Source organism: Seriola aureovittata, chromosome 19 (genome assembly GCF_021018895.1).
Source record: "Seriola aureovittata isolate HTS-2021-v1 ecotype China chromosome 19, ASM2101889v1, whole genome shotgun sequence".
Taxonomy (NCBI): domain Eukaryota; kingdom Metazoa; phylum Chordata; class Actinopteri; order Carangiformes; family Carangidae; genus Seriola; species Seriola aureovittata.
In genome coordinates, this window is record NC_079382.1 from 14,398,440 (window position 1) to 14,686,797 (window position 288,358).

At 43.3% G+C, this 288,358-nt stretch overlaps 11 protein-coding genes, 1 long non-coding RNA gene and 1 other non-coding gene across 24 annotated transcripts in view; 8 read left to right on the plus strand and 5 right to left on the minus strand.

The window, feature by feature from the left end:
- Positions 1-6,180, plus strand: part of wtap (WT1 associated protein) — a 6,951-nt gene extending 771 nt beyond the window's left edge. For both annotated transcript variants that reach the window (XM_056405449.1, XM_056405450.1), the window contains exons 2-8: positions 1-30; positions 158-213; positions 300-358; positions 545-672; positions 2,024-2,202; positions 4,659-4,813; positions 4,959-6,180. The exon at positions 1-30 is cut by the window's left edge and continues 8 nt beyond it. In XM_056405449.1, the coding sequence (XP_056261424.1) occupies positions 1-30; positions 158-213; positions 300-358; positions 545-672; positions 2,024-2,202; positions 4,659-4,813; positions 4,959-5,611 (1,260 nt within the window). In that variant the 3' untranslated portion in view covers positions 5,612-6,180. The remainder of the gene's footprint in view (positions 31-157; positions 214-299; positions 359-544; positions 673-2,023; positions 2,203-4,658; positions 4,814-4,958) is intronic.
- A 684-nt stretch (positions 6,181-6,864) lies between these two features.
- Positions 6,865-11,026, plus strand: acat2 (acetyl-CoA acetyltransferase 2). Its single transcript, XM_056405451.1, has 9 exons — positions 6,865-7,023; positions 7,710-7,844; positions 8,019-8,200; positions 8,743-8,860; positions 8,950-9,093; positions 9,196-9,318; positions 9,461-9,615; positions 9,708-9,818; positions 10,074-11,026. Exons 1-9 carry the CDS (start codon positions 6,975-6,977, stop codon positions 10,242-10,244), a joined length of 1,188 nt encoding a protein of 395 aa, XP_056261426.1. The 5' UTR covers positions 6,865-6,974; the 3' UTR covers positions 10,245-11,026.
- Positions 11,027-11,094: 68 nt separating this feature from the next.
- tcp1 (t-complex 1) lies at positions 11,095-15,793 on the minus strand. Its single transcript, XM_056405448.1, has 12 exons — positions 15,636-15,793; positions 15,081-15,166; positions 14,842-14,970; positions 14,393-14,490; positions 14,161-14,271; positions 13,838-14,019; positions 13,398-13,524; positions 12,828-13,003; positions 12,563-12,686; positions 12,107-12,299; positions 11,819-11,982; positions 11,095-11,513 (listed from the first exon to the last, which is right to left on the minus strand). Exons 1-12 carry the CDS (start codon positions 15,706-15,708, stop codon positions 11,300-11,302), a joined length of 1,677 nt encoding a protein of 558 aa, XP_056261423.1. The 5' UTR covers positions 15,709-15,793; the 3' UTR covers positions 11,095-11,299.
- On the minus strand, positions 15,264-15,402 carry LOC130160858 (small nucleolar RNA SNORA29). Its single transcript, XR_008826060.1, has one exon. It is a non-coding gene; the product is annotated as a small nucleolar RNA SNORA29 (small nucleolar RNA).
- A 1,555-nt stretch (positions 15,794-17,348) lies between the features above and the next one.
- LOC130187654 (pleckstrin homology domain-containing family G member 1) lies at positions 17,349-80,977 on the minus strand. Of its 4 annotated transcripts, none has more exons than XM_056405444.1 (17): positions 80,810-80,977; positions 40,257-40,822; positions 34,607-34,707; positions 32,818-32,887; positions 28,152-28,198; positions 26,136-26,286; positions 25,608-25,739; positions 24,686-24,868; positions 24,479-24,574; positions 24,020-24,106; positions 23,543-23,576; positions 23,284-23,376; positions 23,126-23,187; positions 22,841-23,032; positions 22,609-22,728; positions 20,656-22,510; positions 17,349-20,540 (listed from the first exon to the last, which is right to left on the minus strand). In XM_056405444.1, exons 1-17 carry the CDS (start codon positions 80,883-80,885, stop codon positions 19,531-19,533), a joined length of 4,875 nt encoding a protein of 1,624 aa, XP_056261419.1. In that variant the 5' UTR covers positions 80,886-80,977; the 3' UTR covers positions 17,349-19,530. The 4 variants fall into 4 exon arrangements, with proteins under 4 accessions (XP_056261419.1, XP_056261421.1, XP_056261420.1 ...); XM_056405446.1 differs by lacking the exon at positions 80,810-80,977 and adding an exon at positions 58,999-59,382; XM_056405445.1 differs by lacking the exon at positions 80,810-80,977 and adding an exon at positions 50,749-52,949.
- A 13,140-nt stretch (positions 80,978-94,117) lies between these two features.
- Positions 94,118-97,929, plus strand: LOC130160744 (uncharacterized). 4 transcript variants are annotated; one of them, XM_056363439.1, is made up of 3 exons: positions 94,124-94,258; positions 94,758-94,874; positions 96,308-97,929. In XM_056363439.1, the coding sequence occupies exon 3, from the start codon at positions 96,370-96,372 to the stop codon at positions 96,994-96,996; it is 627 nt and encodes a 208-aa protein (XP_056219414.1). In that variant the 5' UTR covers positions 94,124-94,258; positions 94,758-94,874; positions 96,308-96,369; the 3' UTR covers positions 96,997-97,929. The 4 variants fall into 4 exon arrangements, with proteins under 4 accessions (XP_056219417.1, XP_056219414.1, XP_056219416.1 ...); XM_056363441.1 differs by having other exon boundaries at positions 94,135-94,258; positions 94,762-94,874; XM_056363442.1 differs by lacking the exon at positions 94,758-94,874 and having other exon boundaries at positions 94,118-94,258.
- Positions 97,930-98,042: 113 nt separating this feature from the next.
- paplnb (papilin b, proteoglycan-like sulfated glycoprotein) lies at positions 98,043-103,234 on the plus strand. 3 transcript variants are annotated; one of them, XM_056363437.1, is made up of 13 exons: positions 98,043-98,342; positions 98,580-98,662; positions 99,053-99,162; positions 99,474-99,534; positions 99,661-99,763; positions 100,050-100,180; positions 100,390-100,707; positions 100,964-101,140; positions 101,245-101,395; positions 101,476-101,556; positions 102,036-102,192; positions 102,353-102,431; positions 102,582-103,234. In XM_056363437.1, the coding sequence occupies exons 2-13, from the start codon at positions 98,606-98,608 to the stop codon at positions 102,864-102,866; spliced, it is 1,710 nt and encodes a 569-aa protein (XP_056219412.1). In that variant the 5' UTR covers positions 98,043-98,342; positions 98,580-98,605; the 3' UTR covers positions 102,867-103,234. The 3 variants fall into 3 exon arrangements, with proteins under 3 accessions (XP_056219412.1, XP_056219413.1, XP_056219411.1); XM_056363438.1 differs by having other exon boundaries at positions 98,583-98,662; XM_056363436.1 differs by having other exon boundaries at positions 98,043-99,162.
- Positions 103,235-103,760: 526 nt separating this feature from the next.
- Positions 103,761-106,139, plus strand: erh (ERH mRNA splicing and mitosis factor). The gene is made up of 4 exons (XM_056405302.1): positions 103,761-103,897; positions 104,351-104,438; positions 105,153-105,273; positions 105,378-106,139. Exons 1-4 carry the CDS (start codon positions 103,895-103,897, stop codon positions 105,478-105,480), a joined length of 315 nt encoding a protein of 104 aa, XP_056261277.1. The 5' UTR covers positions 103,761-103,894; the 3' UTR covers positions 105,481-106,139.
- A 297-nt stretch (positions 106,140-106,436) lies between these two features.
- On the plus strand, positions 106,437-118,968 carry smek1 (SMEK homolog 1, suppressor of mek1 (Dictyostelium)). 2 transcript variants are annotated; one of them, XM_056405300.1, is made up of 15 exons: positions 106,437-107,594; positions 107,826-107,881; positions 107,971-108,069; positions 108,201-108,818; positions 109,819-109,896; positions 109,994-110,110; positions 111,944-112,060; positions 112,277-112,408; positions 112,917-113,019; positions 113,128-113,286; positions 113,428-113,597; positions 114,560-114,702; positions 115,890-116,080; positions 116,874-117,085; positions 117,785-118,968. In XM_056405300.1, the coding sequence occupies exons 1-15, from the start codon at positions 107,453-107,455 to the stop codon at positions 117,905-117,907; spliced, it is 2,460 nt and encodes an 819-aa protein (XP_056261275.1). In that variant the 5' UTR covers positions 106,437-107,452; the 3' UTR covers positions 117,908-118,968. The 2 variants fall into 2 exon arrangements, with proteins under 2 accessions (XP_056261275.1, XP_056261276.1); XM_056405301.1 differs by having other exon boundaries at positions 114,563-114,702.
- Positions 118,969-121,321: 2,353 nt separating this feature from the next.
- On the plus strand, positions 121,322-209,838 carry LOC130187664 (uncharacterized). Its single transcript, XR_008830491.1, has 3 exons — positions 121,322-122,050; positions 124,233-124,403; positions 207,921-209,838. It is a non-coding gene; the product is annotated as an uncharacterized LOC130187664 (long non-coding RNA).
- mycn (MYCN proto-oncogene, bHLH transcription factor) lies at positions 205,325-211,622 on the minus strand. Of its 2 annotated transcripts, none has more exons than XM_056405460.1 (3): positions 210,924-211,622; positions 209,846-210,485; positions 205,325-207,423 (listed from the first exon to the last, which is right to left on the minus strand). In XM_056405460.1, the coding sequence occupies exons 1-3, from the start codon at positions 211,011-211,013 to the stop codon at positions 206,654-206,656; spliced, it is 1,500 nt and encodes a 499-aa protein (XP_056261435.1). In that variant the 5' UTR covers positions 211,014-211,622; the 3' UTR covers positions 205,325-206,653. The 2 variants fall into 2 exon arrangements, with proteins under 2 accessions (XP_056261435.1, XP_056261434.1); XM_056405459.1 differs by having other exon boundaries at positions 205,325-207,426; positions 210,924-211,612.
- Positions 211,623-273,006: 61,384 nt separating this feature from the next.
- On the minus strand, positions 273,007-275,822 carry mrpl19 (mitochondrial ribosomal protein L19). Its single transcript, XM_056405554.1, has 6 exons — positions 275,681-275,822; positions 275,334-275,454; positions 275,118-275,236; positions 274,615-274,749; positions 273,912-274,093; positions 273,007-273,561 (listed from the first exon to the last, which is right to left on the minus strand). The coding sequence occupies exons 1-6, from the start codon at positions 275,757-275,759 to the stop codon at positions 273,346-273,348; spliced, it is 852 nt and encodes a 283-aa protein (XP_056261529.1). The 5' UTR covers positions 275,760-275,822; the 3' UTR covers positions 273,007-273,345.
- Positions 275,823-276,624: 802 nt separating this feature from the next.
- The window catches only part of LOC130160801 (protein eva-1 homolog A), a 72,821-nt gene continuing 61,087 nt past the window's right edge, over positions 276,625-288,358 (plus strand). Inside the window, exon 1 of the mRNA XM_056363526.1 lies at positions 276,625-277,038. Coding sequence (XP_056219501.1) covers positions 276,855-277,038 — 184 coding nt within the window. The 5' untranslated portion in view covers positions 276,625-276,854. The remainder of the gene's footprint in view (positions 277,039-288,358) is intronic.

Consider the following 288,358-nt stretch of genomic DNA (forward strand, 5'->3'; position numbering starts at 1 on the left):
ATGACCAACGAGGAGCCTCTACCCAAGAAGGTGAGTGTCTTTTCTTGCTTAAGCATTTTATTTGTTGTGTGTCACGAGCCTCTTTAGTGTTTGCACAAGAGCTTAGTTAATGGATGGGCTTCTTCATCTAATGAGTCCTTGGTTTTCTTTTTCATAGGTTCGCCTCAGTGAATCTGACATGAAGACCCTGACCAGAGAGGAGTTGTGTACAAGGTAGATAACGGCTCTGCAACTGGAGAGTAATTATATTTTGGGAATATTGGAGCAGTTAACGTTTACACATCTTCTGCCCCTCTTAGATGGAAACAGCATGAAGCATATGTCCAGGTCCTGGAGGCCAAATATGCAGAGCTATGTTGTAAGTACATCTGCTATTACATAAGTGTAAGCTAATAAAACATAAACATTATTTCTCTATTCTTGCCAGCATCTTTGACAGCAAATAATCAATAGACTTTGCACACTATATCACTAAATCTGGCTGTTAATGAAAGGGGATTCTTTGTTGATACATTTGCCTTTCTGCCCCTCTTCACTGTCTTAGCCAATGATGTAACAGGGCTGAAGGAGTCAGAGGAAAAGCTAAAGCAGCAGCAGCAGGAGTCTGCACGCAGGGAGAACATCTTGGTCATGCGACTTGCCACCAAGGAGCAGGAGATGCAAGAGTGCACAGTATGTATCTACTCCTTTGATTTCTTAATGTTTTGAATATGATTTTGGGGAATCCAGTTTTTATCAGTCTCAGAAGGAGAGCACTTGATGGAGTCCTTTAAGTATATGTTCAGCACTTCTAACACCTCCTGGAGTATGACTGAACTGCTATGTTCTCTGTAGTTACTTATGCTCTATCCTCACTAACCTTCTATGAATTAGTTATAATGTATGACACTTGGCTGTTTTTGTTTAGTCCTAAGTGAAGTCCAGCCACCCTGGGGCTGCATCCAACTGTTACTTTAATTATTGATTAATCAGATTCTATTCTATTTTTATTTTTTGATACATTGAGTGTGGGTTTAATGCTAGTGCTGACAATTGCAAATCACAAATGGCCGAATTGTTAAACATGCCATCTTGACAAAAAACGTAGAAAAGTATCCTGTGTCCTAAACAACAGCTCATCAGTAGCGTTTCGTTCATTAATTAACGTAAAATGGCAGTCATATTTTTCTCTACTTTCCTGACAGACAATTGATCTTTTAATTGACATAATTCCAGCACTGTACTCTACCTTATATTCATTCATGTGCCAAGGAGGGCACCCTTTGCTTTTATCAGATTGACAGCTCAGTGGATCACCCTGTGGCTTTATGGCAGTGCATGCCATTCTTATAGGGCAGCTGAGGTGAGCTGCACTGCCAGATCAAGGTCGGAAAGGTTTTAACCTTGGAACCAAGCAGTCACTTTTCTTTTAACCACTGATCTGTAAAGGGTCATAGACCATCTTCCACTGAATTGCCGAAATGCTGAACTGGCTGTTGTGTTTTGAGGCATATCAGTTGTACCTTTTGCCTCCTACGTAAATGTATTCAAATCAGTTCTGTGGGAATTTGAGGTCTGCATAACTATGACTTTGACAGGTGAGTTATTGTTTGTTGTTGCTTGCAGATCTTCCTTGAATGAAAATTCTTTTCTGGGTGTGTCCAAGAAAAAAGCTCATGTCTAATAATACCTCTCATTACAGAATTTAATACTTTTTGATTAAATATAAGAGTGCTTGTTATAGTTCTGACAAATTATTCACCAAAGTATTCTATTTGAAATTATCTGAATTTAAATCCAGGTACCGTTCAAAACTGGTTGATCATGGTATTGAAAAGCCACCTAATACCTTTTAAAATATAGCTGGATTTTTGAACCAGAATATTTTGCTTAACCTGATTTTGGAGAAAAAGGTTAATATTGCTCCATCAACTGGACACAGGTCAAGCTAAAGGATTAGTTTTCATAACAATCAAAAGTTCTTCATTAGTAGAAATGTGCTACACTTAACAAGTCACTAACACCTGTTTGTTTTGTCCTGCAGACCCAGATCCAGTACCTCAAGCAAGTCCAACAGCCGAGTGCGGCCCAACTGCGGTCATCCATGGTGGACCCAGCCATCAACTTGTTTTTCCTCAAAATGAAGGCTGAACTGGAACAGACTAAAGACAAACTGGAGCAGGCCCAAAATGAACTGAGTGCCTGGAAATTTACACCTGATAGGTAAAGACAATCAAAATAACTCCCCCCCTCAAAAAAAAGTCAAGACTTCCTCACGCCCCCCACCCTCACTCTCACTGCAGGCATGCAGGAACAATGGTGGGGGGGAAGGCTGACACATGCTGTACTCACCACGAGACTCAGACTTTACAGAAAGCCAGTCACTGCAAAACAAAACTGTTTTTGTACTCTTGCACTGTGCCAGCTACATATCACATAACCTAACGTGAAAAGACAGTATGGTCAGGTGACACTTGTGTTTCAGCTCTCTCCCCTCGTATCCCCTCACCGTCCAAGGGCCTGAAGGAGTCCGGACTGTTCCTGAAGAGGTGGTCACTCACTTCCCGACACGGATATGCCCTCCTCACCCCCTCAGCTCAAACCAGACAGTTCACACATAAAATAGGGGGGGTTATGGTGGAGGTTGAGTCAGGCAGGGAGCATCCCTAGCCTAAAACAGCAATTGAACATTTTAAAGACAATTCCCATACTTGGTTTATAAAGACATTTAACTGGATTACACCACACACATACCTGCTAGTCTGCCTGAGAAACGTAAAGACTTTTTGGACAGTCTAGACACATTGCAGTAACATGAGGAAAGTTCTAGGATTTAAAAGTAAGACGTCGGGGGGAAAGAGCCACTAGAAATGATGTTAAGACTGTGGTGGAGCCAGATCCTCGGTCCACAAGGGACTATGGTTCAGGCATGAGAGTCCAGTCGCCTGTGTCTTTGAACATGGGCCCGCTCACGGTAGAGTGTATTTACATGTTTTTATTTTGTGACTTGTTTCTTTTTATTGGCATTTCATTTCTTTCTCTTGTTTCTCTGAAACAAACACTTACTGCAGTGTGTGTGCATGAACCAAGAAGCACAATTGGCTTGATTGTTTACATTTGTATAAAATTTGCACTTTAATCATGAGTTAAGCTTAATGCTTAATTCTTTGGATACATATTGAAACACACTGCTGTAGGTGATCTGAGTCCTGTTTCAAGTTGTGAATGCAAATGTCTAACAAGTCATGTTATGAGTTGATGAGAATGTATTTATTGTATTTCTGTGTATTTTTGTGATTGACCTCAATATCTCTCCCTCAGCCATTTACACCTATAGCAGGTTAGACTTTTCTTTCTCACCACTTTGGCACAGATCTTTAGCCACTATTTTCACAATAAGAGCGCACTGTGTTGTATTTTCCTGTTTTTAAAAACAATTTTATACTCTGGTCACTCACACTTGAGGCAGTGAGAATTGAGCTGGTAGTGTACATACAGCCTATTGACAGTTAAAAATACATTTCTCCCCAGCATCTTAGATAAATGAAGGGTTTTGCTAACTACTAATTTAGAAGAAAAGTAGTACATACAAAGAACTAAAAATATGCAGTGCATAATTGAAACTTTTTAAATTAACATATATGGTTTTTGGTCAGTTTTCTGAGCTAGTTTGAAATAATTATCACCAGTTTAATGACTTCTGCTTTCAGATGGTACAGCTGCTGAATTATTTGCCATTATTGTTAATATTTCAGTGTGCTTTGGCCAGATGACTTTCATAGGCATTTCTAGCTTGAAGTTAACTATGGTTCGAAATAATTTGTATGTCTCATTCGTGTGCAAATTCAGCATCTTGATTAGGGCTTCTTCAAAGCATATTCACAATAATTGCTAATGTAAAATGAACAGGTGTCAGGATTTTTTGACCTGTTGTAAAGTTGAGAAAGCAGCTCCCTCAGTAATTTGATTCAACTGTTGAAACGCCTGCTCTTGTGTATTTAAAGTGATGACTACACAAAACCAGTGCCTGGTTCTGCAGTGCACATTTCCTTTCTTGCTACACATAGTAGTGTTGATATTTAAATTATAGGTTTCTTGTAGTGTGTCATTCTGATATTACTCTGCTCTGTTACATTTTCTATTCTGCTTGTTCCTCACAATCAGTAATGTGGCGAGTTCATTTGAATTTGAGACTTTGGTAGCGACAGAATTGCTACTGTTATTTTTTGAAGTGCTCACTTTTCTTCAATATGCAACATGGTGAACAAGTTACAGTGCAACATTGGGTGCTTTAGTTCCATAGAAATGTGGGTCTAGCTTGCTTGTTTGGGTTTGTAGCCTCAGTGAGGACTTTACATGTTGAGTATTAATTTATAATCCAATTTTTAATATAGTCTGAAAAGTCAGTTTGGACTTTTGCAAGAAAATAATTTTAAATTTATTTGTACAGATCTGTCTCAGTTGGTTGCTGATCATTTTATTTTGCATTGGAGTCTAATAGACAAAATGAAAATTGTGTTGTGACTAGTGTCGCATAGGGATGGCCTGGTTGAAGAGTTTCTGTTGACCCTTGGCAAACTGGGAAGTGGGTCAGACAGTTGGAACGGATCAACGGCATCTCTTTGCCTGTTGTTTGTCTCTTGGTTCACTGTGTGATGTGAGACTTGTTTCCCTTACAGCCAAACGGGGAAGAAACTGATGGCCAAGTGTCGAATGCTGATTCAGGAAAACCAGGAGTTGGGCAGGCAGCTGTCCCAGGGACGCATCGCCCAGCTGGAGGCTGAGTTGGCCCTGCAGAAGAAGTACAGTGAGGAGCTCAAAAGCAGTCAAGACGGTGAGAACATGAGCGGCATTCACACCTCACAGCCTGCCCACTTTCACTTTACAAAGTGACTGCTTGTCATGTAAAATTTTTAACATGCTACTGTTTGATTTTTGACTTTCTTCTGTGTGTGTTCCTGATCTCCGTCACCTCCCAGAGTTGAATGACTTTATCATCCAGCTAGACGAGGAGGTAGAGGGGATGCAGAGCACCATCCTCGTCCTGCAGCAGCAGCTGAAAGAGACGCGACAGCAGCTGACTCACACTCAGGGGGCTTTGGCTGGACCCAGCAGGACTTCACCCACTGCTTCCAGCTCATCAGCTGAACCGTCCACCCAGCCCGAGCAGGCCAGTGCACCCTCTGAACCAATGGGAAAAGACTACGGGAGGGTCTCCAATGGACCAAGCAATGGCAACTCATCCCAGAGGAGCGAGACCACTACACCCAGCCTCTACCGGGAGGTCAGCAGCACCGAGGAAGACTTTCCCATGTCCCCCATGGTCTCCAGCCCTGGTGAAGCTGAGACCAAACTGTCCAACCACTCAGAGGAGGCATCAGGGAGTCAGACTGCTGCTGGGAGAGTTGGAGGACCTGTGGGTTTCGGGAGCCAGCTGAGTGCAGGGTACGAGAGTGTGGACTCTCCGACAGGTAGCGAGACATCACTGACTCAGCACTCGAATGACACAGACTCCACCACCGACCCCCATGAGGATAAGGCTGCCGTGGTGACCAAGGGCACCAGGACTGCAGGGTCACGGCATGCTCAGAATGGCCTGGACTCCAGCACGAGCGACGGTGCAGTTTTGTAATGTACCTTGACGTGTACTGTCTTTTCCCTTTTTTTTTTTTTTTATACAATATACAAACAAGGCAACAATTGCATAGTCTGTAACACAGCGCTGCTGTCCAAGACGTTTTGTTTTCACCCTTCTCCCCTTTGCCTATCGTGATGCCTCTGTCACATTTGTGTTGCTAAATGGGGATATAACAGGAAAGGGTTAATGTTAGATTTGAATTGCGTGGATGTATGATTTAAAACTAGTACGTTTCATTCTGCTGTTTATTTGAGCACGTCTATGCTTGTTTGAGCTCTTGACACTGAAATCAGGCATCTGGTGTTGTAACTCATCGTCAAAAGTCAGTAAAATCACTGAATTACACTAGCTTCGCAATATTCAAGGTCATTTTTAGATGTTGGCCTGTGTTTGTTTGTTTTTTTTGTTTTTTTGTTAAATACAATTTTAATTTTTCATTGACAAAAAAATTTTGTTCAAAAGATTCTGTTGAATTGTGAGTAGTTTATATGCGATGTTCATATTATTCTGACTTCAGTCCTTTTCATGTACTGACCAAATACCAATAAAGATTTTTAATACTATAGAGTGAAACCCATTATTACTAGCTATCAGTAAATTAGTATGAAAAATTTGTTTACATAAACATATAATCAGTCACCTTAGCTGAAGCATACATATGTAAAAGGAATGATCAGTCTGAAAAACAGCTAAATTAATTTCTTTTTTTTTTTGTCTTGTGTGACCCACAATGTAGATGTCTAATGGGAAATCATTAACACAAATTTCATATTAATGTAATTTGGGTGACATGTTAGTAAAAGTTCATTTTTGGACAAAAATTAAGTGTTAAAGACCAGAGAGGTATAAAAGAACAGTATACAGACAACTAGAAAAATGTACATATACAGAAAGAAGGTAGCTGTATGAAGTATGGTGCCCTAACCAGTGTGCATACATGTGCATGCAATAGTCCAGATCAAAGTGGCACAATAAATAAATACAGTATATTTGGAATTAATATTTATATAGACCAGTATGTATGTGTAATGACTTAAATATAATGTGAAAAATAATAGAAAAAGTAACAATTGCAAATACAATGTGATATACTGTGTATGTGTATGTTTATGTTACATGTTAAAGGGGAGCTTTTAATCTGCTAAATGCCAAGTGATATTTTATGAATGAACATTTCCTCCACGACACGTGGTGGCGCTGTGGTACCTTTTCCCATCAATTACAGTTGGGCAGAACCACCACCAGTGCGTAGCTGACGGGTTACACGGTGTCAACAGCACAGGGAGCACGGTGCAGTGTGGACAGAGGAACAGCACTCTGAAGCAAGGACTCAAACTCCAGCCAGCCGTATATTAACATGAACACCGAGCCTGTTGCCATCGTTGCTGCTGCAAGGACACCAATTGGTAACGTCAGATACTCCTTACGTAGCACACTCATTCATTAAACGCAGTTTGTAGCGCTAACATTGCTACTGTATACTTTATACTTTACACTTCACTGTAGCTCGTTGTCAAATTAGCTGCACTGGTAATTATTTATTTCTGTAACTATTACGTCTCATTGTACTTAATTGTATCATATGAGCTGCCTTTACTGCTGAATTTGTCTTTTTGTAATTAAGTAAAGTGGTTCGTGTCATTTAGTTAAATACGGCGAGTATTGCAGAGCTCTGATTGGTTCGCTCCAGTGTCCGGAGTCTTTTGTGGCCGGTGATTGGCTGGCTCGTCATAGTGCCACGGCACACGAGCTTCTTGTCATTGGCTACAATTGGCCTACAATCAGCGTCAGAAACAGAAACAGGTTTACTGCCAAGTATGTCAAAATTCAAAAATGTAGAATAATATAACATATTGTATGATCACTTTTTTAAGTTGGAAAACTTTTTTTTTTTCCAAATGACCTGAAAGTTTAATTGATTATGCTGAAGAATTTATTTAGAGATTAACCTTCTCAGTGGTAGCAAATGTTCATTCAGTAATGTTGGAGGACAGGTGATTCCTGCTCGACTACCCATCCATGTATGGAGGTTGAACATAGTAGCAGTGGGTTGATATTCCTGATCATATATCTTCCTCCCATTTTTACACAGGGTCCTTGAATGGTGCTCTGTCCACGGTGCCTGTGCATGACCTGTGTTCAGTGGTGATCAAGGATGTTCTGAACCGGGCTGGTGTGAAGCCAGAAGAGGTCTCTGAGGTTATCATGGGACATGTCTTAACAGCAGGTAGAACAAAGTTTGCTTATGTGTGGCAGAGCTCCCATATTCATGTTTCATGTTAACAGTTCTGTTGGGCAACATCAGCTTGACCTGACCTCTCTTTTGTAACATTTTTCTACTTGCTTGTCCCTCAAACTGACTTTCTCTTATTGGTGTTCACCTTCTCTGTATTTTCTTCAGGTAGTGGTCAGAACCCAGCACGACAGGCCAGCGTTGGGGCAGGTATCCCTTACCCTGTGCCAGCATGGAGCTGCCAGATGGTGTGTGGCTCTGGGTTGAAGGCTGTGTGTCTGGGAGCTCAGTCCATCCAGGCAGGAGAGTCCACTGTGGTGGTGGCAGGGGGCATGGAGAGCATGAGCAGGGTAGGTTACAAGACAAAATCCTGTCAGGGTGTGATAAAAAATTGAAAATAGGTGGATAAGGGAGTATCTGGTTGTGGAACCTCAGTACTTTTTAGGTAGTGACTGAAATGTGTAATTTCAGTAACACTGAATATCGACAGATGCTGAGCACTAAAAGTTGGCATTAAAGGTTTGACCAGATTGATCATCTTATTTACTCATTAATGGATCAGATAGAGACAGATCATATACAAAGTGTGCAAGTTCTTGTGTGTTTGCACAACATTTAGCATTTGGGTTCTCAAATGTAAAATTTTTGGTAGCAAAAAAAGTATTGGGTATTGGGTGTCAGTCTTGACTCAGGTGAATGAAAAAGTAAAAAAAATGAATAAATAAATAAAAAAATGAATTGACCCCCAGCCTTATTTGATAATTGATTAATTGACTAATTGTTGCAGCTATGATAAAAATGATTGTGTCCCTTGGTGAAGTGTCTGAAATTAAGAATAGAGACAGATCCTTGATAGCAGGAGGTCTTAACTGAGTTTCCTTTGACACCTCAGGCTCCTCACACACTGCAAATGAGAGCAGGGGTGAAGATGGGCGATGCCTCCCTGCAGGACTCAATGGTGGCTGACGGCCTGACAGACGCCTTTCACGGCTACCACATGGGCATCACAGGTCTAAATCTGTTTGATATTTCCATGGAGCAGCCAGTAGTTTATGTTGTATGGTGACATTGTGATAATCTTCATGTCTTTTTTTATCAGCCGAGAATGTGGCGAAGCAGTGGGGTGTCGGTCGAGAGGAGCAGGACCGGTTTGCTGTCCAGTCCCAGAACAAAACAGAGGCTGCACAGAAAGCAGGACATTTTGATCAGGAGATTGTCCCCATCATGGTGCCATCCAGAAAAGGCAAGAAGTATTTGAGGGATTTATAATCCAAGTGTATTTCAGAGAAATTGTCTCCTCTATCCTTGGTGTGTATGCACTGAAACATTTTTCTCACCCCTTAAGGTCCGGTGGAGGTAAAGGTGGATGAATTTCCTCGCCATGGCAGCAACATGGACAGCATGTCCAAACTCAGACCATGCTTCATCAAGGACAGCAGTGGCACTGTCACCGCAGGAAACGCCTCAGGTTTGAGAGTTGGTGCTTATGATCTCTGACATACATCAAGATGGCGTAGATGCTGCTGTCTGCCAACGACTGACTCTGTTATCTGAATTCATAATTAACATTATTAGGATGCACAAAGCTGCTTTTATCTTTCTTGCTTTAGGTATAAATGATGGAGCAGCAGCAACCGTCTTAATGAGCCAGTCAGAGGCTGAGAGACGCGGCATTAAACCAATGGCCAGAATCGTATCGTGGGCTCAAGCTGGTCTTGACCCGTCTATCATGGGAACTGGACCAATTCCAGCCATCAGGAAAGCGGTGAGACGTCAGCAGCAATTAAATGTAACGCAGAATGAAAAAAAAATGCTTCTTTGTTTGTAATATTAATTTGTGTCCTTGCTCTCTGTTAGGTTGAGAAAGCGGGCTGGCAGCTGGACCAGGTGGACTTATTTGAGATCAATGAAGCATTCGCTGCCCAGTCCATTGCTGTGGTCAAAGAGCTTGGCCTGAATGTAGACAAGGTAATTCATTATCATTTAAGAGTTTTAAAATTTTAAGTCATCTTTATCCCACAAAAGCCAAGGGGCCTAGTGGTAGACCACCATACAACTAGTGTTGTGATCTTTTTTTCCTTCCCTCAGACCATTAGCAGCCAAAAAAACGAATGTTTTTTTAGTAATGTAGATTAATCGCAGGAGTCGATTTGGCAGATTTACATGTCATTTAATCTACACGTTCATACTGAAGTTACCTTAACCTTTTTGTTCACTCCTCAGGTGAATGTGAGTGGCGGTGCGATTTCTCTGGGCCATCCCATCGGTATGTCTGGCTGCAGAGTGCTAGTTACTCTGCTGCACGCACTCCAGAGGACCGGAGGACATAAGGGAGTGGCATCCCTCTGCATTGGAGGAGGGATGGGCATCGCCATGTGTGTGGAGAGGGTTTGAGATTAATCCAATATCTGGTGCTGCTTCATGGATTGCACTCCTTCTCATTTTTTTTTTTTTTAGGGATATTGAAATATACTGTTTACACTGCAGGGTATGATATGAAACATTTTAAAGTGACATGAGTATATGTTGTGATTGTTGGAAAGCTTGCCATTCACACTGTGAACTTCACTTTAAATTTGATCCTTCTCAGGCTCTAGTTGTGAAGCATGTGGCTTAATGTTAAAGGACGAGAGGTCTACATGATAATCTAGTCTATGACAGTTTAGTGAACAAATAGTATCTTATAATTGCTCTTACAGCTTGGTGTAAGATGTGCTAAACAGGCACCATACTTCAGTGGTAGTTGACAAGATTTGATGTTTTCCTTTTAAAACCAGCTGCTTTCAGTTGCCTACACAACTGATAAAATGACACACTAAAACAGCAAAGCTTTAGATCCCAGTATGTACAGGGTTTAGAGGATATGCAATATTTCTGTAGAGTATCATTTTTAATTTGTGGTGTAAATTATTGATAACTGTAATAAGCATTCAATAGATCTTGCTTGCTCTAAAAACCTGATACTGATCTACATTCCGATATCTTCCCATGTGGAATTGGACCTTCTTTCTCTGATCAATTCTGCAGACAGCAGCCTTGAAACACAGCTAAGTGCCATAAGGTTAAGTATGCTAGCCTTCTCTAACCTAGTGCTTCCTGTACATGGTACCCATGTTTGTGAAAATGTTTCCTGTAATCCAGCTGTTCAACATAAAAATAAAATGAAGTCAAACCTGTTTTTTTTTTTTTTTTTACAGCCTGCACAATCACCACAACTACTCAATTTGAATTAACAAATCAACGGTCATTTACAATGATTGGAGCTTTATTAAGTGTCCAAAAAAATCCAACAAATCACTTACAGTTCCTCTGGAAGCAAGACCCCGAGGGAGAGGGAGTGGGAGAACAGTAAACAGGCAAAGTGCACGGCCTACACTAGAGCAACAGCCATGAAGAGCTCCTTATGTATAAATACAGACGTTGAACCTATTGGGACCAGTCGCAGCCTTTTAACCCTCCAGAGATCCTGATTCCACAGCATCCCTGTACGATTGCCCGCCCTCCTTCGGCTCTGGGAACAGTTTGATGAGGTCATCAATACGAAGGATGGTGATGGCAGCCTCAGTGGCGAACTTGAGGCTCTTTGTCTTAACCATAGTGGGCTCGTACACGCCAGCTTGACGGTTGTCTCTTGGCTTGCCGTTAACCAGGTCGAGACCAATCCTATAGGACACACAAAATATGGTTGCTCTTTTTGGCATTCCTTTTTTGTTTCACAAAAGTGACAGCAATTAACAGTCACTTATGGATTAATCAGATTACTTTCTCAATTTATTATGTTTCATAAAACATGAGAAAAAAAAAAGTGAAAAATCACATGTATCAATTTCCAAGAGCCTGAGATTACATCTTCAGATTGCTTATTTTGTCTGACCAACACTCCAAAACCAGAAATTTGTAAATACACCTTACAGTATCATGACTAGTGTGGCAAGAAAAAAAAACAAAAAAAAAAAACAACAACTCACCACTTGAGATTCTTGCGTTCAGGATTAACTTGAGCCTCATTGTGGAAGGCACGAAGCTTGGCCACCAGATCAGTCGAGTCCTGTGCAGCATTCACAGCCAGCGTCTTGGGGATGACAAGGAGAGACCGAGCGAACTCGGCAATGGCCAACTGCTCCCGGGAACCCTGAAGAAACAAAAGTGATGAGTAAAATTTCAGTTTGGAAGATTTACTGGTCTACAACCTAACACTTTGCTGATGACAACCCCAGATACCCAAATGGATTCATCTGTGACAACATATAGCTCACCATGCTGGTAGCATAGTTCTCCAGGTAGATTGACAGAGCTGCTTCCACAGCGCCTCCTCCTGGTACTACAGACTTTGACTCCAGCACCCTCTTGACCACACACAGAGCATCATGCAGCGAGCGCTCCATCTCGTCACACATGAAGTCGTTGGCCCCACGCAATACAATGGAAGCTGATGTGCGTGCTTTGGTACTGAGAGGATTCAAAGTTAGGAGAAAACAGAAGAAGCACAGTTAACATGTGTCAGACCGTAACTGTAGACAAAATATATGAAGGACTTCTTTCAAATCCCATTAGTGCACAAGGTTTTCATATCTGCTGCTACAACTAAAGATGAGAGGCACCTCTGGAATCTGTGGTACTCTCATAACTATCCAATTCATTATTTTACATTCAACATTCGTCCATCCAACAAAAGCAAGAGTATAATAGACTTAAATAGTTGCAGTTCTTACTTCTTGACAAGGATGAGCTCGTCATCACAGATGCGCTCCTGCACAACCTCCTCAGCCTGGCCAAGCATAGTGGCCTCAAATGTCTCCTCTCCCTCCAGGTTGGTCAGAGATGGGCAAAGAGTGGCTGAGAATGAAAAAAAAAAAACACAGCTAATGTAAATAACTGCTGATGGTGATGAGTTCACACTCTGAATCAGAGCATGACTAAGATGCTTTTAAAAAAAAAAAAAAAAAAAAAAAAAAACACAGCATGCTCTCTTCTTACCTCCTGTTGCCTTGGCGATACGTTTGAGGTCCCTCTTAAGAACTCTTCTCACTGCCATGGCTCCTACATCCACAAAGTACTTAAGACACATGTCATCAATGCCACCAGTGGTCAGGATCACATTGGCACCTGCTGCCAAAATCTTTTGGATTCTCTCCTTGGTGATATCAGATTCCCTGAGGTAAGAAAATATTATTTCAGTCTCAACAATCAGACAATACAAGGTATACATAGTACTCAATGTCACAAGTCTGCAAGACCAATATAAATTAATTAAATAAAATCAACTTTAACTTTAGTTTTGTGCCAAATATCGTGACAAAACTGATTATAGGCATTATAGGCATTATAGAAACATTGTCCAGTCCACAAGAGTGGTCCAACAGCTCAGAGAGAAGCTGCTGCCTTGACTCATGGCTGCTTATGTTTTCTCCCACGCGTATCACTGTGCAAACTATTGAGTCAGCATCACAGCAAATTTAAATGGGAAGATTTTTAATTTTTTTTTATTTTTAATAAATGTGTGTATGTGAGAAAAACAAAAGACAAAAATATTCCATAATTATTAACCTTTGTCTGATCTGGTCAAGCTTCTCTGGGTCGCTAATAACGACTTGGACTCCCATCTTCATTTTGGTTTTCTGCAGGCTGAAGTCCAGGCAAGCAATCTTGGCGTTAACAACACGCTTTACCATGCCTTTGGACAAACAGAAAGCAGCATGTTTAATAAACAATAACTGAACAGCAACTAAGAACAGGATGGGGACAAGAATCATAAAGCTACTGAAACAAATGTGGCCTAAATTAAGGTTAATATTCAACTGTCTGGCCAGAAAAGAGGTGCCACAGTTTACAAACTACTGTGACTACATTCCTTTCAAAGCCAGCATACTGTCTCCCACGCGTATCACTGCATACACCACCAGGCAAGACATAGCAGCAAATTTAAATGGGAGTTCAATCAGCTGGATTGTAGCATTACAAATTTGTGATCTTTGTATCAAACGCACCTTGTGAGCCAACTGTGCAGTTCAGTGCATATCCATTAACCAAGAAGCTCTCTTTCTGGCTGCGGCCATGGGCTTTCAGCACGTTGACAGAGTTGATGGGATATTTGGCCACCCCTTTGCTGTCCACAAACTTCACAGCCATGGCAGCATCCACCACCATGTTAGCAAAGAACTCTGCATCACTGAAGACTCAGGAGTCAAGGCAGATAAGGACAGCAGAAAATAATTCCTTTACTCACATGCAAAAAAATAAATAAATGTGACTATGGGGGTTGAGTCCCAACAAAACATTTCTACACTGCCTCATAGTGAGGGAAGGATACACTCCAATGATTTTGGAGGACATGGATGTCTTGGCTGCATTGATTAGGCACTCTCTGCCCAGGTCATCTGTTCCAATAGTGAGATTTTCATTAATGTAGCGCACTGCCTCCCTGGAAGACAAAAAAACAAGAAACAAACAAAAAAACAAGTTTGCAATTAAGAAAACCTGAATTGATCAAATGTATGATGAAAACAATGGGAGACTGCAGGTTCTAAATGTAAGCATCTTACTTGCAAGCCAGACGGTATCCGCTAATGACTGACGTGGGATGAATCCTCTGCTTCACCAGCTCATCTGCACTCTTAAGCAGCTCTGCAGCAATAATTACCTACAAGAATGTCACATGGCATACTTTATATGAAACAACATACAGTATAACCGGTTTCCTTAAATCCATAGCTAAAAGTTAAAAGTTATGGAATTCACACTGTGCCATCATTTCATTAGGGGTGGCAGAAATGAGACCGCGCAACCCCTTCAGATACTGAAGGGCAGTTCATCTTTCCTGTTAGCATAGCCACACATCCGTAATAAAAGGCAGATGCATGGTACTAAAACAGGACATTACAATTCACTTTCTGCAACTAAGTGCTCTGTGTACAGCCAGAAATAACAAGCATAATCTAAAAAGCACTCTGGTCTACTTCTACAGGTCAGAGCAGCTGTTGCCTTTACTCACCACAGACGTGGTCCCATCTCCGACCTCCTTGTCCTGCAGGTCAGCCAGTTCACACAGGACCTTGGCAGCTGGGTGCTCCACCTCCAGTAGCTTCAGGATGGTTGCTCCATCGTTGGTGATGGTCACGTCCTGTCAAAAACCATAAGATACAACTGAAGATCACCAAAAGGCTTTAATATTTGCCGTCATGTCAAGAGACCGTTAGAAAAGGTGTAGAGAATGTTAAATGTTACGCTTACCCCGATGTCGTCCACCAACATCTTGTCGAGGCCAACGGGTCCGAGGGAGCTCTTGACGATGTTGGCGATGGATGATGCCGCCATGACTGAGAAGAAAAGAAGGGAGCTGCTACTAGCTGTTGTTTTTAGACGGCTGTTACATCCTTTAACATGTCTAGACTAACATTTAACGCCACTTCTAGCAATGCAATATTCTGTCACTTTATTAAGTGGGGTGCACAGTCAGCTGGCCACACCTTCAGATCATGACAGTGTCTTTTCTATCCCATTAGCATAGCCGTCCATTCATGGTGGTGCGAATGAAAGGTACTTAAATGGGATTGTTAAAATATAATAAATGTTGCTGGCGTTAGGAGCACATTGACTGTGCTTTGCAAAAGTGCAAAAGAAACGGAGCAGAGGCTTAAAGTCAACGTTCGTTTTTGTTAGCGTTAGCATTAGCCACACGTGTGTTCAACGCAGTAAATTAATCGGTTTTCCTGTTGAGCGTTGGAAACGCACCGAAAAGACGTTAGCTTTATCTGAAAGACCAAGCAAAGCAGCACAATAACTCACCATTTTGAGTGCGAACAGACTCGCCAGATGTTCTCTGGCCGAACACATTTAACGGACCCTCTAATAGCGACATTTTGGACCACCACGCAACCGAGAAGAAAGGAAGCGGCGCAGTGCACTATGGGTGAACCGGTATTAACCAGAAGGTTCGAGAAGAAAGTTTATTGAAAACCCCGGTCGTTGAACTGTGTACGCTTTTAATTGCGTAATGGAACTTAATATGAAATTAATTTGCAATGAAGTTTCATGTCAACCAGTTCCCCTATCAAATTAGAAAATTTCATTTTGTTATGTTGTACTCGTAAACTATATTTCCCAGCATGCCACCAAACCACTGCACCGCCGGCTCCTTATTCTTCTTGGCTCTGTGGATGAGTTGTAATTTATGGTGCTCTGTGCCAGCGCGCCCTCTGCTGCAGATTTCACTGTGACGATAAAGCGCTACAATATTGAAGTTTTTTTGGTCTTTTCCCCCTTATGTTGTTGATTTCTTTTCAGATGATTTGCAAGGTCCCTGAGCTAATATGACAGCTGATTTTAAATCTTCAAACGTAGTGGAATGTAACTGAGTACATCTACTCAACTGTAATTGAGTATAAATTTGGGGTATTCTCATTTCATGCTACTTTATACTTACTCAACTATAGTTCAGAGGGGAATATCAAACCTTTTACTCCACTACATTTTTTTTTGTAGTCACTGAGCTAATAAATAGTTCTAGATACTGGAGTTCATAAAATATGATGTGCTATTAATAAACCACACATATAATTAGAGCTGCAGTGATTTGTTGATTAATTGATTAGTCACCCAACAGAAAATATAAACTATTTTGATGTTTTGTTTTTTCATGCAACATCCTAAACATTTCATAGTTCCAACTTCTCAGACTTGAGATTTTGCTGCTGAAATTACAGTAAACTGAATAATTTTGTGATTTTTTTGTGACTGTCTGAAGGTGTCACTTTGGCTCTTGTTAATTTAATCAACATTTCCCATCATTTTCTGAAGTGATTGTGAATCAGTCACAGTGGAGATTTTTCTGGAATAAATACTTTTGATACTGTCAGTACGTTTTCCTGATTATACTTACATACTTTTACTCAAGTAGGCCTAACATTTTCAGTGTAGGACTTTTACTTGTAATTGAGTATTTCAATAGTGTGGTATTATTACTTCCTCAACCACTGCTTTTCACAAATATCCGCTACCCCAATAGTAACAAGAAATTGCAGTTTGGAAATATCAAAGATCTGTCTGTGGTAATTTAGAAAATGTGATGTCATAAAATAGTTTGTCCACCAGAGAGCACTGAAAGGCAACTGTAAAATGTCCTGTTTAGTACAAATCCTAGTCACAAATCTTTAAAAAATTTAAACTCAAATTTAGATAACTTAATGAGTAAATAAATTAATGAGTTATTGGCATCAAAAATCTCTTTGGTCTGGCTTCACTCCTTATGATAAAAACAAATACATCTTGGGTAGAGAATTAATTATTTTTTATCAACCACTGAGCATGTTGTGATAGTAAATGATTATCTAATAAAATGATGATTATCATCACAGATCTTATCCTATTTTCAGGCTGCTTTGTATTGGATGTCTCAGTTCCTCCATAAGCGTTGAACACTTACACTGATGAATGGCCATCCACTGCTGCACTGTACTATAATCAATGTGATGACATTTTTATTCAATGAAAACACAAAGATGAGTTTAATCTGAATTTATTTCCTCCAATACATTGTTTTGTTGAGCAATGACAACTAGGCAGTTAAAAAAATACAGTACATTTAACTTAAACATTAAAGCATTATAAAGCATACCTATGGCATACAAGAATAACTTTCCTAAAATGTACATCTTTACAAAGTGTTTACAAATAAAACGTAAAAAAGACAGAAAAGTGCAAAAAAGAGTCAATGAAGACTAATGATCCCCACCAGTGAAACAGAGGATAAAAATATACAAAAACGAAACAAACAAAAAAGAACACCACAAAAAAAAAAAAAAACATACTTCATATTCCTAACTTGTGTTTGATGCACATTTCCTGATATGAACAGTAGGCCTTGATATTGTGCTTTTCAACTTTTCACGTGTTTTAGTGATTTTGGAACTTAACGTAATTAAGCAGTGCGTGATAGAAAATGAAATGCCATTCCTGAAAATATTCACAGTATCCGATTCAAATTTTGTGAGTGCTCTTAAATGAGAATAAAACCATCTTTTAATAAATATATTTTACTTTCATTTACAACCTGTCTGTGGTTTGAAGTAACAGTGATAATGGGCAATAACGGGCAATAACATAGGGATGCTTTCAAATAAATAGGACAGATTTGGTGAATTTTTTTTTTAAAGAAATTAAGCCATTTCAACAAGTGTGTGGTAAAGACTGGATGTGCTTCAAGGTGAGAGAAAACAATCTTGTTGTATGAACCTTATTGAAGTGACTGACAACTCTCTTGCTGAGACTTTCTTTCTGTGAGAGTGGATGTAAAATCAGTAGTGTGACAGTTGGGAGTGTCCCATAACGTAAACAAAGTAAACAAACAGTCGACTATCAATTTGAATGAAAAAAAAAAAATACACCAAATACAGTACTGTAGTTTTTTAACTAACTCCCCTTAATTCTCTTCTTTATGGTCCCTCTTGAAAATAAAGGTTAAACTTAGTATGATTTAAAAAAAACAACAAAAAAAAACATCATCCACTTGTTGAGATGCACATTTCACTCCATCGATTAAACGTAAAAACATCTCTGATTTGCTCACAGATTCAAAATAAATATGAAGTCCTACTGTTTCTTATAGATTCTCTAAAATATCAGCATCTTCTCTTGATTTTAAAGCACAATACCCTATTCATGACAAAGGTGGTAGGTAGAGTGAAATGGAATAAGTTCAAATAGACTTATTGGTCTAAGTCTAGTTATACTTAACCTATTGGATCTTGTAATAGCCAACATGTTCTCTTTACAGCTGCATCCTTTTTGTTACAGTTATTGCTAAAAAAGCTGTTAAAAGTGACAAACTAGCCTGAGTAGTAAATGTGACGACTGCAAGTTTGAACTGCACATTTGTAAAGCTGCTTGTTCAGAACTGTTTGATAGTGTAAGCACAATTAAAAACACTAGCCACCACTGTGGTTCACTTCTCCTATACAGGTTTAACTAGTGTTGAAAACGCAGTTAAAATAACCTTAAGAGTAAATTAAAAGACCTCACGATTCACGAGGTATTCCTGACACAGAGAGTTAACATCCACCAAAGGTCATCTAAAGTTTTGATGCTTGTACTTCGGTTTGAGATGTTGGGCACAGAAAAGACTCAAACAGATATCCTGAACTACTGCATCTGTACAACAGTTTATTGGCACAAGTCCTCCGCCCATCTCTACAAGGCTAAAAGAGTTTGAATTCCTTTGTATATTAAAACCCATTCAGTCATACTGAATGCCTTTACAAACACCTGATAACTTTTTTTTTTGCTTTGACCACTACTTGTTGACTTTCCCCCACCAGATCACTACTCTTTGAAACATACATGAGAGGACTGTTTGAACCTGGAAGTGCTAAGGCAGCTCACATGCACGCATTGATGTGGCATTTTGACCATTAATAGTAACCTATCATGTGTTTTACTTTGAAGCCATGTAACAGAAAGTAAAGGTATTCACAGAACTTGTTACAAATATGGATGAAATCAAAGAAATTGCTTCTGATCTATGTTGAGATGTGTGTTATGTTTAATAATGTGTAATATTTGTATTTGTTTGTGGACTATGATGTTGTATTATGTAGGGCATTCAATGCAAAGCTGCAGTGCCCCTTTTTTTTTTCTATATGCTGTATGTTAATGTATATATTTGGCTTTTAGTTGTCGTGTAGATTCAGGCAAAGCTGCTGGAGCTCAGACACTGAAACTTCTCCCTCAGAGACTGGACGATGTTGGGGTGGCTCTGCTGCGGCTCACTCCACAGGTATTTTTCCAAATTCTCACGGTCCAGAGACCTCAGCGAGTCGCAGGAGTGCACCGGGCTGCACGGCAGACTCTGGGACTGGACAAGACCCCGGTTCTGATTGGAGAAAACCGCTGAGCTGCCATTTCTCTGCGCCAATCTGTCGGACTCCTGCTCGCTCTCGTCCTCTGAGCGGATCTCGACATAGTCATCGTCATCTTCCCCATTGTCCTTGAAGTTGGCCAGGTAGTTCTGAGTGGCGGTGAGTATGCTCAGTGCAGATGCCCGATTCAAGACCACCACCTGCTGACCGTCGTGTAAGGTGAGGTCTGACTGTCCCTGGGTAGACCGCTCTGGGAGGCTACTCTGCCGGCCAACCCGGCCCAGACTAGGGCCATGGAGTCTATCTGTAGATCGATCCACAGTGGGTCTGTTACATTTGAGTCCAGACTGGTTGTTCTTCTCCTCCTGCTGGCTTCCCACAGAGCTGACCGGCTGACAGTGATCGGATGGGGAAGACTTCGTGGAGGGCAAAGACGGTGCGTTAAAGGACGGATGTCTCTTAATGGAACTGTACACGTGCTCCTCTTTCTCGTTTGGCGACGACATGCACGAACTCCACCTCTGGGAAGGTGGGGTGGTTGGAGAGGAAGGAAAAGTCTTGAGGGAAGGGATGGAGCAGGCAGAGGTTAGTCTGCGCTGTGGGGTGGAAGACGCTCGAGCGTCCCCCACCTCGCTGGCTGAGGAGACAAAGCTGGCCAGCTCTCCGTTGCTGTACGTGCAGTGGAGCCAGTCCTCCTCCAGGGAGGTCTCAGGCATGGACGGGGAGGACGGCAGCCCTGGATGATGGGAGTAGTGTGGGGTAGCGGAGGTCTGACCAGCAGGAGGATCCTTAAACATTACCTGGTCATAGAGCTGCGAGTACTCTGCTATTCTTGCACCTGAAGAGGGAACACAGAGGATGCAAAGAAGGTATGAGTGCTGAGAAATACAGGAAGGGAAACCAAATAAAACAATGAGTTACAAACTATCTGAGAGCTAAATGTTTTGAGTTACCTATGGCTGCGCCCCCTTGTTTCTTCTCCTCTAAGATGGCTGCTAGGTCTTTCTGTTTCCTATCCGCTCTGGCCCGACTACAAGAGTCTCCGGGGTCCATGCTCCTCATGCGCAGCAGCTGGTTGGCTTTCTTGATCTTCTGGCTGTACTGCCGTGCCATCAGGAACACCCTGCTCTTTGTTTTGTCCATCAGTTCCAGGGGGAAGTCCACAGACTCACCGAGCAGGAGAGAGGAGGCGGCCAGGGGGGAGTCCAGACCTGCCAGCTCCCCTGGAAACAAACTATGAAGGTCTTTGAGGGGAATATCTTTCTGAGGGGTGTTTCGTTGAGGAAGTTCCACCAGGTCATCGTCCTCTAGGCGGAAGCTGCCGCTGCTGAGGCGAGCCAGTCTGTTACGGATGCTTTTCACTGTACCTGGTTGGGGCTCTGGGGTCGCGGGAATGGGGTGTGAAGTGGGAGCAGGGCTGTGGGGATCTTCTTCAGTGGTGCTTTCACTTTGAAGATCAGGGAGGTTGATGACTGGAATGGTGAATGATGGTGTGGATGTGATGGGTGGGGGTTTAGGCTGATGTGCTGGGGGACTCTTAGTTGGAGGGCTGGCCGCTTGGGGACTAGTTACAGAGGGGCTCTTTTTAGGGCTGTTTCTGACTGCCGAGGACTTATTAGGCGACTCACTGGCACTAACAGGGAAGGCAGCAGGAAGTCGATCAGCTTTCTTTTCATTGTTTTTGATGTAGTTTTCTAAGTCGTTCCAGATCTCGTCGACCTGCTCGGACATCTTGTCCCCTTTCTGTGAGCGCTGGGAGAACGTCTCGGAAGCTGATGACGAGGAATAATCTGGCTCAGAGGAACATGGAACGGGATGGGAGGTGCCAGGTCCTTCATCATCTCCAAAGTGGAGGCTCTCCTCAGATACAAACCCTCCAAGACTTCCAGTCAGGTCCTGTTCAGAGGCCAGCAGACTGCCCCTCTCTTGTTTGAGTTTATTGCCGTCATTCATTCCTTTAAGCTCAGTTGATGGTGGTTCCCTGAAACAGATGGTGTCGTAGATGTTCTCCTCCACTATTTTGAGCTCACATGTCCCAAACTGCCTCCCCTCTTGTGTGGAGGACCGGTTGCTCTCAGAGGAACTGTCTGGTTCGATCATAGGCTCTGTGACCCTTGACACCTCATTTAGTACCCTTGCTGCCTTGCCCTGGGAACCCTTTGCATCAGTGGATGTCTCTTTCCGTGACTGGCTTTCCTCCAGGTCTCTCCTGATGAGGCCCATGCTCTTTAGGTCCTCATAGCTGATGTTGTCATATACATTTTCAATATCGTCTATCGTCAGCTGCTCGGCTGAGGATGAGCCCGATATGTCATTGCTGGATGATTCAGTGTGGATCACCCCCAGGTTGCTGTGACCGGCCTGGTCGTCGTCAGGGCTCTGGAGAGCCTCTGTAACCTTCTCCCCTGCACTGCTCGCCCTCCGCAGGACTCTGCTCCCATCTGGTGGGGGGTCAATTTGCACTGCGGGCACCTGTTCAACGTGCCAGCTGCAGGGACGAGCTGTCCTGGGCGAGGACGTGGCTTCTGACCTCTCCGAGGGCACCTCTGGCTCTGGTCCACCGGGCTCTGTGGGAACAAACATCTGGTAGATGTCCTCATCCTCATCGTCGGGCTGCATGGTTCTCTGGCGGGTGGGGAACATGGCCCTACGAGCCCGATGGTCTGCCCAGATGTTCCTCACTGAATGGTCACTTTCTGTGACTATTACAGAGGGAATAGGAGAGTCTGGAGGTTCCTCTGTCACATTAGGTGTCCTGAGGAGTGGTGGGTGGTGACTACCTTCCCTCACCAGGGATTCTCTCGCTCTCTGAATGGAAGACAAAAGAAATAAATTGTTTTACATCTGGTCCAAAATCATCAAGATAGAAGTAGATTAAATTACCATGGTGTATTTGTGATTAATACCTGAAGGTCTGAAGGGCTCATGTTGAAGGTTTTCCACTGTTCTATACTATCAACAGATGCCTGAGGGTTCAGCCTCTTCCTACTGCTTTTACCAGGGACTCGCAGCCTCTTTCCACCTCCCTGAACGCAGAGTTTCAGCATTAACATCATGTCTGAGGGACTGGGGTTGAAGGTAGAATTGTATGGCGTGCATATGTAATGATTATCACTCATTGGGCAGCTTTAAACTCACCAGACCGCTGTCATCCTCATCGTCAGCGTCCTGCTGATGTGGCTCCTCTCCTTCCTCTCTGTCACTGTGGTCAAAGTGATCGCCGGGGTCCAGGGATTCTTGCGATTGGTTGATGAGGCTGCGGCTCCGACCGATTGTGCCCAGAGCCAGCTGGGACACCGGAGAGAGCAGCGTGGCACCCAGACTTGTTCGCTGCAGAGGAGGACAGTTTCCAGAGTTTGGTTAGATCATTTCTGTCAGTGTGAGTGTATTTATTCTCGTGCATCACCTCTGGTTATTGCTCACCTTTTCGCCGTCTGTGTTTGCTGCATTCTGCTTGGCGTTCTTCAGTAACTTGGAAAGAGGTTCTGGGAAGACAAACAAATAAATATATGATGAACTCTTACAGTTCGGACACGCAAAGTGAGTAATTTCTTTAAATCAGCAAATTTGACATTTCTCACCTTTCCTGCGTCCTCTTCGAGGAGTTGGGCCTTCCTTGGTTTGAGGGGAATCCTTCTTGTCACCATCAGGGCGGTAATGAAACCCAGGATGATCTGGAGAAATCAACGAAAAGATGTCACACGACAATTACATTACATGATTAAAATACATTAAATATGATTAAACCTATGAAAAAAGAACACAACATTAAAAATATAGTAGAAAATTAATTAATACATTATATCTATCAATTTTCTATTTTCGTGTGAATTCACTTACGCATTGCATCCATTTCCAAAATGGCTTGCTTGGCCTAGAAGTGAACAATAAAACGAGGGTAAGTTCAACAGGTTAGATCATGGATGGACATTAGGTCGGACACTAGGTGGCGACACACCACAGACACAACTCAACAGTTTCACTTAACAAGCAGCCCCTTTATGTAATAACAGTGAACTTTCTCAGTGACCTTCACCACTGGAGAGAAATCATCAGTTTCCACTTGCACATGTCCAAAGGCAGAAGAACAGACAGAAAAGAGATTGTGTTTGAATGAGAATAAATGAATGACAAAAAATCAGAGCGCATGAAAGGAAAGTTAAGAGAAAAAGCAGGGGTTAGAAAAGATGGAGAAGATGGGGGGAAAAAAAGGAAGGAGGCGAGAGGGAGTGACATTTTCAACACATCCCACTCAAAGTCTGTGTTTACACCATTAGTGGACAGAGAGGGAGGCGTCAGGAGACGAGGTGCTCTTACCTTGGCGGGGATTTTGGCAGGATGGTTTTCAAGTATCAGTCTCTTCAGGTGTAAGATCCACATGCGCTTGTCTTGCTGTGACTTGGCCTAGGAGGCATCACAGAGAAGATGATATCAGACATGCACTTTGAAAGGCAGCTGAGAGGGTTGGGATGAGCCCCTTCAAAAAATCTGAACACGGCTCTCTTACATCACACACATTATCTTTTTCAGTGCTTGTCCACAGTGGTTAGGTAACAACAATGGCCTCCATTAGCCTCTAAACACTCAACATGTCTGAGCAACGCAGTGAGGTGAGCCTGGATGTTCTACAAAACAATCAGACACCTGCAAAATAATCGTCACACTTTCTGACTGCACTCTTGCACAATGCTGGCTACAGTTTAAAACATGTAATTGCATCCACAATGTGTTTCGCTTTTGTTATGACATGTGCTTCATTATGCAGTGTTGCTATACCTGGACTGTGTGCTGCAGTTTGGGATTCTTGTAGTGAAACACACTGAAACTCAGTGGCTCTTTAGGAATAACTTCCACCAGCATCAGGTTACAGCACTGAAACAGACAGGTAAGACGTCATGTTAAAGATGACTGTCGCTGAGCAGAAACATTTGTATGCTTAGTGTCTCTTTGGGGACGGGTAGCGGTTCGAGCGGCACGACTGACCAGGATGTGAGCCTTGTACGTGTAGGTTTCTTCTCGTTTCTTGGTAATCAGCAGGAGCTTGTCAAACAGGAACAGGGTTCTCTCGTTCTTGGCTCGCTGCAGACGAAACGTTCCTTCAAGAACCAACTCTCCGTAGCCAATCAGATCAGGGCCTTTCCAGTTGGTCAGCTGGCTCTGGATTTCCTGCAGTCAGCACAGAAAAGAGATAGGAGATGGAGGGGAGTTAAATAATTGTGTTTATTTTAACATGAACAGGAAAAAGGATTTCACAATAGCAATAAAAAATTGGAGATTTTGAAACCATTTTGCATCATAAAAATAAATATTTGACCTACAGCACATAAAAAGGAAGCTTAAGTGATTTGATGCCGTGTGTTGTGCTACTGGAGGAAGGGAGCAACAGACTTGAGACAGTAAAAACGGAAAGGTTAAGGAAAAGTAAAAACAAAAAATTATTATGATGAGGAAAAAACAATAAAAGCTGAAAATGTATAATCGAGCCAATCCTCTGTTCAGGCACTGAGAGTAAACGCTTCCACACACATTCCTGCATTCATCTGACCATCCTGGCTCCCAGCTGATAAAAGAAACAAGCTCCCCTTTTATGTGTCCTCCTTATGCAAGGCCATCATTAGCCCAGTGGAAAACGCAGTGACTTGCGTAAGACGTAGGGGCGGATCAGAGTCTTGGCTGATTCAAACCTAGAGCTCACATAACTGTTCCACACAACAATAAAAGAATTGGCTCCATGAGAGGCTCGAAACTGCCGTGTCTGCTTTTGTGATAGGAATAATAAGAGACATGGCGAGTGTGTGAGCGGGACACTGTTATCAGTCCTAAATGGACTTGAATTTTTATTTTCTGTGTGCATGCGTGTGTGTGTGTGTGTGTGTGTGTGTGTGTGTGTGTGTGTTGGTCGTACCTGCAACCTAACAGCGTGCTCATGTTTCCTCTTCATGTCGTTGATGTGCCAGGCCACTCTCTGCATGGTGTCTATGGCTTCCTGCACAACCTCGAAGGTCTCTGTGTCCTTCTCCATGTGGTTGGCTATCTCCTGCACACGCACGCACACACACATACACACACACATACATACACCGCTGGGAGTTAGCACTTGCACATACGCTCACACATGTCATGTTCATGAAGACACCAGCAAATGGGTGACCACTTAATGTTCGTACACCCATGTGTGTTTTTATGTACATCATGCATGCACCCTGATACAAGCACTTATACAGGAACATACATACTGAGCACCATATGTCTAAACATTTGGCCTCTCCAAAGGAGCTGAGCTGGAAGCTGAGTCCAAAAGGCTCTTATTGAACTGTACACATCCATTTGCATTGATATGGATAAAAACATTAGTGTGTGCTGACTGTGACAAGTGGGTGCCTGCGCTGTGTTTTCAGTGAGACAGTGAGAGACAAGAGACAGACAGACATACATGCAGTAGTAGGTGGTACTTGAGGATCCTCTGCACTGGCTTGAGCAGGTAGGAGCCCAGGGGCAAGGAGTGTCTCAGAGATTCCTGGCGCTCGCGGAAAAACTTGGCCAACGCCTTGTTCCTCATGCACTCTGTTAGCACAGCCACCGACCTGTGGAGACAAAACACAGTGAATAAGACGTCAGGGATGTGTAGTAAACCGCAATTTGACAGCGATGAGAAATTAGACTTTTGATGTATGTCCTGACAGACAATTCTACAACGGACGTTTACAACCGAGTTGGACAGAAGGGAATATCAAACACACTCTGCTGCCAGTATATCAGGAACACTTAGCTAAAACTAATATAAGAGTCCTGCAATATTAAACTGGCAACTGGGTGAATGTTCCTACATCTGAAATAATTGAAAGGGACAGAAAGATGTTCTGAAGATATCCATCCATTTTTCAGCTCAGGCAAAAAAAATTAATTCAATTCAATTATTTTTTCTTTTTAATATTTGTATTCTATCTATTCAGCAAATGTATGCAAATAATGCATAAGATAATATTTTAAGTCACAGAGTGCAGACTTTTCAGTTGCATATATGTATCAGTCTTCAAGGTCCAGCACCTGTGCACTTTCCTGTGCACATGTCCATTATTGTTCAGTGCAATGACCTGTTTCAGCCTCAGATGTCAATCTAACTGCATGATAGATGCTTCATGCTTTCATAATTTTCTGAGGCAGCATCAATTAATATTTGGTACATATGCACTTCACAACCTTGTAAGACCCAAATTTACAAGTCAGTCGAGCTAGTTTTGACCTACTGGGGAAGAAAGAGCCTTTTTCACTGACAAACGGAGGCTGTGTGTGAGTGTGTGCGTACACATGCAGAGTGGAAAAAGACAGAGAAAGACAGTTGTGGGTTGCCCAAAACTTGTCTCTTTCTTCTGTGTCTTTGTGTGCGCGCATGCATGTGCATGTCTGCATGTCTAAATTCCAGTGCAGCTCCACACAGGCCTCACATTGTTCCGGAGGAAACCCGACCTTAGAGCTCAGCATGACCATGATACATCTGCAGCCTCTGTGCGTGTGCGTGTGTGTGTGTGTGTGTGTGTGTGTGTGTGTGTGTGTATGTGTATGTGTTTGTGTGCAAGTGTCTCCCTTGTGTGTGTATATGTCTGTCGTGTGTGACCTTGGTTGGGGTCACCAGCTGTGGTGTGGATGTGGGAGAAGGTCTATCTCAAACAGCTGACAATAACCCCTTTACACACACATACACACGCGCGCATGAACACACACACACACACACACACACACACACACACACACACACACACACACACACACACACACACACACCATGCGTGCACACAATCAGCATTCAGTTAGTCATCATTCGCTTGCAAATTGTTTCTTCCCCACGTGCCTTTCTTATCATACACTGTGGGAGAAAAATGGCAGCCAGAGGAGAAGGTGTGTTTGGTAGGTGCAGTATATCTTGGCATGAAGAATAGCCTCACGTTTCAGCCTATTTAATCACACACACAATGGACAAACTGACACACAAAAAAAAAACACCACATTATTCCTCCCAAGCTATCCACACAGGTGTCCCATAGGACCACACTTGCACAAAGCAGAATAAAACATTAACAGCGTTGGGTATGATAAGGTGACATCTCTAATACCCCATCTGTCAGTGTGCGAGTTGTAACTCTGTCAATAGGCTGCGAAAAAAAGGGGACGAGAGGGAGGGAGATAGAGAGACCCTGAGGCACAACAGCCAGTAGACACTTTGACTCCTGCTGAGGTGGTTGCTATAGAGCGTGTCAGCATGTCAGGGAGGGGAAAGATAATTCATTGAGCGACCTGCACAATGGAGCTATGTGAGACGCTGGGAAGACGGCGTGCGGAGGTGAGATCAGGATGGGATAACAATGACAACGAGAAGACGGGTATTGTACAGTAGACGGTTGCGCTGAATAAGCACAGTCTCAGCATAAACACACACACTCTGCTGTCTTACCGTGGGTAGTTGGTGCAGTACTGGGTATAAATGTGGAATTCTTCACTCTGTAAAAACACAGGGGTCACATTAATTCATGTGTTTAAGTAGCAGGAAACAGGAGTAACTGAAGAGTTGAGAGAAGAAAAAAAAAATACAAGATGTCACATAATGTTTGTTGGCGTTTGTGTGTGTTAGTGGGTACATGTAGGTGTGTAGTGAGAAATGGACACCCTAACATTAATATTTTATTGTTACAAGACAAGTAGTTAACAGCCATGCTAGTGGATCTGTGAGCCTGTGTTTGGACATAGAGGTGCTTTGAGCTCAATAGTAACACAGCGTTCACTATCTTAGTTTAGCGTGTGAGCACACCAACGTTTTACTAAAAACCACCTTTGTGAGCTGACGTACATAAAGTTTTTGTGACCTTACTGAATTAAACTGAATTGGGGAAAAGACATAAGGATGCATCTCTGACAGTACTTTGCTTAGATTTTTGGTGGGTTTTGCTCTACATAATTATACTAACACTAATTAAAGGCCCATACTAGTGTGTTTACAAGTTTTAGCCCTTTAATTGAAAATCATGTAGGCCTACTTTCTGATACTTTTCAAATTCATGCTAAAAAGCTACAGAGACAGTGGGATGTACTTTCCTCCCAATTCAGCCAGCCACTGATTCCCATCCATGTCAGTATGGTGTAAAAATGTAGCTGACTCTCAACAGTCACAGTGACCATGAGGTTTCATCAGTTACACTACTGTTTCCTTGTAATGCGGCTTATTTGCAAATTGATTTCAAAGTCTCCTCCATTTCCTCATAAGAAAAATGGCTCTTTGACAAAATTTTAACTTGATGGTCACAGAGATGGATTACACGACTAAAAGCAAGCTTCAAGAGTCTTCTAATACATTTTTATATCACACGAAAATGACTGATCTGAATCCAGTGGAAGAGAAAATATTTCAATATGTCAAATGACTACTTGCAATACTAAGTACATGTGCCTTGTAGTAAATGGGCTAAAGCATACAAAACCACTGGTGGTTCGGTGCAGTTTTGATGGCTGGCCGGTTATTTCATGTTTACTGCTCTGCGCACTGTGAGCACACAGACAAGGCATCCTCTCTCCTCCGTGCACTGCTACTAATTGAGAGTCAACATTGTAGCTTATGATTAGTCTGCCATCCTGGCCTTTAAGTCCCCGTTGATCCCAACAGCCCTGAGCGCTTGGATTAAATATCCCCTCATTCTTCATTGCCGCCCCTTTAATTGAGACTTTTCCCACCTTGCATGCCTTTCTGAACATCAAAGACATCAGACACAGCATGACTTATCAAAGCTGGAATGAAGCTCTCTCTCTCTCTCTCTCTCTCCATCCCTATATCATCCACCCTTTCTCCCGATTTCTGTTTATGTAACACATTTTGCACGTCTTCGCTTCATCGATCTTTTATGGAAATTCTTGATTCTCTTCTCTTTCATAACCTTTCATCCCTCCTCTGTCTTGAAAGCTTTCCTCTTCATCTCTCCCTCACATCTCGCTCTCTTGGAGGCCTCAAGATGAACCCCTTGCTGTTGCATAACGTGAAAGTCTAATTGAACTCTATTTGTGTCCATAAACACTTGGGGGTCACAGGATGCGGACAGCTATCAGGAAGCGACATCATAAACACACTGGGCAGATGACAGAGGTCTGTCCTGGTTCATGATATACATACACACACATATACACACACACACATATACACACACACACACACACACACACACACCACACACACACACACACACGTACAGAGCAATGTGGACATTCACACACGTTTCCCAACATGTGATTAAAAGTAGATTTACAGTATGCATAGACTGGATGTGTGTGTCTGTGTGTGTTATGTTTCTTGCTGTAGGTAAATATAGATTCCTATTCAAGCTGTAAACAATTCAACCTACCTACACGAACACAGTGTATCCCACCAAAATATACTGTACAGACACACACACACATACACATGCACACAGACAAGCTCTCCTGATCTGTTTGCCTGAGGTGCTGCTCCGTGGGAACTGTCCTAAATTGAAGAGCAGAGCTCTCCTTCTCGTCTCCAGCAGTCTGCCGCCGCAGACCAGGCCTAAACGCAACCAGATGTGCCACCATCGATTTCTGATGACACACACCGACACACACTCCTAATACACACTCTCTAATATCCCTCTGCACTACGAACACAAGACCACAAAATACACAGATGCCTCTATGGAACACAAATTTGTGCAGCGCATGGACGAGTGCACACACCGACATGCACGCACTCTTTGAACCTAACCAGTGAAACCAGTAGACCCTGAAATAACTCCCATCTATATTATACCTCCCGTTTAGAAATATATACAAGCTACGTTAAATCATATAATCATCATATAATAAATGCTGCATGTGAGAGTTTTGAACTGCACTCTGGCTCCTATACATGACGAAAATGAAAAATATCCTTCTCTAGAGTATCAAGATACAAATTATAAGGAAAGATCTCTACTTTTTTTTGAGCTATGGCCACTAATCACTACATAAGAGGTCAAATTGCACTGGCATCCAATCATATCGTTTGAATGACAAAGTAATGAGGCAGCAGGTTTTGTTGTTGTACAGATTTATCGAGACTGGACTGGTCACAGTGAGTCATCAGGTAAGCACTGAACCTGATAAATCACTGGGAGCATTTGTACTCTCTCAGTCAGCATGTAGCAACCCATAAAACCTTGTAAAAGCTTACTCAACACATAGCACAGTGAGGATTTAGTCGAACAGAGAGGAACATGAGGATAGATAGCCAATTATCTGAGAGAGAGCCAGAGATTTACAACAAGACACGTCTCTTCCTCAAACACTGTGCTGGGTGGTGATTCTTGACTGCTCCGACTAGAAAAGTGTTAACTATGAGCGGTGTGTGTGTGTGTTTGTGTGTGTAGGTAGAGAAAGAGAGGTTTTGTGGTTTTTTCCGTCTTAGCAACAGTGACCAACCTCCAGCAGTACAAAGAAGTCTGATTACTATTCTGGTTACAACCCTTTCACCAGAGGTCTTCATGTGAAATCATGAGGCCACAGAAACACACACACACACACACACACACACACACACACACACACACACACACACACACACACACACACACACACACACACACACACACACACACACACACACACACACACACACACACACACACACACACACACACACACACACACACACACACACACACACACACACACACACACAGCTCTCATTGCGATGTCTAAATTGTAATGGGGACATGAAGGACAGTGGTGACAGTGGTCTGTCTGCAGACCTAGCACACGACTATATATATCAAGGTCAAGTAACGAGTCTATGACGTTGTCTGCGATCACATCAACACCAAACAGCTTCTTTTTTACGTGACATGTGACTGGCGTTTCCTGTTGGGAATTTTTTTTTTGCTAACTGTAACAGTAATCAGTCAGCACCCTGGCTCGTTTATGGATCTCAGTTAATTATGCGGAGTGGTGCTGTGGGCTGCCATAAAACTTGTCTGTCACAACAACGGCTGCTGTATTTAGTGAGTCTCTGACGCTGAAGGCGACTTGTTTTTTTTTTTTTTAATACACGGTCAGACAGTTGCTCTGTGGTATTGGGTGTAATTGCAGTCGGGTAGGGAGGGAATGTAAAGTGTTTTAGAGGAAGTGCTGGAATGCAGTGCATTATCATGGGACATAATCATGCAATGATTTTATGGGGCTCGGGTGGGTGGGTGAGGATAAGGGAAAAGCTAAAACACTCAGACACAGGGACCAGTGATACTTTGAGCAGAGTTGCTGAGTCCACTTTTTACTGATGAAGTACTGCTATTATCCCCCCTGCAGTAAAACAAGGTGATTACATATTTGGACGGTCCTTAAAATTCCTCTGGAGTTGTCCTTCCTCTCTGCCCTCCTCTTGCACTTAACGCTGACATTCCAACCACCAAAATAATGCTGCTAGCCTCAATAAACCTCATTGACTTTATGCAGAGTCTGCATTTGAATTTGGGGAACTTATCTCTTATCATCACAAATTGCCTGTTTCTCATTTCTCCCCTGTGCATCTGTGAGTATGTATGTACGTATGTATGCACGCGTGTGTGTGTGTGTGTGTGTGTGTGTGTGTGTCTGAACCAGCTGTTTGGACGGGTTTCAACAAGCAAGAGAAGGAGTTTGCATGTAGACAGAGAGACAGACAGTGGTAGAGGACATATTATTACAATGCATATTATTATATTTCTAATGGTAATGGCACATTTTGTGAAATGTTGAATTATTTTCCTGTTGGGCTTAAAAGAGTGAAACCATGTGAGAAGTTTAGAGGGGAAATGTCCTTTAGGTGGAACTGCAAACAACTCAGAAAAATGAGTCACGACAAGGAGCCACAACCAGACACTGCTTCTTTTGTAAGGGGACCTTTAACAGTGCTTTGTATTCTATGTATTCTAGTAAAAAGTACAATATTTCCCTCTGAAAGTAGTGAAGTGGGAATATAAAGTAAGGTAAAATAGATAAAGGTAAATACTCAACTACTGCTACTACTACTTAAAAGTCTACTGGAGCAAATGTACTTTGTGTCTCTAGAGACAGAGGGATGGAGGGGTGGAGGAGGCGGACATTTTTACCTTGGATACGAAGCACTCTGCAATGGCCACGGGGTCTGCGTTACACTTCTCAAGATCATGAAGAAGGTCCCTGAATTGAACACATCATGTCAGAGAAATCAGAATTTGATGTCAAAAAATTTGATGTCAAAACATGCACTCTACGACTTTTTTTTTTAATGTGTTTTGTTTTCTCTTCCTCCTTTGACACAGGAACATAAACCGCTCTCCCACCATTCATTGCTCACAACAATTGCAGAGAATTTCAGGAGTAAGAGTCACCCTGGGTACAGAAATTAGGTCTTGGGGCACTCAGCTCTGAACAAATGAGAAACTTCCATGAATTCAAACAGGGTGCTCCTGTTTGTAGGTGTGTATGTATGTGTAAGTACACACTGTGGAAAAAAAAAAAAACGGCCACTGTTGAAGTTATTGTTTCATGGTTGAAGCATGAGGTCATTGTGACCACTTTAAACTGCTTTTATGCTTCCTTTTACTGGCCGGTTTGTGTGTGTGTGTGTGTGTGTGTGTGTGTGTGTGTGTGTGTGTGTGTGTGTGTGTAGCAGCTGAGAAATGAATGGGTGAGAGAAAGAGTGTGCATGTTTGTGTGTCCAGACCACCATGGCTGATTCTCAACTAGCCATCTCGTCTGGATACAGCGCACACACACATACACATACACACACATACACGCACACACACCTACACACAGATTTTAGAGCGGTGCCGGAGGGGACAAATATGCAGACGGTGATTGAATCTACACACTCACAAAGACACACACACACACACACACACACACACACACCTGACTCCCACAACAATGCCCTCCCCAGAAATCAACAGGTGCCTCAGCCCAGTTTCACTATCAGCTGGACATTGTTTGTTGAGCCTGACAGAGACGAGAGTCTGTCAGTGTATTCGTCAGAGCTGTTTTTAGACCTTCTGGGACAAGTCCAAGTTGTGTCTCAGGTCAGTTGACTAAGTCTAAGTCAAGTTTTAAGTTCCAACAGAAACCTCACAGGTATTTCACCTTTAATTTACTGGATTTAAATTGGGAAAAGTGGGAAAAGGATCTGGTTACCACTTTTAATGACTGGGCATGGGACTCACTGTTTAAAGACTAACAATAGACATAACAAGCTGTAACAGCTCAGTTTAATTCATATAACCCACTTTACACCAGAGAGACCACACAGGATGTAAAGACACAGTATACAGGTGTAAAACTGAGGAATCATACATATGTTTTGGAATAGAATAAAACTAGACCCTTTACTGGGGATTTATTAAATCAAGAATATCATAGGGATTGATTTTCCTTGCTCACCTAAACTTATTCTACTAGGGGACAAAGCAGCATGTCTCAGGCTATAAGCTATGAGCAATTTATTTATTCAAATATTCTTAACTGCTACAATAAATGTGTTGACATGACATGGAAGAACCAAGTGGTTGAAAGAAAGAGCCTGACATTTATTTTGAAGTTTTGACGCAATATTTGGCAAATATGTCATATTCAGTAGTGTAAGGCCGCCACTGGTATGACAGCAGACAACAGTCTGGCTGGGTGTGAATTGAAGCAAAGAGGCGATTAAGTATTCAAGATTTGAAACTATTTAACACCTGCTCGTCTCTGTCTTATTAATTTTCTGTTGTTCCAGGATTTTACTAGGTCAAAACAATGTCTTTAGCTTTTTAGCTTAGGTCTCAAGTACATCAGGTCTCACAGCAGTCCAAGTCAAGTCTGAGGTCCGGCTCCAGCCTGAGTCTGTAGTCACAAGTGTACTGTTCTGTGTTTATGTTGCACCTGTTGAAGTGGTAGATGTCCTGGATGTTGCCGAAGAGAGAACCTTTATCTTCGGAGCTCAGAGACAGTCGAGACTGGTTACTGATACACTCCAAGTAGTCCTGTGTAGAGAGAGAGAGAGAGAGAGAAAGACAGAGAGAAAGAAAACAAGAAAGAAAGCAGTCATGTTAGAGCTACAGTACATATACTTGGCATTTTGATTGGCACCAGCCTTGGCAAGCACACGCGCACACACACACACGCACGCACACACACACACAGTTTTACAGTCTACTCACACTGTGACTCCCACAGCCTTCACCTCGGTCACTTTTAAAGCTCCCTATTCCCTTGGGCACTCGACTCCAATTTGCACCACTTTGACCAGAGAGCTTTGTGAGAAAGACTCACTATGCAAGTGTCCACACATAGCTAAGCTTCAAACAGCAATAGAGCATTAGTCCTGTGCACAAAATGTTGATTATATAAAGGGGAGGGTGTGCATGAAAAATGTTATTTGACTCATTATTCGCCAAGGCCCCCACGCCAGCTCTCTGTTGCTTGGGTCTCATTAGCCAGCTATGTACAGAAGTAAGCTTTTCAAAAGGAATATGAACACAAATTAAAACACTCTCAGTGCATATCATTCTAGTTCTTAATTTTAAGTTGTATAGTGAAACTGCAAAAGAAACTAAATGCCTCAGCCTGTCACAACATAGATAAACACCGCCCATTTACAGTGTGTTAATGCACTTTGTTTCATTGTTTTGTGTAAACATCCTGATTAGAGGATAACGTCCCACCACAGCCAGACTGATGCTGGGAAACCCAGGTTTAACATGGGTCCTTGCTGAAAAACAGGTTTAAGTCTAGTCAGGCAGATTTAACTCCAAGCTTCTTATCACTGCCTCCATCGCTGCCATTAGCGAGGAGTGCTGTTACGACTCGGTGTGATTAAACACCAGCCACAGCTCTCACTCTTTCCCTGCAGATAGAAAGTGAGAGGTGGAGAGCGAGAGAGAGAGAGAGAGAGAGAGAGAGAGAGAGAGAGAGAGAGAGAGAGAGAGAGAGAGAGAGAGAGAGAGAGAGAGAGAGAGAGAGAGAGAGAGAGAGAGAGAGAGAGAGAGAGAGAGAGAGAGAGAGAGAGAGAGAGAGAGAGAGAGAGAGAGAGAGAGACAGGCCAGAAGCGAGTGGCAGAGGCATTGAGTGTTCTAACTTTTTGTTTCTTAGGTCCTGCTCAGACCTGGCATTAACATATGTCTCAGATGATCATCCACATGCGTCTCCAGTGACCGCTTATGATCAGACCTCACAATATGCATCTCATTACACTCTACAATGAAAAAAGGTTTCAGCCATTTGAAAAAGTTAAATATATTCCATTCATTACCAAACTGTCTTGGGACTAATTAGACTGTGGCAGAGTAGGTGGTCCTGCAATGTGGCCCAAGGCGCATTTGTGTTCAAACTGCTAAAAGAATGTGACCACATGTGGCCCAGACCAGCTCCGAATGTGGTCCGAGTGATCGGATCTCAGTGCGTCTTGGGTGCTTTCACACCTGTACTCGGAGGTGTCGGATCACCTGAGACAGATGTGAATAACAGATCCGAACAGTGCCTTACTTCCCTCTGTGCAGACAGCATACTGATCATGTTCAATACTGTGTTGCACTACGGACTGTAAAGCAGTTAAACTACGCTGCTTTTACATCTACTGCTGCACGCTGGGAGTACTTTTGGTTGCTTTTTTTTTTTTTTTGCACTCCATATCTTGTAATCACAGCTTTGAGTCAATAAAAATCTGAACCTTAATCAGAAAACATAAATGAATCAGTAGAGTCTCTGTGTCTGTCTGTCTGCCCCTTCCCACGGAGCGTCTCTTGCTCCTCCGTCTCACTTACAGACGGGTAAGGCACTGATAGTATCTGTTCCCGTAGGCACCTAAAAAGTTGCCAAACCAAAACACGATTACGCATGAAGAACACGTGACACACTAATGCGCAAACACACGCTAAACGATCTCAACCGTTAATGCAGCTGTATGTAAAACTTCAACCCGGAGGGAGGTATGGGATTGGTGGAAGTATCCTGGTGGGAGCACAGTAACAGTTTTCAAAACCAGACCACAGTCTGTAACTGGGCAGGGCAGGCACTTACACCTCTGAGAAAAGTACCAGGCTGCCCTCAACATGCACAAACACACACCCTCTGATCATTTCAGCACACTCAACACTTCCCTGCTCATCCCGTTTAGTCTGTTTGCCTAATTTCCAGTCTGCTGCTGCGGTTTTCTCTTCTGTGTTAATGTTTTATGTATTTAGCTATTATTATCATTATACTAGCTGAGGCTGAGCAGGAGCCCATTAAACTGTGTTTGGTTAGGCAAAGGGAGGGATATTAAAAAAAAGGGAGAGAGGTAAAAATGATCTCAGCTGAAACAAGGAGTGGAGGGTTGATTCAAACATCAGCCATCCTGGGTGTTTAGGGTGTGAAGAGCTTTAGGCCAAGATTTTAGTTTTGAGGATTTAAGTAACAGAAAACGTGAATAAGACTCGCCCACGGGCATGTTGATGGTTATGTCAGGGATCACGTCAGGAGGTCATGTTTAGATTTTGTTGACTATCGTAGGTAATGTGTAAGGTGATGCTTTATTAGCCACGGGTCACAGATCTGACCTGGCCTGACCCAGTCACTCAGCACACTCAGCCAAAGCCTGACTGATCTCAACAATGGGCAGCACTCAGGATCCACACACACGCACACACACACGCACACAAACACACACACGCACGCACACACACACCTTAAGGTACACTCCTTCACTAAGTATCAGACATAACATGTACAAACTTGATACTTTCCTCGTGTTAACTATTAACCTCCTCAAGTACACACTCCTTTCCTACACACCAAACACATCCCTCATTCGCAGTAGGAAGTCACTCCTCAAGACAATGCCGAGTGCAAACGTTCAGATCTCATTACTTTGAACTTTTCTGCAGGCCAAATGATGTTCCCAGTTTACTTCCAAATTCCTGGTCAACTTCAAATGGCCTGGCAGAGCCTTCCATGTCTCAGAGTAGGGGGAGGGAAAAAAGGGGGCAGAGGAGAGGAAGAGGAGGGAGAGAGAGAGAGAGAAAAAAAAGATCAGAGCTTTGGCCTCTGAGGCTGTTCGTGGATGGCGAATCAGCCTCATTACACGCACCGATCGAGCCAGGGAGGAGCTATCACGCAGAACTAACAAAAAATGTTCACGCACAGAAATCCGACACACGCAAACGAGGAAAACATCTTCACCTATTTGACAACACATGCGCGTTTAGAAAGAAACACAATGAGAAAACTGTGCAGAACGCAGCGTTCCTGTCTCCTGGAAACTTTGTCATTCGTTTTTCTATTGATTTCTGTGAGACTTGTAGCATTTCTTTTCTGTGTTTGCAGCACTTCACCTTTTTTTTCTCCAAATGTGCACGTGTTGTCAAATGGGTGAAGATGATTTCTTTATTTGCTCGTCTTTTGTTTTCTCAGGTTGCAGAGCTTTCAGGGCCACTGAAGAACTGCATTCCTTAATTGGACCAAATGAACTGTTCAATACTCTCAACACGTACAGTTCACACACGAGCTGACAGGGTATGAGCGTATGCAGACCACAACGCTGCTGCTGACAGATGAAACACAGGTGAGCCCAGGAGAGTCTGGGTAAATATTTGTGTTAAGGCTGCCACACCCCACTTCCACTGCAGGAAGCAGCACGGGCAAAAGGGATTAGTGAAACCAGGGCTGCAGGACAGTGCTGGTAATAGATGTTGACGCTGCGTTTGTGCTGTCCAGTACTTTTCTATTCTCTGTAGGTGAACTGTCATGTTAAAAGCTCTATTCATACAGATAGGATCAGTGCAATCCATCCTCCGTGCACCCATTGGAACTGTCATCAAAATGGGTGAAGAAAGGCTAAATGCATGCGCCTTCTCCAAAGTGCTGGTGAAGAATTAGCTGTCCTGTCGTCTAATTGAGGTCGCCCAGGGCTGGGTGGTCTGATTCACTAATGGCAGGATGGTGATCTGCAGAGGAGAGGGTTATTAAGTACATCTCCTAAGCTCTGTTCAGTGTTTTCCTAACCTACTTTGGACACTGTTATCTCAGAGCTAAATCCCTCTTCCTACCTTCCTCTTTCTCTCTCTCTCCCCCTTTTCCTCACCTCCTGAAGGAGGGAGGAAAGGAAGGAGGAGCAGGAGAGGGAGGGACATCGATCAGGGGTGACAGGCCAAAACCACAAAACCTAAACCTCACTCCCTCTACTTATCCTGCCTCTTGGGAATATGAGTTTCCTGCTTTTTCTTTTTGACAACAGCCATTCCACTTAACTGAACCTTTTTAACCCTAAATAATAGACACATACACATACCAAAACACACACACACACACAAACACGGTGGCTCATGAGCCAATAGCCTAGAGTAGGGAAGGAAACACTGTTTAAGGAGGGAGATATGGGAAATTGTGGGCAGAGGTCCAACACATGCAAACATGTTCATGCACACATGCAAAAACCACAACAATTTCCATACAAAAATTTCAAATTCAGCTGCAGGACTCAAATGCGAAACACACATCGCATGTGTGTTGCACATTCTAGCACAGACTATATAAATGTTAAGTTTGACAGAGAACCAAAAAGAGCTGAACGGAGCAACAAAGAAGAGGAAGAGAGAAAGGAGAGCAACCTTTGATTCAAACCACTACGCCCAATCTTTAACAAAGCCACTAAAGCACTGACTGGAGGCAATGTGTATCCTCGCAGTTCAAAGCCAACCTCACAAAAAGAGTGTATTTGTCTGAGTGTGTGTGCATACAGTATGTGTGTGTGCTTTAAAAAGTTTTGAATGTGCGCCTGTGCCTGCAGCACAAAAGGCACCGGTATCGTGTAACTCGGCCAAACCCCGCCTGCAAACGCAGGTGACCTTACTATATTGAAGGTACCTTGCAGGCAACGAGCTGGGTGCGTCACGTGTGTGAGCAAAACCATAAAGGCCAAAAGGGTGTGTGTTATCTTGTGAATTAAAGCCCCATGTTCCTCGTGAAAAGAGCAAGGTCATGAGGCCGCTGGACTGAAACGCATTTATGACGTCCCACCGCTGCTCGGAGCTGAACTGGGTCAAGCTGGGAAACTTCAGTCACTTTTTGCCTGAGAAAGATGGGACCCCCGAATGGTTTGATTGATGTTTAGAAATTTCAAACAGTGGTTCCAAACCTGGGGGTTACAAGAAGTCTTAGGGGTTTAGAGCAAAAGAAAAACACATTTCAGACTTTTCAACTCCATTTTTTGAGTTTGTCTCAGGTCTCTGAAAATCATTCAGATAAAATGAGAAAAACAAAGGAAAAAACCTTTTGTTTGGATCTATGCAACCAGTGAAGAGAGGCTGCTTTGTTGTAAGGAGCCAGAAAGTTTGGGAACCACTGATTAACAGTCTTGCGTGAAAGCTGAGAAGTCACATTTGGAGCTGATATAACCTGCACAACCACAAATTTGTTCAAGACCTTCCTGAAAATTTGATGTTCTGCCAGATGTGCTAATATACCTTTAATGTCCCTCCCACATGTAGGATCCTTCTGCTTCTAATTTCTTCTGCAGGTTGTGTTCAATCACCATTATGGGTTTTTTGTCCCTTACCTCTACAATGCTTCGCAGGTCTTGGACATATGTTCTCTCTGTGTCCAGTATCTCCTGCACCACTCGGTCAACATATGTCCTGGGTCCCTGACCCGTCCGCTCACTTCCCTCTGGACTCAGCTCAGGCTCTGAATGTTCTGTTGGAGTCTGTTCACTGCCCTGTCTCCCTTGCCCCCTCCCTGTGTCCATCCCTCTATCATTTCTGTCCTCTTCCTCCCCACATCCCAGCTGCCGGGCCGGGACCAGCTCCAACCGAATTGCCCCAGAGTCCCGGTCTGAGGTCACCGGGTTACAGTGAGGGGCAGGGACGAGGGTGGAGCGGCTGCCCAGTGAGCAGTGACTGTCCCGGGAGGAGGCGGACGACGAGGTGGAGCTGTAGCTGATCGGCCTTTCGGCGCTGTCTGGAGAGGAGTCCATGCTGAGGGCGGAGCAGTAGCGCGAGGAGGCGTGGCGGAAGGCAGGGTTGCGGAGGCAGCGGGCCGGGATGTCAACGGAGCTCAGGACAGAGCCGGAGTCCGGGACTTCAGGAAGAGGAGGCAATGCATCAGGCAGGTAGTTATAATCGTCTGGAGAGAAAACGAGAGAAAGACAGAGATTGTTGTTAACCAGACTTGGTCCGAATATGTCGGTAATGTTTGATTTCGATTACTGTTTCCTTCAGTTTGAAGTTCTAGTTCCTGTTGGATTTCTAAGGTTGTTTCAGACTGACAACAATACACAGTCCTGCAAAAAAGGAAGAGGGCACCATATTGGCCAATCAAACAGATGCAAACTAGGAGTGTCCTCTAGCTAGTACCTTTTTGCTAATTTATATTTTTACCTTGAAAACATACAGATGTACTATCCAGATGCACATGGGTATAAACTGCCACACCAATGTGTTGTCAAGCCAAACTACTATTGCTGGTCTAAACAAAGCAGCCTAAACAATGTCTCTGTCTATATATCGTTGTCATATTAATCATGATGCCTTGGTATAATTACTGCAATCAAATAAGACCACAGTCTAGACTATTGGCATTGTTGTCCTAGTGTTTCTATATTAAAAGCTAAGTATACAATACATGCTGTTGCTGTTTGTAACAATTATGTTGCTACATAATTTGGGCCTCTCATCTTTTCATCAACCGTTGCAAGAAACGATCAAGAACGGTTTCCACTTCCCCTTTCACTCTCCTATTTCTATCTACCTTCACAGCATAACGCAATCTGCATGAACAAGACAAGCCAAAACAGTTCAGTTTCATTAATATAGTCCAAAATATCAAGCTCCGTCTCTGAGATCAATCCTCACAACAGGTGATGTCCTCTGCCCTTAAATTATTCAGATCAGTGAAACAAAAGCTTTAACTGGAAGTCAAACGGGCGAAACCACAGACAGACCAACAAAGGAGGGATCCCTCTTCTAGGATGGACAGATAAGCAATAGGTGCCATAACAACTATCAGTATACAAGATACAAAATTAAGTACATATGTGTGTCAAGTGTTGAAATGATTTATTGAGGCTAGAAAGTCGCACACGGAGCCGTTAAAATTCAAATTAAATTCACACATTTGAACAGGCACTGACTGTGTATTTCCTCTTTTTCAAACTAAGCATTAAAAAGAGTCACTGTATGTAACTTCTAACACTTACAATACCACTTTCATATTCTTACAGTCCATCTGTTCAGCAACGCAATTCCTGACATTCCTGCCGACCACAGTCTGACTGACCACCCGCCATATGAGGACCACTGGCTCGGACATATTTGTCCTCAGTTCCCCCCAAATGCTTCATATACATGGAGTCGGCAATAACCACCACACTGTGTGAGAGAAAGCACACGCACACACACACAAATATAAGAAACAGAAACTTCTAATTTCTAATTTATGTGTGAGTGGTTAATAATTTTTCCAGCAAAGCAGAGACAGAGTTTGAGCTTAATGACAAGAAATACAGTGTAATACTGAGAACACTCCACTATGAGGCAATGAATGAAAGCCCTATTTCCATGTGAGACACACAAGTTTGTGTGTTTGTGTTTGTGTGTGTGTGTGTGTGTGTGTTTGTGTGTGTGTGTGTATGTGTGTGTATGTGTGTGTGTGTGTGTGCAACTACAGGAGTCTATTTGGCGTCAAGCCGGTGCCAAACTGGCTCACAACCTTGTGTCTGTGGAGAGATCCGTTAAGATATGATTACCGGCTCCCAAGGCCCCACAGTCAGGCCAGCTGAAGTGAAACCACACATGCAGCGTATCAGACAGAAGCTTTCCAAGTTTCCCTCTGGTTTGCCAAGGTCTCGCTTCATACAAAGGCCAGCTTTGACGGGAAGAACAGGGAGCAAATAAACACAGCCAACAGGCAAGGGAAGGACAAGATGAGAGAGCCTCATTCCAGCTCTTTATAATCAAAGCTCTCTATACCAGTGACCCGGCAGCTCTAGTGTTGTGGCAACACTGAGCCCCAGTGCCCTATAGGACAGTGTCGCTCTCTCGCTGCCAGCAGCACTGGCTCACCCTAAACCCGTCTCGCTTCAAAGCACCAGAGATCACAGGCTCACGTTCAAAAACATGAAACGTGAAACTGAGAACAAGCTCAAAGAATCCTGGTACATACCCGCTCTCTCACCTTTCAAATAGGTACCTTGGAGGTCTTTTCTGCTATTGCGACACCTTTTTTGAGGGCACTTTAGCAGCAGGCGTGCTTGTTAAGACTGGTCTGCGATGAGAAGATCACAGGTTTGATGGTGACAACGGCTGCTTCACACCAAGCTGAACCTATATGTGCCTTTTGTGAGTGTGTATTTATAATAAGTTCAGATTACTGGGGGCTGAAAAAGCAACATTAGCAACATCCAGCAACATTAGAGTTGTGATTCTAGCCACTTGGTGAATCTTAAAGAAATAGGTGTTTCATTTTGGGAAATATGCTCATTCTCTTATTTACCAACACTTCAATGAGAAGATAGACACCAATCCCATGTTTAGTTGTCAAGTTTGGAGCTAATTAGCTTAGCATAAAGACTGGCAACAAGGCCAGGACATGGGGTCTCCATCAACTAGCAAGGGGAATATCTCTAAGGCTGGTAAATTCTCCACTTCCTTAGTTAGCTGGTCGCTAACTTTGTCTGTCTGCCCAAACAGCAGATACATAACTCAGTTTGTCAGCGCTTTTTATTTGAAGACATCTGCCTGTTGCATCTGGAAAGAAGCGTTAATGAGAGAGCGAGGCTAAAAAGAGCTTTGGTTTGTTAAGCTCCTCTTTGTATTTGTCACTACGTGTGATACCTTAAACATTACAAACAGTCATTTGATCCACTGTTAATATAAAAACTACTGATTAATGCAGCTTTAAGTTCAAAAATCACATACAACACTTTGATATATACAAGCACTCAAGTCTGACTCTCATCACTGAACCATTACGAATGTGTTTCAGAGGAATATGAAAATGAACTAAATTCCGGGTTAAACTGTTCCTCAGATGGAATCTCAAGTGTTTTGAAATCCACTGCTGAACAACAATGATCTGATGCTCTGAATCACAGCTTTTTGCTACTTTTAATTTTTTTCTGCTGGTGTGCCAAGAAAAGCAGGAAGGAATTGGAGCGTCCAAAAACTGAAGTGGCATGAAACTTTATTTTCCTCAGACAAGATTGGAACTGATTCACCATGTGTGCGTGCGTGCGTGCGTGCGTGTGTGTGTGTGTGTGTGTGTGTGTGTGTGTGTGTGTGTGTGTGTGTGTGTCTCTGTCCAAATGCTTGCACTCCTCAGTCTGACCCACTTTTTAACAATTACAGATCAGAAAGAAGAAAGAATCTGGTGGGTGAAAACAACACACACACACACACACACACACACACACACACACACACACACACACACACACACACACACACACACGCACACATAAACCAACAGCCTTGGCTTTTCGATAAGCAGCACGCTGCTTTCAAGTTACCATACACAATGCACAAAGGGTGATATTATATTACATACCATGATATTAATGGGTAACTGGCTATTTTCTTTTGCCCTTTGACTAATCTATGATAAATCCTTCCTTATCACAGTAGGTGATGTATGTAAATCTATAGTGTGTGCATGTTTCACACAAAATGCATTAGGTTTATCAGTCCCCAGAGATAACACTACCCGAGCTAATAACTTAATGGTCCTCACACCACCTATCGCAGCTAGATATGTGCAGGCAGACTGAGTGCACATGCAACCTGCGCACACACACAAACACACACAGAAGGAGAGGTAATACAGAGAAACTGTGTTTCCGTTTGCAGTGAAACCCAAACATCACAGAGAGAGATTGCTCCATCTCGTGTTTGCCCAGCCCCTCCTTCCCATCTTCCAACTTCATGTTTGGGGCGCACTGTGGCCGTTTCCTGGGTGAACTGGCTCTTGTATACACACTCACCAAGACACACAGACACGCGCACACGCACATACGGGCACACACACACAACCTGCACCCCTCTCCTTCTCAACACACACAAACACACACAACGAAAGAGAGCGAAGATGGCCGGGCTTTAGTTACCTCCTGTCCAGATTATGTTCAACCTGATCCTTGTAAATGATCTCTAATTACGCTCCTAAGCATGCTGGTTAGGACTGTTTCTCCTCTGTCTGTGTGCATGTGTGTGTGTGTGTGTGTGTGTGTGTGTGTGTGTGTTTGTCTGTGTCTATGCATGCGAGGATTAGGATAGTGTGTGAGGGCTGTGTTTCCTGCCAGACTAGAGAGAGAGAGAGAGGGTGAATCAGCGAATGCCTGTAGAACCTGTCTTCAATCTCTGGCTTTCATTTAACTTGAAAATAAAAGCCACAAAGAGCCGCGGCTGCTTTACGATTCAGCCGAGTTTAATATGTTGAACATCAGGTCCGTCTGGGAGGCAAAGAGAGAACCAGGAGGAACCAGAATGAGTACTGAGCAGACAATAAACACAGAGGGTACAAAACATTTGGCTTAATACTGAGTGAGTCGCATGTGGTGTTTTACTCTTTAGCGTGCAGCGACAACATGTAAGCAGAAACTTTTCTGCTTCATTTTATGAAAAAATTCCAGTAAATGTACGTTTATTTGGACTATTAAAAGATATTTGATTAAAATAAATACATATTAAAGAATCTGGGAAGAAAGATGCCATTTAAAGTACAAACGCTTAAAAAGTCAAATACCTTGAGGAACTCTGATACATATTCAGCAGCTCATCTGGATTGTATCTACATTCTTGTCTCCCACTTTCAATTAGGGGACGCATTTTTAGAGATGAAGTCAACCTGGATGCTCCACTAGCATCAGGAAACAAAACTACTTTGCACAGGAACATGTCATGATAGTGTAAATGTTCAATGTTTTCATCTGCCGTGATGACTTCCCTCAATGGATCCAGTCAGACGGACATGCTGGTAAAGCTTCACTACCAGTCCGGCCAGGTTTAATGACTCATGCTGCACTTAACTTCTCCAGTTCAGTCGAACACTTTATGGTCTTTGTCCTGGAGTGGTCAGCAAACAGCTGTGAGCACCCTCGTCTCTTTACGGCCCCCGATGGTCCTCACAAGTAGCTCAGACAGCACAAACAGCCCCGGTGAGTGCTTTGTAATGGGCACCTGAACATCCTACAGTATGTAGACATTTAGACCATAAACCAGCTCAAAAATATTTCAAAGTATTATGTCATTTGCAGATGGCTGGATATACAGCAGCTGCAAAAAGTCCTTGAGTTTATTTTAAGCTACATGTCATCCCTAATCATTGGGTTTAAAACACGAGTAATAAAATGACAATGTGTAGTATGCTGCGTCCAGCAACAGAGCCTACACGAGACTTCCAGGGAGTCTCCCTCGGTAATAAAACACAATCCCAGGAATATCAAAGAGAAAAGACTGTAACTTTGGAAAATACCCTCTTGGTTTGGCTGAATCTAAAGGCTCACATTAGATTTGGCTGAACTTTGGAAGGCATTTCTGCACAGAGCAAGGACTGTGTTGTGCAAGAGAAGGAAACAGTTCAGAGCCAATATGGAGTCCTAAAAATCATTACAGTGACCAATAAAGGGACAGATATGCTGTGGCTTAGGCTACAGCGGACGTGCACTTGCTTCAGTTCATGCTACATTAGGGATCTGCTTTCACAGTCCCTACAGACTATTGTGGACAAGGGTAAATGTATATCATCCACGCAGACCTTTCAAGCCACGCTAATGCGGAAAGTATAAATTGGCTTTAACTCTTTAAACCTATGGTAGTGAGCATCACATGTAAAGTCTTTAAGCCTTTAATGAAATCACCAAGAGCTAAATGTGATTCTAAAAGCAAAAACTACTGCACCAAATCTCTGGCCAAAATCATTTATTTCAAAAGGAACTGCTTAGCAAATTTGCATACTGCCTTTATGTGGTGTTCAATCATCTTTGACATGTGAATTTTCCCCTTCATATGCATTTTGCCACGAACAAAACTAACACCACTCCCTCAAACCACTTATTTTATGGTAATGAACAGAAGAAGTTCCCTCTGTTTCCACTTTCATTCTTCCTTGCCTCCACTCTCTCCCTGGCTCTGTTTTCACCGATGTTCAATTCCCATGACGTTCCTGCCACTCTCTTGATTCCTGCCATTCTCTTCTCCCCGCTTCCTGTTATATACATGCACACTCAGAATGTGTTTGGCAGGTCATAAAGTAAACTACGCCAACTACGCTGTGTCCGTATGAGCTCCACAGGACATTCCTATATGGGCTCAGACCATGCCCCTCCAAGCATATACTTTACTATGTAAAAATACACACAGACCGGCCTGTGTATATGGCAACAGACCACCAAGGCTCATATTTGCTTTTGGAGCACATGTGTTCATAACTCTCCCTACGCACAGTCAAATTACTGAGTCTTGTCTGAAAGCAAGATTGTGATTATACAGTTAAATAAAAAGGATATCACAACTGTTGTTCAGTATCATTACTTTTTGATCGTATATATAATAATTAGGATAGTTTCAAATCTTTTTAATTGCCTTAATTGTTACTCTGGGCATATTTCAGCCATTTTTTTTCATATAAAAGAAAGTTAAATAAAGATTGAAGATGCGGTGAGAACTGAGAACAAATTTAAGGAAGTAAAGCCAGAGAAAGAGCAGACCATTGGGGGTTAATGCAGCACACTTTGTGACAAATTTTTGTTTTCAAAAGCAAAATTTGGTAGAAAAGAGTTGCATATCTGATCTCCTGGAGGCTGGAAACCATGGTACATCTGTGACCGACGTACTGATAGACAGCCACACCTGCCGATAATATTCATCTTCACCTTTAGGCCACGGAGCAGCTACTCTGAGACGCAAACTGATAACATCTTTAGCTCAACTATTTAGAATAGTTAGAGTAAAACAGCCGTTATACCTATTTAGAAATCACCAAAATTAGGGGTAAAAGACTGAGGCAGAGAGGAGTGAGTTAACCACACAGGACTTGACCACACACTCTGCTCAGCTCATGGATCCTTTAATCAACCTTGTTTGTCCGTGTGTGTTCTTGTTTACGCCGCAACAGACCGACCAGATGGCAACCGAGTTCAATGCCTTTCAGCTTATTGCTGACTTTGCAGAGCACCGAAAATGTAGCCATGGACTGTGTTAAAAAGATCGACGTGAAAGCATTCTGCATTCAAGTTACAGCTCAGTTGTTTTTGTCTTCACTTTGGCAGCATCTTGGTTACACTTTAAAAGACAATGCAATGGCAAAACATGGCGAGAAGAGGACATGTGCAACTGCAAGAGAGTGAGAAATGAGGAGGAGAGGACCCAAAGGAATGAAAGTAGGAAGAAAAGATGAGAGGAAAGGCCAAAGGTCAAACACCACCCACTCCCTTGCTTTTTCTCTTTTCCATTTCCCACTCGTCTCATTTTGAATCCTGCCTTTTGTATTACTTTAACCCTTAAAAGTCCTCTCCATCCTAAACCAATCGGCCATATTCACTCAGCGCCTAAACCTTTTAAATCTTTTAAAGAGTCAGAGACAATTTTCATAGAGTTTTTCTTCCCCGGGGGCTGCATCTAAAAGTCTTTGCTCTCTGTTTAGTTACGGCCTCACATCTTCCGCCGTGTCCACTTAAGGTCACTCTCCGTTTCTGATAGAGACGCACGCTTGATCTCAACTGACGCTAAGGACCTTAAAGTGTCACTCAGGATTTCACACCGCAGCCGAACAGCTGCTGAGGAGCAGAGGCAGAAAAAGAGACGGAGACAGAGAGGATGGGATTGAAAACAGAGGGCGGGGCTGCCACAGAGCAGCAATTTATATTAGACCAACAAAGACCTGCGCTGGCCGGGACATACATTATAATGCAGATGTTTCAGAGGACGGAGAAAGAAAGACAAGAGGATTTAATAGAAAAAAAATAAGCATTCCGCAACTATTAAAATGTGTGCTGCACATGCTCCAACAATCACAAGACAGTATTTCAAACATCTCAACACACATCACGACTAGAAAAGACAGAAGTTTAAACATGACGTGTGACTTAACACACTCCTGTGGCTTTCACAGCCTCGCAAAACATGGTCTAAGTAACCACACACACAGCTGGGACGCTAATTAGCAACAAATGATGAAACATTCCCCGTGCACACGCACATTCACACGTTGTATGTCGAGATTTACACTCTCTTATGTCCGGGTTGTGTTTATGTGACGTGAGGAAAAGCACAAAGTCTCTAGTGGTGATTCACTTGTTTGTTATTGACACTGTGGACATCTGTGAGGAATGTGCGGCGTGGATGCCTGTGTGGGGAAAAAAAAGGGGAAAAAATGTCCACCCTCAAATTTACACCCCCTATTTTCGGACGCATACACTCTTGCACCCACCCTTTGGGACACCCATGCGACCCTTACTGCACACACACCCTTGCCCTCCCTCTGAGTGTGACACACTAGCCTCTTCCTCTGACGTGATTGGATCTCAGCCCAGGGAAAAAGATCAACACCAACCTCTATGCATGCATCCACCTCAGTTGATCGTCAAGCAGCTCCTATACACCACACACACACACACACACACACACACACACACACACACACACACACACACACACACACACACACACACACACACACACTATTGATTTGTTTAGATTACTCTAAATTGACCTGCCCCCACCCTCCAACCAATGCAGCCTCTGTGTGTGTGTGTGTGTGTGTGTGTGTGTGTGTGTGTGTGTGTGTATGTGGGGGGGGGGGGGGGGGGGGTTTCAGTTTCTCGCACGTGAGTGCTCAGGATGGATTGGGGGGGGGGCAGATGTCCCAGAGGACTGGCCAGGCTAGCAGGGTGGGAGGAGGAGGACGGAGGGGTCCATTGTCTCCAGCACCTCTAAACCAAAGAGTTTGCTCTAAACAGTAATTATTCCCTCCTCCAGTTCTCTCCTCTGCTCTTCTCTATCCCCCATTTGTAGCCACCACCCCCTGCCCCCCTCCCAACTGTTGCCCTCCAGGCTCTAATTTGGGTCACAGGCTGCAGAATGGCATCTCAACACTCACACCCAGCACGAAGGAAACTGACACATGTGCTGGCTTTAAGAGATATGAAGAGTTAGAAAACAAAAGTAGAGCAGAGTTGAAAGCCCCCCCACCCCACCGCACCGCTTTACTTATTGATGAAAATATTAAAATTTGATCTCAAACAAAGAGAAGAGATGCTTTCAATCAAATTTAGCTAGTGACTTTCCATCTGCAATCCGCGGATGAACACACACAAGCACAGAAACACACCTTAAAGTTTTTACATTTTCTGCATCACACACATTACCACCACCCTAAATCATGTCCGTAATCGCTAAACAAAGTCAAATTTATAACCGGCAGTATCGTGAGAGAACAGCAGGAAGCCTGTGTACACCATCACCTCAGCATCATTAGGAATTTAACCAACGCTTCCGAGAAAGCAAACACGCTCCATTCAACACTGGGGGGTGAGAAAACAACCAGAGGACGCTGTTCATACAGCAGCCCTACCGAGAGACGGACGCTGCGAGGACACCTCACACTGCGCTGTCAGCTGAGGAAAAAATATCACACACACACACCACACAAGAGCCAACAACACAAACAGCAGAACCATCAGAGACTAGTAGGTAGACCTCATATTTACCAGTTGATGTCTGATGTTTGACCAGTTGCCACTTGAAAAGAAACACTTTTTATACACTTTTTTTTCTTTTTCTAAATCTTTTACTGATCATTCAAACAAATGTCCAGCACTGGGTTCATTTCACCAAACAGGATTTTATGCCAAACCAATATGGTTTGAGCCTCTTTGATGATGAGGCGTGTAGACAGGGAACACCTTTGACAGCAAAATCCAATCCCACCACATCATGGCATCACTTCAACTCTGGGAAAATAACATGCTGGAAATCGTCACTATATACTGTATTTCTGGAAGAAAAAAAAAAAAAAAGAAAAAAGAAAAAGAAGAACTTAAACAAGCTCCTGCTTACCGGTAGGCATTGTGGCTTGGTTTCTCCTTTCACAGAAATTAGAGGGTGAGTTTTAAAAGCGCGGGTCTGGATGAAAACAGGAGTTCCCCAGCGTCTCACATATCCAGAGTATTCCAAAAAGTATTCCCAGTGAAACCTGAAAGTTCCCAAATTCTCTCAGTCATTGTGGATCCTTTCTCCTGGGAGCAGACGTGCAGTCCGCTCCTCCAAAACACAAACAGGACCATACACTGTCAAGCTGTGTTTTTCCCTCCCCTGAACACACACACATACACACACAAACAAACATACAAACACGCTCCTCTGGCCGGTGTGTTCCTGCTTCTCTTTCTCTCCACTTCAGTTTGCTGAGGATCTCCTCCGGCTGCTTCTCTTTCTCAGCGCTCCTCTCCCTCCCTCGCTCCTGTGGCAACACATCAACTGTGTGCATGTGTGTGCCTCAAAGTGTTCATGTGTGTCTGTGTGTGTGTGTGTGTGTGCGCGTGTGTGTGTGTCAGAGTGAATGGCCTCTGCTCTCTCCTGCTCCCTCCCTGCTGGGTATTCCCCTCCCCCTGACTCCTCCTCCCTCTCTCCCACAGCAAATTACAAGGAGCTGGGAGTTCCACATCAAGTGCCTCCTGTCCTCTTTCCTCAGTTTCTTTCCCTTCTTTTTTATCTTTTCCCCCTGTTTTATCTCTACCTCTTGTTCTTCCTCTCCTTTTCTCGTCCCAAAATCAAACTTTTAGCTTGGCTTGCAACGCTTAGAGGGCGGGCGACACCTTTTGTGTGTGTGTGTCTGCTGCACGCTCAGCAGGCAGCTGAACTGCTGCTGTTGTAGCGCACAGCTCCAGAGATCACACGCGTACACACACTTTCCAAGGAAGAGGGTGAGTGTGTGAGTATGTGTATCTGTGTGTGTGTGTGTGTGTGTGTGTGTGTGTGTGTGTGTGTGTGTGTGTGTGTGTTACGGCTGATCAATAGGCCGGGAGCCAGCTCAAACAAAAGCCACCTCGTCCACTGTGAGACACTGCACTGCTCATTGTGTCCCAGATCAGAGAAAGGCTGGACAAAATGAGCGCACAAAGCTGTCTGAAGTGGGAGAATTAGCCAGAACGGTGCAATTTTTCACCAGATTCGAGACGTACATGACTATCAGAGAAAATGCGCACAGATGAGCTGTACTCTATGACAGCGGTTTCCAACTTTTTGGGGTTTGTGATCCTTTAAAACAAAACCATGTCTACTTGTAGGGCTGGTTTTGTTTCACATTTTTCGATACTGGTGCCAAAAAAAAAAAAAACCTCACTGATGATAAATGGACACACCAAAATGATACATGTTTTCAATCCTTTACTTTTGGGAAAACAAACATTTTTCCTACAAATTCACCTTTTTGATTTAACAAAACACACCAAAGTTTACTCTTCACAGATCGATTCAAAAGACACTTTTTAACTGGTTCTAATTAAAGATGTTTTGAGTTGCATTGTGATCATTGTAGGAGCATGTTTGATGTTTTTTTTGTCTGTTTTTTTTTTTTGAGTGCTGAGGGAGTTAAAGGGAGGATGTCTTGGTCTCTGCTGCTTTGACTGTTACCGTTCTTCTTTTTTAATACGCCCCTTGTAAGCTCCCCAACTTCACTGAAGATAAATACTATATAACACAGAAAGCCGAGCAACAACTTTGCCTAAATTAAAAGACAGCAGAAAATAGTTAATGATGCTGTGATACCCAGCCCTATCTACTACTAATTCCCCCGTCTCCACCCGTACATGTGCAAACCAAAGAGTGGCTTTTGTTTTCATTGTTTTAACGAAAGGCTCCAAGAGCTAAAATGATCCAATAATTCACAAGAAAAAAGGATTAGAAAAGGTTTGGCAAAATAAACCAAACTATGTGCAGGTCAGGAACCACTGCTACTGGGTGTACTGTATAAGAGTAGTTATAATTCATGACAGGACATGTGTCCCATAAGGAGGACACACGTGAGACAATAGGCCCTCAGTCTCTCGCACTAAAGCAAATCTGTCGACTATTTGTCGTCCCTCTTTAAAAGACAGGGACTGGTCCCATCAGCATGAGGTCCTGCTAAGACCACCCCCCTGCTCCACACCAATACAATAACAAGGACTACCCTCACACACACACACACAGACCAGATCCCAAGAAGCACGACCCCTCTCTCTAATGGTCTGAGGGTCCGCTGACCCACGAAGCCCCTAAACCTCTCTCTCTCTCTCTCTCTCTCTCTCTCTCTCTCTCTCACACACACAAACACAAACACAAACACAAACACACACACAGGGTCCATAATGAGCACCTTTAGTTTGGCAAACACACAGAGGGAGCATCTAAACTCCTGGGTTCAGCCAAGCACGACCTGTTGATGACAGAAACCTACGGCAGCAGTCTGGCTTATCTGATGCCCCCTGCGTGCTCCGGCCCTGCTCCCAGCAGGACACCGACCGGGGGGAAACAATCCTGCACTGGATACGACAATCCCTATACGAGCCGCAATACATGTGGACACAGGGCTTTAAAAGAGGGATGAAAGCGGCGACAGTAAGACTCAGGCTATTGATAAAAATCAAAGATTAACTCAATGTTTTGGCTGAGGATTTGATCCAGCAGGAGAAAACTCACTTAAGCAGCCTCTCTGAAATGTATTTTCCTTGCAGAGAACAGGATTGTAACCGCTTGTGGTTAGTGCTCCTGCGATGATTATTTTCATTATTGATTCATCTGTCGATTATAACGTTTAGTCTGTTAAATATCAGTAAATCCTGACAAATGCCAGAGCCCAGGTGTCATCTTCAGACTGCTTTCTTTGTCTCAACCAAAAGATACTCAACAGAACAGAAAACAGCAGATCTTGAAGCTGGAACCAGCTAATTCTTTTTTTTTTTTTTTTACTGAAAAAGGGGAACTCCACTGACTTTACATGTCAGAGTCAATCACAAGGATTACTATTCACACAGTCTGTGAAAACACTTACATAATGTCCTGTGTCGCTCTGAAGGAATCAGCATCACAAATTAAATACTTTGGCTCGGAGCATTAAAGTAATATTGTGACATTTAGTTAAACATGCTTATTTGCTCTATTTCCAAGAGTTAGATCAGACGATCGATAGCGCTCTGATGTTTGCTTAATATGCAGCTGGAGCCAAGAGGCGGTTAGCTAAGCTTAGCATAAAGACAGTGAAAAGCAGTGGGAAAACAGCTCGCTTGGGTCTGTAAATAAACACCTACTGCCAGCAACTCTAATGAACAAATGAACATCGTCATCATCAAATGTAACTGTTTTTTTGTCAAAAATGTCCAAACTCACGACAAAACTCCCTCTTAAAACCACAAATAGTTTTCACATTTCTGTTCTTTTACAGACAAACGAGACATAATGTTTTCATTTATGAGCTTTCGAGATGCTGGTAGGTGCGTTTTTTAACTCAGGACAAGGCCAGGCTAGCCGTTTCCCTCTGCTTCTTGTGTTTATGCTAAGCTACACTAATCACTTCAGTTTCATACTAAATGCACAGACATGGGAGCATTTTTTATTTCCTTTTTTTTCTTTTTTTTAAACCAGAAAGCCTGTGTTAACAGCTGGAGAGGGAGTGTTTGAAAGACATGGGCATTTACAGGAACTGGAAGATGTTATAGGAAATGTAGGGTCCTTTGGAGCCTTTTTTCAGTCTGTGATGGCAAAGTTCCCGAACAAAGTTCCCAAAAAACAAAGTACTCTTTTAACTAATGATCAAAAGTATTGAGGACTTTTTTTCGGACAAATGTCTATAATAAATCCTTTCACTGCTTGCAGTCGAGTCAACAATGTCATTTCAGTACTTTTTCCATTCGCAGTGCAGCCAGTGCTCCACACCTAACTCCTTCTCGACACCACCGCCCTCGCTCGGCTCTGCTCCAATGTCATTTCCCCTCCGCATGTCATCCCTCAACGCTCAAAGAGATTTCCCAACAGACCTCCCTCCTCTTCAAGGCCAACAACAAGCGATAACAAGGCAGTACGAGTTTAAGACCCTACACGGGGACAAACACTCTCTCAAACTCCCTTCATGCACCCAGAGTAAGAATTGATGGTTTGAGAGTTTTGCAAGGTTGCCAAGATGACCGGGGCCCATAGCCCTATGGTGGTCACTATGACGACAGCGAGGCATTCATCTCTAAGGCTGAGTGGCATGTGGAAAGACAGTGAGAGAGAGAAAGAGAGAGAGCGAGAGAAGGATGGAGAGAGGGAAGAAAATGCTTATTGTCAATAAACCACTCCATTCCTCATAACACTTGGGTAGTGCAAACACTGAAGCAGGGCAAAGGGTTCATACACACTCTATTCAACTTTTACTGGTGCACGCGTGCGTGCGCACACACACACACACACACACACACACACACACACACACACACACACACACACACACACACCACACACACACACACACACACACACACACACACACACACACACACACGTTTTCCAACAGCATTGTAAACTCCGACTTAAAAGACCACAGCCTCTTGAAAATGTTTTAGTGTGCGAGTGTGTGTGTAATCAGAAATAAAAACTGTCCTCAAGCACTTAAGCATGTCCTGTAGGGAGGAGGGCCGCAGGCAGAGAGAGGTGGAGAACTAATTTGATGGTTGTTATTGCAGTGGGCCATGTGTGTGTGTGTGTGTGTGTGTGTGTGTGTGTCTGTGTGTGTGTGTGTGTGTGTGTGAAATCGGGCTCAATCTCCGGCTCAGACAGCCTGACAGCTTCTTCATTTTCTCAGCTGTCCACAGTTTAAAGTGAAGACTGTGTGTCTCTGTGGTAACGTCTACAGCGCATGGAGGACTAAACTGAGAGAAGACGGACAGAAACGGATTCAGAGACTGAAAGGGACTGTGACTAATGACGAGAGTTTGTGGGTGGAGGGGTCATTCATATACAGTTTCCCCCTCCCTCTGTGACCCTGTCTTTCTTTGTCATTGGCAAGATGGATCATCTGCAGACACACACTCTCTTTCTTTTTCCTCAAGTGTCATCAACTCTTAAAGCTTTTCTTCTTGCCGCCCAAGCTCTTTATTACCCTCTTAAGACACAGTTTTGTCCCTTTCCCCCCTTTTTTAAAAGTTGGAAAAATTGTCCCTCACTGTCGAACAGTATCATGTTATTCCAGCTCTTCACTGAAGCTCTGACATATTGTGAGTAAAACATTCAACTTCTTTTCATACAACGGCAACTTCCTAAATGTCTCAGGGAGGGGGGAAATTTCCCTCAGGTATTCCCCATTGTTATTCCCTTAGATGACAACAATGTCTGGTGTTGGGTCTTTAACAAGCACAACACCAGATGTATTCGAGGCTACGTCCACACCAGTATTTGAAAAGTTTTTCAAATGAAAACGATCTCCGTGCAGACGAGCGTTTTAGCTCCGTATACGAATTTATCTCCATCCATAATAACAAAACTCAAATGCATATCACAGTTGCAGAATAGTGATGAATCAGAGAAGGTTGTGACTAATAAGACCCAATCGGAAATCAAACGTGGATGTCCAGCCACACAATAAATGCAGCCCTGGAGTTTTCAAACTAAAACGGGGCCACAAGCATTTTCAAAAGTCTCAATTTCAGCGGCGTGAAAACTCCAGAGTAGTGTGGACGCCAAGCGTAAATGTACCAGTTTTAAAATGAAAAGGTGTGAATGCAGCCTGAATTTCTGAACACAGTTGTGCAAAACGGAGATATGGGTAGTTATTACAGTATGAAACGCACGGATGTCAATAATAAATCAATGATGGCTTAATTCCATTAAGCTGCTTCAGTTTCAGGGTCCTGGCTTTGTGCATGGCGGTTCACTGTCACACTGTCATGGCTCATTATGGCTTTACAGTGTGTGCTTGTAATAACTGACCCATCAGCAGGTCATTGAGGCACATTTACTTCAGACTTCGCTTCAGGCTGCTGTAAGAAACTGGTCTCGTCGTCCAGTAAGTGATGCAGTGCAGCACTCTTGTTACGGCACCTTTCCTTGTCTTGTTGGATCATCAAAGTCTATAAATCATGAGCAAACCTCTGGCCAACAACAACCAACAAGAAACCTCCAACATTCCTTTGTGTTGAGGCCAATTTCACCAGTATTACCGTCCACAATCCTGATTAACTCTGTAATATCCTGTATTGATTTTCCCTTTTTTCCCTCTTTATGAGGTTTCCAGATTCCCGGATAGTATTCCCCCAGGCTGCAGCAGTCCACCGACAGTGCCAGGACAAGTCCAGGAATTTCTGACTCTTGCCGGCCAGAAATCTGACTGAAGCACCAGTTACATCTTATATAAGAGCAGGAATCCCTGAAAATTGGCTGAAGGAGCCAGAGGGCGCATCTGTGAAAAACAAGGAGCGTCTTCACCATTCCAGCAGACTAAACAACAACAGCGATACAGAAATAACTACAGCTGCTACATCAACAACAACAAGGTCAGCAGCGACAGCCGCAGCTAATGATAGAGCAGGGTGGCACCACGGCCATGAAAAGTATTTACGATAGGAGATAATGTCAGTATTCAGCTATGCAGCGATCATCAGGAGGAGGAAATGGGGAGACGGGGCAAAGAAGCAGAAAAAAAAAAACAGGTGGTTTAAAGGAACGATCACTTTCATTTCCATTTCCATCTGAATGTCAGCCGAATGTGCAGTTTCTTCACACATCAACGCCGTGAAGCAATGCGTTCTTTTTTGGGAGGAAATGGTACAAAATTGGCGCATTTAATGTTTGCGTACTGTAGCTCTGAGTTGAGTGAGACTAAAAAGAGAGCAGCGTCCAGGGCTGCAGTGTGTGTGTGTGTGTGTGTGTGTGTGTGTGTGTGTGTGTGTGTGTGTGTGTGTGTGTGTGCAGAGTAACTGTGTTGAGTGAGTACGTGAGCATGTGTGGCGGATATGCAGAGGAAGCTGTGTTTGGCCTCAGATTAAAATGCAGGACGAGGGTCCCGCTCCAGGAAAGGAGACCAGCAGAGTGGAGACAGAGGGACTTTTCTCCCATTAGGGAAACACGTGACACATACGAAAAAATAATACCAATACAGTACTCACACCATATCTATAATTCTATGAAAACACATATTTCTTAAATACATGGCAAATGGTGATTAATATGCACATCTGTACTGTGGCATTTTAAAATCTATTCATTTAAAAGTGGAGTATAGTTAAAATACAGTATATCTGCACATGTATGTGTGCAACATGTATGTAAATGTATCTAGTAACCAAACCAATCGATTACAATTAATCTCTATGTTAAGACTGAACATCATCTACACTTATTCTACAACTTAATGGTAACTTTTCCATGTTCATGACATAAACAAAACGGGTTCTGTGGTTACTTTATCGGGTCGTCTCATTGAGATCAAGATCTTAGAAGACTTAAAATCCCACAGCCAGCATACAAGAAAGCACGACCACATATAAAATAAACTAACAGTCAAGCGAAACAAAGATTTATGCCAGAAATCTTAATGATTGAAGTATCACACGAGTCCATCCCATTTAGTCTGTAAATCCGTGTCCCTTCAGAAGCTGGGTGCTCCAGTTAGGGCTCCCAGAATGAGGACACACCACAAAGGAGAACACACGTGTACATGCACCAACACCAAACCCTTAGGTAAGAATGTCAGGTTACTGTATTGAATCTAGACCATAAAACTTTACTTAACTGTTTCAGGTGAAAAGTGACAAATGTGATTTCTATTGTATCCAGTGTTGTTTATCTGTTAAAGCTATAGGCGATGTTAAAACTGACAAATCAGGTCAACGGTGTCCTCAAAGGTTGAATATATAGGCTTTCAAAAGATGTCACATACCAAACACAACAGCATTATTATTGTCATGTCCACCTATCACCACACAGAGACACAGCATTACCAAAAGAAATGTAGTGGTCACCAACTCCCAAGCTTGAACAGAAGCTGGTAGTCTGATGGCAGCAGTCTGCTCACAGTGTCTAATTAGACACAAGTGGGCAAAGGTGCCATTAGAGTCGGGCTAAATTGAAACTTATGGCTGAGTAATTGGAGGTCAGACCTGGTTTGGTGGAATCAACCTCCGCAATTATGATTAAATAAAGAGCCGGGCTTTTGAACTGTACTCTGGTGTCTGAGCATTGCCGTGGAAGCAGAGTAATTTATAGTGAATTAAACTAGTTCGCACATCAACAAACTGAGGCCACGCACACGACTTTACAGTGCCACAACAAAGACAATGACAACCTGTCACTCACCTCAGAGAGACCATTCCCACGATTACCCTTTCCTCAGCTGCTCGTATCCCAGTATCCTTTCACAGGTTAGATCCATGTCCGGGCATTCGAAAAGTTTCACGCAGTCTTAGAAACGCTGACTGATTAAGAGCGGTAGGTAGGGCTTGTGTCAAGGCGGCCCGGTCCGTGGTCCACACCTCTACAGTATGAGGTCAGTTCAGAGAGAAAGAGTGACACTGAGCAAAAACAGAGGGAGAGAGAGAGAGAGATAGAGAGAGAGAGAGGGGGGAACAGATGGAAGCGAAACGCAACGGAACTGACTGCCCACTGGGAGGGGAGGGGGAGAGAGACGGGGAGAGAGGAGCTCGCACATCCAAGCAGCCCACTTCCTGACCAGTTACTGCTGCAAGACTGGTCTCTCTCCCTCTTTCCAACTGGGCCCTTGCTCTCTCCTCTCTCACTCTGCGGTGTGGGGATCGCTGCAAGTACTGGAGAGCGGCCAGCACTGCAGGCGACACAAGTCACAGAAATCACACTGGTAAAAAAGCTGAGAGGAGAGGAGCTGTTGCTGAGACCGTGACAACACAGCGAGTGAGGAGAAGGGGAGTTAATGTGAGATCATATGAGGTTGAAGATTAGCAGTGGACAGGTGTGGGTGGGTGAGACAGGAAGAGACAAGCTGATGCGGAGGAGGTGAGAAAAAGAGGGCAGGGCACGCACGAGCTGTCTCGTGTAACCACCCCAAAAGAAAACACACCGAAAGGTGGGTCAACATTGCGTACAGCGTGAGTTTAGAGCCTCTTTTCCTGCCCTTTTTCTGGACTTGATCCCCCAGTGTCACTTTCAATATCAGAGCTTTTTGGATGCAGGAGGTCGGGTTCGGGGGGCAAAAGGTTAGACTACCAGAAAACAGCAGAGATCACAGGACTCCGAGCTCAAAGTGGAACCTGCTGTGAGCCAGTCTGTATGAGCACACACAGAAAATATCCAAGCCAGTGGATCATTGTGTGTGTGTGTGAGTAATTTGGTCATTGTTCTGCATCCGAACAGAGCAGGATGGAGGAAAGTCCCCTCTCCTGGAGCCAGTGGCTGTTGTTCCTGCCTCTTGGTAGCAAGGCTTCCTGGGATTGATAAAGTAGCTCCTTACCCTGCCAGCACACACACTTTCTCACTTCCATGTTTTCATCAGTCTTAAGTTTTTCCAGGGAAAACACAAACACACGTGGTGCAGCAGCAATTGCAGACGGTGGCAAACATTGACCTTTGATAAGCAAGCTAGCAAAATACACTCAACTCAAATTTTTCTTGAAGCCCTAACCCTGATTTGTGCGAACACAATTGAGTGTGCAGTGACTTTTAGCATAGCGTCAATCAACTTGAGGGACTTTTTTTTTTTAACCCCCCCAGTGTCTGTGACCTACTGTAGCGGTGACCAGTGACCATACAAACAAGGCTGATGTGGGTCAGCGGCTGGCTGCTATTATCCTAACCTGGATAAACCCACAAACATCACTGGCGAGCCTTCGTAACCCAACACCACACCTTGCTCTTTAAAAGATGCAGAGACCATAACAGACGATAGCACTGTCTCTGAGGAAAAACAAAGCTGATAACCTACTGCCAGCTGGTCATTCTTATCACTGCTTTTATTCTGCTTCGAGGACAAGATGGGTGGCCGTTCACCGAGAAGTGTCAGGTAGCTTGTCAAACACAGACAAGTAGACTAAATTGACTTTTCAATGCTTTCCTTTGATTGTTTGAGATATCTAAAATCTGATAGTAATGCTTATTACAACTCTTTATGGCTGAGGTGTTCCTTAATATGTTGTTTATTCTGTGATTACACACTCTATGGTAAGGCTATAAACAATACATGACTGGCATTTGGAAAGATTTAGTAGAGCACTGAACACGAAGGTGAAAAAGATAATGTGAGTGTTACTAGGGGGCAAATTAAGTTGTTGTTTGCTTTCCAGGATTTGTTTTAACACAAAACAGAACTGAAACTACAATTCTGTAGTTTCCATTTCTCAAATGATTGCTGCTTTAAATCTTTAATGTTGGACAGTTAGTCAGATTTAAATGAGTCAGGCTGGATAATCATTATTTACAGACCAAACGAGTCATCAGCTAATTTAGAAAATAACCTTAAGCTTGATCACTAACGATTTTTTTGTTTAAGCAGCCTTACAAAAATACTCAGAGAAAGTAGGTGAAGTCCAGCCTGCACTGATGTCATAAGCTAATTTCAACTGGTGTGGTCACATCCCACTCCAAACAAACAGGAGCTGTCTGTCTGCAAAAAGCCTGAAATTCTGAATAAAATAGCTGTATACAAAGGAAAAAGGACAGAGGTCAATATATTTTTGTCTGTGGCGACTGGTGGGTATTAAGGGATCACTCAAATGTTGTCGGGCAGATGTTTTAATCCGACAGGAAAACAGAAACGAGTGAATTAAAGTGGAATTGGACGGCAGCTCGTGACCTCCCCAGCTAACAACAGGAACACCCCCCCCCTCCTTCATTCCCCCAACACCATTTCCTGTCTGTCATCAGTTGCTCAGTTGCTTGTTTACAACATGAAGAAGTAAAACAGGAGGTGAAATCATTAAGCAGGTGATTCATACTCGTGTGATGGCCTCGTCACCGAAAATTGTGCTTTTATCTCCTCCATCCAAGGATTTCCTGGAGTCATCGAATTGACAGCACAGGAAATGTTAATGAGTACAACTTATTTCTTTATTCTCTTAAAAGGCACGTTTGCATCTCTGATATCATATGACGTTATTAGGGTTCAACCCACTGATTCAACGAGGGGACTCACCATGAAACACTTTTTCCTCTGACGCATTTCAGAGTAAAACACGGGCTTGGGCATGGGATTGAAATCAGTTTCTTCAGACTTGATTGGATCGCTAAAAAGCGGTTGTAGAGGTGTGAATACGAGGAGATAATGAGCCTTCTTCACCTGCGTCATTAGATCAGGAGGAAGTGAGGAATTAATACCTACTACACACTTTTGGGATTGGGTATGCAAACTTCTCCTAGTTGACCTGACAACCCATGATGTTGCTCTGCTATCAAATGCTGTTTTACATAGGCGGTGATAGCAAGATGCCTCAAATCCCATTTGATTGAATCATGATGGTTGCCCTGATATTTTCATTGTAGTATACAGAAATGCAAATTTCCCCCCCATGCTTATATTTGACAATTTAAACAAAATAAGAAGAAATATGTAATTGATTTGTGCACACAAACCCATTTTGTGCTTTTGACATTGGATAAATATAACCGTTCCTGAGTTCCAGATAAGTTAACTAAAATATTTCAGTGTTTAACAAGAAAGGAAAAAATAGCCATATAATAATATAAGCATTTAATATAAAAATTCTGAAAAATATTTTTTGACAAATTCAAGATAACTCAACTGACACTGAACTGTATGTTTATTAAGCAGCCAGCTGCAAGGTTAGAAACTAGGCTATTTACTGTCAGCTAGCTCAATGTTAGCTTAGCCCCAGTGGTGACCGAATGCAGTCCTGTCCTCAGTGGGAATGTAGGAAATATTCCCAGTGGCTATTTTGGCAGCTAAGAAGAAACAACAGGCAAATACAACAACTTTTTTCCCTCCTTTGTAGAAGCTAAACCTCCACCTCACACCCAAGTGACGAGCTAAAGGGTGCCGCAGCAGTTTGTCCTCGGAGAGCACAGAGATGACATTGCTGTCAAACCTCTATCAGACACTCGGAAAAGCCGGCAAAAAAATCCACAACAAACAATTATTGTTACTACAGATTAATCCGCTGATTTGATAAATTGCTTAGTCCACCAAAAGTAAAAAAAAAAAAGAGTCAAAATGCCCCTCACAATAACAGAGCCGAAGAAGCTGATGTCTAAAACAGTCTAAAGCCCAAATACTTCAGTTTAAAATTATAAATGATAAGGAAAAGCACTTAGACTACTTGAAACTGAAAAGCATTACATTACTGTACTGAGTTACTGCCCAACATCGTAGTCCACAAACTAATCTTTGCGCCAAAAATCAAGCAGGTTAGAAATAAAATGTGATATTCAGATTTCTGACAATAGAAATGCAGATCATGGACCATATTCAGTACATTGAAGGTAGGTGACAGTAACTGATACATGACGTTTGACAAAATCATGTCACAGTTTTAAAAAAGCCCCAACATCATCATCAGCATGAGAGTGATGTTGTTATGTTGGTAGCTCTTAAACACACACTTAGATTCAAATATTTCTTGGTGCGGTTCAAAAAGAGTAACTGACACTACCTCCCCTGCTAAAAATATGAATGGGTCATGTTAGTGAGTGCATGTGTTTGGCATTAAGATTAAAAGCTTTATATTATAGTTAGAAACAGAGAAGAGACCACATCTCAACCGCTGGGTTGCTCTCATCAGAAGTAACACATTATTGCTCAGATTAAGATAAAGCAGCGGCGAGTAAAGCCGACTGCATTTGACTACAGTTGATGGGGAAGTGCTGATGTGTGTGCAGGCACCACACTCTGTGTACGACTGTGTGCCTGCATGTCTGCTTATGTGGGTTTGAGTGGGATAAAGAGCCAGGAGTGCGTGTTGGCAGGTTCCCTTTGACCTGTGGAGGCTTTATTTTCCCTCATATTCATATTGGACTAATACTCTGCCTTTCCCATGCCAGTGAAAACCCTGGAAGCCGAGCCCTCTCCGGCCCTCTCCTCTCTTTAGGGAACCTAAGATGTCACTGCACACAAAAGGAGCCGTGAAAGCCGTCCAACTCAAGCAGGGGCTATTATTTACAGTACCAAAAGAAAATCGCTCTTCTTCTGAACAGTAACCCCACCCCCCATCCCTCTGAGCGTCAGTCAGCCGTCTGTCTCCTTGTATTGCTCCCCCCATTTTGTCCTTTTCCAATCTCTTTCTTTCATTTTCCTAACTCTTTTCTATTCCTTCCTTTCCTAAACCCCTCTCCCCCACTAGAATAAAGTAAATAGTGGGTTTTGTAACCAGTAAGCTCAAAATTAGAAATAAGCTCTAAACCATGGCTTTGCCAACCTTCATTGAGCCATTCAAAACAGGCAGAAAAATCCACTCCGATCATATAAGTCCCTCTCAGAGGAGAAACTCCTCAGCCTTATATTTCTGCCTTCAGAGGAGCTAGTATGTGCATACTAAAACATGAACTTCACTTACTTCCTGAAAGTTTCCATACAGCTACAATGCAGGTACCACATGCATTACATTTGTCTAATCCTGTATAAACTAAAGCAAATGTTGCCTTGCCCTGCTTTTTAACAGAATGCTTTGAAGTTTTTGTGATACATATTTTATTAATGAATCAAAATTACAAAGATAATTTGTGTTGAAAGACGACAATTGTTAACATACGTTTCAAGCCCTGACATTAGAGTATCTGCACATAGGTTCCATTAAAGGAAATGCAGATGAAAGTGAGTCTGTCTTGTACCTGGAGAGATCAAACTGCGGAGTGATATTCATATCAGGTATTAGCATACCAGGTTATAGTTGCTTAGCAACATGACTGCGGCCTTCAATAATCTGTCCGCTGGACTGACAGAGTGCCCAACCCCCGCTGCTTAGAAGCTACTGTATAAACAGCAGCCCAAACTGGTCTGGCTGATGTATGAGGTAGCATGTCCCTGTAAAAACAGCTAGACACCAAGACTAGAAATATATCTGCAGTCCATCTAAATAAAGTTGTTAAAAAGCTAGAAAAGCTCCTCGCCTTGTGTTTACAGTAAATACAGATGTTAGTGACAGGTCTTAACTAAACCCAGATGTGAGCAAGAGGAAGATGGGCTCCACAGACGCTTCATCACCCACAGACACCCTGACACAGCGATTTCCACACCCTGGTCTCCCACTTTTAAAGCTGAAAATGTTTTACTGTGGTAATCTGGACACTCTTGGAGAACTATTTTATTTGGGGTTTCTGCACTTAGATGCACAACTGAAAGCATGTCAGCAGTTTCCAAATAGGATTTTCAGACCAAAAATTCCACACACTGCTGGCCACTTGTAATCGCTTTATTTATGATGCTTCAGGTCAGAGGAGCAAAACATCCCAAATAAAGTGAGCATAAATGACTGACAATGTGCTGGACTCTTTATATGGGAACTTTCATGGTATTTCACAGTATTTCCAAACAGTTTTGAATGGCGTTATAATACTATGTGGTATTACAGTAGGTGGAATGATGAAGATGTTATCATGAGGTCATCAGCAGCTGAGAATGATATAAACAACTCTTATATGTGCTGACAGTTGAAACGTATTTGGTCGTGCTCCAATAGAAGCTAAAGCTGAATTGGATCATTACTCAACACATGAAAGATCACACAGTGATAACAGAATCCAAGAGTATTATTATAAATTAAACTTGAGATTTTTTTCCCTGCATTGTGTCTCCACTGTAACGCTAGCTCTCATTATCCCCCTCCCTCTCTTTCTGTTATCTGTCTTTACATTCACTGCAGTGCTCACCACCTGTATTATGTTTCAGCTGAAGTGTGCTGCTAATGTAGGCCATCAGTGACTTCAATGACACAAACCCCAGCCCCAACCTGCAACGCGCGTGCACACATACATGCACACACACACACACACACACACATCCCAATGGAGCTGTAACAGAACTCAGGATCTAGGACGAGAGAAGGAGAGAGAGAGAGAGAGAGAGAGAGAGAGAGAGAGAGAAGGAGAGAGAGAGAGAGAGAGAGAGAGGCTTGAACTGAAAACCATCACATCTACTGAAAAGAAGACTATTTATTTATTTATTTAAATATTTAAGCAAGAAACAGGAGAAAGCAGAAAAATGTGCACGTCACAAGCTGTTACCAGTGCATGTTTGGTCAAAATGATTCATCAATTACCAAACTTGCTGTTACTTTATCTACATTTGATCCACTAATGGTTTCAGATGCTACAAGGATCATTTAGAATTTTACCTAATCCAAAAGCCAGAATCCATTGCTCTACTACATTATCACAGTGGATCTGCATGAGAAAGTGCTGCGTAATGTAACCTTCACAAAGACAACGTGAACAGAAGTGGCTGAGCAAGAAAACAAAAGTTGTCTGAACATGTGCGAGATGTGAGATGACGTACAGTATTGGGATGTATGCGAGAATGTGCAGTATAGTGCTGGTCTATATGTGGCCTGGATACAAGAGAACCAAGGAGAGAGCTGGATGGAAGAAGGGAGGAGGCTCCTTTATTTTTAGCGTTGTTCCCCTGCGCACTTATCACCAGGATGTGATTTAGAGACGAGTTTCTAACTGAGCTTCACAGCTCGTAAAGACCTGCCACCGAGCTTATGACAGACTGTTAAGTGTCTACATCACATTGATGACACACAGAGGTGAAAAATCTAAAAGTAAAGCTATGGAGAGTTGAACTGAGAATGATTCACAACAGAAGAAAAATTCTTTGAAATTAAGACAATGCCAGTCACGAAAACAAAGCCACACCAATTATTGCAGGGCTGGGAATTTACAAGTGTTTGATAAATTAGCAAACTGCACCTGCGGTGTCCTCAGTACAGTGCAACTTCCTAAAGTACAATTCATTCACATCAAAAAGGATCACACGCACACACACAGTGCACAAGAACTCCACTCATGCAGACGTAAGAGGCTATTTATACACCACTTCCTTTTATTTACCCAGCTCATTGTTCAGACCACATCTGCTGAGGGCCAAGGGCACAATGGCCAGTCCATATAGCTGACCACACACACTCACACAACAAGCCTGCATACATACATACACACATACACAGTGTGGCCCTGCAGCAGCCAGACACAAGACAGCATTCAGAAATATCCCCAGCTTTTGTTCAGGGTCCATGTGACAACTCCAAATGATGATACCACCTGTTACACAGACAGACATTCTTGCGCTCCCATTCATGCACACCCTCTCTCTCTCTCTCTCACACACACACACACACACACACCACACACACACACACACACACACACACACACACACACACACAGGAGCTCACACCCACATACAAGCACTCACAAAGTCACACATCACATGTACCATCCAAACATACATTAATCCACATGTGTCTGCACACAAACCTGCAGCCTATTGTCACAGTTGGACACTTGGGTAAGTGCTGGGGATGACAGCTCATTACAGCCTGTCTGTTTCATGTCAGCTTTAATACAACAGGAAGTCAGTTGGGGGCTTATAAAAAAAAAAAAAAAAAAAGCCACCGGACAGCTCATAACCTTCATGGCCTAGAGGCTGTCAGCCAACAACAGCAGCTGAAGAGTCAAGCACAGCGACCCACACGCTTGCAGTCACATATACACAAACAGAAAATCTGTGAGACGCATAAATCTTTTAGGATTTAGCTGAAGGTTGAGACAGAGGCTCTTAAAATATAAATGTGCAATATCCCCTGATTCCCGCAATTCTAAAAACATTGCTGTCCCTTTCAGCCATTTACTCTGAGTTATTTCCTATGAGGACGGGAGCTGCCCAAAACGGCCCCTACGGGGTAAACAGCCCAGATCATTATCTTCCCAAACTCTCTACCAGCAAGCCACAGGGGTACAAGTGGTGAGACAGAGTAGGGGTACAGGAAACCAGCAATTCAAACCACAGCTCCAACCATCCCACAGCAGAGATGCAGGTACACAGTAGTACATGTAGTAAAAGTAAAAGCTTGCAATTTAAAAATAGTTTACACTTTCGACAAGTTTCATCAGTCAGACTGAAAGCAAATCTGACTTTGCTAACAGGTTTTTCTATGAAATTGTTGAGATAAAAGTCTAAAAAGGGAAACATAAGTGCAACAAGGTCCAGAAAAAGACACAAAAACATTGGAATCCAGTGATTTTCAGAATAAACGTAAAACATCTTATTAGTGACTTCTGTATGAGCTGACACTGGATCAGCAGGAACAAAATATAAGCATCTAAGATCTATACTGTTGTGTATATAACATTTCCTCAGTAAACACACAGGCATTCAAATACACCCTGGGGCTCTTCCTATCTCCCGCAGCACCATATTCACGCTGATTGGTGGGTAGAGAATAAACACACATCCGTGTTTTCATGAGGGTGCTGTGCTTTTGGCTGGCACTGGAGGAATAGAGGCTGCTCCCGATTTTTCGCTCCCTCTACATATTTTCTTCCGTGCACAGGAAGTAGTCGTTTGTCAACACCGCAAATAAATGATGTTTGTTTCCTGTTCTTGACTGGGGATTTTTTTTTTTTTTTGGACGGTTTTGGAAGCAACATGACAGACCTCGGATCCGAGCGCGGAGCTGACATGTGACGCATGTTTTTTCTAGGCCAAGCAAACCATAAAAAAATATGGGCTGGAGCTGATATTTACTGGAAAATGGAAAACACACCTATCGAGTCAGCTGCAACAACAGCAATTTAAGCTAATGTGATTTTTTTTTTTCCCCATTTACGCTGGAACTAACTGGTGCAGGTAATAAAGAGGTGTGAAAAACACTTTATATTCAACAATAAACACCGCTCGACACAGGGAAGAAAAATGCAGCAATTTCAATACAAGCACAGAATAGTGGAAAATCTTCAAGATCTGCAGTCTCAGCACAGAAAAATGTGTTTTCACTTCAGCTCCACATCTGAAACAGGTGTTAACTCTGGATGTGGCTGAAGAGAGTCAAAACTAACAGTTTAAAAAAAACAAAACAAAAAAAAACATAATTTAGATACCAAAGCTCCAACCGCCTCCACTAATCCTCTGCTCATCTGGGCACCCGCACTGCTACACCCCAGCGTTCGGAGGGAGTCGGACCCCTGCCCGCTCCAGACGGGGGTTTCCCTGCCAAACGTTGCACAACAATAAAACAAAGCCATCACACTGGAGGCTGGTGGGGGGAGGTGGGTGAGTATGCAGGGGTGCAGGGTGGGGGTGTGGAGGGTGAGCGGAAAGTGAGAGGAACAGCTGCTGAGTGGGAGAGTTGGGGGGGGGGGGGGCGCACGGGAGAAAAGGAAAGCTGGAGGAAGAGGAGGGGGGGACTCTCTCTTTTCTGTCAGTGAAATAAATTACTTTTATGTCTGCGGCCTGTTCAAGCTATGGTATCGTTAGGGTGACCCCCCCCCCCCCCGATCTCTCACAACCCCCCTCTGGTCTCTTTAGACATACACAAATTGACAAGCGCACAAAGAATCAGCTTATAGTACACTGTTCTTTGCAGAATATTGCACCAGGATGGAAAGCCCAGCAAAAATTTCTAAAAACTTTTTTTTTTTTTTTTAACCACGACATGTGGAGACACTCTAACACAGCATTATAACCAGTCACAGTCCGTCCCTGTGTCTCTGAGGAATTCTCCTCATTAGAACCAGTGTGTCGCTATGTGGTCAAACACGCCGACTGACAACAGATCTGCTAAACACAGGGACGGAGATGACAACTAGGTTGACAACTAGGAGCTGCTTTTAAGTCAAGAGCTGGAAGTTGGCCAGGTGTGTGTGTGTGTGTGTGTGTGTGTGTGTGTGTGTGTGTGTGTGTGTGTGTGTTTGTGTGTACGCATGAAGGGATTCTACAGGTCAGACCCCTGGTTTTATATCCAGATTCCAGGGGCTGGTTTGACAAAGACAGACTTTGACTATGGCTTAGATATGACAAATAGTCAGACTTCAGACAGACGTCTAAATTCATTCTTTGCACAAAGCAGTTTAGTTCTTGACTATCTTAAACTGGACTGTGGTACAATGAATTCTGGGTAAATAAAGACTTTTTTTCAAAATAAATTAAAAACAGGCCGACCAAGGAACCGCATCCAACCGCTCAGCTCCTTTTCCTGAGCAGAAAATGTTTGTCTTTTGGAAGAATTCAACAGTTGCACGGAAGTTTTACTTGAGAAATTCAGCAAAGAGTAAAACAATAACAAGATTAATTTGATTTGGAAAAACATGGCTGCGGTCTCTAAAAACTCTCATCCCGTCTCATTGCTCTATCCATAACAATGTTAGCGAACCACAAATTATGAGCCATGTTTTCCCCTCTTGTTGGGTGATACTGGTCAGCGCAGGTGTCACTGATGACTGATGTTACCATGGTAACATTGGTCTTAGACCTGAGTTAGCCTGGGAGTAAGGTGTCTAATGTTTTTGGCTTAAAATTAGTCAATCTTTATTTTTGTGAAATGGTCTTACTAACATTAGACTTACATAGATAGACTATAGACTTTTGTGAAACCAGCCCCAGATCTACAACTAATATTAAAGGTAAGGTGAAGGATTTTTGACCAGTAGTGGCGCTATGGAGCGATGTTTTGATGACCCTGTTTTTTTTTAATGTATCTTATACTCTACTAGCAAGTGCAAGAGAACGCAGGTGACACAATACACATTTGTGCCAGTGATTTTAAGGCTGATGAACGTAAGTCTAATATTCTCTCTCTTTGCTCTGTTTTTGGTGTCTACCAACTCCTGAGGGATATTATCTGGTTCTTTATCTGTTAAATTCACTTCAGTGTGTTCAGCAGCTAGTCTCTCTGTGTGCTTGGTGCTTTCTCTCTGAAAGTGCTGCGGCTGAAAACAACGCTGTGAGAGCAGTGAGAGTCAATGAAAACAGTAAAGCTGTGAGCCCTGCAGATAAACAATGACCTGAAACTCACTATAAAGCTCTGTAACGCTGACAGGGAGCAGCAGATTTGGGTGATAGTTCACTTTGTCATTTGCTGCCACACTGCTCAACCAAAAGCTATGCTGACTTTGTTGTGGAGCTAAAAATTTAGCTTTTAAAAAGACCAACCCCAGTGTTCACCTGAAGGCACTGCATCCATATCCCCCAGAGGGGTTGTGCTGAGGTTTCACATAATAACCCTTCACATAATAACACTTTTTGTATCATCATAAAAAAGTAAATCAATATAATTCAGAATGGGCTTGCTAGTGATTTACCCATAGGCATTTTCATAAAACTAAATTACGCTTGCATTTATTTTACGCGCTGCACGTCATAAAGATGAGCCGTAAAACTGTATACACACGTTAGTAGTCAAGGCAAAATCTCAAGAACAGGTGACCTCATACATTTACAACATTGTCATTACTGTTTTAGTGCTTTGGATATTAACAAGCAATAAAACATATCACAACACATCCTCTTTCTACCGCTCCTTCTCCAAATAAATTTTACTATGTGTGTCTGACAGCCTGTTGTTGGTAACCTGCCTGTTTCTAAGAAACAAACCAATGGAGGTACAAGTATGTAAGCTAGGGGGTACACAGCAAAGCCCACTTTATACACCCTACTATAAACCAACTACCCTCGTGCATGGATAGTTGGTTTGACCCGCGGCTCAAACATCTGATGTTTGAGTTGGTACAGCCCTTGGCGACATTCAAATACAGCTGCTCAGTCCACTCAGGCTGTTGCTAGTCAGCAAATAAAAAGAAGCAGACACAGATTTGCAACTGGAAGCCCAAAACTAAATTTATTTGGAGGTATTTTTGGTCACATAAGAAAAGCTGGTTGGTCTCTAATTTAATACAGAGACTAAAAAAAGTTTATTAGTTGCAATTTGCCAACTTCCTCACCACGGCTTTTTATTTTTGTGAGTGTTTAACAAGCTGCACAGACTCCCATCTGCTCTTACCATCTTTCACTCTTCGTCTCTCGCCCTCTACCTCTTTCACTTGGCAGTGTCTTTCACATGTACATTAAAATGAATGGATGCCAGAAATAGTGCAGCGTATTTGGGGAGGGACTCTAGACATAACAAAATCGGGGGGGTGGAGGAAGCCAGCCACATATACCGAGGGCCTTGGGGAGTACACCGAGGAGGAGGGAGGGAGGAGCCAAGGCCAACAATGGCACACATTCACATACCGGTCCAACCGACGAGTTTCTGGTGGCCTCATTATTTGGTAGACGTAAGTGGAACAACACTCAATTTGAGAATTAAAATCTGGTATTCGAATCGTTGAAAAAGATGGTGTGAATATGGAATATACCACCCAAAGCCTCAAGCCCTGGAGCTGCGGCTCTAAATGAGCTGTGTCACGAGCTGATCCATAAACAACAGATGGGTGACTAATTCTTTGGATTCATAATACTCTGGTTGCTCAAATCAATCTTATTTTTCCAGTGAAATACAATATATACCAGCCAGTGTTGCACTTTTCTTTTTTTTTTTTTTTTTTTTACCCGTTTCAAATAAGGACAATTATTTATTGATCCCAGGATAAGCAGCCTCATTACTTCTCTTACGTTTCCTCTCATACACCAAAATGCATCCTTATAAAATCAATATAACTGACTTCAATTTGGTTACATATATAAATGATACACATTAGTTACATTATAGTAGTGGCAGTAGTAGTAACATAATTGTAGCATGATATGCATTACCAACCAACACCTATGAGTCAGCGAAAAAGAAACAATACCCCCCCATAAACAGCCTTGTCACTCCTGTGATTTCATCTAACAGTCACCACACTTGAAACCTTCTTATTCATATCTGATGACATCTCAGGTATAAACAGTATTTGACCTGCCCTGGGGGAATTCCAGAAGTAATTTCACAATAAACTGAAATTCACATGCATTATTGGATGGAGTGAAACAATACATCTTTTGATTCCAAACTAACTGTAATATAGATTGTACAGAGATTCAAAGACCGAGACTGAAGGGATTGTCCACCAATCTCGGAGGCTCACTCCTCCTAATGATCCTGCCCTCTCACTTCACCAATCACCAACAGGTTCCCACTGTCAATTGTGGGTTGAGGGGACATTTAAATAAAACCGGAGGAATTTATTCTCCACCACAACATTAAACTCCACATACTTTCCCACTTCACAGTTCACCGACCTGATAAACTTAGCAAGGAATCCACCCAACTGGCATAAAAATGTCACTGGTCGTCATGGGACATTCTCTGGCTATGGTGAGCTGGTGACCTCTGACCCATCCCTGCATTCTCCTTCCTCTTCTTCTTGTCTTTTCCCCCCAGCGGGCAAGATACGATGGATCATTAAAGGTCTATTTCACTGATCAACTTGATGGAGTGAGTAGAAAAAGCCCCACAAGGGTCAAGCCTTAATACGGAGCTTGGGAACTTGGCTTAAAGCTGCTCTGTCACACGCAGAAGAACGACTGTATTATGACTTAAACAAACAAGCTTTCAAAAAAATGTTGGTGGTGGGATAGAATAGGTTTGTGAAACTGTGGTGAGGTAGTTGGTCATCCATTATATTTAATACCCACTGGGAGTGAGAAAATTGTTGAACACTGCCTCCATCACTCATCGCTGTGGATTTGCCAGGGCTTACAAGCTAACTAGTGGCTTTGTCATTAGCAAACACTGTAAAAAAAAAAAAAACTATTTGTTTTTGTATGTATGTGTAATCTTAAAGGCAGAGTACGTACAAAAGAGGGATCCCAGAACCTACAATAATATTATTCACCTCAGACATTTATCTATGGCAGGTGAACACTACACTTCATAGCAAAACACATTACGGAGCTTCAGGGCGAATTTCACCCTGCTTTGCAAAAAAGTTAAAAATGTTCAACTTTTTTTCTTGCCACTAAGCAGATACACATCATCTGCTATCCCACAACGCTTTGCAAGGTGATTGACTCACATCCAATAGAAAATGAGAACTAACAAACTAGGGCTAAATAAATATTCAAACAGCAATTATATGATATGATATGATATGATATGATATGATATGATATGATATGATATATATATACATACATACATACATACATATGTGTATATATATATATACATACATACATACATACATACATACATACATATGTATACAGCCTAGAGAAACCTTTACATCACACTGCACTGGAACTTCAGTGGTAGACGTCTCTGTCAATCCATATACATACAGAGGAGCTGGGTGATGATTCAGCATTATTATTGTGTATCGCCTATATCTATATAAACATATTGTTGCTAAATTCTTTAATTGAAAATTGTGGGATGAAATACCTAAGAACATACAGTAGCTATGTCACAAGGATGAGTACTTAATTATAGAATATATATGTTTTATGTTGTTTTTTTCTATACTCTTTTATGTATCTTGTGTAATCAGCGTTGGTTGATCAGAATGAGAGGATCATGATTTCCATGATTCTATGGATGGATAAACTGAACCAGGAACCACCAGAAGAGAAAAGCAGACAAAGGTACACACATAACCGCACTCACACACACATACACAACACAAAGTGCCACATTTAGCCACTTGATAAGCAGGTATGTTTACATGCCCTTATTATACAGAATTAGCTCTCCACTACCATTCAGTGAGTGCAGGCAGGCACTCTGATAGGAGTACAAATACCACATTCAGCCCTTCATAATGTTTACAGACCCTTAGCGAGCAGTGACAGTGTCTATAACCACTGTACAATGAGTGAGTGTGTCAACAGAGCTACACTCCCATATATAGCCACTACTATTAGGATTCCTTCCATACTATCTGGAATTACCCTGCTGCACTGAGACCAGGAGTATTTCAGTCTCACCCTGCTTCTGACCTCTAACCCTTTAGTTTACAGGGCCACAACCTGCAGGGAGCAGTGAGCAGGGAGAGGCATGTGCATGGGCAAACCCTTTTCATACCTGGGACAGTGAATACGACAAGCATACTGCTGTCGGTTGAAAACTCAGCGTCTCACTTTTTCAGAAACTAGTTACAGTTTCCAGATTTATTACTGTGCACTTTCCAGTGTAACAAATGTTTTTTTTTTTGTGTGCTGACTACTGAAGTGCTAAAAGGTGGGGGCAATGTGCTCTGCCCATGGATAAATCCCTTAATTCATCAAAACATAAAACTTTCCTAGATTGGAGTTGCTGCATGATCCAGGAGAACCCTTGCAAATATAATGCATTCATTAAAAGCTTTGTACAGTCTGACACTGTGTATTACATGCATGAGTGGTTAGCAACACCTTCCCTTTAAACACAGTCATTCATACAAATACAAATCATGCACAGTAGCATTTAGATTAATCTAATTCTAAGTAACTCTCTTGTTCAACCAGGTGGGTATTAAAGCTGCTCTGTAAGCACACATTAAAATATTTTCTAAGGTTACCATTTTAAGTGTTAAAGTCAAAGGGCCAAACTTTCCCTCGCCCCATCACAAACCTTGTAATTACGTGAAACATGTTTTTACAGCAGATCTCTAAAGTACTTTAAGTAGTGGTTAGCAGTATAGAAAAGGCTGGAGCACACACATGCACTTAAATCACAGCCTATAGGTATGTCTGCTGGAATGTCTCTCCCCGCTGAACAAATACAGACACCCGTGCGTTATCAGACGCACAGAATGGGTTGTGACATACAGTACGTATGCACAAATATTCCCCCACGTGTTTCACTTAACATCTGTAGTGGTACACATGGCTGTGCTGACCAGGCATGTGCTGACCAGGTTTCATGTGTGCTCCTTCGACAGCTCAGGTCAAGTCCACTGCACCCTCTGTGTTCCAAACGTCTCTGCTCATCAGGGCCATTTTTACTGATTCAAACCAGAGACACGCGTACAGACTTTCACATACATACCAGTACAGACCTAAAAACCTTGAATGACCTGTGTCATTTTTGCACTGAGGCAGAAAATGACATGAAATATAAATGCTACCATCGGCTAAGCAAAACTTCTTAAGATTTGGACTATTTTAAGCAGAATCGATTTGTTGTGTATTCTGAGTGAATTCGATTCTCTTTCCGATGTAAAAATTTTCAACATATACGTAAACCTGGCTTACAAAAAAATACAGATGAATGATACAGTAAAGAAATGAGAAATTCAAAAAGGATGTGGACTGCTGGAAATGCTTTAAGACTTGGTGGAAATTGTGTGTAGGCTTTTCTGTTTTAAGCAATAAAATGTGGGTTAGAATTCATACTTTCTAGATTATTAACAGGAACATCTTCTGACATCCCGGGGGTGTAAAATGGCTATCACTTTGGGCCAAGAATGTGTAGTCCTCACATTGTGAGCACATTATACTGTGCCAATCTGTGACGTAAATGGACCACCAATATCGACTCCCTGGGCTACTCGGACGGATCAAGGAGAAATCCTTACACAGAGAAATCTCACAGTGCATGCACGCCAATATTCTGCAGACCCACTTTAGTTTATAAATAATATGATAAATAATCCAAAAGAGATGAGCACTTAAGATTCTGTCAACACAAAACTCCTGCCTAGAAGCTCACCTCAGGATGTGCTTTTGAAAAATGTATTTGATGATTGTGTCTGTGTGTGTGTGTGTGTGTGTGTGTCTGTGTGTGTGTGTGTGTGTGTGTGTGTGTGCGCGGATGTGCATTTATGTACTGAAGAGATGAGGTCAAGGTTCCCTATGTAGGTTATCTGTATTTAGCCCCTAGGTAAGGAGGTCAGGTCAGTTTTTATGTCTCGATCATGTCTTCACAGAGGACATACTCCTTTGCCAATTCTCTTTCATCCTCTAACCTCAACACTGCAGTGAACTGTTTTCCTGCAGGTATTGCTTATAACCACCTGGTCATTTTGTCAGATAATGCTGTATATGTAGTTATACACTATGAATAGAAAGTTAGCAGCCTGGTGCTACATAGACAGTGCGGTCACCCAGACTTGGCACAAAAAAAAAAAAAAAAAAAAAAAAAAAAAAATCAGATGACTTCGTAGAGGAACTTCCTTCTGCAGCTTGTTTCACAGCAACACAACAGTCCGAAAATATCCCTGTTCAGCACTGAGCAGGTCTCTGCATGTCCGTCTATTGCTGCACTCTGGGCCGTGGAAATATGGGCTGGAGTTGGGAGACACACGAGTACAACCACAAAATGTGCCTGCACCTGAGTATAACAGGAAACACATGGCGATTTCCATCAACCTTTTGTCCTCTGCCGTGCACACAGACAGATATACACACAAGCAACGACAAACCGTGGATTTTAGAAATTATAACAGGAAGCAGCAGTCAGAGCAGCAGAAGCTCATCCATCAAGGCAACAGGATGACATTATTAAAACAGACAAAGATAGACACAGATAACGAGAACCTACCCAAAACAAACCACTTTGCACGCTGAAAAGATTGCACCCTTAGCTGGAAAATCTTTTCTTTAAAATATATTTGCACCATGTAATTGAGTTTAATTAATTCAACCAGTATGATGCTGAAACACTGTGTAGCCTCGTCTTTACTCTGATATTTGTATCTACGATCCCAGGCTGCACCCAGTATGGCTGCCACACTGCTTTGCATGTGAAAGGGCATGCTTTGCATGTCAGCCCAGATGAGCCATACTGTTTGCATCCCCACTCACGGAAGGTAGTGAGAGAAAAACAAGTATTATATTCTCTGACAGAGGTGTTGGTACCCGCCATTACACGCTGACTAGACGGCTTCTAGAGAAGCTTTTAATAGGTGTGTGGTACTAAAGCTTCTCATACATCATGCAAAGGTCAACAGCATTCCCTCTAAAGTTTTTCTGCCTCACACAATGCAGGGATTTTGTGCAGGAGTGTGCACCCTGTATGCATCTATGAAGAAGCTAAATTTAAAAGCTGGATGACCTACTTGTTAGCACAGCTCACTTCCTTTTCCTGCATGACACGCAGGAAGGGGCATTTAGCTGTGCAGCTGAAGCCATGGCTGTCTGATTGAGACAAAGCGAGGTGATGATAGACGTGGAGTCTTCACGTGCCTTTTAGATCAACATTTCTGCTTGTCTAGTATTACAGCGCGGTAGATTTGCAATCAATTTTGCTTCAGTTTCATGTGACTCATGACATATGAACACTACAAATGTGCAGAGGTGTAGTGATTCCTATACATACACAAAAAAGCCATTTTGGTTTAATTTGGGTAGAAACTATCCATGTATCAAAACGTATACAGCTCAAGTTCCCAAAGGTGTTGAAAGGTAAAACAGCAGGGAGATAATTGAACTCTGTTTCCCCATCAGCTTCCTCCCCTGCCATCCTCTTCTCTGTCCCTCATTTCCCATCCTCCTTTGCTCCCCCTCTCCTGTCGACTTCTTCATGCCTCACCTCCTACATGTGACCTCCCAGCAGGGTAGGCTGCCAGCAGCAGGTGAAAGATCATGACCTCCCACACAAAGACTTGCTCCCCTTATCCTGCAGGCAGTGAGAGCTTAGCTCCAGCCTTAGGCAGAGATTAAGAAAACAGGAGGATATCACACATCTCTCAACACCGACAATTTATCCAGGGGGATTTCAGAACACTAGTCCTCAATAGAAAATGGAGATTTAGCAAATGCCATCATCAAACTGCCTTGATATTGTGTCTATAATTGAGGCTGCCATTAACTGAACCAGAAGAGCTGATATGGAAACAATAGAGAAACTAAGTTGTTTTCCGGTTTGTCTCCAAAAATACATCTAACCATTAGTTATATTCTTATCAACTCTCCCGAAAAGCACTTTTCTTCTTCTCTTGTTATTTAAAATACTCCAGATATGCATCAGGCCTTCTATGGAAGCCCAGTTGGGTCTCTTCCACCTGCAGTGCGTTTGAACTCCGCATGTGATATGGAACTGCTTTAAGCAGAGCACAGATAAAAGTGTAGGATTGCACTGGACATAGGGATGGCAGGTATATCATTATGAAACACAACTATGCGCACACACACGCATACACACTTGACTGTTTTTCCTGTAAACCATCACCATCAAACACACGAGTGCTGTGCACTTGTGTGCACACACCACCTGGACCTCAGTATGAATAGGGCACGTTGTGGAGTGATTTTAGATCATTTTCAAGGGGGAGAAACGTGAGACAGCACGGGACCAAAGACATCCTCTGGAGCCACCCGTCTGAAAGTCCTCCAGTAAAAACATCAGTCAGGAGACACAGAGAAAAAGCTACCTGACAGCTGCAGCTCATCATAAATTTGACCAGCCGTTGCTACTATGGCTACGTTTCTGTATAACCACAATACTCAAATAGAGAAAACCAACAGTACACACCAATGACAATCTGTAACCTCTGGGTTTCAACAGTACAGATCCTAATTACCTGATCTTGTCAGATAATATTTGAATATATTTAACAGACTCTTTTGGATTTATAGTCATATCTTAGCCTGTAAGAACAATTGCATTTTTAGAATACTCAAACATGGATAATAAAGCTATTTATTAGCTATAATAAAGCTATTAAAAGAGCTATTTGTAAGTTTTTCTATTGCTACATAGCCAACATTAGCATAAACAGCTGTTTAAGAGTCTATAATTTTGCAGGTATTTGGTCATAAAGCAAAGTGTTGGACAAATCAAAATTTTGACCTATGATGAAAAGTTACAGGGTCACAAAGTTACTACAATTCATCCTGAAGGTGACATGAATGTGTGCAACAATTTTCACATCAATCCATCCATTAGTTATTCACAACCACAAATATGAACCTCATGTAGGTGCTACATTAAAAGTCAGAGGATAACCACATTCATTCTGTTTCATCCTCTGGGCACCATGAATATTATAATCGTGAAGAGATCTCAGCTTGGACCAAAGTGGTGTGGTAGGCCAACCGACAGACAAAAAGAAGGCATCACAGCGGCACGTTATATAAACCCAGGGCAACAATGTCATTAGAAGACAAGCGGAAGACAGTAAACTACACAACAACAACACTCTGACCTAACTACTGACAGGACATGAGAGGAAAGGGTCTGGTCTGGTCGGGGTTTAACGTTACAGTGCAGCACACTGGAAGGTGAAGGTGCTAAGGTCGTCCAATCTCAGGTTACATTCTCACGAGATTTAGAAGTGGGAAGAACACCTGCCATCTTTCTCTAACCGTGAGGAAGGAAGCTGCCATCTAATTTACTTCTCCCTGATCAGGGATTGAGGCACACAGCGTAGCTTAATATTTAAAAATGACACAATCTATTTCGAGTTAGATGAGAAGATCAATATGGCTGTAGCTTCGTATCTTCTACAGACGTGAGAGTGATATAAAGCTTGTCATCTAACTCTCAGCAAGAAAAATTTGCAGATTTCCCATGATGCCAAACTGTTACTTTAATTTTCACTATGCAAAAGCAGAAGCCGATGCCATAGTGACCTGATCAGTCAAAGATGCAAAACTTAATATATGGTCAATGTTTTTCAGTCTCAATCATCACTTATGAAGAAGTGATTCACTGTGAAAGTCATCTATGAGTGCCAGAAAAACTGTATAGGTCTGCCTCCTTCTTCCATCTGCTGCTGTTGCATAACAGCCTGAAGTCCTTTTTTTTTTTTTTAAAGAAAAAAAACCTGGTTGAACTGAAACTGTCAATTAACAATTGACATACCATGCTACTGTGTCCAGAGAACATCATCAATCTCTAGCTGGACAGTTATTTTGTAAGATTATGTTCCAGTTATGCCACATCAGTTTGAAATGGGTAAGTGTTCATCATGTCTCATCACAGGAACATAACTATATTCTGTACTATAGTACTTCATGTTCTTTCTGTCCATCACATCCCCTTCAGACATGGCATCTCATGGTCAGGGGTGAATGTCATTACCCCAATCTTTATCATCTCTCCCTCTTATGCAATCTGTTCCATCATCAATCTCCCCATTATCTATTCATCTGTCAGCATTTACCTGTCTTATCCAGGGCTGCAGTCTGAACTATGGGCTACTCACACGCGCTGTACCTGCGCTGCACAACAGGCACACCTGCCTCTGAGATCCCACTGAATTCACCGGGGGGACGCGTGTTTCTACTTTGCCTGTGGGAAGTTTATTAATTAAGGGACTCCATAGGGTATTTGACAATTTCACTCACTGTTTTTCTTCTTTGCAGAGAGCACATGAGCAGATCTTCGGTGACCTGCTGGCGCTGGAGACAAGTCGTTCTTCATTTAAAGCGGATAAAAGTTTACACTCCACTAAACTGCTAGCGCGTTGGCAATCACGTCATCGTCGTTGGTCAGGTGGTAAAATCTTAGTGACGTGACACGGTGACATCCGTGTAGCGTTACGCTGACCTGATTTCACCTCAATTTTACAATAAGACTTTAAAGTAGTTCTAGTATATCCCAGTTTGCTCCCAGCAAGCTCAGCAATTGCTCATGTTTCAAGTTTAAGATCATTGCATATGGCTACTATCTTTACAACCTTAAAAAAAAAAAAAAAAAAAAAAAAATCAATGAAACTTTATTTGTGTAGCACCTTTCATACAGACTAGTGCAATTCAAATTGCTAAGGTCATTCACAACCTAATAATAACAGATAGCAAATATAAACTGTAAAACAATTCAAAACTAATTTATGAATGTTAGAAAAAAATAATAATAACAATGACTTTTAGGTCTTTAATAATCAATCTTTAATATTCACTCGCATTTATTATTTCTGGCATTTATCTTTAAATTTCTTACATAAGTACTATAAAAAAATATGTAGAAATAAATCAATAACATCTACAAAAATAATATGTATTTGAATTCCTTTGTCTGGTAGATTAAATTCAGCACAATATAATTATTATCTTATTCATTTTACTATACATCATTATCCCCAGAAAGACAACAGAACCTCTTACTATGTAGTGGAAAACAAGTCCAAACACAAAGATGACATAAGGAAGCTTATCCATAGGCATGAGTGGAATTCCCTCTTCAAAAATGTCAATTACAACGTAATTTCTGTGACCTTCAAAGACCGAACGTATTCCTCAATATTCTGAATGATCCACAAAAAGATTTGTGCATTAAAGCACCAAACCTAATCCCAATCTAAATTTTATTCTTCTATTTGTTACACTTCAGCCTGCACACTGGGCCCATAAAATGTTGTTTCATACTTTCATCTGCACATGAATGTGTTGTCTCCAGCAAGAAAATATCAGTTTGCTTGAGGTGCTCTCAGTAACCTGTGTGGAATTCAAAAAGTCCCTAAAGGTCCTTGTAGGGTTTACAGACAGTAGCTGAGGTCACATGGATTTAGTTCATGTCAGGCCCCAGGTTTAACCTGTTATGAAACATCCTGTGCAAAGCAGCTATTTTCTGTTGATGGGATGTCTTCATATAGGACATAAAGTGACTGATGAAATCCAAATACATTCACAGATGAGATCTTTTTGGTCATTGTAACTCCTTTTTTCCGTTCGTTGTAACAACTATCTCTTCAACGTCAGATCAATATATGTATATATGAAGCTGATGGTAACCATGAGTGACTTAGAAATAATGGTACAGCGCAAAATAATATAGTTTAATATAGCGCTGAAATAACCAATCAATTACTTAGATCATTTAATGGTAATTTTTCTGTTGTATGTTATGCAAATTGCATTTCCTTGTATTTTTGATTGTTGGTCAGAAAAACAAGCAATTTAAATACATCACCATGGGCTCCGGGAATGTGTGATTGGAATTTTATATATCATATAACTCATATAACTGCTAACTGTATTGCATGGAAAATAATATGCTTGTTTACCTGTTTTATCCTTGTTTAGGATAAAATTAAGTTAAAAAATGTTTCAGTAATATACCAGACATCATGAAATATGCCCCCTGCAGAGCTAATGTCGCTTAAATGTCATGTAATGCCTGAGACAACAGTTACAAGTAACTGATTCCAGTAACCTCCCTGTAAGCATACAGAATGTAAAAGAAACTCAAAACCAAACTCTGTATTAATAGATTATCATTATGGCACAAAAACACGGTGCAGGTGCTGGAGATCACTGAATGGAAAGTGGGTCATAGTGGGGGAACCCACGGGGATCGAGCAGTCCTATATACCTGTTCCTTATATCCATGCCACTCCTTCCTATTCACTTTGCTACAGTTTTTCAATTAAATGCACTGTAATCTTATTTTCTTGAGAAATGCTGACATGAAGGGGATGTTAGTCACAGTTTGCAGCTTGTGTTTTTCTCAGAGAACTATACGCCTTTGTCTGGACAGTAGTGTTGATAAAAAATGATCCTTCCTTCACTCTGTGATTTATAGGTCTCATGCCTTTTATCAACTGGTGAGTAATACCTTCAGCATTGGTGAGGTTGCGGCCTAACTGATTGTCCCACAGGGGCTTGACCTCAGAGCCTTTCCATACAATATCATCTTTCTCACAGCAAGATGACTTCATTGTCGCCTGAAACTGCTGAAATCCTGAAAGAGATAAGGATTTCCCCTCAGGTAACAGCCAAACAGACAAACAATACCAAAGCTGTCTATTAACATTTCTGTCCTCTCAACATGTCAGTGTCTTCTAGTCTTTCAGTGAGAGAAATTATAGTTGGCTAATAACTGTTTTTCCCATGCGTGTATTGGCACGCCTGGCCATTTTCAGTTAAGTGGAAGTCCCATAGTCCAAATAGTTTTGAGTTCAAGTAAGAAAGTTATGGTCATGAACCTTACTTCCAGGGCAGCCTGAAAAACACTGCCACTATACTGGTATGATACATTCGGTTGTTACCAGTTTTTAAAAAAAAGAATCGGGTTTAGCTGATGCTAATTACAAGATGGTGCCAGTTTGATTTTATCAGTTCATGTTGAATTCCACATCTTACCGTCTTATACCGTCATATTTTATACTCCTATAACTAGACTGTGGTTTTTTCTCAACGATTAAAGGAACTTCTTATAGAAATTAGTTTGATTTGGTCAGCTTACAATATCCAAGTGCCCTGTTGTATCATGTGACACTCTACAACACAAGAAAATGATGCTGTTCAAAACAGTTCTCAGAAGACTAGGGCTGTGAGACACACAAAATGACTTCCTGACCTCAAGATAAAGATTTCCTGCATTTAACGATGTTTATGCATGTCTGATAATGTGCGTAGGCGACATGAGTTGTGTTACTTTTGCTTCCACATCATTTCCAGTCATAGGCATGGTTTTGTACCTACTGTCTTTTAAAGAGTTTTGTTTTATTGCACTTGCTGCCATTTCTCCTAAAACATAGTTACAGCCACCATTTTGTCAAATCTGCGACAAAGCAGATCTTTTATTTGCTCACCAAATGCACTTTCTGGACCATTGTCTGTAGGTTTGGTTATTTATTCATTAATTTTGTTTGTGATCAGGTTACTGCTAACCCAGCTAGCCATAGCCATATGTTATCTGTGTGAAACTAATGTGTTGCTAATATAACATCCTTAGTAACAATTTTCTCTTAAGCTTACAACTTTTTACTTTTTACTTTTACCCTTGTGGATTCATCATGTATGGTTATAAGACTGATCACTCTTTTGTACTTCCTATGGGGACTTATATGAGCTATTTGTAAGTTTTGCTACTGCTACATTGCCACCTTTAGCATTAACAGTGTTTTACTTACCAGTCTTGTGAAGAGCTTATAGCATCGTTGCATTTACAAAACAAGAGGTTATAATATGCCCTCTGAGCATTGCTTCTTCCTCAAGGCAGACTGGATGCTAGTGACTCGGTATTGGAAAGTGAAAAGGCCGTCCAACCGATCCAAGTATTGGTATGCTAAATTCAGTATGAGAAAAATTGTGAAAAATAGAAGCAAAACAAGAGGGCTGCTTACCACTGCTGAAGAGAGCAGTAAAGGAATGAAGTTGATGCTGAGCTCACAGCGTTTTTAGACTGGTAAGTAAACAGCCATTAATGCTAATGTCAGCTAATGTAGCAATAGTAAAACTTAACAATAGCTCCTTTAATGTTGATCTTGCACTGGTGATGAGGGTTAAGGGACAATGTAACTAATAGACTTTTGCAAATCCAGTTTCCTTGTTACTGTACTGATTGATTTTTACAATAGGCCTGTCTTTGGTCTAAGTGCTGTTTATGGTATCACCTGCTCTCCTATACCTAACTCCTTTATGAGTGTTCCTAGCTTGCTGCATAGCTATGCGCATAGCGAGGGCAGCAGAAAATCAGTGGAACTAAAATGATAACACACATTACCCCATGCCCCTAAACTGGAGCAAAAATGGGCCAGGTGGGTAACGAAGTAGCAGGTTAGCACCGAAAGAAACTGTTTTGTGTGCATGAGAAAGACTTTAAAGTCTGTGTGTATGCCGAGATTAAAAACAGGGAGGCTTCATTGAAGACAAAAAAGCAGAAACACAAGTGATATGTTGTCTAGTGCAGGTTTTCCTAGATAAAGATGTGATTGCATGATTTTAGAGTTTCGATGACTATATTAGTGTGTGACTCAGCTCATTTGTGTGTCAAAGTATGTGGCAAGGTGGTTCAGAGAAAGCTTATCTGTGGCAGACTGTGTAAGAGACATGGCAAGAATTGCTGTTGAATTAAGTCACGCTAGGAGATAAATACTGTCTGGTGTTTGTAGTGTCAAAGGCCAATATATGACAGATGACACGCCCAAAATAGTGATGTTTCTCTCCCACAAACAAAAGCTATAACTGAGAGGAAGATGAGGGCAGCCATAATAAAAATCATTATAGATTTGACTGTGCATGCTTAGATGACACACTATGTTGGTTTTGAAAAATTCTTCATTACGCCTCACAGACACAACAATACAGAAAAAATGCATTGCAGGTTCAAACACTATGCTTAGCTCATGACCTCGTCTTTATCCTTAGTACATTTGTTTGGATTAGCACTTGCTTACAGACGTTTTTGACACCAATTTTGCACTGCTTGGCATCACTTTTACAATTTCCCAGACAGTTTTTCCCCCGGGCTGAACTGTGTACACTGCAGATCTGTTTTCTCTCTGGCGCATGTACACCTACACACACACAAGAAAGCTTATCTCCACCATCGGCTGCGAAATACTGGGAGTCCCAGTCTGCTGTTTTCAGTTCAGAGTGAGGGCTGTGACAGAGAGAGAGCGAGAGAGAGAGAGAGAGAGAAAGTCTTTGTGATATCAGACCCTGAGACAGAGAGAGCCGTCAAGAGTTTGCCAGGATTAATGGACATTAGCACATGAAGTCATGAAGGAAGCAGGAAACGCCACAGGAAATGCCTAAGAGGGTGTGTAATGCCATCTCTGATCACTGCCGATGTGGCACCCGCATTATGTATGCTGATGTGGTGGGAAAATAGTGGGGGCTTTTGTATGTTTAGCACACAGGAGGAATGCTAAATATAGTGAGAAATCTGAGTCGTTTTAGAAAAAGTAATTGTATTGCTGGTATTGTAAGACAGCAAGATGTTCAAGTATTCTAGTGAGTACAGTGACAGTTAAATAACAAATTAGACTAATTTATTATATTTTCAGCAATGAATGACATATTTAAAGATTCGATGCCCTATTTCATTCAGTTATTTATTAGAACACCATGTCTTTACAGTACAGTAGTTGCTTTACTTAAAACAGAGGCATTTGGTTAAATATAACAAAGTCATTTATCATTATGCAAGAATGTGTAACTGTTTACATGTTGGTATAAAAGATTGCAAAATGAAAAACAAAAGACTGTGCAATTGCTTTGATATACTCTATTTATCTTTTTCAAACACAAAACTTAACAAAAACATTTTTGTGTAATAGTTTTGCTTTTAGCTTGTCTCTGCAACACTTATATAAAGAACTCTTTGTATTGTCTCAAGAGCCTCAGACATAAAAAAAAAAAATCAACTAATTACATTGATTATGTGTATTGTTGTATGCAGTTTATTTCTATAGTATAAAAATGATGAAATCCAAGTTACAGCAGGTGTAATATCTCCCAGGTGTCTGAATCCAGTCTTGCCCCCTATGTGTATATTTCACACTCAGTCAAACAAAGAGAGACAGCGAGTTGCTGTCTAATCAGCACAGGAAGAAACTACTGTGAGTCTGTCATCGTTCTCTCTCAGCTCATACAAAAATGGGGAAATGCTTTCAGTCTTCATTTTGTTTTTCTACTGAGTTCACTGATTAGGAATGAAACTTCATTTTTGGCTCAGTGGGTATGAAAGGCTCAATATAATAAATCTGGACATACAAGCAGGTGGTTGCAGGTGCCAACAAATACTGCATCTCATGATAAAGTAGCTGTTGCGGTATCAAGAGTTTGATCAGATAATGGTCATAACATGCCTTATAAATCCACTATTGTATGTATGCTTTACCCCTATATCTATGTCTCTGTCACTGATAAATCATATACACTTACCATGTTGCCCACATGTACATTACATAGCAAATAACAGCACAGGATTGAATGATAAATTGAAGGTTCCTGCAGAGAAATATAGCTTGCGGTGTTATGTAAAAGTCTTCAGTGTAAGAGGACCAAAGACACACCTGGAGCCACACAATCCATTAGTGTTTGACCCTCAATAGACAACACTCGTACAGATCGCTGTCAGTTCACAGGGGAAAGATGCATCATGTCTGGTCTCCCTCCTTTTCTTCTATTTTTAACATTTTTGTGTTACATCATTACCTGGTGTCAAGTTGCCCAGAGATGATGATATCATCTGGGTAAGGTAACTGGATGTGCTGAAAAGATGATCCTGGGAACTTGTTCACACAAATGTTCTTATGTATTCAGACAAATGATGAGATGATGAGTACATCGTGTTATCCTGCATCGTCACCTAACTTACGTCTGGCATCAATTACATGCCAGAGAGCGATGACTCCCTGATAGACCACTTCTGGACATACCATTTTAACTCCAATAACTCAAATTCACATAGGATTTATGTGGGATTTTTGAACCAATCACAGATATAGAACATATAAAAATCCTTATACTGTATGTCATTCTCATAAAGTCAGGGAATGTCAGCAATTGTCAAACTGATAACTTTGTTAAGTATGTTTTTGAGCTGTTAAATAGGGCACTTGTCTCCAAATAGAACAATAGGGTTAAAATTTCTCTCCTTTTTTCTGTAATCTGTAAGATCACTATACAGCAGCAACCCACACACTGACCTCTGATCTCACATAATAGCTCCCCGATGGACACTTTTAAACCGGGTGCCATTTCAACATCACTTGTGATACCTTTACATGTTCACTTTAATAGGTAAGTTAAACGCTGAGTCCCACTGTGCTCCATCTCTTCCTGTAGCCACCCCTGTACGTGACCTCAGTTTCCCAGAAACCTGAACCTGATTGCTTCATCTTTCCCTCGCCTGTCATCTGTTGTGTGTTGGTTGCATTACATATCATATTTGATCTCTCGAGCTGTCAAGACCCTCTCAGCAGCAGGAAGGCGAGTGGCAAGTGGGGGGTCTGTTGGAAATGAGAGTCTGCTTTCTTCATTAGCCACCTCCTTGAGAGAGCGATCAGGGGAAGTCTGTAGTATGTCATCAAACTTCAAGAGCCTCTGGCTCACCTCAGACAAACTTTGGTTTCATCTGCCACAAAGGGTGCAGTGTTTAGACCTTTAAACAAGGGCCATTATTATCATGTTCAGAAACTGAGACAGTGTGTAAAACCTTTAAATCTGAAGAGCAGAGCAAACTTTTTCTGATTTACGCATCACAATATGCAGTATGCAATGTTATGAGTGTCCATTGCTGTGAGTCTATACTATAGTAAGAAAAAAAAAAAATCCTAACAGATTTTAGAAGTAAGAATGGCAGTACAGCTAAGCGTAGTGCTAGATTCATACTGTACAGACTTGAAAGCCATACCAATCTTCACATCTAACTCTTGGCAAGAAAGTGACAAATTGTAATTTTTTTACACGTTGGCTATTCAAGCTTTCTACCTTTAGGCACAGCCAGTAATACTGTATCCAGCATTTGTGCTAAGATAAGCGAACGTATATATAACAGACAGGCATTGGAGCTGTATCAATCTTCTCCTCTATAACTCTCAGACAGAAAGTGAATAACTGCATTTTACAAATGTTGAACTATTTCTTTAATATATAAGAGCTCTGACAGAACGCTCACAGGAACCGGACTAGTGTTTCAAAGGATTTAGTCTGTGTATGTTCCAAGGCACAACACCATGTTTGGAAACTTGGGGGTGACTTGGTTTCAGTAAACTAGACGTGTGATTGTGGCCAGTTGCAAAAAGTGTATGTCTCCTTTAATGTATTGACAAAAAGAGCTTTCATGCTCCTGAGGTAAATGTTCTTGCTAGAATGTTCTAAAAGGAGCTATAGAGTCACCTGAAGGCTGTTCTCCATCTCCCTCCCTACTTTATAGAAAGTGGACAGATGGAACTAGGCTGGTGCTTTGCTAAAGTTAGCTATGCAATTAGTTCACACACTAATTAGCTATGAGAGCAGCAGAGGCACACCAGATTTCCCTGGTGTCTAAAACCCATTTCCCAGCCTGAATAAGAGTAAATGAGGTCCTGGCAGCTGCAGCAGGAAATATCCAAAAATAAAAAAAAGACAAACATGGCAGCTCCTATGATAGAAAAAGGTTTATCACAGCTGATATATGTGTGGTTTAGTTATGGGAAAATGGGAATGGAATTTTTAATTCTTCTGTGTGGTATGTTAAGGACAAATATTTCACATTGTTTAATCAGTGGTTACTAGAACAACTTTTATTTTATAGAAGAGAGGTTCCCAACCTGTGGATCAGGACTCCCACAATTGGACACAAGACAAATCTGAGGGGTCACAAGACGATCAACAAGGCAGAAAAGCAGAAATTCTGTTCATTCTTTCAAACCTTCTGTCAATCTTTGCTTTTTGTTCCTTGTGAATCACAGAATGATATAACACACTTAGACATGTAAAAATGTATCTCTCTGTGATTGAACTGTTGACAACTCAGTGACATTTGCAACTGCTGACAAGGGGTTGTGATTAGACTTTGCGTTCATTCAACCAAAACAGTAAACAGTTCATTTCAAAAATGTAGTAAATCTGCTCAAGTTGCAATAGCAACAACAACGGAAAACCCATCTACTGCATCCACTGATGTGTAGAAGTATGATTCAGATGAGCTGGGATTTTACTTGTACTTACTGTAAATGCTGCTCACACTGCTCTGCTAAACTCTGCTGGGATGAAATGTGCTTTCGAAATGGAAAGAAAAAAATAATGTCAGATGAGTGTACCTTCAGTCTCTGCGTGTGTATGTGTGAGAGCACATGTGTGTGTTCTGAGGTGAAACTACAAGTCCAAGAATGTGGAAGGGTTATAATACAATTAAAGCTCTGTTAAGGGAGTGCAGCGCTGGCAGGCATCTGACATCAGGTGCAACGGAGACCCAACAATAGGGCGTTCTGAGCTGGTGAACAAATCAATGTCATATGTATCGCTTATCATGAACAGGGCCAAATGCTTCACTTGAAAGACACTATGGACACATTAGACATTCATAATGGGCACGAGTCAGGAGGAGGTCAGCTTGATGAACACCACCTTTAATTATGTGCCTGTTTTTTTGGAAAGAAATAGACTTGGTTATCTTCCCAGGACCTGGTACTCTGTCCTGATCCTCTGAACAGGTCACACGGTGAGAGACAGTTTTATAGGCTGCAATAATGTTATAGCATCCAGCCGATACAGCAGATACCATACCAGTAAGATGAGTCATTTTCTAGTTTCTTTTAACAGTTGCCAATAGGAACATAAATCATGCATCTTACAGACAAATGTTCTTCCAAACAAATGTGGAGGCAAATATTTAAACTTCCCATCTGACTCAGACAACTTTAGTTTAGTAAGAACTGAGTTTCTGAACAAAACACAGCAGAGACTTCACATTGTTGTTTCTCTGACAGTGGAGAAGAAATTCTCTGGCATCAATTGAAAGCGGGGGAGGTCTCGTTGGAACATTAGCTATTCATGCACTTGTACTCCCCTGGAGGAACGGGATCAGGAATCCCACCCATTTACCAGAAAAAGGCAATGTCTCAAGGAAACTGATCCAGATCTGAGGGATCGGGGTGGAGCGCTGCTTAGCTGTTTTTCTTTCCCTTTTTTTTTTTTCAAAGTAAATCTCTTTTTTTCCACAGTGGCATTATTTCAAAAAGCATTAACTCTTTCCTTTTAAGGGATTTAACTGACACTCACATCCATAGTGACTGACATTTGAAAGAAGCTGTAAATGAGAGCTTGAATAGAAATACCTCTCAAATCTCCAAGTTAAAAATGGCCCCATTCTGAAGGACAACTTATTTTTTTCCCACCTTTTTCATCTGCAAAACATTTCTCGAACTGCATATTCATCATTCTGTAGATAAATAGAGATTATCAGCAACAATCTGTCCTTTGGCCCCCAAGACGTGAGAAAGTTTGAAAAGGCCTATATTGTATTGAAAAAAAAGTGGCATTATGTGTTCCTTATCAGGAATATGGTTGGGATCTTTGGAGGTGGGTGGTAGGGGTTCCTTATCCAAATCAAGTGCCCAGGGCTAGAAGGTTCTGTATGCTGTACCGATGCTGTAAAGCCCTTTGAGGTAAATTATAAATCAAACTTACTTGGATTAATTGATTGTTTGTTAATGTTTACTTAAACCTGCAATAATTGATTTTCTTTGGCCACTCAGGGACAGCAAAACACACTATTAACACAAAACCGGCCTAACCTTATGAAGTTGATTCAGATGCTAGATGCCAGCTTTATCTGTCTGCTGTTTGGTGTTGGAAATGAAGCCTACGGTAGGATCACCAAAGTTGTTTCTTTTGTGTAAAGTAGCTGCCTGCTGCGACCGAAAACAGTGGTGATGACAGCAGTGAGCGTGAATGAAAACGCAGGCAAAAACACGAGTCGCAGGCCATAAAAGCAGACGCTAAAATGCTCTAAAGAGCTGAGGATCACTACAGAGTTGGGTCATAATTCTATGCGGGTTCATCCCTGCAAGTCACTCCTTTCACATTACAGTTATTGGACCCAAATTTAACATAAAATTTTTTTTTAGTAGTGCAGCTTTAATGACTTGTAAGATTATGTTTGTCATATAAATGTAAAATAAGAGTTTTCTTCCCCATCTGATGGTGCCAGTTTTATCTATATAGGCAAAATTCACAAATTACAGTTTGTCTTGAAGGGATTTCCTAAAAATTAAGCTTCAGCTGTTACCTTTAGCGCTTCAACCCCTTCACATATTCATAAAAACACAGTTTATTACCCAACTCCAAATCCTGAAACTACCCTTGTCCCTTTAACCACATGTCAATTCCCATGATTCCCCCCGTGATCGTCCCAGCCCAGGGAGACCGTCTTTAACTACATGTCCTAAGCATCGACAACAATGCCCCAACAGCACCAGATGTAGAGTCATAAATCACAGGCCCATGCACACCCAGGAGAGTCCATAAATAATGTAACAGTTCTGAGGGTAGAGACACCGCGGCAAAGGGTCCTGAGGGCCGAGGCAGCATGTGAGCCACTGGCCCATAACTCTCTCATTCTTTCAGTGACACAGAGCTTTTTTTCTCATTTACTTGTGAGTAAATCATAGAGGGGAAACACTGAACACATGAATTTTTTCTTCAGCTAAGACCAGTGATGATGGTGGATTATTTTAAAGCATTCTGCAGAGACAAACCAGATGTTTTTGCAATTAGACTGTGTGTGAGAGACAAAGAAAGAAAGTCGTGCAGACAGAGACAGGGGCAACTAATTCATAGGATTGTTTTTACCTACATGGAATAACAGATGACCGAGTTTTTTCCACACAGTTAGTCATGTAGTTTTTATTCAGACCAGACTAAATACACTTTTCATACACCAATCAGTTACAGTCGGCATTAGCCACATACAGGTGCCAGACCATGTGAATTGATACGTTTAATCCCTTTGCTATTGTAAAAGGGTTTCAAGCGTGGTCATATAGTCTGAGGGGTCAGGCGGTTGTTGCAAGTGTGTTTCTGTTAAACCCCCATGAGTGAATCTATTTTCTGAGGCACCTCTGACACTCATCTGGACCACAACAATGCCCCCTTTCTCCTCTCCACCTCACGCTTGGCTGGCCTCTCTGAATACGACCTAGGGCGAAATAATCCATACCCCTGAACCCCCACACCGCACTCACATACATAGGCACACACACGAACACACATGTTGGCACCTAAATGGTCACACGTGTTGAGGATCACTGAAATGTACACATAGCCTCTTGTAGAATTGACAAGCACACTCATGATATACTCACACTCACACGGAGGAGCAAAATTAAAAGACACACATGCAGGAGGGCAGGCAGACATTGCACATAATATACATAGGAACACTAAAGCATGAACATCCACCAGAGGACAGTAAGTAAAACTCAGAAGACTTAAGAGTTACAAGGCTGCCCCCATGTGGAGACATTGAAGAAATACACAAATTTCTTTCTCTGCATTTTTCTTCTTCACACAAACTAGTGTCAAACCACTCCTGTAAAAATTGCTGAGCATCCACCGTTGAGTTTATCAGTGTGACTGACCAACAATAAACCACACCAGGACACAGGAGTCTTCTTGAATGTTCTTTAGATGACAGTAGCCCTATGTATCTTGAATAAAGAACAGTTGTATTCAGATGTCGCTACGCTGTCCCACAAGCAACTCATGCACTGCATCAAACTGTTAACAGACTCTTGTTGTAGTTTAATTTTAACAGAAATTGTTGCTGGTAACAATTATGTTTGGTCTATCTATGAAAGCAAGCATTAAATAAAATCTGAAACACAACGAAATGTGATAAGATATGATTGTGTCTGTTCTGTTAGACATAAGAAAAATCTAACAGTTGTGATATACAGTATGGAGGGGCCTCTGTCCTTGCTTGCCCGCAGTACTGGACGTGTGTGTTTGATGCCTGAGAAAACTCTACAGCAGAGACTACTCATCTGCTCAATATGAAACCAGTGTTAGAACATGGCTTTTAAAAGTAGGGTACATAATGCCTGACACACAGAGGACAAATGTTATTTCACTATGAATGAGTATGGTAACAATAGATTCTATTCAGGCTGTGAGACTACAGTTCATGTACAGGTGACAGGTAATGATATATAATGTCTAATTACTCCACAGAGATATATTTAAGAAGTTTAAGGAAAAGTTAATTATGAATGTGACATTTGTGAGTCTGAGCATTTGTCTGTGTTTGCGCATTCATACATTGAGTCGGTAAAATACTTGAAAATGTTGATTTGATTACGATCATCATGGAAAATGGCCTTTGGGTTGCAGAAATCATACAGATGCCATCTGTCACACCAGCTGAAGTTTCTTTGTGAACTGCTGATAAGCAGTACTTGGAGTTCAGACTAAAAAAGTTTCATCAAGACCATCGTCACAGTGAGGGAATATAGTGGCCGTGAGGTGGGCAGCACTGGCGTGGTCTAGACAGGATCCATCCCCCTGCACACAATCTAACTTATCTTTAGCCTGCATGTCACTACATCCTGGACACTCTCAGAATAACCAGAGGAACAAGTAAGAGTTCATTTTCTTATTTTTGCTATTCCTGCAATTTTATCTGTAATTTTTTGTGTGTGTTTTTGTTCATTAATAGTTTCTCTAGTCCACATTTTAGCAGTTTTTAGTTCCTTAATTAGCTCTGTTCTACTTGTAGCTGCCAATAAGTTATGCTGTTTTTTACTTTAGTGAAGAACTGGATCTTTTTGCTTTTGCATCCTCCTCCCTTTTGGCTCCTCTCTTAATCATGGTGTCCACTGTCTTTGAATTGTTGCAGAGGACAACAAGACAACTACAGTCTCATTAAACTCATTGTTTGTATTGTCTTCCAAGCTAACTCTTTGCTTTACTACCTGCTCTTTTATAGCAAAATAATTGCTGCAAGTGATTCATTTATCTGCTTTATCTCAATGGTTTTACTGTTGTCAACACAGAATTCTTTATATGTCCCAAATAAAAAAATTCTCACTGTTCTTATGATGAAGCAAATATTGACACTGCTGTGTTTACCTCTGAGAAAGAGGATAGCTTCCCCTTGACGTTGGCCCCCCAGAGCAAGTTGTCCTGTTTTGATAAGGCATTGAGGGTGGTGAGGTCACCATTCAGACTCCTTATCTTTACAGCCATTTAAAGGGTAGGTGCCGGCTCTTTAACATGCTTTTAAACACGTGAAATTTTGTCTTGGCTTTGGTGCATTTTCTTATTTTTCACTGTTTCATGCAATTATGTGACTGAAGTAAAAATTATGGAAAATGCAGCTGTAAGAACATGTTAGAGAATATGGTCATCTTGACTGTTTTTTATATTTCAGGAAATATCATGACTTCTGGCTTCTTTAAAAAAAAAAAAGAAAAAAAAAACAATACAGGCTGTTTACACTTACAAATAGCCCCTTTAACTCAGCTGTACTAACTTACTGTATTTTACTTTAACTAAAATCTCAATTTACACATTCCACATTTTCTACATTTTCCATTTGCATTTGCTCCTACGTGAGACATATTTCATTAGCAAGCATCAAATTCCTATCAACTATAGCTTTCACTTTAACAGCTAAACGGCTGAGCTTAGTCCCAGATAGATGACATGCAGATCTATTATTTTTTCTCAGTTCAGCATCCTTTGCCTAATGAACCATCAGAGTGCATCGTCTTACAATCTTGGTTAAACGGTTAAACTCACTCAGAATCCAACATGAAGATTTATATAGAGCTACATCTACGGTTGAGCAGATTTAATTTTCCGTTCAATTATCTGTGTAAGCTATTGATACAAGACAGCAGAAGAAAGTGAGAGTGAAATGTTCTTACATTACAGTGATGTGAAACAGTCATAATAAAATTACAGTGCTAGAATTTGATTGCTTTTTCTGTGCTTAGGTTTGTGAATGATCATGTTTATTGGAACTCGTTTTCAAGGGGGTCCTCAACACAAAACACAATACACAGAGCAAGCAATAGCACAATTACACTCACACACACACACACACGCTCTCCCAGCAACACCTGAAGAAAATGGAGATTAAAAGGCAGAGAGAGAGAGAGAGACAGAGAGAGAGAATAGGAGACAGTATTATGCGTACAGTATGAGTGTGTGCATGTGAGTGTCAAGGCCACCCACAGATGACTTCACCAGGACAGGGTTAATCTCTCTGCTCAGACAGTGAAAAGGTTTGGGAGGAGGGAAGAACCACGTAATCTGATGTCCCGCCTGCCGCTCAGCCGAGCCAGCAATGGTCTGGACTGGGGAGGGTTTTGCTCAGGTTAGCTGCTCTAAGTGGATTATGGGAGAACACGTCAGTGAAAGGACACCTGGACACATACACATATACCTACCTACACACAGACCCACACACTGCACACACGTGCACAAGCGGAGAAGATTAGTCAGAAGTGCATTTTTCACCCCCTGCAAGGAGCTTAAACTCCTTACCAGCTGAGAAAAGGCATTGGAGCAGCTCTGCATCTTTGACATCGCTCAGCTTTTTCCTGAAAATATTTGAATTCTCTTTACCCTTTAACCTTTTACAATCACCGGCTGCAGCTCAATGATTCCTTTTTCTTCCAGATATCTGTTTTATTGAAGTCTGACTTGAGTATCAGGTGGTGGAGAGCTGTTACAGCAGGAGGATGGAGACAGACCCAAAGGCAGACTCAGAGTCTGAGACCCAGGTCCCAGACAACAACGAGGCCCAGGGCCCAGACAGCAGCGAAGCCCAGGTCCGGGACAACAGTGAGACCCAGGTCCCGGACAACGACAAGACCCAGGTGCCAGACAACAGCGAGACCCAGGTACCAGACAACAGCAAGACCCAGGTGCCAGACAACAGCGAGACCCAGGTACCAGACAACAGCAAGAACCAGGTGCCAGACAACAGCAAGACCCAGGTGCCAGACAACAGCAAGGCCCAGGTCCCTGACGACAGTGAGGCCCAGGTGCTGGACAGCTTCGAGTCTCTGAGGGTGGACACCTCCGAGTTTGAGGTAACTGCCGACCGCCTAGAGCAGCTGATGAAGAGCATGGAGGTGCTGCTGTCGGACGTGGAGCAGCTGCGGAGCCACTGCAGCCACCAGGCCACCGAGTTGATGCGTGCGGCGGTGGACCTGAGGCAGCAGCAGGACGACCTGAAGGAGAGCTACTCTGAGCTGTCCCGAGAAATGCAGGAGATCATAGATTCAGTGGACGACCTATTCAGCACCAAGAGTGCCTTTGAAGCCAAGGAGAAGCAAACACAGAAACTGAGTCGGCAGCTTTGAGGGAGAGAAAGTGACTTTTTTTTCTGTGGGGGGTGGTTTTTGGTCTGGGATGTGTGAGTGAGTGAAAATTTGGATGGGTTGGGTTTGGAGGTGGTGTGTGATGCAGAGGTTTTCATGGCTTTGAAACAATATTTCAATGAGACTCTTGAATGGCATTATATTAACTTGTTGTTGTGCAAATTGTAATTTTTAGGTCTATATCTGCCAGACACAGTCACTGAAAAAAAATTAAAATACATTACTCTGTATCACTACGCTTAGTCCTGTAATACAACAGCACCTGGAACATTATGAGCTTAACAACGGTAGAATTTGTTGCATTGCTTTCATGCTAGATTACCACGTGCTGCTCTCTTTAATGCAGGCGATGACAAGACCGTACAGAGGTTCAACCTGTGCTGCGTGTCAACATATGATTTACTATCACTTCTGCTGTCATCAGATTTTTTTTTTTTCCTGCACTAACACATGCGTGTATCATAGTTATTTTTTCTCTCTCTCAGGTGTTTTTTGGAGGATAAGACTGAAGTATAGATTTCACTCTCATCAGGCTGCATGGCTCCTTCCGCTTTCTGAAACTCTGACACAGGAGTGTTTTGCTCTCCACTGGTTTCCAGTTGTACATCTTCCATAATCTCTTCCCATTCAGTCATGGTCCATTGTGGTTTCTCTCTAAAATAAAACTAAATATAGAGCCTTAGGGCGATGTTTACCTCCAATCAGCACTTCTGCTGTGACTTACTGGTCTGTACTTAGTGGTTGTGAGACGTGCAAAAGGGACCATCGGTGGCCAGCAACGTGAAGAAAAATCAATCAATCTTTTACCCTAGATCACATTTGACTTTTTTCTTATGTAATGACTTATATGAATATTATTGCTTTCATCTTTAAAATTCATACATGAAACCATTAAATTATGTATGCTCAAACGTCCTCTTCTTCTCCTTCTTCCTTTTATTGTGGTATACCATAGAATGATTACTTAAATACATTTTTTACATAAGTGCAAAAAAATAAAAAGAATTGACTTCAAACTACTAAAACAAAATAGTCTCATGGCCCGAGGGTCTTAACTGGGAACACTCTGTCCCACAGACGAAATAACAGCTTATATTCATTGTCAAAAAAAAAGGGGAAAAAAAAGAAGAGAAGTCTAAATCTTTTGGAAAAAAAAAAAAGCTCCTGTGCATCTCTGGGTGGTTGAAACCTGACACTATATGGGCTGTGGTGTTGGAGAGCAGAGAGGGTGAGAAGATAGAAAGCTGGGTGTCAGTGCCTACCTTCACTGTTGAGGTGCACATCACTCTGAGCTGCTGGTCGAACAGCTGGGAATTCACTACGAGAAGGTAAGAAAAAATAGTACTTGATCAGATTTGTAATTAGCATGTTTCAATTATCCACACTTTGCACATTTAATGCATGTATTAAACATTAACAAAGAAAACTCACCAGTGGTAACAAGGAATTTAATCTGATCTATCATAATACACATACATGTATTAACGGACAAATTACACACACATTCATATTAAGTTGAAGTACTTGCTCCGAGAGTTCAGCTATTTAGTTGCTATCCTTATCAGTAGTTCTGCAGTGGCTTCTGGGGAACATGAACATCCTGCAAATCCTGGGTCTCCTACAGCTGCTGGCTGTACCTGCCTTCACTGTGAGTCTCACTTTTAATATTAATAATATTGCACCCTTTGCATGTAAATGTCAGTATTTTTAATACAGATGCAAATCGCATAGAACGCTAAGTACAGTATGTCCAAAATCTCAACAGTGAAAAACCCCCCCCAAATGTTTAATTTCTAACACATGTGCCAGCAGTGATGCTGTTTATATGATACAGAGCAGGTTTACAAACACGCATTATGCAACATGGAGGGGATCGTTTGTGGTTAAATGTTCCAGCTTCTATTTTGGTGTCTCTAGCATGCTCTTAGTGTGTGTTAGTGGTTGGCGGTGGGCTATGATATGGTGTGTGAGAGCACTATGTGTTCCAGCGGCAGAGCCAGTAGGAGTTTTATTGGTTTTTTGGGGGGATTTTTTTCAGCTGACACAGCCAACCCATGACTACTGGGGAGAGTTTGGAGCCTATGGGCCCTGCAGTCGCACCTGTGGCACAGGAGTGGCCATGAGAACCAGAAAATGTATCACCTCAAGGTAGGACATGGAGTCGCAGGGTGTTATAATGGGATGATAGACTCATCGATTAAAGATTTCTTTCAAGATTAAAGATTTTAGGATTTTATGCGGGGGAAAGTAGCACAGTAATTATTGTTTTAAATCATCTTTTTTTTTTAATCTCTCACTTTCTCTCTATCTTGCATTCCCTTTTTATTTTTGGTTACAACTTTATTTTAGATAATTTTATAAGCACATGATCATGAGCATTTAAATGTTTTAGACATGACCAATGAAGCCAAGTGCATTTATCAAGAGTGTGAGATGTTGGTCTTTTCTGTCTCTTGCAGGACAGATGGAGGACATAACTGCTTGGGATCATCTAAGGCCTTCCGAACCTGTAATACACATGTAATCATATTTAAACTTTTTTTAAAATATAAATAACAATATAAATAACATAACATCAACCCTGCACAACCCGCACAAATGTGTCCTAAAGATATACCAATAATCCAACTTTTTGTGTCGCTGTAGGAATGTCCAGTCGGATCCATGGACTTCCGGGAGGAGCAGTGCTCCCGGTTTGACAGAATGGACTTTCAGAGCAAACGTCACTCATGGGTGCCTTATTATGGAGGTATAAGACTTATCATACTGTCCAATCACATTATCTGAATCTTGGTGAAGTAATGCTTACTAATGCTAACTAACTTTTAGTGATTTTTTTTTGGATTACAAATTACAAAAAGGTTCAATTGAAATGATGGAAACAAATGAGTGACATTACAGTGGTTGTCTTCTTTTTCTGACACTCTATTGCACAACAGTAACCTATATAGGAAACCCTGGCACATTTGGTTCTGAGCAGGACAAACTACATACTCGAAAATAAATGTGTGATTACTGTATCTTTAAAATTCTAGCAACCAATCCATGTGAGCTGAACTGTGTCCCAAGAGGACAGAACTTCTTCTATCGACACAAACCTGCAGTGGTAGATGGGACACCATGCTATGTGGGCCGCACTGATATCTGTGTGGACGGTGTCTGCAGGGTGAGAGCAACACTGAGATTCTGCAGTTAACCTTGAGAATGATATATTTATAGTATGTCAGGAATGATTGATTTCATTCATTGTATATCAATGTAAAGCCCACTCATCTATTCTCAAGACCATCACCTCCACACTTGGATAGTTTGAGTCGATTTGTTTAAATGTGTTTTCTTGTAAATCAGACATCACAGCAATTTGTCTCTTTTCAGATACTGACCCATGGAGAGTTCATGGGTTTGGATGACGACACTAACTCTGTGCACTCCGCTGCTCCTGTTGTTGTGGCTCCTCACCCGAGGGAGACGCTTACGTACATCTACAAAACCGGTGTGTACGCCGCTTGCTCAGCCACCTGCAACGGAGGCATGCAGTTTCGCAGCGTGGAGTGCTGGGTTCAGGACCCGATGAACCCCCGTGTGGTGGAAGAGCCTAACTGCATTACCCAGCGTCTGCAGAGGCCGCAGAGTCAGCAGGCTTGCAACATGCATCCATGTGCCACGGAGTACAGTGTATCAAGCTTCAGTGTGGTTTGTATCTCGCAATGGGAGGAGGTTAATGATTTAAGAAAAATAGACTAGTACATTTAACTTTTAAAGAACATTGCAAAACACAACAAAGGAATCCCTATCATTGTCCACTTTTACTGTATTTTACAACATCCAAGAGTGAGTGTGGTGGAAAGACTTTTTCTGTTCACAACAACAACTGATATGAAATAAAGGCTACTAACTGTCTCTGTGTTTATCTATGATGATTTGAATATGCTGTTGTGTATGATGTCAGTGTTCAGTGACCTGTGGGGAAGGCCAGCAGACGAGGGAGGTGATCTGTGTTGGACCAGGAGGTGAACATCTGGCTGACCGGGCCTGTAGCGGACTGGCACGACCTCCTTCTGTCCAGGTCTGCCGCAGGCCTGCCTGTCACGCACACATCACCTGGCATGTGACTGACTACGGACTGGTAAGAATACAAAAAATAAATAAAAAAAAAGTATTATGTACTGCAAAGAAAACTTAAAAAGCCTCTTTCATTATTGCTCTGCCTCTTTTTTCTCGTGTCTGCAGTGCACTAGAAGCTGTGGTGGTGGTGTGAGAGAGAGGAGGGTTAGCTGTTTTGATACAGATTTGAACCCCTACCCAGAGGCCCGGTGTGGACTAGCAAGCAGGCCTGTCACTGTGGAAGCGTGCAACTCACAGCCATGTCCTGGAGCTCAAAGTAAGCCAAATCTGATGCAGTTATACACAAGCTTGACTGTTTATCCTTGTTTGTATTTAATCAATCCACTTTCTCTTCAGTGGTCCCAAGTGTACAGGATCCAAGGGCACATGAAAGCACCATGAGAGGATTTGTGCCCCATGTTCCAGGAGAGCCTTCAGGTACATGGAACATGAGGAGACTGTAATGTTATTCTCTTTCTTCAGTTGTTTTATATGCGTATATGTGTAGCCAAAGCAGAAGATGTGCAAAAAAAAAAGAAAAGAAAAAAAGAAAAAAAAGAATGTGCAACCAGTTATTTGAGCTTAGTTATCACCAAAACCAATTATTTTTGAATTAATGACTTCTCAGGCAATAAAGTAAACCTGCCTTTACCACATGTTGTTAAGGTTTCTGTCTGGATCATGACTCCACTGCTTCCTCATTTATTTCATGTCTCTCATTCACAAACACAAAGCCCATACTGTTTCTATACTACCTCACTAAACCATATTTAAATTCAAAAATAAATGATCCAGACAAATTGAACTGCTACCAAATATAATCCTACAAATCAAAAGGCTAAACATATATGTCCGTGCATGGCCTGTACAGTAACAGTATGTTTGTTCACGTCTGTGTCTGTGTTTACTCGTTTTAGCTTCCAGACCACAGACAAACATTCACCACGAGCCCTACCCTCCTGTGGTTGGCCCTCAATGTGCACAGTCATTTTATGGCTGCTGTCCTGATGGCCATACCTCTGCCACTGGACCCAGGAATGAGGGCTGTTTCCAAGAGGACTGTGTTCGCACCAGGTAGCGCTGCCTCCTGGGTCCCATCCTTGTAACCAATATATTGGAAATTTCCCCACTGTGGGACTAATAAAGGAATATCTCATCTTCATATATGACAAAAATGAATTGCTCAATTTAAAGTGTTTACAACTTGAATAAAAATAACATCGCTCTTCTTTAGGTTTGGCTGTTGTTTGGATGGGGTGACTACAGCTCAAGGATTTGGAAGAGCTGGATGTCCTGAATACCAGACGACTGTGGTAAGAATCACATGTGTTCCTGATTTTGTTTCAATAAACTTAATAAATCTGTTAAATAATGCTATCATTCGGCTTGTAGAGTTAATACATTTACCAGCTACAGTATCCTGGATGATATCCTAACAGTTGCTATCTCTACTCCTTTCTCAGGAGCGCCCACCACCCCCTGTAACTCCATCCGCTGGTAATGTGTGCTCTCTGCCTCGTGATGAGGGCCCCTGTGATACCTGGAAGGTCCGGTTCTACTATGACTTGGGCACCAGTAAATGTACCGAATTCTGGTATGGAAGCTGCCAGGGCAATGGCAATAACTTTGTGTCCCTGGAGGCATGCCAGAGAGAGTGTGGGGGTATGGTGAGGGAGCCCCCACCTGCACCTCGCAGTGGGACCCCAAGGAGAGGGCCACCCAGGGGTGCTCTAAGGGCAAGGGCATAATCTTGCACACCACTAATACCTCCAGTACACAGGATAACCAGGATGCCCTCACTATGAAGCTAATCACACATGTAGTGTATATTTACATACATGAAGACAGACACAAACATGTACTGTAAGACATCCCACATTTCATTAAAAACATTACATTTACATTACAAATGATCTAGATAACAAATAAGTAATCACTGCTGTAGATTCTGATTTTTATTATCTTTTTGATCCTTGGCATTTTGTTTGTGACACTAACTATATTCATTTGTGTTTTTTGCCTCATGGTTCAGGACTGAAATAAATGTATGTCAATGTGATTATCCAAATTAAATCATAAACCCAATCAATAAATCTTCAGCTCTCCAGTAACCTTGAAAAAATGGTGTGGTTTATCTGTGTCCCTGTCTTATCTTACAATGTTTCCAAAATGGCACTTTATTTGGATTTAACTCTTTATTAAAGCACTGTTCAGTTTACAATAAATAAATACATTATACACAGTGATGTGATGTAATTAACTACATTTACTAAAGTACTATAGTTAGGCCTAAATACAGGGTTGAGGTGATACTAGGGGATTCTCCTTTTACAGTGCATAATAAATACTGTCACATTTGATACTTATTTTGCTATTAAGCAGGCTATTTTTACTTGTGCAAGAGAATGATGTTATGGATTTGCAAGACTTTTACTTTTACTTTTGTAAATAAAAGTCTTGAGTATTTTTACTTTATGGGATTGCTACTTTTACTTAAGTAAAGGATGTAGATACTTTTTGGTCCACGAACAAAATGTTTCTAGACACATTACAAATGACTGATCTTGCAGTTTTAATGCCAGACATTTATTTTGAAACAAAGCCTTTATTTTGAAGGCACTTCACTTTGCAACCGGAAAAAGATTTTTTTCATTTCCCCTGAATATTTTTGCTCAAACAGCTACATCGCACGGGGGGGTTGAGAAGCAATAAATAGCGCTTTTTTTGCAGTTTTGCATCCACAATAATTATAACAGTGTCTACAGTCAGCAAAAACATGGTAAGCTTGTTTGTTTTTACGCTTAAAGAGGGAAAAACTCCCAATATTATTCACAATAGCTCTTGTTAAGCCATCACAGCTAAGCTAACAAGCTTCGAGGCTAACGTTTACTACTCTGTCAAACATGTATTCTGTCCCACTTGCTCTGTTGATATAAAGACAGTTTCAACCTAAGGTCTTCATTAACTCATCTCTGCATGCTAAACCCAAATATGGATGAAGGATGTTGGGTCTTTTATGAAAGATAAGCCACTATATTAACTTCACAGTGAGTGTTCTGTTGCTAAATAACCAGCGTTTACCTCCTGATTGAAAATCTCTGGGGAGAAGGTTATAGGAGTGCTTGTTGTGTCAGAGACACAACGTCACATCGACGGCATCACTCAGGTATTTAATGTGACAAAAAGAACTTTGTATTTTGTATTTATTAAATACTATCAATCATCTTTACAGTCGCATACAATTTTGCTTGTCCAACCGACCAAGAGACCTGAGGGCCGCACGTATGCTGACTATGAGTCAGTGAATGAATGTATGGAAGGTGAGTCTGCAGCCGTTTTAAAGTACTATTCATTAGTAAGTCAAAGTGCTGTTTTGTCATTACATGTGGCGTAATGAATGTAGACTAAAACCATATTTCATTATTGGCACATATTTTTTTTTAATTGAACAATATTCCCGTTTTCACTGTAAGCATAGTTATGCTATTCTGTCATCAATGAGTGTAAGCTCATTCAGCACCTTATATTTCCCTCATAAAATATGCTTCGGACTGTTTACAGTTTGGGATGTGAGTGCCAATATAAATGCAATTTAATGCAGTTGTGTAAAAGAATTACAAGTGTAAGAAGTTTTACATTTATTTTGTAACTTCTTAGTTCCTGAATGGTAAGTATACTGTAAAAAAGACATGACATAACTTTAATGTATATATGTGCATGAACTGGAATTGATCCTATGATATTTCAACTGAATGCTAGTCTGATATACAGAGTACCACTGGACACTTTTTTATGCTTAAAACATTTAATTGTTTGTCAAGTTGTCTCTTTATTAATCCTGTGTTGTTTCTCCTGTATCTCTCCCTTTTAGTGAAAGCTGTAGTGTTCCCCAATGAACCTTGTTACATTGGTGTGACTGAAGCAATATACACTAAATTATATATTTTTTATTTGTAACGTTTTAGCTATTTTCTTTTGATGCACACTGGAAATAGTTTTGCTTCTGTTCAGCATATTCTGCACATCTCTTCCAGGTGTTTGCAAAATGTATGAAGAGCATCTGAAGAGGATGAATCCAAACAGTCCCTCCATCACTTATGACATTAGTCAGTTGTTTGACTTTATAGATGACTTGGCTGATCTTAGCTGTCTTGTGTAAGTATGATCTGGCTGGTGAACCAGTTATTTGATTGACAACCATCCTTGCGGTGGGTGTGTTGGTCACTTCCAGTAAAAGTATCATTTTCATTTTTTAACAGGTACAGAGCTGACACCCAGACATACCAACCATACAACAAAGACTGGATCAAAGAGAAGATATATGTCCTGCTGCGGCGTCAGGCTCAGCAGGCAACAAAGTAAAGGCATCCATGACAGGTTGTCCTGCTACACACACCTGGAAAGAGTTTACACTGCACTACATTTCCACAGCATCGTATAGATCTGTGTATATGGACAACATTATCAATTTGAGGGGTGGGTTTTCACATTATACTATACATTGGGAAAGGAGAGGGTTTGAAAAATGGGGTAAAGTCAGAATGTTGTGCTTCATATTGAAATGGAGTCATCCCCTGCAGCATGCATATGTTTGTTACATCACGAGGAGAGGGGGATTCATGGCTGCAAGGACTAACTTATTGATGGAGAGGGATCCATGCTTGGAAAAGTCCCCCACAGGCCAGATGCAAACAATTTTTGTTTGTCAAATTTTTAGTAGTGTGCTTTCCCTAAAAGTTATATGAAATGTTTTTTTTTATACCTTTACTGGGCAGTTGGATTCAAACATGTTGTGGATTTTGAATGCAGGTGATTTATTTTTGACTGAATAAATATCTGCAGACTGACTTTCCTATTAATTTAACTGATTCCGGTAGATTTACATATTTCATCTGTTATTATTATTATCATTACTATAGCCTATCATGGTGTAAAATGCTGTTATCGTTTTGCATAGCATCTGATTTCTTCTATCCCTGTTGTTTTCTTTGATTTAAACAAAATAAACTGTTTTCTGACTAGCCTCCACTCTTGAATATATAACCTTTCATACAAGGGGGGAAACATTTTCTTGTTAAGAGTCAGAGTCTCATGGTAAAAAGTTGCTTGTCAACAAGGATCATCATTTGGATCTACATGTGTCAAATGGTCGGACTACCGGGTGAATATGACGCAAAGTGGCTGGATGGTAAGTATAATATTTATCGGACAGAGTTAATGCTGGGTGTTGCAGGACGAGCCATTTCTGCCCCTTATAATTGTTATGTTACTGTCTCTTTAAATGTGGCGGGCTGCCCTGTTGTTGCTGTGCTGGAAACCCCGTACTGATTCTGAAGGGACCCAAGATGGCTGAATACTCGCGGGGGGGTAGTTAGCAATTATCTGAGCAAGACGTCGGGAATGAATGGCAAATAGCATTATAATGTGAAGCGTAACGTTGAAGTAATTATACGACTACAGTTTGTTGGATTGCATAATTTTTGGGATGCATGAATACCAGTATGGAGAGAGTGGTCTCTCCGCGGCCCCGAGCCAGAACATGGCGGAACACTTGGGGCAGATATAGCGGCTAACGCTAGCTAGCTGGCGTATTATTCAGACACAATTAGAAACATTGGTCCAGGGTATACACGGTGTCTTTGGTCCGCAGGTGTGAAATAATGTTATCGGTGCACAGGTCTGGACATTTTACTTCAAAGGGTTGTTTAACATTGAATATGTGGAACGTAGGTAGCTAGCGTACTAGCGAACTAGTCAACTCGTAAGGTTTGCTAGCTAACGTAACTGGCTAACGTTGCCCGCAAGCGTACAGACTGTACTAATAAACAGGCAGGGTGTTGTGGGAGCCATTGGTCGTAACAGTGGGGCTTATTCTGAATACTCCCCACTCAACTGTATGTTAGGAGTTTGTAACGTCTGTCAGCTCTTGTTTTGTCGATTAAAACTTAGCTAACGTCAATGCCCTCCGCACTGTAAATTAGTCTGTCGTTAGCTTGCTACAATGGTCTGTAAGCTGATTTTGTGTGGCGCGTTGCCTATAACCCTAGCAAGATAAGTTTTAAGGCAGCTCGTCAATATAATCAGATATTGTAGTTGTAACTGCAGAATTGATCGGGGTCTCTTCCTGGGTTCTCGTCCAGGTATTCCAGTTTTAAGGTGCTTCAAAGAAGTGTTAGCCTGGTTGACCCCTGACACAAGTAAAGTCAGTACCGCATTGTAGAGGTGAAGAGGTGTAAAAAGTGAACTGAAGTTGTGGCGTTACAAGGTGAAGCAGACACCCTGTAAAAGCCAAGAAGGTCCGGGAGGGGGAAACCGGTTACATCCACCTGCCAGGATGACGGACACTCGTCGACGAGTCAAAGTCTATACCCTCAATGAGGATAGACAGTGGGATGACCGTGGGACTGGGCACGTCTCTTCTGCCTATGTGGAGCGATTGAGAGGCACGTCTCTACTGGTGCGAGCAGAGAGCGATGGTAAGTGAACCGTCTAAGGCAAGAGAAAGGCACATGCCAATTACGAGATTACTTATAGTGTACTGACCACTGTTATAGCTGCTCTTTGGTTATTATGTCAACAATACCCTCCACAGGGATTAATTTTAATCAGCTGGAATCAATCGTGTATACAGGGAATATTCTAACCTAGCTTCCTCATTTAAGTCATTTTACAACACTTATGGGCTACTTTCGTTTTTAACTTGACAGGTTCCTTACTGCTGGAGTCAAAAATCAACCCAAACACAGCCTACCAGAAACAGCAGGTCAGTACATAGCATATTGCTGCATACTCATATAGAATATAGATTTCCTTCTCTGTGTATTGGTTGTAAATTGGTTTTGTTTTGAAAAGGATACGTTGATAGTATGGTCAGAGGCTGAAAATTATGATCTGGCGCTGAGCTTCCAAGAGAAGGCTGGCTGTGATGAAATCTGGGAGAAAATATGCCAGGTAACTGCACTTTTCTTTGTGGGTGTGTGTGTTTGTCTCGTCCATCTGCATATGCATTTAATATTATATGTGTTTGGGTGTTTCTATAGCTAGTTACATCTTCTGTCACTCATGTTTATTTCATTGTTAAGGTGCAGGGGAAGGATCCATCAGTGGACATCACCCAGGATGTGGTGGACGAGTCTGAGGAGGAACGCTTTGATGACATGTCGTCACCGGGTCTGGAGTTACCACCATGTGAACTGAACCGCTTGGAGGACCTGGCTGAGCTGGTGGCCTCCTCACTCCCATCGCCACTGCGGCGTGAGAAACTGGCACTAGCTGTAGAGAATGAGGGCTACATTCGCAAGCTCCTGGAACTGTTCCGTGTGTGTGAGGATTTGGAGAACCGAGAGGGACTGCACCACCTGTACGAAATCATTAAAGGCATCTTCCTACTCAATCGTACTGCACTCTTTGAGGTTATGTTCTCTGATGAGTGCATCATGGATGTCATTGGTTGTCTGGAGTTTGACCCAGCACTCCCGCAGCCGCGGCGGCATCGTGAGTTTCTCACTAAGACAGCCCGCTTTAAGGAGGTGATCCCCATCTCTGATCCTGAACTGCGTCAGAAAATACACCAGACATATCGGGTGCAGTATATTCAGGACATGGTGCTGCCCACGCCCTCTGTTTTTGAGGAAAACATGCTGTCCACCCTGCACTCCTTCATCTTCTTCAACAAGGTGGAGATTGTGGGCATGCTACAGGTGAGATGGACAGATGTTTCCTTTTTTTTTTTTTTTTTAAATGATGTGAAAGTGTGAATGCACCACACTTTCACTTAAAAGTTTTTTACTCAAAGCAAAAGCAAGTATTACAAATTTTTATGACAAACAAGCTTTACAAACAGACGACCCTGTCATAACATTGAAATGCATAAACAGTGTTTATGCAGTGAGAACTGGAATTTACAGTAATTGTAGGATTGTACAAAGCTTTTATTTTTGGCTGATTGTGCTTTACCCAGTCTGAGTTTGTCTGCTAGTCTTTTATGGTCATGTGACCTTTGTGTTTTTGTACTGTGTCAACTCAGCAGTGTTTATGTATGGCTGTCTCCATAGAGATGGGGAAGTGTTGTGTAAATCAGTTATGCTGCGCTAGAGGAAAACTGAAACTGGCACGCTGTTGACTCTGGTACACTGTGCCATGAGAAGTTGTGAAGTCAAACCCCACTGTTGCAGACTATTTCTTCCTTGCTTACCAAGAGATAGTTTTGTCAAGCCAAATTTAACAAAGTGTTTTATTCATTTAAAGTAGCACTTGATATACTGGATTGCAGATATCACAGAATGAAACTCAGTATTCAGTGTAAAGTTTCTAATAAACATAATCCATCAAACTTTCTATATACAGCAGATATTTTGTTAATGTAAACAGCACTAGCTCAAAATAACTGTAAATAAAATGTATGTGCTTAATTTCTGATTGTGAATTTAATTCTGAAAAGTTGTATATAAAGACCAATTATATCAACACCATTTAAAATCAGTTATTTGTAAATATGGTGATATCGTGCTATTTTGTTTCCTGGTTATTTGTATCTGTATAGGTTCTCCAACTACTTTGTTATAATAGATCTGGTCAAGTGCACAATTGGCAGTTACACACTGTGGCGGTCAGGTTTGGTTTTTTTATTTTACATCCTGATTTGTTGACTCTCTCTGTGATACTCATTCCTTCTCATCTCCCCTTTCCTTTTGATGTCAGGACGATGAGAAGTTCCTGACAGACCTCTTTGCACAGCTAACAGATGAGGCTACTGATGACGACAAAAGACACGAACTGGTATGCCAGATCTTCATCACAAATTGTTATTTGTCAGTTTGCTCTTTTTTCTAATTGTCCCTTGTTTCATGGAGCCATATTTGTTTCTGTCTTATAGGTGAACTTCCTCAAGGAGTTCTGTGCATTCTCACAAACGTTACAACCTCAAAACAGAGACGCCTTCTTCAAGACATTGTCAAACATGGGCATTTTACCTGCACTAGAGGTCATACTGGTGAGTAGAGCTACCTTAACATACATTGGAATGAAGTTCGTTTGGTGAGTTTGCCTAGATATACCATGAATTTGGCGTTGGTGTGTTGGTGTTGTAAGCTTTGACAGTGGGGCTACCCTTTTTGCGTTAGGATCATGGAATGTGCCTTGATAAATTGAAAGTTGAAGTTAAGTGACATACTCTCAAAAGAACAATATGAAGCAAAACAGAAACAAGCTAAGACCATCAGTGAATGATTTGAATGATATTAAGGTGTTGGCAATATATTGTTAAAATTGTGCATCTATTCCGTACAAGCTATTCTGTTGCCAGGAATTGGGCACAACACAAACACACTGTGTTGAGAAAGCAGAATCAGACTCCCTGTGGTACTATATTGTTCTGTGTTGTGACTGAAGACACAGTTTTATGATTTGCATTTTTTTTTTGTGCAGCAAAACTCTTGTTCAAGTGAATGACATTAAAAAGTTTTAGTCTCTGGTTTAAGGATATTTCCAGACTTGCTCTATATCAGCTTCCCATTTTGGACCATGACACAGCTTTTTTTTTCTTGAGTCAAACAAACTTGTACTGCAACAAAACAAACTGTGTAGTTGATTTGTGTGTATATGGTTAAACTTGGAGGCTTGTCATGTATTGAGCATACATAGTAGATTACAAACAAGTATAAAAAGCAATCATCAGGGAGGATGCATCAGGGTGTCATGGTATTATTTGGTCCAAAGAAAAATGTAGAAAGGAGCATCTGCTGGATTTGGTTTATATTACAGCTGAGTTCTCCTCCTAAGTTTTGTCAGACAGTTAAAAAAAACGGGTGCATCTAATCATATCTGGTTGTATTGTCTATCGGGAGAGTATGCTCTAAGGTCAGCTCATGGCTACACTGAGATCCTGACTCATATAGATTCAGAGGTGGGTCATTCCTAATCAATGATGGGATGTTAATCTAACTAGATTGTTGTTATTTCAGACATCCCCAATCTCTACAGATGTGAAAAATAAAAAAAATAATAGGTAGGCTGTAATGTGGTGTGTGCGTGTGGTGGGGTGTTCACAAAATGAAAAGAGGGGATGCTTTTTCATTCATTCAGTATGGGCAGATTGTGTCACATGGTGAACACAAAGAGGGTTGACTTGATTTACAGCTGATTCAGTGCTGATTTAAAGAACTGAATTTGGTGCCTCTCATAACAACAACAGCAACAACAATTTATTAAAACACCCAAACACTTCAAGGATATTGTAACTGTCACAATATGCATCTTGAACAGTTTTTGTCTTGACATCTTCGGCCGCTGTTTTTCATGTTAGTTGACTGTTACTTTGCTTTTACACACCAGTGACTGCAGAAGCAAAATACACTTTTTCCCTGACAAAATTAAGTAGTAGGTTTCCTTGTATCTAGCCAGCCTTTGAGTATACAATTTGTTGTGCTATTTTTTTATACCCTGCAGTAAAACACACAGTCCTGTTTGGTTAAATTTTGTGAAAAACGTAACCTAGCAATTCATAACATTTGCAAAACATCTAAACAAATGTAGAAGAAAAACTCAGATCGTGAGTACTTGTTACATATAAAATGTACACCTTTGGACATACAGACATTTTTGAGGGGTAATACCCAGTTCCTCCCTCCTTCCCGTGGACACACACTCTTAGAAGTAAACAGAGGGGAAAGGAAAAAAATAATCAGTGAAAGTGAAACAAACCGCTGCAGGGTCCTTTTTATGACTATCACTTTTGTTTCCATTTTGTTTTTAAGACATGAATTTATTGATCCCCAAGGGGAAATTTACAGTCCACTGACAAATATAATGTATGTTCATGGAACAGGGAATGGATGACGTTCAGGTGCGTGGGGCAGCCACAGATATCTTCTCTTATCTGGTGGAGTACAACCCCTCCATGGTACGAGAGTTTGTCATGCAGGAGTCTCAGCAGAATGATGATGTAAGTAACAAAGTCAGTCAGGCAACTTCTCTGGCATTTTGTGAAGATGTGCTGTTATTCAGTTACAAAATAACTTCAAACTTATTCCTAATTTAGCACAATGTTTCCACTCATCCAGTATTTCTGTATTGAATTATGACAGCATTACATGCATCTATGATACAGGTGGATATAAAAAGGTGTTCGGTTACTAATGATTAGTTGTTGCCCTACCAGGACATCCTCCTGATCAACCTGATCATAGAACACATGATCTGTGATACAGACCCAGAACTAGGGGGGGCAGTGCAGCTGATGGGCCTGCTACGGACACTGGTGGACCCAGAGAACATGCTGGCTACTGCAAATGTGAGTTTGTATGGTACTCCTATATACATCAGTTTAGACTGACAGTGATGTTACAGCAAGCCTGAGCAGAGTATGTGATTCTTACTGTAGATCCAACTTGTCCAGAAGCACTTTTGAATGCTGGAGTTTTTTTATTTTATTTTAATTTTTTGTGAGGAGTGGATCCTATTCAAATGGTTTCAAGCATAAACTCTTGTATCAGCCTATACTTTCATTATTAAAGATGCAAGAGTGAAGACAAGGAACTGAGCTCATCATTCTGTAGCCAAGAGCTTGGGAGCAGTAGTCAGATACAGATACTGGATACAGATCTGGATTTTTCTGCTAATCCAGTTACTTGCTAGCACTGAAAAGTATTACCAGTGCCAGAAATGTAACAGGTTAGGCTGGAGATCTGCGCCATTGTTTGTAAGCATTGGGAGCTGTGAAAGCATTCATTACAGTACATATCAAAGTCGTGTTATTCAGCACATATGTGTTTGTTCTTTTTTTCTTTTTTTTTCTCCAGAAAACAGAAAAGACAGAGTTCCTGAGCTTCTTCTACAAGCACTGTATGCACGTCCTCTCAGCTCCACTGCTGGCCAACACCACAGAGGAAAAGCCTAGCAAAGGTATTGAATAGCTGCGTGGTGTGTGGGTACATGTGTGCTGGGTTTTTTTTAAATGTAATTTTGTCAACAGGTTTGTTGTATTGCTTACTACCTTCCTTCTTCATTTAGATGATTTTCAAACATCCCAGTTGTTGGCCTTGATTTTGGAGCTGCTGACGTTTTGTGTTGAGCACCACACCTATCACATCAAGAACTATATCATCAACAAAGACATTCTCAGGAGGGTACTGGTGCTCACTGCCTCTCAGCATGCGTTCCTGGCACTATGTGAGTCCCATATAACCATAATTAGATATTCAGCTCTTAGTACCTGTCAGTTCAGACAGATTTTGCATCATTAATTTTTGAAACTGTGTTTGTAACGTAAATTAAGGAGCACAATATTGATCTGTATGTCTGTATGCCCAGGTGCGCTGCGCTTCATGCGGAGGATCATTGGTCTGAAGGATGAATTCTACAATCGCTACATCATGAGAAACTTCCTCTTTGAGCCTGTCATTAAGGCCTTCCTCAACAACGGCTCACGCTACAATCTCATGAACTCAGCCATCATTGAGATGTTTGAATATGTCCGTGTGGTGAGTATTGCCTAAATCTGGCTGCCTCTTATTTGCTGTCATGTCACGTTTGATTCTATTCTTGAACAATAACTTATAACAACAAATTTTCACTTTCCCCACAACAGTTTCTTTGTTCAAATTTTGTATCTATTAACATGGCTAGTGTGCCATCTTTTTAATTTGAATAGATCAAGAAAACTTTGAAATATTATAGAAAATGTTTCACATATAAAGGTATCTGGATGGAAACATTGTTTATTGTTATCGACACTTAAACCACAGAGCCACAGAAGCTTACAGTTCACCATAAGACTCTAGCCTCCGTATGCCTTCTTGGCTCGGTGTAGGAAGTTGGAGGAACATAATTCATCAATTCTGCCATTGTTGTTTTATTTTGTGGATTTTTTTGTCATACTGGTGCAACATAAAACCTTTTTAAAAGTCAGTCATGTCTTACAGTGTCAAAGATATTATATGACCCACTGCAGTGTATATTCTGATTTATTGATTTCACCCAGAGACAGTGTCTATGTCAGTTGACAGAATACATGTTCATTCCTCTCATTCAGTTGTCTGTTGATGTTTTTACTTTGGCAAGTGATTGGACCAGTACATACTATTATATATTTGATCAAAGTTACACTGATTATAAATGTCGATTGATCTGAAAATATATTTAGTTTTTTTATGCTGTTTTTTGATCTGATTTTAACAAACAAAAAAATAATTATTAGGCAGCTTATCAAACCACATCCCCAAAGAAACATGTGGAACATGCAACATTTTATTGATTCTTTTTAACTTTTTTGGTTTGATCTCTCCTCTCTGTCTCTCTCGCTTGCTCATTTTCTCCATGCTTCATTCCTCTACTGCCCTAAACTCTAAACTGCTCGCCACCTTCCCTTCCCATACTTTTCTCTCATTCTCCTGTCCTGCTGTTTCTCTATACTTCTCTTCCTCTCTCCTCCCATTGCTCCCAGGAGGATGTGAAGTCTCTCACAGCTCATATAGTAGAAAACTACTGGAAGGCTCTGGAAGATGTGGACTATGTCCAGACGTTCAAGGGCCTAAAACTGCGGTATGAACAGCAGCGAGAGAGGCAAGACAACCCCAAACTGGATAGGTGAGAAAACCAAAGCTGCAATACTACTATTACACTGTCACTGATGATTTAATGAGTGAGGCAATCCTTGGTTTGGGTGTGTCTCTTCCGATAGATCGAAGTAAAAAAGTAAATGTGACATCCCAATTAGAGAAGTCACATCGATAAGCTGTTCAATTGGCAGTATATTGTTTTTTCTCTTCATTATTTGAGAGGCAACCGTCTTCTGGCACAGTGTCATTTTTTTCAAACAGTTAGTGCAATACCATGTTTTAGGTAGGGTGTATATCCTTGTATCATCTTTTAAAAATTTAGCCTGTACACCTGTCTTGCGTTGACTGTACAAAAACCAAATGTTGTGCTACAGGGTTCTCAGCTAAACACAATGAGTGCTGTGACCAGTTACTGCTTAGAGTGAGCAATGTATCTCTCGCATATCTATGACTCTGACTGAAGTGCACAGTGAAATCTGAAAGTGAAAGTGAGCAGAGTGCGTCACATAAGATCGTTATTATGTTGGCCCAACTTCAACCCAGCATACCTACCAACACCAACAGGTTTCCCCTGATTGTTTTATTTTTATTTTTATTTTCTTCCTCTGCAATTTTCAGGAATAGGTCAAGTTAATCTTTTAGCATCTTTTTATACAAACACAGTTCAAAGTTTTTTGGTTGATCACTTAAGCATTTCATGCTTGTGGTTTACTGTTAAAATATCCACAGATGTATCATATTGAACCTCTCTGTGTGGTCACAGTACATAGGGCAATAGTGAGATCAGACTCGATGTGTAAATTATGTAAAACACAAGATTATTTTACAAAGGCCAAATGACTTGACTGAAACAAAAGTTGCTTAGTATAAATTATATTACAAACTATATTGTTACAATAAGTTTTGCCCAATACACTGGTAATGCACCACTATAAGTGAGAGCCAGTTTATTTTTTCTACAGAAATATACTGTGCAGCATAAGTGGAAATTGTTAAATGTAGAGATGTGTTAAGAGATTGCGTAAATTGTCATATTTGATGGGAGACATGTTGACAGAATTGACTGGTCATTACTGAATGAAGTGGTGTGAGTTTGGAGTTGTCACTCAACTTCTGAAGTGCAAAGAGAAAGCTGGTTTAAAATTAGATATGTTATTTATGAATATCTATGTGTATTTTAAATTTTAACTACTAAGTGTGCATTATGCCCTGCAGCATGCGCTCCATCCTGAGGAACCACCGCTTCCGTCGTGACGCACGGACACTGGAGGATGAAGAAGAGATGTGGTTCAACACAGATGAGGATGACCTTGAGGACGGTGAGGCAGTGGTTCCTCCATCTGACAAGATGAAGACCGAGGAAGACCTCATGGAACCTATAAGCAAGTTCATGGAGAGAAAGAAGTGTATGTATTGGAAAGCAGTGTTTTCTATTCTTTGTAAATATTTTGGGGTGAAACTGGTTGGAGAGACTCACATATTGTAGTTACTGTAGTTATTGGAGAACAGTATTTGTGTTTTTGTAATAACAATGATGGTAAATGGCTGGTAAAATAACAACTCCCAATTTGGTGTGGGGACTCTTGGTGTGGAAATTGAAAAGATCTGAGAAGACAATACTAGAAGAGTTGTTTTCTGTGTTGTTTTATGTTTGCATTGTGATTCTATTGGGAAAACTTATAGGATACAAAATCAATTTTGTCACATTCCAGGCAAAACGACAGATATGTAAGCAAAACAACTTTGATCCTGTTGTGATTAGATTTCCTCAAAGTTCTTTGTTAGTGCTGCTTTAGGTGCAGTCTTGACAAATTACCAGTGCAATTGTCTTTGCAGTTTTCTGTAAAGTGGACTTTCCTCCCACATTTACATGAAAGGTGCTTGCATAAGCCCAGGTACTTTAGACATTTGTCTGCATTTTAGACAAGTATGTATTGGCCTCATTCAATATGGCTCTACGTAAACATACTGAGTCACTCAGAAATGATTGTTATATGCAGGTTAGACTCAAAATAGTTGAAGCGTTTTGCTTGAAATACAGTTAGCTCTTGTTGGGTTAAACACAAACAATAAAGTAATCTGTCTTGTAAAACCGTGTTGTGGTTACAGAAGATACACTTTGTTCACTCTAGAAATGGTAAAGAGCTTAAATTGGGGAGAATGACCATTTCCTGTCCACCTATGCCTCTCTACCCTCAGTGAAAGATACAGACGACAAAGAAGTACTGGGGAAGTCCAGCTTGTCAGGCAGACAGAACCCCAGCTTCAAACTCTCCTTTTCTGGCTCTACTAAAACCAGTATATCCAGCCCCCCATCATCTGCCTCATTGAACCCAGGTTCTCCGGGATCACCAGGGTCTCCGGGCTCAGGGGCACGTAGCTCACCCTCCACCACAACTGTAACCACAAAGGTACATGTCAGCATATTTATTGTAAAGGTGTAGGTCTGTGAAGAAAATTCACTCATCTGTAGTGTTACTATGCTGTTCATGAAGAGACAAAAATGATTTTGTACAATGTCTTTTCTGTTTCCAACACTACTTATGTGAAAGATGAATTTGGTGAAACATGAGCTTTAACTATGAACTTCCCACATTGGCTGTCAATTTTCCCACATTTCCCACAATGCTTGTTGTGTATTAGAGAGAATGGTCACTTTCATCGATTTTGTACTTATTAGCCTTATTTAAACAAGGGAAAATAGAGGGAGAGACACTTAAAATGACACATGAAGAAAGCCACGCGGTTTACAGTTCAAGCGCATTTACAAAAGATAGCAACATCACTGTGCTCAAAAGGCGGGAAAACTAACATATAATGGGAACGATAAGAGAAATGAGACTAAATAAAGTTTGGGACAGTTGGTTTAGCACTATCAAGATTTTTTTGTATTTTGAAAATGTTCCCAGAATTGATTCTGGAGAGATGAATTGAGTTATGAAGAGACATTGAAGCTAATCTTTAAAACATAACAGTACTGATGGGTTATTTACATTTGCATCTTGCACATCCTAGCCAGCCAGACCTAAAGTATTATCCCTGGTTTCAGATTTTTCAGGTGACTAATTGACCAGGATGACTGGATTTATTATGTGTCTTGTCTTCTTCAGGGAGGTTTAGTGGGACTGGTGGACTATCCTGATGATGATGACGAGGAGGAAGAGGAGGAGGAAGATGGGGAGAGTAAAGAGGATCCTCTGCCACCTTCGAAGAAGTCCAAACTGAGCTCCTAAAGAAGCATCACTGTCTCAGTTTGTGCTCTGCTCAGACAGTTTCAGTGCTTAGACTTAACACAGGAATGATCAAACTTGTAAACAAATTGAATGAATGAAAGCCACCGCTCTCTTGTCAGTGGGTGGCCCAAGAGGAGCAGACTGTGAACACATTCAGAGCCTCCTCAGACTAGCCCAGACTCGTTCATACAAGTGCCAATCAGGAGACCAGTAGTGGAAAACGTCTGAAATGTGGAACAGACGAGTTAAAGTTGGGGGGGGAAGATCGCACTCGAGATCTTCAGCGGACTCGGATGGTATGAAACAAGTTGGAGTTTGGTAATTTAGCAACTGGAGGAAAAGACCACATACAAAAACATGTACAAGCAGACTGAAATCCCAGAGAGCTTGCAGGCTCGGACCATAACCCACTGCCCCCCGCCCCCCACTCAGGGAAGGACATCACAGCGGCCCAGATGGGTCGGCCAATTCAGACCCAGAACCACAACTCGCACCCTATCCCCGCCTCAGAATCCTTTCTACTTCTTTTCTCCTCTGCTCTTTCTCCCTCTCTATGTCTGTTGCTTTTTGTCCCCTTTTTTTAAGTTAGTATATAGGACCAGACGGGAGGCAGCATGTGGCAAAGAGCTGTCCTTGTTGTCGTTTGATGATGTCATCAGTGTCGTCGTTCCTCAGCGGATGTTCTTTCTCTGACGAGAAAAAAGCCAGCAGTTTCTTCATTGTTTTCTTTTTTTTTTTCTCTATTTGTCTCAATCTTTCTCCTGTTTTTTGTAAATGACAACAAAAAAGACCTGCCTTTAAATGTTCAGGACGTTTTCGGTCACACTTGAACAGGTTTTTAAAGACCTCAGTAGGTGAGCTAGTTTTACCCTTTTTGCCCTTTGAAACTGCAGATTTTTTGGAGAATTTGTAATCCCGTCTTGATTAAAGATTGAGTGGAATTCTAGATGTGATGAATTTTGTCATATCTTCTCATTTTTTTCCTTTTACATGAGTGTACACTTAGTTGTTCAGAATATTTGGGACCATTAAAATGATCTTTGCTGTAAGGTGTCCTACTACCCTTTGTCCTGATAACTCAAGTGTCTCCTTGCTGCATCTCACTTTTATTGAGTAGTTGGGGTTTCTTTTGCAACACAAAAAGTTGACTTTATCCAAGTCATACAGACAATGCTGTTGGATTCAGCATGGTTCCACTAACGATAAGGACACAAAACGTCATACTGTGAACACTCAAGAAGCCTGTAATTCCATCACCAAATGGAAAACGTTCGAGTAGTGAATACAATTTTTTATTTTTTTTTACTTTTTTGAATATTTCCCTGTGGAGGTTGGAATAATGTTATATCAGTTTATTCCACAAACAAGTAGTTTTATGAAGACGTGGCTTGCTGGTTTGTGAGCTAAAAAGTTTATGGTCAAATCCATTTCTATCTCTATGAAACACATTTCTTTGCTGATGTTTTGGGGTTTATTTCATGCCTACCTCATTTGAATTTCTACCTCATTTGAATTTCTTTCAAGGGTCAAGGGAATGTCATTCATTATATTTCAAAACAGCAGATTTTAGCATTTAATTTGTGGGTGGCTCTCAGTTGCCTTACAATCCACCAGGTGGCACCCTTAGTCCATAAAAGAATTATTAAGCGAAGAGCATTGCCTGTCCTCATTTGTCACATCATCTGTCCTTTGTTATTTTTTATGGTAAATTGGTATCATTTGAGCACATCCTAGGTGAAAACTGAAAATATTTTGTTAACATTTGAGGCATCTGTTGCGTATAGTTCTGGTTTGATGATGTCCTTGCAGTACTCTGTTTTGTACTTCTAGCAAAAGCAGAAAGCTATTCTTTGATCAGTGGGTAGTTTGTAGGCAGACAGATCATCTTGGCTTGACACTTTCTTTGGCATAAAGTGCTAAGAATAGGTGCCGCAAATGACACCAACTCTATAAAATCAAATATAATGATCAGATTGCATATTTAACCAAAACTTTAGGAAAAACTATTCTTCAAAGTGAGCTCAGTTGAAAGATATATTTGGTAACAAGTTTATACGAATGCATAGGATTATTTTTATCCAGTGACATTAGTAATTCAGTTTGAGAAAAGGAAGAGTTGACATACCTTTACCATTCTATACTCCAGTATCATAACTGAGCCGCACTACTCGTAGAACTAAAAGTGTTTTTTTTTTTTTACAATGAGGGAATTGTTTATGAAAAATGTCAGCACCTCCCAGCTTATGTGGTCACCTCAGTGGGAGTTTGAGTACGACTCAAAAACAAACAGCATCAAGGCCACCAAGGAGTCACTGTGTTGTCCCTCCAAGTGCATTGTGGCCTTCAAACATTGCTTATTAATTAAAACCCAACAGAAGAGGATCACTCGGTGCTCAGTGTGCAACGAGAGCCGTCACACAACGCCTATTAAGGCTCCCATTCACATGAAAGCCATCTCCAGACAACGGCAGCTTTTCAAGAGCAGCCCTCCCTGCCAGCCTCCGTTTGCTCCTCAGCAGGAGTGTGGCAGAGAGAGAGAGAGTGTGTGTGTGTGTGTGAGAGATCTCCCTCTTTGCCACTGGAGAGGCCAGCCTGCTGCTGGTGCCAGCCACTGCTCCACCAGAATGCCGGCTCCACTTCCAGTGCCAAGGCGCTCACCCAGCTCTGCCCGCCTGTATGTCTGCCAGGCTGAAGAGTCCCCATCGGGGACACTTCTGTCCAGCTTCCTGCAGGGCTGATGAAAAGCCTCTTTGACAGCTCTCTTGATTGGCTTGGCTCCATAGGCATCCAGTCTGCCAGATATCAACTTCCTCTGGATTGATCACATCAGTAGATATCTATACAAATACTAACATTCAAACAGCAGCATATGAAGATGCACCGCATATCACATTATACTGTGTCGGTGCTAAGTTGTATGCATGCTTTCATCAGAAACAACCATAATTGCACATTGGAATCAAGAGTGAAACTAGGAATTATCCTGCCGCCATCCTCCTCCAACACTTTGAGTTAGAGAGACACACCTCAAAGTATCTCACAGACTCTACTCTGACAACACTGAGTGGTTTTGATCAGTAGTAACTTGATTAAATCTGGTCTGGTGGGGGACAATCTATTTTTAGGTTGCATTAAAAAAATAATTGTGTACAGCTTCCTGCAACATGAACAACTAAATTGTTTCACATTTTGTCTCAAATAACATTTATACTTCACATTAACTCTCACAACATGAGAGTTCATTCTTTACCTTGGAAAAAGGAGTTGACAAAAAGAATTTCTATTTCTCTGATTTTGAAAAAAAAAAAACCCAAAACAACCTTTAGATACTTTAAAGTAGTAAATTGTGCTGTTTCAAAATATACTGTCTGTAATTTAGAGTGTTTAATGTAGGATAAACAGTGGGTTCTTGATGAATCATGTTGTTTATAGTTCTTATAGCTCTCTCTTGAAGGTGAAACCGTGTATAGGGGGCGGTAGAGTCCACATATGGACAAAGATCTGCAGAAGATCAATGAGGAAGTAGAAAACTCATTATAGGCCCTTTGGGGGCCTTGCTTGAATGGAGGTCGTTTGTAAAGGAAACTTCAGGTTGCCCACAAACATTTGGTTTTTGCTGCGTGTTAGTGTTTGTAAAGTAGTCCAGCTGATCAAAGTAGGCATAAAAACACGAGACGGTTATCTATTATTTTCATCCCATGTAATCCTGGTCACCAAACCAGGATATGAAATAGGAAATGTGGCACACACGCGGTTTTCGGAAACAGCCGAGGTTGTCAAAACACCAGCACAAAGTCTACCTTCATGAACCCCACCACCACCACCACCCACCGGGCCCGGGCGTCGCGGCAGACAATGACCTGTGTTTCCCCGGCACAAAGTGCTCTCTGTGTCCGCCGGAGCTCCCCTGCTTTAATGGAGGTGATTGGCCGTGTTCTGCACAGCACGTCCGCCGCTGCGTGTGTGATTAATCACCGCGTTAAACGCCGAAGCTCAGCGCCCCCGAGGCGGAGAGGAGAGAGGGCGGCAGGCCAACAGGGACCCCGGGCAGCCACGACGCTCCGGGTCAGCATCCGTCGGTAGCAAAATGAAAGAGTGGAGAAAAGTCATCATCCGTCACATCTGGTCTACATTAAGGCAGAGGTGAGATACAGTCACGAACAGAAGTCCGCCATGCTTTTCATGAGCTCTCCTTTCAGGCGGTTACTGGATTGATGGCTGACAGATGAATTGAGTCAAGAGGTTAACCTGCAGAGTCCTAACTGACATCCTGTATGTCCTACATCTGTGTACGTGAGCCCATGTTTTCTACATAAGAGTCTTCCCCCAACCACAAGTAGGCCGGTTTCTTGGTTTGAAAATCGTAATGCTAGATGCTAACCAACTAGCCTAGCTACCTATGACCAGGGCCTTTATAAACAACATTAAATAAATTGCAATCTGTAGCCTGGCCCAGTGGTTCCCAACCTTTTTGGCTCTTGACCCTTAACTCAAAATAAATGTGAGTCCAGATGTGAAATGATAAGCTCATCAACAGATCATCACTCATCTGCAACAACTTTGATATTTGGTTGTTTTTTAAGCAAAAACTGCGGCTCAAATGTAAAGGTTACCTGCTTTACTTACATGAATATCTTTGAATTGTGAAGTGTTGTTCAGACAAAATAAGACATTTTACAGGGCTCGGTGTAATTGAGATGGCAGTTTCACACACATTTCAAGTATTTATAATGAAAATAAATCAGCGGCAGCCAAACCTGCGGTCCCTCCTCATAGGTTATGGTCATTGTGTAGCCATGAGTTATGTTCATGAGATCATATTAGATTGTTTCATTTGATGGATTTTCAGAGGCCCAATGAGGTATAAGTGTCCAGTACTTCACCCATAAGACACTGTTTTCCAAAATTAGATAAAAGCCAGAAACAAATAAATATAATTCTGTGTAACATAAATGTGTTTTTATCTTCATTGTCCCTTTAATCATCTTGTGGCCTCTTAGATTTATCTTGCAAAAGTTTGGCAGGGGGTGGGGGTCCTCCATCCCCAGGCTGAGGACCACTCATACGCACATGTGCCTTTTGGCTCTGCTCATAACTTGTATTCACTGCAGCTCAGCAGTTAAGTTCAGAGCAGATACAACTGTTCGTCAATGTGCACCATAAACCAGCAGTAAGCCCATGCTTCCTTTGTTTCTTGGTAGCAGGCTGTGGCCCCTTCATAACTCTTGTCGCTCTAAATCAAAGATAAGTAATGAGCTTTCCCATGGAAGCGTTGGGAAGTGGAAGAATTTGGGGCTGATCTGCCATTGCTAAATGTTAAGTGGTTGGTATTGTGCCGCAGCATGGGGCGCAGGAAACATGGATGTGAATGTAAGAGCTCTTGGGCTGCGTTTTAAATGGAAATGTCACAGTGATAAAGAGCGCACCTTCCGCACCCAGGGGGTGTGTGTGTGTGTTTGTGAGTGAGATGGGTCGGAAGTATGCTCAGGAGGCACGCTGTAAATCCACACCATGAGCTGCAGATAGTCGGTCGCGCACTGACTTGCACACATGCACACACACGCGCGCACAGACACTTGGCTCTGTTCCTGGGAGCAGCGTACTTTCCAGGAGTTTACATTTAATGGCTCCAGTAATGTGGAGTCACACATTGGAATCCAGCAGATAAAATCCCCACCCGCATAAATTTCTGCGCCTATTAAAAGCACGTAAAACTCACACTGAATAAAATAAAACCAACTTCACCGGCCCTCTGGGCACATATAGCGGTCTGTGCTGGAGGTGTTGTTGAGAAATGAGGCCGTGCAGCAACACAATGGCTTCTGTGAGGGGGGAAAACGCAGAGAGGCAGACATCTGACATCCAACTAAAAATCACCCAGGGCAAGAAGGTGAATGACCAAACCATGATGCCTGGGCTATAGAATTTACCCCCACGTAATGTAGCATGAATGAAGCCCTTAAAGGTATCAGTTTCCAGTCAATAAACAGGGGAATCGGACGCATGGTTCAGCGGGAGTTGAACATGTGGGACCAGTCACACACACACAGAGAAATGCAGTGCCCCGGTCACCCAGTCAGGATACTGCTGTGTACATTAAACTCGCTATTCAACTTAACAAATCAAACCTCAGCTATATGTTAATGTCTTGGCAGGCTTTAGGCTCCGGCTGGTAACACAAAACTAACCAAACATAACTTTTCCCAAATACAGTAGCAGTGAAAATGGTGTTTGACAGTCACAATTTGTGTCCAGAGTGTGAATGCCTGTGTATAATCAAATGTTTGTTTTTTTTTTTTCTTCTTCTTCTTCCTCTTTTATGTAGCCAGGCCTGATGGCTCCTGCTGCCGGAGTGTCTGAGGCTTTGACGGCGGCTCTGTGTCGTGTGGCGTTGGCGTGCGAACTGTGCCAGGCGGCGTGTGTGGTCAACAGGCGACTGGGAAGCTGCGGGGGAGCGAGGGAGCTGCGGGTCCAGGCAGAAGCCCCTTTGGTTCAAGTCAGTGCCTCGCCATGTATCTGTTCGCTCGTCACGCTTTCTTTTCTTATTGCTCTTTATATTTCTGTCTCCATCTCTGGCTGACCTTGAATAACTCTTACCTACAGTACGCATGGCATGTGCCTCTTTTTATATACGCGGCATCCTGCAAAGATGTGTTTTTCTTCGACCTCCCCCTCCCCCCTCCAGCCTTCCCGCTCACACACTTACACCTCATCTTTCTCCCCTCCCTCCCCTTGTGGCCTAGGGGCATATGGTTTGACTGGGCAAGAGATAAGAGGGATGTGTCAGCCTGTGGTACTGAACAAACACATCTTTCATTTCTTCCTTTCTTCTCTCCTGCGATGACTCCTCTTCCCTGCCTGACTCCTCTCTCCTCTCCTCTCCTCTCCTCTCCTCTCCTCTCCTCTCCTCACCAGATCTCCTCACCAGATCTCCTCACCTCTTTTTCATTTCTGTGACGGCTGGGTACAATTAGGACCAAAAAGCCTTTCGTCTTGTCGCGGAGAGAGACGTTGTTATATTTGCGGGTGATGGAGAGGGGAGAGGAGAGAGGGAGAGAATGGGCTTCAGATGCTCTCTAGGAGTGCGGACAAGGGGGGGAAATGAGGGGCAAGAGGAGAAGAGACAGATCTCCTCTTGCTGAATGAAAGGCCCTCTTTCCTTTCTGGTAGGGCACATCAGAGGCGTGCGCTCCTCCGCTTTATGGAGGGAACAGCGGTTTCCACCGAACTCTGCTTCCATTTATCTTTGGCTCGCTCGCTCTGCTCCCTTGTACGCACACACATCCGCACGCGCTCACATTTGTGCGGCACGTGCACGCACATGCACATAGTGTACGCATGCTGGATTTGCTTTGATTCCTGATTGCTTTGGTTTCTGCGGTGGCTTGATCAGGTTACTGTTCAAACTCTGTGCCAAGCCTCTGTGTGTGTGTGTGTGTGTGTGTGTGTGTGTGTGTGTGTGTGTCTGAGTCTGTGTGTGTGCAAGTGTGATGATGGTTCCTCAGCCAGTGGTGGGAATAGCACAGTTTCAGCTGCTATTATTAGCCCACTGTTTCACACAGGCCTGATTCTTTCCCCTGTCTCCTGTCTGACACCAGCATTTCATTATTATCTGGCTCCAGTGCAGGAACGTCTACGCTATCACAGCTAGCTACGGGGAGGACAGCCCCAGCTCTCATTCCAACACGGCTTTTTATAGGCTCCGCTACTCCTGTAGACATTGTGTTACTTAGTCGGTCTGTCAAGGACTCGGGGTGTAATAGTTCCCAGAGCCAGGTGACACACTTACTGAGCCTTTCATTGTGCACTCCAACACTCGCACCAACACACACAGTTGGCAGACGCACCCTTGACCAATGAGCATTTCAAGGGCACAGTCCTGGCTGCGATCCACGCATATCACACGTCCATCGTTTTTTGAGTCACCACTCGCACATATGAAGACAAACATACGCACACACACACACACACACACACACACACACACATTTGGCGCATAGCACTCGGCCCACGACCCCCCACCTGACTGTCAGCCTCACAAAGTGTCTTCCATTACAGATAAGTGCAGCGCTGATATTGACAGGGTCACGATGGACCATAGCTGCCTTGACCTTTGAGGCTACTATCCATTTGACCAGCCAGATGGTCAGAGAGAGAGGGGCTTACTTTAAAGTGCAAAACATGTTCTTTAAAACACTTCAGAGGAGGTCAGAAATGTTCTGGAGGCTCTAGGAGGAAATATATCTAGATGTACAGATTGTCGTGGTGAAGGGTCTTTTGTTTGCAGTTGAGGAGGAAAATATATAAGCGTAAAGTCAAGGACTGCACAAGATGCCGAGCACAGTGTAGCGAATGAGAGTCAGAGGAATTTTTTTTGTTAATCACTAATGTGCGTGTTTATGTTTGAAAGTGTGCATGTGCAGCTATGTACACGGGATGTTTTGATTGCATGTGAGCGGTGTGGCTCTGAAGAAAAATAAACCTCCAGTGAAAAGCGTCTGCCACAGGCCGAAATCGTACTGTAGCCCCTCTTTTTCCCCTGTGTTTAATTTCTGACCCGGGACCAGAGAGATGTTAGTTTAGCAACGCTGTAGATCTGTCCCCCGAGCTCCGACACCGACCTGGGACAAGAGGACTGTGAGTTTAGGGATCCTGTGTGACGGGTCCTCTGTGGTTTTTAACTCTGACCTTGGATCAGTGTGAGTTCAGGAGTTCAAGCTATGGAATGTAGGAAATTAACCCGATGAATCTGTCTACAGTGCTGTCAAAGACGTGGAGAAATCACGAAGGCTCAAACATATTTTTTGGTAATATTCTTTGAACTTCTTTCTATTCGTCTATTTGTCTATTCCTCACACTTGTTTTTTCACACAATTCAATAAGTGATTCGTATCCAACTATACGCAGGATGAACTCTAAATTTGTGTCTTGCTGGTGGGATATCTGGTTCTTTCTCTCGCGCACACAAACACACACACACACACACACACACACACATACATACCCCCTCTTGCAGAGGATGTGAGCTGTTAGCCACGGTTTCCCTTTGTCATTTCATCGGCCTTGATTTCGGCTGTGAATTTATGTGAAATAGTAGCAGGAATAACAGCAGGCAAGAATCCGTGGGGATCCATATTTCCTCTTCCTGTTACAGTACCAAGCTTTTATTGTTCCAGCAGAGGCAGAGGAGGTGGTGATGGTGGTAGTGTTGGGCTTCAGTTAAATCCTGGAGCCGCTGGTCATGTCACTCACGAGGTGCCGCAGCATGCGGATCTGATGCTGGCTAATGGGCTGAAACGACTCACTGTAAATGTCACTGGCCTGCTGGGTGGTCATGTTTGTCAGGTGGGGTATAAACCCAACTGGAGCTGAGAAGGTTTTGGGACGGGTCCAGAAAACAGTCCTTAGCCGGCCCTCAGACTCCTCCTGGAAGGATATGAAAAGATTGGCTGGGGAAATTGTAGATTTTCTCTCACTCTTTGGCAGACTGAGTGAAAAATTAATACACAAGGTTAAAACGGCTCGCATGCAACGAACCTCAAAAATTGTCACTTGTGGTACTGACTGATTTTGGCTTGAACTGTTTTAAAGGACGTTTTTTTTAATCTCTTGCTGTTTCAGTTATTTTTTTCATTTTATATATATATATATATATATATATATATATATATATATATACTGCTGACAACTACTGACAAAAATGTGATATAAATGTATTCATGTACTTTGTCTTAAGTAATTCTAGGCCTCATCACCCTTAATTGTTGTGATTGGTATCTTTCATACTTTGGATGGTATGACCATGACACAGATAACAATATGTATTATATATATATATATATATATATATATATATATATATAAAATAATTCTGTGTGGTATTAAAAATGTCTTTTCAAGCCTAAGATTCACCTTGGTGTGGAAATTGTGGAAGCAGTTGATATTGCAGATCCCACTGAGAATCAAAAAAAGAAAAAGAAAAGAAGAACACTACCGTACCCAGTTGGAAATGGCAGAAAGCCAAAATAAACATGTGGTTGAAGTCAAACATCTAGCCTGGAAAAAAGGACCCTGGAGTTGCTGGACCTGTTTCAAACAGTGTTTAATTTAGTTTTAGCCCTAAGTACGTGCGTAGATACGGGAATACTATGCTCACCATTGTAGCTGCACATAAAGTCATTAGACGGTAAATGGAAGTTGTCAACATGATATGAGGTTGGGGTCAGGAGAATATTTCTTAACGAAGGTCATAGTCTAGTTTTCTCTTTATACCTTTGTATACATAGTTAAAAAAAAAAAAAAAAAAAATCTGTGTGTTCTGTTTGTATAGCTAACTGTTGTCTCAGTCTTATCTGTCATCTGTCCACAAGTCTCAACCTCATAAACGCTCCTACACACCCAGCCCAAATACCACAACCCACACAAAAGGGTCAAAGTTCACCTGTTTCTGATCTGACCCCTGCGTGATCTTTTCTGATGCGATTGACCGCTCACATAAAAGATCCCCAGTGGTCAACGGTGACCGGGGTTCTGGGCCATCCGTTGGCCACAGCAGGGGCAGATAGGGGAAAGGTTTCCGGTTCAAGGGTCAGGGAGATGCCACATGTTCGGTCGTCTGTCACACGGCTCGGCCCTCTCGGATGACAGTGGATGGCTTTGAGAGCCGAGCCCAGTGTCGTCGTCCCCCCCCCCCCCCCCCCCCCCCCCCCCCGCCCTCACCCCCATCCCCCTCATGGCCCACCACATTCAGATGGACGCAATTCATTCAGGCTATCGGTTCCCCCTGATGTGGATGGCATGTGACTTAGGGGACAGTCCAAATTGGACGAGGTGCACAGATGCCATGTGGTAGTACACCAGTGTAACAAAAAGTCCCGCTCAAAACGGTCCTTGGCTGGGATAGCTGTGGACAGTGCCAGGGCCTGTCATATCAAAGATGTCGTTTAGTCTAGTAGTTTTGTTTTTCTTCTCTTTGCTGTTTTATTTAGCTCCATCAAGATCCTTAAAAACATTTGAAAGAGTTTGATGTAAGTTGAAGCAAGTGAAATGATTTCTCTACCACTGATGGATAGTAGAAAACTCACATTTGAAATCTTCAAGTATCACACATATCTCTTTTTTCAGATCTGTTTTCCTGGCTCTCCACACAAACACACTTGTAGACACACACAAACACACACACACACTACTCAAAGACAGACGCATATAGAGTGGAGGTGACCCTGTCCAGACGGGATATAGGGCTCAGTTCCATGGCAAAGCGCCGGTGTTACTGCTGAGGAGGTGAAATGTGAGCCAGCTCGCTGTCCTGGATCGATGGACTCGCCTCCGCTGCTGTCCCAGGAGTCCGCTCGCTCTCTATCACTGTCACCACTCCTTGTCTCTCTCTCGCTCTCTCTCTGCACTCTGTCTGTCTGTCTCTTTCTATCTCTTCTCGTCTCATCTTCACTCATTCCTTCTTTCCTCCCTCTCTCTCTCTCTCTCTCTCTCTCTTTCTCTAGTATATCTCCTACCATGTTGCCAAAGCAGGCAGTTACTTTACCAGTTGGACAACACAAACAACAGCAGCTGATATATCACAGATGATGTAACCCGTCTAATTATAAGCATGTTTGGATTAATTAAATGAAAATATTCATATATGATAATATATATCTTTATGTTTGCCCTTATTCTGCTACCCCCCCCCCTCTCTCTGCACCCTGCCTCACCTCTTCCACCCCTTCCTCTCTTCTTGTCTTTCCCCTATCTCTCTATTACTTCCTCTGCTACTTTAATCCCAGCGTTCGTCTTTCTCTCCTATCGATCCACTACGGAAGCAACTGGTCTGCAGCTCAGGAGGAATGTGGCAGAGAAAAGCTTTTTCATTCATATGGATTCAACTAGTGTGTGTGTGTGCGCACTCTTGTTTCACTATATTCATGAGGTCCGAAAACCAGTGAGCCCGCTATACTTGTGAGCTTTGCTGGGCACCGAAATTCTGGACCTCACAAGTTTAAATGGCTGTTTAAGGGTTGTGACGGTTAAGGTTTTGGTGGTTATGTCAATGACCGGTCCCCATGAATACAGTAAAACAAGGATGTGTGTGTGTGTGTGTGTGTGTGTGTGTGTGTGTGTGTGTGTGTACTTGATGAGTGGTACACAAAAAGGAGGCAGCCGGCAAGACATACTGTAAATCTGGTTTGTTGGCATGTCTGTATGTATACATGTACATGTACTGTACATATTTGAGAGAGAGAGAGTCTGTAAAAATGCCAGACGGTTAGCATAACCATTTAAATTTTGATTATCACTATAACCGTGGACGGTTGCTGTGGTTAATTTTGCTGTGGTTTAATATAAAGTTAGCGAGTATAAGCAGGTTTTTCGAAAAGCGACTAAGCCTGACTCCTTTTCACACTGCCTGACGAGTTTGCCTCTCTGTTCGGAGCGATGTCACATGACCACAGAGGGCACACACAGACGCAGGAGAGAAACGGTGAGCTGTAGCTGCTGAGCCTCCGTGTGAGACTCTTCGGTTGGTGATTGTGTGTTTTTAGAAAGGGCTCAGTGTCAATCACGAGCGCAATGTGGCGTTGGTGTAACAACACCGTGCTGGGCAGGTGACAGGTCTACAGCGTGTGTCTCTGGAAGGCAGCACGAAAAAATGCTATTCTCTTGTTTACAGAATGGGCATGCAGCAGGCAAACCTAGTACTGCTGCTGGTCCCTTATGACACAGATGTGTTGGACATGTTATTTAAATGTTTAAATGCAAACATTCACTCTGTGAAATGATTTCAGGTTGTGTTTTAATACTTTTTGAACATTTTGTATTGCATTTTAACAATACCGTGATAATATTGGTCTCTATAATAGTGATATCAAATTTCTAAACCGTTTCATGTCTAATCATAACCAATAGATATGACTAAAGTCGTAATAAACCAGATTCATCCATTAAGATCAGGTTTGGCTGAATGGTTAGGGTTAGGCGTCTAGTTGCGATTGTGAAGTTAAAGGCTAAGGGCCACAGACAGCGTTTATGGCAGTGATGGCCCCCAGAAGTACAGGAGTACAAACGTATGTGTGTGGTGATATGCACAGCCACATTTCCTTCATTATCACTTGGGGAACACTTTGCCCCCGGTTCAGCCATGACTGTGACCCTGTGTTTCGAGTCCAATACGAAAAGAAGGAGAATTCCAGCCAGGAGGATTTTCCTGTAAACGTCCTCCTCTGGGTGAGAGCCATCAATCCGCCTCTGGCAGCGTTCCGCCCGGAAACAAGGATCACATCCAGTCAAAACAGGCCAGTGTTTGGTTTCCACCGCAGAACACGGCTGGACGCCAGTGGCGAGACCCTCGCTGTGAGTGTGTATGTGTGAGAAAAAGAAGCGAGAAACCTCTGGTTTTCTGTACAGCAGAGTGAGACACAGGTGAATAGCAAAAACCTCTTGTATCTAATTTGTTAATTTGCCCGGAAGCAAAGAAAATCTCGACAAACCCGCTTTTTAAATGGAGTGAAGCTTTCATCTCTCAACACCGTAATTGCCTGCCAGTGCCAGTTGCTGCGCTGCACGAACACGGGGAGGATGCCTGGTCTTCTCAACACATGTTACTGTGCTTTTGTAATGAGTTGAAAACTCCCATCTGTAGCTCGCTCTCTGTTCTCCTTTCTTCTCTGGGTCAGAGAATACAAGCCATTAATCATCACCTGGGTGTGTGACAGCCAGCGTTTGATTGGAGGTTTGATCCTGGCTCTTTGACAGCTTTCTCTCTTTGGCTGGTGTTGCTAGAGGGGTAAAGGCAGGGAGGCAGGGTGGCGGGGGGTGTGTAAGGGGGTTGAACACACATCACAGGGAGCATAATTGGCCGTGAGTGAGCGCTTACTGGATCAGCAGCGAGCTCCCTGACTGAGCGGTGTGTGTCAGCCGCCTTGGACCCCCTCCAAGCAGCCGGGGATATTTTTAATTTACCTCCGACATCAGGCCTCAGGAATGTGCCCCCCTCCCAACCTATAGATACCATACTCCAACCCCTCACCCCCACTCTCTTTCATTCACTCTTGCTCTGCTTCCCATTATCTTTATTTGAAATGCAGATCTATATTGACTCATCAGAAACACATGTTGGCGACTCACGTGCATATGTGCAGAAAGTACACTCGTGGCGGCGCATGCATGCACGCATACATACACGAGCTCTTATGCACACAAATTCACTTACTTTCGGTTTGAAAGCCGATATGTGGGTTCACTGTAAAATAGGCCCAAGGTGCACTCCGGAAATACTTGGAAGCAGAGCCAGGGTGCATGTTGTTTTATCCTGCGCGGCCGGGTCACCAGAGTTCAGACTTTCTTCACAGGCATACCTCTCTGATTGATCTGGATCTGAACCAAGGCAAGGTTCTGCCCTTAGGTACAGTAGATCGAGTTGGTTACAACCAGGTCGGCTCTGGTTAGACGCCTGCTGAAGGGGCCCTGCTGATCAAGCACAGGCCTGTCCTGGCTTCTACCCCACTCTTTAGTTTGACGACAGCAACAGGATGTTATAATGGCTCCCTTGGTTTCGTTTTTGCCATGTGATGTTTCTTGGACTCTCTACAAAGTGATGGCACCATGATGTAAACAGCCCTGTTTCGGTCCATACCAAGGCCCCAATACCACTACTTTGAAATACTTTTTCTTGTAACAGGAAGTGTCCCCCCCCCCCCCTAATTATGCCCCCGAGAAACAAGGCTTCTAGGAACCAACTAGTTGCACTCATACATAAACATACAACTCTGTACAGAAATGTCTTGTTCAGACGTCGAAATTTGCAGGAGGGGAGACTTGAGATTTAATAGTTAGTGTACGTGTTTTTGAAATATGATAATTTGAGTGTTAATCTGACAGTGTGTTGACAGGGCTGCCCTGTACCAGGGAGGCTGAGAACATTTTGAGGATCAAAAGGTGTGGAAAGGCTTACATTTTCCTAGAATCCCACCACCAAGGTTACAGGGAGGTGAGCTTTGGCAGGGTTCACTGCCAAGGTCTGGACGTGTGTGTGTGTGTGTGTGTGTGTGTGTGTGTGTGTGTGTGTGTGTGTGTGTGTGTGTGTGTGTCTGTGTGTGTGTCTGTGTGTGTGTCTGTGTGTCTGTGTGTGTGTGTGTCTGTGTGTGTGTCTGTGCCCTGGCTCTGTCTTTATGAACGTCCACCTGAGTAGAGGCTGTTTCCGCTGTCACGGTAAATTCCTTCGCAGCCCTCACAGTGTCAGCGCCGGCAGTGAGCTGTCTTTGGGGTGGTCGCACTCAAGAGGCCCCCTGTTTCATAGCTCCTCAGGTCGCCCCCTGCCATGCCTGCCTAAAATAAAGAGCCCCTCTGTCTTTGTGCTCTGGAAACATCAGTGATATACTTCAGCAAAGTGTTGCGGCTGCCAACAGAGACATTGATCATAACTCTCAGTGGTGGACACGGCTGTGTGTGCAAAATGAAGACATTTTTATTCTCTTTGTAAGTTATGGATTTCGTCTGTAAATCTTAAAATAGTGTATAAATAATTGCTCAGTAATTGCTCATACATTCATGCATGGTTGTGACACTCAAAACCCAGAAGTCTATGAAGAGAAAACTTAATAGATTACTTTTTATTTATATTTTGCAGTGCAGTCTCCAGGTAAAGCTCCTCGCTATCCAGTGTAAAGAAGCCGATGAATTCTGTCTTGTCTCAATGAGTGATGTGTTATCAACTCCTTAACTGAGATGAATTAAAAGACAAATAATCTATATTCAGATCATTAGAATCAGATAGTGGTCTGACTCTCAACAAAAGTCAAGTAATATCTGCTTACTACACTGGCAGATTTTTTTTTTTTTTTTTTTTTGTGATACTAGCGAATTCTTATACATTACACAATATATATCTTGTTTTTAGACACACATTCTTTTTTGCAGTGTACCCTCAAGGTGCCCTTGGACAGGGCACTTAACCACCAGCTGCTCAGTGGCCGATAAATGAGGACCGGTTGTACTGGCCGGCTCCCAGTTGTTGGTGCATAGAACTGTGGGAATGTGCACACCAGTGCTCCGCTCACTTTCCATACAATGAATGCAGGAGAAGCGCGAGGCTCCGCGACTGTGTGCTCCACTTTAGACGCATTGTGCATCAGATTAGAGCGTGATAGTGATCTCCAGCCAATTAGGATTGGAGAACCTGATAATTGGTGGTCTCCTTTTGTCACTGCGTTCATTACCCTAATCATGGCGGGTGGAGGAGCCACACAACATGCATATGTGCGCAATAAGTGTTTTATTGTTTTTGTGAACTGGACTGTGGAGGGGAATTGGATGTGTGATGAGGGTGGGAGAGGACAGGGGGGATGGGGGGGGGGGGTGCTGTTATCTAATATGTGTTGAAGCTGATTTTTCCACCTGCAAATGTAACAAAGCCAAGCGAGCCAAATGAGGGAGGGGGCTACGCAAATCAATTTCCCAAATGCTGTTTCCTTTGTCTTTCACCCCCCCTTTTTTATTTTATTTTTTTTATTTGTCATTCATATATACAGCACTTATTCTTGCCCTCTGATGCCCCCACAACGTCCCTCTGCGCTCTCAAACCTCACCTCAGCCCCATCTTTTTCCACCTCTCCGTCCCTGCCCCCCCCCTCCTTTCCTTGCTTCATCTCCCTTAAGCTCTTTGTCCTATACATCAGTGCATGCGGTAATGCTATAGATGCATGACGTCACTCTGGTGGTTGCACTCATTACTGTAATAGCCAAGTGCGCTCCGCTCTGTTCGGGGAGGGGAGGCCAGACGGATTTTCCTGCTGTAGTCTGCATAGGTAGTGGATCATCTCCCTTTGTCTGTCTCCCTCTGTCTGTCTCACCCCCAACTCTCTTTGTGCCTTTGTCTTGCAACCTACCTTTCTTTGTTGCCCCTGCTTCTTGCCTTTGTCTTTGTTTCTTTTGTTTTTGCAGTCACACTTCTTCTTCTGCTACTCCCCTATTTTTTTCTATCTCAACACCCTCCCCACCACCACCATACCATGGTCTCGTAATCCCTCTACGCCTTGCCACACACACGCACACCCACACACACACACACTCGCATCTCTCTCCTCTTCCTGTCTCTCATGGCAGTTAGTTGAGTGTGAGTGATGGAGCCTGCTCTTCACCATATAGTGCACTAATAACGATGGCCCTGCGGTCTGATGTGCAGGATGTCTTCCGCCACTAGGACCCCTCTGGGAGGTGTCAGTACCACTCTGTGATGGGGTGTGTGTGTGTATATATGCGCATATGGTCCCTCATGCGTGTGTGTTTCACTGGTAATGCAATGTAAATATCAATCACAGCAGAGGAGAAAATGGAAGATCAAAGCCGACGGGATATGGGAGAATGGACCTCTGTGTCTAAATGTGTCTGGCCTGCAATATCAATGATGAGCAGAGGGAAATCCTGCGGGGCCCTGATTCCTCAAATGTGAAGTTAACAGAGGCAGTTGATGAGAGCATTAGAGTGACTGCTGTGTGTGTGTGTGTGTGTGTGTGTGTGTGTGTGTGTGTGTGTGTGTGTGTGTGTGTGTGGGGCGATGTGCATCTGGTATTCTCAGGATTACAACTACGATTCACATGGATCTGCGAAGTTCTCCTGTGGTATAAGAGAAGGAAGGAAAGCAGTTTGAAAAAAAAAAAAAATAATAATGCGAGTCAAGCCTCTCAACTCTCAACGGGGCAATGAGAGATGATGGGTGGTGACAATACACCCTTCAACGAAAAATGTGCTTCCTCTCCGTCGGCCCTCCACCTCTTGTCCCCGGGCCTCCTCACAGCTGTCTGTACCACGGGGGCCCCGGCTTGAGAACCTACGGAGGGCTCCAGGACCCCAACCAAGCCGCCCTCCCCCAAAAAACGGAGAGCTGTCACCCTGGGCTGCCTCAACCATTGAGCCCCTCTGCTGGGCCTCCGACCAGGAGCCACGGGAAAAGCATAGGGAAACTGTAGAAGTCTTTTCGTATGATGTGGCGTGTAGAACGGTCTTGATATGAACCGAATGTGACAACAGCAAATTACCGCCAACGAAGGGCACAGGGGCCTGAGGGAAGCTATCACACACTGGACAGCACAATGACTAGTACAAAGCTACTGTCCTGCTGCATTAGCTGTGTCTAATTTTTATTTTGCTTGCTCTGTCTGTCTCTCAGTCTCTTGGTCTCTTTTTTCCCTCGCTGCTGTCATTACTCCTGTCATGCTGAATGGAGCTGGAGGATGTCAGTTAACTGGACACATGTGGACAGGCTGTCAATTATTGATCTCGTGTGCAAATTAATTTAGTATTTCATGCGAACTCTTCCTAACTGAATGTTGGATTAAGGTTTTGCTTCGCTCACGGCACGTTGAGACAATTGTTTGTCTGCTATTGATCATGACCAGGCATAATCAATCCGTGTCTAGTCTTTCTTCTGCGGTAAAGATGAATACGTAATTTGAGTGTTGCGGGAGAAGAGGCCGGGAAAAGAAGTCTGACCCCGTCTTCTCCGACACATCGTATTGATCCTGCGTTGCGGATTACCGTATATGATGCCAGTTGCTTGTAATCTCACCAACTTGGCTGAGGCGCAAACAAGCCCTGGGTGGTCGCCATGACAGTGCACCGAGGGTTATGTAACCCCCCGCTGATGGAGTTGTGATTGGAGACTGATAAGGGCATGTGATCCCTGCAGAGGAATTAACACATGCCTCACTTCATCCCTGATCCTGCTTCCACTCAACATAAAGCAAATTACTACTAACAATCTGCAGGCAGGCAGGCAGTAGCAGCAGCAGCCCAGGCTTCTAGTGCAAAAGGGACAATGCCATTGTTCTCCAACTCCCTCCCTCCCTTACTCCCCCAACAAATTATAAGTACCCCACTGGGCTCGAAGAAGCCTGTCGGCCTCAATTCCATGAAACTTTACACATCTAAACCGTCTTCTCCGATGGCCGCGGAAAGAAAAATGTTTCTCCTTTTTTGTCTTTACCCTTTTGTCCTCGCAGTCCTTGATTGTTTTCTAATTAATGGCGCTTTGAGGTTTGTATTCATCACTGATTTTCCCATGCCTCTGATGGGCTGAGGGCTGATTGGACGGACAAGGCTCTGAGAAGGTGCTGACACAAACAAACACAAAGCCGACTTGACACCTGTGTAAGAAGTAACAAGGTTTGAAAGCTGAAAACACACAGACTCGGAGTCCTGAGATTCATGCACTGTAAATTTTTTTTTATCAGGTGATGGCGAAGCTGTGGTTCTATAATGAATGAATACAAAAAGGGTATAAACTCTCACTTGCATCTCTTACCATGCTTATACAAAGGTTAAAAAAAAAAAAGATGGAAATGAAAAGATGCATGTGTGCCACTTTATGTTCCCTGAAGGTCACCTCAGCATTCAATGTAGTCTGAGAGCAGGTGTGTGTATGGGGGGGGGGGGGGGATATTCTACCGCAAAGTGGAGTGTTACAGAAATGACGAGTAAGCACAAACAAAAGGCAAACGAGTCAGGGAGCACATGAGCTCCTCAGGGTCAGGGCGAATTCATTTCCCATGCATCAAATTCAGAATTGATATTGCAATCCACCTGATGGAAAAACCACTGTGGTTGTTCCCCCTCCCCCCCCATTGAATTAAAGCAGAATGTCCACTTCTTTAAACTAACGCTGGAGCGTATAAACGCGCATTCTTGTGAGTGTCTGAGAGAGAGAACAAACTGTCACGGAGGAACTTCAGCAAAGCGCCGTTGTCCCCTGTGAACCTTTCCGCACAACAATCAGCCTACATCAGTGTCTTCTTCACAGTTGTGTAACACCACCCACCGACAGTATCGGCTCGCCCTTGACTGTCGTTGCCCCCCCCCCCCCCATCACTCCTTAAAAAATGGATATTGAGTGCGAAGCTGCAACTGAGAAATGTGTTAATCTTGCCACTTAAGCCCAGCCTTTAAATTATGTGAGCTTCCCCATCTGGGTCACCTTGTGTTTTCCTAAGTGTCCCTTTGCACGCTATAAATTGTCCCCCTTTGAACTCGCTCTTCAATGTTTGCGAAACAATACAAATTTGAATGAATTTGCCTCGCAGTTGACTATTTGCATATCAATTTAACTACGGATGTTCTCATAATATTTCATTGATTAACATATCTGGGAGCAATACTCAACGAGATTAATTAAAGCCATTTATCTGCTAAAGGTCCCCGCTGTGCTTAAGGACATCACCATTCGTCTTTGTGATGATTACTGTTCGGGGCAGGAGGAAAGCTCACTCGTCTTCACTGGAACGCCGTCTAAAGAAAGGAGTCGCCACTTCTGGAGACAAAGGAGCTGTGAAGAGCCACGTCCGCGTGGATTTAAGGCGCCGACGCCGATGACATTCTGTACATCATTTCACCGAGCGTACTATCCTCACTGAACCTCCTGTTGTTCACATCGCTCCCTTCTCCTCTCTCCCTCCCCTTCCCCTTCTTTCTCTTGCATAATAGCGGCTGTGACCGTGAGCTAGTAGCAGCAGCAGCAGCAGTGAGCTCACAGCAGCTCCACCCCGCCCACCCGGCCCCGGCTGCTGGGCTCAGCCGTTACTGAAAAGCTGCCAGTATTTCATCATCCTCCCTCTGTCTCCCCTCGATGACCCCCGATGCAGCTATACCCCCAGTCGCCTCAGGGTGGCAGCGCAGCCATGCTTTTTTTTTTTTTTCCAACAGTCCAGACACATTGTCCTCATTGACTCTGTGTGTGTGTGTGTGTGTGTGTGTGTGTGTGTCTATGTGTGTTTAACGGCTGGCAGGAACACCAACCGCCTGGAGTCTGCAACGCTCTCTCTCCTCTTTCTACAGAAGTCTGGCACTGGCTAACACCAATAGAGGGGAGGAAGAGAGAGGAGAGAGAGAGAGAAGGAGGGAGGGGAAGGAGAGAGACTGCGGAAAAAAAAGGACAAAGAAAAAGGAGGGAGGGAAAATTTAATGCAGAGAGGAGGAGGAGGAGGAGGTAATGTATAGAATGATGAAGTAAGTGAGAAAGATGGAGAGAGACACAATAGGATGCTCTGGGACCTTGAGGGATTTAGGAAAGGATATAAGAAAAGGAAAGGAGCTGGGAGGAAAGGAAAAAAATAGAAGGAAGACAAAGAAAGAGACAAATATAGAAAAACACTGACAACAAGCTGATATGAAGACAGATGAGGTGAGAATACAATAGGAAGGAATCCAGAGAAGAAGAAAGAGAGGCTGAGAAAGTAAAGGAGGAGACACTGGTGAGGCACCAACAGAGCCTGAAACTGAGTGTTTTGTATTTATGAATCTGCAATGCAGAGCACATCAGTCTCCCCGTCTGACAACAGCTGGCCGAGGACAGAAGGGTGTGGGTATGCATGTGTGTATTTGTGCGTTTAGCTTGGGATATGAAAACACACCTCCATGCGCACGGTTTGTGTATTAAGCATGTGTGTGCTAAGAAGAGCAGCCAAAGGACTGGTCTGGGCTGGGGGTAGGAGGGTGGCAGGGCATGTTGTAATGGGCGTAAAGGGGGCATAAGTGGACGTGTGAAGGGGAAGGAGAGGGGCTCTTAAGTCAGCACCTGTCGCGTGCTGGCCCAGGGGAGGGTTTTTTTTTTTTGAGTGTGTGTGGTGGGGGCACTCAAGGGAGGAAGGGGCAGAATGGAGAAGAAAAAGTGCTGGAATGCAGCCCAATCCCTTGAGGTTTACCCCCCCCCCCCCCCCCCCCCCCACACACACACACACACACACACACACACACACACTTTTCCAATGTCGCCCACCACCCCACAAATGATTCCTCATCTCTCTTGTATAACCCTATGATCCCTGTGCTTATTACACAAGGCAGGCACGAGAGGAAGACAGTGACAGACGCACACAATGCGCACGTGCACTCTACGGAAAGGTGTTGGAGGTATTGTACACAGGATGGGAGATGTTGGCCGGTGTCCAGAGGAGGATTATATCACTTCCCCCGTTGCTTTCTACTTCAATACAGGGAAATCTAGCGGAGCCCCAACTGTGCCAGCGCTTCCCCTTCCTCTCGCTGGCACCTCTGCACCGCCAGCTGCACATGCACACGGGGATTCAGGCTGGTTAGTCATTTACACAATCTTAATCCAACGGCAAATCCCATCTGTAATAATAGAATATCTTGACGTCCCAGGGAGTGATTTGCTGAGCACACATGCTCTTTTTCATCACGTCATGTTTTCTTTTTTTTGTTTTTTTTTGTCGGTACAGTGCAGAGGAGCTTCAACTGTAGGTCACTGGAAAGCACTGCTGGGCATTTATAGGCTTAATTGCCTCACACCTCCAGGGCTGGTAATGAAGAGAGAATGTTACTTCATTCATCCAGGTGTTTTTTTTTTTTTTTTTTTTCGTTCTACTTTTAACTCGCTGCTGTTAAACTCTTATTTAATGTTCATGATCATATATCATTTTTATGTTCGGGAAGTGCTCGGTAATTTCCTGGAGCTGTAATGGCAATTAAACCATTTGAAGCCAAAATGATACGTATCATTTTCAGACGTGAGCCCCATAAAGACTCAAGGATCCCCAATAAAAAGCGTTAAAGTGAGCTGTCTGGACACTTTCACTGCGCCGTGACCCCCAGTCGTGACCTTTGACCTGCAGAGTGTACTCACAATGGGGAGCAGTGAAACACCAGGGATATGGTAAAGTAGTGGAACTCCCCAAGGTCAATAACTTTATGGGCTGAAGAGAAAGAGAGGAGGAGGGGGGGGGTGAAAAGAAAAGAGGGGAAAGGCGAAAAGATGAGAGGAAAAGGAAGTGGGAGCAGAGGTGGCATTGGTTTTAAATTAAAAAAAAAAATAAAAAAAATGTACGTGAACACACAGCCACACGGTCCCCTTCTCACACACACACACACACACACACACACACACACATAAGGTAGCCTACTTTCCCATTCTTTTGGCCGAGGCGGCAGAGTTGAGATCCCCAAAGTAATTATGAAATTTAATTACAATTCCTTGGGGAGTGATATGGAAATGAGTTCCCATGTTTCTGTGCCGCCAAGCGGAGAGCAGCGCACCGCAGCACAGTGAAAAATCTTCGGGCCGAGACACCCAGCGTCGTCATGACAGCTGAGGCATTACATGACAGAGTTGACATTGAACTTGTGATGCAAGCACCAATGTCACCTGTGACAGCGGTGACAAGGTCTCTCGCGCTTCCAGTTTGTCTGGCTTCAAATAGTCGCGGTGTGAAGTTTTTTTTTTTTTTAATTCCTCCCCCAGTTTCAAACACAAGCTTGCATGTGTGTGACTGTAGAGTAGACTAGAAGCTGCGCTGAATACTGAATCAAGTTCAGCACAGTATAGATTACCGCCTGTCAGACTAACGGAGATTCTTATGATGCGAAATCCACTGGGGTCGCAGATAGAAAACACTAAGTCTGAACTGCGGTCAACAAGTCATTAATCCTGCCTGGCAAACACACAGATGTGCAACGAAACAACACAATCCAATCACGTCTCCAAGCCATGGAATGCGGTCAGATGCCATAACAATATATGACATCAAAGCCTGTAAGGTTGTAAGCTCCAAGGGGTTGAATAACCCCTCAGATTAGTGCTGTAAGTCATGGCAGCCACCCCTGCTCAGAGACCCAGACGTCATAAATGTCCCCAGACACAGAGCCAGTGTCGTGCTTGGCCTTGCTGACCCCAAGGTGGATGTTTCTGGGTGGTTCGATTTTTTTTTTTTTTTTTTAGTTATCCGGCTCCTGAGGTTAGTCTTTGTTTGTGTCACGTTGAGTGTTTAAAGATCAGCGGGGTTTTGTTTATTAGATGCTGATTTCTGACTCCTAAGGCCAAGGAGGAGCTGTGAGAATATTAGCAGCTGTTTGGTGCATGGTTGGGTGGGGGGGGTGCACCCATGGGTCAACCTTATCCTCCAGTCCCACTGACCTTAAAGAGGAGACGTCCTTGAGTACCACTAATCTGTGACAATGGAAATAAGTTATTGTGAGTGTTCAGCATTTTTCTCCTACATGATTATTGATTTATGCAAATGTTTTCCCAACTGAAGCGTCCTGATGGCTCAGACAAAGCCAGAACTAATCCTATGTAATTACTGGGTTCTTAGGTTGTATCTTTGTGTTGTTCCGGTCTCTCCACTCTGAATAATTTTTATGAATCATAAAGTTAAAAGGCACATGAACAGTGCAGAGAAATCATTCCTAATACTGACATTAGACTTGATTTCTTGACCTTGCCATCATACCCTTTGATGTGGAATCATGTCTTCATGTCTCTTTTAATATTCATGTCTTTCTTTCTTTCTTTCTTTCTTTTGTATTTTTATAATTATGGCTAAACATCACTGCTTGTGTAGCGGCAGTAATCCCACATTTGGATCACCGTCAAATTCTAATCTTTTGAACACGCCTTATTTGGCACAAGGCCAATTTCATGAAAGTCTTTTCTTAGGTCTTTGAGACACTGGCTTAAGCACAGACAAACAAAAAAAAAAAAAACCCCAAACTTTTTGGCAGAATGCTGAGCTACATTTCAGTGTATTTCTCCAATGTTTACACTGATCACTCCGGCTTCTGCTGCTACCATGAAGGCCGGTTTCTGTCATCCTGGCAGCTGCTCCCTCTGAACCCGTCTTGTCCGACCCCGGCCAGGATATCCGTGCTCCTCTACTGCTGACAACAGGTGTATGTCTTAACTGAGGATCGACCTAAGGGGGGGGGGGGCACACACTCATAGAAAATACATGCGCAAGGCACGCACACACCCAGACACAGACACACAAAAGAGGGCTTGGAACAAAGTGCAGGCCAAAGAGTGGAGTTGCTGAATGAAGCAGGTTTAGATGAAAGAGGTCCATTCTGACATCAGCAGGCTGTTGAGCCTCTGCTGGCAGCTACAGACAGGGGTTTGTGCCAACAGGGCAGATGCTGAGGCCCGGGCCACCTGATATGGAAGGAAAAGACCGAAAGGCAAGAGAGAGGGAAAGAGAGGTGAGAAAACAATAGAGGATGAGAGTGACAGACACCAACAGTGTTCAGACAAGAAAAATATCAATAAAATGAGTTTTGTTTGCCCCTTTCTACACTGCTCCTAGCATTTTCCTCCCTCTCCTTCACTCTTCCTCTCTTCCTCTCACATACACACACACACACACGCACACGCACACGCACACAAACTGCCACACATTAGCATAATCCCACCCATGAGCATGGGAGTCATGGTTATGCTCCCAGGCAGGCGGTGACTTATGTTGTGTGCTTCTAATCATATTACATTCAGCCGTAAGCTGATGTTCTTGGCATGGTCCCTGCTGATACACATGTTAGACTCAGCCCTGAGCACTGCACCGCCAGCGCTCTGCACTGGAATGGGGTTATGGGTTAGGGTTTTTTTTCTTCTTTCAAACAGCTGTTGAGGTGATGGTGCTATTTTTTTTTTTGTTTTTTGTTTTTTAATTACACTCCAACAACTGTTAATTCATGTTATTAATTTGTTGTCATCGCAGGTGTTTAAACAATAACTCAGTCAACTGACATCAACCTGCCGCACTCTGTGGTGTGACATTTTGAAACATGTTGCTCATCTGCCTGTCAGTGATATCAAAGCAGGTATTTCATCTTGTACAGGTGATGGAAAACATCTTCTGTGACATCACTGACTGGGTTATGGCCAAAACCAAGGATTCACCTCATGAAAAGCAGCGCTAGTTTTCTGCCATGTGTGGCTCAGTGCCCACTTAGAAGCCACTTTAACGCCAAAACTTTCAAACTTTCCTCCCTTTCAGTTAGACAGCAACTGAACCAGCGTTTTAATAGCTGATTTTGATATTTGAGATTTAATCAGCGGATTTGTTTTTTTTTTTTTTTTTTTTAAAGCAGAAACGCATTAAAAAAAGGAAAGATTTTTGATATGGATCCCTTACTTTAGTTGTGGATAGGGACATGGCGAATGTCCAAATCAAATAGCGTTGTGTTAAAGGCCCTATGTCTTAGCTTTGAACTGTGATAAAGAGCCTGGAGCTTGATATACTGAACGTTACTGAATCATCAGCCGCACGTCTCACGGAAACTTAAATTCATTTGGAATACGAATTTTCTTTTGATGTTATTGATATTTAAACAGATGCACTTAGAAGCTGTTGTCTGTGTTTCCTCCCCGGCCTTAAGTCCTGGGAAGATTATGCAAAAAATATCACTTGACATTACATCATTCACAGCACTTGAGGACGCAACATGAACGAAAATACGGGACAAATTGTGTCCCGTATATATTCAATAGCCTACAGGACGCAGCATTTTATTTTCAAATACGGGATGATCCCGTATTATACATGACGAGTGGCAAGCCTAGCCACTCGGGTTGTTGTCTCTCTGACCTGTTTCGCGGTGTGGAAAATGTGTTTGCGTGCTCGCTGCGGACTTTTAAACATTGCGCGTGAAATAAAATGCAGCAAGTACTTGACCAGTCAGAAATGTTCAGCACTGCAGACCACACCCCCCAAAGTTCCTGAACCTTTGGAAAGTACTACCCCCCCGACCAGGTACCTTGTTCAGGTCGATCAATTACCCCGGAACTAAATTTAGACCCTGGTTCCTGCTGTGGAAATGCGCACATTTCCTCAAAAGGTTCCTGGTTCCTGGGGAAAGTTCCTGCGGTGGAAACGCGGCTAGAGAAACAAACAAGGCGGAGACATAAGCAGGAGGCGATTTGGCAAAAAAAGGAAACAAAACAGAAGCTTTATTTGCTGTTTTGTCAAAATGCAGTTATGTGGTAAAGCACTGAAAACACTGTGAAAATTGTTATTGGCATCATGTCATTTTCAAACAAGAGCACAAAGGACCTTTTAACTCGAGTTCCTGAGTTTAATTTTTTGTGCGGCTGTTAGTGTCACGTCCATGGAAAAGGTTAAAGGTGTTATACTTGTCACCAGGAGGTTGCCGACTTCGATCCTTGGACCAACTGAGAGAATGTGGTCAGGGGAAGGGGAGTCAAGTTCTCTCCTACTTTACCTGTCAATGGCTTTGAGTGGGTTTTTTATCGAGGCAGGTGCTGCAGTAGCGCTCCTCAACAGGTGACCACATGTCTGCCAGATAAACTCTTCCCTGGATAAACATTTGTGAAAGATAAAATGATGAACACATGTTCAGTCTGTATTTAAACCCATGATAAGACTGGTGAGAAATTAAGAGGAGCTAGATAAAGTAATAACAAATCTTTAATCACATTTAAAGAGATGTGCAGGAAGGTCTGTGTTGACTTAGCAGCGCGTAGAGATCCTCTTGTTTGCTGCTCCTTAAGTGAAGTGGAACGCGGCAGTTAAACTCTATCAGATGCCCCAAGTGTTTTATAATGTTCAGCAGAAGGCTCTCATCTGTTTTGTACCCCACACAGATGCATAGGCGTCATGTGTGCGCACACACGCACACAGTCCTATCGATATTATCTTCTCAACCTACACATCTTCTTTGATGGTCTGCACATGTCCTGTACGTGATCCGCCGAGGGAGGAACTGAGGGTGAGGACTTTTCTGCAAGTCACAAAGACTCTTGGAGTGGTTGTGGCGAGGCTGATTCACCGCTCCATCACCGTACACAAGACATCAATCATCATCATCACCACCTGACAGAGCGAGGAATTCGCACACACAAAGTCAGCTGTATTGCTAACGGATGTAGCGTATATCACGACCGCACACACACTCGCCATGTGTTCCCGGCTACTGTTAATGGTAGCCGAGCATACACACACACACACACAAATACACAGGGCGAACTCGTCTGTCCCCACATCTCGTCCTCCATGACATCACAGCACCATATGAGCTTGACTGACAGGCGGTCTGTTTGTTTTCCTCTTCAAGACGGAGTCCATTTCCTGTGCTCCCTTTGTTTTAGACTGTAGATTAAAAAAAAAGATCTCCCTTTTAAATGCTGTGTTTACATTGTGTGAGCGCTTTGAGGGAAAGCACAAAGCCGCCACACAGTGGGTGGATTATAAACTTGGACTGAGTTTCAAACAGACAGAATTTATAAACACAGAATTCCCCTACACTCAACTTGCGGGTCTCAGCCTGCTAGCGTATTACTGTGGATCAAACACAGACGAGGCCTATCCTCGCACTCGGATGCATTTGTGTGTGTGTGTGTGTGTGTGTGTGTGTGTGTGTGTGTGTGTGTGTGTGTCTGCATTTGCATTGTGCTTGCACCCACTACTCCAAAGTAGCTTAACAGGTCATTTTCACCTGGTGTTATCCCTCACGACACGTCGTGTATCGGCATTGCTGGCATGATGGCATCCTCCGCAGCACCTTGGTGGGGGTGATCTCTGGTTGCCATGCTGAACTAAGGCACGCGGGGGGGGGGGGGGGGGGGGGGGGGGGGGGTAAGACCTGGGATCTCCATGTCCTATCGAAGTACTACAAGTGCCTGGATACCCATTATGTGCCAGCTGTTCAGAATGAGGAGTAATTGCACTGTTGGCAAGGGTCCACGTAGGCCCCTGCGCTGTGGCTTTCCCCCCACCCCACCCTGGGCACGCTGCCAAGCCCTCCCGCATACTGCCTCCCTGACCCGTCCTACCACCACCAAACGCCACCCCACCCCACCGCACAGCCAGGCCCACCCCTACGCCTCGGCGCCCGACCCATATCATCCCCCAAAACTCTTCCACCCATTACCACCAGCCCTCTGTTCCACATTCCTAGGGGGGCACTGGTTAAATCTAATCCCATAATAAGACACTCAGCTGTCCAGGAAAAGAAAGAGAACTTTCCTCTGGTAAATTCTAGACTTCCTTTTTTCTTTTTCCCCCTCCCTTCTTTTCACCCCAAGTGGAGGCAAGATGACACTTTGGGCCCCCTTGGCCAGTTGCCTTTGTCTTTCTTCAGGCTTGATTTATCCTTTCTTCCTTTCTTTCGCTCCCTCTTTCCTTCTGTTTTTTTTTTTTTTTGTTAGTGGTATAAGATAGCCTCTGTGTAGGGTCCAGGGTCCCAGAACAGACACATGGGAGGGCCACATTACTGAAGGGCCACATGGCTCTGCTGTGTAAGACCATACACACACACACACACACACACACACACACACACACACACACACAGATGCAAGCAATTTATACATTACATTGCTAATACTTGTCTTGCCTGTAATTCACTTGGTAAATGACATAGTTGGGACATCATTATGTTGAGTTAAAAGGTGAAACTTGAATTTCATAGGAATTTGTACCTTTTACCTAAATTAAAATAGCCTGTTTTACATCTATACTAGACGGGGGATGGGATGGGGGGGCAGGTATTGTGAAAGTACTGTTTCTTCACTGTATATTAGACTGAAATCCCACCAGTTAAAGCAGATTTATGCTTCTAAGTGAAGTAATGGCTCAGAGAAAAAAATGCAGCATTCATGTTTTTTTTTATTTTATTTTTTTATTTGTGTACAACTTGTGGCAATAACACAATTAGCTAATCAATGGGGAATTGACACAGCTCAAGGACAGAGGGACGCTTCCTCTACAGCTGAAGGGACACACTTGCATTATGCACTGTTTATGTTTATTCCCTGGTTACTATAATTAATTGGGTTAAGGTAATAGTTTGGTAAAAGTGAATGCTTATAGGTTCACAATTTTTCACAGTAACCCATGGTTTATGCAACATATTTGATGAATTATCCTGAAAAACGTGTAGTAAATAGAGCTTGGTGTTAAACCACGATATTTACAATCTTAGAAGCTTCTTTTGCTAAATGGAATAAAAAAAATCAAAAAAAAAAAAAAAAAGCATGTTTATTTTTCTTGGTGGTTTCCTTTGTGAAATTATCAAAAAGCTGTAATGCCGCTCTTATATACTGAAACATCACTTTGGATCTGGTGCGCTGTGTGACCTCTCTGGCGCATGTGTGAACCCAGAACGCTGAACGAAATGAGATGATGGGTGTTTAAATACCTGAATAAATCCCGCGATTGGACAAACATCTGAATGTGTTAATGAGGTAATGCTTACATTGATTTATTAGTTAATGTGATTAAACAGATTAGACTAGGGTGTTCCCTTGAAAAAAAACTAAATCTGTAGTGAGAGTATTATCTTAATCTGACTGTAATTAAACTATTGAACATCTCATTTAGATGCTAGATGTTGTTGGGAGGCGGGGACGGAGGCCTCACACTGTCCAGTTTCTCCCGAAGTGCTCACTGAGCGGTTAAATGGCTCCTGCCTGTTGTCAAGCTTTTCTTGTCAGCAGAGGTGTCCTTTGTTTTTGTAGCTATCAGGGTCAGTGTGTGAAGAGGGACAGAAACGCGGCCGAAGTGTGTGTACATGTGTGTTTTCATGCATGTGGCAGGGCAAGAAGTGTGTGTCCGTGTGGAAATCACTAAGCTGGGTTATCAGCTTTAGGAGCCTGGGAAACTGCAACAGACTGAGATACAGAGAGGACAGATAAAGACAAAAGGGGTACAGAAAGGGAGAGAGCCGCCGAGGAGCGAAGAAGGAAAAAGAAGATAAAAGAAGAGAAATGTTAGCAATGAACTCTATTATTCTCCTGTCAGGGGTGGAAGGGGTAAAAGAGAAAAAGGGCAACTCCAACAACCTTTCGATTTCTGCTATGGTTTTGAATCAAACGCATTTGCCAAAGTTTATCACTACGTCACTTTTTTTTTTTCTCTCTCTTTCATCACTATGAACCCTGTGTGTTGTTCTGCTGCTATAATCAGCTCACATGCCTCTTTCTCTGCTTTTAGTATTTACACTGCTTGTTTATTCTGGTGAAATGAAGAATGACTTAAGGCAGTGGGGGAGGGGAGGGGGTGACGTAGCTGGGGGTGGGGTGGAGGACCAAAACAACAGATGGACTGTTTAGTGTCTTTAACCCAGATTCTACCTCTCTAATCCCGTCTTCACTGCGAGAATGTCCACATTGCATGCTGAACCTGACATGCCAAATGACCATTCGGATTTGAACCTGGCTGAGCTGGGGATAAAAAAAGGCGGCTAAATGAGTGTTGTGTCTCTCACCCTCGAGCACAGTAAGGTCACGTGGTGGTTGGCAAACAGTCAAGGTCGAGTCGCGCGATCATCAGGGAGCTGTTATTTTGATGTAAACAACCTCTCTGTTGTCAGAAGCCTCGCTGTCAATAAAAAAAAAAAAAAAGATGTGTAATTGGGCGGCGGCGCGTTGTCGCGAATAGCAACAAACATCGCCCAACGTGCCAGTGGCTGTAGATTGCATGAATCATTTGAGATGAACAGCTGTGGGGGGGATGGGGGTCGGGTGAGGAAGCTAGACACTCAGCTGTCAGGGGCTTGAGAGGGGTTACGGGGTAGCGTCCGTCAGCTGATGTAGCGGAAGGGGGGGTTGGTGGGATGCATCAGTCAGCTGATGGGGTTAAGGAATGGGCAGGGGGGTTGGTTGTTGGTGAGTTGGTTGAATCAGTCAGCTGGCGTAACATCATTAGTCAACCTTATAAAACCAGGTCAGTGGTGGGATTACTAAACCCTGCCTTGTTACCCACTCCCCACATCCCCCTGTAGGCTACCTACACCTCTCAATAATTAACACTCCTTCTGTTATTCTTAATTTGGTAGCTTCTAATGCCCTCCCACCTCACCGCTCAACGATCAGCCCGCTTTTGACAGCTGCCACCGTCTTCAGCTGCGTGTCCTTACGTCTTCAATCCCCAACCATCTTCTCTTAAATCCTATTTCATTCTTTGCCTTTTAATTCTTCCCCGTCCTCACGTAACCCATCTTTGCCCCCATCGCCGCCACAGTTAGGCACCCTTTCCTGACCAAGGTCAGGGAGAATATGTCAGGGCTTTCTCGGTCAGGTCAGAGGTCTTGCAGGGTGCAAGGGATTGCGCTGTAAGTTAGTTGATTAGAAATCCCTAATTACACGCCTGTAATCTGTCTCAGGGTACCAGTCTCCAGCTTAGTTGTTGCACCAGCTGCCTTGAGCGCAAGAGAGTCTGAGCAGGAGAAGAAGTGCAAGGGTTTTAGGAGTTCAGGGGTTGAGGTATTAAAAACATTGTCCATGAATAAAACACTTGTGTGAGTCTGGGTTGTATTCTGGAGGAAATTTTATACATAAACTTTGAAGGATTTTTTTTGAATGATTGGGTTATAACACCTGAGATTGTTGTTATGCAGTGTTAAAAATGAAATGAACCCTTGCCAGACACAGCTAAGTCTAGTCACAACATGCGTTGCTGAGTAACGGCCACAACATTGTTGACTCCCTCGCAATGGCTTAATGATATTATTGGTGTTAGCTGACAATTAGAAGTGTGGAATTGCCCTCAGTATTGAGTTTTTCTCCGGCCGACGGGATCACAGCAGCACAGTATTTATCCTCCCAGACAGTCAATGATGGCTGGTCAGCGCTTCTGTTGATTCTACCTGGAATCAATACAATCCCAGGGCTGACGTTGCAGAACAGGAGCCAGACTGAGATCAATGAGTCTGTAATGGGATCAGAACCAGCCCCTGCTACAGAGCCGCCAAGGTTACATCTCTCAAGCAGGGGTGTGATCTGACCAAATCTGCTCGTATTAGAGATACATCATGGTCATCAGTCAGTGTGAGTTTTTCCAGGGGTTGTTACGATTCAAAGAGAATCAAAGACATCATGTATGCCTGTTCAGTTTTAGTAGGTTAGATTTTTGGAATATAAAAATTGAAACAAACCCCCCGTCCCTTCATCACAGAAATTCTCATCCTGACTCCCTCAGACACGCCGACTATCACAGTCATTCTCAGAAGACCGTGCATATAAGAAAAGACGGCAGTGGGAACTGTAGCTCAGCAGGCACCAGTTGATGCATCATAACTGTAATTCCCCCAGTCAGTTAACTATGCGTTAAGCACAAAGCTTTACTGTGAGTGGTGTTAATGCCAGATCGGGTAATCAATGAGGAAAAAAAAAGACGAGGGGAGGTCCGTGCGCATGGAATTAAGCCGTGACAAAGGTCATGGGCAAATGATCTAGCGGCCCAGACAGTAGAGGCCAGCTGAATCAGCAGGGGTTATGACCAGTAGGATGTGAGGTCAAGGGTCAAGGCCTCGTCCAGTGGCCCTCTGTTCTCCAGACAGCCGTAAACTGTGTCCTTCGTCATCGGATGCTCAGTAGTGACCTATATTGGCAATGACTAAAATGGGATGTGACAGGAGCGTGGTGTGAGTCGGTGTCTATAATGTTTTGAGATGCTCAGGTGTTAAAGGAAATTATTAGTGCTGGAATTTCTAATCGGTTAGTTGACAGAATCAAATAGAAGGAACTGAATGTCTTTGGGTGTCGCACAAATCAAGATATCTTTGTATTCTGACATTTTAAAGACTGTTTATGGATTTAAAAGATAGTATTGACAGATTACTCAATAGTGAAAAAAAATAGTTAGCCTGACCTTTAACATGTGCTCATCATTAAAAATCAGGGTTGGAGGTTTTTCTACTACAAAGAAACGCTGCAGCCTGGAACTTTAATGTCAATTGTACATGCAAAACATCAGTATTTAAAGTATATACATTATGTACAGTACATGTCAGCTTGGGGCCTGTAGCATTGAAGTTTCTGGCTTCTCCATTAAGAGAAAAGGTTGCTTTCATCTGTTCATTAATGAGTTTGGGTTTTGCATTGTTGATTGGGTGAAAAGCTTTTCTGCATTTTTTATGTTTTTTACACTAAATGATTAATCGATTGATTGAAAAAAAAGATCTACGGATTAATCAGTAATGAAATGATACAGTAGATTGTGTTGTTTTTTCTCTCTGGTTATTAAACAGTTATTTGAATCAGCCACACTTTGATGTGGCTGTTCTCTTGTCAGCAACAACTTGATGTGTTTGTTCTCTTTTTATAAGTATTTGTTGCTCTGTAAAACATTGTGTAATGGAGTAAATGTTGTTAAAATGGCTTTAAAAATTAATGACTTGACTTCATCTGATAAAAATCTGGGAATAACGAAACAGAGGGCAGGCAATGTTCGCACAGAGATTCTGTTCGGCAGCAAAGAGACAGAGGACTTCTTCCTAAGGTTTGTGGGAAACGTAGGATCCCCACAGATGATGCTAATTAAATCAAACACCTGAATACCTGCTCGGCACTGAGGCTCTACAATGTCAATACACAGCTCCCACTGTCTCTCAATCTCTCATTACTTTTCTTTAGCTCCCTTTCTTCTCGGCTCTGTTTGAACACGTCTCATCTCAAACACAGTTAATGAAATATGACATCAAAAATCGACAGGATGCCTCAAAACGAAATGAGTTTTTGCCTCCGGCCTTCACTGCTTCGCTTTTTCTCTTTAGCTCGAAGCACAAATTTATCATTGACAGTCCAAACTGAATGAGCAGCGCAACGAGACGAGGAGAAAAAGAGACAGTCGGGGGAGTTAAGTCAGACTGTGAGTGACGAAATGTGGAGAGAGGGTGAAGAAGAAAACAAGCAGCAGAGGGAGCGACAGGAAGGGAAAAAAAAAAAAACGGCGAATGAGGGAGAAACAGAAAAGCCTTGTAGAGTGGGCGGTTTTTATTGGTGTCATGAGAGGAGAAATCAATAAAAGAGGTGAAAAAAGCCTCCGGGTTTTAAGAGCCCCATCACCGCGGCAATTAAAGAGGCCTTCAAAGAGTCGGTCTAATCAGCGGTTAAATAAAGATAGGAGCAGGCGGCGCTTTGGATGGTCCCGCTCCTGTAATCTAACACCTACTGCCCTGCACTCAGTGGCCCCTTGAACTCGATGTGAGTGTCTGTGCATACACATACTTGTGTGTTTATGTGTCTTTTGTCCACTCACACACATGTTGGTGTACTGAGTGCCCGGACGTGTTTCTGACAGCTTGTATGTGGTTAACAGACTCTTAAAAAGGCAGATTAACCCGTTTAAGCTTCCTCTCTGCGTCCTTCTCTGTCAGTCTCTCGTATTTGACCTCCGTCTAAACCAAAGCGAGACAAAGCAGATATGTATGCTCAGCTTATATATTGCTGTAATAGCAAGGCAGTCTACCCTCTGTACCCGTGACCCTTCCGCTTTTACCTGTCGTCTTATCTGCCGCGCCATATACACTCATTCGTCATGTGTGTAGGTTCTCACCGTGATAAGGTGCCGGCCGGTGAGTCAATACTCCAGCCTTGGGTCTGTCTTCGCGAGCCTCTCCCTGCTTAAAGAGGCACTGTGTGGACAGAGCAGATTCCAGGCTGAGCAATGAGTTTGCTTTGGGCACACAGAGGCCAGGATAGACAGGTGACAAAAGGCCCTTTACACAATGTCGCTGCATGTCATTCCGCAGTGTTAAAGTCTACAGGGCGGGTTGCTCTAGTTCAACCTCGGTTTGTCAAGTTGTGTTTAGGAACATTCGGTTTAATGCAGATGAGCACACGTTATAAGCACACAGTTGTTGCTACACCTCAAAAAGCTGCTTTCACTAAGGTCCAAAGCAAACTACTAACTAACTAACTCAATTTCTCATTGACCCTTTAAAGCTGCACTAATAAATATTTCATCAGCAATGGATTAAATGATGATTAAAGTCGCGCACAGAGACAAAACCACAGAGAGTTATTGCCTACTCCGCAGTTCCCCTCAGCTCTACAGTGTGTTTAGCATCTTTCAGCTCATTATTTTGGTTTTCCAAGCTTTCAAACTTCACTGTTTTCTTCACTCATCGCTTTCACCAACCTCCATCAGCAGGAGCAGGCTGCTGCGTTCAGCTCGCATAACCTCACTGGTCACTATACCTGCTCAGCACCAGAAAAGCAAAAAGGCATTAAGTAGTGGAGCAGTTAGCAGCTAGAGAGCCACATGTTTCCCTCAGAGGTCAGTGGAGACCAAAACAGAGAGTTAATACTGGAGTTAAATCAGATGGACACCAACACGACTATAAATGAAAGATAATATTTCTCCATGTCTGCTACTGAACCAAACTTCAGCAGTCTTTCCTCATTTAGGTGGCAGGCTGACCGATGCTTTCACTGGTTGAAAAGACAAACATCACTGGCAGGACATTATATCAGCTGTAGTTAATTCATTTTTAATTCCATAACCAACTTGCCTAAAAGCCACAATGAAACACGGCTGTTGCCTGGTTAATATGCTCTCCAGAAGTCCTCGTTTGTGATCTGCCAAAGATTCTTTTTGTGAGAGAAAGAAGCACATTACAATCTTGAGTTTGCTGTTTAACAAGACCAACGCAGGGATCAGTCTTCTGTAGTGAAACAGTCCAGCTTTTTGCCTCACGTCTGTTTCAGGAGTCAGAATCTCCCAGTTGATCAAAATTCAGTGTTTGTCAATGCTCAGTGTTTGCGTTTCCTCTTACATGTTTCCAATGCTAGTACAGATTGTTGATGGTGATGACCGCATCAAGCAAACTTAAGAAAGGCTCCGTTATCTTCTCCTTTTAGTAACACACATCTAGCAATGCCATGCCAACTATAGACCTTCTAATTGTTGCTCTCAAAAAACGTAAACAAGATTACTGTGGCTGTTGATTGCACGCCATAGACAGACATACTGTACATGCAGTGGTGGTGGTGTCGAGGAATGAAATCCTTATTAATCAGTTCCTATGCCAGTGGCATGGACGCCGATACCACCGCACTGGTTATAAATATGGTTATAAAATAGTTATAAATCCACCATAAGGAGGCTGCACATTTACTCAACATCTCACATCTTATGCTGCTCATCTCATTTTCATTGGACATTGATCATCAATGTGGCTGTTGCTCAACAACAAAAGGGTTTCAGATCTCGGATGAATATTTGTGTTTTAACTTAAGTTATGTGTGGATTTAATGACTCGCAGATGTTGAAAGCTGAGCCCAAATTGATTGGATAAGTGGATTCATACTGGATTCAAATTTGTGCAAATGTTATTTAACCGCAGCCTCACACACACACACACACACACACACACACACACACAAACATCAACGCTACTGCACACACCTGTAGTTGTATGCTTCTGATACTTGCGCTGTGACGCTCCAATGTTCCTCAAATCCTTCTTCCCTCCTCCCCCATTAACCCCTGACACCTTGCCCCCTCCCGGCATATCCCCGTAGTTAAGCCGGCATTATCAGCGGGCTCATTAGGACAGCATTAGTGTCAGAGATGGACACACTGATATGGCTCCACAGCTGGATCAGGGAAGCCAGAGAAGACCCCAAGCCGTTTTTTTTTCTTTTCTTTTTTTTTATCTTCTTCCCGGCCTTTCGGTCTCTTCATACTATTGTTTAGGGGATGCTTCAGTCCTGACACCGAGGGTCAGAGGTCACTCGTCCACAGGAGCCATCCCGCTCCTTCTCCCCCGATGCACTGTCACTGTGATTCACCACTCACACGGGTCGCTGTCACTCGGCCCCGACACAGCCGTCACTCACGCGCTTGTGAAAATGCAGAACTGCGCTTGCGGGCAGACGCATACTTTTATCACTGGCAGCTCCTCACAGGCCCTCGTCTACTTAGAAATCACAGCGCTTGAGATGAGCCACAAACACCTCCAACAGTATCTTAGGGCTCTTCTTGCAAAGTGACCCGGTATTTATTACACACATGATTTTTGTCAATTGTGCATGTAAACAAAAGCGAATGCAAGCCATAAATGTTTGCAGTTTTCCAAACGGTGAACACTTATAGAGTTTTCCAATTCAATTAAATACACTTCATTTGTGTCTTTGAAGGGCACAGAGAGTAGACATTAAAAACACACACACACAAAAAAGAAAAACACACAACAAGTGCAAGATAAGTCCTCAAGTTCAGCGTTTAGATCCGTCGGCCAACACATTTCAGTCATAATATCGGCCTGACACATGACCCTAGAGGAATGCAGAGATTTATTAGAGGCAGCTGTTAAGGGAAAGATAAGGGAAATTATTTATGTAACTACATCCTGTATTTTCTATTTACTTAACCTTGAAATAATTATCTACGTGATCTTATTGTGCTCTTGATAGATAAGGTTGATTTTGATACAGTAGGTAGATTTGTGTAGGAAAAGCATAAGACATGTTTTGTATGTATGTAAATGGAGACATAGAAGTTGATATCGGTACATAGAACAACAGTTAAAAGACTAAATTGAGGCAATCTTAGATAAAATCTTTTTTTAAAAAGACAGAAAATCACAAAATGCCTGTCAATTTGCCATGTTAGCATCTTTTCCACCTGAAGCGTGAGCAGAGTGTCAGACTCTCAGATAGAAACCCAGCAGCCTTGGGTCTGTAACCCAGATAGCACCACTTAGGAAACCACTGCCCACATTCCCATCGCCAGCAAATGGCTCTTTCTCCTAATCATTAACACACAAATGGACCATGGTCTTGTGTGTTTGTGCGTTAGAGAGCGTGTGTGTGTGTGTGTGTGCGTGGTTGTTGCGTACTTTGTGCTTGACACAAAGCTGTGATAGACATAAAAAGCTGAGACTCACTTAGAGCTCAGGTTTAAATTTAGCAGCACAAGATACTTGAAGCCATGCTCGGACTCTTTACCTCTCTCCCTCCCTCCCTCGCTCTGTTTGTGTGTGTGTGTGTGTGTGCGTGTGTGTGCGCACAGTGTGTACTTGTGTACTTAAGAACGGATGTTTGAATGGGTGTGTTTAACTGTTATAAAAGAAACCACCAAACGTTAGTCGACCTCTTCTTCTGCTAAGGTGCTGTAATTTTTATGATACAGCAAGAAGTGTTTGACCTGTGCTGTGTGTGTGTGTGTGTGTGTTTATATCTCATAAAAGTATAAGAACACAAAAGAAGCTGTCAGTTGTTTTTTTCCCCCTCTCAGCCCCTTAAGGCTGTTTTTTAAAAAAAAAAAAAAGAAAAAGAAGAAGAAAATCAGAGAAAGAAAGAGAGAAAGGGAAAGAACAAAAAGAAAACGGAGCAGGTGAAGAGATGAAAAGTGAGCGAAGGCCGTGACTCAACAGTATCGGGTGTTCAGGTGTGTATACACAGGGATCAGAGGTGAGAGGATGTGTGTGTGGGAGTGAGGGCGAGAGGGTCTCTCGCGTCGCTTCAGAAGTGATTGGCTTCACCTCTGTCAGGTGACTGGTGTCCTCAGCAGCAACCCAGATCGGGGGAGGGTGGGGGGGTGGTTGGTGATAGGCTGCTCGGGCCCTGAGGCGACAGGTGAGGGTCGAAGATCAGAGCCTGGTTGGTTATGGATCTTATGTGTGGCAGAGAGAGAGGTTCAGCAACACATGATCTGAACTGCTCTGTTTTCAAACCGAAGACCTACACGTGTGCAAATCAACATAATGCGACAATCATTCAATGTACATAATACCTAATAAAAAAAAACATGCTGAAATAACTAATTTTTCTACTTTTCATATATTGATATCATTTGACAGATATCAGATGACACATGAGCTGTCAGCTTGTAAACAATCCACAGATTATTAATCTTACTTTTCACATTTATAATAAACACACAATAAAGAATGCTCATAGAAACACAAAATAACAAAAAATAAAAGGAAGAAAACCAAAAAAGAGAAAAAAAAGCAATGCAGCACCGATCAGCTGACAGTCATATACTGTATAAAAAAACAGACTCTTGTTTAAATCTATTATCCTTAACGGCTCCTTTTTTTTTCCAGAGAGGGGAGAAGCAGGGAGCGGCGGTTTGGCACTGATTATGAGAATGAATGAATAACTTCCTGCTGCAGGTAGAGAGAGTGGCTGTGTTAAGTGTGTTTGTTATCTGGCGCGGGTGTTTTATCAGGATCAAACAGCAGCTCAGGCATTAGCTACAGAGGACTCTGCTCTTTTATCTGCACTGGTGGGGATAATAATTCTGTTCATGCAGGAGCAACAGAGGAAGGCCGTGTTCAAGGAAAAACTGTTAAGGCAGGGGATTTGGCGAAGGGAATTCACCCACCTAAATCTCACGCAACAACAACCACAACACTCGCACAACACAAGCCGAGCTGCCCTGTCTTCTTCCTTTGCTCAAGAGAAGCTCGGCAACCGTCGCTGGGAGAAGCGGGAAACCTGTCTGTCGAAGCTTTCCCGTATGGGAGTTGAAGTCGCTAACTTTCTTCCCATCAGGGTACCACCGCCTCTTACACTTCCCAAACATGCGGTGATTTTCCATTTTTTACCAATGTAATGAATAGACGGAGGTACGGGTTGTTCCAGAACGGCTGCCAGCAAATCATCTCTGATAAATATGTTTGTTCTCCATTTAAAGGCAGCTTTCCTTTAGGGTGTGTGTTGGATTGTGCGAATGTCCCCAAAGGAAGGGCAGGAACTGTCTTGGAGAGTATTTTAGGAAGGGGGAGAACATGACACATCAGTTTGCCTTGCACAGCATTCAAAACACCAAGATCAAGCCAATCTGCAAGCCACTGTGAATATCAGCGGTGAAAAGTAACTATATTAGTTAGTTTAATACACAATTAGTGAATTAAAGTGCAGTTTTGAGGTAATTGTACTTGAGTGTTACTAGTTTATGGCACTTTACGCTTCTACTCCAATTAGATTTCTAAGGAAAATATTGAGCTTTTTACTCCTCTTCCGTGTATTATTTGTAATCATTTGAAAGAAAGGAAAGAAATGTCGCCCGCCTCTCCTCCAGGTGGTGTAACGGATCTGCCTCAGTCTGGGGTGGTTCCTCGGTTTCAGGGGACTTCCGCTCTCAGCTGAGGGTGGCCCCCGCTCTAGACCTATAAGTCGGCTCAGAGATCATCCAGAGACAGACACAGAGCAGGTATGGATTAACATAATCCACCTAAATCAACTCTGGATGACAGCCAGACACAGCATGTGCATGCAGTACACCTACGTATACATACTTTCTCTCCCCACCCCCCTCACCCTCCTTCACCCCCACCTTTTCAGCTCGTACTAGAAAAACTTTGACGTGATAATTACATGAAATGCCTTCTCGCACAATAAATCATCTTTGTCGCTCCTTTTAAACAGATGAACACACCTGCATACACCTGAACATCGCTCAACACCTTGGGCGAGCACAGTATAGCAGAAACACACCCAGCAATTTGGTAATATTGCCCCAATTGAGGACCCAGTGTATAATGAGTGTATGGGAAGATGTACCCGTCGGTGTATATTTTCATTGCATATTAAATCATTGCCCTCCCACCCTGACACTGTCTTTGAACTGTCAGGGAGCAGACGTTTTCATGCCAGATATATGGATTTTTTTTTTTTTTTGCCCAACCCCCTTAATTTTTGTACAACACAATGCAGAGTGAGGGACGGGGGTGGGGGGGGACGGGGATTGGGTCTGTCGTTTGATGTGTTCTTACCCTATCCAAAGTAAAATATCCCTCGAGCTTTGATGTGTTACCTTAAAACCCTCCCCCCACTCTCGGTTCCCTTGCGGGAAACTGAGAGTGATCATGCACACAGACACCCCTGGTATTTAGCCAGGTATACACACAGTCGATGAGGCTAATGGTGTGTGTTTAAGTGTGTACCCTTATGTGTGCGTGTGTGTGTGTGTGTGTGTACATGCAGCCATGTTGGTTGCGCTGCTTGCCAGGATTCCTTTATTCAAGCCACGGTACAACAGGGATTGGACGGGCTTTGGGAGATTTAATCGCTCTGGGAGTTTGAGTGAGCAAGAGGAAATACCCTTAACAAGCGGAGTCAAAGTGTGATTAGCATTCTTTTTTTTTTTTCTTCCTCAAGTCTGTTAGTTTATGTGTGCGCCAGCCTGCTCTGGTGACTCACATCCCTCAAGTAACGACACATTATCCCTCAACACACACAGTAAGCCCCCGCTACTTTACAGCCATGATCAAAAGCAGTAGTCATACATGTTGCCCCATCACTTTTATCCACTAACTAAGTCCAATCATTGCTTTTATGACAAATCTCGATCGTTAAATCCAAGTTATTGCTTTCATGATAAATCCTTCATCTCTGTCGGGCCCAACTTTCAATTAGGTTGAACCCCACAATTTCAAGTCTCAATCAGAAACTTAGCCCGGTAGTTCCGTTTATGATGAACTCCTAACCTTTCCTACCCAGTTCGGTTCGGCAGCAATATAGTCCCCCCCCCCCCCCCGCCCTCCCCAGTTGGACACTAACGAGACGCTGCACACTGACCTCTGCAGCGGCTCAAATTAGATGTAAATTGTGCCTGATTTTTACGGGGGTCCCTAACGCGATCCAGATTCCCCCCGCCATCGCGGCCAGCGGGTCAACGCCGTGAGAACGTCTCGCTCCCTAACGACATTTGGAGTGGTCGATGAGAGGGGTCGCGGGTAATGGTGACCTCACTGGCCTACACTTCACTTCCTTCTAATTAGAGCGCTGGGCCAGATCAAAGGAGCCAACCGCATCGCAGCGGGAGGGCTACTGAAGAAGGAGGGAGGATAGTAAAGACGAAGAGGAGGAGGAAGATGAGGGGGCAGGAGGAGGGTGAGGTAGAAGCCTTTTCTATAAGTAATGGGGTGCAGTGGGGATGGGGGGAGAATTTTTTTTCATTAGTCCTGGAGGTTAGTGGGGCTCTCAACCTGTGTGCAGCGGTATGCGCCCTCTTCTATAGGTTTCAGGAGTGCTTTAAAGAGGAGAGACTAATAGAGAGGTAGTAGAGGGGAGAAATGTATTTGTGTGTGAGGTGGAGAGGGAGGAGAGAGGGGTGGAGGGTTAAGCACAGGAGAGAATAAACCTTTATTTCATGGCCTGTCAGGAGAGCCACGCACCTCAGCGCTGGCTGCTGGCCTGCTCTGTGTCTGGCGGACACACAGGAAGTGGAGCATTTAGCACTTCCTCCCTCGTGGATGTGTGTGGTTAGAGCCCCCAATTTTGACCGCATGGACAAATGCAAAGTGGATATGCTCTCTCTCTCTCTCTCTCTCTCACACACACACACACACACACACACACACACACACACACACACAAACACATTTCAAGTGCACCGGCGCACACACATCCCCACACACACACACATTTTGGAAGCCACAGACACACAGGACCGTCACACATTAACAAGCGGCAGATTACATCTGTTTCCACGGTTACTAATGAGTGCACAAGCAGGCTGGATTAGAATCTATAATTGAAGGTATCCACTTTGGGGACATTTTGTTCCAGGAGAGTAGAAGCGTGAAAGTACAAAATATAAAACGGCGCGGAGATTTCTAGGAAACCAAAGCTGTCTGTGCTGTAAATCTAAATCTTTTGTTAGACCTAAAAAAAAAAGAGCAGATGCAGTAAATAAATTCTGGAAACATTCATGAAATGTGTTTAAAATGAAGTACACTGGACTTAGTTAGTTGAGTGTGTGATTTTATTTAATATAGCCATCACGATGAGAGATACTAAGTACTTAACTACCTATATCATATGTCATGTCTCACAGCTACGTGAAGCAACTGACAGCCCCTCGAGTTGCTTTACTGCACAACTGTTTTAAAGCTGCCATGTTCACTGCCATGAGTAGAGCAGCGTATTTGTGCATAAATGAATGAATGAATGAATGAATGAATTCATCATTTTACACATTTCCATGTCTCATCCCTCGTGGACTTATTCAGACACATTAATCAGCAACAGACAAAAATTCCGAGGCCCATTCCTTCTAACATCACAGCTACTTATAGAAAAAACCACACACTGGCTTCCTGCAAGAAGAAAAGAAGCATTGTTTCATTGGCTGAAGCTTCTGCTGTTGATTTAATTACCTCCTCTGCCTGGAAGGCACAGAGCAGGGCAGAGTAAAAAAAAAAAAAAAAATTCTTCCTTCCATGATGTATACATTTTTTGGCTCGATAGCAAGTCTGTTAAACTGCAGTAAAGAAAAAAACCTGGAGTATCAGTAGCCATGACTGGTGTGGAGAAGAAGGGAAACTGTAGATGAATGTTGCTCGTTTCCTTTAGCCTGATAACATCCCAGCTTAATTATTATTTAACTAAATCAGATTTAAGTCACTCATTAATAATCATGACAGTAGGCGTCAATACAGTTCAACACAGTAATTGTGGACCTTGAGGAAAAACTATTTGGGGAAAACACCAGGCGCTCTTGAAGGGCTTTAGAGAACACTGCCGTCTTTCTCATCTATGGATCTTGTATGTTCTGGGACACTATGTGCTCCGGAGTCAAGTTTCAAGGCAGAGCCCAGAAATGCACGGGCCTGGTATAAATGTATGGCATGCTAAGTTACATTTGTTGTAATTGCTGTAGTGTTGCTCCTGCGTAATAATTAGTGTGAATTTTTACAGTGCATTATACCAATTTCAGCAATTTAATGACTGGGCCTGAATAAGGGAGCGCGTTCCAGTATTGTTACTATAAAACCTAATCAACGTTTTATTATTGTTAACCATATGTTTGGAATGAGGGGCCCATGTAATACAGCACAACAAGCTTTGGAATGGTAATTTTGCAGTGATCTGCCATCTAAACTCTGTCCAGTCCAGTGTTTTTTCTCCATAAGCTGGATGAAACAGAGGCTATAGCTCCAATGTAGTGCTAACCTCTCCTACGCGTTCTCATAAGTGTGCTGTGGACGGGAAGATTGGGAATTTCATATGCTGGGAGCTATAGGTAGGGATCAGCGACTAGTGAAACCGCAGCCTGGGAAGTTCACGGTGCTTTGATGGAGCCAGGATTCCAGGAGCTTCCCGTAATCGTGGGATAAGGCTGTGTCATCCCTGTCACTCACCTGGATTTATCAGCTGGAAATCTGGAAATGAGATAGCATTCCTGCCCCCTTCAGGAACTCGCGGCAGGTCGAACAGCAGACAAAGAGGGCCACAGTGGCAGATGAGATGTGACTTGACACTGTGCAGACTTCTGTCTTGTGCTTTGTCAACGTGTGTATATATATATATAATCTTTCAAGATACATTTTGCATGTTGTCAACCAAACTACAGAGGGAGGTTTTTTGTTCAAATAAACCTCTCATAGATCACAGTGATGAAAAACCTGTTTGTAAAAGTCAAAAACCAGACCCTCTTCAGCCAGACCTGTACACCCCTCGGGGCGAACCAGTGAACTGTGTACAACCCCCTACTATTAATGTTGACATGTTCACTGACCTAGTCTATCAACACACACACACACACATGCACACATACACACACACACACACACACACACACACACACACACACAGACACACACACAGACACACAGACGCATAATTGGTCTACCCTGTTCATGCTAACCGGCCCTGATATCATCTGTGTCGTCTGATACGCTCTGATCTGACCTCAGTATGTGGCTCGGCTGCCCTCTGGTTCTGCATCTAGCCATCAGAGCACAAGACCCCCAGTGGGCTCACTGACCCTGACATGAGCTCCTCTCCAGGACCCTGTAGGGGCTAGAAAGCACTTCTTTTCATTTACGGGATGTACGAGCAACACAGCCACAAATCAGTGGCATAAACGAAGTTGCCAGGATGTGCCGCATGCAGAGAAAATTAATGTTGAGACAGTCTTTAAATGACTTGATACAGAAACACTGGTAATGTTTGAAATTGTGTACAGAATGCACTATCCATATAGAATCTGACCTTTAAAGACTACAGGAGGCCTGCAGCTAACAATTATTTAAATTACAGATGAATCATTTAAACTATTTTTGCTTGATAAATGATTGAAAGAATTATGAAACTATTAAAGTTGTTGCCGATAATTTTTATGTCAATCAACTATTCCATTAACTGACAAAGCCCTTGAGTTCTAGATCACAGCACATCTCTATAATCTTTTTAAAATATATGACTAAAGAAAAAATTCACTCTTGCATTTCTGGGTTTTGTATAATTTTAAATGGAATATCTTCAATTCAGTTTATAGATGTTGTAAAAGCTCTGGAAATGTAATCAACATTTGGAACCATTTTCTAGACTAAACGATTTATTGATTTATTTGGAAAAATAAGTGGCAGATGAATCAGTATTGAAAACATTGGTACGTACGGAGGATATGGGTGTGTCCATGTGAGCACATGATGGCATCTCATTTGTTTTTTCAAGCCGTGGCGTATTGGTGACAGATGCCTTTATAAACACAGGAAACACGAGCACATATACACTGTACTGCTGCTGCTGCGACACACACACACACACACACACACACACACACACACACACACAACACACACACACACACACACACACACACACACACACACACACACCCACCTGTGATCTTTCACAGCAAGTTATGCGGGCATAAAAATACGGTTGCAAACACCCCAGCTATCCACACCAGCTCATTATGGTAACAATTATCAGGGTAATCAATTGGCCAAATTATAGACCAATAACTGAGGCCTTATTGTCTGACGGGGGAACACAGCAGGCCTTCTTCTCCGCTGCCTGGCCTGAACGCATCATTTTGGGCTTGACCCTTTGCACCCCTCCGCTCTCTTCCCCACCCCTAATACCTTCCTGTCTCCATTATCGGAGCTCTGGAGGTCACGCTGTGTAAAGGTCAGGGTTTAGGGGTCACGCTGTCACTCAGACGGGCGCCGAAAATAGGTGCTGTGTGATTTTTAACCACGGAAGAGCTGGAAGCTACGGTCCAACAGGGCGGTGAGTTATGTCTCCATGTCATTAACCCTCTTTACACAGAGCTTAGCGCACACGTACACACGAGAGAATGTGCTACTGTATATTGACGAAACAACTGTATAGATGTTGTTTGGCCTAAATACCAAGTGCATTGTTCGCAGCACAAAAGCAAACTAACTGGAAGAAAACAGCTCTTTAAAGTAGCCCACAGGAATCCAGTGATAATAGCTGGGAGGAGAGGTGGCCAGGCTGTTAAAGCTCTGGTAAAAATCCTTGAGGTTGGCTGTAGCGGGGCTCTGGCTCTGTATACAGGCCTCTCTGACGGATGTTCGCTGGCACAGACGCAGGCATCAGCCACGGTGCTAGCGCTGCAATGTAAATCAAAGATGCTCCGTTAGCGCTGCAGCATAAATCAATCACGTCCCTGCTGCCACAGTCTGCAGGAGCTGAATGGGCCTGCATCACGGGGGCCGCATTCCCAAACAGCGTCTCACCTGCGCTGCGGTGGCGGCGTGACTGTTATGGCTTAACAGGACTCTCTCTTCCTCTTTTTCTCTATTAACACGCACACTTGCACCCATGCTCTGAGACATATGTCTTTCTCCAAGGAGCTGCAACTTGAGAATACTTCTTAAGGCTCCTGTGAATAGGACAAGGTGATGTACCTCATTAACTGACACAGAAGTGACAAATGGTGCGCTGTGTTTGTAAGTGTGTGCGGGTATCTACAGTTACCTGGGAGTTAAGAGGAAATAGTTTGCCTCACGTGTCTGGTTATGCATGCTTAAGATTCCCTGCAACTGCTTCAGGAGTGTGTTTTAAAAAGGTCTTATCTGCATTGAAACAGCATCTGCAGAGCAAAGGGTGACTGCTAAGAAAAGGAGGATGTAAAATATCCACAGTCAGTGCCTTGGCAAGCGTCTGAGTTTTTGTTTTCCGTGTCTTTTTACGACTCGTAACGCAGTAAATGGGCAAATATGTGATTGCGTGTTGCAGCAAAATCTTGGCACTCGGGTTGTGTTTGTTCTCGGTTTTCTGTTGCTTTGTGTTCGCAGGGCTGACGACAGGTTTTGTCAGATTATGCCACAGACCAATCACTTTCTGCCTGAGTAAAATGCGATTTCAGGTGTTCGTTTTCACTCCGGACAAATGCACACTAGCTTTAAAATTAGCTTGAATATTGAGTTGTCTTTGCCGCAAGACCTGGGGTTAAAAAAAAATAAATAAAAAAATTATTTGACATTTCTCTCAAAAGGAAGAAAAATGATAATAAATCGCACCTGTGTGAGGTTCTTCCTCTTTTAGAGGATGTGGAGTTTTGGAGCTGCCCGTATCTTCTACTATAAAGATTCCTGCCTCCTGACCCGGAAAGGCAAGCCTGTAATAAGAACCATCAAATCATGTGATTGATCGTCCAACACTGCTGAGAGGAGAGCATGCAACAGGCTGGATGGGCCGCTGCTTGCCAACGCTGAGGATGGTATGTGGGTGTGTGTGAGAAAAAAGTGAGTGTGAGAGAGAGAGAGAGAGAGAGAGAGAGAGACTTGTTTGATAGAGAGAGGGGGGGGGCAGGCAGGCATAATTTTTTTTTTTTTTCGAGAGATGACAGATGGAGAGAAAGCTTTAGAAGAGACATGGTAAAAGTGGGGGGAACAAAAGAGACTAAAGAAGCTGACATGAAGAGGAAGAGAAGGTCGGGACAAGTCAAAATGAGAGGGGATCAGCGACGGAGACCCCATTAACCTGCAGCCAGGTGTACATCGCACACAGGAGCGAGCTGCCGGTCTGGGCCTCGACCTAATGATTACGCCACCGTTTCTCAACAGCTTCGTCCCACGGCAGTTAAAAATCTGAGTGAGGTGATGTTCACATGACAGATGCCCTGCAAGCACAGTGCGTTAAGAGGAGGGAGGGAGGGGAGGGAGTGAGGCCCAGTTGTGCAATTGTTCTTACTCTGTTTTGCATACCTGATGTCACCTTTAAGTCTTTGCGGCTCAGTTTTCTCAAAGCAATTAGAGACGAATGACTGCACACGTACCTGAGTGGGTGGAAGCATACCGAGTGCAGTTGTATTTGTTTAAAACTTTCGTTTGTGTGTGTGTGTGTGTGTGTGTGTGTGTGTGTGTGTGTGTGTGTGTGTGTGTGTGTGTGTGTGTGTGTGAGAACGAGAATCACTTTTATTTTTTTGAGTGAAATTGTGCGAGTTCCCCCAAACAGCCAAGAAGCTGTGTGATATGCCGGTGTCATAATCCCCCTCTAATCCGATTAGTTTCAAGTATAAACTCTGTCCTGCGGGCGATGAGGGATGAGGAGACACACACACACATAAACTCTCTCCAAGACCTCGTCACACCTGGAGCTTCCAACTTCCAGGCGTCACACTCGACTGAACGGAAGTCTAAAGCCCCCCCCCCCCCCCCCCCCCGATAAGGATCATGGGTCCCCGGGATCGGGGCTCAACAGACGAGGACAAGGAGAGAGACGGAGAGAGCGTGAAAAGATGATAGAGGGTGAAATGTGGGGTTGGTATGTATGTATTCCTCGGTAGTGAGTGGGTGGGTGGGGAGTTGATGGGGTGGGGGTGGAGGGTTTGCGCTTGGATGGGGATGGGTGACAGAATGATGATGGGGGCAGATCAGAGCCCTAAGCTGTTTTTTTTTTTTTTTTTAAAAGGTGGGAAGGGCTGATTGATTAACAGCTTGAAACCCCTGGGGGAAACCCGAATTGAACTTCCTGTACTTTTCTCACATGTTGCCTCAAACTGTAAGAAATTTCATATCCTCTTCCTCAAGAAAAAAAAAAAGAAGTCTAAAAGAAAAGGTACATTGTTTACCTTACCTGTATAGTGCGGTATACTCATTCAGGGTAGCAGAATGAATATACCGCACCATGTATGTACAATGTAATCATTAAACCGCCGTGTGTACAAATCACGTTTTCAGTCACACCCTGGAACTGTAACTCTTGTTGCTGCTTTACCCCGAGGATGCACAGGCACTGTAAAAATTTTTATGCATAAGTAAAAAACCTAAAGGAACAATGGAGTGTTTGTGAGCAACTTGCAGAGCAGCAGGGGTAAGAGGCGGAGAGGGGGAAAGAGTGGTTTGAGCAGAAGTTGTTGTGCAAGTTTAAGAAGGAATGCAAAGTGTTTGAAAAGATATTAGATAAAGCTGGCAGAACATTCTCTGTGTTTGGCTGTCAAGTGCTGCTGCGAACGCCAAGCTTCGTTCCTCCGGCGAGCCCCCGATACTACAACTGAACAGAATGCGCAGAAACATACACACACACACACAGGCTGTACGCACAGACGCACACATTGCCCAGGGGGCTGTTAACAGGCTGTGGAGCGAGATAGGGACTGGGGAATTAGTCAGTGTGTGAAATTTGTTTCATTAGTTTGTGATTGGCAGATTATATAACAACAGTTGCAGTCGGCCTGATCTGTCAGATAACAGGATGTCTCAACAGAAACAGGCGGAAATGTTTTGTAAAAATGTGCTTTCGAGGATATTCCTTAAACTAATTTTGACATTCATTTTGACCAGAAAAAAAAAAGCAGCTCTCTGATTTCCTTACATGTGAAAATAATTCAAGATAGAAAGTACACAAGGTATTTTACACTGCAGGCAACCGAAAAGCAACAGCGCTGCTTGATGGCTATATTACTGATGAACGCTCACTGGCGTGTATCTTTTACCTGAAATGTAGTTCCCGCAGGTGCAAAGCTGAACGATGGAGCGGTGTGGCCTTTTTGCGGCTGTGTCCTTGAGCTGCAGCGATGAAGGATACAAGATACAGATTGTCTGCAGTGATAATTGTTAACTGAAGTAGTGAGCTATACCCCTAAGGTGGAGGCGGCTGGATGAAGCGAGAAAAGATAGTTGAATGACCGCTGACATTGCTTTTTGCTGGGTAAATGGTGGCGGAGGGTCTCAACGCAGACGTCGTGCTGATGGTGTAATGCATAATGATGAAACAAATGCTTCTGTAATGTAAAAGAACCAGTGATTGAAGTGACTTCAAGCATGGATTACATTGTAGATGACGATTTGAAGAGTTTCTCTCTTCTTTGGTAAGACGTGTGCATTCGTAAGTGTCCTGATTGAGAAAATGTTCACACACGCTCCTGCTGCAGTTGCTGGGGTCAGTGCTGCCACTCACACTTTTACTGCCATTGCTAATCATACTACAGCTGACTCCACTGCTATGGCTTCTTTAACTGCTACTGCTATCACTGATGCTGCTGCTGCTAAGACTTAGTTACTTAGTTATTTTTAACATTCAGAATTTACGCTCAAGGTTGCCAAAGGACACAGGTCAAAACCTAGGTCAAAGCCCAGTACATGGCCGGACTGTGTGTAGGCTATTTGCATTCTGCCTAGATATTTGCCTGTCAGCCGGTTTCAGCCATTTTTTTTTTATCTGTTTGCTTCTCTCCTACTCTCTGTGCTCACATTTGTATTTTAATACAATTCCATTTTTCAATTTCGCTTGTTAGACAATGGAACAAATTTGAAATAGTGACTGAAACGCAACCAATTAAGACTACATGTTATCCAGCAGTAACTTCCAACCCCATTTCCAAGCTGCTGCTGCTAAAATCCTGATTTTATAACCAGAACATCGTTTGACAAAATCATCAAATGCGCAATTAAAGGGGCCGGCTGTGCTGCAATTTTAGCTATATTTACTTGTAAAGTGATCACGTTCACGTCAGCTGCTGTGCGGTCGGGCGTATACTAGAGACTCCCTTCTACAAAAAGAGTCATCAGCTAAAGGTTTGTCCGAAAAGTTTTTTTGAAAATTAAAGGCGCTAAAGGGCTCCGAAAAGTCGGTTAATCTAGAGCAAAGTGACAAAGGTGCTAAGTTAGCAACGCTGCTTGCTCACGCTAAATTATTTTGAAAGAACAATGACCAAAGGGGAAACTTCACCACTCGGCCAGCTGACCAATAGTGTAACCTTATTACTCAGTCACGTGACATTCAGCTGAGCTGTGGTCTAACTTTGTCAGTCAGTCAACAACATTCGCATTTATTGGGCTGGAGATGCTGTTGCCGTCCAGCCAAAAAGGCCTACAGATAAGAGATGAAGAGATAGAGGGATGGCAGATGTAAATAATATGATAAATAATAAATTAATATAATATAAGATATAATAAATAATATGTGATTATGTCTTTTTAATGACCTCTAAGCAGAGACTCAGTGTTGGAGGGCGGCACTCGTGATGCATGTTAAACTGGTCACCAACGACACATGGAGCCTCTGGACCACAGAATGTCCCGACACAGCGTTTTTTATTTTCCATGCATCGGAGAGAGAAAGCAGAGGCTGACGGGGGCAAACACACACACACACACACACACACACACACACACACACACACACACACAGAGTGGCACTTAGTGCCCTGGAAATCTGCTGACATGTCTGCTTCGACCAGGCGGCTCACAGTCTGTGTTACAGCCGAGCGGTTGAGCTGTAACAACGCCGGTAATGACACTCCTCACCCAAGGCTGACCGGAGGACAGTGTCATACTTACAAGCATCGGTTTATAGATGTAAGATGCATAGGAAAATTAAATTAATCACAGAACTGTCCCATGAAAAGATGGCATTGTCAATAGATGAAAGGGAAATAAGTGCTAGTTTAGCACGGTACGTCAAATTTCTTATTTTTGACATCTGCATATTTTTCACTTTTATTCATCTTCTGTGTCGTTTTTGCACATTTTGAAATGCAAAAGATTTTCAGCTCTGACATGGTCGTGGCAGAATTGTAGTTGCTGTCACACCTTCCTGAGTTTCTAGACTGGAAATCAGACATCAGCCTTTTTGCTGCTGAGTTGTTTGGGTTGAGGAGGGGAAAGTGGGTCAGTCTCAAACACCCCGGGGAGGCAGCGGATGGATGGAGGGGTACAGGCATTTTGTGTGTGATGGGCTTGTTTTTGAGCTGGCTGGGTGGGTGCGGTGAAGATGGGATGAGGGTAGAGTAGAAAAGAGGACTCAGACTCAGGAGGATGTTGTCTGTCTACTCATGCAGGAAGACTAAACTCTTGAACCCTCCGGTCTTCCCCTAAAATCATAGTTTGAGATTTGAAGTTTTTCTTTCACAACATTCCACATGTTAACATTATGCATCATCTCTTAGTTCTGTCAAACACTGTTCATTCGGGCTGGATTAAAGCTGCAACTAGCAGCTGTTGTTGATTAATTTGCTGATTATTTCCTTGAAGGCCTATAAAATGTTTATATTTATATATTTATATATATATATATATATATATATATATATATATATATATATATATATATATATATATATATAAAATAGAAGAAGAAGAAGTCCATGGTGATTTTTTCAAATGTCTTGCTATGGCGACCAACAGTCCAAAACCCGTATATATATATATATATATATATATTTATATATATCTTGTAATATATATTACAAAGACAAAGCAGCAAAATAGTACTGATACTTTTGTGATACCTACTTTCAGAAATATATATAATTCTCAAACATTTTGTTTTAAAGAATTGTGCCTGCTTTAAAAAGTCTAAAAGTAGCTCAATTTTATACTTGGAACAATCTGATCAAACATTATATAAATGTAATTACAAATCTGGCAAGACGTTCCATGCCAGTTTTTGGTACGAGAGACTTTTCTATACCCTGTGCTACACACACACACACACACACATATTTTGGTGAGCGATAAACAAGTGAGTTCAATACCCAGCCCTACTGTGTAATTTAGTGTCTTTTGTGTCTCGGCCTGTGCTTGTCTCGCCACTGAGCAGAAGTGACAAAAAGTGGCACAGCAAAGAAAACAGAAAAGGGAAGTGTGGGTGAGAGGTGCAGACAGAGGGAGGAATGAAATAGTAATGAGAGGAGATGGGGCAGGGGCAGGCCGCTACTGAGCAGCGCCCTCTCTACTCTCTTCCTCACCCCCCGCTGTGATAATGCCCCCCCCCCCCCCGACTTGTCTCGTCCCATCCTCCCCATCTCCCAACTCTCCAGTACCAGTTTCTCTCCGGTTTAACTTCTCCTGTTTCTGTCCTCGACAGCAGGGGAGAGGCAGCCAGGAGGGGTGAGAGACACGGAGAGAAATGTGTGAGAGAACACTTTCTTCCAGTCAGTTGTATAAAGCAATCAGTGTCCCTCAGTGTTAAGCCCTGCCATTCCCTCCGCCGTCTGTCCTCCTCACCCTCTGTCTAGTTATCAAAGTGTTTATTCAGCCTGGCATTGTTTCCTCTCTCCTCATTTTCGGAGAGAAACTCGGAGAGCAGAGTGTGATTCACTGCATTCACATGAGGACAGTGGGAGCAACTGAAAATGAAAAGACATCTCAGGGGCGGAGAGGCGGGTAGGCGGGGTAGTACGAAGGCTTCCATGCCAGTGAGGAGAAGTGGTGGGTGAGATGGTGCAGGAATGGAAAGAGGGGCCTCTCTGGATCGTGCCCCTGCTGATTGAGATGTACCCCACACGGGCAAACCCCACTTTTGGGGTGGATCTGCAGCGCAAGCACCCCCTTTAGCCTCCGGGGCGCGCCAGTCCGAGTCAAGAGCCTGCTGGGAAGCAGCGTGTGGGGGGATGAACTTGACGTACCGCTGGACAGAGTCTAAAGGATCCTGCGGGTTGGGATGGGGGTGGGGGCGGGTGAGGGAGAAGGGTGAGGCGGGCGTGGGGATGGGGACGGGGTAGCGCTCGGTGCCAGGGTTGCCCAGGTTACAGGCAGAGGGAAGAGGCATGATATTCTCTCACTGTCTTGGAAGAGAGGGCTTTTTTTGTGTGTGTTGTTCTTATGTGCAATGCCGTCTGGTTGTGTGTCACTGCGTCGCTGTGGGGCTGCTCCGATTCCTGCCGCTCTGGTGTCTTCACCGCTGCCCTTTGATGATCTACACACAAATACGCATAGTTTCATGGATACACACACACACACACACACACACACACACACACACACACACAGACATGAGCAGAGAGATTGAAAAGTCTCCCACACTGCTTTGGTGTCTATACCGCTCTCCTTTGATGCTATAGTACAACACACACACACACATACACACACTCACACACTCAGATTACACCAAAAGTTGAAGTTGCTCAGTAATGTCTGGCAATTGGTCCTATTCAGTTGCTTTTATGATGGCCTAATCACAATAGTTTGAGAAATTTGGGCCGAGCCGACAGATTGATTGTATGTGCAGTGAGGTGCAGTGTGCGAGTGATTATGTGTGTCTGGTTTATATTAGGGCTCTGTCGAGGGATATAAGGCGGTTACTGTACTGTGAGCTACCGAGGTGTTCTGGTTTCCATTTGGATGAATCAGCACTGATGACTGAACTGTACAGGGCTCACCCAGATAACTACTGCTCTTCCCTGATCAAACAAACCACCAGCAGAGACCTCTGTCATGCGCTCTCTCGCTCTATTATCTTTCATTTCTTTCTCTCTACCTCTTTATCACCCCTCTCTTTTCAGTTTTTGTGTCTTTTTTTCTTTTTTTTTTTTACTTTTACTTTCTGGCCTTTTTTCGCCCCTACATTTACTTTATTCCTCTCCCTCACTCCTATTTAATTGCCATCTGCCACTCGCAATCAGCGTTATTCAGATAACCGCAATTTCCAGTGTCATAGGCGGCGGGTCGGAGAGATAAAGAGAAAGAGAGAGGAGATGATGAGAGGAGAAATGATCCATGATTCATCAGGAGCTAAGGAGAAAGAGGAAGCGCTTTTTTTCCCTTCTTGTCTTTAAAGGCAGCAAAAATGATTCAAGTGGAACTTTAAAAGAGGCGTTCAGGCTCCCAGGTGGAAATGTTATACCTGCAGCGCAGATCTGGAGTGACACAAGGAGGGATGAGGGGGATCAAAGGCGGTCTGAGGGTAGAGGAGGCCAGACAATCACCCTAAAACAGATAATTGGCCAGTGCGGGGTTTATAATGGAGCTGTCAAAGGGGATCCCTTTTCACAGCACAATGGTATTTGTGTGCATGCAAGTGCGCTTTGTGTGTGTGTGTGTGTGTGTGTGTGTATGTGTGTGTGTGTGTGTGTGTGTGTGTGTGTGTGTGCATGCGCTTGCGTTCGTGCGTGCATGCTATATGTATGCGGGGAGACAGACTTTTAACCTAGGGAGTAAAGGTCGGTGTCAGGGTCTCTACACGCCTCTAGGGATGTTTGGATGTCTGTAAAGACAGGAAGAGAAAGATGAGAGAGAGAGAGAGTTAAGACAAACAGAAAAGTTGGCAACTATTAAGATCATTTGCCTCGTGTCTTGTGTATTCGGTCGTGTTGTGATGTGGGGTCGTCTTACATAGAGAGCCATGTTGGTGCTGCTCTGTCTTTTAATGAAGACCACGGAGAAACTACATATTTCTAAGGTAACTAAAGCTGCATCGAATGATTATTTCTTCAAAGTCAAGGTTCACTTGCTAAGCTGTTCCAGAAGCTTTGGGCCTTATCCCACAGTGTTCTTCTGCAGGGAGGCTGTCGGATACAGTAGAAGAGTTCTGGTGATGGATAAGTTAGTGTTACTGTTCCCAAGTTCAAGAACTGACCTCCATGCTCGAAAATGTATTGGTCAATTGTTTATTTTAATGAATCGATTCATTCTTTTATAAAATAGTGAAAATAGCCATTACAGTTTCCCAGAGCTGAAGGTGACTACTTCAAATTGCTTGTTTTCCCAACCAACAGTCTAAAACCCAAAGACATTTAATTTATGAAGATATAGAACTGAGAAAAGCAGCAAATTATCACATTTGCTGGAACCAGTGAAAGTGACATTTTTCCTGATAAATGACCTAAATTGTTAAACAGTTATCACAATTTTTTCAATACCTTCATATATTTAAAATGCTTTGTTTAATAAACTTAGCAGTCCAGAGATTTAAGGAAGGTAGAGGGTGGTAAAGGGATAAAGGAAGGAGAGAAGGAAAGGAAAGATGAAAGGAGCGGAGAGGAGAGAAGGGAAGGGCTGAGGAGAGGAGAGGAGAGCTGAGGGATAAAGGGATGAAAGAAGGAAAGATAAGAGGAGAGGAGAGCTGAGGTATAAAGGGAGAAGGAAAGGAAAGAAGAGGTGAGGGATAAAGGGAGGAGAGAAGGAAAGGAAAGACGAGGAGAGGAGAGCTGAGGTATCAAGGGAGGAGAGAAGGGAAGGAAAGAGGAGAGGAGAGCTGAGGTATAAAGGTAGGAGAGAAGGAAAGGAAAGAAGAGAGCAGTGAAGGGAAGAGCTGAGGAGAGGACAGGAGAGGAGATTGATGGTCCTAATCCCTCCTTGGTGGCCTGGCTTCCCTTCAACACAACAGGTCCCATAATTACCCCCTCTCCTCTGGCAGCTCACACTCACGGCTCTAGCAGCAGGGAACTGGCTAATACTCTTCATCCTCAACACACACACATACACACATACACACACACACATAGACCCTGGAGTTGGATCTGCCTCGAGATGGTGACGAGCAGCAAGGGGACAGACAGAGGGGACAGTGTGGTCCCAGGGACCCTCGTCCAAAATCTGTAAAGAAAATCATTTGGCTGGCAGAAGGTGTTGTCAAGCGGCTGTCGGGGTCGACCATATTTATTTTTCTGTCTCCTCCTGTCTGTCGGTCTCTGGCTGCCTCTGTGTGCAGCTCACCTAATTAACACAGACGCACAGCCAAGAGTGTGTTTGGCGGGAAGAATATAACGGTTACGCTGTGAGTATATGACAGGCCATGTACAGTGCACTGTGTTTACAGGTCTGGGCTTTTGATAGCATGTGCAGATTGTTTCCCACAGGTTCTGAAAATGTGTCAAAAGCTCTTTTCCAAAAAAAACAATTCTGAATGGATTTCATGTTGGAAAGGTTGGGCTTAAATGTCTAATTTTTCCAAGGAAATTCTGATAGGCAGTGAGTCATCATCTAAGTACTCCTCTTATGTGGTTGATCAGTCTGTTATTTATGTATCCAGGCTGAATCGATTGTCAGAGGATGTTTTCCAGACTTAAATCCGGTAGCGAAACATGAGCTGGTGAGATGTAGTCTGGCTGTGTGAGGCTTACAGGAGTCTGCCGCAGACTTTACTCAACATAGACAAATGGCACTTCCACAGATGCGCTTCAGACTGCCGCTGTTTCGGTGCCGCTTAAATGAAAAAATGAAACGTGTGAGGGAAAAGCCACGTCTCAAGACAAAGCTGTGACATGTTGTGAAATGAAAAGTGATTTCCTGCAAATTTCTAAAACATCCTTTCCTCTTTTATCTTAATTTTCCGGCTGAAAGAGAGATCTGAACTAGAGAGAGCCAAGCTGGGTATGTATAAAATGTATTTAAATTGGATTTAAATTTCATTTTCTAATTTAATGGTGGTTCTCTAATTAAATTTGAATTAGTTATTTATTGAACTAGGTGTAGACATGGGTAATTATGTCACATGTATTTAACTAATTACAATTGTATGTGCTTTTTTTTTTTTTCAATTACCCCCCGCCCCCCTTTCACTGCCGCTTCCAGTCCTGATTGACAAGACTGTATTGTCATGACACAGTTCATCATTCATTCATTCCGTTTTGATATCTAAAAGTGTAGGGTTTTAATTAAATCTTCAGCGTTTGCTCTCAAGTATACCTCTGCCTATGTTAACCACGGTGTTTTTTCTCATTTTCCGAATAAAGACTTACTCATGGTCGAGAGATAAAGCGCCCTCTGGAATGCAAAGAGGTGCACCTTCTCTGTGCTGGAGTTTTCATGTTTAATGAGCCGACCATAAAGGACTCCTCAGGATATTAATAATAGATTAGCACTGTCTGGGTCTTCATAGCTGCTAAATAGCTTCTGAACATGATGTGATGACATGAATCAATAAAGAACACTGTGCACTTCAGCCCTCGCACATATTTCAGCCTCGGGAATGTAGCTCCCTCAGTGCTCAGAATTGATTTCCTGCATCTTATTCTGTTCATTATATCTTCCTCAACGTGGTAAACTTGACCACCGATCGCTCACTTTTCTCTGTACAGCTGCAAACACGGTGTGTTCGACGCAGACCAGCCCCACACACTCAGACACAGACATGTACTGATGCTGGTGCTATATGTGGATTTTACTCCCCATAGTACGCATTGCACTGTTCACCGTTCCCCTCCCACACACGCACTGTATGTGGGGTCCTTCACTCTTTGTACCATGTATCTGTTGTCTGCTGAAAAAACGTTTTGTTATAAAATCACAATCTCAAAATAGGATGATAAAAAAAAACTTCGATAGCTCAGATAACCATGGAACACTGGATATTCTTGACAAAGTGAGCAACACTTAACTTTAAAGTTGGGGGGAAAAAAGATCCTTAATTATTATGAATTAAGAGTTAAAGGTGCTATATGTAACTTTTCTCTGCCACCAAATGTGGTTTCTTGCCAGGAGCGGAGGTGGTCATGTTAAACTGATGGCAGACTGGACGCTGCAGTGGCTCACTATCACATAGTAGTATTATGAGACGGGACGAGCTGACGCTAGCTGATTAGCATGCCGACTTCAATGGAAGAAAAGAAGGTATAGAAATGGAAGCAAAACAAGCGTTAACATCGGCTTTGCTTTTCACCACTGGGGAAAGGAATGAAGTTTGATACTCACTGCGTTCCTTCTAGACTGGTGACTGCTGTTAATGCTAATGTTGACTATGTAGCGATAGCAAATATTACATATGGCCCCTTTTAAAGCCCCTGAAAAGTTGGTGTGAAATAAACTTGGGGAAAAAAGTTTGAATTTGAATAATAAATATGACATCGCCATTATCCAGCAGAAACTTCAAATCAGTGAGAACAGTGAAAAACACAAATACATAAATCTCTCATGTTCGTACTGTAATACCGCATCACTCCCTGGAAGAAGCTGATTGAGAAAATTGCTTTTGAAGCCTTTAAATAAATTCCCTTGAAAACTTGGTTTCAAATTTTATATTTCTCTATGGCATTAATATTATTGAGTCAACAGGCAACAATCAGTGTTAAAGTTGGATCATTGTCAGAGTTGTGTGGGTGTGGTGTGATCACATTTGATTAACAGTATCTGATTGGTGAACAGATATGTGACATCACCCTTTTCAAACAGATTCCAGCCCACTTGAAGCAGTGAGAAGACGGCAGACAAAAACTGTGTAAAATAACAGAAAACTGTACATTTATGAAGAATCTCATTCCTCATAAAAAAAAAGCTGCCTGACAGAATAAGTCAATCTATTCAAAGTAATTTGGCTTTTTTTTTATATTAAATTTGAATTTAATTGTTGTTTTGAATTTAATTTAGATTTGTATTTTCATTTAGTCTGCATTCACTCTCAAATGAAGTATTTCAAAGGTAATTTAAAGTATATTTTCATTCTATCTTGGTACCGGCGTCTTCTGCTATTGATGACATTGTTATGTAACGTCTCATTTGCATATCAAGGCAAATAGCTGACATTTTTTACAGGGAGTGAAGCGAACCAAATCAAATCCATCTCTCAAATGAAGGCTAGGGTTGAGGTTAGGGGTTAAGATAAGTGTGAGTGTGTGGAGGGTGTGGAGTGAGGAACGCCTTCTAAGATCAGATAAACAACAACAGTAATATCTTTGCTTTAATATTTGACCTTTATTGATTAAAACACAAACCTATGTGGAAATTCTGCTGCTGTTCTTACTTTCTGTGGTCCGACATTTTTTCATGTCATATAGGATCATGGATCAAATCCGTTGCGGTCCGGTGGAGATCTCTCACCCTCATCACCATCATTCTGTAACTCAGTTACTTCTGGATAAGATAACCATCCTTAGTTACACAGCCAGTCCTCCCCTCCCTCGTCCCACCCACCGCAACCAACCATGACCCCCCCATGGGGGTCATACAATGACTGTCATGCATATCATTATTGGTGGGGGCCCTCCTTCCCCTCTGGGGGTCCGCTCATTGACCTCCTGACAAAGGATGAAAGTGTCCCGTCCGGGGGAGGGGGCTGGCCGGGCTGAGGTTGGGGTGAAGAGCCCTGCGTCCTCCTCCGGGTCGGGATAAGACCCAGCAGGGCTTTCTTCACGCTAATAGGCACGACCCCTGAACCCCACACAAAGAGCATCACTTCAGGAGCCATGAGCACTCAGTGTGGGAGAGCAAGGAGGAACCAATAGGAACAGGCTGGGGGCTCTGGGTGCCTTTGAGAGAGTCGGACCACTGACTTTACAGAGGAAAGAAACAAGAGAGCAGGAGGAAGAAAAAAGACCAGGGGAGAGAGAAAGGAGATAAGGGGAAGATTTTGTGTTTTTGTTTAGGGGAAAGGGCTTGTTGCAAAAGTTCAAAGGGCTTCTCTTTTAGTGCAAGGGTCTCCTTTTCCTGCTTTTCTTCTCCTACTCTTTCTGTCGTTAATGGCTAAAGGTGGAGGGATTATTGTGCCTTTCAGATTCCTGCTTAATTACTTGTTGCTGGTATGTGTCCATGGTGGGGTTTACTACAGTATCTACAATTGTGAGCATGTATCTATTCCTCCGTGTGTAGGCATGCAAATGCTTTGTGTGTATACCTCCAACATGTTGTTATTCAAGTTGATTTGAAAGGGTCATTAGACAGAAATACAGTCCCTGGGTTGTTTTGGAACACGGATTATCAGCCGTGATGATACAGAAACATGCGTACAAATAGAAAGGCGTTCTCCAAGCAGGGACAGACACCAGTATAAGATCTGCCAAAACACCTGCACAAGTAGGGCTGCAGCTGACAGTTATCTATCAGAAAATAATGAAAATACCAGTCACAAGTTACCCAAACCCAAAGTGTGTTTTTTTTTTTTTTTTTTTTTAATGTTTGACTTGTCATTTTACATTATTTAAAAAAAAGAAAATGCAGCCAATGTTTGTTAATTTTGCCTGATAAATGACTTAAATGACAAATTGACGATACAATATTTAAGTTTCCGTCAGTTAAAAAATTGATTCATTGATTAATTTTTTCATCTTTAAATGTGCGGTCGGTCTAACAAAGTCCTTCTATTTACTGCGAGTGTTGTTGGAGTTTTGACATCCTTTAGACTTTTTTCCTTTCTCCGTGCACCTCTGAGGTAAACATGAAGTTGCCAGAAACCTCTATGAATAATGCTGTGAAGGCATAGTGCATATACTGTGTATATCCTTTAACAGCATGAATTTGAACCACAGCTCCATGATGTTGCATCAGTATCTCACTGTCTACTTACTTAGTTTTGATTTGCCCTCATGTGCGAGTGCGTGCTTCCACTTTAGCAAGTGGTTATGTTGTGTTAGAAAACAGGTTTGGGGTACAGTAAAGGTCTTTTTTTTGGGGGGGGGGGGGGGGGGGGTTGAGAAAAGAATAGCTACAGTGGGGTCTGATGTGGGAACCAGAGGCCCCTCCTGGCCTCCTTGTTTCGGCTCCGTTGATCAGAGGGGAGGGGTGAGAGGGAGGAGAGGGGGCGGGGTACTGTACCTGCAGGGAGCTGGTGTGTGTGTGTGTGTGTGTGTGTGAGAGAGAGAGGGGTCCACTTTTGGTTCTGGTATAATCCATCCACAATGCCTCTGCCTCTCCTCTCCCTCCCCTCCCACTCCACCTTCAGCCTTCAGTGTGACAGGTCCTAAACAAAGCTCTCAGCGTCTTCACACACACACACACACACACACACACACACACACACACTCTTGCACGCACACTCGCAGAAACACACACCACGGAGTAAATATAGATCGGGAAGAACAAGGGAGGAGTGAAAGAGAAATGGAAAGTGAGAATTTCAAATGAAAACAAACCCTTTAACCTACCCGAGTCGGGCAAATGGGTTTTCTTCATCTTAAATTGCTTTTGTTGACACTGGCTCGGGGGTGTCCGGCAACTCTTGCTGCTCAATGGGACGAGTTATGGCAGAAAATGATGTTTTCTGACAGGATGTGGCGCTAAAATGATACGTCTATTTTGTTTGTTTGGAGCCAAAGACAGATAGAAAGAGGGTGTCACATACCTGATTGCACACCATCAATAAAGACACCTCCACTTTCCCGGCGCACAGTGACTCACATTTCTGCACGCCGCCTCGCACACACACGGATACCACTGTACTTGTCAGTAAAGGTGACTCAGAGTCACACTAGATTGTGATGTTGGCTGATATTTTCTTCCTCACTCTATAAAATCTAAATGAGATAAAGAAAAACATTTTTTACCCCTGCAGCTGTTCCTAAGGGAACTCTATCCCTGGTGGGCTATCACCTGTGGAGATAATCTTTATCATTCCTGTAATTAATGAGGCCTTAATGATGAGCTCTGAAACTCTGCCTCGGGTCATTAGCCGCAAGCAGCCTCAAAGTGCTGCTTTGCTCTCAGCTGTTGCATACCTTTTAGCATGGCTTTGAATTTCAAAGACGTCCTGTGAGAGAGAACAGAGAGAATCTAAGTTTGTTTCCGGTACACTATTTCAGAGCTTCACTGACGCCCCTAATTTCTAATTGGCCAAATCTGGTGTGATGCCAGTGCACTAAACTCAGCTGTGATGGGACGGTGTTACAGAGTGGTACTTAAACAAAGTGAAGCAGTAGCCAGTCATGATTCTCCATGACTTTGCTTGGCAGTAAACACTCACTTCTTTTAACAATCGTGCAAAATTCAGCTTTTGCCCTACGTCTTTTAGTTATTCTTAAACAGGCTTTTGGCTAAATGAATATAATATCGATATGATATAAATCTGAAACCAGTGGATACTCAGACTCTAGAAAAGCAGAAGATAACCAACCATCATTTCTCTCAGTGTGCAGAATATGTTTTTTTTTGTTCTAAACATTTTTTGAAGAAAAACTCCTTTGGCAGGGAAACACACAATTTTGACACTTCAATTAAAACAGAAATACCCACGATGTACAAATGCCAAATTTTACCTCCCCTTGAGATACTGGACACCACACACACACACACACACACACACACACACACACACACACACACACACACACACACAACAACATGGCCTGGAAGAGTGTTATGTCAAGTACCTCCCATCATGCTTTGTTCCTGTGTAGTGAAGTGAGTGAAGCGAATGGCAATTCTTCATTCTCACCCTCCCCTCCCACCCCAACTTTCATCCTCTTCTCCCTCCTTTCCTTCTCACCCCATCCTCCCTCTCCCCACAGTGGAGCTCCACTAATCCGTATTGAGGAAAAGCCCCCCCCCACAAAAAAAAGAAGTTTCCTCCCCCATTTCTTCCTTTCCACCTTTACAGCCTCCCCCATTCCTCTTTTTTTTACTTCCCACCATTCAACTCCTGTGCGCCTTATTTCCTCCATATTTCAAAAATTCAAACTGCCGACTGGTGATCCCTTTCTCTCACCGCATGAGAATCGGGGAGCGACTCGCAGCTTAGCGCTGACATCCCCCCCTCCCTCCCTCCCTGCCTTTTTCCCTCCTTCCCTGCATCGCTATGCACTGTACCGATCAATCAATCTCCATTTCTTACATTCCATCTCTCCTCTCCAGCATCCTATCGTGGACCAGAAACAAAGCAGCCCCCCCAACCCCCAACCCCACCCCACCATCCCACCTACCCTTCAGCTTCCGACCGGGCCTGGCCGGTTAATCTTCCCGAGGCGTTCAGTGTCTAACCGACCCCCCTGATGCCAGCAGACAAAGAGAGGGCTCCCTAATTCTCCCTTTCTCTTCTTTACCCTCACCCACTCTCACCCCTTCACCGCACCCCCTCCCCACCTACATTCTCCATCCACAGGGCCCCAGAACCAGCGGAAAGGCTTTGAAGAGGGGGAACACCCCCTCCCAGCTTCTGCCTTCCATCCCTCTAGTACCCCCACACCCCTCAAAAAAAAAAAAAAAAACCTGCACCGCCAAGACTGTCAGGGTGGCCCTTCCTTCTCTCCCCCCTTTGTGGGGTCCTGTGTACCCCGTTTTACATACCTCAGAACCTTAGCATCTGTCCCCCCCCCCCCTCCAGCTCATGAAAGACCGACCTGCTCAAGAATGTTGTTTTTAGTTCCTTCCTTTTCTCATTGAGCGGGTGATTGGTGATGTGCCCGGTTTTGTTGCCCGTATCAATGGTGCCACTTGATGACAATTTGGCGGGCGAGACGGCCATTTTTAATCGGACGTTAATTTATTGCGCTGCACCCTTGCTGGTGTGACTTTGGTTAAAGGAATGAGTAGGGTGTTGTGTAGCTTTTTGTTCCTTGTTTTGTTGGGGAGTGTGGCTAACATTAATAGCGTGTAGCTATAGCCCCTCTTTACAGAGGCCTCCGGTGGCACTGAGCCTCGCCTGGAGGAAAAGTCCCCGCATTATGTAAAAGACCTAAACACAACGGTAGACAACCGCATCAGGGTCATAATCACTTAATCTCCGACTGTAATAGATGTCCACCACGCACTTACACTCACAGACTTGTATACCGCAACAACTGGCTCAAACGCTACACTAGGTCGAATAAGTTTTAAGGGACCATTTCTTTTTTTATAAAACACTCACAAGTGTTTTCAGGTCATTTTCATCCAGATCTCCTGCTACCATCTAAAAAAAACCCCATCACTCTAAACCTTTCCGACACTGGAGGGGCTGCATCGGACAGTTGCTGTAACTTTCTGAAACCCGCAGTGCAACAAGCATGTCCTCTTCACTCCCAGCTGCAGCTCCTGTGTGAAAGCATGTGCCATTAGCTTCATATTTAAAGGATGTGCACGCTTTTTCAATTTTTCCTTTAAGACATTCTCAGTTTTACACTTAATTGTACAGGTGGAAAATGACGGAAGTGGTTGGGTGAAGAATGAAGAAAAAAAAAAGAAAGATTGAAAGATATCCGAACCCTGATTGTTGTTTCAAGGCCAATCGTGAACGATGGATGGTTTCAGAAAATCACAAAAATTGTCTGATGCTGTCGGTCAGTCAGTCCCCTAAATCCAACATTTGGAAATGTGGGGAGGGGTGGAGGGGAGGTTTTTCAGTCACTGTTCATTGACCCAACAAGGACTTAAACTGACCCCTTTAGTGTGGATGGAAGGCCAGGCAGAGAGACAGAGAAGCACTTTCAAATTTACTTTGGGTTAGTGTGGAGTTCAGTAAACTGGTGAGGCTTGGTCAGCGGGTACTGTGTGGGATGGCTCACTAGGCGCCAGCTGATCCTCCGAATATGAAAACCGGGGACCTGATACTTGGTCTCACCATATTAATTCACCGCACTGGATTTACAGTAAACCGGCAACTGGGAACCTGAGCTCAAACCATGACTAAACAATCACCACCACTCCTCTCTGTCTTCTACGGTGCACATACAAAATCTTCTCTTTAACAAACCATCTACTCTCCGTCGGCCTTTCTCTCCTTCTCTTTGCTATCCCGCTTTTATTGATGCTAGTGGCGATCTTTTCAAGTCCAGTCTTCTACCCACATTCCAAAACCCATTATCAGTCAATGCAGAATGTAGGGAGGAAAAAAAAAAAAAAAGCAGTATTACTGTGTCTGTGGGTGGATACCTGGGTGAATGGCATGTGCACAGCTGGAAAAATGATCCTACTTCAAACAGCGGTATGAATGAGAGAGGTATCACTAACACCACCCACTCAAAAGCAATAAAACAAGTGCAGGGAGGGGCCGTGTGGGTGTGTGTGTGTGTGTGTGTGTGTGTGTGCGTGTGTGTGTGTGCGTGTGCGTGTGCGCGCACATTTGTGAATGTGTCTTACAAGAATAGAAAGTGGTAAGGGAGGTTTTAACCATTAACTTAATCATCCTTTTCCTGGTTTTATGAATGAAGGCGAGCATTGTCCAGAATTAAATATTAAACAGAACTAGATTACTTCTCAGTCTCTTCTGATCGTGCCGTGTCCGCTCAACTTCACAGCAATTGTGCCAGTTATGTAATCGACGTGCTTCTAAGTGCAGCTGAGGTATGTATAGGGGATTTACATAGATTGGGGTGAACGCTCCAAGAGAGTTGGGGGGCCCCCCAGTCAAATAAGACAAAAAAACGAGGGCAGGATATGAAGTCAGGACTTGAAAATACCATCATTGTGAGTAATACGGGCCTCAGGCTTTCACTGGGTACACATAGGAGGTGTGTGAACCCCTTTTCAGAAGATTGCCTGAAACGTGTGATTATGTCAAGGCTACACAAGTAACCTCCAATACTGAACCAGCTACCGCTACATCTACATCCAAATTTCATTTACACGAAATGTCTGCACCTTACAAAAAGCAATAACAATCGGAATACATCAAAAGCTTCTTTCCCGCTGTGGCTTTCTTTTGTTCTCGCCGTATCTTATCACAGCCGCCTTCAATGGAGCGGTACAGGAAGATAAAGTTTTAAAGTGACATTTACAGCTTATTGCCAGTATCATATTTGAGAAAGTGAAAGAGAAACAGCGGTTAAGAGAGTGAGAGTGTGGGTGTGTGTGTGGGTGGGTGGGTGTGTGTGTGTGTGTGTCCAGAGATCATGAGTGAAGAGAGAGAGAGAGAGAGCAGCACAATTCAAGAACACCGTGACACCTGTGGGTGTGTTTCATCAGATCACTTGGAAAAAATTCAGGAAGTTTAAATGGCTGATGTATAAAAAGTCAGTGACTGGTTGGATTAATATTAAAAATTTCCTCAGAAATGTCTTATTTTGTCTAATAATCATGGATGGTAAACTTTTTTTTATTTTATTTTTTTAATTATTTGTACACTTTTTTTTTTACATTTTTTAACTCAGCTCACACAGTCGCTGATACATTCAGGAGAGAAATGGGGACAGCAATCAAAACATGGAATCAATGGTTGACTTTTATTTTCCTAAAACTGCTTGTGTGATGTTACAACTTGCTGCTGATGGCACACTGAACCACAATCCTCCACAACAACAGATGCACACAAATAAAAACTCTGCCAACCGCTCCAAGCCCAGCTGGGGGAAACAGTCACATGGTCTCACATACCCGCATAGATGTCATTTGGAATTGTGTGGAGCTATAATAGCAGCGAGTGTTTCAAACTGTATCCTCGAGCTCGATGAGTACTCCTCTACCCTCAAGCCCCCCGCTGCGCTGTGATTACAGACCCCTAAATTGTCGTTTATTGCCCTTTATCCCGGAGAAATTAGCTACAGGCTCATGGAGACCTTCAGCAGACAAATGATTGTGTGTCTATGGGCAGTAGGCTGTAAATCAGATGAGATGAGACATATAAAGTTTTAAAAACTGGGTCGTTTTTGTGTAGTCAGAGCTTCAGCGTGTTACACTCAGTTAGCTGGATGTTTTTGAGGAACAAAGGGACGCAGGAAATCAGCTGCCAATCCGACTCCTGAAGGATGTCCACACTCCCGCAGCTGCATCCTGGATATGGATTACGTAACGCTAATTTTCACTTATTGTTGTGTGTGTTTTTCTTTTTCTGACATTTTTTTTTTTTTTTCTTAACTCATTTAGTTGGAGCAGAGCTTCACACTACGTCCACTCATGCCTGCGTGGGTTTTTCCTCAAGGTGCTGTGTTTTGCTCCTTACAGTTCAAAGACTAGGAAGCCCCAGGTGCACTAAAAACACTAAACTATGTGCCCCTTTTCTGCAGTTGCATGCTGGTTAAGTCTGATCCTGACCAGGAATAAGTGAGCGAACTCTCCATAATAGATGGATTGAGCGCTTTTCCCCCTCCAGCTAATTGGTTAGAAATTGCACGTTCAGACAACCTGTTCTCAATTTGCCTGTAAAGTTTGACTGCTCCTCAAAGCACCATCCTGTACTCGGGCTTTAATCGGGGTTGTCAGAGCACATTTTCCATATCCTTGAACCATGCAAATTAACGTTTTCCTTTGTACTATTAGCGTTGAGGGGGGCAGTCCCCATTAATAAAACGTGTATTCTAATTCTTCCATACCTCCATTCTCTGATTTCACCATCGCTCTTTCATATTTCTCTGCCATTCGTTACAGCTTATGTCCCTGCGAGGCATATTGGATGCTCCCATAACATGATTTTCGGGCTAATATAAACCTGTTATGTACATAAAATCAGCATTTAATGGCTGCCCACATCTAATCTGCAGCGTTGGCTTTGAAAGGGGGAATAATTTCAGGCTTTGAGGATGATAAAGAGTGATGGAGGGAGCTGTATGGAGAAGCAAGCATGCGTTTCCCATATCAATCAAGGCCTATGGATGGCGAGGCTAGTTAGCAGCTCGTGATTGTTTTGAGGCCCTTGGCTGGGGTTCCAGTGTATCCTCGAGGCCCGTCCCTTTTGGATGGCCCAGTGGGGGGCGAGGTGGCGCCTCCGTAGCCCCAAATCCAGCCCACGTTCATGCGTCCGTTCGGATCCATCACTGCAGGGCAGAGTGGTGGGGCAAGGGCCGGCCTTTGTCCAGCGCCGCATTCTTTGGCCCATTGTACGCAGACCACGACCATTTAGGGATTTTAAAGGCTCGTTTGCACAATTCCTTTTGTCAGCGACCCTCAGCACAGAAAAGCAGGAGAGCAGCAGAGGGGGGAGAGGCCAGTGGTTCCTCAATGTAAAAGGGAAAAACGATGGAAAACGAAAACGAGAAATGGGGAACAGGAATAAAAGGGGGGTGGGGGGGTGAAAAATGGGGTTTGTTGTAGTTGTTCTTTTTTAATTACATGGATTGGCATATAGTAAATCAGGGCACTTGGCACAATACGTATGCTCCCCTTCCCTGTCATTTAAGCTCTGTATCTCACCACGTCTTCATGAAAGCCTTGGATTTTTTTTTTTTTTTTTTTTTTTTTTTCCTTGGGCAACAGGCAGGCCTACTTTTCTCATGGCACCAAGGCACATGTCGTAATGGGAATACAGATACCATTTCAGACACATCACATGTCCTCATAGAGTAAAACAAATGCTAAGCATAACAAGATATCATGGACTCCGCCCAGCTTCCAGTAAGAAAACAGCTTCTAATCAAAGAAGAATATTTTCCCTTTTTCTCAGGGCAGAGCTGTGAGGGTCCTTGGTTGGAAAGGTTGTTTTGACTGTGATGTGTGTGCGTGTGTGTATGTGTATGTGTAAATCTGTTGCATTACCCAGATCCTACTTCGTCCTTAATGACATCATAATGTATACCAAGGATGCTTAGATGTCTTATTTAAAAGAGAATCAGTGAAGTCACTAATTGATATTCAAATTCAGTGCAGTTAAACACTGAAATAATTATATTTGCCGTGTGTGCTGTAGCGCTGATATTTTTATGCCTTATTATACTCATCACTCAAGCATCAGTGCCTCCGATTTTAAAATCTTGTTTGGAAAATTGATATTTGTGTTCCTAGGATTGATACCAAAATAATTAGTGTGTTCTGGGCGTACGAACAATCTTCATAGTCTGTGCACTGTTTGCTTCTCTGCAGCTTTTGTGTGCACGAATACAGGTAATTCACACGATGAACATTCATTATTCACCATTAAAAGCTGTCTTGTTTTTTTAACATGCATGTGATTAAGCCTATTAATGACGCAAATCTCCTCATTAATCATGACTTAATCATGTTGCTCTCCCTTACATTACATTACACTAGCTGTTTTTAGTAATGAAATGTCTCGAGATTGGTATTGATATTGTTGATTCTGGCCCTAGTATTACTTGGCATCAGATTGGAACCAAATGTTGTGGTATCGCCCACATCTGTTTTACCCTCCGAGTCATCTTAAAGCAGTGAAACTCGTCAATATTCTAGCAAAAACTGGGGCTGCCTATTGTTTTAAAATGTTTCATTATCAGACCTGAGCTTTGGCGAGAGATGCTATAAGAATGTCAACATTCTTTTCATATGACAAAATTTGTCGAGCTGTTCAATGTCTCACATAATGTCAAATAAATAACTAAATATGAAACATTTCCTCATTTAGATTATTAAATATGAAATAATAAGTTAACATACCTAATGATCTGACCACTTATTTAATGCCAACTTCCAGTGTTGTGGTAAGCACCCCTATGGCAGTGTGTTAATACACCCACCACCTGATTTATTCATTGTTTGGTAATCAGCTAACTGATTAACCACATGGATAAATGGATGAGTGCGTGACAAATGTGACGGAGGTTTTGTGTTCATGTGTGTGTCCTGTTGTTGTTTAGTGTTGGCTTTCGATTGCACATGAATAGCTGGCCGGTAGGGTGGGGTGGGGGTCTAGATGGTAACGGGCTAAGCTGATGCTATGCAAGGATACTTAAAGACTCTCTTAGTCCTCTAAAGCACATTGTTATCATCCTGATTGGGTTTAGCACTCAAGCAGAAACCAATGCATTCCTTCCTATTGTGTTTCATTCACCGGAGAAGCTGGAGAGAAAACAAAAGAGGCCAAGCATCACAATCTGGCCCTATTGTTGCTCATACAGTGACCAGCCGAGTCTGTTAGAAAGTTTTATTGACTGACTCAAAACTTGACTGTGAGGAATCCCAGGAATCAATTACTATTTATTTTTATTCAAGAGGCTTTTTTTTTCCCCCAATTAGATTCCTGGATTCTGATCCTCTTCGGGGGGGGGGGGGGCAATGAGTGAGGGTCATGACTTCTGGCTGAAGAGGTCAAAGTTGAAATGACATGCAAGGTGGTGATGAAGCAAGTGGAAAAACAAAGCGTTGCTATGGAACAAGCAAATAGTATTTGAGCTGAGACTAAGCTCTGGGGAGAAGCTTTAAAGGGAGTCTCAACAGAAACTTCTATGATTCAGACAGAAGATTATTCAAGATGTTTGAAATGACATGTCCAGGCAAATGTGAGTGGATTTTTCCTTAATCTATAGGGACATACATTTTGTTCTTTGATCTGTTCTGTTTCTTCTAGCATTTGGACGGTTAACTCATCTTGCCAAGTTTGTAAATATATTCTGAGCTGCTAACTTGCACAGGCGTGTTCTTGTGAGAGTCAAAGGATGGTATGTGGAGAGAAGAGCTGACTCCTGCGACTGCGTTGACTGATTTCGTCTTTGAATATGACTGAATTCAGACGTGTGCAAAACCAGGGGTCAAGTGTGTCAGCATGCAAAGTCATGTGTCAGAAGGTGCACCCTGCAGAGAAGGGGGGGGGGGGGGGGGGTACACAGTGGCACTGCCCATAAGGAGCAGACGAGCTCCAGCTTCTGTTGGCACGCCACCTGACCCTGCTGCCACTTCAATATGCATCGACCTCTCAGCTGTTCTCCTCCTCGTTCTCCCTTTCTCCCTGTTTTTTATTATTGTATGGAGCTGCCCCTTCCAGCAACAACCCACAGGAAGTCATTCACTTCCTAATTATCTGCACATCAAACAGGGGTCGCCACGGAGACGCAGACCATAAATTCAGCCCCCACCACCACCACTCCCCTCCGTTGTGGTGCGATAGCGCAGCAACAGCTGCCTCTAATTGGGGCTGTAGGTTCAAACTGCTAACATATGACTTCCCTCCCATTCACTAACACACTGTCTGCCTCTGCCAAGGCCGCAACACACGCGGACCAGGTCACCAGCACCGAGAGGGATCGGGTTTCGGATAAAGAGAGACAGAGTGTAGAGAAAGAGAAATACACCCCTTGATGGCACAGGAAGCTTGGTGTGGTTTCGGGATGGGCTCTGAAGTGGTCCAACGTGGCCCGCTCCCACCGCAGAGGCCCTCGGGTCAACAGGAGCTCACCCAGATTGACAAAGAGAAAGAGAGGGATGAAGAGCGAAAGAGTGACAGGCTGTGATAACAAAAGCGACCACAGTGCGGTTTCATGATGGCTCTCCGGGTGAAAACCGATGAGTTGTCAGATCCGGCTGGGCCAGATGTTGTATTGCTCCAATCAAAAACCCTTTTTTACACATGTGTAAAAGTCCAACCATCCGTTACTGAAATGCGATAGAGCACCCCTGTCTATTCTTCCATGTTTAAAAACTGCTTTTATCTGACAGTTGTTGCCGTCCTCTAATGGCAGGTCAGAGGTCAGAGTCGGTTACAGAACAGGTTTTGTTTTTCTGCTCAAGGACACTTCAGCGTTTGGAAAGATACATGGTCAGATTGATCTTCGTGTACTAAACCACTGAGAGATAATGGGCTATTTCCAACACATGACCAAGGCAGAGGTGTCAGAAGAAGAGTCCATACTCTAAAGGGCTGAAGAGGCTTTAGTACCTGCCACTGCCATGTAAATTGGACCCTCAGAAAGTGAACGAGGCTGCCTATTGTCCCTAATGGCCTCTTGTTAGAAAAGCCGCCTACAGTGTGAATTTGAGTTTGTATGCCTGCTTCAGGGTACGTGCATATGCACTTCCTAGTTTCCCCTTAAGTTTACTGCGTTTCAGCAGGAAACACAATTAGCCCAATCAAAGTGAAAGGAAGGGGTGGGGGGGGGGGGGGGGGGGGGGGGGGGTGGAGGAGGGACTGCGTTTTATGAACATGGGTGGTGAAACAGCAGCATTGTGACGGCACAGAGGATATTAGGTGCTGGGCGGCAGCTTTTTGATGTAGAGGAGTCTTTAGCAGGCGTCTGACTCTTGTTAAAGTGGACCGACATACAATTAAAGATATATGGCCCAGGACAGCCGTGTGATTTGGATACATTAGCGGATTAGATTTTAAAGGGAGTTGTTTAAAGGATGGCCAGTAAATACTATTCAGCACTAATGTGTGCTCTCATGTATGCAGTGAATTAGGTATCGTTTAAAAGCACCATTTTTAAAAGCATGTTAATGGAAGTCTATTAAAAGGGATGTTCGGGAGATTAATTATCGGTCCACAAACTGCTGTGTGCGCAGGTCCTCATTACAGCAATAAAGTAATAATCCCAGATGCTACCACTCTCATTTATCTTTTTTTCTGTACGTCTCTTCATGGTCTTTCTTTTCAACCCTCTTCCACGTTCTGTGAAGATACTTTTACATATGGAGCCCTTTACTGTATTTTATGGCATACGAAGAAGAAGCATTCAGCAATGTGACTGCATGCTTGTGCCAAAAAAAGTAACTGCTTAAGTCCAATACTAGGAAAAATTGTGTGTGTGTGTGTGTGTGTGTGTGTGTGTGTGTGTGTGTGTGTGTGTGTGTGTGTGTGTGTGTGTGTGTGTGTGTGTGTGTGTGTGTGTGTGTGTGTGTGTGTGTGTGTGTGTGTGTGTGTGTGTGTGTGTGTGTCATTACTGCTGCTGTACAGTGCTTGTTTCTGCCAGCAGAGGAGTTTAGCAGTCATGTGAATAGTCATATTGTGTTAGCCTAATTTTTACATCAGAAGCTGCTGCCACTACTGGAACAGTTGAGGAATTTATTCGGGTAATTCTACACACGTCTGACGTGTGACAATTTGTAGGTGTAGGTGTTGGTATAACGATTTGCATCCACCTTAGAGTTTCTAGGTCATTCATGTGGAGATCTCCTCATCCACAGTTAATCGCCTGGACAACATAAATGTAATCTAACGCTGTCAACAATACAGTAAGTACAGGTTATTGACAATAGTTGTGCTGTACCGTCGGCTACGTCGACATTTCAAATGCGTGACGATCTGTGGTCACTTACACTGTGTTTTATCACAGCCAAATTCATGATATGTAGTTGTTATCGTATATTTTTCCGTTGTCAGACAACTGAGTGAGTATGAAATAGTTGTTTAATCGTGGCCCATAAACATATAACGTTCATACGTATTAACAGCCATTTCCAAGCTGCTGTGCTGCTTCCTCATCCCAAACTGAGAACGCTGTCCATGGTGGATGAATTTAGCAATAAGAAGTGACAGAACAGAGGTGCTTACACCAGGCAGAGTATTAAAGCTTGTATGGCAACATGATTAATTCATTAATTCTCACTTACTGATGGATCGGTAATGCACACATTTGTCTGTTTGAGTGTAAAGGTGGTCTGGCCACTTTAGTCTGTCTGCTAGGTGTGAGGATGAGAGTCGCTGCCATTGGAGGTATATAAAGGCAATGGGGGCCAGCTATTTAAAAAGTTATTGAATCAGGAAATTCCTCAAACACTCTGGGAGGGGGAGTCATTGCAAGGCTTAGCCGACCCTCTGTATCTACCCCTCTCATACCCCTGGGTGGACTCAAAAGTGGGCTCACTGGATGTCCCTTAGTCAGCACATGCAGGGGGTGTGGACAAAAGGTCCATTCTGCCAACAATAGGGGGCATTTAGACCGTCACATACCCTGGTGACTCCAAGGGTGGGGATGTTGGGGGTGGTAGGGGAGCGGAGTGAGCGTGGAGATTTGAGAGAGTTTGGAACTTAAAAAAGCTATCTATAGAAAAGGGTCAGCGTTGTCCAAAAGCTAAGCTTACCTATGGGCCAGGTCAAAGGTCAGGGATTCGACACACAGAGGAATCCCTGTGGTAATGCTGAGAGAAGCAGAGGTAATGGGGGTTGGGCTCAATCATAAGAGAGAACAGACAGCGTGGATGTAAGACTGCGTCAAACAGCATATTTGTTTGAGTGAGACCATTGCGTTAGCACAGCGGGGGACACAAAAAAAAAGGAAGGTCATTGGGCAAAAAGTTGATCCTGGCTCAACTTGTGCTGCAGCATAGTCCATCATCCAGCATTGCCTAATTAAATATATGCAAGCACACAGTCCAGGTAGAATACCCTGGAGCCTGTGTGGTGCAGCAGTGTGCTAATTTGGCTTGCATCAAGACAGAGGAAGAGAGCACTACAGCTGTGATAACATTCCAGTGTTCCAGTGTAAAATCCTGCCTTGAAGGTGGAACTCTTGTTCAGGATTTTTTCCCAGTCTGAGATCTAGATACAGGACTCCCAAGTTGGCCCCCTCTCATTCCCGCAAAGTTTGCTCACTGAGAACAAATCCCATTGACTTAAAAAATAAAAAAATCTTTTCCAGCTTTGAATAAGTTTTACAAACACAATTTATCCTGTTTACAGTTTTAAAAAAGTTTTATACAATGCAGCGTCACAGTGGTTAGGGGCTAAAATGTGAACCAACTGTGTCACCCCCCCCACCACGCTCTCACCATATTTCCTGTCTGCCTCTACAATGTTTATAGTCAATTATAGCCCCCAAAAAAAGTCCAAATATGAATTTGCATAGAGGCTGACTCACTGTGCCACATCTAGCTCTGTTAATACATACACTTGGCTTCAAGTAAGCCTTCAGTCTGGATCTATTTCCCCTTCTCACCTGCACCTGTAAATGCCTGCTCAGTGTGTGTGTGAGTAAGAACCCAGTCTTATTGTGGTGATGCGACCAGAGAGATGCTGGAGGGATGTCTTTTGATGAAACGCTTGCGCGAGATAAAAAAAAAAACATGTGCATATGCAAATTGTGTATCTTTGTGTTAACCTGCAGTGACTTCAAAGATCAACTACCCTTCACATAAAGCGCACACAAGCTCAAGGGGAAAGTAAAGAAGCCACTTTCATCCACATCTAATGGAGGACATTTTTTTTTTTTCTCCCATCCTCACACAGCTCCCAGGTGCCCCATGTGCCCTCCCTATCCTTTCTCTGGTCCAAATCAAAGGCGGATACTCTAAACGCGATGAATGACATTGATCTTAATCTGTGAGGAGTAAGGGTAATTTCGATGGGTGTGTGTGTGTAAGTGGAACAGAGAGAAGGTCACGGGGTCTGTGGAGAGGGGGAAGATGATCTCTGTGCTCCAGCAGGGCACAAAGCGAGGGCGCGAGCTACAGGAGCACTCTCCCTTACAATGCGCCCTGAGGATCGTTAAGTGATTGTGTTACAGAGAACAGGTGAACTGCGTCTCTCCGCCTCGTCTTTTATATTTTCCTCTCTATTATGATTTACAGGGCCATTCTTCTCTCCTGCCACCTCACCATAACTTGTGCTGTTCTTTTGAAGGCGGCCTGCCCGCTGCTATTGTACCTGGCCAGCTTTGAAGTGCCTAAGTCTTAAATGATGATGAGACAAGGAGAGTGCTTTTCTTTAACAGCCAGTGTAAAGGAGGCTCTTGTTTCTGACAGGTGTCTTTTATAGAAGGGAGTGTGCTGGACTGGTGTTTTGTTGGGGATTGGGTTCCACCCTTCCCCGTCACCTGCTAATTGAATAACATTAGCTTGCCATCTGTGGAGATTTACTGGAACTGACCTCACTGTGCTGTTTAGATTACAGATTAGTCAAGAATATGAGAAAATGAGTCATGTAAATAAAGAGCATTGTTGTTCACGGCATGACAAAAACAGACGCTACGCTATGATTTCATCACCAACCGGCAGCAGAAGGTTGACAGAAAGTAAGCAGAGGCACGTTGCATTCCGCTGTACACTTTAAAGGGTTGGTTCACCCAAAATTACTCAAAAACATTCATTCATCTAGACATTCAAATAGTTTTAATGTAGTTTTGATTTGTTTAAAGAGTGGATACACTGATCCTTTCTCTCCCAGTACTGATTTGCCTTAACAGGCATCAGAGTATCTTCCAGTACAGGTTCCTAATCTGCTAATTTTTATGTCAGGTTAGGGATTCGAGTGGCACTAAAATCTGAGTCAGCAGCCAGTTGTGATTTGATGAATGAAACTGATCCTGGAAAGAATTTTATAATGAAACTGACAAAGAAATTTCCATGTCTTTTTGATCATAAAGCAGGTCTATGTGCTATATTAGTACTGTTAAAGTATCAAAGTGCTCAGTCCACAGAGAAATGTACACAGCCTGTATTCAGAAACTGAGCCTTAAAACGAGCCGTCAGGACTTACATAACTTTGTGATGTCACAACAAAGCAGTCACCACCCTCGGCAATGCCCCAAGCACAGCCCACCTGAACCCACCATCCAACCTTGCAGGATTTGATTTCTCTTAGTGTTTACCTGAAAAGAAGAGAGGCTCAGAGCCTCCTCTCTTCTGATTGGCTCACTGACCTGTTGTTACTAGAGCTCCCAGAGAGAAGACTGAGAAAGGAGATGTAAAACTACATTGAGATGTTTTTTGGTGCTTAAAACCACAAATATATCTTCTTATGGCTATCAACACTCCGAAAACTGTAAAATATGGGACCTTTAATGTGAATCGGGACAATACCTGATCATGGCCTCAATACAATAGGAGTAAACGAAGTTTCACATCTGGTTCTCACGGCATTTAAAAATACAACATCTGCAGTTGCAGTGTCCCCATTATTCAGACTGATACATAAATCTCACTATGAAAAATTGTCATTAAAACTTTACAGCTTTTTTTTTTTTTTTTTTTTTTTTTACCAAATAAGCTGGCCCCTTGGAAACTGTTGATAGTGTGTAAATTTGGGTGAATGGGCACTTTAAATACCAACTGGTCACAGCTCACAGTAGCCCCCCCTTGTGCAAACTACACCATGGGGTTTAGTGGGTAAACTAAAGACTATCGTAGCTTGTTTTCCACACCACCACTACATTTCAATTTGCTTTTAGTAGTCTGACCTAGTTAAATATGCTAGTTCAAGGACAGTCAGTCTATAAAACCCCACTTCCACACATATACACCAAACGCAGTGTGTAAAATCAGGATGATCAGCCAGACAGACTCCATTCATGTGGAAACTAATCACATCAGCTGTTATCTCTTCATTAACTCCAGTCTAAACAGTGCATCCCTATTTGGTGTGTGTGTGTGTGTGTGTACACGTGTGTGTGTGAAAGAGACACTGCAAAAGTGAGAGTATGCATACAAATGCATGCATAACAGTGCATAAAGGCATTTGTCTTTGTGTGTGTGTGTGTGTGTGTGTACCCCAGCTTTGCATCACTGATTCCAGCTCTGGTGCAGATCTAGAGCCAGATAGCAGCAATGCACAGGCCGCTGCAGGCCACGGCCATCTGGGCCTGGCCCCAGGTGACTGTTCTCCAGAGTGGGGGGTGTTGGGACTGTTGTGGTGGTGGTGGTGGTGGGGGGTGGGGTGGGGTGGGGGGGGGGGGGGTTGCAGGACAGTATTACGGCATGGATGGGGGTGTGATTATGAGGCAAGGTAGAATAAATACACCCCTCCTCCCCTCCATCCGTTCGCCTCAAGCTTGTGGTATGATGGAGAGAGGGGGGACTGAACACACAGCTGTCCTCAGCCATTATCAGTGATGGATGAAGCCAGAGCAGAGCATCAATGGCATGCCCGGCGCTCACTCACTCGAATGTGTCAGCGTATTGGTGTGTGTGTGTGTGTGTGTGTGTCTTATTTAACTGTGTGTGTGTGTGTCTGTGTGTACGCACAGAAGCGAGATAGAGGAAGGACAAAGAGAGGCAGAATGTGATGGCGTGCCAGGAATATCCTGATGACGCAAATTAATCACTCACAATGTTTTAGACAACAGAATGAGTGGAACAAAAGAGGAAATATGTGCTCAGTACATTTCCTGTAGTAAATCTTCCTGTTTTCCAGTTGGATTTGGAGTGGGCGAGGTCTTATCGGCGCAGCTGTTCCAACTGCCAAGCCATTTTAGCTTCCTCTGACAGCTCTACCTGTGACGGTGCAGCATATGTCCTTCAGTGGAGGGCAGGTTTAGCTGTATAGCCAGGCTTTGAAATTTCACAGCAAAATAAATCAGTTTCACTTCTCGTGACCTGTGGATTTGCTCGTGGGGACAAAGTAAATCCTCCCAAATCTGCGAGTTCAAATTGGAGGAGGAAATTATCGTAGCTTATTAGCTCTGATGCAATATCCATTCTTGTTTAACCATCCTCACAGTTTGTGACCGGCGAGCACTAGCATGTTCCCAGGCCTGCTGCTAATGTGTTGTCTCACCGGTTAGTTTACCATGAAACTCAATGAGCCCTATTTCGAGACTATAAGGAGATGAATTTTGTTGTGCCACTTTCTGGTGAGACTGGACTTTGACACACTTGAAAAATCTCTGCCTTAAGTCCTCATCCGTTTTTGAATCAATGTCTTACAAGGTCACATTGGAGGACACTGGCAGTGCCTGGGAGGAGGGGACTTAAAATAAAACATTTTTTTGGTGTAAATACCCAGATGGAATTTGAATGCCCTAGATAGTTCAGATGTCTGAGGATGACCAATGCTCTGGTGGATTGTATCTGAAGTGTCTCTGTGCAGGAGGAGGCGGGGCGGCGGTTAAATCAAATCCAATGATGTTCTCCACTCCCAGTCCACCAATTAAAGTAATCAATGCCACGCCTGAGTTACCACAGCATCATGGTCCGGGCTTTTCTTTAGGGCTTTTCCTTCACATCAGTTTGTGGCTTGTGAACGCTATTACCTTGTCCTCACGAGCGATAAAGCCGTCGTCCGTCTGAATCTAATTCTGCCATAATTAACCTTGTGTGTAATCCTGCGAGCTTGCTGACGGATGTCCAAAATGCTAACTCAATCCCCAGCCAAGGTTTCCCTAATTTGATTAGTGTGCACTGACTCATATTCGCACAATGCCGTTGTCTGACTCAACAGCTGTCAAACAGAGGAGATGGGCATAAGCCACCAATTAAATATGCTAATGTATTTCATCCTCTTAGGTAGGCGAATTATGTGCGTGAAGAGACTGGATTTGAGCTAGTCAGTCGTCCTGATTGTCCAAATTTTCATCGTTAATTAAAAACTTCATTTTGTCGGGGTCAACTTGTCAGCACACACCATTAAAGAACAGTAACGACTGCAGGGAGGAGGGGTGGGGGGGTATATGTGGAGCAAGCTGGTTTAAACCAATCTAATAAGAGGCAGTGATTTGCATCTGTGTTGGGTCTGAGAGCAGAAACAGACTGGTGTTATTAAAACTGAGACTGGTGGTTCTGTCTGGAGCTCACTGATCCATCAGAGAGAAGTGACAGCCCGGCAGACAAGCCTGTAATGGACTGGTCATGGACCAAAGACCCACCAGACAATACGCTTGCACAAAGGAACGCAAAAAAAAATACGAGTAGAGAGGCTGCATATGGAGAGATAAAAAAAAAAAAAAATGCAATAAGCAAATACTGGTAGTTAATTGTTATACGCGCAGCAAATCACATACATGAACACTCACAAAAAGAGACAGAAGCATCTTTTATTTCCCTTAAAAATTGACCATGACACTTCCGAAGTAGCTGCTTTGTCTTACACCCATCTACGATCTATTGTTCAAAATCCTTTTCACAGGTCCAGATATGCCACCTACTGACCCTTCCTGTCTCTCCCTCTCCCAGTGGTGTGCAGATGAGTGCGGGTCCAACTGATAATGACGGGGGGATATTGAAAAGACGAGTAACCCTGCCGTTTCCCTCTCTCTACGATTCATTAACCCGATTTCCACTGAGCTCTGTCCCACATGTGTCAGCGAGGCGCCTGCTGAGGATTCTGCCGCCCAGCCCGGCCCCCGTCCTCTGCCCCGTCGCACACTACAGCTCGCCATCAAACCGACAGATAACTGTCGAGGAGTGAGGTCGCCCCCGAAGTGTCGATAACCTCTCTATGAACGCTCCCTAGGCTCCTTAATCTCAGAATTGCCTATTATTTGATCAATGCTCTGCAAGCTTTAAGATTTCAAATTGATAGTGTTATGTATTCAATTAAGCTGTTATTTTAAATTTACTGAGCAAAAAGCCTTGAGATTTAGATCTTATCAGCTAAGGGGCATTAGTAGGTAGGATTTAAGGTGGAGTAAAACCTTAGCTGATAGCACTACAGTGAGCCATCTTGAATGGCTTGCGGCAGCAGTAACACACAGTTGAAATGAAGAGATTGTATTTTAATGTTCCAAAGTTACATTTTCAATCAATGATAAGTAAATGATCAAATGCATTAAATGTTATTAATCTATGGAACAATATGTGTTATCTGCAGCCAAGAATTGTGTCATTAGTTTCATTTACAGTTCAAATTTGAGGCAGTAGAGAGAGAGAAGAAAGGGTTCATTCATAGACAGCTCATATGAAACCATCCTGTTTGGTAAAGAAGGAAAAAACAAAGATAAATTTCCCTCTGACTTTGTGGCATGAAGAGTGGAAGAGAAGAAGGATGAAATATGAATGGGGGAGTGATTTTAGGTCAGTTCATTAATATTCATAGTAACTGTCATGCTATCATAGGTGTTTTTCCTACAGCAGCATCTTATGTGACTCACCCACTCCCAGCAAAAAAACAGAGAGCTGTTTCCCAAAATCCTGCCTAAGAATGAAAACAGATGCATGTTTAAAGTCGGCGTGAGTGCCCGTTTCTTAGTTGGGGCGTGGAGGCAGAGTCCACTTGCTGAACATGCAAAACGTGCCTCAACCGCCTCCGATACCTCAGTACATCCTGCCCTCGCCCCCCAACCCAGGCCTTGTGCAAACCCCCCACCCCAGGGGCATGCAAAGAGGGATTTGCAGTGTACACAGTCATCACGAGGCTTCAGCAGTCCCTGAGAGGGTCAGTGGATGAATGAATGGACTGACTGGACTGCTGGAGTCGCCCAAGATATTATTCACTCGTAAAAAACCCAGTCTATTTTTGTTTTGTTTTGAGAATATGCGAAGGAAAGCTCCACGCTCTTATCTATACCATCTTTAACGGAACAACTGACAAAAACCACAAAAAATGTATTTTCTGAATGACTAACATTCATACTCTTTGGATATAGAATATCAAAGAAAGCTTAGTTTGAATGGGTTTATCTCGGAATCTACTTTAGCCCACTTTTTTTTCCCACCAATCACTGTCACTCTTCCTTACAGGCAGAAAGGTCAAGGGTCAGAATCGTCCAAGCTCGCCGCCGATCAAACACAGCACTGATTCAGCCCCCAGTGGACCCCGAAACGACCATTTAATCAACCGTTACATCACAAGGGAGCATGGAAATTGTCAGGGACTTTCAGATCTACTCTCAAATACGCATTCCCTCCTTTTCTTTTTCTCCCTTCCTAATCTTCCTGGCAAACTTTTGGTGAGCTATTGGCTGATAAAAACAGAAGTAACCCTTGTGGTGTGGAGAGTTGAAAAATGTAGCAGTTGAACGTGGCCCCATTCAAACACAAACGCATTGATTTGTAAGCGTAAACCACCGGGGAGTCTGGAAGGTCTGCGTAGGCCTGAGGTGACACGGCTACGCCGCAATTCGCCCTCAATCAATATGTCTCTCATTGAGTTTTACTTGAGCGCAGGACGGTTTCCCAGCCGGCCATCCATTCAGCTGAGTGCTGAGAGTGCACGCAGAGGATGGTTTAGTTTAGTCTAATTTGGTTTACAAGGCAGTACAGACGGTGTTTATTGGACCAGAAAACCATTTGTTATCTGTTTCCTCTGGAGGAGTAGTCATGAATCAATCTTGGTACAAATGTACAAACACAGAAGCGCCCCGGTAATTACTCCAAATAAACACACACACACACACAATGGAATAAGTACACGCATACGCGAGTGCATAGGCATAAACACACATACACAGAGGGAGGTAGAGGGAGTGCACTCCCGTACACGCAAACTGGCGCAAAACCCACAGACACACACACACACACATACACACACACACACACACACACACACACAGTTGCTTCAAAAAATGAGTAATCACTTTAATGAAGTAAGTATTTTGAGTTGTGTTTCTGCTACAAATGACAAACTACATTAATGAGCTCTGCTCAAAGTGTGAATCCCAATATTTACAATAGACCGCTGTGTTTATACTGACCACAGTATATGCTTTATCTTGTAGCCCACCCATAATGAATCGGGGCTGTTGTGTAGCAGTGATGAAATGCTGATGGTGGTACCTATATAAATCGTCCAGTTTACAACAGGCTGTAAGTAACGTGAGGCTGCAACACCACAAGTTCAGGCCGGGTTACAAGCAATTTTGCCATCCAGAGTCAAAGTAAAAGTGACAACCTGCTAAAGCAAGTGTCTCTGAGCTCTTACCTGGTCCCGGGATGGTGCACCTTGGCTGCCGCTGGACACCAAACCTCGGTTCGGTTTGCACAGAGAAGGACTGTGGAATTGGTCTACGTTTTTGTTTTTTTGTTTTTTTTGTTTTTTTTTACAGTGTAGTCACTCTGAAGGAAGTGCTGCAGTATGGAGAGATAGGATGCTGAAGTTGACCAATAAATCCCTAGAGTATAAACTTGGCTGAACTCTCCATCTCTGAGGGTTCGGCCTCCAACAAGTTTTGTAGATTATGTTTTTAAGTGTAATTTGTCACCATTTTGAGAGCCACAAGCCAAAATTCATAGACTTCCATGAGTTAAAGTGACCTCACCCTTTAAAATTGACTCGTTTTCTTGTGCTATTCTTTCAGGCGGTAACTGTATATTTTGCGGTTTTCGCAATTAGTTTTTACGCCTCATCTGTCTCCTCTGCTTTCTACAAAGCACTTTGTAAGTAATGTTTTTGAAAAGTGCTGTATAAATTACCCACTGACAGCTAAGTGTCTCTAAACCTAAGGTGTGTAACACGGTGGTTAAGGTGGCTGTTGTTATTCAAACATTAAAGCCTAGATACTAACAGCCCTAATATACTGTTATACCCGCAGCAGCTGACAGCGAGTTCGGGCTTGCGGCGTTAACTGTTAAGATGTCATGTTGTGTAGGAGCTCGGCCGCTGACAGACACATTGCGAGGACACTTTGGCACAGAGGGCTAATTGCCAGAAGCTTGCCTCCAAAACAATGGCTTCAAAGAAATATGTAACTTACGTAAGAGACCAGCACTTTGGTGATCAATGCCCACACAGCCATGGGCATTCACAATCAATATGGAGTGAGTGAGGACGTGCCAGAGGAGAGGATGAATGAAGGAAGTGGAATGGATGTCAGCACATATATATTATATCAGCGGAGGCATGTGAATCCAGTGACGGGGTGAATTTGTTTCAATAATTAGTGCTTCACAGAGGCTTCCCCCATTGTTAGCATTCTCTCTCATTCCGTTCCCTCTCTTAATCATTGCCTTTCTCTCACTTTTTTTTATTTATTTTTTTATCGCTCCCTCTCTTTCTCCCTTTTCATTTACTACTTTTTCATTCTTTCTCTAGGTGCTGTGTTGTGCGGCCAAGGCCGTTTCTTCCTCAGAACGCGCTCTTGAAAGGCTATTCATAGATTCTTCAATGAAACCCTATTACATTTGTGCGCGAGTGTGTGTGTGTGTGTGTGTGTGGTGTGTGTGTGTGTGTGTGTGTGTGTGTGTGAGAGAGAGGGGGAGAGAGAGAGAGAGAGAGAGAGAGGGGGAAAGAGAGACGAAGAAAGAAAAATAAAGAGAGGGAAAGGTATTCCGGGGGCCGTGCTACAGTACCATCTGTATGCAAATCTCCTCAGACTTTGGTAAACTTTGATCAAACACTAAGGCCTCCTTTTCTCTCCCTTTCCCTCCCTCCCTTCCTCCCTCTACTGCCTCCCTGTCCGCTATGTGCTCTGCAATTACTGTAGCTCCACAGCTCTTTGTCAGGTCTGCATATTAGGAACTGTCCCCCCCCCCCCCCCCCGCCTTACACACACACGCACACACACACATGTTTTCTGCCCCAATACCCCTTGATACCCTCCTTGTATCGGGCTCTCCTTTTCTACCTACCACAACCCCAACACACACCATTTCTGAGCACCTGCGACTACGCTGGACCCCACAACAGATGGTGACATCCCCCTCACACTCACTCACTGAGACACACACACACACACACACACACACACACACACACACGGTTAGCGGGGCTCTTGGCAAACAGAGCCCACTGTGGCGCATGGGTGATGGGCATGCCTTTGTGCAGAGGTTGGGCACATTGCAGGCACACACACACACACTTGTGTCGGGACACACACATACACAGCAGCCATTGTTTCCTCCATATGGGAAGGTTAACATGTTGAATACAGATCCGGTGTCCAACAGGACAATGGAAATGTTGTGGCAAGTGTTGTCAATTAATGTCGGCGGTAATAAAGATCTCAGAACAGATGACAGACGCACAAACAAACAGGAAAAACACAAACATGTCACATTATCTCCTGCGTCGCTTTAATATACATCGGTCAGTGGGGTGTAAGCCCATTACAGTTGTGTCGTGTGTGTGTGTGTGTGTGTGTGTGTGTGTGTGTGTGTGTGTGTGTGTGTGTGTGTGTGTGTGTGTGTGTGTGTGTGTGTGTGTGTGTGTGTGTGTGTGTGTGTGTGTGTCTCTGGGCAGCTCCAGCCAGGCACTCAGTGGGCAGAAGGATAATGGGTATTAATCAGGGAAAAGCCACGGCCTTATGTCTGTTTAACGGAGGAGATGGCTACTCCCTGAACGTCAGCTCCTCTCTAAAACAATTAGCCTTATTTCAGAAAGTACATGGCTTCACTGTATGCGAGTGTGTGTGTGTGTGTGTGTTGGCGGTCTGAAGAGGAGGCATGTAAGGCAGCGTGTGTGTGCAAAGCTGAGAAGTGTACGATTTTCTGTTTGTTTAACATGGGGAGAGTGGGCGGGAAATGTGGCACTGGGCACTGTTACAGTGTGTTTGAACAATACTGCACATAGGCTTAGTGTGTTGGGTTTCTTATTAAATGTCACACACAATCTTACCATCTGAAGCAAACTGCCTCTGTTGGCCGTCATATGTTGCCCCCCCCCTCTTTTTTTTTTTTTTTTTTTTTTTCTGGGGGATGTTTTTGTCCCTGAACTTGTTTTCATCCTATAACCAAGCAGGATAAGCCATTAGGCAGATGGTAAGGGGAAGTCCCATGAGAGGACACGCGCACACACAAGTGCACGCACACACACACACAAAGACGCGACAGACACACACACACACATGCACAGTAAGTGTGCACAAAAACACCAGACCCACCAGACCCCTGTTATGTAATCTACCAGTCCCACTCCCCCACCGAGCGACTCAGTCTTGGGCTGTCTCAACTCCAAAACAAAGTCATCAGTCTTCATATAGCCCTGTCTCTTACACAGTGCACATACCGCTGGATCATTTGGGTCCAGCTCTTGTGGATGAAGGGAGTCTTGAGCAGTTCAATGTGAAGAGCGAGGCACTGAAATAGGAAAAGATTGGAGTGTTTGATTCATCTTGTGGTGCTGTAAAGCATCTGCTAAGGAGAAGAAAGGGCCACGCTCTCATATGGTGCCGTGCAGCCATTGCTTTCTTAGTTAGAACAAAAAAAAAAGGATTAATCAAAGTCATAAACAATGTGTATTTTTATGTCCTGTTAATTCCCTTCTCGGCAAGTCTCTTTCTCTTTCCCTCTGTGAACACGCCGTCGTGCTGAATGGCTACTCAGACCGTGGCAACAGATTTCTCTTTCAGCCATCTCCAGAGAACGGCTGGCCAGACTCCTGAGTGGCACATATTTGGGCTAAGGCCCGGCACTGGAGTCGCAGAGGGAAACGGAGGAGAGAGAGAGAGAGAGAGAGAGAGAGAGAGAGAGGGGAGGAGGTGAGGTGAGGGGAGGAGGAGGAGGCCAGAGCCATGTGGCTGATGTTGGTAAACAGTATCCAGCCTTGTCCTGGCATCGTGGCAGCCAGCGCACAACGCCGGAGATATCAGGCGCCTGGGCCACACACAGACCGGGACAAAAGGTAGACACACATACAGACATTTGCATTCATACGCACACACACACACACACACACACACATACACACACACACACACACACACACACACACACACACACACACACACACACACACTCACTCACATGCAGGCAGAAATACACAGACTACTAACAGACAAATAAAAGACTCACTCTCGGTGTCTGCCACTCAGCAGCTGCTCCAGTTTCCATGGCAACAGCCTGAACAATGTAGTAGGAAGAACTGTGTTGGTGAGAGAGGGAAATAGAGAGAGGCGTGTGTGTGTGTGTGTGTGTGGGGATGTGTGTGCTCCGGTGCACTTGAAATGTGTGTGTGTGTAGGTGTGTGTGTGTGTGAGTGTGTGTGTGGGTGGGTGGGTGGGTGTGAGAGGCTATAGAGGGGGAGGTAGCCGCAGGGTGCTGAGACAGAGAGGATTCAGAAGACACTCTCTTTATTTCTTTGTCAGGATGAGTCTTTGAAAGCAGCAAAACAAATATGGAAATGTAGAGGAAAATAACCGGGGAGAGAGGCAGAGAGGAAAGGGTTAAAGGTAATGTTGATGCAGTTTTTCAGTGACAACAAAAGATCCACAAAGACAAAGGTGAGGATTTTATGATGTCTATTTATTTTTCAAAATGAGGTATTTCAAAGTGCTATGAGTTGCAGCACTAAATGTACATTTTAAAAATGAAAAAAACAAACATCTTATATCCGTTTACCCAGTTCTATGCACCCGATAGTTACAAATATAGACAAAAGAGGAAGAAAGAAAAAGGCCAGGTACATGAGGATAGAACACATTTGCTGTACAAAAGAATTATTTGAGATAGAAGAAAAAAAACAAATGACGAGATAAAGTGATATCTACCGAGAACTCATTTTCATACGAAAATATAAGTATCAAATTTAGTATGTATCAGGTTCACACTAAAAGCATAAAGGTGTGTAGAATTAGTAATATGATATAATACAAAGGAAAAGAAGAAAAAAACAATATATTGTTATTTTACAAAGTTTCATGACGCTCAAAAATCGAGGCCTTACAGTACTTTTAAAGGTATATAAACTTCCAGTCTAGTTATTGGCAGCTTCCTGACATGTATAAAAAAAAAACCAAGGACAAAAATGTATTACAAAACAAGGCAGATCTGAGTGTATTTTGTCTGTACACTATTGTTATATACAAAAGTGTCGGCTAGCAAGGTGCACAGTTACACATCCACTGACTTGGTTTGAGCACCAGTGTGAGAGGAGTGAGAGTAAGAGAACCTGTAGTGGCATTGATTTATGTGACCCATAAGGCCTCAGTCGTCATAGTCTCTTCAGTTTTGCAGTGGTGAAGGCAAAGTAAATGTGCACTGCTTCTTGTACGTGAACTCTCCAAGCAAAGTGCCCTCTAACACCTGTCCCTGTGGGAATCACCTGATTCCAGGCTGGTGTCACAGTGAGTACAAAAAAACAAAAAAAAACAAAAAACAAGATACAAATAGAAATGATATAAAAACCAGAGGAAGGGAAGACCAAAAAAAAGTGTGTCCTCTCTCCTTCCTCAATCTTTTTCTCTTTTTTATCTTTCCTCGATGTGACTGGATTGAAAAAGTAAACCCTAAACATTCTTAACGTCAACAAATGTGCAAAAAAAGTGGCGGCAGTGAAAGTCCGAGCATCCCTCCAGCAACCCCCCCCCTCCCAACCCACCCCGCCTCCTCCAGGTATGTGTCGGCATCCGAAGATGAACGTCCTCTGAGATATTGTGTTTGTGTGTGCACATGTACAACAGATATTCAGGCCTATGTGTCTGTGCTGAAGTGTAAAGGCCTATGTGTGTGTGTGTGTGTGTGTGTGTGTATCTAATTCAGACAGACTGAGTTGAGACAGGAGGGGGTCATCCAGGGTATATGTGAGTGTTTCTGTGTTGTAGCGGTTGTCTGTTAGCGAGTCCTTGCCTGCTCCAGCCTGCGCATCAGCTGCTGCCTGCGAGCCTGGAGCCTGTCCTTCTCCTGCTGGAGCCTCATCTCCTCAGTTTCCAGCGAGCTCACATACTCGGTGGCCTTCTTCAGGATCAGCACCTTCGCCGCCTTCTCGTTGTGCGCCAGCTCCGGCACGTGGTCGCGCAGCGTCAGGAAGCTGGAGCGCAGGTCGTTGCGGCGCTGTCGCTCCAGGATGTTGTGGTTACGCCGGCGCTCGCTGTCCTCTGAGTCGGAGCTGCCACGTGGGCTGCTGTCTCCGCTGGCGCTGCGCTTGCTGCGCGCCCCTGATGTGCTGGTGACTGAGCTGCAGGATGTGGAGGAAGATGAGGAGGATGAGGAGATGGTTCTGGTGGGATGTCGTGGGCCGTCTGATGTTTTCTGCTTCTTTGGAGGTGGCGCGGGATCATCGTCTGAAGCGTACGGCGAGGGGGCTGCGTAGTTGTGCTGCTGCTGGTGGACCGAGCTCCTCTTCAGGATCAGCTCTTGAGGGGCTCGGCTGACGAACCGGCTCACCACGCCGGACCCCGAGACCACTCCTCTTCCGTCTTGACTCTTGGGGTGCACGGAGATGGTGACGGTGCCTGTCGCCATGGGTGACGCCTTGTTGATTGTGGAGCGCCTCTTCTCTACCGTAACCACATCAATCTCCTCCTCTTCTTCCTCCTCATCCTCATCCTCGTCCTCCTCGTCGTCGTCGTCGTCATCGTCCTCTGCTTCATCGTCGTCTTCCTCTTCTGGGAAAAGAAAACAGAATGTGAGTGACTTAATCGCTCTGACACACAAGCATTCCCGCTATGTCCCCAATGTGTACCGGCAGGTGACAGGTATGTTCGCGAGGGTGTATATATGTGAGTGAGATCAAGAGAGAGTGTGTGTGGGAATGAGCGCGTTGCTCAACACCGTTTGCATAAGCAGAAACCTCTTAATGCTTAGTGTCAGTCACTCCTCAACTAATCTACTCTGCAGGCGTTGACACGTTCAGTTTCAGTGCTGAGCAGACAGGCTGGATTTCTGCCTTTCATTCTCTCGCTCCCTCCCTCAAAACTTCTCCTAATCTCCTCTGGTGAGACGAGACGGTTTTTAGTCTGATGCCTTCAGTCTATCAGCGCAGCTCCAGTCACGCTGACGGTGTGCGATAGCAGCAGAAGCATTAGGAACTTTACCTTAACTTTGACCTCTGATGAAGTTAAAAATCTTTTTTTTTTTTTTTCTTTTTTTCTTCTTCTAGCTGAGCTCCTCATCTTAATACCTGTGCTGGAATCGAGCTGAGCAGGCTGAGCCTTAACACCGACTAGCTGCCTTTTGAAGATGAGAGGAAGTGGCCCGTCATGAGGCAGGAGGGAGTGTGTGAGGCCCAGTTAAAATGCCTTTTGTGATAATGGCTCTCATTATCAGCTCAGGAGCATCTGAAGAGTGTGGCATTTTACAGCTTACAGTAACCCACTTCAGACACTGCAGCACCAGGATGCTGTCTCAACACACACTGTACACACACACACACACACACAGAGAGGCTGGTGCTGCCATCAAAACAAAGCCTGGCACAGCTGGGTGGATGAGGGGGCGTGGCTGGCTTTTACCACATGTGAGGCTGGGATTTAGCTTGTTTGGTGTTTCTCCTATCTGAAAGGAGCAGCTCATTTATTGGGGGTTGGGAGGAGTCCAAATAGGAAGAAAGCACAATCTTTGTGTGTGTGAATAAATAATAAATACAAATATTGACATTAATAATTGAAGATATTAGTCTTATTTCTATCTCCCTGCCACTGCCTTGTATCTGTACACCTGATTTTTGAAGCGGTGGGTGTCCCTTGTTCCCATGCATGACGGATAAACCCACATTGTAGCCTTTAAAGTCTGTGTCGCTTTGATGACAAAGTAAAGAACGCGTGGATAACACAGGAGGACGCGTCTTAACGCTGCGAGCGGCGGAAGCGCATTGGAGCGGTACTGTGCGCAGGGTGGTGGGGCGGCGGGCGATCGGATCACCGCCCTTTTTTTTTTTTTTCTTTTTTTTTTTTTTTTTTAAGCCTCGGAGCTGGAGCGGCGCCAGGGAGACAGCTGTCGAGATGGAGCGCTTGTTCAAAGCTGTCACCCCCCGAAAAGAAGCAGCCAGGGCCCTCCTCCGTCCTCTTTTCTTCGCCGTGGAGGAGGTGTTTGGCAAGGCCGGCTGAGTCTGCCCTCTGTGCCAAGCTGGGGGCCTTTGTACTACTGTTTCACAGCGAAAACACGCTGATAAGGACTCGTGAGTGTTTGTTTAGGGAACTCGTGGGCAGTCATAAAAGGCAGAGATGAAGTCTTAGAGCGATTAAATACACACAGCGCTCATTTCCGAATCTAAACACAACAACTTCCTATTTCATTTCTCTTAGGAGGATGGGAAACAGGACTCTGCCAATCTGCTATCCTTCTTTGTGCCATTATAGTGCAACTCCTGTTCTCTTTCCGGGGGCTAATTTTTAGTGCCGAGCTGAACTCACACTGCAGTTTGTACAGACTGTCTAAAGTAAGTGCCAGTTTCTCACCCACTGTGCGCAAATTGTCCATTAATCCATGCGTAATGAAAGCTTTCACGGCGCCGTGAACCAGACACTTTATCAGCTCGTCGCGTTATTGAACACCTTTTCATCCCCCCTCCTCCTACAACCTGGTACTAGTGCAGTTAGTGTGTGTATGTGTGTGTGTGTGGTATCTTTTTGTTTGGCTCAGATGTCAACTGAGTTCAGTAAGGCACACAATTCCCCATTTTACTGCCATCTGCCGGATGAAGAGCCTTCTGATTACATAAACCTCGTTCACTGTGTCACTACTATACACTGTGTGTGTGTGTGTGTGTGTGTGTGTGTGTGTGTGTGTGTGTGTGTGTGTGTGTGTGTGTGTGTGTGTGTGTGGGTGGGTGGGTGGGTGTGTGTGTGTGTGTATCTGTGTGTCTGTGTGTGTGTGGAATGTAACGAGGTAATCCGATTCTGGGCCAGTCATATGAACAAGCTCCAGTCACACCAATTAGGTAGGCGACTGGGCTTATAACAACAATGATAATAATAATGATAGTGTGATTTTTCAGTGTCGGAGGTTTTCTTTTCATCAGATTTTCTTTAAATAAAAACAGAAACAAAGGCTTTTAGCGCTTCAGCTTCAGATTCAGATTCTTACCGGAGTCACTGGAAGCGCTCCCGTGGTTTGTGGATGTGTTAACGTTCCCGGATGAGTCTCTGCTGCCGTTCTTCTTGTTGACCGGGAAGGGGAACACTACCGTGGGGTCCACACACTCTGAAACCGAGCTGCGGCTCACCGCCTCCGGCGTCTTGACACACACGTTCCTGCCGCCCGCCGTGGCCGTGGAAATAGCCTTGCCGAGTTTCTCCGTGACCACCCGCTCCAGCTTTTCCCTGGCGGAGAAGCCACTCCACATACAGTCCTGGATAATGATGCTGTTGGGGTTAGTATCCAAAGCGGAGCCGAACAGGTCCCCATCGTCGGACGCCCCCCAGATATCATCCTCTGGCAGGAGCAGCAGCTCGGAAGCCCAGTCCAGAGGGTCCCCTAAGCCGAAGCTCAGAGGGTCTGTTTCCGGGGAGGCAGTCGCTGGCTCCCCCGGTAGCGCAGCTCGGCTCGGGGAGAGGGGAGGAGTGGGCAACAACTCGAATTTCTTCCAGATGTCCTCCCCCGGTGGCGCAGAGTCGGGACCACAGAAGTAGAAGTCCTCATCCGGATAGAAACACGGTTGTAAGGAGTCAAACTCCAAATCGGAGTTTTTACTTATGATCGGCATTCTATCCCACAATCGAAAAACCTGTAAAGGAACAAAAGATACTTTAGTCTCCAATGTGGAAGAGCGTCTCTTCCCCATTCCCCTCTCTTCTCTATCACACCTGAAAACTGCGCTGCAGAAAGAGCGTGAGTCAAAGCCCACACACAGACACACAGTCTGCTCCACTAAATTCCACACTCACTCCTCTTGTGGGGTTTAAAAAACCGCACAAATCTCACAGGAGAATGTGCGTAAATGTGACCGTGACGCACAAACTCTGCTAAAAGGACGCATCGGCTCACCACACGCCAAACACGCCAGGAAATGTGATTAGGACGCAGAAAAAAAGCATGTTCACAGAAAAATAATAAATGGAATAACAACAATCAAATCTGCTGGAGACAACGTTTTGCGTGGAAAAATGTAAGGAAAGTAATAACACGTTTCCATATTTAACCGCAGGAATGAGAAGATGCTCACCTCGTCCTGACTTGGGATGATATGATGTGCGAACCAATTTTTCTCGTCTCTTGCAGTCAGTAATACAGACACCAGATTTGGAGCAGTCATCTACTTTGGGAGCACAGACAGTCCTCTGACACACATTGTGGCTGGCTGCAGAGTGTTATACACTCAGCTCTGAGGGAGGAAAACAGACTCCTCCCTACAGACCAAGGGAGGGAGGAGTGGTACAGACGGGCTATGGGGTTTGATGCGGCGCGGGAGACAGGCTGGCTGCGAGCTCTCTTTCAAGGTGAATCGAGAAAATAGCCTAAACACTCCAAGAAAGAACGAAAGCAAGGAGAAGAAGAAGAAGAAAAAAATGGTGGTTAAAAAAAAAAAAAAAAAAAAACGTGAAGGAAAGGGAGAAAGAGGGAAACAACGAAAGGAAAAGAAAGTAGGAAAGGAGGAATATGTATTATTGATAGCCTCAGGCCAACTGTCTTTTCTCTCCCCCTCCTTCCATCTCTCCACTGGGATGTCAAACCCGGGATCAGCTATGAACCAGTCGAAGGAGCCCAGGAGCTGTTAGTGATTTGATGTCTTGCTCAGGTTGCTCAAGGGCACTGCAGCAGGCTGGATGCTGCTGCTGGCTAGTGTTTCTAAACCATCAACAGATCTACAGACAAACATGACACTCAAATATACATTTGCTTATCAAGATATTAATAAACAAAAATGATGATGCTTGAAATCACAGTCTCTGACGCTTAATGAGTTCAAATATTATGAAGTCATAATGTTTTTTTGTTAAAATAATAAAAAAAATATCATAATACAGTTGTATACATGTATAAATGGAATTTGTGAATTGATCATCACTGATCAATGCACTTTCTTATGTGAGTGTGGAGATATGCTCCTATACACATGAAACCCTCCTGCCCTGCTCCCGCTCCCCTGTAGAGCTCTGAATATCATTTTCTCTTTTGTCTGAGGGCCAGTAGAAGCAGCATCCCAGGATGGCAGGTTCACTGCGCCCTCACACGGACACACGAGGAACAGCAGCAGACACAAGCGCACCAACAACAACCACTGAGCGAGCGAGCGAGCGACCCAGACAGACAAAGACAAAAACAAAACAAACAAAAAAAAAACAGTGGGATTTTATTTTTCTTCCCCATCCGAAATGAAAGGGGGGGGGGGGGGGGGGAGAGAGAGAGAGAAAAAAATGCCACTTGGAAAAAAAAATAACAAACTCCTCTTCGGCTATAAGGAGCAGCATTTCCTCAGACAATAGGCAGCGGAGGACCGAGCAGTTTTCAGCTGTCTCCGGAATAAGACAGGATCATGAGAGGAGCGTGTTACGTAACCGCAAGCGGTGGTTGTAGCCTGGAGTCATTCCCATTCCCTTTTCTAATGACAGCTTAGGAGGAATGGCGCATCTGTAATTATGCGCACAGGCGCGCGCACACACCCACACACACACACACACACACACACTGTCCTCCTCCCCCTGATATTGACTTATTCAGGGAAAACGTTTACAAAATGGATTCCAGTTGAACGCCAGCTGTGAGCAGGGAAGATGACAGTGTCCAGTTATTTCCAGCCAAACAATGGCAGATGATAAAAGCAGCTATTATTATATTTAAGGTGCACCTGCAGGAAAAATGATAATAGACTCATTTCATTTCTTTGTTGGCTTATTTCAACACTTGACAAAATCCATTCACCTATGACGATTTCGTTTATAAAGTGAGTAAATTCAGGAACACAAGACTGAGTAACAAAACTACTTAATACCTCAAACATTCTTTTAGTGTAGAAATATTGGGATTTTTTTTTTGAAGTCTTGGTGGGGGTTGAGTTCAAACAACTATGACCAGCGAAAAGTGAGAATGTGCAGCTGTTTTTGTCCACAGAGTAGGAATAACAGGGAGTTTCCTGGGACTTTCAAGCCAGCTCCCAGGAACTGCGGAGATGGTTTGGGAGTCAGAAACTCCCCACAGGCTCTTGTCCGTCCGCTCTTTTGCTTTTTTTTTTTTTTTTTTAAATGTACTGTTCAGCTCTGACCCTCCAGCAGCAGCAGCAGCAGCAGCAGCAGCTTCCTCTGCTGTGAAACAGGGCAGAGAGTGGGAGTGAGAACAGAAGGGAAAGTTGTTGTTTTTTTTTGTCCAGTGCAGATTGGGTGAGGACAGGAAACTGTGTACTGCTTCTTGTTTTCTAGAGTTAACACTGGAGAAAATAAGCAGATGGATTGTGTGTGTGTGTGTGTGTGTGTGTGTGTGGGGGGGGGGGGGGGGGGGGGGGGGGTTGTCTTTATGCTGTTGGATAGTGTCTTGGCATAGAGAGAGAAAGACACTGATGGATGCGATTCACGTTCACTCACTGATTTGCGCTGAAATTGCCCAGATGTTGGTGTGTGATCATTGTATCTGGTTATTGTTGATATGCATTCATATCAAGTCAGACTCTTCCATCTTCCTACACCCACACACACACGCATGAAAAACACACACTCCCTAGTTGTCTACAGCTAATTAGATCTGTATTATTATTGCTCTCTATATGTAGCTAATGAAACTGTCCCTCATGAAGACATTAAGACCCCCTGCCCTCAATGTGACAACCTGTGGATGAATAAAGTCCATGAAAATAGACAGAGACATACAGATTTAAAAAAGAAAAAAAGAAAAAGCAGACTTGTCAGAGGAAGAAGAACGCTGGCGTCTTTGCCTGTTGTTTTTATGACAGTTATGGCATGCCCGCTCTCCCTCCCACCATTCACCACTGGACCGGGACATGGATGGTTAAGCAATTAGGCCAGTTTTGATAAAAGATTCATAAGTCACCCCAGTGGATAGTGCAAAGATAAGCATTTTGTGAGTAAAATCTGCTGCGGTAACATCGGGACTGACTGTGTTCAGGTCGGAGAGCGTGCACATCACATCAGTAATTGAATTGCGTATTGCAGCTGTGTGTGTGTGTGTGTGTGGTGTGTGTGTGTGTGTGTGTAGGTTCTTACTGATGCTATAGTTTGGTCATAGCTGACCTGAATAAGCAACAGCAGGTGTGTACAGTCATCACGTCACCTCAGTGAGAGCACATCATCAATTTCCCCTACGTGATAAATGAAGTATCTATCTATCTATCTATCTATCTGTCTTGCCTCACACTGTCTTCCAGGCTTCTCTGTTTGTGGTATGAAAACAGATGCATACTCTATTAAATAGCAAATACAGTTGTATTGAAGCTCTGTATTGTGCTGTGATTCATCTGGGCAGCTTTTTTTGCTTTGGTGACCCGAGTGGAGAAAAAACAAAACTATTAATCCTGCAGCAGCACCACATGTAAGTGTGTTTACAGTGTGTAAGTGAATTTATACCTCTGCCAAGGAGGTCATGTTTTCACCCGTGTCTGTCTGTTTGTTTATTTGTCAGCTGGATTATGCTGAAGAGTGCTGAACTGATTTGCGCCAAAGTGGGTGGAGGGATGGGTCCAGAGCTGGGGGAGAAACTATTCAATTTTGCTGTGGATCCGGTTAAAGGGGCAGATCCAGGAATTTATTTATCACTTTCCTTAAGATTTTAGTCATTTTCTCAGGAAATGATGTATGGATCTCGACAGAGATCAGACATCTTCATGGTGCTGAGATCTTGGACTTTGTAGAATTCGGTGGGAATGTTTGGCCCTGGTGGATGCGCTCTACTGAGTGTCATCTAGTTAAGTGTTTAGAAGCTGTTCCATCCATTTAGGAAGTACTCTTCTCCAGAGTAACTAGACTTAATGCAGCAGCAGAACTATTTTAAATTTTCAAATTTAGTTTCTCAGACATGAACTTGACTTCTTATATTACATAACAAATGAAGAACTTTGTCTTCTGTCCCAAGCTTTGCAAATAAAACCTGCCACTGCCATTATATATATGATTCAAAATTTATGATGCTGTGATAATATACTATATGTTAAAGAAGAATCTTGTGTTTTCATGTAGTCAGAAACTATATGCAACACGTTTTTTTTTTTTTTTCAATTACTGGGTAAAAGCTTTTCCATAATTCTGGTATTTCCACATGTATTTTCAAGTGCTTGAATAATCCAGGTCTATTTAGAACAAGCAAGGGTCAAACGTTTTCATTTTCATAACTATAAATCCAGCACCTTCATATGTGATCCGATTCCGCACGTGAACCTGTAAAAGACAACATCAGCCTGTGACCCAGCTCACAGTCTCCTATGGGAGCTCAGAGCGCTCTGCACAGCGCACACTCGGCCTGCATAAAGCATTAAGTGTCCTCTTCTTTAATCATGTCGAGTCAGATTCCACAGTGGCATCTTCCCCTCAAACAAACCAACTCCAACAAGAGGCCGTGTTTGTCCACGATCCACGTAATTACATTTCAGCTCCAGCGAAACCCTCCAACCCCAAGTAGTTGGGAGCCGATACCCCCCCACCCCTTCCTCACTGCTTTCACCTTCACCTCACCCCCAAACTAAAACAGACGCAGAGAGCAACTTATCATTAGCGTCAGTCCGGCTTTTACACATATTTTTTTTACATAGTCTTTTTTTTTTCTTTTGAGCTCTCACCATTTGCATGATGCATGTAACTCTGTCTACAGTGTTTATCCTCTCAGTTATTAAAATATTTCCAAAAGTAACTTAGTATATAGTTTTCTGGGATTGGCCTTGCCACAAATTTCACTTATAATTTTTATAACATCGGGTGGGATGCCTGGATGTTGTAGTCGATTCTCTTTTTGATTTACTGTCTTGCTCAGTAGCTCTCTTCTAAAGTTAGACGGTGATATCTGTTTTGAATCACGCTCTTACTGTGCAGAATCTGACTATGCATGAGCCTCAGCTGATGATTCAGGTAAAAAGAAGCTCTTTATTTTGAAGAGATGACCTCATCTAGATTTTGCAAGAGACTGAGCCATGTAGAGAAAAGCAGGAGCGAGTTGCAACAAAGCCCTGAGGAATTTGCTTGAGATCTTATTAGCAATTCCTCAGCGAACACAACCCCAGCAAAAAAACACTTTTTTTTTCAATGATTATAAAGTGATTTCGAATATAAACCGATATGACAAATATGCCCAGAAAGAAAAAGTTTGTTTTCCCACGTCTATTTTTGGGGGACATTTTCCCATCAAGTCTATTTCAGGAAGCGTAAACTTGTCGAGGAAGAATTTTGGCCTTTTGATATTGGATTTTGAGAGTGCCAGAAGTGTGCCTATGTGAATCAAGTCGGGGTCTGTCTTGTTAGATCTTGCCCTCAAACTGTGTCTTAAGTAAGCCTGCAGGTCTACCTGTAGCTACAATTAAACCTGCGCATCAGATGATTCATGGAGCATATAAACATCACTTTTTCCACTTGAGTAATGCTTCTGAATGTTACCGCCAGGATCTCTGGTGCAATCCATTCCACCCAGGTTAATCCTTCCTTTGTCACAATAGCAAATGTGTTTGAAGACAGTTGAAGACGGATATTAAAGCACATTCCTCTCAGGAAATACGCCTTCATATTATGAAAGTAACAGAATCTATCACAGTAATGCACGTCCCATTTGGCAGCAAAAGCTAATTTATATGGATATATTTCATCAGTTAGAATATTAAGCAAAGCCGCTGCATCGTCAGAGCCTCATGTAAATATGGGTTTGCCTTAGCTGGTGGCGTTGGGGGTTGCCGTTAAGGAAGTACCAGATACATTAACGGGAAGACATGCAGTTACCTACCAGTGGACCAGGTGAAGAATGCGTTAAGAGATTTCATGCAGACGGAAAACAGGCATCCAGTCTGTGTGGGAGCTTTTTTCAGAGATGGAAAGTGATATGCGCGTCTACGTTTTCTCAGCGTTTCCCTGAAGTGAAAGTACAGATAAGAAACTGGTAACTATTATCCAGACAATAAACAGGAATTCGATTTTTTTTCTTTTTTCTTTTCACAGATTTCTTTGTAGAGTGCTATATTAATGATTTTTGTTTATTTATTCATTGGATTGACCAGTTTCAGCCATCACCAGTTCCCATTAGAGCATAAAATGGGAGGTAATTGTGCATCACTGTTGTTGCATGGATCACATTACCAGTTATGGATCAAGCCATGAACATGAATCAATGAGCTTGGCCCTGAAGGTTAAGATCATTAGGAGGCCTGACGATCAACTGGAAATCAATATTAGTGATAGATTAACAGCATGGGCGCCAGCAACATGATCCAGTTGGTTTGATCTCATTGGCCCATTTCACAAAAGAAACAGAAAACTCCTCCACCAGCTGGTCCACAGTCAGTTGGACACTGTATCACAATGAAATATGCACCCCTGGGTTCTTTTCCCCACCCACTTTAAAAAAAAAAAAAAAAAAAAACCTCTCCTGACCCACCCTGGGAGAAACGTTTACACGACTGTTTAAAGTGTCACACGTAAATTTTAGTTCTGCCTTGACAGCTTTACAGGCCTATTGTTGCTCTTTGTAAAAAAAAAAAAAAGAAAAAAAATGGAGGCTTTGGTGAGTTTGCTGGGTTGTGAATCAGGGGAAGGAAGCCTTATTTTACTGATGCTGGCGTGGGGGGTCAGTTTCACAGACAGCAGAGCCAAAACCTGTTAAATAAACACTGTTCTAAAAAGCTCCTAATAAGACTTGAATCATCCATCCAACCGTCCATCCATCCTACACTCAGTCAACATATTCACAGCTCTTCGTGAGAGAGTGTTGGCCCTATTTTTTGTGATATGAAGGTGAATATGCATTTTTATCAAATTTCTGCAACAAGGTCCCATATTTTACACTTTTCCTGTGTTTAATGTGAGGTTTTGATATCCATAAGAAGATATATTTGTGGTGTTATGTACCGAAAACCATCTCAGTGCAATTTTACATCTCCTCTCTCAGGCTTTTCTGTGGTGTTTTAGCAAGAACAGGTTGGTGAGCCAATTAGAAGAGAGGGTCTGAGCCTCTCTTATTATTATATTGTATAGCAGATTTCATGGAAACGCTCAGAGAAACCACATCATGCACAGCTTGATGGTGGGTCCAGATAGGCTAGGCTTGGGGCATGGCTGAAAACTGACTGCTTCGTTGTGACATCACAAAGTGCATTTCTCCATTTACCGATCGCTTTGATACTTTCACAGTATTAATATAGAACCTAGACCTACTTTATAATTAAAAAATACATTGAAATCTCATGTTATACACCACTGGACCTTTAAGATGGTCATTTAAGATGCTTTCACAAGCCTGCACACTGTTGTTTTTGTGCCCGCTGTATTGGATATGGTTCAATTTGCAGTCAGTGACTAACTGGTTGACATAGTGGAGCATTTAGCAGCTAAATCCAGCTACAATAAAGCTTATTCATCAGGTGGCCGGAAGGACAACTCCAAATGAATGATAATGTTGCTTTATGTCGGATGTGTGAATAAGCAACTGTTTGTTTTTTGTATTGCAGATCAAGTCATTTACATTAAGTTTAGGGTAGTTTTGGATATGGTTAAGGCTTTGGTTGTGGTTTCTGTGCATGTCCAACAAATAAAACTTTCCCTCTTAAATAAATGTAAAGACTCTCTCTGTACATCCGGTTATTTCAAGACAGGCTCCTTGTATATGCTAACAGATGCTGTGTTGCACGAGTGTTATAAGTGACACATCCGTTTCATGCCTGTGCAGGTGACCTCCCCTGACTGGTTAGTGCAGCTGTTGCTCAGTTTTGATAGCGGGTCTGATAACAGCTTGCACATAATGCGTCTTGTATAATCATAACAGCCCGACGAGCGGCTCGAGATAGAGAGCTGATGTGGGTTTGAGGGGAAGAAAAGGAGCGAGATAGCGTTCCGCTAAGTGACTTGTTTATTGTGATGAACACTGATGGAGACCGTGATACCCCAAGTCTTTGTTTGGATTTGTCTTCACCCCTCACACACACCCACACAGAGCTCGTGAGGACACATGCGAGTACTGTATGTTTCCTTAACACCACCCTCACGTGTAAGAGCAGGCATTTAAGTCTTTCACTTCCTCTGACTTTTATCTACATATGTTCATATACACATAACCCACTGAACCAAACAAGCCCTTGGCCCTAGTGAACCCTGCAAAACCCTCCTGGAGGTCAATGAGCTCTTTTTAGCACACCCCCTACCTCCTCCTTCCTCTGCCCGTCTTTATCTCCCTGCATTTGTTTTGATCCTCAGGGGTCATTAGCCAGACTAAATGTTTGTCTGCTCACAAAGGGAGATGGTTAATATGTTTCAACGCATCCATTTGTCCGCTCTCTTGTCTCTGGCTGCGTGTCGTGTGAAAGGGGAGATCAGTGTCTCAACTGGCATTTCAGGACTTACAAGCATTTCAGCACCTCCGGCAGGAGAGATCTTCAGTGCGTCTTTGTGTGTATGTGTTAACTTGTGTGCATTTGTGTGTGCATGTATGTGTGTATGTGTGTGTCTGTGTGTGTCTAAATACATTCCTCCTCTAGGGTTGGGTTCCCAGCCTGCTGGTCGATATATCACCCCTGACATCATCAATGTGCAGTTTGGAGGAGAAAGAAAATGGAAAGGTTTCACTTCCTGCAAACATGCTCTGTCCTGTCAGTCGGCTCCAGTCAGATTAGCATGATTTATGAGAATTAGGAATGGGCTGAAGAGAGGAGAAGAGAGGACAAGTAAGGAGAAGTGAAGTTCATTCAGTCCTGCAACAATAATTATTTTCTTGCTGGGCGAGAAGGAGGAAACCAAGGCCATAAATTTGAGGTGAATGTTTGTGTTGACAGGAAGTGGTGTCGTTGGCAGCGTTTTAATGATATCACTGGTGGTTTGCTGAACCCCGGCCTTAAAACAGGAAGTCAGCAGTCCAGAGAAATGGCCGTCCTAACAGCGTTTAGCTATCACTGGGCAAAGGATCCATTTGTCTCTGTGATGAGTGATTCTTTCCTCCTGTGTCGGACCCTCCTGTGGTATTCAGAGCACCAGGTTCCGCTCATAATTTTAGCCCTCATGATGTGTCACATCTGTTGACACTGCATACGTGACCCGAATTTCTTTGTGTGGTATGTGTTTGTGTGTGTGTGTATATATGTATATTTATATATATATATGTGTGTGTGTGCATGTTTGTGCTGTGTAGATTTATGTGAGAAGGAGCAGCTGTACAGTTGTAGTGGTCAGTGGTGGAAGATGTACTCAGATCTTTGACTTAAAGTAAAAGTAGCAATACCACAGTGTAGAAGTACTCTGTTACAAGTCCTGCATTCAAGTTATCGCATAAAAAAATACTTTTAATACAAAAAATACAGGTATTAGAGTAGAGTGTTAGAAATACTAATAGTTGAAGAAGTAATTTTGAAGTTGAAACTCTATTCAGGTGCCCAGCAAGGATACAATCAAAATATCATACACTTATATTACTGACTACATGGAGGGTCCCAACTGCCTAATTTGTCTTTGTTCAGTTGACTTTTATTCTACATCTCTCTCTTGCTTCAATTCACTTCATAAAATGCATATGTAAAAGTACCAAACATGTTACACAGTTTTTAATAAGGAAGAAAGCTAATAAAGAAATAATAAAGATTAAAAAAAGATGTACGGATGAGATGCACAGTACATGTTAGTTAAAATGGTAGCAAATAAATATAGTAATGAACTGTGCTACATATGATTATTAAAACATAGAGCTTATTACACTGCCATGGAAGGTTGCTGTTAATCTGCACATCCGCCTTTGTGCGCAGAGTTGTTACATTGCATAGGAATGTTGTATAATAGCATGTTGTGTAATAGATATTTTCACATGTCATGATTAATTAATGAAGGCTCAAATCCATTTAGCTGCTTCAGTTTCAGGGTCCTAGTGTTGTTCATGCCGCCTCACTGTCACGGCTTAGTGGGACAGTTAAGTGGAACGGAGCTGTTGTTAATGTCATCAGTGAAACTTGCGGTCTTTCCGCTATGACAAGTTAAAATGTGTTCCGTGAAAAAACGGCTGGCCACGCCGCCTTATGGAGTTATGAGTGTGTGTGTGTGCGCGCGCACGCTTCCAGTCTCACCCCTCGTTATTTGATTAGGTATATACAGTAATCCGTATGTTGTGAAATGTCGTTTGCTCTTTATGCAGCATGAGGAGAGTAAACGGGCCAACGCGATGAAGTCATGAAACCATACCATGCAGACATTTAACACATGACCAAAAAAAAAAAATAGGAGGTTGTTTGCATGATTACCTGAATTAATGTGTTGTGTCTAATGTATGTAATAAAATAGGACGTTAATGTGTGTGGTTAATCCCTTCAAAGGATCAGCAGCACATACCAATGCATGTTCACAGTATGGAACATACGTGTGTGTGTGTGTGTGTGTGTGTGTGTGTCTGTGTTTAAACTCCTCGTTGTTAAAAGGCAGTTACGTCCTAATGAGATGTAAATGACTACAGGAGGTGGTCTCCCACTCACTCAATGGGACGCCTCTCCACCTTTGAAGTCCTGATTTTGGGGGTCCGGGGGGTTGTCATAGTGATGCTCCCTCGTCCCTCTGACCTTCTCTGGGGCTTTGATTGGAGTATTGACAGGCATGTTGCAGCCTCCTTCTCTTTCTCCTCTTCGCCTCCTCCCCCTCCTCCCTCCCTCTCTCCCTCCCTCCCACATCGTTTTCCCTTGAGCTTTCTCTCAAGAAAGCTCTAAGAAATCGGACAGCCTGCCACATCAAGTACCACAGCGGAAAAGTATTGTTCCAAGCAAGAAATGCCAAGTCCCAATAGTGTCAAATTCTTAGATTAGAACAGATTTCCTCTGTGAAAGCTTATGCAAAGTACTTTATATTTAGCTGCTTTTGTTTTGAAGGTGTGTTTTGATGTTTTTGGAGGTCAGACTGAAAGCCGGGGATATAAATAACTGATGCGAGGTACATGAGCAGAAGAGTAGTTAGTATGTAGCTCACAGTTGCACATCCGTCTGTGTGCGTGCACTTAGTGACTTTGATTTTCTCCACAAAAGGACAGTCGGCGGTGTCGAAGGGAGAAGAGCAGTGGGCATCGGGTTCAGACTGACCACCAACAAGGTAATCTGCCAGACAGACCATGCCGCTCCATCTGTTCAGTCTCTGTGTGTGTATGAATTAGTGTCTGTGGCAATCACAGACGTGTCACCTTCCTGCGTCTGAACCTGAAATCGCCCATCTCGTCGCAAGACACGTTGATAACACGCACAAGTGGTGAAAAAAAGAAAAGAAAAAAGAGAGGTGGAGAAGTGCAAGAGATTTATGAGAAAAATAAGGAACGGGGAGAACAATACTGTGACCACAGGGACACAGTGTTCCTGCAGCCACCCATGGCCCAGCAGATCTTGTCCTGTCTTGTCATCATTGATCATGCTTAGCTGTCAATTGATGTGAATCTGTTAGAATGGAAGGTCTTTGTGAGATGAATTCCTGACAGGCACCAGTAGCCTACAGGCCTGTGACCTTTGTCCCCTCCGCAAGGTCAACACCCCCCACCCCCAGAAAAAGAAAAAAAAAGTTACTTGACAAACACCCCCCCCTCCCCAGGCCTCAATCATGTGGTCCTCTAATAAATTAAGCTGCATCTTACATTCTTCTGGTGTGAGGTCACACTAAAGTTTCCTCCGGGGGTTTCTCTCTTGAATGACTGCTGCGCGCTTCCTCCTCATCATCATCATCATCATGCCGAAATGTCCGTGCCCCTCGCTTTTTAGTATGAGCATTTGGTATTTGATTAACAAGCTTTGATTTATTGTTCTGCCCGCCCGCCATGTCATAAATAGGGAGGGTGTATCCAACAGGGTCTGTAACTTCAGCAGGTGTAATGCAGGTGTCGCATTGGTCATGTGCAAAACTTCAACTGCAATTATGTGGATAATTTTGTGTATAATATGAATGCCTTTGAGAAAACTTGTTTGTGCCATTTGTATGATTCACTGCATCTTAGCCTCTGGAGTTCTGTATATGATCAGATCGTTTTAAAATGTTGGGAATTAATCCTTGGTTTTTGTAGAATTGTCCAATATCCGTGTTCTTGTCTGGCGATCGGGTTAGAAAAATACACACAAACTCATCAGTGTCCCCTTTTCCTTTCGCTTTCCACTGCTGTATGGGCGTCACGAGTTGAGACAGTGTTGAAGGTGACTGTGATTACACAGTGTGGCGCTTAGGTGGGAGGGTTTGTGACTGGACAAATGTGAAACAGGGCGTTGCAGAAAAAGAATGTGTTCAGCAAACTCTCCCTGGGTAAATACAGCTTAACAAGACTCGTTCCACCTCCTTGGTTTGCTGTTGTGTCTGTCAGAGAAAAAAAAAAGCACCATAAAATTTACCTCATTAGGGTGCCAGGAGTGAGTTGTTGTCTGAGTGCCATTGACAAAGAGGCCTGATAGGGCTGTACCTCAGTAACGCCATAATATTCTGCAAACAGATGAGGTCAGTCGGACTATAATGTGCAGCTTTAGAAAGCGTTGCCAGGAATGAAAAACATGCACTTGGAAAAGAGCACTGATAAGAAGTATCCCAGACAAACCCTTTCAGCCTCAGTACCCCTGACTGCAAAGTAATGTAAAGTAACATGCAATAAATTCTAACGTCCTTGAACATTTCATTGCCATTCGCCCTGACCATGCAAGCTCACGTCCTCTGAGCAGACCTCTGTGTGTGTGTGTGTGTGTGTGTGTGTGTGTGGGTCCCATATGATTTACATAAGGCCGGAGAGACCCATAATCACACTTTGTAATCGCTGTGCTAAATTTAACATGGGGGATAAGAGGAAATCAGGCCCAAATCAAAGGCTTTGTTATCTGCTCAGTGCTTATGATGTAGATTATGAAACAGCACGGTGATCTGATAAACATATGGGCAAGGAGCAGGGCGAAAACATCTGCACGCCTGCTGGCCACACAGTAGCAAGGAAAACTTTATCCCATTGCCAGCCTTTAATGAAAAAGAGGAAGTCGGCTGAAAAGGGAAATGCAGACACGAAATTAGCGTGTGTGAGTGTGTGTGTGAGTTTCTAGTAAACCTCTTGGCTATGACTCGCTTGGCAACGGGATGAGGAAACAGTCCCTGAGTTACCTCGGGGACCGACTGTGTGCTTGAGTGGAGGAAAGAAAGGAGGAGGGGGTGGGGGGGTTGGTTGCTGGGGGTTTGGGTGAAGGGGTGGGTGGTGAGGACTTGGATGGAGGGAGAACAGGAAGAGAGATCGCCTATGGCAACCGGGACTTCCTGTCAGATCCAGGTCAGTAAGTTGCAGCGTGACACTAGGGGGGGAAATGGTCTGTAATCGCAATAATCAACGTGATTAGCGTGAGCAAGCTGCAGCCCCAGACCTCAGTCTGCCACCCAGGCTGCTGCTGGCCTGCGAGCACCCTCAGCGACGCTGCATGGGAACGGTAGAGGTGGGAGTAGAGGAGACTCGTACAGAAAGTCGATGCTCTGAAAGTTGAGGGAGAAAAACAGTAAGAGAGAAGACTGTGGCTAAGGAGGAGCAGAGATCAATTTTAGTCCACAAGTTCAAAATTTGTGACCTTGTGTAGAATATTTAAATATTTGAATTGTGGGAAAGAGAGCAACGGAGCAGTGCTGTGTCACAAACAAATAGCTCCCCCTCGGGAAACAAACTCCAGACGGTGTAAAAACAATTCCACTTTTACTGTATGTCACAGCCCCCCTTTTAGCAGCAGTAATGACTCAGTCGGATCTAATATGGATATGAACAAGGCTTCTTGGCTCTGGAGGCAAATATGAAAATGCGTTTTGGATGCGACCTCAAGGAAGGGGCGTGGCACTCGTGGTGGACACCATCTAATTCCTGCAGTTGGCAGTTTGTTGTGGTGTTAGACAGCCTGCTGATTCACTGGGTAAAAAAATATCTACAACCCACAAAGTGTAAAATGAGCAGAAGATGAATGTATGCAACGAAAAAGAATGTTTCATTATAAAATAGCAAATGGTAAAAAAAAAGAAAAAGGGGGAGTAAAGAGAATAAAGCAGCCTTACGCCCTGCAGCATCTATGTTCTAAATCCGGTCAGTGAGTGGTGATTTGTCAGTGAGTCAGCGTTCTTCAAGTATCCATCTCTTTGTGTCTAAACAGGCTGTCAGTCACCGCGCTGGCACTTCCTGTTTACCTGTCCCATTGACCTCCTCTTTGGAGAGCCACCGGTGCTGAGTGCTCCGGGCAGCCCCGAGGACAAGCACTCACACGGCCAGCTTCAAAGTTAAGGCAAAGTTTACCCAGAGTTGAGCTTCCACAGGCTGCCCTGCTGTCCACCAGGGTTTGTGTGTTCAGATAAGAAGGCTGCTTCCTGGTCCAAACATACACACACAAAGAGAAAAGAAAGACAGACGGACAGAAAGAAAGAAAAAAAAAAGAGGGGAGGGGGGCTGGGAGGCAAACTGTGAATCGTTATCACAGGTATCATTTGTTTGAGAAGTGACTCAGTGATTTGGAAAGAGAGTGATTGTGTGCGAGTTTGTTTTGGGATTTTGCTTGATGGACATTGTGCTGCCTGTGCTACTGTTTCAGTGAGATTAAATGACATGTTTTTCATTATATCTATATCCATTTTAGCTTCCACAATGTAGTCTTTTCATTTTTCAAGTATAGGGTTATGTTGGTGGTTGACTAGTTCAAGATGCTGCGAATCCCACTTGGATTCAGGCAGAAATGTTCTTGTGCACAAAAGATATTAACGTGTGTGAAAAGATGCACACATCCCATACAATTATATATCACAATTTTTCATTGAGCTTAGCCTCACTGTTTATTGTTCACTCAGTTTACATCATATCAGAACTGTAATAAAGTGACTGTGGCTCCGTCCACAGCAGCACAGCGCTCAGCCTCTGCGCAGGTACTCCACGGCTGCTTCTCCACGGCTGCTTCTCCACGGCTGCTTCTCCACGGCTGCTTCTCCAAACTGGGTGGGCGTCGTGCAGGTAATACACTGACTGTAGACAAAAACCTCACACAACCCAGCGTCAAATAAGCACAGCAATGCAAACCAAAAGATTTTCTACTGCTGCTGCTTCACATTAAAAGCATTCCCCCGGTGAAACAGAGGGTGGCTTTTATTGTAAAGCAGCCCCAGGAAATGTGGTCTAATAGTCCACGAGGTTAGTCATAACTGCTAATCGCTCATCAAAAACATGTCCACAGAACAAGACGACAGTCAGTGGATCCCTTTTATTTACTGCAGAGGAGTGAAAGAACATGAAGGACCAACCACAGTGAGCAGTTAGCTGACGCCTTACACCACAGAGTTAGAGATGACAGGCTGCACAACTCCAGCTTGTGCAACATACAAACCAATTCTGTTGTTTTTGACTCTTCTTTTTTAAAACATGAGTTTGTTTGGTTGCGCTGGAAACTTGTATACAGATGCTATTCTTTTGTATTTCTGACAAAGTAGCTGCTCAAGAGGAGCTCTAGTATAAACCACATTTGGTGTTACCATGGTACCCACAGATGTTGCCAAATCAACCAGGACTGATATCTTACAGATAACACTTCTAACGAGAAACCACTCTTTTAAAAGAAAACCACAATCAATTGAATAAATAAATACACTAACAAAACAAAACAAAAAAACGATTGAAAAATAGAATAACACAAACAAATAAAACCATAAACAACATAATAAAGACAAAATAAAAAATAAAAAAAAGTAATAAGATAAAAAGTTTCAAACGAGAACTCAACATTTGTTTAATGACAATCTTTTATGTGACATCATGGACAGAAGCAGCGATGTTTGATTTCACCTCAGCAGCTTTTGTTCTGACATAGAATACAAATAATGTGAAGTTTGTCATAAAGTAGTGGTAGTAGTGTCCTTCTTGAGGTAACTGTTCACGCTTAAGCATTTAACCTATTGCAGTTAATACAGAAATCCCACAGATGGACGGTCCCAGTGCGTGACCACCATCAGATCCTATGGAATCCGGTGCTGACCGCACAATGAACTGGGAACATAATGGCTGTTCTGTTGCTGCCATCTCTCAATGTAATGGTACTGTAAACCAACAGCCCCTTGAGCCACATTGCCTCGCTGCCTTGGTATTTCTACAACAAATTAGAGAGGCAAACTTAAATATTGGGTCGTCTGTCAACATGATGGGTGAAAGGAAAAAAGAGGCAATTTAGGCCTAATGTATTTCAATTAGTGGCTGGCTTCTAAAGGAAAAGCGGACTTCCGCATAAAGAAACATGTCTACACTTGGGTCATCAGTGAGGGGGTTTCTGTGGGTGTTTGGGGTTATGGGAGGCTGTAAGCATAAATAAGGCCTTGTGGCTATTAGCAAATGAGCAGTAATGTCCCCTGACTGATGGTGATAATGATGCAGTGGACAGGACATTGGATTTTGATTGGACCCTGTCTGTGAACGGGCCCCAGTCCACACAGGAAGTGCTTGTTTGTTTCAAGCAGCACTGTTTCCTGCTAACAGGCTGTGTGGGTGTGTGTATGTTTTCCACTGCGATAATCAGGACGCGTGTGTGTGTGTGTGTGTGTGTGTGTGTGTGTGTGTGTGTGTGTGTGTGTGTGTGTGTGTGTGTGTGTGTGTGTGTGTGTGTGTGTGTGTGTGTGTGTGTGTGTGTGTGTGTGTGTGTGTGTGTGTGTGTGTGTGTGTGAGTGTGAGCATGTGCGCCTACCTTACTGCGCAGTTTGCCTCCTATGGCTGCCGGTTCAAAGCGCTGCTGCTCGCCAGGGCGGAAGCTCCTCACAACCAAGAGTGAGATCACCGTGTGTCCAACAAGGGACTTCCTCCCCACACAGGAAGTGGAGGCGCAGCTGAGAGGGAAAGGGCTCTTCCTCTGCCACCCCCGCTCCTCCTGCTCTTCCCGTGTCCTCCTCCATGATCCGTGTTTTGTCTCAGGAATGAGATAAAGCATTGCTCTCTCGCTCTCTCTGACCAAGCAGGAAGTGCAGCCTGCTTTGTTTACGTAACACATGTCCTCTCTCTCTCCCGCCAAAGCCACCCAAAAGGCCTCTGGGAAACGGGAATCCCCAGACTTCATATCCTCGAATTTGTCAAGTGGACATCCATCACGGATTGACAGAGCAGTGTGTCTGCATGTGTACATGGGGGACAGACCTACTGGGGGAGAGAAGAGAAGGAGAACAGAAGAACATCTGTGCTAGTGTTGATGACTCTTTCCTGAGATGGTTTTCCCTCTACTTAAGTTGACCCCTGTTGGAGCTGAGGGACTGGACATGCTGTTGTTCAACAGCTCCTGTCATTTCCCAGTCTTACCGTTGGGCTTGGGCACTTATCTGTCTGCACATGATTTCAATAGTGAACATTTGCGCTCAATGCAGACTTGAAGCTGGGAGATATGAATGCCACCAGTGATGGATATCACACTGTGTGTCTGTGTGTGCCTTGTTTTGTGGGGGAGATGTGCGCACTCATGAGGCTCATGTGACCGGGTGAGGGTCCACAGAGAGTGGGTCTATCTATCTGAGGCCCCCGGAAGACTGCCCGATGGCCATTATGGAACGAATGAAGATTTGTGAGTGTGTGAAAGTGAAGTGGATATTAAGTCCACTGGAGGCGCGACGGGATGAGTGTGTTTGTGTCTGTGGATTTTCTGTGAGTGTCCAAAGCACATACATGTCCTGGTGCTAAATGCTCAAACCAAATATTATCTGATTTTCTAACAAAATGAATCATTTAATTACAAATAACTGCAGAAATAAGATGATTACTTTGGGGTGACATTGAAAATGGAAAAACTCAACAGTTCATTATTATAATGAAATGAAGGACAGAAGAAAAATTAATAATAAAATGGGCCCATCACAAGCTCCCAGAGCCCAAAGTGACATCTTGAGATTCCTCATGTTGTCTGACCAACTGTCCAAAACCCCCAAAACATCCCATTTATAATGATATAAAAATAAGACAAGCAGCAAACACTGATATTTGAGAAGACGAAAGAGCAGCAGTTTGGTATTTTTGCTTGATGAATTAATTAAACAACTTAACTGTATCAAAGCTGGTGATTCATTTCCTATTACTTATTGAATCTAAATTTAGCTGTAAATCTAAGAAATTTACTGTATCTAATCCTGTCGAATTACGTGTGTACAAGTATGTCTGTCTATGGTTTCTTCTTTTGGATCTATAGGTTCAGGACTGTAAAATGTTTGTATGTGGCACGAGGGTTCTCTCACTTTGCAGGAGAGCCTACCCTGGCCCCTGGCCCCTGGCCCCTGGCCCCCTGGCTCTTGCGGCTCTGCAGCTTTGCTCATACAGTGGAGGGTTTGAGTGGCTGCCATAAGGACTGATGGCCTCAGGACCTGTTGGTAGAGGTCAGTGAGTACAAGAGGCGACAGCTGTAGAAACGCTGGGAGCCCATTGCAGCATGAATACTGGCAATTATAGCCAGCATCGCACGCACACATGCACACATGCACGCACAAGCCCAACACACACACACACACACACACACACACACTGATCAGATCCTTATCTAAAGGATACATTGTTTAGAGGTCGTTGGAGCACCGCCTCACAGGATATAGCCCACTGTTAGAAAGCGTGTCTGTGTTCGTGTTCTTGCTGTATATGATTGTATAACACATGATCAAAAAGGTGAGGCTTTTTGTCCCGCTGCTGATTTTTATGGCTCTACGGTACGTGTGCACTGTGCTCGCCCTTGTGTGCACTCCCATGCCTCTATAAGGTGCTGGTTTGGGCACTTATCTGTCTGCACATGATTTCAATAGTGAACACTTTATTAAGAACACCCCATAGTAATACTGGCTCCAGGGTCTCCCTTTGCTCTCCAAACAGCCTCGGTTCTTCATGGCGTGGCTTCAACAAGATGTTGTTGAACCTGCGAGCACTATACGCTTCTGATATTCACAGACCTGAAGTGAAGAAGTGTCGTTCAAAAAGTGGCATCAACACTGTGCCCGGGGGGCACTCCCATGTCATGTGAAGAAATATGCCAGGAGTCTTTTAACGTTCACAAGGTGCCAGAGGCATCTTCGATAATTTTAATGGGATGTCACGTAAGTCATGTGCACAAGATTCTAATGATTCTGCTGATAGTCAGGTTCCTACTGAGCCCCAATCTAATAATCTTTTTTACTGGATAGTGGCAGACCTCGAGTACGGGGGCGCCTCTCATTCCAGATGAATTTTGGAAATGGCTGCACCAGCCTGGACTTTTCACCCAAGGCGAGTTGGCTTCATGGATTCACGCTGTCCCTACCATCTGTGTGGCTCAGCAGAAATCAAGATTCATCAGACCAGACTTTCCAGTCTCCAACTGTAGGGTTTTGTTGCTCCTGTGTCCAGTACAGCTTCAGATTTCTGACAGGAGTGGAACCTGACGTGGCCTTCTGCTGTTGTAGCTCCTCTGTCTCACAATTCAACGTGTTATACATCCTGAGAAACTTTTCTGCTCACCACAGTTGTAAAGAGTGGTTATCTGAGTTACTGTAGCCTTTCTGTCAGCTCTGCCAGGATTACCTATTCTGATGTTGAAGCTCCTGACCTGTATCTGCATGATTTCATGAATGGCACTGCTGCCACGTGATTGGCTGATTGGATAATTGCTCGAATAAGCAGGTGTGCAGGTGTTCCCAACAAAGTGCTCGGTGAGTGTACAGTTTACAGGAGGCATCAGCTGCGTATGTCTTTGTCATCCTTCAGTCAAAGATGCTTCCTAAATCGACAAAGAGACAAATGAGCAGATGAGCCTTGTTTATGCTTCATGAAAGGTTATGTTTAATAAATGTTCCCATAGTAAGTCACTGAAGGACAGTCAAGTGTATTGATTAGCAATGATGAATTCCCTTTCAATTAGAGGCAGCTGTTAAATAAGTAAAAAAAAAAAAAAAAAAAAAACTTTATATGAAAAGACATTAGTTTTGATGGAGAGCCTTCATCGATTGTTTCCGTGATTCACATGAGTGAGTTCTGTAGATCACAAGCAGCACTTATAAGTGATTCATGAGCTCTGGCACAGTCCGTTTATGAGCTACTGTAGTTCGCAAAGCTTGCACTAGTGGATAGTCGGTGGGGATTTAATTACAGCAATGTAGCAATCAAAACAACACTACACAAATTATAACAAGCGAGACTGTTTTACTTTTAATGGAAGCTTTAAAACTCTAAATGATCGACTTTTATTTTCTCAATGCTGTGTCAGATTTAGTTTACAGTCAGTGAAAACACATTATTTCTTCAATCCAGTCATTTTCCTGTTGTGCAGGTCTATATTATATTGCTTAACATCAGCTCATCGTATTCATGATAGAGTCAGCTTTTTTGTTTTTTAGCTGCTCCTCTGGCACCAAATGCAGTCAGCAATACCCCATGACCTGTTTCCATTTATTGAACGGGTATTTTGGTCCCTTAAATGCAAGACCCTTGACACTTGGGGAGGGACTGGGGTCGCTGACCTGGATGCCCAGAGAGAGGTGTTGCAGCTGGGATAGTGCTCTGGAGAGGTGGTGCTGGTGCTGCTGGGAGCAGCTGTTGTGTGTTAGACTGTCAACACAGTAATGAAGGAGTGGTTAAATCTGGCACAGGGTGTTTTGGTTGAATTTTTTTTTTCTCAGGTTATATTACTTTCTACTTGGTTTTACTTAAGATACTTTGGAGATGCCTGTGTTTGATGCATAAGAGAAAGAATGTTCCCGGGTTATTCTTTTATTTTGAACTCCTGTTTGGTGTCAACAAGCCATATTTACAGAGGTATTAAACATTTTTGGCTTTTACATTCTGCGTATCTACATACCAAACAAGCCAGCCGGCATGTCAGAACACTGAAGCCTGCTTCAAACCCTTCATCACCGCCATCGCTGGGGTCTGGGATCTCTGAACCTCCCCTATTCCTCATTCTCATGGGAACTTCACCGCCTTTCAATGAGCCGCCTGGTTCACCTCTCAGCACTGGCCGCTCTGGGGTTAACTCCAGAGGTCATTGGTCACAGGATCACAGGCTCCACAATGCCTCAGATTGTTGATTGTTGATGCTAAGGTGGGCGCTGAGAGGAGGGGTAGGACTGTGTGTATGTGTGTGTGCATGCATGCATTTCTTTGATTGTGTGCGTATTTATCTGTTTGTGCGCGCGAGCTTATGCGAGTGCCCGGGCGCATGTGTGAGCGTCCTTTTTTCTGCGTGCATCCTTACATGTTTGCCCGTGTGCTCACGCATGCTAACGCAGTGAGTGTAAAAGGAGGAACCTGATTGGCCGGACCACCGTGGCAGATGAAACTTGATGGACTGCAGGCTCTCTAAGCTCCTGTTGATGGGGATTTGGAGGCCTGTCTTTGAGGGAGGAGGGGATGGGGAGGGGTCGGGGGGGGTGGTGGAAATTCAATTTCCTCCCCCTGCTCGCCGGCGCTGTTTGGATAGCTTGGCCCAGGATTGAAGAGGGTGTGTGACACTCCAGATTACCCACTCACTGAGAGTTTGCTGAGAAAGTGGTGTCTGATCTGCAGCATGCCATGACTCAACACAGGAGGAATGTGGCACAGCAGAGCGCTGTCAGTCTGTCTGTCAGTCCGTTCTCTGCCATTTCCCTTACGATTTCTGAGTGAGTGACAGCACGTTTGTTCAAAAGATTTCCATTCGGACATGAATACTTTATTCAGGTATTGATCTTGCGAGGGCAGTGTGTATGCAAATCCAACCTGTATTGACATCTGTTTATTTATTGATTGCGCATAATCAATACTCATGCTAAACAGTCCGTGTGTTGAGGTTCCTTGCTTAGGATGCACCGTGGTGAGTCAGTTAGATTGTTCATTGTTTTCATTAGATTGTTTGCACTGAGTCTTATTACTACATGTTAGACCTCTATGTATTACTAGTATATCTGTTTTACATTGTATGTTATTAGAGTTACTGACACTTCAGTTTAGGGACTGTTTTCTTTTCACTACACTGATATTTTATTTTTTTTAATTTCCATAAAATCCTTTGAATGCATTTAATTGCATCAGAAATTCATCACATACATTGGCTCCTGTTTCCTAAATGTGCCTTTCTACTGTTCACTGGCTTCTCTACACACATCCAGCATCAGAATTGCTTTGTGCCAGCCACTGTTATTCATAGGGAGGGAGTAAAGGTCAGATTATCTTAAAAAAAAAAAAAAAGCCTTGAAAACATCTTGTTTGAACACAGGCAGCAAAAGTGTTTGTACCTGAGCCAAACAGCCACACTCAAAGGCGGGGTGAGAGAGCCGGCTGCCTCAGAGGGGTGGAAGATGTGATAAACATTAATATATGGGAAAACTGCACATTCTCAGACAGTCTCTCCTGGAAGGCATTCAAAGGGCTGCACTTGCTTGTTTACACAAATAGTGCCGCGAATCAAAAAAAAAAAGAGAAAAAAAAAGAAGATTTATAGAAAGAAGGTCAAACCTAGCTTACTCTCTCACCTTCACATGCTGGGCCAGTCGGGGTGTGGATGTCTTTTTTTTGATGTCACAGCTACAGAAATTTCCTGACATAGTTCCTCCTAGTTGCAATGATGTTAGGGAAGGTACGAGGGGAGGGGGTTTTTCGAAGCTGTTTCACTGTCCAACAAGCACTTCTGATGTCACATCTCAACAGTGTCAAACATAAAGACGCTGCTACCTTGGGCCATTGCACGCTGCTCGGATTTCACACCTCCACACCACACACAAAGTGGAGTCAGTTTTAGCTTTGACCTTGTTTTAGATGACCTTTCTGTGCACAACTAATGAGGTGACAGTTTGACGAAAAAAGATTTCATGCACCCCGACCCTTCGTGACCGTCAGGTTCTTACTTGTCTTCCTCTCCACAGGAGGATAATGTGCGTTGTAACTGAAATGCATAATTCAAAAATTGTCCTGGCAAACATTGGTGACGTAATCCTGTGTAACACTTTACCTCAACACTATGTCCTGTGTCCCACGGCTCATAACTGCTAATCTTGCGCAGTGGGCCTCAGTCTTGTCCTCGATTTCTCCCACATCTCCATCTCCTCCCAAAATGATGGCGCTGTCATCTCCTCATTCTCCTCTTTATGATTCATACTGTTTGCTCCGGTTTCAAAAAAAATCCATCTGCAGCTAGGAACCGCATTCATGTTGCACAATCACTGCATTTTGTATTAATGAATAGTTGGCTAGTACCAAGCCTCACAGAACAGGCTGTCCTAACTAATGACACATTTACATAACTCATCCCCCCATTTGCTCCATGAAAGACAATGTCCTCCATCCGAAATCTGAATACAGAGCAACTGGTGAGCCTTGCAGTGACTGGTGTCCTGGTATCTTCATATACTGCACTGAGGTGTTTGTTCGAGCGTGCAAACACACACACAAACATATATACAATGCTGCAGGGGGTTGTGTTCCACCTCATCAGGAATTTCAATTACCTCTGCATTGTTTGTGCTGTTGTTGTTTTGTTTGTTTGGCCTGGTGGAAAGCTGCGATAGGGATCAGGGAAGGTGGTGTAGTGACACTCGAGTCGCTCGCCTCCTCATTACTCTCAGCCACCGCTCTCTCACCTAGCCGTAAAATGGAGGAATGTCTTTAAAGCCTCATCCAGTTTTTACTGGGGCGCTGACCACTTCATCATACGCAGATGTTGCTGTGTGTGTGTGTGTGTGTGTGTGTGTGTGTGTGTGTGTGTGTGTGTGTGTGTGTGTGTTTGTGTGTGTGTGCTGCATGCTAGAGAAGGTTGGAAAGCGTTGTGTTTGTGTGTATGTGTGTGCTTCCTGGGTCACATCATGTTATTGTTCTTGGAAAACCCTCTTGATGGAGAACTGTGTTGCCTGAAGTCTCATATTTACTGCCACAACAAGAGGAAAAGGTAGAAGAACAGGAAGAATAAAAAATAAATGAAGGGTTATATTTCAAAACATGCTTGGGGAAAAAAAAAAAAAAAAAGTTCAGAGGTAAACATCCAGAACATCCAGGAGTATATTGCCGACACTTTACTGGTGCAAAATTTAAGCACAAACAAGTAGTAACACGGATAACATGGAAATGAATAAACAAAAACACTTATAATGTTCTTTGTTTCACTGGCTAAACACGCTACTTACCTGCAGTAGCATATGAGCAGCAGTTTGAGTGAACACTCAGAACATTAGTGTTAATGTAAACTGTGGTCATGGCAGTTTATTTAGCAGGTATTTATAACTGGTTTAAACATGACTCAGTCCTGTCACACTCAGGCAGTCTTAAGACTCAAAGACTAGAGCCAACATGAGTGGGATTATTTCAGTAATTATTGGAATGAAACTAAAGAGTTAAACAGGAACTAGGAATGCATTCCTGTTGCAGGCTCTAAACTCATCCTAACTCTGTCCGTGTATACAGAACAATCATACCTCATAGCTACAAAATGGACCTTGAGGTGAAATTGTTTTACCAGTTGATGTTTGCAGTGAAAAATGAACCATCAAGCTCAATTTATAAACCAACATGGACAAGAAGCTTAAGTGTCCACGGGCAAACTCCACTGGCTGAGGAAAATCATGTAATTTAATTGAAAGCTTCAGAAGTACTAAATTGACCTTGTTTTGTTGACAACTAAAAAGAGGCACCTTCTCGCAAGCAGTTAGAAATGTGAAAGGTGTTGCAACAAATCAAGCTCCACCTCAAAACCCCCCAAAGGTCCTGAAAGCTAAGGCAGAAACTACCAATTATTTTCATTATCAATAATCCTGCTTTTCTTCTTTTGATTAATCGATAGATATTTCAGATATAAAACATTAGAAAACAGTGAAGATTTTCCATCACAAGTTCTGGGAGCCCAAGGTTATGATTTCCAATCTTGTTAAGTTTTGTTTTGTTCAACCAACAAAACCCAAAGACATTCAGCTGCAACAAATAGTTGATTCTGTGTCACTATTTTGATAATGGATTCATCCTTTAGGTCAAGGTTAAAAGAAAAATTGCAAAATTGTCTTTCTTTTTTTTTTTTACAGATTTTTCTCTGTTTTACATCATTGTAAACTTAATATCTCTATTTCTGGACTGTTGGTCGGACTCAACAAGACATTTGTAGATGTCACCTTGGACTAATAAGTGGATTAAGTGATCATGAAATCAATTGTTAGTCGCAACCTTAGGGTCTGCAGAAAGTCTCCCCCCCCTCCATCCATCCATCCATCGGTTTTCTAAAGCCCTGTCACCCTGAACCCTGATACTTGCCTGGACTTGTCTCAGCCCCACAGCTCTGCTGGGCTTGGGGTATTCTCCTAGCAGGGACCTGAATAGATAAAAGCCAGTTTGTTCACTTTTTGGTGCGAAGGAACCAACGTGATGAAAAATGTTCAAAAGCAGCACTTAGTGAAAAGTGCTGTATTGTATAATCATACAAAAATATCACACGGGCATTGGACATTTCTAAAACTTTGTAACACTTTCACACATGGTCGAAAACTGCAGACATTAATCAAATCAAAGAAATAAATTAAGAAACTCAAATTACACTAAGGTCACGTGGATTTGACTAAGATGCCTCCACGCAGAGCATCTATTTGTCGTCTTCAGCATTACATTCACACATGTGGGAGGACGTGGGGTCTTTTGAGTGGATGGAGTAATCCCTGAGTATTTAGATGATTGGAGATTAGCCCCAGATAGATAAGATGTGAGGATAAGAGGCATTAGCTTGGTTTAAGATTAGCCTCTCCTCTCTCCTCTCCTCTCCTCCTCACCATCTTGTCTTCTCCCTTCCCATTCCATTTGTCTTCCATCTCATTTCATCTGTACTCATCTGTTCACCTCCTGTAACTAATCAGGTGTAAAGCACAAGTCCGGGCAGAAACCGGATGCCACTGGTGTTTCAAATATCCCTCACACCTCATGACTTCTGTTTCTGCTGAGCTGTGAGAGAGAGAAGAAGAAGAGAGGAGCAGATGCAGATATGAAGGCTTTCAGCGCGTCTTCGAGGCTTATCTACACCTTTGATCTATATTGGTTTATTTGGGTATATATCAATCAGCCTCCACCAGCCCCTCTCCTTCTCTTCCGGCCATGACTTCCTGTCCCAGATTAGTCCTCCATCCTGCCCACCTCAGTTGCTCACGATGCAACAGCACTTCAGGATCACAGGTCAGAGGGCAAGGGTCGAGCAAAGAGCGTCGTAACGATGTCCAGACTTAGAGCGACTGACCGGTTGCTGTGGAGGAGAGAGAGAGAGAGAGTGTGTGTGTGTGTGTGTGTGTGTGGAGGTAGTTAAATGGTTGAAAGGAAACTGTCCATCAGTGGGAAATCTGAAAACAATTTGACTGCATTAAGGCATTTAAAGCGTCTCCATTGATTTCCCTATTGGCCTTTCGTCAGTGCCGCACACACACCCGCTGCTGTGTGCTGTGGGGAGGAGCGCACAGAAGGCCTTTCACAATTATGCATTCACTTGTCTGTTTGCCTCTTCATTTACACATTTGTTTATTCATTTATTCATTTGCTATTGACTTTGTTTTGATCCAGCTGTCATCTGCTTTAGAACAGATGAACTGTGACTTTTTTTTTTTGTGCATGTGCATGTGTGTGCACATACCGTTAGGTATTTAAGTAGCTAGAGTGCTAAAAAGTATGTGAGTGTCAACAGGTCTCTTCATACCCATAATCTGTTTCCATTCTCTAATACACTCAGCCATCAACTGTCCAATAACACATAATAACATGATTGATAACCAGCTCATTTTCCTGAAATGCAAAACCTGCAGCAATATATGCCACAGACTAATAAAACCTGTACATTTTTATAAGGTTATAACATTTATTAAAGGAGTTATTTGTAAGTTTTCTTACTGCTACATAGCCAGCGTTGGCATTAACAACTGTTTACTTACCAGTCTTGGCAGGAGCTTTAGCCATCGTTGCATTTACAAGACAAGAATTTATAATACTCCCTCTGAGCAGTGCTACTTCTTCATGGTAGACTGGACACTAAAGTGACTCGGTATCGGAAAGTGATGAGACCAATGAGTCCAACCAGGCTGGGGCTAGCTGGTTAGCATGCTAATTTTAGTAGAAGAAAAGAAATGATAGAAATAGAAGCGAAAACAACAGGATTGCTTTCCACTGCTGGAGAGAGCATCTTGGTGAGTAAAGGAATGAAGTTTGATGATGAATTCACAACATTCCTTGTGAACAGCAGTTAATGCTAATGTAGGAATAGCAAAACTTACTTAAATAGCTCCTTTAAAGGTTAAAACATGGCTTAGCAGCATACCCATGGTAAGACACTGTCTGCCTATTTGCAGTGTATAAAATGTGTATGAACACTTTCTCAAAAATCTTTCCCCCAGCTGGTACAGTATATGAATATATTCCTCTGTGTACAGTCCATGTTTATGCATCTCCACCCATGTTTAGCATAAGCTCATGACTCAACTGTTCCCCTACTACCACCAGGACAGTTTGTCAGCGTCTGTGCTCCACAAACAAGGCCTTTTCTCCAAAACTCTCCAAACCCTTTGCCCTTGGCTCGCTGCAGCAGTTCCCATAAAGGAGCTCGCCGATGCCTCCTTTAATTGTAGCATGTAATCTGACTTAAACACAAGGCTGATAATAGTGCTGTCTATGTGGAGGTTAGGATTAGAAAGGCCCCTGATTCCTACCAGCTCTCTTATTATCTCCTCAGCCCTGGCCACAAGGAACCGAAGGGCCGACATGCTTGTTTCAAGCAGTGCCAGTTACCCTGTGACTCATCTAGGTTGAGAAACATTTGAGGAGAATGGAGCCCCTGTTTTGGTGTGTCAGCGTGCAGCTTGTGGCTCCCTGACAGATTGCCGTGAGACGTGAAGGCGAATCTCCCTCCATGCTGTGCGAGTATGGAAAATACACACGCCTTCACCTCAAGTTATGCAGCCCGACCAAACTCCCAGGGAACTGCTGTGACTGGCCAATTTAGGCTGCATATTTGAGGTGAATGGAAGAGAAAAAAAAACGTTACAGTGTGAGCCATTCTTAAAGGTGGAGATGACATTTTTACTGTCATTGCAGCGCTCAGCGTTTCCCAAACACATTAATATAGAGTTCTCTCTCAGACTTAGAAAAATACAAGATGTGAATAATCACATCTCGTATCCTCCTATCATTTGATATATTACAGGAAAAAAGCTAGACAGTTCCTATTACATATTACTTTGGCACTGCTCTCTACATTGGGAGGGTTGTCTGGAGCTAAATATAGTTGTGAATATGCTGCTTCTTTTCATTTGACTTTGATTTTGAAAAAGAGTCTGACAAAAAAAAAATCAATGATATGAAAAGTGTAGTTGAAGTCTAAAAAACACTTTCTATTTTAAGTGTTGATAGTCTTTGCTTATTTATAATGACTCTGCTGCATAATCTGCTGCTTATTTGTCACTTTCCCCCCATTTTTCTCTTGAGTTTCTATTTCCAGAAGCATTTTCTGAAGTGTCAAAATCACATAAAGACAGTAAAACCTGTCCATGTCTTCTTGCAGGAGAAAACTTGAATTGTTTGGTGATGTTCAGGGACAGTCAGGCAGAAAGCAGTTCTGCATTAAAACCATGCCGGGGGCTGCTTTGGTGGCGACATTCCCTTCAGATATCAGAGGGATTATTAAAATATGATCCGGGAAGAATGGTTCCAATAACTGATCCATGTATTCGAAAGCGGTCCAGTTCACAGGTGTGATGGCTGAAGTGCCCCTGAGCAAGATATTGAATTTCTCAATGACTACGCACTCTTTATGAGTTGCTTTGTAAAGAAGGTGCAGCTAAATGGCCACATTGTAAGTGCCCATGCTCTCATTTGTTTAACTGTGTTTACCATGAAGCTATAGATCAGTGTCCCGTGGGCTTAAACACCCAGCAGTGCTGTGCATCAGGGAATATTCAGCACAAACGTCCCTAATCAATAGACATGTTTAATGCTAATTGTCTGCTACAACCCCCATTATATTGATTCTCAGTCACCAGAATCAGAATTACACCAGCTGTAGGCAGAAGTAGGTGCGCACACACGCACACGCACAAACACAAACACACACGCACATAATCAGACGTGTGCCTTCAAACACACAGAGATTCAGCTTGTTTGATGACGGCAGGAGGAGTCCTTGTATTTATCGATCCTCCCGCCTCTGAAGGATAAGGTCATCGGGTCATCTGTCACAGAGTTAGAGGCGACAGTGACAGACACACACACACACACACACACTTCAAACAGAACTGACGGACCATGCAGTGGCCAGACCTCGTCGGTTAATGGGGGTCATGAGGGAGTGTAGGTTGTGGTTAGGGCAGAGCTAACATTGTTAGGCTGCATTTGATCATGTTGGATGGGAGATCATGGAGGTTACAGGAGATAGCTCAAAACTACAAAGGCGACCTGTCCTGTCAACAGGTTGCAGGGGATTTCCTCACCTCTTACCCAGTTATCAGAGCCGCTCATCTCGTGTAAACTCTGACAACTGATTGGACTGCCGACGTCACCAGTATATGTATGATGAGTGGGGTGGGGGTGGGGTTATACAGCTGCGTGTAGGTTTGTGTGAGGGCATATTTTCATCTACAGTATATCTCCATATGCCTATTATATCAGCATATCAGCTGGAGGTCTGGAAGCCGAAATAAGAGAGTGCCTCACTTGAGTTTGGTTCTCAATGTAAAGTATGCTGCTGACACAGCCTGAGAAGTATTCCTGCTATGCTTTATTCTGTTTCCGCGTCGCTACATCCTCACTTTGACATTTGGCTGTGATAAGAGGGAAGCCTTGAATCCCACACATATCCACAGTGAATTCCGACCGCTGGATCCCAGCTCCACTCCCACACTCGGGCGTACAGTACGACTACTGCGCAGTCCTCGGACAATGCTCGAATTCAGGCTGTATGCATGAGGCCCATTCACACTTCCTATCGCTAGCATCTGCAATGCTAATGACTGGGTGACTGAGTGTGTTTCTCTCTCTGTGGCAGGGAGAGGTTGTGTTTTCTCTATGCATCTCTGTCCCTCCTTTTTTTTTTTCTTTTCCACAAATCTCTCTCTCTCTCTCTCTCTCTCTCTCTCTCTCTCTGTCTCTCTCTCTCTCTCTCTCTCTCTCTTTCTCTTTCCTCAGCTCCGTAGTTGCGTGGGCGGCACATCTGAAGCCGCATCAAAGCCTCAGACGTCAAAAGAAGCCGTGTGGCTCAGCTGTGCGCAGAATGTGGCACAATCTTGGTAGTAAATGTCATCTGAAGGATTGTTTACAACATTTCTTTGTGGTTGCTCCATCAGATGTCCAGTGTGCAGGCGCAGGCACAGTTACAGTTTGCATTGATTGGACTGCAGCTGTGCGACAGTTTCTTTCACTTTCTCCGTTGTGCAACTTGATTTCCCCCCAGGTTCAGATTTCAGCTTAATATTAAACACCTTCTTGTAAAGTCATAAGTCTGCTCCCACTGCAAGTTCACAGGAACTCCACAGGATTTATTCCACCTGAGAAATGTTTTGAATCAGTTTTAAACACATCCTCCCCTTCATGCATTCAACCCTCCCACTCTCTCTCTCTCTTTATTTCTTCATGTCTCTCTCTACATCTGTCTCCGACTGCTCTCCATCCTCCATCTCTCTGCCTCTGTCAGATTTACACACACACACACACACACACACACACACACACACACACACACACACTGAGCACACAGGGAGCTTTCTTGAGTTTGGAGACTTTGTTGTATCAGTGTCAGTTTTGACTTTCCTCCCTCAACCAACTGCCGGCCAGGCAGTGAGGAGGACTGCTGGCGGCGCAGGGCCGTGCCGGAGGTGACTTCCTGTTCAACAGCTGGGCCCTTGTTCGGCCCCAGCCCAGGCTACACTGCGATAATCTCCCATGAGTCTTTCCACATGGGCAGTGAAGCCGTCGTGTCGCACCACTGTTTTTCCTGCCTTCCAACAAAGAAGAAAAGGTGATTGTGTTAAGACCTCTCAGCCCACTGCTTGGGGTCCAAATGTGTTTGTGTAACGTGTGTGTGTGTGTGTGTGTGTGTGTGTCCGTGTGTGTGAGCTGTGAATCATTTTCCTACCAGGATGAATGCATGAATCAGCCTTTTCAGTAAGTATGTGAAGCAGTGGCTGGCTGAGGTGTACAGATTGGGAGCGTTCAGCTGTCACCAGCTGACCTCACCACAGACACACTTTGTGCTTAGAGCGAGGGAAACAGGGCTTCTCTCTATCCCCGCCTCCCCCCCGCTCCGGAGAACACTCACACCTCAGTTGGTTATCCTTAGAAAATCTGGACTGAGTTGTGTGTGTATGTTGAAGAGGGCAACTTCCATCTTTTTAAAAAAAAAAAAATCTCTTTTCCCATCGTCCCCTCTTTTTCCCCGCTTGTCATGACCTTTGGCTCGTCGTGAGCCCCAAGGCGCCCCTGGGCACAGGAACTGACCCGCACAGAGGTCGTCCGAGGTCACCTGAGTCTGCCTGGGTCCTTGTGTGCACTGATAGGACTTTGATGACTTATTAGGGAATGTAATGGTGGGTAAAATAGTGGGAGTCCCAGGCTCCACTGCCTGCTGGGAAGGTGACTAGACCAACTTGTTATTAAAGGAAAGGTAAATCCAGACTTTTCATGATAATTATGAATAAAGAGCTGGGTTTGTTTTGAACTAAAACATATTTCGATTTCCATTTATTTTCTCTTTGAAAGCTGCTCTGAGATCAAATGTAGTTCTTGAAGTTTTGTGCTTCAATTTTATCGCAAAATTTATTGGCCACATTCCTCTTAAAATCTATTTTTGATCCAAATGAGACTTTCGGGTTTAATAAATGCACTCCTTCCTGTCCCCTGATGAGAAGACACATGCAACCAAACTGAGTCGTGCCGTTGGGTTCACACAGTGCTATTCTGAACTTCATTTCCAACTGAAAAGGCAGATGACACACGTGCAGCAGTGATTGGACGAGACAGCTGCTCCCAGGATGTACAGAGGGCTTTGATTGGCCTTGGCAGCTGCCCATGCTGAGCTTAGTTTTAGTGCTTGCTAAGTGTGTGTGTGCATTATCAGTGAGGTCACCGCTTTACCATACCACACTAATGCCTCTGAGCTGATGTTTATCCCGCTAATCAAGTTAAGGCTTTGACCGCTGTGGCCATCATTGAAAGGAGAGTTGTTCTGAAAAGCTGCAATGTGTGCTTGTGTTTGCCGCCTGTTTCAAACATTATTGAGTTGTTTTGTGCTCAGTGAGTTTTAACCTGTGGAAGTGCATTGAGATTACATATGTTGATGTCATTTTACATTTCAGTCTGGCAGGAATAATCTGATATATTTAACCCTCCTCCCACCCCCTCTACAAATGTTTTCTCTTTGTCAAAAGCTGGATAAAATGTAGCTACTGTAGTAACTCTGATAGAGGAAGAAGTGTTAGGGAGCAGTTGTCAGGAACTCACAGCAGATCCCTAAAACACACAGGGAACATGAGAACTCTGAACAGAAGGGACCCCGAGAACATGCACACACACAGTGTTATTCACGAAGAGCTATTGGCCGACAAATTCTGAACAGCGACACCAATAAGTCAACAGCACCCATCTTCCCTCCCTCTGTGGTTCGGTTTGAGCTCCGCCAACAGCTGAAGCGATTACATAATCGTGCTCTTACTGCGGACCGTGCCACCGCTGTGGTTGGAGTGTGGGGGGGTGGGGGTGTGCCACCGTAGGCCCTGCCGCAGATGGCGGTCCTGCCTGCCAGCACCTGTGAATCATTTGGACCCAAATTGTTTATTTGGCTTTTCTTAAGTGCTACCAGTGTTTCCTCTGTGCGTTTGTGTCCCCTCTGAGAAAAAAAAAAAATCACCCCACACCACCCCCCAAAAAAACAGCATGTCCCTCTGGGCAATACACAGCTATGGCATGACCACCAACAAAAGAGGGCCAAATTAACCCAAAAGGACACCCTCCACTTTCCACCCCCTCCACCTCCTCTTTTCCTCGGGCTGTCCACTTCCAGAAATGCACAGACACTTAACACAAATAAAGGAGTAATTCACACAAGCGCTTTAGAAGAAACACAGAGCTGTTGTTTGTTGTTTTTCATCCTTTTGAAGGGAAAACCTCTTTTCCTGCAAGTCTAAATTTATTTGGGTGTTTGTTGTTGCCAACACAGAAGAGGAGACTGCTATCTATTAACTTAAACATTCCCCTCAACCATCTAAACAGCAGCGTGCGGCGGGTGACTCAAGCTTGTGGTCAAAATTTATGGCTGCAAGCTTTGGCTTTAAGTTGGTAGGATGATGCACACCACACCACTGGCCTTGGTGATAAAATGATTTTCCAGCCCAGCCCTTCTCACACACTTTTCCTTGAGTGCAGAAATCCACCCAAAAAAAGTGGAGCACCCACGTATCTGAAAAAATCCGTCTCATTAACAAACAGCACACCGTTAACCAGCCCCATCCTGCCGGCGCTTGCAGGTGCTAACGAGGTCCACTCAATTTGCTAATGAGATAACGCTAATGAGGCCCTGAAAGAAGGTCATGATGTAATGGAATACCCAGCTCACACCAATACAGCAATATGAGAGATGTACTCTTCTGGGGAATTAAAGATCTTAAAATGAATATGCAATAAAGTGGTCTATTATAACTCATCCCTGGTGGGAATGTTTTTTAATAGGAGCTTGATGGTAATAGGGAGGAAGACTACATAACAATAGAATGTGAATAAAATGGAATAAAATGAAGAGGCAAGACTAAGGGGAGATGTGTTTGTGTTTGCAATTTGTACAAGATAATGAGAACGATTAGCTCATCCAGGAAGGAGAGCTGGTAATTAGGAGCGCGGCACAATGAGGGAAACACATTTTAGATGAGTGTGCACTTTAATTAGCGAATTATGACAGTTTTGGTTTTCCCTTTTTTTGCATGCATGCAATTTTCTGTCGTGTGAAGGTTTAAAAATGCTTCTTTGGCAGCGGGGGGGTGAAGTTTGTTGTTGGAGCATTTGTCGGGAAACGTCAGCCACTGCCTCCATTACTGGAACAAATGTATTATCTGACTATAGAAAGTGAGCTTAATTAAGCTACATTCAAATGGATATTTTATTCCTTGTTGCATGGGTACCTTAGGGATGCTTTTCCTTGCACATAAAAGTGCACATATGCACAGCATACATTTTTCTGTGTTAATGTGTGCAAGCCATGCTCCCCACCGTCTCTTTTTCTGTGATTCAGTGGAAAATTCCCAGATTGCCATTGCCCTGGCTTAGAAAACATAGAGGCTGTAACCATAGCTCCGGCTGTTTCAGTCATAATCCCTTGTGCCTCTCCCTGTACTGCTTCCCCATCAAAGGAGCGCTGATTACTGGGAACTCAGCTGGGAAGGGAAGTGGGAGATGGGAAGTGGGCATGGATGAGGAGGAGCAGAAATGCCGCTAAGACAGGATTGTAACCAGTGATGTAGTGCTGAATGAAAAGCTGTTTGAGCTTACATAAAAAAAACCATCTACATCAAAATGTTTTTTATAATTTTATTTCATTGTTGGTGACTTAATGTCTCTTTTAAAAAGCAACAGCAGTGACTTTGCTGAACATCAGCCACATTTCCACTAGAATTTCAAAGATTCACATTAACCACTCGCTTTTAAAGGAGCTATTTGTAAGTTTTGCTATTGCTACATAGCCAGCGTTAGCATTAACAGCTGTACACTTAACAGTCTAGAAGAAACGTTACAAGTTCAGCATGAAACTTCATTCCTATACTCGCAAAAAGCTGTCTCCAGCTCTGGAAAGCAATACCAGTGTTAACTCTTGTCTCTGTCATTTCTTTTCTTCTACTGAAACTAGCATGCTAACCAGCTAGCCCTGGCCCGTCTCGTCACTGTCCGATAGCATCTCCCTGTAGCCTCCAATCTGCCCTGAAGACATAGCCTCTCAGAGGGCGTATTGTAACCTCTTGTCTTGTAAGTGCAACAATGGCTGAAGCTCTTGTCAAGCAACAATTATCAATGATCAACCAACCGCTCCCGGCATGAAACCACAATCGGCGGCAGAAGAAACTTATAAATAGCCCCTTCTGAAAACGTCATAATTTGGCAAACTGCCAGAGCAGGTGGGGGGGTTCAAGAGTGTAATGAAAGGGCTGGATGTGGCACAGCAAGTCAGCCTTGATGTCCTAGAGACCAAATGTGGAACTGGATCTAAAAAACAAAAACTCACACATGACCCAAAAAGCATTTTCCCATAGATGGTCATCATAAGAGAGAAGTCTGCAAAACCTTCAATTAGACTCCATAAGCTGCTAATACAGTCATTTGCGTCTCTTAGTGTTAAGAATTTTCAGTTTTCATAAGCTCCAGTAATATTAAACCAAGCTCACGACAATTTATAGTCTGGATATTTTGACATCAGTCATGCTGGGAATCAGACAGTGGTGCTGTTCAAACTGTAAGACAGCTGAGCAAGATTTCTGACATACCAGAAATTCAACTGATCGTGTGGGAGCCAGATCGTTGATCATTCGGGCAATTATTCAGGCTTCTTAAATGCCCTAAAACTGCATGTTAAACGAAGACAAATCTGGCAGAAATCTGACCAGATTCTAAAATTAGTCCAATTTGGTGTTTAAATCAGACTTAATCCATACAGTGTCTGCCCAGTTTAAGAGAGGAAACATATTTGGCCTTTGCGCTGGATGAGCAACTTTCATTGAACGCCATTGTGGAGTCCAGTATCCACTTCTTTTGACACATGCATGATGAAACAGGATGAAACGCAGGATGCAACAAATATATACAGCTAAGTGCGGTGCGTTGACTTCTTGTCTTTGTTTTAACATCAACTAAGGAAATCTGCAGAAGTGTAATCTGCTGTAGTGACAAAACCCTTTACTGTAATGGTCGGGTGCCTTTTATTCCTTAGAAACTTAACTTTTCTTTTAAATTGAAATTTAAAGTGAAGTGCTAATTTAATTCTGAGAGGTGTGGACTGTACCTGTGGGTAAATAGTTTTATAAGTAGTAAGTAGGTAAAACGAGCTGCTCTGGGCTCCACAGTGTGACTTCATTCTATAAGCCGCAATGTATTTTGGTAAAGTCGCAGTCTAACACTCCGCATTTACACTTGTGGTGGATTCTTCACATGTCACGTAACCACAAGAGAGACTCGATGCTTGTTTGACTTCTAAAAGGAAGGGAATGGTATTCAAAACAAATATACAGCAAAAGTAAAATGTCTGACTCACTGGTGGCAAAGGGCAGGAAGCAAAGCATCCTTAGTGTGAGTGTGTTCATGTCTATGTATGTTTGGGTGTGTATTTTTGAAGCCTGAAATAGACGAGGGAGTGTATCCGCACATTCTCTCCTCATGTTTTTAATCTTCCTCTCCATTTGTCCATCATGTAGTTGTGCAGCACTTCCTGTCTGTGTTGCCGCAGTGATGACTGCGTAGCCAATAAAAAGTCAAACAGGAAACTGAGCGGAGACCCTCTGATTGTTACTGAGGTGTCTGGAGCAGGAGTCCCCATTGTACATCCGCCGTGCTTTTCCCCTTTTAATAACACACACACACACACACACACACACACACACACACACACACAGAGGCAAACAATAGCTCAAACAAGATAAGCAGAAAAATATGTGCTTGAACCTGCGATTATGCAGAAATCAAGGAGATAAAACACAAATATTAACACAGTCGTCCCCTTCTTGTGTACACACAACATACAAACACACACACAGGCTCAGCAGGCTTGTAAAGAGAGTGGAAGTGAGCAGAGGTGATAACACAGAGGCAGGAAGACAGAGCTGCTGGATATGTAATGGAAACATCCCAAGTCCAGGCCAAGACTGATTGAAAATCCTTCGTGATTTGTCACTTCCTGCATAGTGCTGAAAGAGTGTGGTTGAAAGGAGACACTTCAACATCAGGTGTTTTTTTTTTTTTGTGTGTCTTTTTTTTGTCTATTTAGTGCAAAGCAGAAACGATCAGCAACCACATGACCGGATTCAGTCTCACTAAAGCACAAAGAGGCAACTGCAGACATTAAGGTTAGGCGATCCTGTGTGTCCCAGACAGGGCTGGTGGCCGGACAGGAGCCACCTGGTGAAAGGCCAAGGCCTGGGCTGTAACCCTGGAAGGAAGTGGAGGTCCTGAGGAGTATATGAGAGGCTATAGGGGGCAGGATGTGTGTGTGAGGGGGCTGGACAGATTCTCCCACTATCATTACTGTTTATATGTAGGTATATGAGACTAACCATTTTTCACCCCTGTCCGTTCTATTTTTTTTTTTATTCTATTCTAATAGAATACAACAGAACTCATCCACTACTCTATGTTGACGCAATAGTGACCACTAAATAGACATTTCGGACACTTTTTTATCATCATTATTTATTATTATCATTTTTTTGTGTCATCACTGACAGATGAGGTGTGTCACGCAGCCATAAGTGTGTCACAATGTATCTATGCATGTCTGTCTGTCTGGGAAAAGGGATCCCTCCTCAGATTTCTTCCTTTCTTTCCCTAGTGTTTTTGAGGGGACTACTTCTTGATCCAAAATAAAGGCTCTTTGGACAGAGGATGTGGTGTAAAATTTAAAACGAAAAATGGATTCGTGGATTTGTGCTATATTAATGGAACTCATTTGGCTTTACTAGACATGTAAAGCTTGTGGACATACAGTGTGGCAGTATGGAACTGAAGCAATGACCTCACTATAGCTGCGTTTCCACCGCGGAACTTTCCCCAGATACCAGGAACCTTTTGAGGAACTATGCGCATTTCCACCGCAGGAACCAGGGTCTAAATTTAGTTCCGGGGTAATTGATCGCCCCCCAAAAAGGTACCTGGTCAAGGGGTAGTACTTTCCAAAGGTTCAGGAACTTTGGGGGAACTTTGCACCTGTCACAAATAATACGTCCCGTATTTGAAAATAAAATGCTGCGTCCTGTATTGAATATAGACGGGACGCAATTGCCCCGTATTTTCGTTCATGTCATGTCCTCTAAGTGCTGGGAATATTGGAATGTCATGTAATACTTTTGCATAATCTTCCCGGGACTTTAGGCTGCGGTGGAAACGCAGAAAAACAATGGGCCACAGGAACCTTTTAGTTCCTGAAGAAAACGCGGCATTTTTCTTGAACACACATTGAGCTGCCATACACGCTCAGTGTCCCATTAGCAACAAACTAACAGCCGGAGTGTGTGAAAACATCTTTTGTGTCTTTCTCACTCCCTCACACTGCTGCGCCCTCTTTCTCTCTTTCAGTGTGTTGTGGCTTCTGTAGTGTGTTTCTCTGTGTGTTTTTACGCAACATGCGGTGTCACAATATGACCTTGTGCCAGTTTCATCCGCGATTTGCCAGCCCCTCTGGCAGCCATGCCAAACCCCGGTCTACTGTACATACACACGTCCTGTTCCTGCGGCACAAGCATGCATTCACTTGTGTGTGTGCGTGTGTTACACCCACAAACCCATACACACACAGGCTCACACCGGGATGAAAAGGGATCAACAAAAGCAATTATTTGTCTCCGCACTTTCATTATATTATTCTGAGTTACACCCCCATACACACCTCCACACCTTGATAAGATACAACAACAACAAGCCTCTGTAAAAATGATTATGCAGTAAGTGAGTTTATAGATCATAAAAAAGCGAGAGAGTATGGGAGCTGCATGCCAGACCTCAGGCTCAGTATACCCAGCTCGGTGTCTTAATTGAAAGTCTCACGGGCCCATGACTTGTTTTCTCTGGGAATCAGCTGGGGAGAGGCTCTGGGGCGTTGCTGGCTCAGGCGCTGCATGCAGAAGCTTGTGCAAAGAGGCACCAGATATGGATAAAGGGTTGAGATTTCATTTGGTTTCGATTCAAGTATCTCACTTGTCTCCCACAATGTCAATCTGTAAAGCCCTTCAAAGTATGTTTCCAGTGGATGTGAACTGGAGGTTTGTGCCATTGTGGATTGGCCTAATTTGCTGACTCACTCTCTTATAAAATCATCAAACTGATGCAGTGAGTTTTTTTTCTCCCTGTGATCCGACTAAACCGGCGTGCTAACAGCATAAACCACGAGTAAACAGACGAGGAATGGCAGTCACCACCATGTAAACAGGCAGGTCTCCACCAGGCTGTTGATTTTGGAGCACATTCCCGTGTTATCCGTGGAACGTCACGACCTGCAATAATAAATGAGTGGAGTTTTGTAATTTGGCTAGGATTCTGTCAGAGGTCAGAGAAGCGTCACCTCTGCGCCTTTGAGCTCTCTCCTTGGGGTGGGGTGGGGGGGTGGGGGGTCGGCGGAGGTTAGGGCATAGCCACAGGCAAGTATACACAAATGCAAACACTCAACGCACATACATGAACGCACACAAGCGCAATCTATCTGCTGATTTGCAGCAAGGTCAACACAAGGTTCTTCGATGCTTTCACCACTTTGATTTCTGGTCTTCAGAGATGACACCCGGGGTCAGCTGTATTTCTCCGGGTCCGCACTGTACGCCGCTGTACTGGGACCCAGTGTGTGAGCGCCTCCGTCAGATGTTTCATCTCTGGACAAGGACGAGCTGAGCAGATCAAAGCTGTTCATTAGAGGCTCTGTGTATGTGGGGTTTTTCATAACTCCTCGCACACAGTCGGTCCCACACCGGCGGCACCCCCTGGCCCTCTGACCCTGTGAACTGTGCGTGTACAGAGCCGAGGCGGAACTAAACGGGTGGCTCCAGCGGCGTCATGAGAAGAGCTCGCCGTCATCCATGCAGAATGCGTGTCAGGGGATTGGGTAACTCTGCCAAGGGAAGAAAAGGCAGGCAGCGCACACTGCACACATTGTTGAAACAGAAGACATCTCACTTACACAAGACAAGTGCACTGTGTGTATATGTGTGTGTGTGTGTGTTGTGTGTGTGTGTGTGTGTGTGTGTGTGTGTGTGTGTGTGGAAGGGCCTGTGTGTGCCCATCCATGAAGGAGCATCTGCAAATTTGTATGCATGTGTGTATCTCTTTGTCAGTGTTTGTGTATCTTTAGGATTGTGTTAATACATTTGTGTATAGATATTTCTATTTTTGTGCATGTAAAGGAGCATCTGTGTGTGTGTGTGCGCATGTATTTATATCTATACAGTAGGCCTCATTGTGTGTGTGTGTGTGTGTGTCTGTGTGTGTGTGCCTGTCTACATATGGTTATGCCTCTGGTCATACCCCCCCACCCCCAGAACCTAAACATATTTAGCTGAGGCAAATGACCCCTCATTACTCAATGTGGCACAATCAAAGGTGATGGGTCACTGCAGCTTGTGTGTGTGTGTGTGTGTGTGTGTGTGTGTGTGTGTGTGTGTGTGTGTGTGTGTGTGTGTGTGTGTGTGTGTGTGTGCATGTGCATGAGAATCCCTGCATTAGAGCATGTTTTTGTCTTTGCAGCGAGGCTGTGAGTGTGTGTGTGTGTGTGTGTGTGTGTTTGTGTGTCAGTCCAAGTGTGTGCGTGTCATTTATCATTGGAGCTTTGTTATGCCTCCTCTCTCAGTGTTTGTGTTTACCTGTAGCTCTTATCTGATGGGGCCACACAGGAGGTCAAAGTCACAACACGCTCAGGGAAGGATTCTGTTTAGTCCATCTGAAGAACAAATCACCTGAGGTGTCTCTCATTGGCTTCTCACCGTGACACTGACAAAGCTGGAAAGCAAAAAATTTGTCACACACATCACAATTAAGTATAAAGACACGGTCGAAACAAGCCCTGTTTTGAGATGAGTGATTATTCAGGAAAAGGTTCTGGTTTGGTAACCACGGCTGGTCGTGATGAATGCGGATTCATCCATCGTCGGACTGTCTCTCTCGTTTGTTCGTCCACAAATTCCAGTTTCACCCTGGAATTGCTATTGACTGTCCCCGCAGAGCTGAGGCTCCTCGTCCTCCATCAATGCCACTTGAAAATACAGCTTTGCTGCCGTTTGTGAGCCGCTGTATTTTCATGCTTGCGCAGATTGTAAAGATTGATTTCCTTCATCTCTTAACACTTTCAGTTTGGACGCTGATGACCAGGGTTTGCATTCTGAATCCTACTTAGGAGTGTTAGTGGCTCCAGAGTGCGCCGCGTGATGCCCGATAAATTGCCTCCAGCGATGTCACTTGAGTCAGTGTCAGTTGGGGCGGAGACTACGACTAACCCACTTCTCATCTCTGCTCGAGGCTAGTGACTCAAGGCTACATTAGCCGCTAGTAGCATAGCACACCCAAACCCTCTTGACTGAACTGTTGGTGGAAGAGTTGCATTGCTTTGACAAGGAGGAAGAATGCGTGGAATTAGAAAGACGACATCCCCGGTTCTGCTGCATTGATTTTAATCCTTTTTTTTTTCTTCGACTGTCCATCATAGTTTTAGGAGTGCAATGCTAAATGCTGTGAGCACCATAACACAACCATACAAAATTTTTTACCATGCTTGTGCTGCCGCGAGTGGATATTACATTACTCATATTGCAGGAAACCAAACTAAGTTGAATGGTTTTTGTTCGGTACTAACATTTTGTGTCTCGACAGATATTGATTAATTACGTTTCCTAATTATGTTGATGGGAAGTAATCCAGGCTGCTTTACTTTAACCTCACAATGTATTTGCTGCCGTAAATCAAAAGTATAGACATGTAATTTCTAGCAGACAAGGTTATTCAGCAATGCTTGTATCTCTCTGCTTCAGTCTTGTTTGAAAAATAACTTAAATCTTCCTTATCATCATCATCATCATCATCATCACTACCACCACCCCTGGCCATATCCGTTTCCTCTGTACCTCACAGTGCTAAAAGACAACAGTCATCCAGACAGCACATACAGTAAGCCCCATTATGGGTTTCCTGAGTCACATTCCAACCAAACGACCCAGCCGACTGATGCCCGGCGCAGGGCGTGCATTCCCATCCTCACACTGATCCCCGTACATGCCTCTAACCATACCCATACGTCGAAAACATCCGGGGCCCTATCGGATGCCACGCCGAACGCCGCCTGGCGACTCCTCGCGTCTCTCAACCAGCTGGCTCACATAATCAGGAGCTTTGAGGAGACGCCCGGGAACGCCGGCATTCCCTTGGATATCATTCCCGTTCTCGCCAGCGTTGCTGTCAGCATGAGTAAAAGGGGCTCGGGTTCAGCAGCAGCTACAGTAATGGGATGGACAGATGTTTAGATGTGAGGGACCGGGTCCCCCATGGGGCCCCTACAGCGGTACGGCCTGACAGAAAGCAATCAGCTTGATGTGGAGGAAGAGAATACCGTACTGTACATTCACAGAAAGAGCTGCAACATGAGCCAGGAGAGAGGGATTTAGATACAGGGATGGATAAGGAGGGAAATTAGTAGAAGAAAAAGTGAAAACAGTTGAAGTACACAGTGCTGAAAGAGCTGATCTAAGGACCAGTGAAAGTGGATAGAGAATAGAAGAGATAAAAGAGATAAATATTTTCAGAAACAATGCATTTTTAAAAGCAGGAGGGATCCGGTGTTCAGTTACTTGCAGAAATTCTTGGATAGGCAACTGAGTGAGACTGCAGGTATGACAAAAAGTGGGAGAGGAAAGGAAGGGAGGGAGGGGAGGTGCGTATAAAAATGAGTCATGTTGGCAGGACAGAAGGGGGAAACAGCTGAGAGGTTTTTGAGGTACACTTTTGGCTGAAGAAAGGTGATACTGGGGAGCAAAAACGGTCTCTCTCACCCACACACACTAATTCTCAATTCCTCTCGCCCCTCACCCCTCCTCCTCCCTGCCCCTGCCAAGTTTTTTTGTCCTAGGAGGTGATGTGAGTGTTTCCACATGTGGTAGGCCGGTGCTACTAGTTTGGCTTGTAACACAGACTTGACACAAAGCCCCCCTTATAGAAACAGAAGAGCAAACAGAAAAAAAAGGCCATGATTACCTCACTTGTAACTTGAAGGAAGAAGAATTAAAAAAAAAAAAAAAAAGGGAAGTGAGGCGGAGCAAAGGAACGCAGAAATAGATGTTTCTCTGTGTCTTTAGTACGGGCATCAATTCACTAAGCAGACGCATAATTTATATCCATTTGATTCATTATTATAAAGCTTTTAGCTGTGTTTTTTCCTTTTAGTTGTTCATTTACTTCTGCTCAGTCTCATCTTTCTTTGTGAAACTACTGGGCAGGTCAGTTTGACAGTAATTGGGATGGGTCAATACAAGATCCCACCCGTGGTGCGGAGGATCATTTGTGTGAGTGAAATAAACATTAATCTACTCGGTGCGGCGACGGTGCCGCTGGCAGCTGCAGTCGGCCGTACACTCCGTCAGAGAGAGAGAGAGAGAGAGAGAGAGAAAGAGGAAAGATGGATGAGCAGTTCACTTTTTGTTTGCTACGGCTTGGATTTGCAATTGTTCTTAGACCTGATCCAACATCAGATGCACTGTAAAAGCTGCAAGAATGCAATTTTTTTTTGTTTTCAGTTAGAGACATGCCTGCAGCCATAGTGTTTTCTTTTTTTTTTTGCACTTCATTTCCCAGAGGTCACTTGGCATTCAAACACTGCAGGCCCATGCTGCATGCATGCAACTTTGGCAGAATGGGAAGATCTCTCGTTATTTCCAAATTGGGAAATAACAGCCTAAATTAACTTAACTTTTGTTATATCATATATTTGTAGCAGTTCACTGACAAGTGAAACTAGATGCAAAAAAAAAAAATATGGCTCCTTTTAAATGAGCTGAATTCATTGTATCTGTTTTAACATTGAATTTTATTTAGATGTACTGCTTGCGATGGAGATATCACTTACTTGACCCCTTGTCGTCATGGTCACAATAATAAACGTGCAGTTAAGGTTGTGGAGCAGCGACCACTGGTTTCAAAACAGAAAATGAACAGCACTCTACTGTGTCAAAATCCTTTGTTTTGTCGACCCATCCACCCACCCCAAAATCCTCCTAACACTCCCCTTTATACCACGTCACCTCACTTTTTCCTTTGCTCCCTTCCTCATTTATATTGCCGCTACAAGTCGAAAAGTAACTAGAGACAGTCTCATATTTTCAGTCTGGCCACTATGACGTGAATGAAGTATCAGGCCTTTTTCACAGAAGGCGTTTAGCCAAAGCAAAAATAAATATTGTTACTGCTCTTCAACCCTTTTAATTATAGTCACAATCCTGGTTTACTAAGTCAGAATGAGTATTGAACCAGGGCCTGTAGTAGAAACAGTTTGGAGCCATAGTTACAAGTCTGAACCAATTCAGTGATATGAGGGATCCTAAAATGTTTTCCTGAGATAGAATGAGGTAGATTTCAAACTATGTCAGATTTATCAAAGTTGTGTGAAGATTGAGTCAGGTATGGACCAACACCTGAAGTAGCCCCACCAAGGCCAAAGCGCCTCACAGGTTGGACGGTGTCTTTAAAATTTGCACTGCCATGGCTTAATGAGACACTTGAATAGAACAGAGCCATCGTTCATGTCATTAGTAACATATGTACTTTACTTACACTCAAAATATCTGCTGTGAAAAAAGCCTTTACAATGTGGCGTCTGCATCCTTTGCTTTTCAGATTGAACTCTCAGAAAGAGGAAAGAAATTTGACTTTATTGCAGGTATTTGAAAATAATACCTGCCTTGATAATGATAATTTAGTGCTTGCTAATTTGATAATTAGTTGAATTATTGCTTGCGTCTGTGTATGTCTGTGTGCATCTGCTTGGACATGCACAGTTGCTCTCAGTGCCAGGACACCAGGGGGTGAAGATTGAAGGGTGCTGACTATGATGGAGGCAGAGCGCGATGGAACTGGGGCAGCAGGCAGAGAGGAGGAGGAGGAGGAGGAGGAGAGGGTGGTGATGAAAGAGAGTGAGAGGATAACACACACACACACACACACTTTTCTGTGTCGTCCGTTAGTGCCTGCCACCGTCACAGTGGGGGGGCCGTGGCCTCTGCATAGCCTGAGAATGCTAAAGGCTAATCCTACAGGAATGCTTCAGGAATGTGAAAGTTGAGTCAGGGATCGAACAAGAGAAGGGTGGAGAAGAAGTGGAGAAAGGGGGGGGGCAGAAAGAAAAAGTGGGGAGGGGGCCTTAGAGAAAAGGGTGGCATTCAGGAATAAATGAAATGAAAGAGGGAGAAAGAGAAAAAGGGGGAGGAGTGGGGGAGTTCAGAGAGAGTAAAAGAGAGGTGGAGAGGAGGAGGAGAGGTTGAAAGAAAAGAAAAGAAGAGTTTGGCAAAAAAAAAAAGCTGAGAAAGGGAACAAAGACAGAAAAAGAGGGGAAGAGAAGGACAGATTGGCAGGAAGGCTTGATTGCAGAGTGTCTGGTTGTAAGATAAATGGTGGGATGCTTTCTTCCGTTTTTTTCCACCGGCATTTACAGCAGTTGTCATGGAAACAAGGCCCAAATCTGCTGGATTGTTTTTAAAGACACCTCCTGTCCTGCAGGTACACAGAGATGGTCCAGATAGCTTCTCTGGAAGAGTGTGCGAGCTTGTCTCGTCATGAAACGAGAAAAAATCGAACTTTGTGCAGACTTTCGTAACAATGGCAGTTAGGCGTCCACCGTTGCAGCTTAGATGTCAGGATGAGTCTCTGCTTGTCCTCGTTTCCTGGTTCCTGTTACAAAGATGTTTTTTTTTTTTTTTTTTTCTCTCTACCTCACAAGTGTACTGTGACGTACACAAACCGGTACAGGATGGTATGTTCTCACATTGTGGTGTGTGAACTCATAGGTGTGCTTCAGTTATGCCTGAAAACGTGCGGGTGAAGCTTACCTATAACACATTTGGCAGAGTTCCTATTTAAAGAAAGAAAAAGAAAAAGAAACTTGAAAGTAATTTTAAGATATTTGCTATGTGTCAAACACACTCCTAACACAACATATTACATATACAAAATATTCAAATGTAAAACCAAAGTGTCAAAACAGTGAAGTGGAAAAACTCTTCTCATAACTTCTATACTGATTGGTTTTATTGGATCTTCAGTTACCTGAATGGCAGGTGTGCCTGTGTGTGTGTGTGTGTGTGTGTGTGTGTGTGTGTGTGTGTGTGTATTTGCCTGAATGACTGTCTACACTGCAGATATATGTGTGTTTTCTCTGTGTGGTTGCTCTTGTGCAACAGTAATTACAGTTACAGTAACGGTCGCAGTTAAACTTGCTGACAAAACACAGCAGGCCCTTGAGAAATACAGCTGCTCCTTTATCTTTATGTGCAGAATGTGCGTGGGTTTGTGTACATGTATGCAAATGTGTGTGTGTGTTCTTTAAAAAGAAAAAGAAAAAAAAAGAGGATTGTTAGTTGTTTCAACAAAAATGTTTCCATCTGATAAAATAACAGATGTGTGTCAGAAACATGAAAGCTTCTTTTCCATATGCGGACATATTCCAAAGAATATGTCAAAATGAAATTGTTAACTTTGTTACATCATAGGATTTTGTTACGGTTTCACACCTAAAATGTGATGTTAAAAACATTTGTGTTTTTTAATGAATGAGTGATAAGGAGTGAGTGACTGAAGGGTCCTGTCTACACTCTTACTCTTTTGGGGGCCTAATGCTAATGTTGAAGCATGTAATGGTGAGTGACACCAGCTTAGAGTAGAAGAAACAGATACAGGTACAGCAAAGTTTTTTTTTTTTAAATCAGTTTATTCACACTGATCAGCATCACTGTAATGGTGCCAGTATTAGCCAAAAGAAAAATGTCAGTTTTCCTATATATATTCAGATACATATATATATATATATATATTATATATATATATATATATATATATAGTGAATGAATTAATATTTTCAAGTGTTATACAGTTCACCCAAAAATGCCAAGCCTACAACATCTCAAGACACTACTAAGACAAAACCTATGAAAATGCCTCAAACATCATCTGACATCATCTCATATATAACACAATGAGAGCAATCAATGATGATTATGACTGTCATAATTGGCCATTTGTAAAAATAACTAAAAAAATCCCCTGCGTAGATGTGTATCTGTCTCGTGATATTTTTGGTTGTGTGTGTGTGTGTGTGTGTGTGTGTGTGTGTGTGTGTGTGTGTGTGTGTGTGTCTGCTGGCTGTCAGGAAGTTCTCTCATCATTAGGCCGGCTGGCTTGGTGTGCCTCTGTGGTCACCGGATTCCCCCAGAGACAAACTCCCTCACTCACTCAAGGACAGACATCAGACATAAAAACAATACCACGAGAGAGAGAAAGAGAGAGCGAGCATCGAAGGCGGGAGTACAAGAGATAAGCAGTAAATGTTTGAAGGCAACAGAGAGTAAGTGGGAGAGGAAGAGAGCAGATGGAAACTGAGTGGCGATGAGAGATTTTAAGAGGGAGGGATATGGGGAGAGACAATAGGACAGACAGGGACACAGAGAGTCATGCAGTTGGAGGAAGTCCCCGAATAAAAGGTTTCCTGTCTCGCTGAGCGTCCCTAGTCTCTGATGGCTTTTCAGCGAGGCCTGCTTGACACCAATTAAACCCCCCCCCCCCAGGACACAGCAGACAGACAGCCATGCACATGATGGCTGAGAGCTGGGTGAGAAGACTTCCTGTGTAGGAATACGATGTGCACATGGACACACTGACACACAAACAGACAGCCACCGCAAAGACACACAATGCAATTTAAGACATAAATACACAGACTTCATAATGCTCAATATCACACAAATTCGCCACTGTTTTTGCCTCTTTTTCAAAAGAGAATAAAACTTGTTTTTGGCAATTTTTTTGTTATTGAAATGGCATCTCATTTCAATAGTGCATTGACTTCCTGTCGTGCCAAGTGCATTTGAATGGTGTCGTGTTCACTCACTGTTGTAAATACTGAAAGGAATTCAAACACAGATGTGATTGCTTAGATAAAACGTGAATGAACTGCATATCAGTGACTGCAAATCTTTGAACGGAACTGAAATGATCTACTGCTGAGTCATCGGCAGCTCAATGTTGTGTTGGTCCCACATTACAGTAATGAATGGGGTCTAGCTAGCGTTAGCTGTCCAGTTTTGGTGATACAAAATGTCAACTGTCAAAACTTACAGCAACAACTTGACCTGTAACCTCAGAGCTCAGTACCTTGCCCTGTGATTTTAGTCAACACTGAATGATAACGTTCGGTTACAATAATTACACTTTTGAGTGCTCAAGTCAAAATAAACACCAAAGTTTGACGTAAGGTATTAAGGATTTTTGTTTAACCTTTTGGTTGTTAATGTAACGTCACTGCACTAAATCACTCTTTGTGTATGTGAATAGAATTTAACATGTGGCAGTGGAAGAGCTCATAAAAACATATGTAAGAGATTGACTTTTGAGAAAAGTTCTCCATTTGTGTGGCCCTTAAGATCCTGGAGGATCTGGGATGACGCGGCTCAGGATAAAGGATTGGGATGGCAGATTACAGAAACCGGGTAGGTCGGTTAGAGGTGTAGGGGGTGGGGGGTGGGGTCGAATTGGAAATTGGGCCCAAAGCCCGGCACAACACGCCACGCTCCAGGCTTCATCCAGCCCCGCTTCAAAGAGCCCTGAAATCTCTCCAGAGCCACTCAAACAAATTATAGTAATAAACAACAAGTTACCCCCTCCCTCCCTGATCTCACCAGCCTCACCTCCCAGGGGGAAAACAAACTGGCCAGGATCCCGTTGCCCCGGCGACTGAACCCTGACCAGCCCGCCCAGCCGCTGACCGTCTGTTTCCAACTTTGTTTGTTTGTTTGTTTACTGAAAGACACCAGAGACTGAAGCAGCGCTGAGGTTTATCTTCACAGAGCTCAGGCTGAAAGGAGTTGGAAAAAATAAAGAACCTCCAATTACATGTGATTTAGTCCATCCTGGGGTATTATGGGGCTGGTGTATTTGATTGGGAGAGATAAGCTGGACTGTGAGTAGGCTCTAATGACTGACCGGCCTACGGGAAAGCTGGGTGTGCTTTGTTCGATTGTCTCCTTACTGTAAATCGCACGTGTGTCATTACTGTATACTCATATTACGAAACCTGCATGAAGGTTGAGGAAAGATTTTTTTACTCTCTCTGTCATGCTTGTTTTCTTACAAATCCAGTGGCGGTCCACCTTCACTCTGAGTGAGGGATGGCGCCCAATAACGACACGTCAGGTACACAAGGTCTCACCCCCAGCTGTTGGCAGGTATTTGCCAAGAGCTCTGTTTGGGAATCATCAAAGATTCTTATCTGCAGTTGCAGTTTGTCACCAGGATCCTCGTTCTCATGTGGTCTAATTGGGTAGGAGGATCATCCCCTCCCATCTCTCCATCTTTTCCCATTACTTTTTACACCATGTCCAAACGGGCAGAAAAACCTTAGCATATATCAAAAGGAAAAGAAATGTACCACTCATATACTTGTACACAGGTAGACGCCTTTACCTCCCCTCCGAGGCCAAGAGCACTCAGAAGGTGTGGAATTTGACAAGGCAATAACTCACAGCCCTCTACTGTAGCTCACATGGAACTGCTAACAGAAAACCTATGAAGGCTCGGGCGAAGAGTGGGCGATCAATCACGACTCTTTTCTTTTATCTGGTTTCGCTATAAGGGGAAAGCCAGATAAACACTCGTTGGTACCGTTTCTCCAAGGTCAATCCCTTTGTGACACTAAAGCCCATCGCTTGGAGATCCACCAGACATTTTAAGGCCAGAGACGGAGAAAGAGACGTGCAGACGGAAGAAGAAGACGAAAGAAGAAGCAGAAGAGAAAAAGGCAGATAGATTGAAAGATGCGGGACCAAATATAAATGTTTAAGTTCAGGAGCCGAGTGGGGAGTGTACCTCCCAGAGCCTCGCTCCGGCAGATCAATCACGCTGATATCAGACAGTCATGGGAGGAATGTCAACAGCACTCACCTCTAACCCCATGTGTGAATGCATTACAGTGGAGCAGTGACCCCTTGATTCTCCTCACGGCGACCTCCAGGCAGCCCTGCTCTAATGGAGATTTTATGGATGGTGTTTCACTTTATAGAGACTGTGGGCCTGCCTGCACGGCTCTGGGAGCCAGATGTGTTATATGGACAAAGTAGGCCAATTACTTGAGATGGAAAGAGCACAAGATGCTTTTCTCAGGTACAGGCACTGATATGTAAATTAAACTTCACTCAAGGAAAAGCGGAGAGCCACTCTCTGGAAACTGGAAGCCTGTCTCCTACAAAATACTTTTCTGTTGCGCTATTTTTGTCGGTTGGATTGCAATCCTTATACTGTAAATCATAGGGAGGAGGTCAGGGTAGATGGTTGGGGGGGTACAAAGTGCAGGTCTTATCTTTGTGTTGTTATGGTTTCGGCTAATAAAGACATAGTTAAGGCTCAGGAAAGATTGTATTTTTTGTTAAATTGGAAAAGTCAATGGTCCACAAGCTTTTTTCGAACCCTACCGAATGGTTTTGAGTTACCATAACAGTAAAACGTCATCATTTCATCATATTGTACGGAAAACAAATGGAATAAGTTGACAGTGAATGTTCTGCAGATACATTCAAAATGAACAGTTTGCATCTGCAGTGAATAGTTTGCATAATCAATATATCAATATGAACGTTTCCTCGTTATGGTGATCGAAATGTAACCCGGACGACATTACATTTCCTAAAAAACACATTTGGTCATGAGAATAAGTTGCATATTAGCACCACTGTGCAGAGACACGGCTGAAAAATACAAGAGTAACAAAAAATACTGGCATCTAATTTTCTTTAATAAAGATCAAATAGTTAAAAAAAAAAGAGTCTTTAAATGCTTTCCTTCATACGTAGTAAAGCATCTCCTTTATTCCCAACCGCAGCATGAGGTCATCAGGCACTAAGACATTCATTGTGCTCATCAGTTCAGAGAAATAAGACTGTTTTGTTATTATGGACTGTGAGAAAACGGTCAAGACTGTGAAATGGCTTTTCTAAAAAATGTCACACCCATAAGCTGTGTATGTAAATTCCTTTAAAAAAAAAACACCCTAAAAACTCACTCTTGAAGGGATAGTTTGGGTTTTTTCTGACGTGGGGTTGTGTGAGGTACGTGAAAGCCGACCGTGTTGCTGTGCACGGGGCCACAAAAAAAAAGAAAGAAAGTGTTTTAGACACCAAAACAGTAGTTCAGCGGTTGCTTTGCACATAATGTCTATATTGTTGTTGTGTGTATTCAACAAAAAATAGTTAGTTGGGGGTGATGAGGAAGCTCTGATGGTGATGATGATAATGGCAGCAGCGGTGAAGACAGTGTTGATGAGAAAAAACTGGACGGACCAGCGGCATCCCGGTGGTACGTCATCACTGTTTCCTCCATCAGATAAAGGGAGAGAGCTTCTGTTTATCTCACACACCCGTTAGTAGAGAGGTATGTGTTAAAAAGGCTCCCTGGGTCAGAAGAAACAGAGATAGAGATAAAGGGAAAGAGAGGGAAGTGGAATTGAAAAAGATGTAAGTGCATTGAAAGACAGAGAGGGAGATTCAAAGATAGAGCACAAGAGGGAGAGAAAAACTGTTGAGACTGTGTTGACGCTAACCCGACTAAATGTGAAGACAAAAATGACACGCGTCCTTCAGTAGTAGTTTCATGCTGTTTTTGCGAAGATCCCTGTCTACAGTTAAATGCCTGAACAATAAGTAAATGGATCAATCTTGTCGTTGTTGTTGAATCTGGTAAGCAGTGGGTCACTGAGCGTTCTGCTCTCGGATCACCCAGTTTTAATACAGCCAAACTCATGATTTACTTGCTCTCCTTTTCATATCCGGGCTTTTTTTTATTTATTTATTTATTTTTTTTTATCAGACAGCTGAAAAATGCTCATAAAATGTTGCAAAAGTGTCAAACAAAATAAATATTGATACAGGTTGATTACAACTAATGTGTACTGTGATCAGCTGTATTGATGTTATAACTGGTCGATCACAGAGTGAGTCAGAGAGGACAGAAAGCTGGACTGTGCTCTCGCTGTGACTGCTACATTACGCAGCGCCCAGCGTCTGTGCAGGTTTTACAACATCATTTTCTGAAGGCTACGTTGTTCCATCCAAGGCTGGTGTTTTCATTTTCTTTTCATTCCCATTTTCCATTAAACCTCTGTTTTTGGTTTTGGTTTTTTAGTGTACACTAAAGGACCAAAAAAAATAAAATAAATAAAAACGCAAAGCCCGCTTAGTGAGAACATACTCTTACAGACAGAGGAAGAGAGAGAGAGAGAGAGTGAGGCAGGCAGAAAGTGTTAGACAGTGAAAGGAATGATGGAGCAAGACAGACAGAGACTTAGTGCACAGAGAGAGAGAGAGAGGGAGATAAAAGGACAAGAAAGAGAGGCAGAGAAAGAGAAGAGAGATCAAGTGTCAGGTCCACTGTGGTCCATTTTGCCCGGAGACAGCTGCAGCCACAACTGACAAATCCAGAGGGGCCCCTTCCTCTATAGGCACCGGGAAAGCACCAGGAATTATCCAACGTCTCAGCTCTCTGCTCCTTGGGGAACCTCTCTCCTTCTCTCTCTCTCGCTCTGTCTCTCTCTCTCTCTCTCTCTCTCTTTAGTCAGCAGGGAAGAGGAGGAGGACAGGGTCATGGCCAGTTCCACTTCCAGTGCCTCCACTGATACCCTTGTTCCGCATCCACATCCACCTTACCCCCCCATCCCCCCCTAGGGTCCGGCAATGGGGCAAATCCTGGAGATTCAGGGGGGCACAAACCTCTCTCACCCTCCCCTGCTTCCCCTTCTTCTTGTATTCATCCTCTCATAATGATTTGTGTGTGTGTGTGTTAAAAGGGATATGGAAGTAGAGGGGGGGGGGGCAAGTGTGAACAGCTGTGATGTATTGTCGTCTGGGGCATGATAATATACCCATGTCATTAGGGCTGGACATTGCTAACATGTGTATGCGTATGTGTGCTCAGGTAGGTTTTAAAACAAACTAGTCACAGTTCAAAGGAGGCCACAGCTTGCTGGCAAAGCCCGATACCTGCTGCGCCCGTAAAGACCGGAGGATGGAGTGAGTAAAGTCAAATGAATGCAGCCACAGAGCATGAAAAAACACAGGGCAGGCTGCGGATATTAGCGCAAGAAAGGGCCTATCAGGTAAATATGTGTGTTTTAAGGAAGGGGGTGGGGGGGTGGGGGGTGGCAGTAGCTAGAAGGGTGAGAAAGGTAGAAGGAGGTTTTGATGTTTGGAAAGGGGAGTGCAGCAGGGGAGCGCATCGTAATGTATCTATTGAAGTTCAGGCCTCTGTGTTTGATACAGTACATCTGTACCCCATTTCCCTCTTCTCCCCCAGCTGTGCACTCTCACGTGTACAGGAACAATAAGACCCGGGACCATAAATTCCCTCACTCCCTCTCTCCCTCCGCATCCATCTCCCTTAGTGTCCATGTTGCTCTCTTTTTTTTAATCTCTTTTCCTCAGTCCTTTTCCGTCTGTCTTCCACACCCAAACAACCCCCAACCCCCTTCTCTCTCTGCTTTCTCCCCTTCTCCCTTTTTGATATAATGCATTGATACAGACCTACCTACCTATTACCTCTGACATCTGCCTCAGATTGCTGACTCTGACCCTCGTCGCAGACACCGCGCCGTAAAAAGCTTGAATTAATTGATTTCCTCTCAGTAAGAGGGGTCACGTCTTTTGCTCCGGTTTCCGACATCCCTTACTCCCCCACCTCTTCCCCTCGCCTCACCCTCCCCATGTCCTCACCCCTCATTCTCAGTGCACCCCTTACCCGAGTATCCCACCACCACCGACGCTGCCGCCACCGCCACTACTCTCCGCCGCCACTACTCACCGCGATGCAAGAGAGTGGAAGTATCATTTGGTCAGGTCCGCTGGGGTCTGGGTGCGCGGTAAATGAAATATGGTAGCTGTCGCATTAGGAAATCCATTGAAGTTAATGAGGGCCGGTGTTCTCTGCGGAGCCACATCTGCTGCTGGTTAGGCGCCAACACCCCCCGATCCAGACACTACTATGGGGACTGTGGTGGGGAACAGGAGAGTGGGGGTTGATACCAATGGGGAAACTGGACCTGGGGTATTGAGTGGTACTGGCTGGCGGTTGGCTGGGGAGAGTGGCAAGGAAGCTGAATGGCTCAGAGGTCGTGACCTCCAGGTAATTCGTAATGGTGGCTGGATGGAGCATCGAGTAATGGATACTGCGTTGTTATCAGGGCTATCAGCTGGCTAAGCTGTAGTAAAAACCACAGACACCAGCTACTCCACACCCACGTGCTATAACAACATATGGTATCGAACCACCCGGCTGAGATTCTCCCAGGATGTATGATATTTCAGTACCCACGTTTAATGCTGTTTGGTTTCTTTGAAGGTCAAGCAATGCCTCCAATAAAACAATTAAACTGTTTTATATTATTGGCCGGTAATGAGCTGTGAAGCAGATCTCAGCAATTTGGTAGTGTGGGCGATTGCAGAGTAATGGTGTGTAATTTTGAGATGGCAGGTCAGATAGAACAGTCCGAGGGCGTATGCGGCTCTACCGTACGCTGGAGGATTTATTGTGCACTCACGATGAAACAACGGCCGACTTATATCATCAGGTGTGCGGGGCAGGAGAGTGATAACGACAACCAAAACAATGAAGACAAGACAAGTAAACTCAGCATGACAGGGCTGACCACTACATCGACAGTGGGCGCAGAACTCAAAGGGCAGAGTTTTGTCAAAGAGTGACAGACGCAGCGGGGTCAAAAGTTTAATGATAGTGTGTGTGTGAAACACTGCGAATGGGCAGCGTAATTGACATGTGGACAAACGGTTCTGAGCTGCCTTGAAAGGCCGGTCACAGCTCTTTGCTGGACTAAAGGGTCAGATAAGGTTCTGAACCCATCCAATGAGACCTGGATTCAAAGAGTGTTGCGCGGGCCCACACGGAGTCTGCCGGGCTGCCTTAGGATTTGTTGTTGTATCACACTTGGTCATATATTTTCAAATTTTGATTTTTTTTTAGTTTTAACCTGCTTGAAGTTCCAGATGGTGGTGGTGGTGGTGGTGGGGGTTGCCGCATCAGAATACTTTTAAAGAGTGTTTGGTAAGCTGTCAGTCACAGAGTTGTGAGTTGACATTATGCTTTTGTGTATTCGCCCACCCATCTGGCTCTCCAAATAGTTTAATCAAGGAATAACTCGCAAATACCGTTTCACAGTACCGTGTTTTGGTAAGGAAGGGTAAGCCCATATGTTGATTCACTCATTTAACTTCAGAGCAAATAGATGGTGGATAATTTTTCACGGTGGCTGTTTTTGCCATATGATGTTCATTAAAGCATACTCTCGTCTTTTTTTATTTACCTCCATATCCAAATTGAGAGTCTGAAGAGAAAGAATGTCGTTGTCAAGCCCTTTGAGGCAAAATGTGGGATTTTGGGCTTAAAAAATAAAACTGACTTGACTTTTCTTTGAATTATTTCCACCCAAAGAAGCAGATAGCATATAATAAAGGAGTTGACCGTACATCTTTATCTGTGGGTCTACCAATCAGCAGGAGAACGAAGGTGAAGAAATGGTCACTTAACCTTTGTCAAATCACAAAATAACCCACCCTTGGTCGGCCATAGCAGGGGGTCAGTACACCCACCGAGGTGTCTGATCATTTGTCACCTACAGTTCAGTTCAGGGAGCATCTTCACTGTGTCATCCATCTTCACTGTGCATTCTAAGTGTGTGTCCGCAGTGTGTGTGTGTGTGTGAGTGTGTGTGTGTGTGTTTCACGCCATTTGTCAATAGTTCAGAGTGCATCTTCACTCATTCGTCTTCAGCGAGCGTCTTTAAGTGTGCATTCTTCGCATCCATTCCAGGTCATTAGTGGTCAGCGTGTATAATGGATGAATGGGGTGGGTGGCTGTCAGGATAATGTGAAGGGGGTCTGTCCTCTTGTCTGAGACAGATAAGACAACTTCACACTATTGTGTTCAAACACCTTTTTCTTCTGTAATCCCAAAAGAAAACATCAGCCTGACAACCACAGAGAGAGACAGTAAAAACCATAATTATTCTGGTTTTATAATGTATTATCAGTGAGGGATGATATCAGTGATCAGATGTTATCAATGACCAGACATGTGACACTAATTTCAATCCACTTCTCCCCCGCGAGACAAAGACAAGGATCCCTAGGCCAAATATTTGTACAATTTACAAACCATAAAACCTAACAAGCATTTAAAACTCCCCTCGAAAAAATAAATGTGTTTTGCCATCATTTGTGTGTTTGACCTTCACTCTTCAAATTTATGTGTGCGCAGTTTTCACGCGGTTGAAAAGTTTCTCTGCGCTCACCTTAAATCTGAGTGTAAGACATGTACGTAGGAGTAGGATTTTTGTGACATCACATGCGCGGCTTTTTCAGTAAACCCCCCGACATCTTGTGTTTAATAGTTCAACTCTGAAATGAATAATATTTACATCTGGATAGATTTAGAGAGGAAGTAAAACTTTTCAACTGGATTTTTTTGTGAGCGCTTTATAATATAGTCCACGATATACACTGTCATTTCCTTTCATGTGAATCAGGTACCAATAAAATACTGACCGGTTCCAACTGGTACTTAAATGTAGGAAGAAAACATGACTAGGGGGGAAAACTTAGTAACACTGGTGTTAACAACCTTGTTCTTTTTGTGTAATTAAATAGAAAAAAGGGGAGAAAATCACTGCCTGTATTATAAGGTGTTACCAACATATCAAACACAGATGATTATTCAAGGCGGACTATTTTTGTTCATTGTTGAATGGGATCTTTAAGTCCGCCGTAACCGTAGCAAACAGAATTCACCATGTTACCTCACAAGACCTTGTGTGATTCACTTAGTTGTTTGTTGACCTTCGTGACCCCATGCCTTGTGGTGTATAGAGTTCGCCTGGGTTTCCTCTTAACTGCTCTGGCTCCCTCCCATAGTCAAAAGACATGGAGTTCTCTAAATTTCCCCATAAATGTGAATGACTTTCAGCCTGTGTCATATGTGATCTACACTGGCAAGCCATGAGAAATCATAAGGTTCAGAATGTCAGACAATGTAAAGCTGTGCGGTTTGGCTGGGAGTCAACTTACTGTGTGCCTCCATTCTTCTTTGCCTGCTTCCCTCTGTGTATATCAATGGAAATTTGGCTAAAATGGCCTCTCAGCTGCTGCTTGAAATGAGAGGAGGCAGTGAGATGAAGCTAGCAGTACCTGGTCCTGTGAATGTGTGTTCTGCCTGCATACTTGGCATTGGATCAAGGTGAATCTGGTATGAGTGAAGGAATGAGCTAAGGAAAGTGTGAGTGTGTGTATGTGTGTGTGTGTGTGTGTGCGCATTTGCAGCCCTCATTAGTAAACTCCAGCCCTGCGTTCACAGTATGAACACGCCACTCCTCCCCTTCCTTTCGTTCTCAGCCTCTCAACTAAATGAGGTTAATAAACTCAAGCGTTTACTACCATCACCAACACTATCCCTCCTCCCCTGCTTTCTCCTTCATCTCTCCCTCTCTACCTCCACCTCTCTCTGCACTCCTGAGCCAGCACTCCTCCACCTCCCTTCCACTCCTAAGCCTCCCTCCCTCTTTCATCTCAGCTGAAACGCTTTCTTCCTCTTTTCTACACCTCTTTTTTATTGTCATTGTTGCAGGGCGAAAGCTCTGGGATTTCCTCCCTCTATTTCCCAGGACAGAGCTGCAATTACAGCTCAAGAGAGAAGAAGACCAGCTGTGCGGGGGAATTGGGACCGGTGTACTACTAGTAGGTGGACAAAAGATGAGGGCGCCGCTCAGAGGCACGGGAGTGAAACTGCTCATATTTCTACCACAATATTTCTTCCTCACATCAAAGCAGAAGCGTACTTTTGTAGTACCAGGCAGGGTCATCATGACCAAACAGCAATAACAACCCGTCATAGCGAATAATGTGCAATGTTATGACCTGGCTTGCATGTTCTGAGTATTAAATCACACACATACACACACTGTGTGTGGCACGAACAAGCAGTGATACCAAGGAAATGTGAAGAATGCATCAAATAGCCTTGGATGCTCTAATCTTGGACAGCATGTGGACAGGGACATCCTGAAAGAAGTAAATACTTAAAATATGATTGAAGGGAACGCATATGTGTAAAGGACAGATTCAGACAGCTGTGACATGTATACGTGCAGGAACGTTGTTTGGGCTTTGTAGAAATATTATGCAGCACTGTGTCGATACATAATGAGTTTGTGAGAGATTGTCTTTGAAACACGCTGTTGCTGTTTGCTGTTTGCTGTTTGATTTGGTTTTCCTTTCATCTTTGAGCATACAGAATGAATGATGTACAATCTGTTCTGGCAGTGTTATATAACTTACTTATTTTACTTTTTAATACTCCATCTTACCTGCTGTACAGTGCAGTTCATGTGGACAAATTTAAAATTGAAATAGTCCCTGTGATTATGTGACAGCTGACTGGATTACCTTCAAACAAAAGGTTTAAGAATTATTCTCACTTCAGGTCTGGTCACAGTGTTCCTCTGATCATATGACTAAGGGGCCACTCTGGCTTGCTATTTATCAAGGCCCGAGCTGTTGAACCCTTCTCTGTTTTTACTTCTCCAGCCCACACAGCAGTAATGGTGCAAGTGATCGTGTCCTGAAACAGATTACCATCCATCCAGTCCATCCTGTAAAGACACCACCAGTGATAAAGGTTAAGGGTGATATTACATATCTTTGTTTCTGTCAACAAACCCAATGAAAAGACCCAAAACACTCATCTCATTCCTACGACAGCTGGGCACTGTAGCTTTCAGTAAACATTACTCAAACAGGAGTAAATAGTGCATTTGTTGCGGGCTATTTTCAGATGCGGATTAATACACATTTGGTGCGCTAGTGAGTATTTCCAGCAGTGGGAGGCTGTATATGGGATTAATTAAAAATAAAACTACAGCGCCCATGTTCATGGTTATAAAAGACCATGTCACCCCGTGCAACAGCGTGGCCCACTAATGTTCTTTTAATAGTTTCTGAATTGAAGGTCTGTGCCAGAGGAATAGCCTATATCACCTTTTGGCAACACAATAATACTTTGTCTTTTAGTGGGAGTTGTTTACAAAAAAGAAAAAACATGAAATATCACCAGCCTTCACAAGTATAGTCAAATTTCTTCAAAATGTAAAGTATCTTAAAGAAGTGAAACTCATTTTATAATACTTTTTTTTTTTCCAATCTTTCTCTCAAAAGTCCCCCATCTTTGTGGAAGTGCAATACTAAGGGTCAAGTTATGCTCAAAAAGAACTCGTTTATACAACCTGTTGACCGATACAGCTTAAATATGGGGATAACAGTGCGCAGTCATAGTGTTGCACTCAATGGGTGAGCTTGAGAGAGAAGTTCCTGGTTCTGTTCTCAACTCTGCACAGCTGGCCAATCACCACACGAAATTGGCGTGAATGTCGGATTGTCGTTTTCAGAACCCCCATCTCCCGGCTTCAGAAAGGTTTTGTGGCGGCTGTTCAACCACCTGACAATCATTTCTGATGAAGCATCTTAAATTTCGGAAATAGTCTTCTAAGTGATGCCAGGCCTGCCCCGTACAGTCATCCTCGCTCCGTTGACATTAATGGAATTGTACTGAAATCATTGTCGGACATGTGCCATTTGATGGACACTTTTATCTGTACATTTTTAAGATGCCTGGCCCCAACTGGAAGTGAACCCTTGACCCTGGCAGCGCTGCCAGGCCCACTCCACACAGGATCCCATTATTAAAATGACTGTGATATCTGCCTTTTCAACTACAGGCATCAGCTGCTTGCGATGTAATGTTTCCTAACAGCTGTCGCACTGTCAGGTTGTCTGTGTGAGTGTGTAACAAAGAGAGAGTGATGGCAGCAGGAGTCCCTGTCGGGCCCATGGGACAGTCGGAGAGGAGCAGACGGTCGTGTCTTTTCACTGGAAACATATGGTGAAACTCAAGTGTGTAATTTACCAAGGACTACGGGTGGCCCCCAAGTAGCGCGTACACAAATGCGCAAGCGCACGTGTACACACACACACACACACACACACACACACACACACACACACACACAGTGACAGGGTGTAATTTACCTGGGGCCTATGGGTGGCCCAGTATCCCGTTGCACTTGTCATACACACACTGACAGCTCAAACACAGTTCACACTCCCTGGCAGAGACAGAGAGAGTGAAACTAATTTCCCCAGGCCTGCAGACAGGAGAGTAAGAAATCACACAATGACAGAGATGTTAGAGATCCACACTCTGAGAGGCAGAGAGTGAAGCAGCGTTTAGTGTATTGGCCCAGTGGAAGACCTCACCCCCAAAATCTCAACCTGTGGGAGTTGCTGTACACCCTGTATCACTTCCTCTCCAATATATCAGCCTGGCTCCTTTTCAAAGCCGGTGATACCCCCCTCCTCTTAGAGAGAGAGAGATGAAGGTCATGGGAGCACCAGCGAAGGGGAGGAAGACAGATGAGGAGTGTGTCCCTCCCTACATTCCTGCGCTGACCTTCATAGTAGTGTGGCACTGTAGCCATCATCGGCCCACCATGCTTTACAGTTGGTTGTTATTGAGGGGTGGGATTATGGGCTCCTAGAACCTGCATGCCCCTCCCTGATTCCACGGCAACCGTGAATGGAGCGTATCTAGTTTCACATGAGGATTGACAGACAGGCTGTCCCAGACGTTTACAGTTGGCACTGTTTGAGGTGTCTGTCTGTGAAATGCTGATATGATAGCCTGTCTTCGAGTTTGTGTGTGTGTGTGTGTGTGTGTGTGAGTGTGCGCGCATGTGTGTGTGTCTGGAAGCGAGAGAGAGACCTGGTGTTTGATCTTCTTTCCCAGCCAAGGGGCTTTAACTTCACTCCAGGTGCAGAGAAGTCAACCTGAGGGCATGGGAGGTACATACAGTGGAGATCACAACCATGAAGTACTTAACAAACACACACACACACAACACACACACACACACACACACACACACACACACACACACACACACACACACACACACACAGACAGACAGAGGCAGGAAGTTTCCGTAAAGCAGTAACCCTGACTAACTTTGTGGTTTAAACGGGTTTACCAGTTCAGTGGTGTCACCGTGGAATGCTTCTAAAGACTCGGCAACGTGCGGTAGGATAAACATTTCTGTTGCCGCCTCCGCATGCGAACATCAATCAATCCCGAACAGAAATACTAGTGAGTGAAAAATGAAAAGGTGAAAGGGCCAGCTGGTTCAGTGGGCAGTGTAATGACAATGTGCAGGACAGGCTCTCAGTCTACTGTACACAGAAGCAGCTGGAGTTGGTTTTTCGTTGCTGCAGGTCAGGTCTGATTGGGCAGAGAGTAAATTAGGTGGAAAGTCAACAATGGGACTAAAAGTACTGTATGTAACACCAGACTGATGGAGTGGGTCAACAGGTGCAGAAGATTTGGCAAAAAATAATCAGACAGCCATTAGCTCCACCCAATAAACCTGACAATTGCTGTGTACTGGCGTTAAAAGCTTTCCTCCACTCCATGGCCTTAAATGTAACTGGAATAATCACTCTCTTTACTCCACCGTATCTCCACACAGGGAATCTGTGTGGTCCGTAATGAGCTCAGTAAACATCTGCTACTCCTGTATTAGAGACCATTTTCTCCACATCTCATCCTGTAATATGGAGAAATTAGAGTGCAGGGATTCATTCAGCGTGTTTATACACACACACACACATTCACAGAGAGCAGACATAACATAAGGAGTCCAAGTGTTTTTATACTACCCAACTGACGCTCTAACATACCATCTTAACACCACAATTTTCCATCCACAACAGTAAAACACTACCGGGTGTCCTTGGTCCTTTTTTTTTTCTTCTTTTTTTTCTTAAAGTGCAGGGTACTAGGGCCTGCTCCAAAAAGCAGATTTACTGATTTATTTTGAAATCTTTACTTGGTTAAACCTAGAAGCCCCTTAAATCTAGAACATGGACTGATAGAAAAAGACCAGTTTTAAACATTAAAACTCAGTTAACCTGCTTTTGGATAACAGGCCTCTCATCACTTGTTTTGCTGAAATAATACGTCTCTGTTTATTCAGCGCGGCAGGAATTTCCCTCAAAACACTGTAACAGACAACACAACAAAGGATGTTATGCAACTGCTGATGGCTGCAATATATATAGAGAGATAGCGCCATCTAGTGTCAGGACGCCAGCCAAAAAAGCAAATCAAGAGAACATAATGCAATTCCATAGTTGGGAGGTTTAACATCGTTTATTATAGAAACCACTTAATATCTGCAAAATGTCGTATGTCACACCTAAGGCTGGGGACTAATGAAAGCACTCATACTGTACAGCAGACTGATGGATAAGACAAAACGAAGAAGGCATGACTCCTTAGAACACAATATCCATTTCAATATTGGCCCCTCCTTATATACACTTGTATGGCTGTGGTTAACATCTGGATGAACTTCCTGCAGAGTGAACTTCCACATCCATGCAAATCTCCAGACTCCAGTCATTTCCCATTCTTGTGTTGACGGTTAAACTGAAGAATCTTTGCGCATCACTTTAGGAGGCTCTTCCTCACTTTCTCATCTCCTGCATGACCTCACTGAGGATCTGCTCCTCCAGTTTGGACGTGTCGTACTCCTTCAGCATGTCGTACTCCTGCCAAGGCTGTGCCCACTTCTGGGCGTGCTCCATCTGCTCAGGGCTCAGGTCGAAGCGGATGCCCTGGATGTTGAACCTGGGTCGTTCCCAGCGTTTTGACCATGGTTTTGGCCGCATCCTTACTTTCATCTGGTAAATGGACAGAGATGCTCGATCATTTTACATCAAAAGATTCTTTATTTTCTTCACATTAAATCTACTTTTATTCCTTTAGAAAACAATGCCTAACAGATTTTTTTTTTAAGTAACTGGAGCAAGGCACCAACACTGTAATGGTTAGGGTTTAAGCACAAGTGATACTACGTGGCTTTTTAGATTAAAGAATAAAAATACATTTACATAAAAGCCTATATTTTACATCACTAATATTAGTAATTAAAATAATCAAAATAGAATTTACAGTAATTTAGGAAGCCTGATTTAAACCAGCTCTTTTCTTTGTAAATATATTATCAGGGTTGATCTTGAAGCTGTCGCACCTTGTTGACAGGAACCTCTCCAGTAGAGGAGAAGGGCACAGGATTCATGTCCGGGTCCACAGTGCTGTACTCGGGCAGAGCATCTCTCAGATACATCAGGTTGTCATCCAGCCTTTTTTCCAGCTTCAGCACCTCAATATTCTGGATACGAGGACTATACATCTCATAGCAAATCTCCACACCTGCGCCACACGGATAGTTACATCTTTAAAACAGGTGTTTTACCTGAAGGACACTTCATTCACTTCTTACATGTAAAGAAACTCTAGATGGGGAAAGTGAATGAACAAGCCTTTCCTCTTCCGTAATCAAGCTACCACTGAACACTAAAGTAGAGATATTCTTAGTTTCCATTCTCAGTTAAATAATTGTATTTGTATTTATACTTCTGCCAATAGTATGTTCCTCAGTTTTTCAGTAATGTTATCTACCAGCCCTTCCTGCATCTAAATAACTTCTATTGCACTTTGAAAATTTTGAAGTGCATTTTTAAGCCTTTAAGCTTGAAATAGTTGCAAATGCAAAGGGAAAATTTATTACTCTCTTTTTCTAAAAGAAAATTCTGTACCCTAAAACCAGATACAAGTATGTAAGGAACGGGACAGACCGACATAACAATCAACGGTAAAATAATTTATCATTTATAATAGTATGAGAAAATTTTGGTAAAATTTCAGTACTTCAAAAACTAAATAAACCTCACCTTGATTTTCAATGATGTTCCTTAGGACAAATGTGGCGCCCAGCCCCTTTCCACCCCTCTGGATACAAATTCCGACAAAGCGGTTAGTTTTCCCACTTGCATTAGGATCAGCCATGGTCACTGCCAGGATACTCCCTGGAAGTGATCAACAATAATTAGCACAATTGAAATTATGATATAAAGTTTAATCTTTATACATACAGTATTTGTAAGAGCACTTTTTCTATTTTTTTTTGTAAATATTAACTCAAACGGAGGTTAGACTGTACCAATAGGGGCAGACAACAACTATGATAATGTGGCCTCTTCTCTAACACCATGTTAGCAGCAGTGCTTACAATTATAGTCTCAGATATTCTACCTAAGGCTACAGAGTGAGGTGCAGTATTTAAACTTGGAGGAGGTGGAAGCATAAATTATGTTCCCTGGGTGAAATAATTCAAACTGTTATCTTCTTTCCCTCACCTTGCTGTGGGAAGATACCTGACCATTTTGTTTCTTACCTGCGTAGAATTCAGGGATGTTGAGCACTTTCCTCCTGCGGATCATGTCTTTCCTCTCAATGGAAAACTTTAAAGGGTCTGTTCTTTGTCGCGGAGGGATGAACTCTGGGCTCAGAAACCTGGGAGGCAGAGACGACCGGGACAACACATTACAAACCTTACTTCACCCAGCCTGTATCGGCGGTACCTTTCTGTTTTCACAAAGAAACATCATACTTTCGCTGAGACGCCGGGGTTTGTGTTTTATCTACGATGTCAGGTTTAGATGGAGGAGTGAATTTGGATGGCTCGTTGTTAGTCCCCGATGCAGGACGGCACAGGGACGTGGACAAAAACCCTGAAAACAACAAGATACCATTTTATAGACATACATCGCACACATTTGTACAGATAAGGTAAGCCTGTGTTGATCACTATAAGGTTAAGAAACGATAGCTTACAGTCTATCGTTAGCTTCTTAGCACACATAGCGGATGTACATTAGAAGTTCTACACCTTTTTGCAGCATGCCATCAAACTGTAAAGTATAATGGGGAAAATGGGAGTTTGTTCAGTTTACTTACGTTCATTTTGGAGCTGGAGGTTTCGTAAAAACCTCAGGGAAAAGATACACTTGTCGAGCCCTTTGACGCAGGCTGCCATGTCTGACCTTCTGTTGTCGCGTGTGAGCTTGTACGGAAGCCGAGCAGAGCAAACGTATTTGAAACGCGATTTGTCCGAATCTATAGTTTAACGAGTTGTCCACAAGATGGCGCAACTGTTCCATCGGTGGTTTTAGGCATAGACTAAAAGGTTCTAGGTAATCTCATTTGGTCCTATGTCAAGTTCACAACTGCGAGCACACAACATGCTTACACACACACACACAAAAAAAAAAAATTAATTAAATTAAATATTCGACTTATTAAGAAACCAATATAACAGCCATTGCCAACCTACCTGATTTACACTTGATCATGGCCTGTAATTGCCTTCACCATGATGCATGCTTTTAATTAATAAGCAAAGGGCAGAGCAGAGCCACTGCTTTGATGAGTTAATGATGATGATGATGATGGATGATGAAAAAATGTTAATGCTGTTAAAAAAATTAATTTAATTTAATTTATTTTTTATGTGTTATATTGATCCTCAAAGGAATACATGTGAGATGAGATAAATGAAGTGAAAAAAAGTAGCCTCTGAAAATAGTGTTATAGAAGTATAATGTAGAATAATATGAAGATACTCAAGTACAAATACATCAAATGTGTAGCCTACTTAAATAGCTACATCGCTTGATTACATTGATTCCAGCACTGAGAATCATTGGGTTAAACCAAAACGGTCTGTGTTACACTAAAGCATATCATTTCCTAGAGGTCAGAGACGGCACACAAAGGCCTCCTGGTGCATTATAAACTAATTTCAGTGAGATATTTTGCCCCTGTACGCGCGTGCGTGTGTGTGTGTGACAGGGAACTCTGAACTTTTGAGACCATGCAGGGGAGCGTCGGTCCTACAGGTGGGCTGCCTCCACAGCACAACATAACACGCAGTTACAAATACACTGTGCGAGAGAGCGAGAGAGAGAGAGCGAGAGAGAGAGAGCGCGGTGCACGGCTCCAGCCCAAAGGAACCTCGATCCCAGTGTCACAGCAGTGTGGTGGGAGGATGAGGGGGAAGACCAGAGACAAGATGGGACCGCACATCTCCTGCATGCGACGCAGAAGCTGAAACTCAACTCAACTCAACTCAATGCTGCAGCAGCTGCTGTTTCTGTTGGACTTTCTAAATGCTACGGAGAGACTCAAAAACTCTGAGGCTTCAAGGATGTTCTTCTCAGATGGGACTCTCTCAGCCGTCAGTAATGCGCTCCTGTTGGGAATAACGTGTCTGACCGTCCTCTGCGACTTCACCAAGGGCTCCTCAGACTTTTCAGGTTGGGAATAATGATGATGTGTTCACGTTTTTGTTGACAGAAATCAACGTAAACATGTTTTCCTGGCAGTCAACAGCATGCTCGGCACTTGTTTTATTCTGACGTAAGTTATCTGCGCTTATGCTTCTTTCCATTGAACGCTTGAGGAATATAGGCTTCTATTCGCGCCCTATAGGAGGTGAAATACAAGCAGGATAAGTAATTACGCATGCTTGAAACTGTTGAGCACGAATCCCCCCACCCAACCCCCCTAAACAACTATAAGCAGTGATTTCAAACTTGTCCTCTCAGGACGACCCGTGCCTCTGGCGTGCTGCAGCATGCACACTCAAATGTTTGCTTCATAAACCGACCCAACGCAACTTAAACATGCGGAAAAGACCCGCATTGCGCTTATCTTTGGGCCAATTCTGACACAGTTTGAGGAGAGTGACCCACATAGGCCACTTCAAACGACAGGTCCCCCCCCCCCCCCTTTACTAAAGCCATCTTGCTATAGGGATTCAGGGCATGGTTTATCACTTCAGCATAGCTCTGCAACACATATCCCCATTGATGCAACGGAGATAAATGGGATAGTGTGGTTAATGTGTTACTCGATGGGAACTATTGTCTGGACCAAGCGCTGTCCTTTGCTACAGATTTACAGCACGGAGAAGAAAGCCAATGCCGCCTTTTATGATTTTTATGCGCTTCATATTCAATCAGTTGGAAACGTAAAGTCAATACAAGGCTGGGACCTGCCAATTACTTGAGGTTTATGTGCACTCCGGTGTGACGGAATCTGGAGGCTTTTATGTCTTCCAAGAAAGGCCGTGCATATTACTAAACTAATGAGTTATTCTGTGTTGCATTATAGGCTATTGCGCTGTGCTGAGCCCAAGGCAAGCCTGCAGGTTTTGTTTACAGTGCCATAAAACAGGAAGGGAGCTTTGTGTCGGTGTTAATTGGCCTCTAATGGGTCTAATGGTTGGAAACGAGCAGACTAAAACACTGTCGGGAAAAAGGTGCTATAGAGCAGATGTATGTAACATGCCCTCTGTGTATGTGACTGTGTGTGCATGTGTCCATGTTGCTGCCTAATGAGCTGCTTAAGATTATGGTGTAGTGAAGGCTGTTAACAAGGTTTCATTTCTGTAATTGCCATGCTCCGGTGAGTGGTTGTTGGTTATGCCATAAATAATACAACCAAGTAGCTCAAATGGTGGTTAATTAAGCAAGAAGGGAAAAACCATAAGACCATCTGATTCCAGATTTCCGCTGCCTGGAGCAGGTTTGCCAATACCCCCGGCTTAGGCGTGATTCTGCAAATATAGTGCCATAGGGAGAAGTTAATTTGTTGAAATTTCCGCTTTGGTTCGGCATTTCTTTGCCCTGAAACTTTCTCTCTGGACTTCCCAGTGGTCCCTTCACTCCCTAAGGTGAAGCGGAGGAAACACTGCTGTCATGTTGAGTTCTTCTTTTGGACCCTAATATCAGTTTTATCTATAAGCCCTGCAGGGACACCGATGTCGAGCCCCCAGATGCAATTTTGTTTGCTCATCAGGGACACTGCTCTGCGCAATGCTGACCAAGCATCCCTGTGAATGAAATGAGAATGGGGACTTCCTCAGAATACCTGCAGGACAAAGAAATCCTTCAGTCTTCACATTCTTCACTAGCTGGAGTCTCCCTGGAGACTGAGAGGAGCTCTTTGATTGACAGGTGCTGCCAGGCCTGCAGGGTGACAGAAGTGGTAGGTTCAGATCTAACATCTGTCACTCAGACCTCTATCAGTTGAATTAGTGATGGCGGACAAGCTGGTCACATCAATGGACCTCGGTCACTATGGCGAATTAACCCGGTGGAGCCAACTGTTTGACCTCCAAAGGAATATCTATGGCAGCAAAAGTTGATTTGACTTGATCACGGCCCATTTTTGGTTCATCTGTGTCAATCTGTGTGTTTTGCATTTGGATCATTTGTCGACAACTGGGAGTAATGGCAGTTTCGTGTTTCGTCAGCAGCTTTCAGCTCGCTGCTGAAATGGAAACAAACTATGTTGGAGGGTAATTTAATTCTGTCTCTCTCCCTGTTATCATCCTCTATTATACAGCTGCCTGAACGGCTAATTAGAGGTGAGGAGTGAGCCAAGCAACACTTAAGAGCCCCTAGGCTAACAGAGGTAGCAAGGAAGCTAATTAATGCTCTTTATCTTACAATTTTTTTAGCACTTTTCTAAACTGAAAATTGAAAAGAACTGAATATACAGCCTTATTGTCTGCTCTCCTTACTGCTTGTGCTTAGGTTTACTCATGCGAGGAGCTCTCGGTTTGTACCATAACTGTTTTTTATTGGTCATCTAGCCATCCAAAGCAAACCATTCATTATACCAGAATATCATGCTTCTTCCTCCTGCGGCACATATACATACACTGCACAGCATCACATTTTTTTTTAAACATGGAAATAACGGAGGTGAAACGATTAATTGATTAATTTAAATGTATTGGCAGGAAAATAAATTGTGTCATTTTATATGCAGCAGTACTGAGCTCCTCAGTTGTGGGGATGTGCTGCTTTTCTTTGTCTTCAGTGATAGGAAACTGAGGGTCTGTGGGTTTTTGACTGTAGGTTGAACAACAAAAGCAATTTGAAGGAATCACCATGGCATCTTAAGAGATTGTGATCTCCACTGTTTTCTGAAATTTTACCCACAAAAGGATGAATCAAGAAAATAATCTTCAGAGTAATCGATAATGAAAAAAATTGGTAGTTGCAACCTAACATTGAGCTCATATCCAAGACCATGAATCTGATTTGTTTTAATGTCTTTCCGCTTGTCTATCCTGTTGCATGCTGTCACCAGCTGACACAGACAACAGATTATCGTTTTCGTTAACACGTGGTAGCTGTGCAGGGACAGGGAAATGATGCATGCTGGACTGTTTAGAGAAAGGTCAAAACAATAAGAGAAAATCAAGCATTTTCTGCAGCTGACTGAGAGTTACTTCATACAGAAGCATCTCAAACAAAACACTGACGCCTGGTGTGTTTCTTTTCTTTTCAACCGTAGAACATTTTAGAACCGCTGCACTGATATCCTGCACATGTTCAGTTGTTGTTGTGTATGAACTCAAACTCAAAGCAGTTGTTACCAGGCAAACTCTATGACCCTGCCATAGGGCTACAGTGAAGCAACGTTCCTTCTCTTTCTCCGTCATAAAACCCTGCAGGCAAAACCCTATTTAACCCCAGTGAATGGGATGTGAGGCTGTTGAGGGGCTAAGGGGTCAACTGAGGTCAACCCATAGTAACTGCGAGTGTGTGGTTAGGGGGAGTTATCATCCATCTTACTCTTTGTTCCCCGCTGTCGAACCTCATCACACATGTTGACCACAATCGGGAAAGGTAAAAAGAAAGTCAACAGCTTTTCTTTAGGTCATGAATTTGAAGTCAGTTCAAAAGAAGATGAGAAGATGTCTGGATAACGTCGCAGTGCGGCTGTACGGTTAGCCCTGTAATAACTGATCACACGTTTGAATGTGCGATTGATATCATTCGATCAGTATTGATGTTTAGCATTTAAAGCTGCGCCAGTAAGTTTTTAACATTTTAAACAACTTTAATTCATATTGCAGTTTTGATCAAATGCAGTTCAAGCACTTTGTATAGAATTTTTAAGTAAATCTATTTGGTCCCTAAAGATGGATCAGTAATAGTGATGATTGTACATCTCAAAGCACTGACTGAAGGTGACATGTCCTCCTCTCAGCTAATGATACTGTAATTTTCTTGAATTACATTTGGAAAGGGAAACCCCAGGTTTAGGTTTGTGTTAACCTACTAGGAAAAAGTATTAATCAGATTAATCGATTACTCACTGACAAAAAATGAACCAGCAGATATTTCAATTAGGGCTACAACTGGCAATTATTGTCATTGTCGGTTAAGCTGTCGATTATTTTCTTTATTAATAGATTCATTGTTTGGTTTACAAAATGTCAGGAAATAGTGAAAAAAAAAAAAAAAACATAATGTTCGAAAGCCCAATCTGACGCCATGAAATGTCCTGCTTTATTCAACAAATAGTCCCAACCCAAATGATATTAAGCACCAATTCTTTACATTTGTAAAGATGGAATTGTTTCAGCTGTAATTTGATAACTGATGAACTATAGCAAACTGAACATTAAACATGAACATTTAAGTTTCAAGACTGTTGGTGGGACAAAAAAAAAAGTGTGAAAATGTCACTTTGAGCTCTTGAAAATTGTGATATTCTTTACTAATTTCTGATGTTTACAGACTCAACAATTACTCAATTAATGGAAAAAGTAATCATCAGATGAAATGAGAATGAAAATAATAATTAGCTGTCTCCATACAAACAAGGTATGAATAAAATACGTTTAGGAGCCATTTGATGTGGTGATGTAAAAATGACTGGGGGAGCTTGATCCCTCCGAGGGGACAGATCAGCTGATTGCCTCTCTATGAGCATGACACTGCAGCCAACACATACACAGACACACAAATCCACCTCTGCTGTTACACAGTGTGCAAGTCCTGGATTAGGCTACCCCTAACTGCCTGCCCCCACACTCACATACACACAGACACACCCCTCCGCCTATCACTGAGCGCCACTCGAGGCCCCTCAAATCTTAATCCGCTCTGATTTTTGAGTGGCCCTGGATAAGGGCAGCACACCGAACCCCATGCTCTCCCCTCTCGGTCCCTTCCCTTCCCCCACACGTCAGCTCCCCTGCTTCTTTCCTCACCACCGCTACCACTGCTTCTCCTCCCCGCCTCCTTGCTGCCTCTGCTCCTCCCTAGGGTTCGCCTGATCACTATTTGTGTGTCTGCGTGAGCGCCAGGTGAGCTCTGTCTAAACAAATCCTGCCTCCCACTTGTTTTGTCTACTGTGGTGGAGGCAGGCGGCTCGGCGGACAGCGAGGGCCCGGGATAAGGCTGCTTTTCTCTTGAACTGAATAGCGAAGGGGGGGGGGGGTTCCTTCTCTTCAAAGAATAGTTTCTGTGAATGAGGTTGCCAAAGGAATGAACTGTCATGGGTTTTGATTCATTGCTTGATGTTATCAAAACATAAAGAGCTGTTGGGTGTCAAGGAGGGAGCTTACAACATTACAGTTTAGGTTTTAACCGAAATCCCTTCTTGATTTCATCATTTAAATCCACCTGAGCGAAGAGAGAAGACATTCAGGTTCAGGTTTTTTTTTTTTTTTTTCATTTTATCAAATCTGAATCCGCTTATCGAATCCAAATCCCTTTGAATCCCTTTCACCTTTGCCTTCATGAAATATCCCAAAACAAAAGTTGTAGAGGACTTCATTTTTAAGGTCCACAACACAAAACTTTTGCACATCGCTCTTTACTAATAAACAAGATACAGTAAATAAGAAATCTGCGAGTGTGAAATCAATTGATTCGGGTGTTTCACCAACTGGGAGCTGGATCGGAAATAGAAGCAGTCATCAGAAACCAGAGGTCATTTAACCCCAGAGGTAACTGAGACTGAGGCTTGTGCTCCACACTACAGCACAGTGTTCACTTAGCATGCTAAGGATTTATTGCCGGCATTTGAAACATCATATCCAGCCATTAAGCTGTGTGTGTGTTGTGTGACATGTAGCATTAATAGGTGAGGTGATGCTGGTCATAAATAGCAGTGTAAATACCCATCTTAAAAGTTTGGTTCCAACAAGACTTGTGGGAAAGAAAGAAAGGCAGACAGAAAGGAAAATGTGAAACTGAAGAGCCTTTGGGTGCAGGCAGCTCCGAGATGTAATGTACATAACTTGGGGATGCATATGCATTTATGGCACAGTGGATGGTGTGTGTGTGTGTGTGTGTGTGTGTGTGTGTGTGTGTGTGTGTGTGTGTGTGTGTGTGTGTGTGTGTGTGTGTGTGTGTAATTTAAGGTGGAAGTCTGGCCTGGCACAACATGATAGCGATGAAAGACATGACCTGCTGTGTAAGTCGCTCCACCTGGATACAATAAGCACGTAAACAAACACGCACATAAAGCAGAGTCTGACATCATGTTGGGGAACAACAAAGTGGTGTTGGCGATGACAGATGGGTGTTTACAACAGGAAACAACTCTTCCCCACCGCTTAATTTAAGTACCGTGTGAGGAAATTAAATGATCCCACATCACCCTGCAACAAACTAGGGGGGGGGCTTTTAAGTCATAGCTTCACCGTGGAGTGATTGAAAAGTGAATCGTCGAGATGGCGTTCTAAAAATAAATCACGGTTCTTACCTGTGTTTTTACTAGAACCACGATGCGCTGACGGAAATCCCCTCAATAAAAGGACAAAGCATTGAATACAAAAGCGTTGACATGATTAATGTGAATATGTGTTCAAAGCAGACATCGTCTTAAAGGCGTCGTCTTTGTGTCAACTGAGTCAAGTCCTGGCTTATAGGCCATATTAACGTGCACCAATCAACATCGGTTTTTGTTTCATTGCCAAAATATGTGTGGGGAGACAGCACATCCTGACTGAGGTAATACTTGTGAAATGATTTGGCTGCTGCTGGGGCAATACTTCAATTAATGAAGTCCCAGTATGCTGGAAAGGCCTTGGTACCGCACGAAGAATAGAAACATGTTTTGGGATCAGTGAAGGTTTTGTCTGTAAGCTTTTCCACTGCATTATACTGTCAATGAAAAGCACTTCCTCTGTGCTCTCCCACTCAGCTGTTGTTATTTCTGTGCAAAGGGAGTATCAATTTTAAATCTGACACTAGTTACAGTTTCACTATATAAGTGTTGTTGTTGCTCAGTGTTGGCTATCTGCTGTTGATTATTTATAGCCCTTTACCACACAGTACTGGCTCAACTCCTCTCCACTACTACTACTCACCTTTTTCGTTTTTTTCCATTGGGCAAATGTTGTGGATAGTACCTGGCACTTATCACCTCTGCTGAAGTTCCAGGTGACCTGAGGCGTCATCATTCTGCGAGACGGGATGTTGGGGAATAAATGTCTGTTTGTGTGTCGCGTTAAGGGTGACGTCACGATAGCTTGTGGGACGTCGCATTGAGAGGGTTACTGTCTGCAGTGGAAAAGAGGAGTACCTGGTACCTAAAGCGAGAAGAGTCGAGTCGAGTTCAGTCGGTACCTTGCAGTGGAAAAACGCTAATCAAGTGCTTTCACACCTGGTTGGGTTTAATGAACCGTGGTGCTGGTGTGAAAGATGTCAGCCAAACACTGGTGTGCACCAAACAACCAATGTGAGGCGTTGCTTGTGCGTTGCTTGTGTCCTCCTCTGCGTGCGAGTGAAACACAGCGACCTCACAGTAACTACCCCCTCCCATAATTTTAACCTTTTTATGTCATTATTTCCCAACATGTGGTCGACTTGCAGTCTAATCATAAATAGTGCTCATAGTCAGTTATTTCTGTAGGCTCATAAAGCGACGATGATGCAGGATGACAAGTCGCCGACTGCGTAACTAAATGTTTAAGGCTGTTGGTTCATTTGGCGGGAGTCAGTGTGAAGATGAACCAGACCAGAACAAAACGGCAACAATGGTCTGAGTCACATAAACCAAACTACAGGTGTGAATACAGCCTTATTTTCTCAGTTATACACTGTGCTTTAATGGAGTGTTATCAGTGCGTTGGCCATGGTCTGACATTGGCTACTATAGCTGCTATAACTATAATTCGAGCGAGAGTAGGTGTCACTTTTTGAAACAGTGTCTGTCTCGTGTCTGAGTTTGGGGTGAAACTCATAAATTAAACTCAGACTGCATTAAATTACCAACATAGGCTGAGAATGAGGCCTAACTACCAGCTGTGAGATGGGCTGAATCAAATCTTATAATCAGCAGAAAAGCCAGCCTTTAATACCATAATCATTATTTTGCATAGAATTCTGTCAGTCTCTAAAACCACCCAAACAGCCCAATCAGATGTCGAGCTGGATGGTTCTATAGTAATAACTGTTATTGGGGGGAGGAGGGGTTCAATTCCTAAACCGTTTATCTGCAAAGACGTATATGTAGACATTGCAGGTGTGTGTTTGCACTTGCCCTCTCTTTGCGTCGGGGGAGGGGAGGTGTAAGAAACCCCAAAGAAAACACAGTGAAAATGTGTGAAGAAGATTCTTCAGTGACACCCCGGTGTTGCCTCATGCAGCTGCAGTTCACGAGCTGCTCTCTGTCTCTGTTGCGGCAACAATTGTGTAATTAATTAGGAATGCATGCTCATTTGTCACCTTAAACACAGACTGCTGCAGTATTTTCCAGAGAAAGCCGTGTTGTCTTTGTGAGCGGAGAGCTGGAGGAGAATCAGACAAGTAGCGATACCTGCTGCTGCAGGTACGGAGGCTTGCACCATCCAGTTTAAGGATGAAACTGAGCTGTAGATAAACAGGGACAAGTGTTGAGAAAAGAGACCGGTGGGTGTTGTATGCACTGACAATTATCTCATCATGTCCACCCCACTTATGTGCTGGCTGTAGAATTATGCTCTCAATAAACCCCCATATCACAACACACATGCACACAGCGCACACACCTTTTTCTGCTCTTGCATCTTGGAGAATGTCAACCATGCTTTGATGCCCCTCCTCCTCCTCCCTCCCTCTCTCTCTTTTTTTTCTGTCTGTCTCTTCCTGGGAACTGATTTATGTTTGGTTTAGGAGTCTACATGTCCGCCTTCCTTTTTTTAAATTTTTTTTATTCTTCCTCCATCCCTCAGTCCTCTCCTCTGTCTTTACCTCATGTTTTCTTCAGTGTAAGAGAGAGAAAGAACATTTTTGAACACCATTAGTTTTTATGGTTTGATTAAACCCCTAGAGGGAAAGAGAGAGAGAGAGGGAAAGAGATGGAGAGGTAGAGAGGTGGGGCGCAGAAGGGCCAGTCTGAACAAGGAGGCATTGTGTAGCCCCCCAACTGTGAGGGACTGACAGTCTGCATTACAGCACGCTACAGCAGCCTGCTCCCCAAAGCACTGCTAATCTGTTGCTTACTGGCCCCTCTGGCTAGCTCAGGTAAGGGGGGAGGGAGTGAGAGAGAGGGGGAGAGAGATTGTCCCTTGTTTTTTCCCTGTACATGCCAGAATAATTTCTACCGGGTAAATTTAGATTGCATTTCTTCCATTCGCAGCATAGCATGGTCATAAAAATAACAATCTTGGTAAGACCTACCACTAGATTTATCTAGATAATAAAATAATGTAATAATTGGCTCTCTTCTAATATGGTTGTCAGTTTAAATACTTAAAGATCTCGGGCCTTGGCTATAGTCAATTTATAGATGAACATAAAGCAGTAAGCATACGCACAGTGTCCACAAGAGGAAAGTACCAAAGCTGACTTCATTGTATAAATGGAGGCTGTAGAGTGAGAATGCAAAAACTTCTACCCCAATGACTTGGTAGCAAAAAAAACAATCTGTCCGTGAAACTCTGAATGACTAGAGCAAGGTAAGCTTTCAGGTTTAGTCCGGTCATTCCTGCAGGTCGGTCTGGGTTTGTTGTAAAAGGAAAGGGATCTCCCTGCTAAGTCCCATTGGACATGCTGCAGATGGCTTTTCACTCCCTCAGCTCCTCAGGAGTTGTTCTATTGCTTGTTTTCACACAACAGTCCCCCAGATAAGCTTGTTAATTCCCCCAAAAAGCTCAGCCTCTCAGTGCCCACCCACTCCAACCTTTTTTTTTTTTTTTTTTAAAGAAAATACCTCTCTTTCCTTCGCAGTGCATGCTTGCTGTTATTGCATTAAAACAGTTTTTTTTTTTAGTGGCGCTGTGTAGGCTTTGACAAAATTAGAGTAGTGCGGAAGGTGGTGGAGCGGGTGGGAGGCTGCTGGATCACAGACAGGAAGCAGCCAGGGTGTAATGAAAGGAGTTGCAAAGTGATGAGAGTTATTCTGAGTGTGCGGGGCATGTTAATTGTCAAATTTATTTTCTGCATAGACACTGTGAGCAGACTGGCAGTTGGATGGGGAGTTTTTGATCAGGTGTTTAACTCTCCTGAGGATGAGCAACAAGATGTTAGTTATCCAGAAGAAGAACAATTCTTCCTTCCTTTTCCATCAACTCAATCTGACTCTTCAACCATTTTATTATAAATGGTCAGTTCCTTGACATGTCACTAACTGAACTGCACAACAGCAGAGAAATCATTCCCTCGCTGACCTCTCTTTCAAAAGCTCACTTCTCTAAGCCTTAGGCTACCACTGCCACACCCAACAATCACTTCTATCCAAATCCACAGTGGTGAGAGTGACCAAAGGAGGATACATCTGTCGTTCACTTTGTGACAATAAAGCTCACACACTGATACATCTGTCTGGTGTCTGCTGGACTGTGGTTAGTAATGGGGCGGTCTGGCTGCCACCCAACTCTCCCAGGCCATAAAAGTGACTGTTAAAATGATAGATCTCTCTTCCTCTGGTCCTTTCTCCCCATCCGTTCATGTCTATCTTTCTGTCACGCACTTTCTCTGTGTGTGTGTGTGGGTGTTTCCGGAGCCTCTCTGGCCCCCTCTCTCTTGTCACCACCGCCAAACCCATCCACCATCCCACCAATGATAAGAAACACACAACACACATGCTCAGAGACTCAGTAAAAGCGTCCCCTCGCCTCGCGCCCTTTGACCCCCGGGGGTCATAAGGAGAGGCACGTGCGAACAGAGGTCATGGGAGGGCTTGGGTGGGACCAGTGTTTGGTTTTCGCGGGTTCCCTGGGGGGGAGTCTTAGCGGCCACTGTCCAACCATGAGGTCACGTCCAAGCTGGCAGATGTTTTATACACAGTCGCCCCCTGAGGATGAGCTTAGACAAGTGACCCACAGGTGGACGTTCCCCTCACTCTCTGTAGGTGTTAGCTAACGCCGATAACCTGAAATACAAACCCTGGACTTTGTTGACTTGATGTGACTGTCAGCCTAAGCTTCCTTTGGGGTTTTATTTAAGCTAGACCATTTAGAGTGGATTTGCTCTCTTGGTTTGGTGCGGTTGCGAACAAGCCAGAAGAGCTGTTGTGTTCATGTTCTCCTCCGGAGCATGAATTCCTCGTCCCGCCTGATGTCTGTCTGACTTAGCATGTGACATCCCTCCCGTTCTTTCTATTTAATCCCTTTGTCTTGTCTTGTTTGCCTGGTGGAAACAACTAAAGTAAACATTGTGTTATCATTTGATCAAGTACAACTTCAACGCACAAACCCAGTGTTTGAAGTTTGAAGTATCCTGGAGCTAGAATTCACCATCATCAATCATCGATTATAAGTTTATATTAATCATATAATAATTCTACATTCTACTGCACTGAAACTGATTAGTAGACTCATGGTGACCCAGCGCC

Coding starts and splice junctions, on each gene's coding strand:
- LOC130187654 (XM_056405444.1), bottom strand. CDS start 80,885: ATGAAGAACGACTTGTCTCCAGCGCCAGCAGGTCACCGAAGATCTGCT. Junction 24,575..24,685: donor CGTACAAGGCTCACATCCTG/GTCAGTCGTGCC, acceptor TGTCTGTTTCAG/TGCTGTAACCTGATGCTGGT. Junction 23,377..23,542: donor TTTGGAAATGGATGCAATGC/GTAAGTGAATTC, acceptor TGATTTCTCCAG/ATCATCCTGGGTTTCATTAC.
- erh (XM_056405302.1), top strand. Junction 104,439..105,152: donor AGTGAATGAATGTATGGAAG/GTGAGTCTGCAG, acceptor CATCTCTTCCAG/GTGTTTGCAAAATGTATGAA. Junction 105,274..105,377: donor GCTGATCTTAGCTGTCTTGT/GTAAGTATGATC, acceptor ATTTTTTAACAG/GTACAGAGCTGACACCCAGA.
- mycn (XM_056405459.1), bottom strand. CDS start 211,013: ATGACTGCTCCAAATCTGGTGTCTGTATTACTGACTGCAAGAGACGAG. Junction 210,486..210,923: donor TCATCCCAAGTCAGGACGAG/GTGAGCATCTTC, acceptor GTTCCTTTACAG/GTTTTTCGATTGTGGGATAG. Junction 207,427..209,845: donor GAGCGCTTCCAGTGACTCCG/GTAAGAATCTGA, acceptor TTCTTTTCCCAG/AAGAGGAAGACGACGATGAA.
- paplnb (XM_056363436.1), top strand. CDS start 98,840: ATGATACAGAGCAGGTTTACAAACACGCATTATGCAACATGGAGGGGA. Junction 100,181..100,389: donor GTGTGGACGGTGTCTGCAGG/GTGAGAGCAACA, acceptor GTCTCTTTTCAG/ATACTGACCCATGGAGAGTT. Junction 100,708..100,963: donor GTGTATCAAGCTTCAGTGTG/GTTTGTATCTCG, acceptor GTATGATGTCAG/TGTTCAGTGACCTGTGGGGA.
- acat2 (XM_056405451.1), top strand. CDS start 6,975: ATGAACACCGAGCCTGTTGCCATCGTTGCTGCTGCAAGGACACCAATT. Junction 8,201..8,742: donor GCATGGAGAGCATGAGCAGG/GTAGGTTACAAG, acceptor TTGACACCTCAG/GCTCCTCACACACTGCAAAT. Junction 9,616..9,707: donor TTCCAGCCATCAGGAAAGCG/GTGAGACGTCAG, acceptor GCTCTCTGTTAG/GTTGAGAAAGCGGGCTGGCA.
- tcp1 (XM_056405448.1), bottom strand. CDS start 15,708: ATGTCGCTATTAGAGGGTCCGTTAAATGTGTTCGGCCAGAGAACATCT. Junction 13,004..13,397: donor CTTGACCAGATCAGACAAAG/GTTAATAATTAT, acceptor TTCTTACCTCAG/GGAATCTGATATCACCAAGG. Junction 12,300..12,562: donor GAGCTCATCCTTGTCAAGAA/GTAAGAACTGCA, acceptor GAATCCTCTCAG/TACCAAAGCACGCACATCAG.
- mrpl19 (XM_056405554.1), bottom strand. CDS start 275,759: ATGGCAGCCTGCGTCAAAGGGCTCGACAAGTGTATCTTTTCCCTGAGG. Junction 275,455..275,680: donor CCTCCAGCTCCAAAATGAAC/GTAAGTAAACTG, acceptor TGTTGTTTTCAG/GGTTTTTGTCCACGTCCCTG. Junction 275,237..275,333: donor ACCCCGGCGTCTCAGCGAAA/GTATGATGTTTC, acceptor TCTGCCTCCCAG/GTTTCTGAGCCCAGAGTTCA.
- LOC130160744 (XM_056363442.1), top strand. CDS start 96,370: ATGGAGACAGACCCAAAGGCAGACTCAGAGTCTGAGACCCAGGTCCCA.
- smek1 (XM_056405300.1), top strand. CDS start 107,453: ATGACGGACACTCGTCGACGAGTCAAAGTCTATACCCTCAATGAGGAT. Junction 109,897..109,993: donor ACGACAAAAGACACGAACTG/GTATGCCAGATC, acceptor TCTGTCTTATAG/GTGAACTTCCTCAAGGAGTT. Junction 113,287..113,427: donor GCATGCGTTCCTGGCACTAT/GTGAGTCCCATA, acceptor CTGTATGCCCAG/GTGCGCTGCGCTTCATGCGG.